Source organism: Molossus molossus, unplaced genomic scaffold (genome assembly GCF_014108415.1).
Source record: "Molossus molossus isolate mMolMol1 unplaced genomic scaffold, mMolMol1.p scaffold_m16_p_14, whole genome shotgun sequence".
Taxonomy (NCBI): Eukaryota; Metazoa; Chordata; class Mammalia; order Chiroptera; family Molossidae; genus Molossus; species Molossus molossus.
Window position 1 is genome coordinate 64,606,788 of NW_023425349.1, and position 288,358 is coordinate 64,895,145.

General features: G+C 38.7%; 1 protein-coding gene across 3 annotated transcripts; it reads right to left on the reverse strand.

The window, feature by feature from the left end:
* Nucleotides 1–62,370: 62,370 nt before the first annotated feature.
* On the reverse strand, nucleotides 62,371–199,679 carry MPDZ (multiple PDZ domain crumbs cell polarity complex component). Of its 3 annotated transcripts, XM_036260787.1 has the most exons (47): nucleotides 199,628–199,679; nucleotides 189,331–189,398; nucleotides 186,786–186,952; nucleotides 168,452–168,661; nucleotides 167,842–167,981; nucleotides 166,968–167,181; nucleotides 166,115–166,243; nucleotides 164,245–164,454; nucleotides 161,502–161,616; nucleotides 161,089–161,177; nucleotides 152,232–152,415; nucleotides 151,368–151,439; nucleotides 148,281–148,390; nucleotides 143,930–144,076; nucleotides 142,687–142,851; nucleotides 140,674–140,859; nucleotides 139,296–139,505; nucleotides 137,003–137,119; nucleotides 134,860–135,027; nucleotides 126,211–126,483; nucleotides 125,837–125,960; nucleotides 119,862–120,060; nucleotides 112,472–112,576; nucleotides 107,939–108,031; nucleotides 102,672–102,849; nucleotides 99,531–99,641; nucleotides 94,979–95,077; nucleotides 91,874–92,033; nucleotides 89,824–90,020; nucleotides 88,534–88,625; nucleotides 88,225–88,315; nucleotides 85,880–85,960; nucleotides 80,276–80,368; nucleotides 80,114–80,188; nucleotides 78,629–78,803; nucleotides 76,491–76,636; nucleotides 75,468–75,551; nucleotides 75,068–75,261; nucleotides 72,524–72,671; nucleotides 70,755–70,841; nucleotides 69,788–69,878; nucleotides 68,883–68,926; nucleotides 67,770–67,892; nucleotides 66,332–66,436; nucleotides 65,665–65,777; nucleotides 64,730–64,853; nucleotides 62,371–62,916 (listed from the first exon to the last, which is right to left on the reverse strand). In XM_036260787.1, exons 2-47 carry the CDS (start codon nucleotides 189,344–189,346, stop codon nucleotides 62,770–62,772), a joined length of 6,201 nt encoding a protein of 2,066 aa, XP_036116680.1. In that variant the 5' UTR covers nucleotides 189,347–189,398; nucleotides 199,628–199,679; the 3' UTR covers nucleotides 62,371–62,769. The 3 variants fall into 3 exon arrangements, with proteins under 3 accessions (XP_036116680.1, XP_036116681.1, XP_036116682.1); XM_036260788.1 differs by lacking the exon at nucleotides 94,979–95,077; XM_036260789.1 differs by lacking the exons at nucleotides 94,979–95,077; nucleotides 99,531–99,641.
* Nucleotides 199,680–288,358: the final 88,679 nt, after the last annotated feature.

The following is a 288,358-nucleotide window of genomic DNA, read 5'->3' on the forward strand; positions in this document are numbered from 1 at the left end:
ACTGTAACACACTGTTTATCTTTTGAAATCCAGAGTGAGGAGAGCTGGAAACGTCAGGAATTATTGTTGACAGCATCGCAGTGACTCAAAGACATTTGCCGCTCTCACCAGAGTATGCAACTGGGTGTACACGTGGGAGGTGCCACCTCCTGGGATTTTCGGGGAGCAAAGAACTACTTGCATCTCCCTCACTAGCTAAACCCTTTGGGATTCTACATTCCTTCCATCAGAAGACGTATTTTCCCCAATGTAATATTTCCTGAAATGAGGATGCGTTGGAAAATTTAACATAGTAACTACTGTTATTCCCCCCAATCAGAAAATATATAACTTACTCTAATTAAATATATAAGCCTACTATAATTAAATCAATAGAACAAAGTTTGTAAGACTGGATCTATTTGGAGAGTGGCATAAAAACTATAAAGGAATTAATTGGGGCGAGATGTAGAGGAGGATGTTGAGGGGGGAGGAGAAACATCTGTAACAAAAATAAATTAATAAAAATTGAAAAAGAAATTAATTGAATGAATTATAAAAAACTCCATATAATGAATGTTTCACGATTATTAAGGATTATATTTTATGAAAATGTTTAATGACAAATAGAATTGTTTATACCATTAGAATATCAATGGGAAAAATAAAGACAAAAAATATGTACCATTTAAGCTCAGACTAAGACACTGTTGCATCCTGGCTGGGAACACAGGACTTAACAGCCCTGGGTTGAAGTCCTTCCTCTGCCCTTTATTTCCTGTGTGATATTGGGGAAGTTAATGAACACACGGAGCCTCAGTTTCCTCGCCAAAAAATGCTGAAAGTTACAAAATCCACAGAGTTCTGAAAATCAAATGCATTGAAGCCCTTGGAACAATTCCTGGCATGGACTACACTCTCACTGGAAGTAATTAAGAGTTTATAGGGAAAAAAAAAAAAAAATCAGGACAAAAATCAAAAGTTAATTTCTAAGAAACATTTTTACTTCTTCATTAAGAAGTTTTGCATTTCATAATTTTCTAGAGTGAATATGTTTTATTTCAATAGTCAGGGAATAAGGCAAAAATCAAAACAAAGTATGTTAATATTGTGCTTACTGGCCAGTTACAAATAACAAGAATGTTATGACTGCTGTCAGGTCCGAAAGCAGGTTTTAAGGGTGGTAGGCCAGTTAAGAAGGCAGCTACTCACAGGCCACCCTTATGTCAGTTCTAATATAGTAGGACTGTCCATAAAAAATGCAGCAGGCACCATTCAAAACATTTGGGCATCTGAGAACATCAAGATGGACAGGCTTTGCTGTTAGAATCTTCTATACAGAGTTATGAGAAAGCACAAAATAATGAATACAAACAGTGATGGGTCCATACCTTCTGCAGGGAGAGATGACACTCAAATTTTACAAGTACTGAGAATTGCACAAGCCCAGCATTACCTAATGCATACATAACAATCAGGGAGGAGAGAATAAATCTACTTTCCGTGCTGGCAGTTAATAGTTTCCTTTAAGACGCCATAAAAACAAATAATTTTTTTTTAATCCTCACCCTAGGATATTTTTCCATTTATCCTCATATAGAGTGGGAGGGAGAAAGAGAGAAAGAGAGAGAGAAACATCGATGTGAGAGAGACACATGGATTCGTTGCCTCCTGAGCAACCCTGACCAGGGCCAGGGACTGAACCACAACCGAGGTATGTGTCCTTGAGCAAAATCGAACCCGCAACTCCTTGTTCCTCAGGTCGATGCTCTAACCTCTGAGCCAAACCAGCCAGGGCAAACAAATCATTCTTAATTACACAAAGATGAAAGGAAAGTTACTATAAAAAAGTTGTTAGAAAGGTATAATGAATCATTATAATGCCAAAGGCCAGGCTATGGCAGTTAGGAGATGCAAACTATTCTGTTTTTGACAATATGTAGCTGTTCACATGTGTTATGGTTATACAACTCCAGTAATATAAAGGTCCGTTAAACATATCTATTGAAGGCATATAAAGCCGCAATTTCACGTACTCAAAACCACTTTCATAAGCACGTTTCTTGAGATTAAGACTGTCTCAAGATTTCTATCAGTGCCAAACAGTGCAGCAGGTATGAATTTGCAACCTCACATTTAGGTAAGAGAACTAGTACACTTTTTTATTTTTGAAATTAAATTTGACTCCAAGCACTCATCCCAAAAGGCTGTCAGGAAATCCAGCCTCTATTGGAAATGGGGCTTTCTCTCTTCTGCTCCAAGGTCAAACACTGCCCCAGAGCTTGGAGTTTTGTTGGGCGCGGGGCAGCGTGGGCGCCAGTCACCTGGATACACCGGCAGCTGCTCAGGGGCTGGAACAGGCCGCCCCGTGGTTCACCGCAGCAGTTCGCCCGCGCGGCCTGGGAACTCACTGCAGGAGGCCAGTCCCCTCCACCCCTCCCGGACCTTCCTGTCACAGTCCTTCAGGCCAGAGGGAAGGGCTTTGGGTCTGCCATACCTACTCCATGGGGGTAACCACTAAAATGTTATGTTTTAATCAGGGCAAGAGGAAAAGAACATAGATCATTTTTTCCACTCTCAATAAATCCTGACTTTCCATTGCCTGGATGGGACCTCGAAACTTTCTGATTGAAGGACCAAGGCTAAATATTCTCTTCCCTTTTATGTTACTAGAACGCAGATCTTAAATGGTCCCTAGGCCTCACCCCGACAGCCCCGGCGCGCTGACCAGGGGACCCCAGAAAACCCCGTGCACAGAAGCCCTTCGCGCTCTCTCCCTGCACCCTCTGCCAGGACCACTTACAGAATTTGAGGGCCATGGCGAAGGGAAAATGCAGGGTCCCTCTTTCCAAACGTAGTCAATGCTTCCAAAGCCGACGACACAGCGCTGAGCCAGGCGCCGGCCTTTCTAAGTCCGAGGCCCGTGTGACTTCCCGAGTCACAGCCCTGTGGCTGCGCGGTCCGGTCTTCATCGCCTGGCTTACGATTCAACGGCCTCCTGAATCATGTTTTTTCTTTAGGTTTGCTGCCTTCGGATGCATCCTATACACACCCTAAAATGTTCCTAAGCCGACGTATGGTTCTGTCACATCCCGGTTTGAACCCTTCTACGAACGCCCTACAGGGTAGTGGGCAGATCAGACATGAACTTCAAGGCCGCCTCCGGCTGGGCCTCCCCACCGCGGCCACGTCCGGCTCCACAGGCCATGCCCCACGTCAAGCACAGCCACGGGTTTAGTCTTGAACCACATCCAGCCTTCGTTTCTCGGTGAGAGCCGGCCGTCCCGTTGGAAGACACACAGCCAGCACACGTGTTAATTTGCCAGCACGGGAAAGTTCAAGTCTTCCATCTGCTGGAGACGCGCGGCTGCGGTCAACGCCACTGTTTCTAACCCGACGACAGAACCAACGCGCAAGCGCCCGAGACTTAGCGAGGGCATCGTCCTCGTTGGTTTTCTGCGTTCTGTTTGTTCAGTATTGCTTTGAGCCCATTTTTATTCTATGCTTCTATGTGTCAGGTCCTTTTCTGGGTGCTTGGGCCAGAAAGATGAACAAGAAGAAAAGAAGAAAAAGAAGAAAAGAAGAAGCTATAACCCCTTCTTACAAGGAGGCAATAATTTACACATGAGGGAGGCAATTCAGTTAATGAAGCAATTACAATATAAAATACTGTGGCTATTAGGTACTGAGCCCCTACAATGAGTCAAGTACAGCATTGGGTATTCATACATGCCATCCCTAATGCTGAGAAAGGGTGGGCATTCCTATTGCTATTCGACAAATGGAAACACGGGGCCATGGGGACATGAATAACATGCCATCTGATGTACTTATGCTAGTACTTAAATCCCAGTTTGTTTGAGTCAAATCTCTCTACTTCCCACGGTGGTACCACACTGTGTCTCCACAGACGGGGAACGGTGCTCGAAGCGGGTATGTAGCCAGGGAGGTGACCAGCTGACCCTGTTCCAGGTCATCTAAGAAGTGACACAGAAGAGACGAGTGAATGCCCTTGCGGACAGGAGTGAAGGGAACACAGGGCCAGACCACAGAGATCACTTTCTGGGGACTGCAAGGGGTGTGGAAGGAATGGACTACGTATGGGACAGTGACAAATGGACCCAAAAGTCAGGAAAAGAGCCATGTAGCATAAGGGCTCTGCAGGCCACATAGAGCTTGGTCTTTTTTCAGTTGGTGGTGAGGGGTCATTGAGAGGATTTAAGTAGAAAATGACACATCGGATGAACTTAAAAAGACATCCGCTACCAATGTGGAGAGAACAGATCGGAAGAAAGGGGCCACAGGCTGACAGATCCTTCAGCAGGCCGCCGTAGTCTAGGCAAAAACACGAAGTCAGCCTCAGCCAATCGGTGGGAAGGAGAGTACAAAGAGGAAGCCCATTTTAAGGGCTATACAGCAAGAAGAGAGCTTTGGTGTCTGATTAAATCAGGATTTTGTGATGTGTGAACAAGGAATCTAAGTAGACCCTAAGGGTTTCTAACTTAAATATCTGAGTGAATGATTTTTTAACCTAATTGTTCCCTCAGATTTACAACCCCATGCGAGTGGTCTTTTTTTTTTCTTTATTAATTTTAGAGAGAGAGGAAAGGAGAGGGAGAGAGATAGAAACATCGACAAGAGAGAACATCGATTGGCTGCCTCCTGCATGCCCCCCACTGGGGATCGGGCCCACAACCTGGGCATGTGTCCTGACTGGGAATCGAACCGGCAACCTCTTGGTGCATGGGTCAACACTCAACCGCTGAGCCACACCGGCCAGGAGTGAGTGGACTTTTGAAGTTTCACCTTCTGCTACTCTCTTCTATGTAAGAGGTCACAACTGCCTTGCCGTTTGCTTCACCACGGAAACACTTCATCCTCTCTTTTCTGACTCATTATTTTGTTGCTGTTTCTTGTTTAATGGAAGGCTTGCTTGAGTGCCATAATAATTTACAGGCGTGTCTTCCTTCTTCTCGATTCTTCTCTAAGAAACCAGGTGCTGTTTCGGGGCCTGATCTCCGGAGCTCATCCATGTGGAAAGTCCTCACTCACACTGTTGTAGGTCTCCACACGCCCACAGCATCTCCATGAACAGTGCGTTTGATTCCCCGAGACAGCTAGAGAAAAACAAAACTCCTTATTCCAAAAGGAAGACAACAGCCCTCTCAGAGAGTTTGTACACCTCCTGTTCAAACAGGGACAGCACCCAGGCACAGGTTCTCTGAAACCGTGTCCGCTGGTCTCTGTGACTCCTCCCTCTCCCAAACAGATCTGAATTTCACTGACACATAGCAAAGTCAGTGGAGCTAAGCATGAGAATGTATGAATGTATGTATGTATGTATGTATGTATGTATGTATTTCACATAAGGGACCAACAACGTTCAGGATCTGGGAAGCGAAGGCTCAAGCCGGTTTCTGTTAAATAAGGATTTGTCTGGTCACTGGAGTGTCCTCCCACCCTCCTGAGACGTGCCGTGTGATTGGACTCGGCAGTTTGCACAGTGCAGTGGATCCGCTAATTGCTCCTCTGCTCACTCTAAGCACAACTGGCTACGTGGGTTGGAAAACCAACCCAGGGAATAGACTCTGAAATTGGTATTGAAGCCGTGGCAGCAACTGACTGATAGGGATACAGACTGAAAAGCTAAAACACAAAGCACAGCTTGTTTTGTGTTGTTTGGTTTTTTTAAACAGTAATTTCTAGTGGCAGAGACAGATGTTTCTTGAAGTGGCAAGAGATTTGCAAAGCAGAATGTTACAGCACTTACTGTAACTGCTTTATTAATATTGCATGTGTCTGTGGCTTCTTCTGTTGGCTCGTGGCACCTCGCACTTTAAATGAATCTGGATTTCCTGACGACTGGCAGTTCATCTGTACTTCAGAGATCCTCTGCGCCACCTACCCAGCTCTGCCCTGCAGTGAAATATCTCACGTGAAGCTGCATTTTTGTTTGCGTTTATCACACTGACAAGCCCTCAGAGGGCCCGGGGACACCATCAGAGACAGCAGTCCTACGCGTGCAGAGGAACTTCTTACATCCGTCGCCAGGTCTCAGGATGAACGTCGTTTACAGTATCATGGGAAGGACCTAGGGGATTGCCCTCCAGGCTCTTGTGAAGACTGGGTCCATTTGGAGGAATCGAGTTTGCAGTGGGCAATCCTAACAACCTCGTTGGCGGCGCTTGGTTTATTTTGCTTTGAAAAGTAGAGACCCTCTATTTAATTCTCTTCCAGTGTGTTACTCAAAAGAGAGAAGAAGAAACAAATAAGAAAATAAACCAACAAATGAATGTTAAGTCTGGAGTTAATTCATTCTGAGATTTGCTTACTGCCCCACCTGAGTGGCTCAGAGCTGTTCTAGCATATTCTCTCCCAGGCTCTTGTTCTTTAGCATGTCTGCTCACGGGGTTCTCCTGGGGGAGGGGCTTCTGTCTGCGAGCTGTGACCTGAGTTTCGTGGTTGACATCATCGTTGTTGAAACGTGCTCCAGAACGGCCCCTGACGACAGCTGTGGGTTAAGTGCAGGCCCCACTCAGCCAAAGGCCGTAAGAAGTGAGTGAAAAAGTCGCAAAGCAACGGGAAGACCCTGGTCACTGAGCCATTTCTGAGACCAGCTGGGACTCCCTTCTGAAACCAGCCAGCGGCGCAGGGCTGAGCTGGGCATCATGTCCTCAGCGCCATGCCCTATGTTGTGACCGTCAAATTCCTTTGTGCAAATACAACTGATGGCCTCCACACTTCACTCTTGAAAAAGAAGCACATCCCTTTCATTCATGTCTCTAGGAGAAAGCCTACTCGATATTTCACTTTAATTGACTATGTCACTTTTTTTTTTCATGCCAAGAAATCGCCGTCCAGTTCTGCATAATTCACTGTAGCGGACAAGACCTACATGGGTTCGGAGGCAACGCTGCTGAGAGGCGGGGCGGCTGCCAGCGGTCGCCGCCCAGAGACATTTGGGTTAAGGCATTTTTAAATCAAGCAACATACATTGTTCATACACAGACAAATCATTTCATGAAAATAGGAAGAACGCTAAATAAATGGCATAAAAACAGGTAGAGTTTTGAATACACCATGTACCAGAAGCGTGAATAAGTGCAGCTTAGGGCTAAGCACAGACACCTTCTGACCTGAGATTCTTTTTTTTTTTTTTTTTTTTGTTCAGGTAGAGTGGGAGGGAGAGAGAGGAACAGAGAGAGAGAGAAACATCGACGCGAAAGGAACACATCGAGTGGCTGCCACCCGCACAACCGACCAGGGCCGGGGACAAACTGCAACCGAGGTACGCGCCCTTAGCGGGAACCGAACCCGGGTCTCTCAGGACCGCAGGCCGACGCTCTAACCGCTGAGCCAAACCAGCCAGGGCTGACCTGAGATTCTTGATCCGTGCCGACGGCCTTCTCGCAGTGTGCATGAAATGCTCTGGAAACATTCTAAGAAAACTAATAGGACTGCATATAGCGAATACATTTCCGAGATGGTCCTATTGTTGCCTTTGTTTTGAAAATATTAAGAAACTGAGTCAACATTTGTTTTTGTTGTTTTTTTTTTTGTTGTTGTTAATCCTCACCCAAGGATATTTTTCTATTGATTTTTTTAGATAGAATGGAAGGGAGGGAGGGGGAGAGAGAGAAACATCAATGTGAGACAGACAGACCGACTGGTTGCCTCCTGTATGGTGCCAGGGATCAAATCTGCAACCAAGCTCTGGCCGGTTTGGCTCAGCGGTTAGAGCATAGGCCTGCAGTCCAGAGAGACCAGGGTTCGGTTCCCACTAAGGGCACATACCTCGATTGCGGTTTGTCCCTGGCCCTGGTTGGGTTGTGCGGGAGGCAGCCACTCGATGTGTCCCTTTCACATCGATGTTTCTCTCTCTCTCTCTTCCTCTCTCTCCCTCCCACTCTATCTGAACAAAACATGGAAAAATGTCCTTGGGTGAGGATAAAAAAATAAACTTGCCACCAAGGTACGTGCCCTTGACCAGAAATGGAAACTGTGACCCTTCAGTCCACAGGCCAAACTGGCCAGGGCTCAATATTTGTTTTTAATCCTCATGGTCACATAGTATCCCATGATAAAAAATTACTGGATCTTACATTCAACCATGACAACTCTACAGTGACTTTGCTTTTAGTCTTCCATAATCAACATCCCCCCGACCCCAAATCGAATGTAATCCCTCTGCTTATAAAAGACACATGCTGCTCTGCTAATGCAAACAATAAACAACGGGGGGTAGATCTCTATAGATGCTGCATTTCAGGTACTTAAGCTAATAACATCTTGCAGGTAAACAGAGTATTTATGAAGGCCAGGTTAACAGATAATATTATTAAAATAGTGCCATTTCCTCAAGCTGTTCCGCGGCTCAGCCAAGCTGACACATTAACATACTGCAGAGTGAAAAGGCAGCACCGGCTGCATTTCCCCAGATTTTGTTTCATTTAAAATATTGTGCGCAAAAAAAGTCATAGTCAAGATCTTGCTTATCCACATCCCTGAAGTGCTTTGACAACTCTGAGACTTTTTTTTAGTAACTGAGCCATGTCTACATGTATTGGCTCCCCCGTAATGCTTTTTTTTTTGTATCACTTACCGGCATTTAATTTCGCTTTGCCTTCTGGTTATGGTTAATTCTTACTTGGAACATTTTTTTTTTTTTCTGTGTAGTAACCAATTTTACAAATGGATACGGCTGACCAGAAACTACCATATCTTACCTGTATCTTACATCTGACACCTTCCCGGCCCACAGTGAAATTTTTTTTTCCAGGAAGGAAAGAAAGAAGGAAGGGGAGAGAAAGAAAGAAACTCATGGATATTTTCCCTTCAATTTCTCGTTTTTTCAATTCCAAGATGTGCATTTCTCAAGAATATTATGTTCCCTGGGCTGATCGGTATTCTCTTTCAATAAAACCACAGGGCGTAGCTGTTGGGTACAGAAACGAAATGTCATGAATTGAGGGCCCCTCTACTTGGCAGGAAACTGGCCGCAAGCTTTCTGCATGATGGTTTTTCACCTTCGCTCCTTATTGTGCTGTTTTCAACAAAAGTTAGACAGTAATAACTAGCACATTTACACACCACAGTTAATGACTGTAATAGTATAAGGTAAGAGGATAAATACTTATTAACACAAAAAAGTACAGTATAACCCTACAATGAATAGAAAAAATTATTTCAGCAGTTAATGAAAACATGGATACATTTGACAGAATTACTTAAGGAAAGATAATCGCTTGCATGCCTCCTGGGGGCAAATTAACTGGGTGTGTATGTGTTTAATCCTTTCAAGACTGTAAAGTATAATTGTTATAAACTGCCACCCTTTGCTCCTACCCCAGTCTGACTGGGCACCCCCCAGTTCTGTCTTACCTTTTGGTCGCTAATTTCAGTTTCTCTTCCCAAGACGCACCACAGTGTCTGCAGGAAAGAAGGCTAATAATGCCTTCCTAGGAAATTCTAGATTCTGTTCCCTGGGGTTAATTGTTGATGGAATAATGGATAATCAGAGCAGTAGCCACATGGAGGAAGAAGGGGTAGGCGTGGCCTGTGGCTAGAACAAATAAACAAAGGGCACTTTCAGGAAACGTGCTATAGCTTATATCAACTCATTTTTCATTAACACTTTTATGTTTTTGATACTGCACTCTATATTAACTTGCTGGCCGAGCCTCGTTAAATAAGGTGTGCATACATGGGCTCTCCGCGACCACCTTGTTCCTTGCTAATCCAGCCATTGACCAAGAGTTTTCCCTGGAATATAGGGAATATACACCCTCAAGGCAAAGGCACTCATCACCTACAGGGAGCTAATCTATCAAACCTCAGTGAGTAAAATAATCTTTGTTAAATATATTAGGAAGCAATTTAATAAGATGAGTAAATGAGCAGCTTAGTGCTAGGAGCTGACACTTCCTTATTAGAAATGTCATGAGAATGAAGAAATTCTCTAGAGACAATTAACTTACAAAGAAAATTCACTTTATAGATCTAGCGATTTGAGAGGACTCACTTGACTGCTCTGGCTCTCAGCGAAATCAGAACGTCATGAATGAATGAGGCTGGGCAAGGTGGCGGCGGCTCCAGGATCATTTGATTTAGGTTACATTTAGAGCTTGTGATGATTACCAAAGAAAGGAAGAAAGACTTTAGAAGATGGGAACGGAGATCATCTTAGAGTTCTTGATAATACAGACTTTTGCAAAGTAGATTTCAGTATGGTATGTGTAAAAATACGTGGGATTCTACTGCCAGAAAATCTAAAAATGTCCCCAAGAAAGGATGGGGAACACTAACATTTGCAAGCAGCCACAAAGAGGAAGAGAAGGGAAATAATTTAAGGAAGTGTGTCACTTGGAAGCAGACATGAAGATGGAATTTGGACAGCAAGGGCCTGTTCTGTGGAAGACAGAACAGGAAGCAGGTTTGGGCAGGAAAACTAAGATGACAGTGCAGATCGGGGCCTCGTGACAGACAAGCAGGGACGGGGGATCGGGCAGGAGAGCTTGGGACGAACTTTCAGGAACTGCAAATAGAAGATTGTCAATTAGACACATCCCGCCGCAATGGCCAGGTCCTAGAATCCCCTCCAGTGCTCAGGCATTGACGGGGGATTCCCAGAGAGCCTGAGGGTTGGCCCGAAGCTGAGGTGGTGATATCTCATTGTAGTTTTGGTTTGCATTTCCCTGACGACTAGCAACGCTGGACACCTTTTCATGTACCTGTTGGACATCTATCTGTATGTCTTTTACAGAGAAGAATGGTTATTATAAAACAACAACAACAAAAACAAGAGACAACAAGTTTTTGTGAGAATGTGAAGAAAAAAGAAATGTTACCCTGGCCGGGTGGCTCTGTTGGTTGGAGTGTCGTTCCATACACTGAAGGGTGGTGGGTTTGATTCCTGATCAGGGCACATACCTAGGTTGTAGATCCAATCCCTGGTTAGGTTTTGTGTGTGAGGCAATGTTTCTCTTTCACATCGATGTTTCTCTCTCACTCTAAAATCAATTAAAATTTTTTGTTTTTTTAAAGAAAAGAGAACTATTGTGCACTGTTGATAGGAATATAAACTGGTGTAATTACTATTTTTTAAAAAAGCGTGGAGACAGGCCTGGGTGGCTCAGTGGTTGAGCATAGGCCCAGGCTCCAAGAGGTTGCTGGTTCAATATTCGGTCAGGGCACACGCCCAGGTTGTGGGCCTGATCCCCAGTGGGGAGCATGCAGGAGGCGGCCAATCGATATTCTCTCTCATTGATCTCACTGATGTTTTTATCTCTTTCTTCTCCTTTTCTCCCTCTCTCTCTCTTTGTAAATATTAATACAAAGAAAAAAATTTTAAAAAGAAAAAGCATGAAGGATCCTCAAAAAATTAAAACCAGAACTACCATGTGATCCAGCAATCCCACTTCTGTGTGTGTGTGTGTGTGTGTGTGTGTGTGTGTTTTCAAAGGAACTGAAATCTGGATCTGGAAGAGAAACCTGCTCTCCCATGGTCATTGCAGTATTGTTCACAATGGCCCTGCAAGCAACCTAAATGTCTATCAGTGAGCGGTAGTCAAGGTTACCCAGACAAACAGGACCAATAGGATGTGTACACGTAGAGCTATTTATTTCAGGAATTGGCTCACATGATTATGAATACTGCAAGTGCAACCTATCTTTAAATCTAATACTGTGTCAGTCTTCCATTTTGCTCTGCTGTGTCTTGGAACATATCTTGCTGTGTGTGAGGTGCTGCCGCATCTTTTCTCGCGCAAGCACGGCTGGTCCACGTAGTGCTGATGGAGCCAGTTCAAATGCTTTTTTATTTTTTCATTTCTAAGCACCAATGCATCACTGTAACGTGTTTCTTTGAATATCTTCAGAAAACACTACAGGTTATCATGGTATCTGGGAAAGTTAATTGGTAATTAAATTAAATGCTTTTACAACAATAATATTATTAACTTATTTTTCTAGTTCAGCAATGTAAGTATGGAAACATTTTATTTATAATTTAAAATAAAGACATGAGCAGAGATAATACAGTTAGTAATATGATTGGAGCAATAAAGAAAAAAAAATTTGTCACACATATTGTATTAAGTGGAAACTGAAATTGTTGGGGCAAAAAAAAAAAAAACAGTTATAGAAAAATTTAAAATTAACATATATGACTGTACAATTGTCAACACCTAAACAGAGAAGCTGTTTTAGTGAAGGCGCTTTTGAATAAGATTAACATTTAAATCAGTACATCTGAGTGAAGAATATGGTGACCTTCATTCAGTCCAGGAAAGGACATGACTAGGACACAAGCCTGACCTCACCCAAGCAAGAAGACATTTTCCAGCAGATGGCCTTTGGCCTTGAACCACATCATCAGCTATTCACGGGTCTCTAGCCTGCTAGCCCACCCTGCAGATTCTGCACTTGCAGTATTCATAATCATGTGAGCCAATTCCTGAAACAAATATCTCTACATGTACACATCCTATTGGTCCTGTTTGTCTGGGTAACCTTGACTACCGCTCACTGAATCTCACCGGAGCACCGAGGAGGCAGCCCCAGTGCCCAGCTCCATCGTCTCTCATTTCCATGGTCAGGGCAGGGAATCTGAGAACATCCAGGTGCTGAGGTCCTTCCTCAGATCTCCCTTCTGAAGGCTGTTTCCGAGAAGGGGTCCCTCTGGAAACTGACATCTCAGAGACTGAGAGCCTGCGTCCTCACGGAAAGGAGGGTTCAAGGTGAACTCTGGAAAGCACAGAGTTGAATGGGCAGAAAATTACCTGTTAATGTTCTACCTTTGATCCTCTTTCTGGCTCTGTGTTGATGCTGAAAGAGAAGCATGAGAGTCTGTGACTTAATTCTCACCCCTCTCTCTCTGGGCAAGCTGCATTCATTCATTACTCATGAATAATATGCTTTTCTGGATTGAATTCATGAAGATCAGTTTTCCATCCCTGTTACTCATTTTTAAAGTAGATAAAAAATAATTTCCCATTGTTTCTTCTCTGAAAACTCAAGTCACAGAGTTTTCCTCAGGTGATATTTCCCCCAGCAGGTCTTTGCTGAGGGGCACAGATCCTCAGATCTTCAGACGTCTGTGCTCCGTGCAATGGGGTGTTGCTCCTCGAGCATACTCGGCACAGCACCTGATCAGAGGGTTTTAGAGACTGAGCACTGTCCCCAGGTGAGGGATATCTTTATCACCTTAATTGTGGTTATGGTTTCACAAGTGTATGCATATTTTCAAACCTATCAATGGTATACATTAAATACATGAAGTTTTTAGATATCAGTTACACCTCCATCAGGCTGTTAAAAAATAGCTGGTGTGGCCCTGGCCAGTTTGGCTCAGCGGTTAGAGCGTCGGCCTGCGGTCCGGAGAGACCCGGGTTCGGTTCTCGCTAAGGGTGCGTACCTCGGTTGCAGTTTGTCCCCGGCCCTGGTCGGTCGTGCGGGTGGCAGCCACTCGATGTGTTCCTTTCACGTCGATGTTTCTCTCTCTCTCTCTCTGTTCCCCTCTCTCCCTCCCACTCTACCTGAACAAAAAAATGGGAAAATGTCCTCGGGTGAGGATAAAAAAAAAAAAAAAAAATAGCTGATGTGTCCTTTATACCGTGGTGTACCTATGCCTGTTTCATCTACCATGTTAGCCAGATGTTTAAGATTCATACTACTTATGGTCTTAAGATTTTAAGTGGAAGACTCAAGCACTTTATCATTCTTTACTTAGATTTTTTTCAATTCCTTTATTAATGCTAACAACGCACCTTGCCCAGGATTCCCAAACCTTCCCATCCGTGAGAGAAGCTTCGGCAGAGCTGAAGCTCCCGGTGACGGTCTCCTTCTATATCAACAGCGTCCCCAGAGTCGCCCACCCACAAAGGACCGCCCCACCTGACGGCCTCTCGCTCAGGCTGGAACATTCTGTTCAGAGTGTTCCCCCCACTCACCCCACTACCACTGGCAGTATCATTCACCATCCCTGTTTGATCTGAACGGCCAAAGGACTCCCCCGCCTAAAAATATCCTTCAAAGTTGAAGCAAAAATGAGCTCCAGGAAAACTATTTCTAGGTGAGAAGAGGCTCTAAAAATGGCCCATTGACGGCATTTTTCAAAAATGTCAACGTCATAAAAGACGGACCAGTCTGAGGGGCTACAGGGCACAGTAAGCAGCAGTGTGTTGTCCTTGACCGGATCCCACACTGAAGGAGACGGGGCAACAGAGCACATTTCTGGGCGGGTTCAAGGGCCAAACTGAAGTGGAGATGGTGGGCAAGTTCGTGCTAAAGGTACACAAGCTGATAACTAACTGCGGAATGAGTATTCTGCGTCTTAGGAAATACACACTGAAGTATTTCGAAGCAAACAGTTACCATGGAAGCACTGAATTTCAAAAGTTTGGAACAAAGAATAATGGTCATACAGATAAAGAGAGAGCAAACAGGACACATGAAAAAGGCTAAATAAATACGGGTGAAGGGTACTGACGCAGCCTTTACTATTCTCGCAGCTTTTCTGTGAGTTTCTAATTGTTTGCTAACAAATGGTTTGAAGAAACGGCCGTCTGTCAGTCCCACAGAGTTTTAAACCCCTTGGAGATGAACAGATTGTGATGCCCACAGCTGTCACCATCACACCCAAGTCCTCAAGGTGAGAAGCTTCAAGTTTTACACAGTTTAATCAGGTTCCACCTCAGACCAAAACCTCTGGGATCTTCGCATTACACCCGTGGTTCCAACACGGTCAGCAAGGCTTCTAAACAATACCGGGGAATGAAAATGTACACTCCATGCAAAACTACAAAACTTAAAAGCGTCAGTCCTGGCCAGGGGGTTCTGTTGGTTGGAGCGTTGTCCTTACACCAAAAGGTTGCGGGTTTGATTCCTGGTCAGGGCACATGTCTAGGTTGTGGGTTTGATCCCCACTGGGGGCATGTATGTGAGGCAACAGATGTTTCTCTCTCACATCAGTGTTTTTCTCTCTCTAAAAAGATGTATAAAAAAAAAAAAAAAAAAAAAAAACCCAAAACAAAACACTATAATCCCAGCTGAGGTTAAAAAAAAAAAAGAATCACATTAACATCATGGTTTGAAGCTCTTCCCCTGTAACATACCAGCTGGGTAACTTGAGAAACATTGTTTTACTTCTTTCTTTTTCAGTTTCTTTATCTGGAGAGCAGAGATAAGTATCCCTGGTCATATGATAGACAGTACTTGTCATCAAGAATACTAATAGCACCAATAGGGGCTTTACTAGACCTGAAATGTCTTTATTCAGAAGATTCCATTTTTTGTCTGAGTGCATCTAGCAATCTCCTAGCTCAATAGTCCATGGGACAGTCTTGCAAGCCTACAGATTGCTTCTCCTTACCAAGATACAGTGTTCTATTTTTCTTATTTCTGCAAATTAATATCACTGCCCCATAACACTGATCTGCCGAGGACCAGCTCCAAGGCGGACCCCAGCCCACTCAGCCTCTCCGTGGTGGTCCTCCAGGGAGCCCTCCACCTCAGGCTTCCTCTTCCGTTGAGCTCCCCTCTCAGCCTTGAGCTAGCAGATTTCATTGAAGTTCTATTTCTTTTCGAAGCTTTTCTACCTTGGGAGAAGCCTGCCCCATTTTGCTTCACCATGCCCCTTGTCATCTCCCTTATTCTTCACTTTTCTCAGAAAAATTCAGTTAGAATTGTCATTTGCTACTAACAGAAACATTCTGTTGCCAGCCTTCTGCAGAACAGAATCAAGTAAGGCAGGCAAGGTATCCACTCCTCTGCACCCTGCGTGTGTAACCGGGTCAACGTGCAGAAGGGAGGCTGTGTTTGCACGGAGTCTGAGGGCGTTTGGAAACTACAGGCTGCAGAGCCTGGGATGGAGGGTGGGTTTCAGCAGATTCCTGATGGAGGAGATGAAGATTCCCAATCTGAGAGCTTAAGACAATGACACAGCCCTGGTCGGTTACTCAATGGTTAGAGCATCAGCCCACAGTCCAGAGAGACCCAGATTCGGTTCCTGCTAAGGGCATGTACCTCAGTTGCAGTTTGTCCCTGGCCCCAGTTGGGGTTGTGTGGGTGGCAGCCAGTCCATGTATCTCTCTCACATCGATGTTTTTCTCTCTCTCTCTTCCTCCCTCTCTCCCTCTCACTAAGGACATGCAGAAATGTCCTTAGGTGAGGGGGGAAAAAAAAAAAGACAATGAAACATAAGGCACTTGACATACGTAGTTGCAAATACATATCAAAATGTAGGTATGTAGTTTCTTTTTAGGCAAACTTTCTCTCAAATCCATTTTCTCCAGGTGTTGCTTTAAAGAAATCCTACAGAGACTTAGCATGTTAGAGCGGCACATAATAAAATTGAGATAAAAGAAAATCTTTTCAAATCACAACATAGCTGGAAAAAAACGGAACAGCCAACACTTCTGCTCCCCACTGCTCTTACCCAGGAGAGAAAACAATCACCCTTGTTTCCAGGGAGTCGAACTAGGATTTCAGGAATGGCAGACAGGGACTAAAAATGTACACCAGCCTTTGGAAAGGACCTAAGGGCTAAGTCACTTGAAGTCTTCGTTTTACAAAATAAGAAGCTGTGGCCACAGGTCTGTCACAGACTACACGACCCTGAACCTTTTGCCCGTCCCTCAGCCTTGTCTCCCACCTTGCCATCCCTTCATCGGGCCTCTTCAGGGCTTTCTGGAATAATGTAGTTATTTTCCTCCTGCTATATTAAGAGTCTTTTCAACTCTAATGGAGGAATCCCATTCTTGTGCACTGATAGGGAATTGGATAGCCTCCCAGAGCCCTTCCCTATTCCTTGTCTCTTACCTCTATTTCCCCAGTATTATTGAACGACTGGTGTTGAGGGAGAGGAACTATGGTAGGTGCTAAGGATACAAACAGGAGTGAGACAATGTTCCTGCCAGAAGGGACTCAGGTGCCGCTTGACTTACTTTTACTGTCAACAGTGAGGGTGTAACCCATCTGCTGTTTTGCAGTTCTCTTGGTTCTGCTTGCACTTTTCTGTTTGACATGGACATGACCTAGCTACTATTGGGTTGTATGTGTTTACTTGAGTACTAATATTTTCTGCCTGTCTCTCTATTCTTAAGTCTGTCCATCCGACTATTTATCCCACCCTCCTGCTGCCTAGGGCAGCCAATCCCCTGATTTACTAGTTGGCCTAGCATAGGCATGTTTAATTTTATCAGCTATTTCTCACGAGCGTGCTTTGAGCATAGGGCACACGGTGCTGAGCTACGTAAAGTGGAAACTGGGCACACCATGGATTTTACTCCGGATCCCCCAGGGATGACCATGTCGTTCAAGTGTTTTCTCTGCCATTTTTTAAAGCTATAAAATGAGATGTGAAAATAGTACCATACAATCAAATCTTCTCAAAACACCAGAAAAGAATCAGTAACCCTCTGGAAACTTGAGACTCCATGTTCTTAATGGTTAGTCTCTTAATTAACAGCTTAGAGATCCCACCTGCTGTCAAAATAATTGTGCCATCTTTTCACTTAATTTCTAGGTGACCTCAAGGGACTCCTAGGTTTGTTTGTTTTTTTTTTTTCCTTCCTGGAGTTTCACTTAACTTCCCACACGACTGTTCTCATAAAGTGTTTCAATACACATGTGAACTCAAGGGAGAGCGGAGAAGGAGGGCTGTTTGCTCTGTGAAAATGCAAGCGCCTTCCCGACAGGGAGGGGCTCCGAGAGAAGGGAGCAGCTCGTTAAAACCCTGAGCTGTGCTTGAACACATCCTAAAATGATTAAATTGTCTGTTCCGGTTATAAATTATAAACTGGGTAGTTTAAAGCCAACTCCCATCGACTAATAAAATGAAAACTATTGGGGTAGGCCAGATACTGGGTTGCTTCTTTATGAATTACAAGACAAAATGTTCTTTACAAGTGACAGTAAACAAAAGTTAGATTTTTAAAAATGCCTGGAGGGTATGTGATTCATAAGAAGTATGGAATCTGCTTCTGCCTCCAGATAAAGACTACTAATAAATTACACGCACATCAAATGCAGCTGCTGATACAGTAATAAATATTGATGTAAAACAAAACTCAGCATATCTCCCTTTGCAGCCTGCAACTGGCAGTCCAGCCTGGCAGGGAAAAGTCTTTATCTTTATAGATGAGACAGTAAGAACAGAAAGCTCTGTGTCCATCTAATAAGAAGACATTACAGTTCACTTGAAAGAAATGGATTTTTGGGGAGACAAGATTTTGTAGAGCACTGTCCCCCAAAAAGGTCAAATAATTGGTACTGGTAAAGAAATTAGCATATCATCGCCCTGGCTGCTTTGGTTCAGCGGTTAGAGCTCCATCCGGCCTGCAGACCGAAGAGTTTCGGGTTTAATTCTTGGTCAAGGGCATGTACCTCACTTACATTTTATCGATGTTTCTCTCTCTCTCTCTCTCTCTCTCTCTCTCTCTCTCTCTAATTCAATGGAAATATATCCTCAGGTGAAGATTTAAAAAAAAAAGGAAAAGAAACTAGCATATCATAGCAGCAATAAAAGATGAGCTCAGATGCGTGCATTCAGGGAGCTTCACGCAGAACACAAAATCGGTCTACTTCCACTTTCCTTCCCAAAATAATATCTGATCTTTCTTTCCACGTGATTATTTGTATACTTGCTCTTTGCTTTCATCCCCAAAGGACTCTCACTTTGAAAACTTTGATGAAAAAGCTAGCCTTTGGTGATTGGCTTTGATTTTCACTATATGCGGAAAACCTGAAAAGTGATATGTACTAAAAGAACCCCAGTTTGGAAACTGGAAACCGGTTCGCTATCTGCCTTGCGTTAGCTGGGAGGCCGTGGGAATTCACGTACCATCTCTGCACTTGTGCTTTCATTTACGACATGCGAATACCGGCCGGGTGACCTGCACAACCCCTCCGAACTGTAAATTATGACTGTAAGCTCTACCCTTGTACTTCCAAGGCTCATTAAAACTACCGCAGGAATGTAAAAACACGAGACATGTCCAAGCCCCATCCCCAGATTTTCTAATCTAATTTGTCGAGGGTGGGACTGGCCACGTTTGTTTCAAGACTCCCGGAGGCCCCTGGCGCGCAGCCGCGCCTCCTCCGCACTCGCTCCGCAGCTCCAAACCCTGCACCACAGTCTGACTCGGCCAACCCAGCCTTTCTTTTTCTGCTCGCATTGGTTTTCCTCACCAGACCGGAAATCCCCTTTTCTGTGCTAATCACTGAGTCTACCACGGCTCGTGGCGGGTTCTGGAAAATTTTCTGAAGACTGAACCTTTTTATTGTACATGTTCTTGAACTGCAAAATATGTATACTGTTGATTTTATAAACATTAAATGAGGTTGGGTTTGCTTAAGTGTCTCGCCTGTCTTAAAACCAGCAGCATTTAAGGTAGTTAGTCTACTAATGAGATTTCTGTGCTAGGCTGTGAGCTAGCTCCAGGAGAGCAGGGGCCACCACTATCCACCTCGGTATCCCTGCCACCTAGTACCTGGACGGACCGGTGGAGGCGCTGAATAAATCATTGTTCGATGAATAATTTAATGCAGAATGAATAATTTAATGCAGGAATAAAGACTTGAATAAATGCATTTAAAGTCAACCAGCGTATTGATTTGTTCATGAAAAGGGAGCATACAGTCATTTGTATCTGAGGTGGGGTGTGTGTGTGTGTGTACATGTGTGTCTATATGCATGTCTTGGTTGTGTGTGTGTGTTTCAGATGCACAATCACTGTGAGCATTCTTAAGGAGATCCAAAACTTGCTGAGTATTCGGAAGGATCCCTCAGCACCTCTTGGTTCTGCACAGCTGGTAACTCTGCTCTCTGTAGCTACAGTCCTGGGAAATATGGTATTAATACTGAGTGAACAGATGGTGTAGGGTGTGTTACTTAAGACAGTTTTGCCAGGAGGTAAATTTATGCTTTATAAATGTACTTCAAAACTATGCTATTTGATTTAATCACTTAATGCAAAGACAGCTGCATACTATATTTGCCTTAACTGCAGTTATATGGGTTATCTGCCAATCTGTTAATTATAGTATTTTGAAAGGCTTTCGGAAAACAACAGTAATTATACAGATTGGGGTTGGGGGGAAGAACATTTTTGAAGCCTAAATTCAGACATTCATTCCCAGCTAACACAAACGTACTGGGGATGGAGGCAACCTGTCAGGAAAGTGGGCGTTCTCAGGGGGCTCCTGTGTGTTCTCACTGCATTCCGGGGTGCGACCGGGGAGCGGGATGGGGGTGCGACCCGGAGCGGGCGGAGGGCCGCTCCACTGGACAGAGCTCCGCCCACCCGAGGTCTCTGAGCACCTGCTCGACTCCTCAAAATTAAGAGGAGGAGGAGGACAATGAGAAGGAGGATGAAAAAGAGGTGAAAGTTCTACTTTAACTACCAACACGATTTTGCCCTTGATGTCTCCTACTTTTCCATGACCGGCTTGCTCCCGGGGCTGAGCTCTCTGCCTGTTTCTCTGTGAAACGGTTGCAGAAATGATTAAGCAGATTTAATTAATACTTTATCGAGGAAGAGAAAAATTTTAAGCTTAGTCTGACAGCTTCCGTTTCTTGCCAAGGACAAGAGGCCACAGATTTGTAGACACTTGGCCCCTTTCCCCTGTCGCCTGGGGATTCCCGCTCACTGACCTTCAGCGCCCTCTGAGGAGGAGATTCCTCTCTGCGGCACCCGGGCTGGGCCGGGAAGAGTATTTATTACACATGATCTGGTCTCACTCTCTCATTTGACCGATGAGGAAACTGGGGGCCCGAACCCTTAGTTGATCCGCCTTCCTAAATTCGTTAAGGACAAAACGGGTAGTTTGCCCAGGGAACCCCTCTCTCTGTCAGCGTAGGCCCTTTTTAAATGCATCGTGCTGCCTATGGAGTCTGTCAAGTGACAACAACTACACAGAAAGAGCAGAGTGTGTTTTCCTATGCGAGTCCAGAGGAGCCGGTAATAATAACAGTGGTCTCGATTGGCTGCCCGGGGCGTCCACTTTCCGCGCTTGCGGTGCCGCCACCCCGGGAACGGTGCCCGGAACGTGCCCTGCAGCCTGGACGCTGCCCGCGCCGGCGCTCTGTCCGTGCTTCCCCAGCACCCCGACAATCGGAGCGCCCCGCTGCAGGTGCGCACGTCCTTGCGCCCCTCACAGAGGGAAGGGGCTCTCAGAGGCTGTGATTTGCCCAGTCGCAGAGCTGACTTCTAGTGGGGTCTCACTGGATCAAAAGGTATTCCCTTCCAAGAAAATGCTGGTTTTCCTGACATCCTCCCTCCAAAACAGACCAGAAAGACTCCAGCTCTCTGAGGCCCCATTACTGTGTCCCTCTCCCGAGGCCAGGACAGTCTTATGACGCGCTACTCCTAGGCACAGCGGTCCCTCTGACCAATATCTCGTCTTCATAGCCAGGCTTTATGCAACATTCAACGAACTTCAACTGGTAAACTCATATGAGCTTAGACCAGGTCACCAAAACAGCCACCTCCATGTGGTCCTGGTCATGCTGATCCACAGGGACCCATCTGACCGAGCACTTCTTGCATTAGGTGGAACGGAAGGATACTGCTGAGGGTGGCAGGTGGAGGAGGATTGAAGAAGGCGGCTTGGATTTTGACACTTCTTTAATCATATATAAGTGGTTACTGTATCTAGTCTATGAAGGAGGTGGGAGGTACTTACATGTGCAGTGGCTCCTAGTATTTCCATCTCCTTGAGGCTATCTAGATCAGGGTTATAAAATGACAATCTACCTGATTCTTCATGTCTCTGCTTTGATCCATTTTGATATAAAAAGGCAAGTGTTTTATTAAATTTTTTAAATGGATGCTTATGTTTGATCGCAATGTTCGCATGTTTGGAGCAATATTTTTATTACTATTCTTTGGCTGCTGCTTTCTCTGTTCCTTTTCTGACTTTTTTGCCATATCTTAAAGTTAAAAAAATTATTAGTCATCTTTGAATGAAGCAAGTGTATCTTCTACCAGTTAATTAAAGAAGTTCATACAGGAGAGTCCAGCATTGCAAAACAGGAGAAACTTTTTCTGGTTTGTACTGGTTATGGTACAGGAGTGAGTGAATGTGTGTGTGTGTGTGTGTGTGTGTGTGTGTGTGTGTGTGGTGTGTGGTGTGTGCGAGCTTCTTTGTGGTATAAAACAGCTTGCAGAAAAGTTTCTGCCACTAGCCCAATTGCCCATTTCTCTTGTTCCAAAGAATGCACTGTTCCTAGGAGGTTGCGTGGACTCTGGGGAATTCCAGCTGTTTAGAGATTCACAGCCCCACGTAAAAAATCTAGGAGTCTCCCAGCATCCTCATTTAACCGGCACTGCATCTGGCAATCCTCTTCTTAGATACGGTGATTTAAAGTAAAAAGAAAAATCTCCTGCTGTCATCAAAGTTATTACCTGCGTTTGCATCTGCCATTATCATTGTTGCTTTGGAATGATTTCTGAAACAAGGGAGCAAAATCAACTTTATTCAACCATCTACCAAATGGAAGAAGCCTTCCCTTTATAAAGCACTCGTGTTTTTCTTTTATTTCGTTTCACTTTTAAAAATCTAGTAAGTGTTATTTTCTAAATACAAAAAAAAAAACACCAGACCCACTCAACTAGAGCCAACTGATCTTTATAAAAAACAACAACAGCCCTGGCTGGTTTGGTTAGAGTGTCGACCCTCAGACCAAGGAGTGGTGGGTTCGATTCCGGTCAAGGGCATGTACTTCAGTAGCAGTTGGTCCCTGGCCCTGGCTGGGGTCTTGCGAGAGGCAACCAGCCGATGTGTCTCTTTCACATCATGTTTCTCTTTCTCTCTCTCTCTCCCTCCCACTCTATCTGAAGACAAATGAAAAAAAAATATTCTCGAGTGAGAATTAAAAACAACAAAAGCAATTTAATAGAAATCAGATCTAGGATCATCATCTTTTCAACAAATGGAGCTGAAACAATTGGGCACACATATGCAAAAATACAAATCTGAACACATACTTTACATCCTTCAAAAAAAAATAATTCAAAATGGATCATAACCCTAAATGTAAAACGCAAAACTATAAAATTTCTAGACGACAACATAGGAGAACTTCTAGATGACCTTGAGTTTGGGAATGAGTTTTTAGATGCAACACTAAAAATGAGAAAATAGAAGAAAACAATCAATAAGTTGGATTTTACTAAAATTAAAAACTTCTGCTCTCTGAAAGATATTGTCAAGTGAATGAAAGCTAAGACACAGACTGGGAGAAAATATTTACAAAACACTTATCTGATAAGTGACTAGTATCCAAAATAGACAAAGAACCCTTAAAATTGTACAATAAGAAAACAACCCAATTTAAAAATAGGCAAAAGATCTCAATAGACATCTCACTAAAGAAGATATACATATTGGAAATAAGCATACAAAAATACTCTCAACATTTTATCTCATAAAATAAATTGCAAATTAAATCAACAACGATGTACTACTTACACACTTACTAGAATGACTAAAATCCAAAATACTGCTAACACCAAATGCTGGGTAGGGCAAAGAACAACAGAACTCTTACCCATTCCTGGTGAGAACACAAAATGGTCCAATCATTGTGGAATAAAGTTTGGCAGTTTTTTTTACAAAACTAAACATACTCTTAAAACATGACCCAGGCCCGGCTGGTGTGGCTCAGTACATTGAGCGTCATCCCATGGACTGAGAGGTCCCGGTTCGATTCCGAGTCAGGGCACATGCCCCGGTTTCAGGCTCCATCCCCAGTAGGGGGCGTTCAGAAGGCAGCCAATCGATGTATCTCTCTCACATCCATGTGTTTATCTCTCACCCTTCCTCTCTCTCTCTAAAAAAAATCAATAAAACATATTAACAAATTTAAAAATAAACAAAAACATGACCCAGCATTCATGCGCTCCTAGGTATCCACTCATTTGAGTTGAAAACTTATGCCTACATAAAAACTTGCACATGTGTGTGAGGCAGTTTTGTTCATAATCATCACAAACTGGAAGAAATCAAGAAGCCCCTCAATACAAACAACTGGAATATTCATTTAAGGGACTGTTATTCTGTGATAAAAGAACTAAGCTAGCAGGACACCAAAACCACGAAGGAATCCATTCTTTACATAGATAGGAAACTACATGACATTCAAGAAAAGGCAGAACCATCAAAACAGTAAAACAATACATGGCTGCCGGGGGAGGGAGAGAGATGAGCAGGTGAAACACGGGATTTTAGGGTGTTGAAACTATTTTTATGGTGCTGTGTGGGTGGATAAATGGCACTATGCCTGTGTCAAAACCCACAAACTGTTCAACATAGTGAATCTTAATGTAAACTAGGACTTCAGTTACTGGTTAGGTATCAATACTGGTTCATTAATTATAGCAAATGCATCACACCACTGCAAGATATTCGTAAGGACAACTGTGTCAGGTTGGGAGGAGGGATATATGAGAACTTTGTACTATGCACTCAAATAAAAAAAAAGTTTTTAAACATCACATTTATTTTAAGAGGGCAGAACTTCTGGGTGTGATGCTATCATTCATGAAATGCTTTGGAAACTCCTTTTGCCGATGACCTTAAGGGGCTGTGGTGGTCTCTGAACATCTTCAGCATTAGCAAACAGCAGCTCTTCTGTGAGTTTCTGAAAAAAGTCATTAGAAGGTAACGTAAGTGAAAAGTTTGTTTACAAATCTTTCCCAATTTCTGTTTATTAATATAATTTCAGTTCTAAAGGCCAACATGACCTATGTTTATGGTGTAACCGATTTGTGAAAGTCAGATTATAAAAAGGTACGAGCAATGGCAATGTCAGCACAAGGCATTGTTTCCCAGGGTGTGTACGTGGAGGACTGCCTTCAGTTAGGTGTTCAAACACGGATTTAGTGAAATCTTTTGGAAATACTAACCCGCGCCCTCGTGGTCACACACAGAGGAAGACAGGAGGGTAAGAGAGAGGAGGGGCCCGGAAACAGGGACCTGAGGGAAGAGATGGGACAGAGGGGAGAAATGCCCGGGGCAATCGTGGGAATAAGGAAAAGGGAAGGAATACCTGTTGATTTGTAAGTCGTCCTATTCCTGGTGAAATACAGTGTTAGAACCGGGTTAAAATTAAATGTGTAATATCCAAGCTAACATTAATTTCTTCCAGAATGCAAATGACACCCCGCCATAAGCTGCATTGTGTACGACAAGTCTGGGCGCCCCTGCACTGTTTCACGGCCTGACGTCCAAGCTCGCGTCTTGGGGCACAGCCCTCCTCCTCCCAGGCTCCACGGGCCGCACTCCAAGTCGCCCTGCAGTGCCTGTGAGGACTCCAGGAAAACCCGGTCAGTGACTTAGAAATGGGTCAGCGGACAGTGCTGGCTCCGGGCCGCCGTGGCTGAGTGAGCACCGCGGGAGGAGCTCGGATCGCAGCTTCTGTCCGGCAGCCGTGTCTCCTCGCCCAGGGCCCGTGGGGAGGATGTCACCGAGGCCACAGCCCTTTGGGGAACGGAAATGGCTGTTGGCCATGCAGGTTCTGGGGCTTTATGCCTCGTGTTGCTTAAGGTCCCGACAAACTGCCTCATCAAAGCCGAGCCCCATGGGTTCTTGTGGATATCATGTCTGTGAAGAAATCTGAATTCTTTGCAAACAGCACAGACCGAAGTGTACTACTAATGCTTACACTCCTTTCTCTACCTGACTATGTTTCCTGCCTCCTTTCCCCAACTAAGGAGTACGTTTCTTAAAGTCAAGAAATCGGAGTCTTCAGTTTTCTGGCTCATGACACCACACTTATTTAAACATAGGGTGTGCTGAAGGAATGTTTACATTTTTTGGCGTCTCACATAGATTTCGTTTGCACCTCGGTAAATACGTTCACCAGCAGGTGGGGCACAGGGTGTGAATTTGCTGTGCTTCCTCTTTTCCTTCTTGAAAGTATTACTCTTGTCCTAAAATCGCTTTCAAAACGGTATCTAAAGAGAAACCTAATGGTCTTTCTCTTCTTACTTTCTCGGTGTCTTTGCAAATCCTCTCATGAGGGTCACGCGCCAGCCGCTGTGCACACGCTCACACGCTCACACGCTCACACGCTCACACGCTCAGGCATGCGCGAAGGTCGCTACCGCAGGACATCAGCACGTGACTTCTGAGAATTTCTCTTGTCTAAGTTAATACCTAAGTGTACTTTTTGATTTCAGTATCCATTCATGTTTTGACATGTATGTGAATGTATCTAGAGATAAAACAAAGTCTGACAAGGATATGAACCAGAGTTTTGGTTATTATTGTTGTTAATCTTCACCAGAGGATATTTTTCCATTGATTTTTAGATAGAGTGGAAGGGAGGGAGGGAGAGAGAGGGAAACATCCATGTGAGAGAGACACATCCATTCCATTGGTTGTATCCCGCACGACCCCAACCAGGGCCAGGGATGAAACCTGTAACCCAGATACGTGCCCTTGACCAGGAATTGAACTCGCGACCCTTTGGTCCCAGGGCCAACACTATAACCACTGAGCAAAACTGGCCAGGGCCATAAACCACACATTTTTATAGAAGTTGCCTTTCCACAATACAACTTACACATACATTTAAAAAAATTAATTCTTAGTTGTCAGCTTTCGACTTCTGGTCATGTTAAAGTAACTGGGATTAGACTTGCCATCCTGCTGAACAAGAAAAGTAACCGATAAGCGGGACAAATACAAGAGGCAGCTATATTCCGATGGTGGACAAGAGGCAGTACAGGTCTGTGATCCAGGAGGAAAAACAATTGTGATGATTCCTATACTCACCCTGACGAAAAAGACTTAAGATTTTTTTCTATGGAGCAGAGCTCAGGAAAACAGAACTCAAGCAGGCCACAGACAGCAGGGTTTGGGGAGACTAGAACAACTTGAATTTTCATGCAGAGAGATGAGAGCTATGCAGAAGATACCTCTAGAAATCGGAACACAGGTCCTCCTGGATCTGTTCCCGAATACAGCATGGCACACGCACAGGATAACACTGCGCGAGGCACCGCTGGAGTCCCGTGAAACAGCTCCGCGCTCCCACAGGGCTGGGCGGCAGCTCACGGACGGCCAGAGTCCTTGCCGAGAATCCAGGGTAATTAGTACTGACACCAAAAATGTATGCCTGTATGCCTTAGTAAGAGAGCTAAACTAAAACAGAGTAAGAGCTATTCTAGATCTGCCCTAAAAGAGCTTTAAAGCAAAACTCTAGCCCTCGCCCTGGCAGGTTTGGCTCAGCGGTTAGAGCTTCAGCCTGTGGACTGAGAGTCCCAGGTTCAGTTCCCCCTAAGGGTGCGTACCTCGATTGCAGTTGGTCGCCGACCCTGGGTGGGGTCATGTAGGTGGCGGTAACTGGATGTGTCTCTCTCACATCGATGTTTCTTTCTCTCTCTTCACCCCTCCTCTCCTCCCGCTCTAACTGAAGATAAGTGTAAAAAAAAAAAAAAAAAAATTCTAGCTCTGGACAGTGTGGCTCAGTTAGTTGAAGCATCATCCCATATACCAGAGGTGGCCAGTTCTATTCCAGTCAGGGCACATACCCAGGTTTTGAGTTCAGTCCCCAAAGAGGCAACAGATAGATGTTTCTCTCTCCCTCTCTATCACCCTCTCTCTCTCTCTCTCTCTCAAATCAATAAAAACATATCTTTGGGTGAGAATTAAAAATAATTTTAAAGCAAGATTCTAAGGTATCAAGCTCTTATGTAAGTTACTTAACTACCTCTCAGGAACCAACTTCACTGGTGTTTAAAAAAAGACAACAAAATTAAACATCCAATTATGTGTAAAAATAATCTAAATAAAACTTCTAGAATAAAAACAACAATGTTGAGAAGGTTAGCATACAATAAAAATATATGAAATATGCAAAGGAGCAAAATAATATAGCCATTATCCAGGAGGAATCAAATGCAGAAGAAAAACATAATGGTAGAATTAACAAAGACATTAAATGAATTTGTATAAATCTACTCAAAATTTTAAAGAAGATTCAATCTCAAAAAGAAAAAAAGGAGACATAAAAATATTGCTTTTAGCCTGGCCAGTGTGGCTCAGTGGTTGAACGTTGACCCATGCACCAAAAGGTCGCCGGTTCGATTCCTGGTCAGGACACATGCCCAGGTTGTGGGCCTGATCCCCAGCAGAGGGCATGCAGGAGGTGGCCAGTCAATGTTCTCTCTCATCAATGTTTCCATCTCTCCCTTTGTCTCTATTATCAAGGAAGAAAATAAAAATTTTTAAATAAAAATATTGTTTTTAGAATTGAAAACTATCTGAAATTTCAGTTTTCACTGGGCATGATTAATAACAAGCACTCCAGAAGAAAAGACCACTAAAATTAAAGGCACAGCAACAGAAACTGACAAACAGAAGCACAAATGGGGCGGGGGAGTGATGAACTGTGGTATAATATTCAGTGATGTAATGTATATATAATTAAAGTCCCAGAAGAAGGGTGGCAATAAAAATACTTCAGTAAAAATGGCCTTTCTTTTTCAAATTAGGTGAAATCTATAAATGTAACGCATAAATCAAAAGAAAACACCAAGGCAAACCATAATCAACTTGCAGACATCAGCCATAAAGAGAAATGCTTAAATGCAACTAGAAAAAAAGTGGGCACACTACATATTCAACAATAAAGATGAAAACAGTTTCAGATTTCTTGACAGAAAATGTGCCAGCCAGATGTATTCGTTTGCTGTGGCTGCCATGGCAACGCACCACAGACTGTGTGGCTTAAACGGGGTGCATTTTCTCACGGTTCTGGAGTCTAGAGGTCCAAGAGCAAGGTGCTGGCAAGTCGGTTTCTTTGGCGGCCTCTCTCCTGGACTCGTGGGCCGCCACCTTCCGGTGTGTTTGCGAGATCTTTCCAGATGGTCCTACTTCCACGTACGGCTGCATTCTCCCGCGCTGGGAAATGGGACTTCAACACATGAATTTTGGAAGGGCACAGTTCAGCCCGCAATACCAACTAATGAAATGGCATCTTTGAAATGGTAAATTAAAATGAAAACTTTTAATCTATAATTGTAAAACCAGTGAAAATGCCATTTAAAAATTAAAGGACAATTGCCCTGGCCAGTTTGGCTCAGCGGTTAGAGCGTTGGCCCACAGATCAAAGGGCTGTGCGTTCAATTCCCAGTCAAGGGTACGTACCTGGGTTGCAGGTTCCATCCCCGGCCCCGGACAGGGTCATGCAGGAGGCAACCAATCAATGTGTCTCTCTCATGTCAATGTTTCTCTCTCTCTCTCTCTCTCTCTCTCTCTCTCTCTCTCTCTCCCCCTTCCCTCTCTCCCTTCCTTCCACTCTATCTAAATACATGTGTATATAAGATATATATATATATATATATATATCTCCTCAGGTGAGGATAAACAACAACAAAAAAGCTTATTTTTGTAATAATCAACACTTCACCTAAGATATACAAATAGTTAATAAGCACATGAAATATTGCTGTTCATTAGAGAAACAAACACAAGCTAAAACAGCAAAGTAAAACCACTACACATGTCACCTCTTAGAGATGAAGAAACAGGACTCACAGATGGTAGTAGTACAGCCTGGCAGTTTCTGATAAAGATCACATGTATTTCTCTTGACCCTACAATTCTACCTTAGATTTTAACCAAGAGAAATAAAATGTTGTATGTATACAAAACTTTTTCATGAATTTTTTTGTTTTCTTATCCTCACCCAAGGACGCTTTTCCATTTTTTGTTCAGATAGAGTAGGGGGGAGAGAGAGGAAGAGAGAGAGAATCATCAACGTAAAAGGGACACATCGAGTGGCTGCCACCCACACAACCCAACCAGAGCCGGGGACAAACTGCAACCGAGGTACGTGGCCTTAGCGGGAACTGAACCCGGGTCTCTCTGGACCACAGGCCGATGCTCTAACCGCTGAGCCAAACTGGCCAGGGCTTTCATGAATTTTCTTAGCCTCTCTATTCGTAATAGCTGCAAACTGGAAACCAATCTCTATCACAGTGGTGTGAATAGACACAATGTGGGTGTCTACAGAATGGAATACTCAGAACTGACCTACTGCTCCATGCAACACCAATGACCTCACAACCAGGCTGAGCAAAAGACACCCATACAAAGGAAATACATGCTTTATGTGATTTTATTCATATGAAATTTTAATAAAGAAAAACTCACCTGTAGTGGCAGACACAGGTCAGTGGTTGCCTGTGAGGGGAGGGGAGCTTGAAAAGGGAGCTTGAACTTTGGGGGATAGTGGAAATAGGTGACATACAGACTTGTCAGAATATATTAAGATCCCCCAGATAAATCTCTTACATTTTATTTATAAATTATGCCTTATTAAAAATGACTTTGGCTATAGTTTGTCTGACTCCTGACTCCAGAACAGCCATTCAATAGTGAGATCTACATCATTTCCTATATTTAAGGTTGCTCAACTTTTCCTTTAGTTAAAAAAAAAAAAATTAATGGCATCAAAGAAATAATAAAAAGTCTTTCTAGAGATGTGGGAGCTTGCTTTTAAAACAATCATTTATATAACTGAGATTAAAACGTAGCCGGCCTTCTCGGCAGCCGCAGATAGAGATCTGGGTTGCTGTAACTTGTTTTGCTGTTCTGTTAAAGAGCTGCAGTGTCATTGGCACGTATAGGCGTAAATCTTGGTGCAATCCTCTGTTAAAGACTGGAGCAGAACAGTTGGGTTCCGAGCTTTAATGATGCGGTTGAGGGCACGGTCGAGTCTGTAGGTACAAGAAGGCTATGCAGTTCTTCCAGTTAGCAACAACGACCCTTTAATTTGGCTTTGTGCTTTTAATCCCTTATTTAGTCTAGGTCATGCACCCCCCCCACCCCCTCCATCCTGCCCTGCCCTGCCCCACCCCTGGGGATGCAACTACAGTTGCAGTTTTGGCAAAAACAAGGGTAAATATGGAGTCCAAGATGTGGTTTCGATTCTCACTCTGTCCCTGTTTAAACCGTGAGACCTTAAAACAATGATTTACCTACCCGATCTTTATTTTCCTTATCTGTTAAATGCACACCATTGTTTCCATCACACGACTGTTTTAAGTATTCAGTTTTGTAATGTGAAAAGTCATCAGAAGCCTTGAGTAGGTAACAGTGGAATAGGAGATCAGGGTCCTGTGCAAAACGCTGGCATGTTCGAGGCCACCCAGAAATAACGCTGCAGAACAGAGTGTGGCTGGAGTACTACACTGGGCCACACTGGAAGAGGGTCACTGACTGCCACTCGCCAGGGCAGGCTGGCTCTCAAGTTCAACACAGGGAATCTTGGCCAAGTAGTACAAATTGGAATGGTAAATGGGATTAGACACTGGATTAACTAAGGCCATCCCCTTTTCAGTTTAATGTTATTGAGCATCTCATTTAAGCATAATCTCATCAGTAGAAAGGAAGAAAAGACCCCCTACTCCCCCGCAAAAAAAAACCTTCCTCTGTAAAACTTACCAAATACAAACATCTTTTGTCAAATTGGGCAATATTCATAAGATAAATAGGTGTTCTGACAGGTTTCCATTTCTGGAAAAATCACTTAACCTGAAATACCAATGCTCTCTCTTTAAGGTCTAAGGATTTCTCTTCTGCTCTAAAGAGATAAAGGTGACATATTTGAGGTTGATTTGAAATTTTTTTTTAAAAAAAGTGTTAGAATCCTCTGTGGCTGTCTCTCAAGGAGTCTCTTTTTGAAATATTATTACTGGATTGCTTTGATGTGCGTACACTGTCTCTTTAAGATCTTGTCCTTGTAGTTCCCTAGGAAGGGCCGATGCAAACTGAACCATCACATGAGTAATAAGAGATTTACACACAAGGGAGAAGGTTAAACTGAGCCAGGGTGATTCTTGTCTAAAAAGCTCTTATTGCAGACTTTCCAGGAAGTTGCTTGTCAAGCCCCAGGCCACATCCAGAATTAAATCCCTTGCAAATCTCCAAAGTGACTTTGTGCAGGAGGAGCAGCCTGCCAAAACTATCTGTAGGAAGTACAAAAGGAAATGTTGGTGACAACATATAGGGAATTCAGAAAGAATTCATCACCCACACCAGTAACTGACAACACTGTCTTGAAGACACTTAGGTTGTGTGCCATGACCTCAAACTCTGTTTAAAAAGTCTCCACCAAAATCATTCAGTTCACTTTAGCGGAAAACAGTATGTGTCATGGAGAGCTTTTTGGAGGAGAGTGAAAACTTTTAACAAAAATTAGCAAGTACAAGTGTTAAAAGTAACGTATCTTAAAATCAGCCATAGCAAACATTTATTAATCTAGACATTTTAGTTCCTAGAAGGAAGGGATAAGAGTTTCCAGTGTAGTGTCTGGAATTTAGGTACACCTAATAGATGCTAATTTTTGTTGAACAGCTTAGGTAGCTGCTCTCTGCCCAGCACTGTTTGGGGAAATAAATATTAAAAAGTATAGGTGAAGGTCCTAACCATGTCTCATCGAGTTTTCTAAAGAAAGCTCATATTTCTTCAAATGTTTCTCTACAGCTCTCTATTCTTTAGCAAGTACAATGACCACTTTTTTAAAGTATGTTTATAAAAGAATTTAATTCTAAGCATTTCAAGGCCGAAGATCCCAGCTAAGTTTACTTTTGTTTCTACAGAGGAAATTTTATGCACAAAATGCCGAAGACTGCAGTGACAATCACCGAGAGAGCTCAAAGCAGAATCCAGGAACATGGTTTTGCTTTCGTCAGTGATGTACTACAACGTGACCGTTCTTTATTGGACAAAACACAAAATGAGCACTCACAAAATCTATTTTCAACTTAAGTCACAGAAAATTTTCAACCCAGTCTTTCATTTTACTAGAAATAAAATGTCACTTTTTTCTTCTAAATTCTAACAATTATATGCAATAATAACATCAATGGAAAGCCAAGCTTCTAAGTATCAAGTATTTCCTGGGACTATTATTTTATGTTCTTCATATAAAATTTATTCTTCAGGATGCAAATAGCTTGGCTTTATCACTTAGTATTTACTTAAAAGTTCAATTTTCAGGAAAGGGAGATTTTCTTAAAAATTGACTTCAGGATTTATTGACTTAGTGCCTGGATTATTATTATTGTTTTTTTCAATAACGACAGAAAAGCTTTGGTATATACCCTTCTTTATGCCCTAAGCATTAAAAAAAAAAAAAAAAAGCTAACTTTAGTCAAAAGAAAAAGAATATAATCATTCCCTCAAATCTGGAAAAGGGATCTCACATTCTCCTGCTTTGCATCTCAGTTTTGTTTCTGAGAAAATGTAATGTATTCTAGAAACAAAAAACAGCCCCTTTTCTGAAGGGTCCATTTAGCCACTCAGAATGAGAAGGATGGGCTGGGGTAGGGGGCATAGGGGTGGGTGATGTAGATTCAAGTCAAAGTGGATGGACTTGACTGCCCTCTAGTGGTTGTACTCCAGAAAAAATGAAACTTTCATAGATTTCCTTTATTTTGTGGTGGGTTTCTTTCCCCTCTGAGAATTTAAACTAAATGGAAAGGTCTTTAGCCAAATGACGACGTTTCCTAAAGTTTCAGGAACATCCATATTTTACTTCATCATTCATAATTATCATTTGGTTCTTTTACTTTTTCAGGTCCTTCAGTAAGTAAACCAAATACAGAATCAGCACTACAAAGGCAATGCTCCTCCCAGCTCCCCAGCTCAATAGCCTAGTTTCGAGACCACATGCATATTCCCCCCAATCACTTCTGTTTCTTGTGAGTGTCTAACCTCTTTCTGAGACCCTGCAGCTGAAGCAGAAGACAAGTCTGCCCGGTGGCGTCCCTGTTGCACTGTGTGTACACAAGAGACCCCGCGCTGGTTGCTGACAACTGAATGGCCGAGGCCCCTGGGGCAGCCACATATTTCAATGTGGCTGTAAGGTTCTTTCATCTGTTACATTTATTTAGTGTGTCTCAAAAACTGTAGGCTAATCCTTAGTTTATTTATTCCTTGCACTTTTTAAAAACTTACACCGCAACATCTTAGTTGTGTTCGTTGCTAATCTAAATTTATCAATTTGTAATATACTTTCATTTACTGAATGTCCTTTATAATCACATTTTTCCACTGACCATACATGCACCAATACTTTTTAAACTGCACAAAATATTAAATTATCACAAATGTTTCTGTTTTATAAGAAACCTGATGTTGCCATCACTATTATACATGGACATTTCCTCAAGCTATGGAGGGCATCTGTATCAAGAATAACCACCATAGAAACTTCTGGTCAAGATGATGGAGAAGGTTCTTCCCACAACCACATCAAAATCATCAAAATTACAACTAAACTACAGGACCCCATCATTGAGAACCACCTGAAGTCTAGTTGAACAGCAGTCCTACAACTAAGGATACACAGAAGCAGCCACGTCCAGATTGGTAGGAGGGGCAGGTCCTACACCCATGTGTGGTGGTTAAAAATAAAAAATCAGGAGAAATAGCTCAGCTACAGAGGTCTGCCCTGAGGAGTAAGGAATCCCAACCTCACACCAGACGCCACAGCCAAGGGTTCCAGTCCTTGGGGGCGGGGGGGGGGAGTCCCCATAACGTCTGGCTGTGAAAACCAGCTGAGATTGTGGCTGAGTGAGTCAGAGGGCTTCTGGAGTTCCAGGCAGTTCCTCTTAAAGGGCCCACGCATGGACTTAATCGGACTGGCTCTCTCTGAGCTCCAGTGCCGGGACAGCAGCTATAAAGGCTCTGGGGACATATGGGAGGGACTGAATTGTCTGGCATCAGGGTGAGGGCTGGAGAGGAAGCATTCTTCCACACAGAAGTGCTAACAGAGGCCATTGTTCCTTTTCTGGGCCCTGTCCCCACACAGAGCCAGCAGGCAAGAGCCATATCTGAGTCTCCATCAACTTGTTTCTCACTGTTCACCCCGCTCTGGAGATTCTCTGAGACTCTGCAACACCTAATTTGTGGGGTCCACCCAATTCACTTCTAGTGGCTTTCCTTTACAAAACGACTGTCTTGGCTCATGCTGCAGACTTTCTTAAAATCTCTCAAAGGTCCACAAATCCCAAACAAGCAGCTTCGGGCTTCAGTGTGTCCTGCACTTCTTGCTAAACAGCTTCAAGCCTGGCACTAGCCACAGCCAGCCTTGGTTCACAGGTTGGCCTCTCTTGTGCATCTTCAAGCCGGTACAGGTGCCAAACCATCTGCAGATCACTTTGTAGCTCATGCCAGGTGGCTCTGGGCAGGGCAAGGGCAGTGGCTAAACTTGGCCAGCAGCACTTGGGGGGCCCCAGAGCCAGTGCAACCAGTGGATAGTTTCAGACCACACCGAAGCACCAACCGACCACCTCCCTGGAGGACACATTCAAGGGAAAACTCATTAGATACCAGAGCTTTACTGAAGTAAGACCTGCTCCATGGGGTGGGCCCCTGCACGCAGCTCTTCCACTGTTATTGTGGCCAGTTTTTATAGCCAATCAACCTGGGGGTCAATCCCTCCCATTTACATGCCAATAGCAATCAAGGCACAACTACAACAGGAGGGTATAAACAGCCCACAAAGGGGGTGCACATAAAGTGTCCAGCTCAGGTGACTGGGAGGCTGTGTCACTGGGCCCTACAGGACACCTAATATGTAAGGCCACTCTACCAAGACCAGGAGACATAGCAGCTTTAGCTCATTTCCTAATACATAGAAACAAATATAGGGAAGCAACCAAAACGAGGAAACAAAGAAACATGTCCCAAATGAAAGAAGATAAAACTGCAGAAAAAGAATTAAATAGAATGGAGACAGGCAACCTACCAGATGCAGAGTTCAAAACACTGGTTAACAAGGATGCTCAATGAACTTAGGGGAAGAATATATCAACTAAGAGAGAACTCCAACAAAAATATATGAAACATAAAAATGGAGATAGGAAACATAAGAAGGACAAGTCAGAAATGAAGAACACAATACCTAAAATGAAGAAAATACTAGAAGGAATCAATACATGAGCTGAAGCAGAGGATCAAATCAGTGATTTGGAAGATAAGGTAACAGAAAACACTCAATCAGAACAGCGAAGAGAAAAAATAATCTATAAAAATGATGATGGTTTAACAAGCCTCTGGGACAATTTCAAGCATGCCAACATTAGCATCCTAGGGGTACCGGAAGAAGAAGAGAGAAAGCAAAGAACTGAAAACCTATTTTTTAAAATTATGACCAAAAACTCTCCTAACTTAACAAAGGAAATAGACATACAAGTCTAAGAAGCTCAGAGTCCTAAACAAGATGACTACAAAGAGTCCCACTCCAAGACACATCATAATTAAACCACCAAAAGTTAAAGACAAAGAGAGAATCTTCAAAGCAGCAAGAGAAAGGCAGTCAGTTACCTACAAGGGAGCTCCCATAAGACTGTCAGCTGATTTCTCAACAGAAACTTTACAGGCCAGAAGAGAGTGACACAAAATACTCAAAGTGATGAAAGGCAAGGACCTACAACCAAGATTACTCTACCCAGAAAAGCTATCATTTAGAACTAAAGGACAATAAAGAACTTCCCAGACAAAACAAACTAAAAAAGCTAAAAAAGTTCACCACTACTAAACCAGTATTATATGAAATGTTAAAGTGTCTTCTTCACGAAGAAGTAAAAAATATAAAAAGTATGAATAATAAAATGGTAATAAATGCATATCTATCACCAATTACTTTAAATGCAAATGAATTAAATGCTCCAACCAAAAGACACAGGGCGGCTGAATGGATAAGAAAATATGATCTATACATCTGCTCTCGGTAAGAGACTCACTTCAGGTGGAAAGACACACACAGGCTAAAAGTAAAGGGATGGACAATATCTATACTTCACAAGAATGGAAACAACAACAACAAAAAATCTGGGGTAGCGATACTTGTATCAGACAAAACAGACGTTAAAACAAATGCTATAACAAGAGACAAAGGACCCAGACACTCCTCTTCTGAGCATTTATCTGAAGAAACCTGAAACACTGATTTGAAAAGACATATGCATCCCTACCTTCATTGCAGCATTATTTACAATAGCCAAGATATGGAAGCAACTTAATTGTCCATCAATAGAAGAACGGATACGAATGTGGTCCATACACACAAGAGAATATTACTCAGCCATAAAAAGAATGAAAATTTACCATCTGCAACCACATGGATGGAACTAGAAGGTACTGTGTTGAGTGAACTAAGTCAGACAGAGAAAGACAAATGCCATATAGTTTTACTTATATGTGGCATCTAAAGAACAAAATAAATGAACAAACAAAATAGAAACAGACATAGATACAGAGAACATTTTGACAGTTTCCAGAAGGGAAGGTTTTGGGGGATGGGCAAAAAAAGGTGAAGGGATCAATATGCCCAAATTGGTAGTTACAACATAGTCACAGGGATGTAAGCTATAGCATAGGAAAAATAGTCAATAATATTGTAATAACTATGTCTGGTGCCAGATGGGTACTAGATTTATCAGGGTGGTCACTTTGTAAGTTATATAAGTGTCTACTCCCTAGGTTGTGCACCTGAAACTAATATAATATTGCACTTCAACTGTAATTGAAAAAATTTAAAAAAATATTTAAAATAAATAAAGAATAACCATAATAGTAGTGAAAATATACTTTTGTTTAGTTTGTTTTTATGTAACTGTCTCAAGACTTGGTACCTGGGATGATAATGAACAGAGATTTGCCTTACAATGGCATGAGGGGGGCAGATTAACCTACGTCAAGTCCAGCTCACAGACACCACGTAGGAGACAGGGGCGTGAACACGGCTGAGCACAGGGCTCACCTGCAGCCTCCTCCTCTGTGGCAGACAGAGCTGAATCCAGCAGAGCCTTCAGGCCGCTTCCTGCTGGGAATTTGTAAATACTGATGACTTTGAACTCTAATGGTTTTATGCCTGAACTTTTGAGAGTACAGTTCAATAAGTTAATAATAATAATCACATATTATTCATGCATCTCCTTTACACCAACTTCAAATGTACAAGATTAATGCTTGGCTAATTTCCTTCAATTAAGGCAACATGATACTATTATTATAAATTATTTAAGTATTCAATTCTTTTGAAAACCTCACCTTTGAACACTTGTGTTAAATTAAAAGACTCACTCGTTGTCACAAAACCTGGATTTGGGTCCTAGTTTTACCATAGATTATTGGTAACTTTGAAGATGGCTCATCTGTATTAGTGGATTGGATCAGATTCTGTCCAAATTTAAATGCTTTAATCTTATTTAAAAATTAAGACTTCTCAGGCTTCTTGTCGGTATTGGCTTTGGAATGACAGCATGCCAGGCCCACAGCAGATGATCAGGGTTTGCGCAGCGTGAACAAGCTAGAAAGACGGTAGGTCATTGGACCACTACACTATATCCGTGTAGAAGAACTTTCCAAGTGAGAACAGCCAACATGAAAACATACTTGACCATTAAAAGACTGGCTTCTCTCCCACACCCTAACCGTCCGATATTAACTAATGTGTTTTGCCACAACTCCGGGGATGTGCAGAAGCGGACCCACACTTCCCCTCTGCAGCGGCTCTTTTCCCGCGCAACGGGCGAGACAAAGGGTTTCCTTCTCCCTGCTCACAACTCAGTTCACTCCTCAAAAATACCAACACCCTCTTCACCTTCTTGCTTTTAACTCCTGTCCAGTTCCTTTAGAGGGAAACACAGAAACAAAATAAAAGCCTTCTCCCTCAAAAAGAAAAATAAAACATCTTATGGCCTTCCACATGGTCCATCTTTTACATTCTGTAGGAGCAAAGAACTGCAGGAGGCCCAGTCCTTCAGCCCAGAAGCTCAAACTTTGTTGGAAAGAAACTAGGAAGCTAACTAACTCTCTAAGATCAAAATCTGGCGTGGTAGAGGTATCTTTCCTAAAAATGTATCCCTTGGAACTTGATGCTCACTAGATATTTTTGGTCAATTGGGTTTGGAAAACAGTATTCTGTCATCAGTGAAGAGTTACAATGTATTTGCTACATTTGACCATTCTGGTAAGTCTGACATATGTAAATTGCTTTAATTGTGGTTAACCAATGTTCCAACAACTTATTTTTGAACCACAGACGATTTTTTGTTTTTTAATCAGTAACATATAACATTTGAAAGTGCTGTGCCAGAGATAAAAAAAAAATTTTATAAGCATTAGAAGAAAGATAGGTTCTGATTAATAACAGTTACTATTTTCTGAGTGTTCTAGGTATTTTCCATGAGAAACACTTTAACACACATTAGTTCATTAAATAGAACATTTTGTGAAGAATGAAGGATTGGAATGGGTCTTGGAGGATGAGAAACCCAGGCACGTGTTGAAGAAAAGGTCATTCCAGGAAAAGGTAGAAGGTGGGGCATGTCTGGCCCACGGGCCATATAAGGCCCTCAAAATCCATACCACCTAACAACACACACTTCACAAAATTAGCATAACCAAATATAGCAGGCTAATTTTTTATAATTAATTAATTTATTTTTTATACAAATGTTTCTCCTTTTTCTCCCACTGATTACCCCTTTCCCTCCCTCCTCACCCTGTCACCAGCTTTGTTGTCCATGTCCACTGTTCATGCACACATGCATATAAGTTCTGTGGTTTATCTCCCCCACACCCCCTCTTGTGGAGATTATTAGTCTGTACCCCACTTCCACGTCTCTGGGATGTCCCTGTTCTTCAGACTGTTATGTTCATTATATTCCACAAATAAGTGAGATCATATGAGACCTGTCTTTCTCTGTTTGGCTTGTTTCACTTAGGATAATACTTTCCAGGTCCCTCCATGTCATGTCAAAAGATAAGAGATCTTGCTTTCTTAGAGCTGCATAGTACTCCATTGTGTATATGTACCACTGCTTTATTTATTTATTTATTTATTTATTTATTTATTTATTTATTTATAAAAATCTTTATTGTGAATGTAGAATGTATTACAGATGTTCCTCATTTTTCCTCCATTGACCCCCTCCTCCCCACTCCCGCCACCCTCCTGCCTTTTCCCACACTATTGTCTGTGTCCTTTGGTTATGCATATAAGTTCTTTGGTTTATTTCTTCCCATCTCCCAACCCCTTTCCCTTTGAGGTTTGCCAGTCTAGCAATGAATTTGTACTTCTTAATCCCTTCACCTTTTTCACCCATTCCCCCAAACCCCCTACCATCTGGAAACCAAGAAAATGTTCTCTATATCTATGGGAATGTTTCTGTTCTGTCTGTTCATTTTGTTTGTAGATTCCATTGTTTACAGATATATATTCATTGCCATTTTCTTTGTTCATATATTTTATCTTTTTCTTCAAAAAGACCCTTCATCATTTCATATAATAATGGTTTGGTGGTGATGAACTCCTTTAACTTTTTCTTGTCTGGGAAACTCTTTATTTGGCCATTGATTCTAAATGACAGCTTTGCAGGATAGAGTAATCTTGGTTGTAGGTTCTTGCTTTTCATCACTCTGACTATTTCTTGCCACTCCCTTCTGGCCTGCAAAATTTCTTTTGAGAAATCAGCTGACAGCCTTATGGGAACTCCCTTATAGGTAACTAGCTGCCTTTCTCTTGCTGCTTTTAAGATTCTCTATTTGTCTTGAACCTTTTGCATTTTGATGATGATGTGTCTTGGTGTGTGCCTCTTGGGGTTCATCTTGTTTGGGACTCTCTGTGCTTCCTGGACTTGTATGTCTGTTTCCTTCACCAAGTTAGGAAAGTTTTCTGCCATTATTGTTTCAAACAGGTTTTCAATTTCTTGTTGTCTCTCTTCTCCTTCTGGCACCCCCAAGATGCGAATATTGGCACACTTGAAGTTGTCCCAGAGGCTCCTTACACTATCCTCATTTTTTTTGGATTCTTTTTCTTTTTGCTGTTCTGATCGGGCATTTTGCTTCCTTATATTCCAAATCGATGGTTTGTTTCTTGGATTTACGTACTCTACTATTGAATCTGTGTAAATTGTTCTTTATTTCAGTTAATGCCTCCTTCATTTCTGACTGTGCATCCATCATTTCGGACTGGTCCTTTTTTATGCTCTTGAGGCCCTCACTACGTTCACTGAGGTTCTCACTGAGTTCACTGAGCATCCTTATAAGCAGTATTTTGAACTCAGAACCTGTTAGGTTTCTTATCTCCATTTCGCTTAGTTCTTTTCTTGGGGTTTTGTTCTGTTCTTTCATTTGGGACCTGTTTCTTTGTCTCCTCATTTTGGCTGCCTCCCTGTGTTTGTTTCTTTGTATTACTTAACGAGCGGTATGGGGCTCGCTGAGACCAGATGCTGCTTCTTTGAAAGAATTTAGGAAAACCTGAAATGGGGCTCGCTGAGACCAGATGCTGCTTGTTTGAAAGGATTTAGGAAAACCTGAAACAGGATCCAAGACAGGCCAATCATACGATTAAGCAAGTGGCAACAGCTTGGGTGGGCCTGAAAGTTGGGTGGGGCGGGGCCTCAGGGAGTCAGCAGGGCGGGGCTACCAGTGTGAGCCAGGTTGCTGGAGTCCCAGATATGGAGACTGTCTGCCACCCCAGGTAAGGGCTCACCAAAGGAACAAAGGCCTCTGACAGCACGTTTATCCCGGAGAAAGCCCCCTCTCCAGCCTTCGCTCCAGTGCCAAACAGCTCAGTTCTTCCCTGTATGTCTCTGGTGCCCCTCGAGCTGCCTCCCCTCCAAGCTTAGAGGGAGAGAGTCCGATCAGTCCGTGCGCAGGCCCTTTAAGGAGCTGCCTGGGGCTCCAGCCACCTCAGCTTCCCTGAGCCTCAGTTCCCGCTGTTTTTTCCAGCCAGAAGTTATGGGGATTCTCTTCCTGGCACTGGAACCCTAAGCGGGGCGTCTGGTGTGGGACGGGGACCCCTCAGTCCTCAGCAAGGACCTTCCCGGCCGAGGTGTCCTCCTGATTTTTATCCGCCACACGTGGCTGTGGGACCAGCCCATCCGCCTCCGCCCCTCCTTCCAGTGTTGATGTGGCTGCTGCTTTAATTCCGTAGTTGTAGGACTTCCATTCAGCTTGATTTCAGGCGGTTTTGAATGATGGTTGTTCTGTAGTTTAGTTGTAACTTTGATGTGGTTGTGGGAGGACGCGATACCGCGTTTACTACGCCGCCATCTTGACCGGAAGTCCTACTACTGCTTTTTTATCCATTCATCCGCTGATGGACACTTGGGCTGTTTCCAGATCTTAGCTGTTGTAAATAGTGCTGCTACAAACATGGGGGTACATATATTCTTTCTGATTGGTGTTTCAGGCTTCTTAGGGTATATTCCTAGAAGTGGGATCACTGGGTCAAATGGAAGTTCAATTTTTAATTTTTTGAGGTAACACCATATTGTTTTCCACAGCAGCTGCACCAGTCTGCATTCCCACCAGCAGTGTACTAGAGTCCCCTTTTCTCTACACCTTCGCCAACACTTGTTGTTTGATGATTTGTTGATGGCGGCCATTCTGACAGGTGTGAGGTGATACCGCATTGTTGTTTTAATTTGCATCTCTCTGATGATTAGTGATGTTGAGCACTTCTTCATATGTCTCTTAGCCATTTGTATGTCCTGTTTGGAGAGGTATCTATTTAGTTCCTTTGCCCGTTTTTTAATTGGGTTCTTTATGTTCCTTTTGTTGAGTTGTATGAGCACTCTATATATATTGGAAATTAACCCCTTATGTGATATATCATTGGTAATTATGCTCTCCCATACAGTGGGTTGCCCTTCCATTTTGATGATTGTATTTTTGCTATGTATAAGCTTTGAATTTGATGTGGTCCCATGTGTTTATTTTCTCCATTGTTTCTGTTGCCTTAGATGATGTATCAGTGAAAATTCTGCTGCGTATGATGTCTGAAATTTTGTTCACTATATTTTCTTCTAGGATTTTTATGGATTCATGAGTCACATATAAGTCTTTTATCCATTTTGAGTTTATTCTTGTGTATGGTATAAGTTGATGGTCTAGTTTTATTTTCTTTCCACGTAGCTGTTTAATTTTCCCAATACCATTTATTAAAGAGGCTATCTTTACTCCACTGTATTCTCTTGCTAACTTTGTCAAATATTAACTGAGCATATTGCCTTGGGTCCATTTCTGGATTCTCTGTTCTGTTCCACTGGTCTATATGCCTGTTCTTGTGCCAGTACCAGGCTGTTTTGATTACAGTGGCTTTGTAGTATAACCTGAAATCTGGTAATGTGATCCCTCCAACTTTGTTCTTCTTCTTCAAGATTGCTGTGGCTATTCGAGGTCTTTTTTGGTTCCATATGAACTTTTGAAGTATTTGTTCCAGTTCTGTGAAGTATGTCATTGGTATTTTTATGGGGATTGCATTGAATCTATAGATTACTTTGGGTAGTATGGACATTTTAATGATGTTAATTCTTCCAATCCATGAACAAGGTATGTATTTCCACTTTTTTATATCTTCCTCTATTTCTTTTTTCCAATGACCTGTAGTTTTCTGTGAATAGGTCTTTTATTTCTTTGGTTAAGTTTATTCCTAGGTATTTAATTTTTTTGCTGTGATGGTAAATGGGATTGTTTTTTTTTAGTTTCTCTTTCTGTGCGTTCATCATTGGTGTATAAGAATGCCCTCGATTTCTTGACATTAATTTTGTATCCTGCTACTTTGCCAAATTCAATTATTAAGTCTAGTAAATTTTTGATAAAGTCTTTGGGGTTTGGGGTTTTTCTACTTATAGTATCATGTCATCTGCGAATAATGACGGTTTCACTTCCTCCTTTCCAATTTGGATCCCTTTTATTTTTTCTTCCTGTCTGATTGCTGTGGCTAAGATTTCCAGTACTATGTTAAATAAGAGTGGTGAAAATGGGCATCCTTGTCTTGTTCCTGTTCTTAAGGGAAATGCTTTTAATTTTTGCCCATTGAGTATGATGTTGGATGTAGGTCTTTCATATGTGGCCTTTATTATGTAGAGATATGATCCCTCTATTCCCAGATTGCTGAGCGTTTTTATTAGAAATGGGTGCTGGATTTTGTTGAATGTTTTTTCAGCATCTATTGATATGATCATATGATTTTTATCTTTCATTTTGTTTATGTGGTGTATCACATTTATTGATTTACAAATATTGTACCAGCCTTGCATCCCTGGGATGAATCTCACTTGGTCATGGTGAATACTTTTTTTGATGTAGTGCTGGATTCTATTTGTTAGGATTTTGGCATCTATGTTCACCAGGGATATCGGCCTGTAGTTTTCTTTCTTTGAGTCTCTTTTTCTGGTTTTGGAATTGGAATTATGCTGGCTTCATAAAATGAGTTTATAAGTCTTCTTTTTTCTTGAATTTTTTGAAATAGTTTGAGGAGAATGGGTATTAGTTCTTCTTTGAATGTTTGGTAAAACTCCCCCGTGAAGCCGTCCGTGCCTGGGCTTTTGATTGCTGGGAGAATCTTGATTACATCTTGATTACAATTTCTTTTGTTTTTATTGGTCTGTTCAAGTTTTCTATCTCTTCCCAGTCTAGTTTTTGGGGACTATGTCTTTCTAGAAATTTGTCCATTTCACTTAGATTGTCGAATTTGTTGCCGTATAATTGCTCATAATATTTGTTAACAATCCTTTGCATTTCTGTTGTGTCAGTTATTAATTCTCCTCTTTCATTTCTGATTTTGTATATTTGGGTTCTCTCTCTTTGTTTCTTGTTGAGTCTAGCTAAAGGTTCATCAATCTTGTTTATCTTTTCAAAGAACCAGCTCTTTGTTTCATTGATTTTTAAATTTTTTTTTTTTTTGGTGTCTATGTCATTTATTTCTGCTCTGATCTTTACTATTTCCTCCCTTCTACTTGCTCTGGGGTTTTCTTTTTGTTTGCTTTCTAGTTCTTTAAGTTGTGAGGTTAGATAGACTATTAGAAATTTTTCTTGCTTCTTAACGTAGGCCTGTAGTGCTATGAACTTTTCTCTGAGAACTGCTTTTGCTGCATCCCATAGATTTTGTGTTGTATGTTCATTTTCATTGGTTTCCAGGAAGTTTTTAATTTCTTTCTTGATCTCCATGGTAACCCATTCATTGTTCAATAACATGCTATTTAGCCTCCATGTTTTCAAATGCCTTTGAATGTTCTTGTTGCAATTGATTTCTAGTTTCATGCCATTATGATCTAAGAAGATGATTGATATGATTTCAATCTTCTTGAACTTGTAGAGACTTAGTTTGTGCCCTAACATGTGGTCTATCTTTGAGAATGTCCCATGTGCATTGAGAAGAATGTGAATTCTGCAGTTTTGGGGTGTAATTCTCTATTGATATCTATTAAATCCATTTGATCTAGTGCTTCATTTAGAGTCTGTGTTTCCTTGTTAATTTTTTGTCTAGAAGATCTATCCAGTGATGTCAGTGGGGTGTTGAGGTCCTGTGCTATGATTGTATTGCTATCGATTTCTCCTTTGAAGTCCTCCAAAATATTTTTAATATATGTTGGTGCTCCTATATTGGGTGCATATATGTTTACCAAGGTTATATCTTCATGTTGGATAGATCCTTTCAATATTATGTAGAGGCCTTCTTTGTCTCTAGTTATGGCCTTCATTTTGAAATCTACTTTATCAGATATTTGTATTGCTACCCCAGCTTTTTTTGCTTTTCGTTTGCTGGAAAGATTTTTTTCCATCCCTTCATTTTCTTTTTCTTTTTTTTTTTATCCTCACCCGAGGATATTTTTCTATTTTTTGTACAGATAGAGTGGGAGGGAGAGAGAGGAAGGGAGAGAGAGAGAGAAACATCGACATGAAGGGACACATCGAGTGGCTGCCACCCACACGACCAACCAGGGCCGGGGACAAACTGCAACCGAATTACGTGCCCTTAGCAGGAACCGAACGTGGGTCTCTCCGGACCGCAGGCTGATGCTCTAACCGCTGAGCCAAACTGGCCAGGGCCATCCCTTCATTTTCAACCTATGTGAGTCTTTTGTTGTGAGGTGGGTCTCTTGTAAACAACATATATATGGATTATGCTTTCTTATCCAGTCAGCTATTCTGTGTCTTTTTATCGGAGCATTCAAACCATTCACATTTAAGGTGATTATTGATATGTACTTATTTATTGCCATTTTTGTTTAGTGTGGTTCTATTTTTCTTCCTATTTCTTTTACTAATCACAGCAGTCCTTTTAGCATATCTTGCAGTGCTGGTTTGGTGTTAATATATTCCCTCAGCCTTTTTTTTTTTTTTTTTTTTTTGTCTGGAAAGCTCTTTATTTGACCATCTATTTTGAATGATAGCCTTGCTGGATAGAGTAGTCTTGGATTCAGATACTTGTTTTTCATGACCTTGATGACTTCATGCTACTCCCTTCTGGCCTGTAGTGTTTCTTGTGAGAAGTCAGCTGAGAGCCTTATGGGGTTTCCTTTGTAGGTAACCTGTTGCTTATCTCTTACTGACTTTATGATTCTCTCTTTGTCTTTAATTTTTGGCATTTTAATAACTATGTGTCTTGGTGTGGGCCTGTTTGGGTTCTTCTTACTTGGGGCTCTCTGTGCTTCTTGAACTTGAATGCCTTCTTCCTTCACCAAGTTAGGAAAGTTTTCTGTCACTATTTCTTCAAATATATCCTCTAACCCTTTTCCATTTTCTTCCTCTTTGGGGACTCCCATGAGGCGAATGTTATTACATTTCCAGTTGTCCCACAGTTCTTTTAAGCTGTCTTCTTGTTTTTTAATTGTTTTTTTCCTTTTGGTTTTCTGATTGGTTGGTTTTTTTCTACCCTGTCTTCTAATTCACTGATCCAGTCCTCAGCTTTCTCTACTCTGCTGGTTAGTCCTTCCAATGTGTTCTTTAGCAAGCTAATTTCTAAGTTGATAATTTTGTTTGGCCCTCCAATGATGTTATAAATATCCAAATGGCCCTTGGCAGAAAAATGTTTTCCCACCCCTGATAAATAGAAACCTGGAGGACAGTATATGCCAATTATGTCTGGGAAAGTATAAAAAGAATAATAGGGCTCCGGCTTCATTGGAACAAAACTGGGGAATTAGACTGGAAAATCTGGGGCAAAGTTGAGGATGCCTAAAAAACTATGTACATCTGTTTCTACGCAGGGGGCAGCCTAAGAGACTTTTGAGCAGAGAAAAGGACACTGTCACTGATACACACAAGACCAAAGAAAAGAGAAGGCACACAGGAAATCAACATCTTTCAGTTCAGAGCTCTTGAAAATATATCAATTTCCTTCACAATCTCCACAAAAGTATAATACTCCTCCTCCTGTTCCAATGAAGCTGAGTTTTTCTCAAATATTGACATACAACACATGTCAACATTAGTGTTTCTGTTACTGGCAAGACAATGAGACCTCAGTTCTTGTCTTCTTGAAAGAAAGATTTCAATCAAGGGACAACTTGTAGAAAAGCAAGCAAGAATTTATTGACCTCAGCGAAAACACACTAAGGACAGTGAACTGAGAAAGGGCATAGAAGCAGCAACAGGAGAGCCCAGGCCGGCTGCTTTGGCTCCCTGGGAAGTCAGAGAAAAGGGGACCTTGCACACAGATTCTGGGGGTTAGCTTGGGATGAGCTGCTGTTGTCCATTGCTCCCCTGGTTGCATGTCTCGTGGGGTCCCATGCAGTTTGGGAGAAACATGCCTGTGGGGGATAAGAGGGGCAGGGTATAGTAGGGGTGTGCTCCCTGGAGGGAGAGCACTCTAGAATCTTAGTTTTCAGGTTTTTTTTTTTTTTCTTTATTGAATTTTTTTTTAGAGAGAGAGAGAGAAACATCAATGAGAGAGAACATTGATTGGCTACCTATTGCATGCCACCCACTGGGGATCAGGCCCACAACATGGGCATGTGCCCTGACCAGGAATCAAACCGATGACCTCTTGGTGCATGGGTTGACACTCAACCACTGAGCCACACCAGCCAGACTTATTTTTCAGGGGTTTTAAAGGCTGAATGTTTAGGGAAGGTGTTAGGGGAGGGTCAGTAAAATATTAATCAGTTGTTTTTTTTTCAATCCTTACCTGAGGACATTTTCCCTTTTTTTTTTTTTTTTCAGATAGAGTGGGAGGGGGGGAGAGAGAGAGAGAGAAACATCAATGTGAAAGGGACACATTGAGTGGCTGCCACCCGTACGACCAACCAGGGCTGGAGACAAACTGCAATTGGGGTACGTGCCCTTAGTGGGAATCGAACTCGGGTCTCTCTGGACTGCAGGCCAATGCTCTAACCGCTCAGCCAAACCAACCAGGGCTAAAATATTAATCAGTTTTATGCTGATGTACCAAAATCAGATTTATTCTCTTTGTCTGTCCTTGGTTATGGTTATGGTTGGTAAATGGCACTAATTGAATTTCTGCTATCTGTCTCCCTGAGTAGGGTGATTTAAACTACTTACCCTCTGGTTGGGGAGAAGTGTAAACCATTCACTCGTCAGTGTCCCTGGTCTAGGGGAGTCAGGATTTACTAGGTGGCTGCAGACTGCTGTTTAACGCTCTTAGTTTCCCTATTCTGCTTGTCCTGGAATTTTCCTGACTTCTTACTATCCTGTGACATTTCTATCCTTCCACTTTGCACAATTCCTCTACTTGCTAGATGGGATGCTGCCTAATTCACGATTTGCTCAATAATGCCAATGATATCGTTAAATTTTCATATTTTAACACCTGTTATCCTTTATGTACTAAAACCAGGTAATGGGATGATTTTGCCAAGAAAATGGTCAGAGCTGAGATTAAACCTATTTCCTAGGGGCTACAGTGCCCCCCTCCACGCCGATCAAGGGGTGCATGAGTGTCTGGGTTGTCCAGCAGTCCCGCCTGAGGTGCCTGTAGGCAACAGTGGTTATTCCAGTTTGAAGAGGGAAGAAATAGGGGAACACATAGTGTGAGGAAAGTATCGGGGAACAAGTAGGGGACCCCATCTTTAAGAGTGGAAGATTAGGAAAAGATCAAGGCCAATCAAAAGATTTTTCAAGAAGATTTAATAAGCAAAACTAAGATTTTTATAAATGAAATAATTATTTACACTGATTTTAGTTATATTTTTTGGTTACCAGACTCTGCTTCTTTGAACATGGCCAATTTACCTGTGGACTACATATAAATTATGGTCTATCCATTGATCATGCCTTCATGAAAATCAGCTTTAGATTGCAATACATATAATACGCATTGGGGATTTGGAGAGAGCCCATAAAAATGCAAGTGATTGAAGAGTAAATAAGCTACGGGTGGAAATGGCTTTGTCACCAGGGACATCCTATTTGGCTACAGAAGACTACGGCATGGACAAGAGATTTCACGACATAGCACGGACTCTCAACCTTCCTAATGCTGCGACCCTTTAATACAGTTTCTCATGCTGTATGTGGGCATATCTGCATGTGGGTGGACCTGCCTGGAGACGGATAAAGGAGCGGTGTCTCGGTTCCTAAGTCCATCAGAAATATGTGTTTTCTGATGATCTTAGGTGACCCCTGTCAAAGGGTTGTTCAACCCCCAAAGGGGTCGCGACCCACAGGTTGAGAACCTCTGCCATAGACTGTTGTCCTCACTTGTCAAGAAGGGGCCGCAAACATACAAATGGCTAAGAAACATATGAAGAAATGCTCAACATCACTAATCATCAGAGAGATGCAAATAAAACAACCATGAGGTATCACCTCACACCTGTCAGAATGGCCGCCATCAACAAATCATCAAACAAGTGTTGGCGAGGGTGTGGAGAAAAGGGGACTCTAGTGCACTGCTGGTGGGAATGCAGACTGGTGCAGCCACTATGGAAAACAATATGGTGTTACCTCAAAAAGTTAAAAATTGAACTTCCATTTGACCCAGTGATTCTATTTCTAGGAATATACCCTAAGAAGCCTGAAACACCAATCAGAAAGAATATATGTACCCCCATGTTTGTAGCAGCACTATTTAGAATAGCTAAGATCTGGAAACAGCCCAAGTGTCCATCAGTAGACGAATGGATAAAAAAGCAGTGGTACATATACACAATGGAACACTATGCAGCTGTAAGAAAGAAAGATCTCTTATCCTTTGAGACAACATGGAAGGACCTGGAAAGTATCATCCTAAGTGAAACAAGTCAAACAGAGAAAGACAAGTTTCATATGATCTCACTTATTTGTGGAATATAATGAACATCACAGTCTGAGGAATGGGGTAGACCCAGAGATGTGGAAGTGGGGTACAGACTGACCATCCCCAGAAGAGGGGGTGGTGGGGGAGAGATAAAGCACAGAACGTATATGCATGTGTGCATGAACAGTGGACATGGACAACAAACTGGAGAAAGGGCAGGGAGGGAGGGGGAGGGGAGAATCAGTGGGGGAAAAAGGAGAAACATCTGTAACAAAAATTAATTAATTAAAAAAAAAAGAAGAAGAAGGGGCCGCAAAAATGAGACTCTCTTCTAGGTAAAATGTTAGGAAATTTTGATAGTGAGCTGTGGTCCTTTGGCCTTTGCAGTAACCCAGTGGGCTGGAACTCAGCCAACAGTCAAAGTGCCCTTCCTTCTTATTTACCTTTCTCAGCCTGAGCCAATTAGCTCTCAGTCCGCTCATCTAAGCAGGTCCTTTATGCTGCGGTCCTTGAGGAGATGCTAGCCATCACTGCCGCTCCCCTCTGGTTCCAACCAGGGGTGGGGAACCATTTTTCTGCCAGGGGCCATTTGGATATTTGTAACATCATTCGTGGACTGTACAAAGTTTTCAACTTAAAGATTAGCCTGTTGTATTTGCTCAGGCTAATTTGGCGAGGCTTGTGGTGTTAGCTGGTATTGGTTTTGTGGGTCTTATATGGGTGGTGCCTACCCGTTTTCATCCAAGGCTCGACCGCACCCTTTCATCTCCAGGAATGTAGCTCCTTTTCTCTGAGAGATGAACATTCCTACAGCACCGAACAGGAGTGAAGACAACCTCACGGACGGAAAGCATGTCGATGCTGTAGGGGAGCTGTTACAACGGGGTGTGGAAGACGCGCTGATAACTGCGCCGAAGGGAGAGAGTTGGGGAAGATCCCACAGAGGGCATCCTCACAGTAACTGAGCCTCCAGTCGATCATCTATTCCTAGGAAAGCTTCACTGTCTAAAGAGTTAATGCAGAATACACGTTAAAAGCGTATTTCCTGGACCACAGAGTACTCTTCATCAGAAATAAAGCCCATAGCCCTGTGCGGTCAGTGCTTTGTTAATTTTGATTATACTTCAGGCCAAATCTATATTGAGGATGTATCTAGGAGACTGAGATAATTTACTTACTGATTTAATCCAGAAAACAAATTTCATCTGAAATATCTGGATTTTGGCTTTATGTCATTCCTCTGCCTCACGTGATCTGAGGAAACTTCAGCTGGTTTACAGAGTCAAGGACAGAGTGGATGGTCCTTCTTTGCCTGATATCAAGTACCACTTGAAAGAACTACTTTCATTATCAGTATTACCTAATGTGAGAAGTTAAGGAGAAAACCCAGTCTAAAGTGTTAATTTTTGTGAAAATCTACTGTTTGAAAACTGATGCTGTGTCCAGTTTGATATGTTGTGGAAAGTGGGTTTGATAAAATAATATTCACATCATATTCTTTCTTTTTTATGATAAAAACTCTCTTGGGGAGCAACTCCAATGGACTGAGGAGAATTCACGTTGCAGAAAGGTTAGACCCACGGAGCCAGCAGCCGCCTGTTCTCATGCGTTCTCACGACACCGTCACTGGACCTAACTGTTGGGGACACCTGGGCAAACATGCAGCAGGTGCGTTCTGCCCCTCATGCCCTTGACACCTGGTCATTTTTCTACTTCCTCAGAAAGTTAAAAATACCCACCATCCTCTTAGTCTCATTTTCTCAAAGTTAAACAAAAAGTTTAAAAATAAAAAAAAACGGAGACAGAAGATGCAAAGTAGGGCTGTGTCCTATTGACATTATTCTCTGGTCTCTTTTTCCTTAATCTGTCTAAGACTTTCCCCAAATGATTCTATCATTCATTTGTAATCACTAAACACTTATAAAGCACTTATAATTATATGCACTATAAGATATGTTTGTAAATTCTGCCTTCTGTTCCCAAATTAGAATTATAATCGACTCTGCCTTTTTGTTTTCCATTGACTTCCATGTACATGTTTTCATATACAAGGGTAGCAATTTTATCAGAACGGGCTTGAGGGTAGTGATCTTCCCTCTTCTCCTAAACTTTCTCCTTCTTCCTTCCTTCCTTCCTTCCTTCCTTCCTTCCTTCCTTCCTTCCTTCCTTCCTTCCTTCCTTCCTTCCTTCCTTCCTTCCTTCTTCTTTCCTTCCATCACAGCTGAGCAAACATTACTTTCAGCATAGTCACAGAAGCCATAATGTAAACAGAATTAAACAGCAGAGGCCCACATCCATTATGAAATGGGTAGGTCCGAGATACAGTGATTACAAACATGCAAAGTGAGTGCAAGTTTATCCTTTAAAGAATCTATCATGTACATTTTAAAATTAATACCTTAAAATAAAATATACGTGTGTGTGTGTGTGTGTGTGTGTACCATCTCATGTTTTTGGGAAAAACTGGATTTATGTTAGTCATTAATAAAACATTGATTAGTAAAATGATTCATGTCTAGGGCTATATAACAAGACAGTGACAGAATAAATGTTTAGACAGCATTGGCCAATTTGATAACTTAACCAAATAACCATAAACACATAATTTAGCTAATATAAAATAATAATGATCTATACTTTAAATTTTTTAAATGTTTTATTATTCATTAAATATTTTTATTTGCCAAAATGTGAGGGGAAGATACTATCCTCGTAAATAAATATATTTAGAGAAACAAAGACTCTGGGGCCCCAGTACAGGAAAGCATCATGGCTCCAATACATTTTATTTTCTCCTTCAATGTAGAACATTTTCCACAATCCCATTCAAAATTTGGTGACAGCCCAGCTGGTGTGGCTCAGTGGTTGAGCATTGACCCATAGACCAAGAGGTTGCCAGTTCGATTCCCAGTCAGGGCACATGCCCATGTTGTGGGCTCGATCCCCAGTGAGGGGCATGCAGGAGGCGGCCGATTGATGTTCTCTCTCATTGATGTTTTTCTCTTTCTCCCTCTCCTTTCCTCTCTCTAAAACCAATAAAAAAAAATATTAAAAAACAAACAACAAAATTTGGTGGTAAAATTTCTATTCTGTTTAGTATTCAGAATCCCCATAGGAAAAGTTAAGGTACTATCAGTAACATTTTTTTCATATGAAAATTGAAAACCAGGTAACCTTTCTAAGTAGCAACATCATGATAAGTATATCATAAAAAAAATAGCTCCATGGTCATAAAGGAAAAGTTACCAAAGATTTTCACACCTGCCCTGGCTAGTTTGGCTCAGCAGTTAGAGCATCGGCCTGTGGTCCAGAGAGACCCAGGTTCGGTTCCCGCTAAGGGCACGTACCTCGGTTGCAGTTTGTCCCCGGCCCTGGTTGGGTCATGCGGGTGGCAGCCACTCGATGTGTCCCTTCACGTCGATGTTTCTCTCTCTCTTCTCTCTCCCTCCTGCTCTATCTGAACAAAAAATGAAAAAATGTCCTCTGGTGAAGATACAAAAAAAATGTTTTTTTCACACCTTAGGGCTTCCCATCACAATGTTCCCATGAGCACATCTATCAGCAAATGATCATTAATGCACACAGTTTAAACACATTCTTTGGGACCTCAATTCTTTAAATGTATAAGGGTGATCGGTTCTTGGCCATTTGCTAGCTTCCAATATTTAGGTCACAGAGAAGATTTCTTTTAAAATATCCTAAAAAGCCCTGGCTGGTGTGGCTCAGTTGGTTGGGTGTTGTCCTGTGCACCTAAAGGTTTCGGGTTTGATTCCCATTCAGGGCACATGCCCAGGCTGTGGCTTGATCCCCAATATGGGGTGTGCAGGAGGAGGCAGTCAATATTTCTCTCTCTCTTTCCCTCTCCTTTCCTCTCCCTAAAATCAATAAAAAAATATATCCACAAAATATTTTATTAGCAAGTGAGGATTGAGAATGTTTTATAAGCTGATCCATCCAATGTACAAACCTCCCAATTGGGCTTACGTGTTCTAGTTAGTTGTCTGCTCTCCGGTTCAAAAAACACTACCCTTTCACACACCAAAGAAAACACTATACACTGTCCCAAGTAGAAGTTTCTATCCTCCCAACTCTAACCCAAATCTCAAACTGTAAGAACTTTCAGAGCCAGGTCATTGAGGACCTTGAAGCTTATTTACAGTCAAATGTGATCACTGCTTGGCAGAATTCCTTTTTAAAAGCAGATTTCCTATCCTTGACTCCTTAGAGATTTAAAAAAAAAAAAAAATTAAGAGTTTAATCACTAGTAGTACATACACTATCTAGCTTATATTTCCCCAACTTATTTCATATAAATTGCTTGAGAAATATGTAATATAGAAGAAAAAAACAACTGGCTGTCTAATCTCATCAACTTCCTTCTAGAAGACTGTTTAATCTACCAAACTTATTCTTTGTTCCCTCTGTTCTGAAAAGGGATTGTACTTAAAAGGAGGGATGCAAATAAAATGTATCCTAACTAATTTAACAGAGGACTGGGGAGGAGAAGTTATATGAGTAATGGAAATTGTATAATTTCCTGTTTACTTTTAAAATTAGATATTTGGGTCCAGCCAGTGTGGCTCAGTGGTTGAGCATCGACCCATGTACCAAAAGGTTGCCAGTTTGATTCCCAGTCAGGGCACATGCCCAGGTTGTGGGCCCGATCCCCAATGAGGGGCGTGCAGGAGGCAGCCAATCCATGTTCTCTCTCATCGATGTTTCTCTCTCTCTCTCTCTCCCTCTCCCTTCTCTAAAATCAATAAAGAAACTAAATAAAATAAAATTAAGTACTTGGTTTGTTATGCAAGTAATGGGCTTTCAGATGGACTAAAACTTGCTAGGTTTAATAACCCCCATTCCAAATATACCTTACTTAAAAAAATCAAGAAGTGGCACATTCACTTCACCAATAAATGTGACTGCAAGTGTCCATTTTCCTGGGAACATGTTTGCTTTCCATTCTAGTAGAAAGTATGAGGAAGTTTCTAGAATGAGAAAGAAAGAGGGCACTTAACAAGTTAATTCTTCAAGTCAGGAGGTAAATTGATTCTAGGGATAGCACATTCCAGATGACCTCCGCAATGCCACTACATGGACCATGCAGCCGTCAGTTACCCGACTTGACTACATTAACAATGTTTCTGCCCTGAACGGTTTGGCTCAGCGGTTGGAGCGTCGGCCTGCGGTCCAGAGAGGCCCGGGTTCGGTTCCCGCTAAGGGCGCGTATCTTGTTGCAGTTTGTCTCCTGCCCTGGTCGGGTCGTGTGGGTGGCAGCCACTCGATGTGTCCCTTTCACATCCACGTTTCTCTCCCTCTCTCTCTTCCTCTCTCCCTCCTACTCTATCTGATCAGAAAATGGAAAAATGGCCTCGAGGGAGGATAAAAAAAAACAATCATGTTTCTGCCACGTGTCCAGCGCCACCGCGTGCAGATACTGCGTCTCATTCGATACCAAGAAGCTGTGAAGCGACGCTCTGTCCTCCTTCCCGTCCCGAGGCAGAGGCCCAGAGAGGGCGGCTGCCACCTTGTCAAGAGCCAAGCCAGGGCATGAACCCAGGGCCCTGGACTCGGAAGCCCATACTGTTTATACTACATTTCAGAAAAATCTGCAGGGTTCCTTCAGCCTGTGACATTCATCAGCTATGACTTAATTCATGGAAGGCAGTCCAAGTGTGAGCTGAGACCTTCATGACATCATTACATAAATACCTCTAATGTACAGAAAGGAAAAGCTTTAGGGAAAAAAATCAACTACTGAACAGAAGGAATAATAGTCAAGTCTTCGTACATAAGTGTAAATGAATGGGATGAAAATACTTCCCATAGTTTTAGGCCTCCTAATGACAATAAAAATTACGAATAAAAATTTAAACATATAATTCCTTTATGAACCCTGAAACTAAAGCATAAAGGATGATGACGTTATATGCTCCTTACCCCTTAAACAAATAACTTTACAAAACCAAGCCAGTATTTTTTTTTATCACAAAATAAATACCGCACCAGATGTTCTTTTTGATGGAAACTCTCTGAAAAAGAATAGTTTATGTCTTTGTTTTTAGAAAATAAGTAACAAATACAAACCTAAGAAAAATAATAGTTGTGTGTACCAAATATTATAAAAGCATTTAAAATCATTCTCAAATCAAAACAAAAGGTTGCTGGTTGTGTTTCTACCAGCAGAGTGTCCAACTGCAACACAATGAAGTCCATGGAAATTAATATTCCTGAAGTGAGGAGAACTCATAGTAAGTTTTTAAAAGATCAGTGACATCTTTAAAATATCTATAGCAAAAACATATCTATATGCTTAATTATAGCAACATATTTTATAGAGTAGCAATTTCTTAAAGAATTGAGGAAGCTTATAAATACCTGAGCAATAATTGGCCAATCCAGGTTGTGCTTAGAGTTAGAAATCAAATTAACTTATCTATGATTCTATTAGTAAACTTATCTTTTTAATGAATGTGTAAACATTAAAAAGTAAAAATGTAAATTAAGTACTTCCTTACTGGTTTGATAATCAACTTTTTCTAATGGGACTGTCATATTTTAATATTCACACAAAGGACAAAGACAATGATCATAATAATTACTTCTTTTAAAAATTAGGTGCTTATTTATTTTTAATTTTTTATTTTTTTAAAATCCTCACTCAAGGATATTTTTACATTTATCTTTGGACAGAGTGGGAGTGGAGAGAGACATCCATGTGAGAGAGACACATTGAGTGGTTGCCACCTACACGACCCCAACCAGGGTCGGGGACAAACCGCAACTGAGGTATGTGCCCTTAACGGGAACCGAACCCAGAACTCTGGTCCACAGGCCAACGCTCTAACCGTTGAGCCAAACTGGCCAAGGCAAAATTAGGTACTTATTTCATTCAACTTACAGAACTGTGGTTTCTTCCTTTAAAAAATAAGTATGGCCCTGGCCGGTTTGGCTCAGCAGTTAGAGCGTTGGCCTGCGGTCCTGAGAGACCCGGGTTCGGTTCCCGCTAAGGGCACGTACCTCGGTTGCAGTTTGTCCCCGGCCCTGGTTGGGTCATGTGGGTGCCAATCACTTGATGTGTCCCTTTCATGTCGATGTTTCTCTCTCTTTCTTCCTCCCACTCTATCTGAACAAAAAATGGAAAAATGTCCTCGGGTGAGAATAAAAAAAAATAAGTATGCCAGGCTGTGTTTTTTTGTGCTGTGTTGCCTAATGCCAGCTATTTTCAACTTGTGTGCAGCAAGAATTTTTAAAACATGCAATACCTGACCATTTAGTCGGTGGTACTGACATCTTTTCCCCTTAGATTTTCAAATTAAAAATGACAATAGCCAACACAACAATCAATAACTGTCCTGTGGGAATGAATCAAAATTATACCTATTCTTTTTTGTTTGATTGGCAAAAATCTATTTTTCTTGGTGTACCGCAGAATTTTAGTAATTAGTTTATGTGTCATGAGATGAAGAAAGGTTGGAAATCACTGGCTTACACAAACTTGTCTGGAGCCAGTGAATGAACATATTTTATACTCAGTTGAGAGATTTTTATCAGTACACTTATAGGCAGCAGGGTGCATAATTAGGTATGCCTGCCATCTGCACAGCCCTCCAGGTGCAAGAGGCATTAGCTTTATTTAATATTACCACAACATTAATTTTACTCCATTAATTTATGTCATTTGTCCTTTATTTCAAACTCAGATTGCCAAAACTAAAGCAATGAAGGTGATGACCCAATTCTGGTTGTAGTGAAAGCCGTATAAACAAATCTTTAAACAACCTCATTAACTAAGAACACTTTTAAGAGCAGAAATTGACTGGCTTAGATTCACGTTTTTAAAGAGTCTATAAACAAAACCTTTCTAATTTGGGTATAATAGAGGTTTTCCAAAGAGAGAGGATATCATGAGGTGATCATTTTAAGTGGTATTGACGAGGCACTAGAAAATCCAGAATTGCATATTGAAGAAGGTATTTTATTCCAGTTCCTTTAAGTGCAGGGAAGTCTTCACTGAGTCATGAACCACATTCTCACATCTGCCCTTCTCCCTTCCTAAGTTCTGACCCCTCTTATGCAACAGTATCTTCACAGAATTGAAGAACATGGCTTTTGCTCATAGTTACTTTATACTTATGCGCATGTATTAATTTTTTTCAAATGTATTGCTTTTTCATTTAAAGTAGTGAGATACAATTCTTTTAAGCACATTTAAGTTAAAAATTCGTGTAAAGAAAATATTTAATAGTTAACAGCAGAGTTATATGAGGATATGGGAAACACCATGAAGGTACACAAAACAACTAAAATTTTGATAAAAGTTGATTTGCATCCAACTTCAGAAGAAAAAGACATCATACAAAAGTGAAAACTGAAGCCTATTAATAGCTTATTAGCTTATCCTGTACATGGTGTTAATGCTTTATAGACAGTCATCTAATTTTACAAAGCAAGGTAACTCTGCAAGTTTTAATGAATGCAATAATGTACCTGTAGGTTAATAAAATTTAGGGGAGTGAAACTTTGAATGCCAAATATTTCAAGGTAGGCTCAAGTAAAAAATCTTAATTTCTAGGACATTGATAACAGAAAAGAGAAAAGGTATGTTTGCCAAAGGTAACTGTTTATTTCTGAAAATAGGCACGTAAGGTAAAGGAGAACGGGGCGTTAAGAAAAAAAGGCTAACAAAGTCTTCACAAATGACACAACCTCCTGAAAAAATGTCCAGTGTTAAATGAACATGTAGCAGCTCCCTAAGAGAGCACGCTGGGTGGAAACTTCAACAAACATTTTCAGTGAGAGAATTCGGAGATTGTAATCATAGAGTTTCCTCCTTGACAGAAGTTTTTCTAAGGGCCTACGACTGAACTCTTTGCTGGGCTAAGTGTAATTCTTAGACAAATAATATAGTACAATTATTTCCTAATTTACATGGAAATGGACAATATGGAATACCTGTATTTTGAAGGGAAAAACAAGCTGCAACGTCAAGTATACGAAAATCACTCTAAGAACATTTGCTGAGCTTAGATTCCATGCTCTTTCGTTTAGAAATGTCCTTGCCACCAACATTTTTTTCCTCTGGAGGTTACAGAGGCCAATCCCGCCTTACAAAAAAACTCCCCTAAACATGAATTCCTAGCACACAAAGTTGAGGAACATCTTTGCACAAATCAAGTGCATTCCAGAATACTTGCTGCTGACATGAAACAACCCACCAGGGCTGCTGAAAGCAGGTGATGATAGTTTTGACATTCCCACACCTAGATAAAAAAAAAAGAAAGAAAGAAAGAAAGAAAAAAGCTTGTTTACTCCTGTCTCCCTGCAGGCCTCCTTTCAACTCCTTTCTCTCTGACGAGATCTGAAGAAAGGCTCTCAATCACTGCAAAGCCTTCACCGCAGACAGTGAGCTCGCCGGCCAGATCGGAGCAGCTCCGTACAGTACACAAAAGAGCAGGGAGGAGCTCCTTTGCTTCTTCCATGCTCTCAAATCTGCTTCATCAAGATTCTTAAAAACAAAACAAGCAAGCAAGCCAACACAACAAAGAAAACCTTTCCATTAGCTCGTCTTATCTTTCATGAATTTGAATCTTTTTATGCTTCCAACTCAATCGTTGTTCTGCTGTATGAGCCCTACCGACTCTGGCTACCCTTCATTGCTACTCCTGCTGCTACCTATCAATCAGTGCTGAAGTGAAACACTTCTTCTTCTTCATCATCATCACCATCATCCTTCTGGAGGGCCCACAAAGAACACTGGAATGGTGGTATGCTCCATTGTGATTTAATCACACAATTACAATGAACGGATGATGGTAAATCGTTTTGAGTTGGGCATGGCATTGCCACTATGATGTTCTCGTCTTCGACCTCTTCGAACACTTCCTTCCTTCACTACACAGATCGCTTACATTTCCAGAAAGGAATGATACAGAAAGCATAAGCTTCTGTCGCTTCTTCCCAACACTGATGAATCTATCCTCTTTCGCTTGCAATCTTTCCCTTTCTCCCTCTCTCCCTTTCCTCCTTCTTCCCTCCCTCTCTTCCTTTCATGTGCTCGATTTTGGAGATTAACGGACGTTCAGGAGGAGAGTTTTTCCCAAGTGTTTTCATATCCCTGCAGTAGCATCCCCATTGATTCTTTTTTGCATGTGGTGTTCAGGGTGCAGCTAGCTAACTAAGCAAGGTAAAATTAATCAGGACCTATAATTTAATCATTCGTATGCTCAACAAAAACGTATAGAGCCTTTCCTAATAGCCAGACAAAAGGATAGCAACTAAGGATTTAAAAATACTTAAGATACTGTATTAAATTTCTCAGGGTTTCCATAACAAAACGGCACAAACTAGACGACTCAGAGCAGAAATGTGTTTTTCACAGCTCTGGAGGCCAGAATTCTGACATCTCCGTGTGAACAGAGCCAAGCTCCTTCCGAAGACGTTGGAGAAGAATCCTTGCTTGCGTCTTCCAGCCACAGGTGGCCCCTTTTCTTTCCCCCTCACCTTTACATGGTCTTCTATAAAGGATTTAAGCCCACTGTAATCCACTACGACCACACCTCAATTTAACTAGTATTTCTGCAAAGACTCCACGATCTGAACTCCTTGTGGATGTGACTTGGGGGGTGCTATTCAGGCTAGTACAGATACCCACTGAGTGCTCTCCCTAGGACACTCCCACGTATTTACATCCACTTTAATTTGGTTGGTTAACTTGTCTTCCTAGACTCTGCCCTAGTGCCCTTCATAAAAATCTTCGCTAGTGAAAACTTACAAAGGAGGGTAGCTCGGTCCCAGTGGCCTACCTGACACACCTCCCTGCCAGGGCCATTAGGTAACGACTAAGAAGCCAGGTGTGTCCCTGGGATACTAAAATGGATGTTGCTGCCTCAAGTTCCTCGGGGGATGATGGCAGGTTACCAAGAATAGTCCCCGAACTGCCGTATGTGTCGTTTTGTCCATTCATTTTATGTAACTAAGAATCACAGAATTCTTATATTTTAGAACTAGATACAAGTTTTGAGGCAAAATGATCTATCGCTTGACAGATAAGATGATTCAGAGAAAGTGCACGTTCATCAGCTAATTAAGGGCACTTAGAATCAATAGAACAAAGGTCCCTCATCCTAGCTCAGTGTTCAAATTAGACTTTTCATGCTTATGAATATAATTTTCATTATGACTTTTCCATCTGAACACACTTCAGCTCTACCCTAAAGAACAACTTATAATATCGCCGCATTAATTGCATCTCTGAAAAGCACAGACAGGCAGGACACCCCTCTTTCTACAATGCTGCCTACCTTTTCTGCTCCATGAGGAGTCTGCCTTTAGCATCAGTTAATTTCTGGATGCAAAGAATATTGAACTTTTCATAATAACGTTGTCCAAAGTTCCTCTAATTGTGATTATAAACAAACACCACATGTTCAGTTAGACATGATAAAAAACAATTTTAAATTATAAACCTTGAACAATATAACAAAGCTTTTCCCCAGTAAAAAAGAACAAACCAAAAAATATGCCTGCTTCTTTATTAGTGCACCATGAAACTTCTTTATTCACTTCAATTTTGCATTTACACAAAAGTGCTGCAATAAAATATCCATACACTACTTCTGTTACAAATATAGATAATATTTAAAGTGTCTTTATATATTCTAATGTAGGAGTTTCACGCTCTAAAATGGGAATGAACACATGATAATTCCTCACCAGTTGTCTCAATAAACAGCTCCATCTGTTTCCCTCAGTCTTAAACTATTGTATTATAAGATGTTAATATAAAGCAATGGGTTGAAGTTATGTTAATCCCCTTAATTTTTCTATCAATTTTCTAATGGCACGCAACCAAAATAATGACTAACACATTGCCTTGTTCTCAGTCATTAAGACGAACACTGACTGAGCGCCAACAGGACAGTGTGCGAACATGCTTTTAGTGTCGCGTTGGTTAAAGCCAGCGCTCAAGATGCCGAGAGCCTTCCACGTCCCTCCAGTCCGCACAGCTGCTTTCCGGAGAAACGACGGTCAGACAAGGTGGCTGCATCATTTTACTTGTAGAATCATGGAAATATAACAGATCGAAAATGAAAATGAGCATGGAGATTTGCATTAAACATTTTCTTTACAGACTTAGGGACATTGCTTGAGATACGTGCTCTTTACTGCTCCTTAGAAACCCATCCTAGGAGGAAAATACACATGTGTATATTAAAGGTGGGAGATGTAATTTTTTAATAAAATTCAAATATTTTAAATACTGAGCATTTTAAAAGATTTTTCAATAGAAAAAAAATTTAAGTTAGTAATAGGAAGAGGGGCAAATTGACAAAACAAGGCATTTTTACAGAACTTGACATTTTCTTCATTTCATATTTTTATTTTCACCCTAACTTACTGAAGCCATTTCTCTTAGGTTAGCTTTAGAATTATGTATTTTCTTCTACTAACCAGTTTAGCAGATACATTTTCCCATGTCACTATAAAATGTCAGATACCTTCATGAAGAAAGAATGATTTAACTACACAAACAGTCCTACCCTGGAGTTTATGTTCACAATATGCAAGGAGAAAGGAAAACATGAGGCTGGTTGTCAGTAAGAAAATCATTTCCACGTGAGAGTGACACACTGAAATGGTGTCTTTCCCTGCAGTTTTGAAGAGCATGATGAAGACAATGCGGGAAAAGTCAGCCACATGACCAACCAGTTCCATTCTCAATCAGTGGGGGGTGTGAGCGAGGGGCTAGTTGGCTCGGTTTGGCAGCCACTTCAGGAGAGAACCGTCAGAGTGACAGAGCCTTTTGTCCGCTTAAGGATGGCCACGGCTTCTTCGTGGGTCACCCCTTCTAGACTCTGCCCATTGACAGCAATGATCTGATCACCCCTTTTCAGACGCCCATCTTCGGAGGCCGCTCCCTGCAATGGTAAAGTAGGCTTGTTTACTTTAAAGAAACGCTGCTGCACCGCTAACAACAGAAACGGATCTGAAGGAGAATTCGGTGGCCCTGCATGTGTGCCCACACCGCTCGGGCTCCAGGGTGCTCCACGGCCATTAAGCAATGATGAACACATGCAAATGGGTCCTGCTCCTAAACGGTTTAGCAATGAAATTCCTATTTGAGAGGGAATTTAGCAGTCAATAGATAGCTGAATGGTTTTTTGGCTCTTCAGCATAGCAGGTGGGAACCCAAATTAATAAAGAATATTTGGGAATTTGCCTAGTACAAACTATTTCCTAGAATCCAAGGTTTTTTATTTTGCAGAAAGAAAACAAGGGATTAGGTAGGGACAAAAGCAGTTTTATAGGACAAGGGCATAAGGGCCGTGAAATCCAGAGGTCTGTGGAAGCAAAAAGCAAGCCCACATGGATGTTGACAAGGGCGGGACAAAGCACAAATCCTGCTAATTCTAACACTAATTCTTTCTGTGGTGATAAAAAGGCATACTCGTTGGTGCTTTACTTCCCAAGGGGAGATGGAGTGTCCATATTCTTTGTAGGCCCTAATGATTAAGATTAAACACAGACATTGCTGTTTAAAAAAGAACCCCATCTTAAGGCATGCTTATATGGTAGGCAATTATGCAATTAAATATAAGATTAAAATACAGAAAAGTTAATGAGGAATCCATAATGATGAAATTCTTAAAATATGTTTTAACTAGCATGCCTTAAATAAATTGTTCCCAGGCTGAGGAAAACGACTGCATGACTCTTCTATTCATTGGCAAAAGCTGTTTGTATTTTTGGACCTACCAGGGGCTTTTAAAAATCTCATAAATTAAGCCTGTAGTTTGACTGCTGTAGACACACCACTTTAAATTGGTTAAAAATGATATTTTTTTCAAAATAACAGAATGAAACCTCCATTGGCAGGCACTTTATAGAACCACAGCACTAATCTCAAGGCCCTGTATCAAACCATTTCATAGGTTTGATAAAAGTTCTGTTCCTTTGCACTATATAATTTGGAGATTCAGGATTTTCTCCTGCAGGAAATTTTGTCCAATTTTGTAGCTCCTCAAAAAATGCTTTAACAACATTTCAATAATAATATGTATTTAAATAATTTATTAGCTTCACCAATGTTGTAATGACTTTATTCTTATTCTAAACATTCTTAACATAGAACAGGTTTCCATATAATTACAATTATATACTAATGGTTTTCTTTTTCTTATTAAATCCTTTGAATGCAAACACTAGTTTATTGTAGGTGACAGAGTTTCTGGCTACTCTTCAAAATATTGTAGCTATTATTTTTCTATTTCATTCAGTGACATGAAACTGAAAACTAAATGCCCAATTAGCTAATCTGCATATCAATTTTATGTCCTTTTCTGTTCCTGTTTTATATTTCACAAGAAAAAAATGCCAGCACTTTACAGCACCTACAGTTAAACATTCTATTTTCAAAAGACCTTCAATCACATGCCACTTGTTTTCAAAAGAAAAAAATCAGGTGTTATTGTCCTAAGTTCATTAATATTTTTATGCATATTGTCAAGAATTCCCATAGAATTTCAATTTGAGCCTGTTTTCCTTAATACATAACTAAGCCTCAAATTGGACAAAAATATTTAATGACTTGTTTCTGTAGGGAGTTACAAAAGAAAATGATCAACTGTTAACCATTTGGCATTACCTCAAGCCATAAACTAATAAGCCAGCTGCTGACCACTATTAATGAACGTTTGGGGTGGGGGGTGTGGTGAAAATTTGCAATCTCACCTTTGCAAACACTGTTTTAATGTAAATGGGTAAGTCTCCATGAGGGCTGCCATATCCTCCCACTATGCTGAAGCCCAGGCCATCTGGTCCTCGGTCCAGTGTAATTGACTTACACTGAGGAGGTCTAAAGTAAAAGGAAGGAAAAAGATTTTGGACTTGAAAAAATATATATTACTGTGCATCTGTGAGTTAAGGATGATCTGACACCCACCTAGAGCTGGTACCCTTCTCTGTGTTACTGACAGCAAGTATATTATGGGTGTTTTGGGCATGCTTAAACATGCTTAAATTGTCAGTCAGTGTGTGCTGTGCTCAGTCTTTTCAATTTACATAATCTAGTAGAATTACATTTAACACCCTAATTCTATTACTCATTCACAGTTCTCCTAAACTAACATATTCCTAGCACATGCTCCCTGCACGGAGAGGCTCTTCTCTTCCAGCTTGTTGGGTGAGAGGGCGAAAGCGTGGGGGACCATCATGGCGCGTCATAGACCTCAGTGTTCCCAAGCAAGAGAGAAAAATCAGTTACCAGTAATGAAAAAAACTGCACCAAATTATTTAAAAATTCTAATATGCTCCTCTCTTCTCCTCTATGTTCTAATTCCTTTGTACTCAAGTCTTAAATAACTAATTTTTTTAATCAAAAAGATGATTAAATGAGTAGGCCAGGTTGGAATTTCAGAAGGATAGATCTGACTTCTTCCATGTCACACAGGGCAGCGATATCAAGAGTAAAATGTACTCCCAAAAAACTCAGAGCTGAAAATGTGGGGTGGGTAGTGACATGTATGTGTATCTTTCTGTGATAAAATAAATCCGTGCCATAATTATGAATAGTGTTGAAACACCTGATTCTCAAATTCCTCCCTCGTCTCCTGGTAGCTCACTTTTGTGAGCAGTAGGGATACACACACCATTGTGCCCGAGCTCACCCTAAATCATCCTGAAATATACTGCTTGACGTCAACCCAGTGAAGGAAAGACTGGGATTGGCAGGCTCCTGCTGATGGCCTGTGACCACACTCACATCTCCTCCGGCAACCACCTATGCAGAGGAGAAATATGAAGAGAAAAACACAAGTTCACGTGTCCAGGGATCAGTAATTTTCCTTAAAAAAAAAGCATTTGCACTAAACCATGTATTTCACTGTCCAGTTAATCATTTACATTAACATAATATACAGCCAAACAGAAAGTAATTTCACAAGGTCCAGAGACCTCTTCAGCTGACAGTAAAAATACCCTGCTACTTCAATTCTATCAAGTTCTCTGATGGTTTCAAACATGGTCTCACATGTAATTAGTTTTTAAAGATCTTTAGAATACGAGCCACTCACTCACAACACCTAAAATTCTAGCAATTGATCATTTACTGCTAAGACCTTGTATTTTTTCCCCTTAGACATAAAGTGTACAACAATAAATGCACCAGGATAAATGTGACAGAATGTGTTTCTTACACATGATCTCAGAACTCTCAATGTAATCATTTGTGTTCAAGGAAAATATTAAATGAAATACTAGCAGGAGATTTAAGCATTTTTACTGGTTTAACATGAAAGACCATATTCTAAATAGTGTTAGGGGAAAAAATCTTACCTGCATTTCAATGGAGCCAGAGGCATTTTTCAGTAAGTTAACTGCTTGGGTGTGAGTCATCCCCTCAGTGGACGCACCACCAATAGTGACAATCCTATCCCCAACCTGCAAGGGAGAGGCAGAAACAGCCGCTGTGAAAGCAGCCATGGAAGAGGGACACTGAGACCTGAACAGTCATTTCCTTCCCTCCTGCGCACATCACGCGTACACTCTATCAGCCGGAGAAATCTCCCCAAGGAGAAACCACAGAGCTTATGCATAATGACAGTTCTATAGTCTCTGGGGAAGGGGGAAAATCACTCTTCATTTCTCCTGAGTTAGACACTACTTCCTATTAAAAGAATAAGATATCCTATGCCATTTGGAAACCAGAAATTCTATGAAAATTATTATACACATTATATGTGACTCTAAGTCAGGAGTGGGCAAATGATGGCCCAAAGGCCACGTCACTGCTTATTTTGGTGAAGAGTTTGCTAAGCTTACTTGGTTGCTTCATGGGAGAGCTGAGCTGTTGTAACAGAGACCTGTATGTCCCACAAGGCCTAACCAGTCACTATCTGGTCCACCCCAGACAAGTTTGCTGACCCCTGTGTTGTGCATAACAATCAATTTTTAAGTGTCAGTCATATATTTAGATATCAAAAGAGACTAGACCATTCCCAATTTAGAGACAATTTAAACTAAGAGGTGGCTATGTTCGAGACCATTTTGACACGAGGCCACAGAGATTTTACTTTATAGGATTTAAGGGAATATTCAGGTGATTTCACAACTGAACAGTTAGCATAAATTCCATCACAGTGCTCTACATTTGGATAATCCCTCAACTTTGAAGCCAGTTTTGTATAGTTTTACAATTTATATCACATTTACAGGAGGTTACAGTTGTGAGTTTGCGAAACAGAGCTTAGTCCTATATTATTATTTATGAATTACTGTATTATTTATTTATTTATATTACAATTGTAAGCCTACTTTTGCCCATGCTTATATACTGAGTTAGACACTACTTCTTAACTCAACTTCTACAAAATTGATAATCCAATGCAACATAAATGATCATTTTCAACTTCATAAAGTTAAATTAGCATTTAAACCAATGAAATGTGTAACAAAAATATTTTCACCTCATACTGTGTTCTGAAACACTGTTTTCCTTTAATAACTTCTACAGAGTTTCAAACAAGTAAAATATTAAGAAACAATAGTAAATCTTCCCATTTCATTGGTTTGCAATTTTGCATACAACAGCAAATTCTCCTCTCTTTAAATTTTCTTCATCTTTGACTAAAGTAAGCCCTGCTGTGGTGGGATTAGCCAACTTAAAAGCAGAGACAGACATTTAAGACTGCTGGAAACAGGTGGCCAGATTCAAAGGGTTCATCAAAACTTTTGCCAAACTTGCTAGGGCGACCAGGGCAGTTAGTAAACTTACTCTGAGTTTCTGGGTCTGAGCTGCCACTCCATTCGGGTGCATCATGGCAATAAAGATAGGAACGTCGCCAAGTGGGCTGCCCACTCCTCCAGCAATGCTGATTCCCAGTGAATCAGCAGGCCCCTGCCATGGAACAGAGAGAATGGCTCTCAGTGTGACACATACAGAATACAGACACAGCTATAGAATATAGATATGGATAGATATATTGTTTAATCCCAAGGACATGGTTAGAGAGAGGAAGGGACAGAGAGAGAAACATCGATTGGTTGACTTCCCTATGTGCCCCAAATGGGGATCGAACCTGAATCCAGGTATGCACTCTGACCAGGAATCGAACCGGCAACTCAGGCCGGGCCAATGTGATATCTTTAACTGACTTTTGGTTTCTTTGGCACAATATTCTATTGTTAACTCTCATTTTCTAGGTGTGAGGTTGGAAATAAAGCTAAAAAAAAAATTGCCTTACTTTATTTGACACAGATCGTTAGTGATTTAGGAAAATAGGCATGTGCAAAAGGAATCATACAGTTAAGTGAAATTGTGTTGCAGGACTGATGAACAGCAGGTACAATGATAAAGTGAAAAGGGCACACTTTTTGCAATCAGACACCTGTGTTCAAAGACCGGAACCCCCACCACAAACACTCTGCTCAGCGAGTCACTGGCCCCTCCCAAAGGGCTGCAGTGTACACTCAGTGAGAGGGTGACAGTACGGAATGGCTACAAGAGTGTTCAGCACATAGAAAAGCTAATAAATCGTAGCTGCTTTTATTTTCTCTCTTATGCACAGCTGTCAGGGGAATGTTTCAGAAAAACAGATGTCTGTTGAAGGCAAAGGCTTACTCATCACTGTGAGGTCAGCCTCTTAAGTGTGGAGCTGATCTGATGGCATTTTTGCCAATGCAGAATATGCCAACAAAGATTTTTCAAACAAGGTTCTATCATCAGAAAATTCAGCAAAGACTGCAGTGAGCTATTTCTACTGTGTATCAGACATAACTTTTCAGAGGGTACTGAAGAAAGTAAGGTAGCTTCTAGGAAAACAGCTATAGAGATGCCTCTGAAGTCAACAGGGTTTCCACTGTTTCCTTTCCCCAAGTTTCCAATTACCTTTTTTATTTCAACTGTTCTTAATCCCTGTATTTCAGATGCCGCTATAAAGGTGAAAAAGATAAAACGTGGTTATTAAAGCATTCTTATGTTCATTTAATTTTCAGTCAATGTCTGGAGCTGGATGGGACTACATATGTTTGGAAAAGGTTCTCAAGGTTGTTAGTACACATCATTAAACCTGCCCCTCACAAGAACTCTTTTATTTCTCCAATTAGAAAAATGCGCACACCTCCCATTTCTTATTTTAAGCACTGGTTATATAACTCTAACTGTATAATCCACGTTGACTGAGACAAGGACAGAATGTATTTTGGACAGAAAGACACATGTGCGAGCTGAGAGGAAGGACGTCGTGGGTGCCCTGAAAAGAATCCATGGACATGAAGTGCCTGAGTTTCTGGAGTATTAGTCACACTGCAAACAGAGAATGCCATATGGTTAGTTTCTTCAATTTGAACAACTTTCAACCAACACTCCAAGCCAAAAACCCTCTGCATCATGATTTCATGTAATTAAAACACAGGAGGATCATGTTAATTTTCTCAATCAAAATTTCTGCAATCCTCATGGAAAAAGAAGGCTTCGCTTAATGGCACCTTCTGATTTATTGGTGCTACATTAAATAGGGAATGGAAATAGAAATCAAATATGCCAATAGGCTTAGTAAGAAAAAAACCTACAGAATCCAATTCTAATGTTTGATATGTCTTGTAGGGCAAACATCTAATGGGAAAAGATGCCGTTGGCACAGCTTCCCGTTGTTCAGAAGTTTTGCCAACACGTAGCTTTCCACCTGTACTAGTGTATGGAATGATTTGGGTGAGAGAGAGCTCAGGAGTAAATTAAAACAGGGAAGAAAATTCAAACCAGCAAATCATGCTTAATTATGAAACCGATCTTACAGGCATTCTTCTTCGAGTTACTTTCCAGTGACTCTGATGTACTGGACCCGGAAAGCGGGAAAGTGAACGATGACAGGCTGCACTCACTCAGCTGCGGATGCAAAAGAATTATTTTAGAACATTTTGGAAGTAACAATAGCCCCTTTATACCACTTGTTTCAGAATTCAATTCTTTTAATGCTTCTACAGAGAAATACCTATTAAGTAACACTGTCATTTGATAATCTGATGGACCTTTAACCAGTTTCTACGTATTCTATTTTTAACAAATATGTTGTGGAGTGACCTAAATGAATTGAAGCTAAAAGGATGAATGAAGTTCATTCCAACCTACCTAAAGTTTTAGTGGATTTTCATAACCTCATTCAAGCTAATCATCTCTAAATTTAAACTGTTCCTGTACATAGATGAGGACTTAAAATCAGAACACTTGAGAGAAGTCAACGGGAAACTGACAGTAGTTCTTAAGGGGTGCCAAGGGATCTCAGGACAGGCTGACGAAAACGGGCTTCTATCATCAGAAGACAAGACGGAGGAGAGGGCTTCAGGACAGTTTTATGTGTAACTTCGTATGTATACGTGTGCGGAGCATCTGCAGTTTACCCACATGGGATTCTTTGCTGTTGAATACTGATGGGTAAGTTTGCCATAAAATACTTAAAAAATATATTATCTTGGTAGGCTTTAATACATTAATTGGTTAACTTTTGAGAGTATGAAAAAATAATCATGTCAGAAAAGAAATTGAGTTCCTTAGAATACTTACAAACTACTTGAGAGCTACACCTTGCTTACCTGTCCACTTTCGGCTCTTGCTCTTTCCTGTCTCAGACTCTGCACCCGGCTCTGCCAAGCTGCCAGAGCCAGGCCTGTGTCCATGACCCTGGACAGATCCACAGTCAAGACTACCTCTGAGTTCTTTTGGCCTGTGGCCTGTGTCACCCTGATGAACCCTGAAGAGACCTACCTGGCTGCTCTGAGAAGGCCTCCTCTCTGCAGGGAAGGAGCCAGCTTTGATTCTTCCGACTTCCAAGGTCACTGTGCCTAGGGAACACTGGGGGAGCAGTTGTTTTATGGAAATGTTTAAATAAAATGCTATAGTCATCTTTAGGAGCACATTTTATTCTTCAAGACTTTAAAAGGCATATTATTTTTAGAATTTCCACAGGTAAAGATATCGTCAATACTTGGTAGAAAGAGGCTTTTTAAAACCAAAATTAGTCAAAATAATAACAGCAAGCAGCAACAGCAACACCAAGTATCTGACTTATAAACTCATAATTTATGTATGGACTCTTTTCAACAGGTAACAAGTAATTGAGAATAAGGCAATTATCTCAGGAAACACGTTGATTTAGATAGGCTAAATTAACTAAATAACTTAAGTTTTAAAAAACAAAACGGAAACAATAAAAACTTATTTTGCTATTTTTTTTTTTTTTTTGGTACGTGCCACTAGCAGGAACCAAACCCAGGACTCTCTGGTCTGCAGGCCGATGCTCCAACCACTGAGCCAAACCGGCCAGGGATTCTTCTGCTCTTAATAGCAGAGGTATTCAGATAAATGGCTCAATTCTCAATTATTAAAACTGTACCTGAATAAATGATAATGAAAAGAGCCATATTACTATAAACATAAAACAAGGATTGAAGACGATTTCCCCGTGGTCCTTTTAAGGGAAAGGCTGCAAGAAATGCTCCAGTCTCCCGTGGAAGTAGCCCAAGGACATGTTGGAGATGTTGGGCTTCTGCAGTCAGACTATGGGATTTACTAGCTGTGTGTCTAGCTTGATAAGTCTTTACTCTGAATTTTAAAAGTGGAGACCACAAAAATTGTGATAAGATAATCCACAGATAGTGCTTGTGACAGTGTCTAGCACAAAGTTGTACTTCCATAAGTACTGGACACTGGCTCTATAATGCTGCTTCTGACAGGGGTTACCAGAGATGTTTCACTCTTCAGCATACTGATCATGAATCAAATTATTAAAGGTCAAAATTTGACCTGAAAATACATAAGTTTTCTTTGTTTTTGGGGGGAGCCAGGAACTTGTCCATCCCTTTTTGAATCTACTTATATTTCTAGCTTATATAACTGCAGAAGTTAACAAATTCCATACATTAGTTATTCAACGTGTAAAGTTTTAACTCTTTCATCTACTTGCAATATATCTTTTTTGAACATCAAGGGTATCTATTATAAAAAATTTTTAAGTCAATTTTTCTATTAAAAAGCAATTCATCCTCTGTAGAAAATTTGAAAATAAAATGAGGAAGGAAAACCAAGGATTTCATACTTCCAATAATCACCTCATAATTATTAAAAGACTTATTATAAGATTTTATTTTACATAGATGTTTCTAGACTGTAAATATAATTTTGTTTCACATTCTTTGCTGTGTTTATTCACATAAATTAATATAGTTATTCTGCACATGACTTTAAACAGCGACGTTCACCATGCACCTCTGCTGTATGTGCCAGTCTGGACAGTTACGTCAGCGGTATTCCTTCCAGTTTTTCTATTACAAATAACACAGCACTAAACCTCATGCGCATGAAGTGTTTTGTGTATTGAGGATTATTTATCATGGAAATATGGTTTTTTACTTTATCTCATTTGCAAGAACACTGAAATGAAGAGGAGTCAGTATTTGTTTCGCTGTGAGAGCTCAATGTTAAGTTCTCCTCCTTCCATGCTATGGGACATGACTTCTTTCGGCATTTGATTTCACCTTTAGCAAAGCAGCCACAGCTTCCTGGGTGGCGGTACGAACGTCTTCTCCATTCACCATTAATATCTGGTCGCCCTGCATCAGTCTCCCATCAGCATCTGCAATTCCTCCTCTGACAATGTCTGACACGAATACTCCAGTGTCATTTCTGCAAACATAATTTTAATTTTCAACAATATTACTTTTTCTCATTGTAATGCAATGCTTATTTAATTAAAAAGCTAACATTTTTTTTTTTTTTTATCCTCACCCGAGGATATTTTTCCATTTTTTGTACAGATAGAGAGGGAGGGAGAGAGAGAAAGGAAGAGAGAGAGAGAAACATCGACGTGAAGGGACACATCGAGTGGCTGCCACCCGCACGACCAACCAGGGCCGGGGACAAACTGCAACCGAAGTACGTGCCCTTAGCGGGAACCGAACCCGGGTCTCTCAGGACCGCAGGCTGACGCTCTAACCGCTAAGCCAAACCGGCCAGGGCAAAAGCTAACATTTTTAAACTAAAAATTTTACTCTAGTTTTATGACTTGACAAGTTTTACTGTTTTCAAAGCAACACTGGGGCAATATTAGAATTAATTTTAGTGCTAAATAAAAGCTTATGTCTTATTAATATTTCACAGATTAAACATGTCTTTCATAAGCACATTTAGACTCATTTTATGGGTTACACAGCTACCAAACGGCAACAATGATATGTAAGAGTCAGCCTCAGGGTGCTAAATCTATTGTTTTTTCTATATTACAATGAAGCCTTAAATGGATGACCTGTGCCTATAAAAATATGTTGATATTATCCTCAACATCATTAACATTATAAAAAATGAATACCAGCCCTGGCCGGTTTGGCTCAGCAGTTAGAGTGTCGGCCTGCAGTCCAGAGAGACCTGGGTTCGGTTACCGCTAAGGGCGTATACCTCGGTTATGGTTTGTCCCCGGCCCTGGTTGGGTCGTGTGGGTGGCAACCACTGGATGTGTCCCTTTCACATGGATGTTTCTCTCTCTCTCTCCCTCCCACTCTATCTGAACAAAAAAAGGAGAAATGTCCTCAGGTGAGGGGGGAAAAAAAAAAGAATACTAAATGTGTATCTCAAACTAAAACCATTTGTTACCTTAAACTTAAGTACCCCTGCTGTGCTTTTATTTTAAATCATTACAGATCTAACTTCCAATCAAGAGAGGTTTATGCAAAGCAAACAAATACTAAGTACTAAACTTATTCCAATCTTTCATTCAAAAAACTCTAAGTGAACCAACAACTTCTTATGGAGACACAAAGGTAACTGTAATTAGAAATGTTACTGAAAGGTGAACTGCATCACTTGTTCTGGCCAAGGTCATGACCTCAAGCCACTTCACCATCTGATCCTCTGCGTTCCCATCTTTACAGTAAAGGTATTGGAACTTACTGTACTATATATTCATTAATATTTCTTATATATAAATGTTTAAATAAAGGTGGTACTGAATTTATGCATACTCCCCAATCTCCCACCACAGCCTCTAACATCACACTGTCTCCCTTTTGATGACATGCTCCCTGGAACATCCTCCACCCCTTTCATAAACAAACTATCATTGATCACTTTTAGCTCAGTCACCTCTTTTTACAGACGTTTTCCTTATCTACTTTCCTTAAATAGTGTCATTTGGCCCATTTATCCTTTGTATCCATGTATCCCCTCAATGCATTTCTTTCACTCATCAACAGATTCCTTGTTGCAAGAATATATTTAATTCTCACCTATCAGACCGTGAGTTTTCTGAGGTCAAGAATCATGTTTTACTTAGCTCTGTTCCCCAGAATCTAATATATTTCCTAGCACATAGCAGGTACTCAAAAGCAACAAAATACTGGCTGAAAAAGTTCAAAACCAGTATCTTTAGATGTTCTACACTGAGAGGGCTAACAATAGCTACTCACAGAACATTAGTTTTTTTTTTTTTTTTTTTTTTATCCTCACTTGAGGATATTTTTCCATTTTTTGTACAGATAGAGTGGGAGGGAGAGAGAGGAAGGGAGAGAGAGACAGAAACATCGACGTGAAGGGACACATCGAGTGGCTGCCACCCGCACGACCAACCAGGGCCGGGGACAAACTGCAACCAAGGTACGTGCCCTTAGCGGGAACCGAACCCGGGTCTCTCCGGACCGCAGGCCGACGCTCTAACCGCTGAGCCAAACCGGCCAGGGCAGAACATTAGTTTTTGATAAAGATTATACTACTGTTAATATGCTCTGAAAGACCGTAAATTGCCCTGGTTGGTTTGGCTTTGGAGTTGGAGGGGGTCAAGGGTTGGATTTCCGGTCAAGGGCATGGACCTGGGTTGCCAGTTTGATCTCCGGCCCCAGTGGGGGTTGTGTGGAGGCAGCCAATTGATGTGTCTCTCTCCCATCAACGTTTCTTTCTTTCTCTCCCTCTCTCCCTTCCACTCCGTCTAAAAATCAATGAAAAATATCCTCGGTGAGGATTAATAAAAAAATGAAAGACTGTAAATTTAATTATTTCCAAAAGGTCTTTGGGTTCGCCCTTTTCAGTCTTACCTTTTACCAACAATACTTAACCCCAGGCCTTTCCCTGGCTTCTTGTGCAGCTCAATGGTGAGTGTGTCACACACATCCTCCTCCTTGTATGGGGCCTCATCCCTGTAGAGGGTCAGGCGCACTCTCTGTGGTGTCTGTCTCAGGACATTGATTGCTTCATCATGTGTGGCCTTTCTCAAGTCAATGCCATTCACCTGTACAGAAATGGGACAGCTAGTGAGGAAACAGGTGAGTTAAGGAAAGTGAAGAAAGAGGGGGGAGGGGAGGAAAAGGAGTTGGGGGGAAGTGAGGGGGAAAGGGGAAGGGAGAAAGGAAAACAGAAACAGTCACACAAAGACTACCCTCCCCAGAGTAGCTTTTTCTTTGTTAACAGTAAAAGTCAAATACACAGTACTTGTACCTCTAAAATCTGATCTCCAGCCCAGAGTCTTCCATCTTTACATGCTGCTCCTTCCTCATAAACCTCATGGATAATAATGGCGCCCTAAAGACCCAGACAAGACACACCCATGTTTTATCCCATTTGCCCTATGGATGGTGAGCAGAAAGGGAATCAAAACACACTGCATCTCTGTAGACAGTGATAAGGGTTACACACTACTGGATCCATATTGAGTCACATGCTAAAATTCAAAGAAAAGTATAACAAAATAATTTTTGCTAAAAAGGCTCAAAGAAGCTTATACTTCTTTCCAATGATAAAGAGGCTTAAACAAAAAGTTTTTTAAATGTATAAATCATACACACATATAATAGATATACATCATCTTTTCTAGCCACATATGAAATTAGATTTTAAAAGCATTTTTGACATTTAAAAAAATTTGCCTAGCCTTGGCAGGGTGGCTCAGTTGGCTGGAGCATCATCCATACACCAAAATGGTGTGGGCTCAATTCCCAGTCAAGGCACATACCTAGGTTGCAGGTTCGACCCGGGTCAGGGTGAGCACAGGCAGCAACTGATTGCTGTTTCTCTCACATGGATTCTCTCTCTCTCTTGCTCAAATTGATGAAAAAAGGCACATCCTCAATTGAGGATTAAATATTAAAAAGAGAAAAATTTGGCTATACATTGTCCATAGACTCTTGTCAATATGGGTCTAACCCAGCATATCCAGTCATAAAAAATTTAGAAAATTAAATTACAGCAAGGACTGGTGAACTGATAGAAATATCCCGAACCTAAAAGTCATAAACACAAGTATAACAGAATCTTATTACATCAGAATTGGCTTACTCAAAATAAAAATCCCAGTACCCACCCAATTAAATATTTTCCCTACAAATTAAAATAACAAGGAATGATACACTTTTCTAAGCCTTTATATGCCATTTAATAAAATGGACAGAAAACTCCCCGATAATGGTCTCCCAGGGCTGGCTGAGGGCGCCTGTGTCGCAGGGCCTCTGGGCATGTCCTCACCAGCAGAGTGTCGGAGCCCCCGACTATGCTCAGGCCCAGGCCTGTTCTTCCTTTGGAAATCTCGATCGTCGTTTCGCAGCCTGGGATGATGGGGCAGGTTGCTGGATCAGAAGCAAAGATTGCTGGTGTTGACGACCTGCTTGTACCTAGAAGAAGTTAAGAAGGTTTAGAAGGCATGAGCAGTGAGCTCACACGCTGCTTATCTTTGGGAGATGGAGCAGAAAATGGGCCCAAGACTGGGGACAAAGAAGACTTCAAATTCACCTTAGTCTTCCAGCGATATTTTAAACTACCAAACCTAATTAAATCCTCTCTGTTAGAGTGGGCACAAAATTATCTATTATTTTCTGCAGTATTCTGTTTTTTTTTTAGGTTGCTAAATATGTATAAAGGAACAAGGACAGAGAGTTGGACTGAACCTCTAGTTTTGCTCCGATACTCTACATTCACTGGAGCCAAACAAACTTCCTATGATATGAAATCAAGTGTGGCAGGACCTAAAACAGTCAGGGATGACCACAAAACGCAAAGAACATGAACAATGTGGTCATGGTGCCTGCCTTTCAGAGCTTCTGTGTCTTTGATTCCTTTTCCTCTTATCCTAGAGCCTCTCTTCTTAGGGAATCAAATCGGAGCATTATGTAGTTGGACTTAATGTCTTAGTGTATAAAATGTCAACTGAGACTCACTCACAGTATCTTTCTTGTGTTTTACATGATGTTTTATAAACTCCTAGGTTACATACTGGTACATATATCCTCATAATTGGATAGACAAGAATAGACAATGAAAAACCAAGGTGAATGTAAGTTCACACCTCATTTTATTCTGGTCTTCCTAGACTGTTTTATGATGCACTAAGGAGAATACAATAAACAGCATATTTTGGGAAAGCTGGGGCATTGGCAAAGCAGCTTTAGATAAGATGCTCTTTTTAGGAAATCAGAAACAGAGTATTTTCTTGCTCCTGAACTGGTAAGAACAGGTGTAAAATTTAAAAGATGTTTTAAATTATGTTTTCATTTAACATTTCATATTTTTATAGACAATGTTATTTAGGGATCAACATAAAATTTAAAAATGAGAAAATTTCCATTAAGTTTTTAACAGTTCAGTGAATTACCTAGTCTTTCTAAATAAAGAATCACTTTAATTGGATATGTATTACTTTAAGAATTTTTTTGTCCAACTACATGACAAATGTTTTAAACTGCTGTTTCCTTAAAAACCTGTCAAAAGGTTTTAAGTTTACAAGCCAAAAGAGATTTTTTTCTGTCAACTGGAGAAAAAGTAAATGTGTTTAAGTACTTTTATTTTAATGCTGCGAAGTTTGAAATTTATTGTTTTATTAAACACTAGCATAATTTTTCTTAAAAAGATAACTGGTAAGAATAATTTGTCACAATATACTAGACTGGTATTTTAATGAAAGAAAAAATCAATGAAAAATATCCTCGGTGAGGATTAATAAAAAAATGAAAGACTGTAAATTTAATTATTTCCAAAAGGTCTTTGGGTTCGCTCTTTTCAGTCTTACCTTTTACCAACAATACAAAAGAAAAAAGTGTTGTCCCATGGTCCAATACAACCATTTCATTTGACAGGATCTACTATTTTATCCAAAGGACTCAGGTCAACTACAAACACCTACGGCAATGACTAGCATTTTCAAGTTTCCTGCAGTGCCAGTGGGTACCGTTGATTCCACTGGTGAAGTGTATCACTGTATCCATTTCACAGTGTATCCATTTAGAACACTGAGGCTTACTGAAGTTAAATTACTTGCTCAGTATTAAAAAAAAAATGTACAAAATGATGTTTTTTAATTCATTAGTCAGATACCTGGAATCAAGGTACCCTTAGCAAAAGATCCTTGGAGAGCAGAGTACCCTCCTTTGTTTTAGAGATGAAGAAGCTGAGACTCAGAGGGGGTGGCCCTAAGGCTGATTACTGTACAGCACACACATCACCCACCCAGTGGTCAGTACTCCCTCTCTTTATACCATCCTTTCACCAAAGGGCACCCTGACTTGTGGCCTTTCAAACCCTGAGCTCCAGGCAGGCAGCTGGCTCCAAGTGGAAACCCGCTGCTGAGCCCGAGGGTGCCAGACATGCAGGCTCTCGAGACCAGCCCTTACTTCGGATGGGCTCAGGTTCTGGGGAGCCAGGAGGTGGTGCCATCGGAGACTGGGAACTGTTCTTTTTTTCTCCACTGGTTGTACCAGCTGCTGAAGCGAGAGCCTGGGAATCTGGATTCTCAGCACGAATGGTAAGTTTCACTGTGGTCTTTGCTGTTTTCAAAAGGCTAATAAACTGGCAGGGAGTTGGTGTGGAGGGGAAACAAAATTCAAAAGTAAATTAGCAGATTTACACAAATAAGTCACTATCATAGTTGGAATCTAAAACTATGATTGAGAGAAAAGTCAGAGGCAAATTCTTTCCTTGTCAAGACTGGAGGGGGTCAAGAAAAGAATAGCTATGGTTTTTTAACTGCCTAATATTGACTAAAGCCTCTAAGGCTAGTTCTGACTACTCTTCCATATGTAAGTATAGGGCTTTCAACTTTTTATATTTACAATCAGTTTTGTCCATTTCTTTGGATCACTACAACCTTAGAATATATATGGGGCATTCTGCCCACATCCTGATCCTACAGAGTATCTGAAGCAGCTTTCACAAACACTTTTAATAAAATAGAAACACTTATGTTAAAAGTAGGATAAGGAAAACTATGCAACAAAAAAATCAAGCCAAATGGAAAGTTAAAATACAGCAACATGAGTTAAAGGATCAACCTATACACTTACTAAAACTGAATAAAAAAATCTTGCTGGCCAACCTAGAAATGGAAACTTTCCACACCAACTCTCAAGAGAAGCAGTTTTCCCAGCACTTCTATATGAAAGGCCTCACGTGAGATTCCTAAGGATTATGAACACTTTTGAGGAGGAGGAAACTCAGGTACAGATAACTGTTTATCCCCATAAAAGTTATACATGTTTTTTAAAACTAACTTCAGCTGGCTATATCTCATCTAATGACTGAGTTTATCTTAAAACCTGTTTATAAAGCAATGTACATAGTGGTTGGTTATGGGAGCAAACATTCATAAAAAATGTCCCTTTCCCGGCCAGTGTGGCACCGAGAGGTCAGGACACAGGCCCCGGCTGGGGGCCAAATCCCCAGTGGGGGGCATGCAGGAGGTGGCCAATCGATGTTCGCTCTCAACGATGTTCTATCTCTCTCTCCCTCTCCTTCCTCTCTAAAATCAATAAAGAAAAAAATTTTTTTTTTTTAATATCCCATTGGTCTTAACACCAAGTTGACCTTTGTTTAGAGGCTTCAACTTTTCCTATGGAAAATGGAAATAATATTTATCAAAAATGTCCACTAGACACTGAATTTACCAGGCAACAGAAAATAGCTCAACACTGCCTTGACTAGAAAATAGAAAATAAAATTGAAGACATTCCAAATAATCTCTTTTCTTCCTTAAGGGTATTTATTTAATATAGCAACATAGCTCTAATTCCTAAGACCAGCCACAAAGACACACACACACTTTAGCTACGCCCAATGATGGGTTCACAGCATCATTTTCATTTTTTTTAAAGAAAAAGTACCTTTTCAACAGGAACACCAACAACCACCTCATCATCGATAGCCAAGATCTGATCTCCAACTTTGAGCCGTCCGTCCTACATGGAAATATGGAGATGTGAGTGATGGGGCGGAAGGAACTTTGCCCTCCACAGCCTTCTGCCGTGAGAGAGGTGAGGCCTCACCTTGGCTGCTACGCCGTGCTCTGTTAGACTCTTGATGATGACTCCACTGAGTGTATCTTCTTCGCTAATAGCAATGCCCAAACCCCCTTGATCCTAGAGAAATAAAAACAAGACTTCTCAGAAAATCTGAAACATTAAATTTACACAAATGGAACAGCATGTCACCAGAACTTCTGAAAGTCATTTTCTACCCAGGGGTTAAAAAAAGAAATGTAAACTGTCCTAATGCCCACTACTAACAATGTCTTCTTTTCTTACGCAAACTTTCAAAATTTTTTAATGGGAATAAATTCTCCTCCATCAACTATTCAAATACAGGGGGTGGCAAAAGTAGGTTTATAGTTGTGCCTATGGAAAATAATACAATCATTTGTAAATAATAATACAAGAATAAACTGTTTTGCACACTCACAACCGTAAGCCTACTTTTGCCCCACCCTGTATTTTCTCTCTTCCATATGTCTACTCACTCTAGTATCTTTAGCCTATAAATCCAGGAACATAGCTCTAGTAAGTTTAGCAAAATATCCTGGAAACAAAAGTGCATTCAATAATTCAATAAACATACAGTGTTTGAGAATTCACTTGTCTGTAATTGACTGACTGAATAAGTCATTAAAAACCAATCAGAGTACCCCTGCTTGCTCCTTCTGACCCAAGCTTACAGAAAACCACCGTGATTGGCCCCCTGGCCACCTCTGCGCCTCTTTCTTTAGCAGATAGTCTGCAGTGACTCCTGCGCGCCCTGTCCTTACTCAGGCTCGGCACCCAGTGTGATTTCTCCGGAACTCGGTTTTGATCTGGTAAAGAATTGAAAATACTCTCAACTCTAAGCCCAAAGACCTGCCCTGGAAAACCTGGCAAGGTGTTTTCCATATATGCTCTTATCTGAACCAAATTTTCAATAAAATTGGCATTTACCTTTCTTTTTTTTTTTATCCTCACCCGAGGAAATTTTTCCATTTTTTGTTCAGATAAGAGTGGGTGGGAGGGAGGGAGGGAGGGAGGGAGGAAGAGAGAGACACACATCGACGTGAAAGGGACACATCGAGTGGCTGCCACCCGCACAACCAACCAGGGCCGGGGACAAACTGCAACCGAAGTACATGCCCTTAGCGGGAACCGAACCCGGGTCTCTCTGGACCGCAGGCTGACTCTCTAACTGCTGAGCCAAACCGGCCAGGGTGGCATTTACCTTTCTTTTAATACTTGCATTCATAAAATTAAAACAGGGTTTTGAACATTTTCATTCTGGTTTGAGCTGGGATCCCTTTCCACTACAGTCCCCCATTCAGGGAAACAAAGCAAAAAAGAGAAAAGGGAATCTCATCATGTATCCTCTGAAAAGCATACAAGAGCCAGAGCTTGCCGTCGGGCATTCAGGACCAAGAATGACCATGACATCCGGGCAGGCTTCTCCCTCATTTTACAGACCACCAGCTCCGTGGCTTTTCTGACGGATTACTGACGCTGACGGCAGACACTGCGTGTCTGTCTGCCACCGCGCTCTCGCGGGCAGTCAGTAAGTGTACGGGACAAAACGGCACTTTTAGGGTGAACAGAGCTCAGTTCTAATGGACTTCCTGCCTAGCTGTAGAAATGTGGGTATGCCACTTACCATCTCTAAACCTCTGCTTTCTTATCTAAAAACCACAAAGCAAGAGTAATACTTGCCCAATAAGGTTGCTGTGAGGATCTAGTGTAATAAGAAAGGGTCTGAAAGCTTGATGCACTATACAAGTGTTGTTATTATACATACATCCCTTCTGCTAATAACTCTACAGGATATAACCAAATTTACTTCAGATGAACTCTTTAAACATGCCAGTATTTTGAAACCCCGAACCCTGATCTAGTAGTCGAAGAATGAGGTTTAATGAATAGGAAGGGCTGCGTGCTACCACACTGACAAAATCCCAGGGCCATGCTAAGCAATTTAGTTACCCTCCATTTGGGATTTTCCACACTAATGGTCTTTCCTATTATTACAAAGAAACATCTGTTTCAATAAGTAATAGGCTATATTCTACAATGATTGTAAGTACTCAATTCTGAGATTTGATTTTATTATTGTCTATTTACTTAACTGGTCAGGAAAGTACTTTACAAGTACAGTGGGCATTTGCTGGTTATTTAGCTAATATTCATTCTCATCTTACTCCTCTGTACAAACCTAGAGTTTTCGTGAGACTATCCGGTCCCCCTCTCCCTGCTTCCCCAAACAACACACACACTCTCGCCCTCTTGCGCTCTCTTTGCCTATGTTTTTAGTGGTGGTGTTCAACTATGTTCACAAACCCTTTGATATTCTTCCCCTCAAGAAGGGATTCTTGAGTGTGGGCTGGACTTAGTGACTTGACTGTAATAAACAGAATAAAGCAGAAGTGATGATGTGCATTTCACAAGTAGGTCAAAGGGCCTTCGAGCTTCTTCCTTGCTCTTTCTCTTGGACCACTTGCTCTGAGGGAAGCCAGCTGCTGTGCCAGGAAAACACTCAAGCAGCCCCATGCAGAGGAAACAGGCCTCTTGCCAACAGCCATGTGAGTGAACTGTGTTGGTTGGACATGGATCCTCCAGCCCCACTCAAGCCTGCAGATGAGTTGCAGCCCTACCTGGCAGTTTGTTGGCAACTGTAACAATTGAGTCTGAATCAGACCACCCAGCTGAACTACTCCCAAATTCCTGACCCACAGAAACTGTGAGACTAATTAATGTCTATTGTTTTCACTGCTAATTTTTGAGAAAATGTGCTATGCAGCAATAGAAAAGTAGCTCCAAGGATGGAGTTGAAATGATTTAAATTGGCTGCACAACTCTGTTCCGTGGCCATAGTCCTCAGCTCAGGAGTAGGTATATGATCTGAACTGGTCCAATTAGGATGGATCTCAGGACTTTTGCTCAGAATTTTAGGACAGTCACTCTCTCTCCCATCCTCCAACTATATGTGAAAGAAGTAGCCCAGGACCCCAACTACGGTTCACGCCATCCTAAAACTATGAGGAAGACAGCCTTGGGGTCAAGGTAACACTGTGGGTAGCTGGGCAGGGGCAGGAAAGAACGGGCTCTGCTGGCACTGCTGAGCCACGAGATCGACTGTCCTGAGCCTGTCAATCCCTAAGTCTGATGGAGTCAGTTTCATTGTGATTTGCAACAGGAAGAGTTCTAAAAGGAACAATAAGCTACACATTTGCATGTATAAATATGCCCCAATCTCACTAAGAATACTACAGAAACAAATGTATACACTTCTACAATTTATTGATACCCAAAATATAGGATGACAGATAAGTCAGGATAATAGAGTGTGAGGTATGCAATTTCTTTTCTAACTGCTCAACTTTCCACCTCACTTCTGCCACAAAACAGTCCTCAAAAAAAAAAAAAGATAGGAGAAAACACTCTTTTGAGCTAGTTATTAAAATACCACCATAAAGGGAATGTGAAACAAATTAAGAAAATATATTTATGGAGGAACAGTTGTATAATTAAGGAGCTAAAAAAGAGTTAACAGGAACTAAAAGTAGAATTAAACAAACTACTCTTATTATAAGAACTATTTTGAAGTTGGAAGATACCCTAAAATTCAGAAGAAGAAAAACTCTTGATTGTATTTGAAGACTTTCACCGTATAAAACAGAGTGGATATGAAATATCTCTCTTTGCAATCATGTAAGCTTGTTACCCGCTTTCATGGACAGGTGCTTTCCTACACCAAAATGTGCTAAAAATAAATCTTTACTCAAAAATGTTTGTCTGTTAAATTGAATTAGCATTTCAGCCAGAATACTGAAGAAATATTTCAAAATAAACAGAGGTGAAACTATACCAGGTTTTGAGTTATGTAGGATTTAGATAAGTTAAAATAAAAAAAGCAGAAGGACATCCTGATATAAGTAAAAGCAAGGAAGGATGAATTCTTAAAATAATCTCCATGGGCTCTTGATTCAAGACAGTTTGAATGAAGTAGGGGGTTCTTATAAAGAATAAATTAGGAATTTGGGAAAGATCATGCAACCCTGAAATCAGTAGGGGAAAAAGGAAGGTATCAGCTCTCTCTTTTTTTAAATCTTCACCTGGGGATATGTTTTATTAATTTTGAGAGAGAGAGAGAAATATCAGTCGGTTGCCTCCCATATGCACCCTGACCAGGGATCGAACCCACAATCTAGGCATGTGCACTGACCAGAAGTTGAACACACAACTTTTTGGTATACAGGACAACACTCTGATGACCAAGCCACCAGCCAGGGTGTTATTAGTTCTCTTAAATGGTAATAGAATGAGTGTATGGACTTGGTAGAAAAGGAAAAGCCTCAATGACTGCTGTTCTTTTCCTTCTACCTACAACACAAATTGCCCATGAGACAGAACTTCTCTTAAATGTATATGCAGGGTTATCTATTGTAAAAAAGAAACCAATAAAGTCACAGTATTTTTTTCTCCTAAAAGCTTATCAAGGTCTGACCGTGTGCCAGGCATATTATGCCAACTACTTCATAAACAACTCATTTAATCTGTACTGTTACCTACATCAAAGATCATCTTATCATCTCCAATTTATAGTTGAGAAAACCGAGGCAAAGGAAGAACGCAGTGTGTCACGGACACACTGGATGAAGAGGGGTCCAACCCTGGGGGACTGCCTCTGAGGCTCAGCCCTTCAGCACCATGCTGCATTGCTCACAGCTGGAGTGTGCAGCTGTTCAAGTGAACATCCTCCTACCCCCCACCTCCTTCCTTCCTCTTCTCCCTCAGCACCCACTGCTCTCGCTGCTCCTGCATGAACAAGGGTTCATGCACTGTCCACTGCAGTCCAGCATGAGCCTGCAGCACCTGAGGGCATTGCTAGGTTTCTAGCCAGCAAACCACTTCTTTAAAGTGGTCATTTATATGTAAGATTCAGATATTTTCAAAAGCAAACACCTCACTGATGTCTATCAGTGAGATTTCTAGAATTTGAGCTTTCAGTTTTATAAAGGAAAAAAACTATTTCTTTACTCTTTAATTTCCTCCATGATGGATCCCTGGTAAACCAAAAAGAGGAACCATGAAATCTCATACCTCAGGATACCATAAAGGAGGAAAAGCGGGGTCCCTGCTAAAAATATAATTAGCACAGCATTCTCACACCTCGGCATTCATTGGAATCACCAAAACAGACTGTGGTCCATCCCCAGAGTGACTCATTCAGCAGGTCTGAGCAGCCCCAAGCATCTGCATTTCATATACATACATACATATATATACACATGCATACATATATATATATATATATATATATATATATATATATATAGAGAGAGAGAGAGAGAGAGAGAGAGAGAGAGAGAGAGAGAGAGATACGACCGCCTCCTGCATGCCCAACACTGCGGACTGGGCCTACAACCTGGGCATGTGCCCTGACCGGGAATAAAACCATTGACCTCTTGGTGCATGGGTCGATGCCAACCACTGAGAAACACCAGCCGGGCTAGCATCTGCATTTCTAACAAGATGTCAGGTAACACTGATGCTGCTTGGTCTGGAGACCACACTTTGAGAACCAGTGCATTAGACAGTGGTGTGAGGTATTCCTCATTTCACTCCACTTCAAAGCACACTTACTTTGGGAAGCTCTAAATGTTGTACATTTTTAAATGCACTGAGGTCCACAGCTGCATCCGAGGTGGTAACACTTGGTTCAGCCTGACAGAAGGAAAGAAATGGCAAAAGCAGCAATTGAATATTATGTATTTTTGTTTGTTTAAGTATAAGGGCCACTTAATCAAATATATTTCATATATTGCAATTCATTATTACTATTTTATAACATTTTATAACATTTATGAACAGTACATTCTCTTCAAAATAATGAGGTGTGATTAGACAGCAGTTATTTCTGAGCAGAGACACAATGTGGTTTTCAAATTGCCTGGATTTATGCTATAATGAAATCTAGTAGCAACGCAGCTACCAAACTGTGAAACTCACTGAAACACAGAACACCAGCAGAGGTACCATTCACTATTCTTTATTGTGTAAGTCATCAAGTGAGTTTAGGAGCTATTAAATACTTTACCTGAAAATTATTAAAATACTCCATTTTATTAAGGGACATATTTGGCACAACCCATATGAAAATAAAATTTTCTCCTTTATAATCATGAAAAGCCACTTGACTCAGTTCACCATTAGGAGCACTGACTCAGTGCACAAGAAGGAGACAGTCATTCCTACGTCTGTCTGATGTGTAGATAAAGCCCAAAGTTTATGCCTATTTAGGGAACAGTGTTTCTTTTCCTACACCTTCTCTCAGTGATAACCATCATGGTTCCTCTAATTTTAAACTTTTCTCTATTACCTCTTTCTATTCATCTGAAATATGCATCCGAAGCTTTTCCAAATCCTAACACAACTTCCACCAAAAAAAACTCTCAATTTTTTGGTCACCCTCTAGCCACAACCTTCTTTTTCCTAACTTATTACCTATCATTTGCTTTATCAAAAATCACTGACAATCTCCTAAATGCCAGTTCCAGTGGACTTTCTTTACTCATCTTGACCTCTTTGCAGTGTTCAAAGTTGGAGAATAGCCCCTTCTTGAAATGTGCTCTCCTCAGCTGCTCTGCAGTGTCTGCCCGGCTCTTCGCCATCGCTAACCACTCGGTCAGCCCTCTTCCTGACGCTGACCCTGCACAATGCCGACCCCGGCCTCTTCTCTCTCAATGTTCTCTGCAGACAAGTACCTCAGCTTTCATGCCAAATCTGCACCTAAGTATGCTGTACTTCATTCTTAGGCTGCCTCAAATACATGTCTTCTGTTTTTACAAATAGGTGTTCCTCTTTTTATTTTTTTTATTTCAGTAAAAGTCAACCATCCATCAAGTCACCAAGTAAGACATCTGGAAGCCCTGTACATCTTGTCTGCTGCATTCGCCAGTCCATTCCCTGCCCAAAGAACAGTACTTGATGCAATCAGGCAGATACCCAATAAATATTTGTTGGATAAACAAATTCTCAACAACTCATTTTTCCCTCAATGAGTACATTTAGTTGGAAATGAAATAATGTTAATTTGAGTGTTAAACATATGATGTAACCATTTCCTTTTTTTTTCTTTGCATTAGTTCAGGACCTTGTTATCTTTCTCCTAAACTACTCTAATAATATCTTTACTCTCTTTAACTTAACTTCTCTCAACCTCTGATTTTTCTCTGCAAAATTTCCAGAGAAGTCTTAAAAATTACAATTCTCACTCTGAGTTCTTTTTTTTTTTTTTTTTTTTTATCCTCACCCGAGGATATTTTTTGTACAGATAGCATGGGAGGGAGAGAGAGGAAGAGAGAGAGGGAGAAACATCGACGTGAAGGGACACATCGAGTGGCTGCCACCCGCACGACCAACCAGGGCCGGGGACAAACTGCAACCGAAGTACGTGCCCTTAGCGGGAACCGAACCCGGGTCTCTCCGGACCGCAGGCCGACGCTCTAACTGCTGAGCCAAACTGGCCAGGGCTCACTCCGAGTTCTTAACAACATGGCCTCAAAGACAAAGCCTTCATCATATTCCCATGATCTGACCCTTCCTCCCTCCCTACTCAGTGACCTTCCTCACCAGCTCCCCTTTCCCACCTCCCACAGTTCAGAATGCCCTTCAGTTTTCAATCATCTGCATTTGCTTCCACTCCACTCCCAACCCACGCCCTCTGCTTGCAATGCTTGTGCCCAAGTCTTCTCCTTCTCTCCGGAGGCGGAGTGACACCTCTTCAGCCTTTGCTATTCCCTGTGTAAACTCCACTGGGAGCTTCATGTAAGCGGTGAGCTTCCTTCATGAGGCTATGAGTTCCATGGGGGCCAAGGCTATGACTTATTTATCTTTGACAGCCTTGGAACGGTTCTATAACTGTTAGCTGAATTAATAACTGGCAGATTGATCCAGTCTTCCCAGAGAAACAAACACGAGCTACGTACCTCCTTATTTTGAAGATTCTCTGAGGTAGAAGGAGAAGGTTCTACTGTATTTCCAGGACACACAGCCATCTGACTCACTGCGTCTTTATTCCTAAAAGGAAATGCATGGACCTAATCATATCATAATGATTCATATTATTTTCAATCTTTTACTTTAAGACTCAGCAGGACTACTAGAGAAAATTCTGTAACCCCAAAGGCCTGGAACTGCAACACTACACACTTACAAGTTTTACTTTCATTCAAAAGAACTCAGAATTGAAAGCCTAACAAAAACTATTTAGTAAGCCAGAAAGAGAAAATGCTCACCTGATAAAAATTATTTTTACTTTAGAAGGGGCACATTTAATGATTGATGATGCATTCTGATGACTTCTTCCATATAAAATTTGACCATTGATCTATGGGAAATAAATATCATTAATTGAGAATGGAATTTTAATTCTATAAATTTTTATCATACTATTATCTAGCTAATGAAATATAGGTTTTTCTTCTTTTAAAATAGTATGTTTTATATACTATTTAGTATATATATTTAGTATATATATACTATTTAGTATATATATTTAGTATATATATATAATCTCCTTTCTAGAACATGAACCTGAAATTCATGGTGATCAAAGAAAAATCTCAGATTAGAAGCCAACATTAAAATGGTGTCATTCAGTCTGACCCCATGGACTAAAGAGGCAGTGCTTGGACTGACGGCAGGAGAGCAGAGAGTATTTCCTGGCAGGCACTAGGCACCAGTGTGCTTTGTACAAAGCAAGGACTCTGTGGAAGCACATGTGACCTTCCCAGAACATCCCAAGAAGTCCCTTACTGTCACAGTTTCTAGTTAGTCTCAAAACTCAACCTCTGGGTACAGGCACCGGGAGAAGCAACGCTGGTAGAGTCAGGATTTGGCAGCACACTGTGTCTATGCAGCACAGAACTTAATGGAAACTGCCTGTCCTCCAGTCATTCAGCTAACGCTGACTGAGCCTTACTAACCAATAGAGAAATACACAAGGTACAAGAAAAACTATTAAGGCAGTATAAAAACATGTGGATCCCGGTCCTGGAGGCAAGGCAAAACAAAACAAAACAAGCAAATATAATTCTAAACACTATGAAGTATGATCCACAGATTTATTTTGTTTGGCAGGCTGAGTTACTATTTTCGTTACTTAGCTTTAACTCTGACCCCCATGCACCCAACATCTGTCACTTGTACCATTAGGGATTCAATTTCCAGAATGTCCAGTGGGTCGGTCTCATTACTGGGGAGTAATTGGTCATATAGCTTTTCAAAAGTTCCTAATAAAAATGCAGCACACACACAAAAATGTTTTTGAAGTGTAATCTTTATTACTGTCTTGGGGCAAAAATTGTTTCTGGTGCTACACAGTCATGACCTTTAAATGGAAGTTAATGGGGACATGGACTCTACTTAGTAGAGATTTCCTTAGTGCCAAATTTTCTGTAATGCATCTATTTTATTAGATAGTTTTCTCCATCACCGTATGAGGCCCAGGTGAATTTTCTAGAAACTGATGATTCCACTGCACCGATTCTGCAAAAGTAAGTTCAGCATTTTCCAAAAGAAATTACCTCTAGAAGCTCATCTGCAATCTGCAATCGACCATCTTTCCCAGCTGCTCCATTGGGATCAATTCCCACTATAAAGACACTCATCCTGGATCGGTCTTTGTTCCCAGCAAGACTTAGACCCAGACCACTACGACCTTTCTCCAGCTCAATCATATGCAGCTCGCCCGTCAGAGCTCCATAACGTTCTCTGATATTTTCTACACACAACAACAAGATCATAGGAATTGAGAGTTAATTCCCAGTCAAATACGTCATTATAGAAGGTTACTTAAAATAGCCTCAAAAGGGCATTATTTGTACGAAAACAATGCTCGGCAGTTAAGAAAAACTAAATGGACTGGCCACCTGGGTTTCCTGGAATACCTAAACTTTGAGGAATTTCTTTGCATCGGGGTGCAGAGATTACAGGGTCTGATTAATCAGTTTACCTGGGTGATCAGCTCCAAGAGCAATTCACATTAACAAACTCTCAGACTGTGATTAAAACAGAAACGTGATTTATCATTTGCAGAAGAAAACAGAGTATCCATAGTATTCATCTTGACTGGTCAGCGGAAGCTTTTCTCCCACAGGAAAATTTCCACTGCGTGTCACATCACATTGGGCGGTTGCGTGGTCCGTACATCCAGAATCAAGGGAATGGGCTTTGTTAACGCACAGAGCTTGCAGGTCAGGGCAAACCAACGTACCTGTCCCAACTATGGGACATATGTCCTAAGTAGATGAGACCATTCGTATTTCCCAATCCTACATGTTCAAGAGTTAGAATGCATTCTTTAATCTGAGAAGGCATGGCTGAATGTCAGTGACCGGTGCCACAGGCCTTGATGAGGAATCAGCCAGAAGCAGCACTACCTAAGTGCCAGGCACATGAATGAGCCACGGTAGAGGCCTGTCAACCACAGCACCTTGACAGATTAATACGAAACTGCTTTCTCAAGCCATGAAGTTTTGGGTAGCTTGTGGCATGACAATAGGTAACTGAAACATTCCATTTAATGTTTTCCTCAGAGTACGTTCTGGCCACCTTGGTAAATCAGCAATATGCTCTAATTTCATTGAAAACAGACTGAGAACTGTAAATTTTACAATTCACCTTTTAGAAAATGTTATTATATGGCTGATGCCATAGATTCTTAACTGGATCAATTTCATATACTGCCATTTCCTGCATCCTTCTAGAATCTAGTAACACAACTTTTATATTCTTTCCTTTTGAAAAGCTTGCCACAGCTTTCTTAAAAGAAATAATTATATTTTAAAAATAAAACTTTTAAAGCACTGACATAACTTTTGGCTGAATTTTCGATATTTCCCTGTAAAACGGTCTATTTCCTCAGAGAACAGAGGCACCCGATGACCCTAAGAGCAGCTGCTCTGAATGCTCCCTGTGCTCCGGGAGCTGTGCTTAGCAGTGCTGAGACATCATCTAATTTAGTGTCGGAAACTGGAAGGAAAAACTGCATTTTAAAAAGAGGGATAAATCACTAAGCTAAAACTTAGAGGTGGTTAAACAAGTTGCCAAATGCCCAAAGTTTTCTTAGTAGAGAAAACACCAACCTTCAAGGCATAGTATCAACAACAATCGGAGGAATCTGAGGCCTAGAAAGGGGAGATGACCTGCTCGAGACTCCAAGGAGGATCGGAAGGCAGTTCCATTTTTAATTCCCACCACTATACCCGAAACCAGTATAATTTTATTAACCAATGTCACCCCAATAAATTAAAATCTGGGGGGAAAAAAACTCAGAAGGCGGCTGAGCCAGTACTAGCTTCTGCGAGCGAGCCCTGCCCCCTTTAGTTCTCATATAAATGGCAAAGTGGGCTTTACCAGGAATGCAGGCTTGAAGGAAAGGAGGAAAATGACTTCATGCCTTGGGAATGTGTGCTGTATTCAAGCAAAAACAAACAATAATTTTTTCCACACAAAATTGCAGTATTTATAACTAAAGCTAAAACATTCCTTATTCATCCAGGGCGTAAGCCTTGGGAAACACGGAGCTATTTTAATACCTCTTATAATTAAATGCATTACAGAAAGACAACTTACTCCAGCTGTAACCAAACTCATCCTCTTTGTCCACTTCTGAGATTTTGCCTGCGGATGACTGGGCGTGATCACTGCTCATTTCTGCAAACGCGGAAGGAGGGGGCAGAGGCTCACTACACAATGGAGCCTTTTCTGGCTCTGCTTCTGACTGACTGGGTGCCTGTGGGGACAAGAGGAATGCAGTGGGCATGTGCAGATTAAGGGGGAAAAGTTAAGGAAAAGAAATTAAAAAATAATGTCAAAAACAAAAAATTGGCTTTAAAATATCTGACATAAATAATGGGGAAACTGTATGTGTATTTATAAAATGGCAGACAGGATTCAGGTAAAACTTACAAAAACAAAGTGGTATGTTCAGAAAACAATGCACTAAATTGTTATTTGGTATTTTAAGGTAATGAACTATTCAATTTTCAGGCTTAAATACTTAAGATGAAAAATTATACAAACTTCCCCTTTTGGAAAACAAATTTCATTCAAAAGTTATCATTAATGTCCAGGGGTCCAGGCAAGATTTTTGAGGGGGGAGAGGGGGAGTCTAAGAAGTCTTCTAAGAAACTAGAAGAAAAAAGTTAATCAAAGAACCAAAAAAGTGTAAAGGTTACTGGTGAGACTACATGTAAATAATTTTTTATTGCTACCCGAATCCTCTCTCCAAATCCATGAAAATGAGCATGACACATGCAGGTTCGTCTCCCAGGGACCCAGCATGTTAGCACAGGACACACAGACTCGGGTCTGAGGCTGGTTCTGAGGGATGCCATCGTTCCCTTGCAAGGCAGCTTGCAAGGAGGATGAGAAACGTGGGTGAATACCTTACATAAGCCCAAAGTATGGTACACTTGCTGTCGTCACATAGGCCCTAATCCAAAAAAGGGACTTGGTATCTTCGAGTTACAGATAATCAAACAGAGTATTAGAGTTTAAAAGGACCTTAAGTCACTTTCATTTTGCAGATTAATAACCTGAGACCATCAAAAATGAAAGATTTTGTTTAACACCACACAGTGGTACTAGAGTTCTTTTTGCTTCATTCTTAACCTAATCCAATGCACTTTCCATTATACCAGGTTGTTTCCTCCAATAATCCATAGTAAAGCTACAGTAAGTACCTAATTCGAGGGTCAAAGATACCCACCCAGCTAAAGTTCTAACCCTGGTATGACACTATCCCTCATCCCCTGAACCTACATTTGCCTATCCTTCTTTATGTTATCTATCAATCCACACAAAAATCCCTCTAATACACGTTTCATTTTACGTGTGTATATTTGGAAAAAAAGACTGATTCAAAATGAAAAATCTTCTTACAGAACATACTAAATGACAGGCACAAGTACCTAGGGATCATTAATTCCTGTCAAGAATCAGAATACCACAAACTATACCTAATACTAAAACTATATGGCACTGAATGTAATCTTTCTTTGATGATTCACAAAGCACTTCAGGATTCTAAGCTACCCCACAATGATAATAATAAACATGAATTACTATTTTTCTGGCAAAGCACAGGAAAGCTGATTGATAGAGACTTAAAGGGCAACAGATTTTCAAGTTACAGAACGTACTGTATTAAAATATTCAGTTTACATGCCACTGGCCAAACAGATAAGAATTACTAGTGAACATACTTGTTATCTTCCCAAATGCTGGCCCATAAAACTCTCAAATTAATAATGTACAAATAAAAAGTGAACAAAAAATTTCATTTGACCCAATCAAGGTTCATTAAACATACTAAGTTAGAGGAAAACACGTAATTTAAATTTACTTCTCTGTAACAACAGAAAATGTTAGCAAGCATGAATTAAGCTCATTTCATTTCTAAAAAGTAGAACAAAATCTAATCTAAACTTCCCAAATTGTAATAAATTGATGGGTACAAATTTTATAGATATTACTTACTGTATAACTTTTCTGAGCTGTTATTTTCCTTAAAAACAAACAAACAAAACCTGCTTTTCTACAAACTTTTCAGGATCTTAAGCACATTTTTATACTGAGAGTAAACTAGAATGGGGCCCTACCATAGCTGATGAGTCATAAAACTAATACAAGCCTAAAGGCAGTTAGGTGTTCTATTTTACTACTCCTAAAATCCTCATTCTCACTAAGATCATATAATTAGCTTGTTGCTGACACTTCTTAAAATTTGTTCATAAAAATATAACTCTTTAAGATTTAGTTTTCACTGGCAAAAACGCAAAGTGCACTTGAAATCACTCCATGCCATGTATGCACACAAGCGTAATGTACACACACAGCACACTGCAGCACACCACTTACAACTTCACACTAGACAAACCTTAAATGGTGTGGGAGCAAAAGGGTTAGTTGGGGAACAATGGAAGGTAACGCTACTTGAATTCTGTAATTCCTACAGTAACAGAAAACATATTCCTTCAGATACATCATCTTGGGTTTTCCTCATTACAATAACATGAAATTCCAATGAATATTCATAAAATGCTTCCTGAAGGAAACTGTTCACAGCTTTCTTCCTTTTAATGATCAAATTATAGTATATTAGTTCTTGTACGTTTTTGTTTCAATTTTGGAGTTATAAATCCATCAGACATGAGAATATCCAAGTACAGATTTACAAGCATTTAAGCAGTTACAAGTTTCCCAATTCTGGCATTTATGTGGACGCACTGTATGAATATTCAACAGACTTCTGTACATACACAATTTTCTGTGGAGTGATGAACTCACAGGAGAGCTTTTAGGACCACCTTGTATAGGTCTAGAGAGAGTTAAACCAATACAAGGTTTTAAATAAATTATGTGTGACAGTAGTCCATATAATTGGCAACTAACAAAAACTTAAATATCGGAACATTTAACTCACACCAAAATACAGAAAAGACACTGGACTCACAATTCTCCCTTACTCTTCAGAAGGGCCATCTAATTTCATATAAAAATGCTCTGGCAAGAAAATGTGCTTAAGAAAGGAATTACATGCCCACTCCAAACACACAGTTGTACTTTTTTCCCCTGCCCAAACGTAGTAAACAGTGAACTGGGACAAAGGCACAGCAGTAACACAGAACAAAATGTTTGCAAAAGGCAATGGCAAGACAATGGGCATTATCCAACCTTGTCAGCGATGAACTGCAGAGAATCAGCAAATGGGTTAGTGCTGCTGAAGTTGTACTTAGGGTAAAGGTTGTGCGGCAGGGAAGGCAAGGGGGATTTCTAAAAGGAAACATAAGAGGCGCTGAGCGCAAAGAAATGTATCCCAAACAACTCAGTTTTAAGAACACAGTACTTACTGATTCGAATAACTGTAAAACTAGACTGTCAGATCTAGTATTAATAACATCTTATTAAACGTCTGGAATGAAAGGTTTATGTCTAGTGACCTGAATCTACACTTTTATCTCAACCTGGCCACAAACCACAAAGGAAAGGGAGTCTGTCAAAGGGATCTCCCGTTTCTTTTATTTTCACTGAATGTCTTTCACTATCAATAAGAAGCACATATATTTGTACTTTATACAGTAATACATGTTCCATGCATATCAGTCACTGTTTTAAAATTAAAATAATAAGTTTTTAAATTTACATTTAAAAGCAAGTTATACTTTTTTGTAAAACAAAAGAATAGTCTATCTGTTCCCCAATGCAAATTAAACATTTGTCTCCTAGTTCTTTGGTAACCTTCATTATCAGTCTTTTATCTTATTTCCCAGTAAGGAAACTTTTCGTACTTCAACTAGATATTAAGATTGCTTACGATCAATAGTATTTTTCAATTAAAAAAATAAAATCAACAATGAACCACTGTACAGTAGTGTTCTCTATTTCTGCCCACTTTTTTGTGGAATAGAGACATTGATATATATTTTTTTAATTTTCTATAAAAGTTCCCACATTATTGGGGGAATTTATGAGGCTCTGAATAATATCTGAAGTCCTGCCTTAGTGTCTCTCCTGGTTTTGTGGCTTGCCTGTGACACACCCAGCTAGGGCTACTGCCTTTGAATATATATATTAAAGGCAGGATGACTGCCAGATAGAATTTAGCATTTTCATAGTTTAAAAAAAAAAGAAAAGAAAAAGAAAAGCAATTTCCTTAGCACAATAAATTTTCTTCATACCCGCTATCTTTATTGACTACATCTTTCAGGGGGAACTGCAGACATTTAAAATTCATTTGGCTCCAGTGAAATGTTTGTGTTACTCCTCTCTATAAAAAACTCTACTGGTCGCTTTGGCCGCGGGAGGCTGTCACGTGACACTGCGCTGCCTGCCTGGGAGACCCTCTGGAAAGACCATCCTCCCGCAGTGGGCCCGTAGGGAAGCTTGTGCCACATCACCCGGCAATCTGCTCTTCCACAATGTTTTCCACAGAGAGAAGACAGGAGAAAGAAACGGCTCAATGACATTTCTGCTCATCTCAACTTGTGCTCTGCTTTTTGGTCGAAAATGTCAACTCCTGCTTTACAAAAGAGGAGATCACAAATGCCAAGGAACGTGACCATACACTGCCATGGAAGAAATGACTAGGCAGAGAAGAAAAACATTTCCGAGGCAAAAAAATCAGTGCTACGGAAGGCAGAGATTATTTCTAATCCTCATACGTGGAATTTTTTTGGTTTTGGATTTCCTTTATAATTCTGTAGAATAATATAAAACAAAACCATAATGGCAAGAAACAGAATATGTAGAAAGCTCTAGTTTTTTATTTTTATTTTTATTTGTAGCTCTTACAGGATTAGAATTTGGCCCTGAGGACAGAATATAAAAGTACAACATGAGCACAGCAAGGGAAACGGTAGATCACCCTGTTATTAGGGAGAGATTGATAGAAACAGACTATATTTATTTTAAAAAAAAATCAATGATGAAACTCCTGTTTATAGTTCCAAGGGCTGAAAAAAAAAAGAACTGTTATTAAGTAAGCAGCAGCACAGGGAAGAGAAGAACATTCTAGAACATTCTAAGGCCCACCCCCACAGGCCCACCCTCCCCTGTGACGGTGAGTTGGGCTGAATTCTGAGTGTCACACTGGCAGGATAATCAGGCCAGTTCTGGGAAGTTCTGGTTCTTGAACAGTCTAAAGAGCCAAAGACTGGCTTTTCGTTCTATGTAGAAGATTTATTTAAAGCTTTATTCCATCCACAAATAAAACTTTTACCATTAAGAGACTCTTAGATATTTGTAATTTTTTTTCCTTTAGATTATGGGAGACTCGATTTATTTCCACATGGAAGTAAATCACTGAATACCAAGTATATCTCATTTCAAATGCAAAGTTAATTCTAATTTTCCAAAACAAAATGCATATGTAGAGAAAGAAAAAAATTTCCTGTGTGCAGCTTAGATTCGCAGCTGGATCTCTGTAATAAGAAACAGATTAACAGAGAAAAGTATACATACTAATTTAATATAACTTCTATGTGTCAGGGAACCTTCATGAGGAAATAAAGAACCACAGAAGCAGTTGAACCTGAGTATTTTTAGAGGAGGATGGATGAAGAGTGGGTAGTCATGGAAGGTATTATGGGACAACAGGATATGAGCCAGTGGAGTGAACTGGGAGGAACGTAGCCCAGTCTATCCATTCAGGTTCCTCTCAGCATCCCTCCATCTGTGGAGATAAGGGTGCTCCTTCCCACCAGGTACCACCTCTCACATGAGGATCTCACAAGCTGCTTCAGGGGAGAAGAGGGAAGTCAAAGTCACTCCAGCAACTGCCTTTTCTCAAATTCCTTTAGCTTAAAATATTCAGTATACAACATGCCATATTTTAGGGTATCAAGTCCTGAACCCTTACTTGAATAAACATGTCATTCTAAGCAACATTTATCCTGGAATAATTGCTATAAAATCAGGCATCATTATACCGCAAATAATAAAATAGGGAGATTTTCCAGGTGCATGAAAAAAAAATATCTTTCCAGCTCATTAGAAAATGTGACGGGCATTCAAAGAAATGTTTGTAGTTTCAGTTTTTAAAAAGTAATATTGAGAATCCTATTCAGCAGTTTATAATATTGTTCTAAATGATGTAAAAGTTTGAAATTAAAAATAAAACAGAAAAAGGAGTAAAACCCATCCCCACAAAAAATAGCTTTAACTTAAACAGCCATTTACCAACATTATCATGCTGTGTCTGTGTTTAACACAACAAATGGAAACAAGTGTAGAAAGATTTATAGTTATTTAAACAAACTGAATAGCATTTGAAAAGAATGCAGTATGATGCAGCCCTACATTTGGCAGATTTTCTCATTTGAATGAATAATTATTACCTAACAATAAACAACTGAATGATTAAAAACTGCAGATGTAGAGATAAATGCTTACATTAAGAACTAGTAAATTCATTTCTTATAGTCAACCCAAAGCAGAGCTACACCTGTCTCCACAACAAAAGGAAGGACGAGGAGGATAAATCTAGTCACTTTTATTCCATGGCACAGAATACTGACAAATTACTTGGATCTCATTTACAGAACTGTTTGTACTTTTCTACCATCACTTGGGCATTGATATCTTAAATTCTTAATTTTAAAAGTTAAATGTATTTTATATAAAAATTACACATTTTAAGTTATATATAATTCTTTTAACTCCCCTCACATATGTTGACATTTTCCTTTTAAAGACAACCAACCCGATAAGCTAGTAAGCAGGTATCTCCAAGGGAATCAGCAGGTGATGGATTCTTACTTACACCAGAGGCGAACCTCTCTACCAGCTGCAGGACAGCCAGGAAACTCCTGCAATGGTGTGTAGATTCCTCAGGGAACATGTATGTTTCTGAAGAACTTTCTAAGGGGTTTGCAGCCCAAATACATTTAAGAACTGCTGCACATTAAAATAATTTTAAGTGAGACATAAAGGAGTAGAAAAATAGTTTTAAACTCTTGGTATAATTTTTATCTTCAGCAACATTAGGGCATATCAAATACACAAAGCCTCACTTAGCACCTTCTCCATCAACAATATTCACTAAATGCACTTATACTTTTAAAATTATTTTCTGAAGCCATTTTACCTGTGATGACTGATGGTAAAATAGGTTAGCAGGCTTCTGCTCACCAGGGACTACACAGCAATGAAGACAGTGATTGGGGCCGGGAAACAGCAGTTATGAAATCACTGGTGTAGAAACATACAGCTTAAACAAAGTCCACCATGTAGAAATTTAATGTTCAGTGGGATAGACAAATACATTAAAGATCATTCACGGGACGATCACAAGGTGATCACGGGATTGCATAAACTGAAAATTCTGTCTAAGGGAGTAAATTTATAAAGAAAATATAATATCCCTGGCTTATAAGGGACTCCCCTAAAGGTCCCAGACTATTAACCTGAAAGCCTCCACCACATCCCTCTTAACAACTTAACATACTCTGTGACTATAATAAATACTTTGTCTATCTAGACATCATTAGCCATCAATGAATCCTACTTCCTGTGTGTTTAAAACAGACTTCAGGTGTCTATGAAATACAGTAAAAGGGATTTCCAGGCCAACTCAATTAAAAAGACAAGCAAAACAAACTTTGAACAAGTCTCCGGAGAATCCAAGACTTGATATCTTTGCTTCTAGAGACAACTTGGCTCTGGCTTCATTAGATTCCAAGTTGAACACTGTTGGGATATGCCTACCTTGCCCTCTGTGTTTGCTTACCCTTGTTCTGTTTATAATGCTCTGTACCATAAAGACTACAGGGTTGCCTGCTTTCCGAATGGCTTCCACAGCTTGTTCATGGCTTGCATCTCTGAGGTCCATCCCATCCACCTGCAATGGAAGGCCTCAGCTTAACATTTCAAGAAGCTAGAGAACAACAGAACAATTTGTGGATCTGGAGTTCTGAGAATCCTGGGGAGGCTTCTGGAAAATCAGTTTCAGAATAAAAAATAACTGAGACTGTTTGTGAGGCTTCAGAACTTTTAATCTGTTCAGCAGACTTGCAGTCCCTTATTTTGGACACAGATTTCTGTCTCTAGTGATCAACTGAAATAATAATCAAGTAGAATGAAGGCTCTACTTCTGCTTTCCTTACACTGCTAAGTTGCTCCTTTAATAAACCAGCATTACTAAAGAAGTAAGATAAGAGCACTGCCAAGGAGCACTGTCTTCCTCATGAAAGTCACTGTGCCATTGTTTTCTTAATTCATTATAAACTGGTTTAGGAAGTGGGTAGGTGATGCATTGTGTACTTTTCTCTGTACAGGGAAGCTTGAAGTCAAAAACAAAATCCTGACATTTAGAAATAACAGGTTATGGCAAGGTTAGTTTTGCAAAAGAATCTTTGCAGTAGACAGGAGCTGGAAGCCAAGAAATTGTGCTTACTTGTTAGTAATTCTTATATAAATAGCTTGGAAATGAAAGTTATTTTGTAACCTTTTATTGACCATGGCTTGCTTGGGTGAGGACCAGTTTAGCTGATGCACTACATGAATAGGAAGAAAAATAGTTTGAAAGGCCAAATGCTAATCCTGTCAGAAAACTATAGGATACTATATCATTTTATCATTTCCAATTACCACAATATGGTATATATGACAAAAGAGCAAAATCAGAGTGAACACAATTCTGGAAAATTATTAGATCTCTGCACGGAACATTATTACCTTAAAAAAATACATACGTTTAATTGAAAAATTCCCTCAGATTGATACTTGGATGATAGTTAACATCTCTTTCAGTGCATATTGGAAATGACTTCTTTTTGCAGAATAAAAGTTAGTATTCAAGTGTATTATATAATCCACTAGTGGGAAAATTTAATAAGACATTAATTAAATATCTTTGTTCATGTTCAAAGAACTCTACACTTAGAATGAAATAATTTGCAGTTCTCTACTCATCTAGTCTATGCACATTTTCAGAAACTCTGAGCAGAAACCTGTTACAGAATCCCCAGGACTACAGAGGCCTAGGGGTTTCTTATTTATGAGGAAAGTGCCCCCACATAACAGCACTCAACAAACCACTGCGAAACAGCACATGGTATTTTACCACACAAAAATCCTTTTCAATTTGAAAGGGATGCTTTAACATTCTTAATACATTTAAAGAATATTTTGGTGCAAAATATGATCAATTCTTTCCAGATAATAATTTTAAGTATATCTTACTTTTTCTACTTAGATCAAAGGTATTTAATAGTGAACTATCCACAAAATAAACTGTCTTGTGATAACCTAAAAGTGGAAATTTCACATAGTACTCCAATTAAAAAAGCGTTATTTAAAAGGGGGCTAAGATTTCATCTAACGAATGGTAAGTATGTGGGCAGAGAGAAAAAGCCTGCCATTCTCCCTCGAAAGTGGTCAGAGGGAAAAACACACATGGCCTTGCTGTCTCTCAAGTCTCAATCTTCTTCTGTCTTCAGCTCTCAGTAACAATTAATCAATACAGGAATAAATAAATAAATACCCAAAATGCTAATTTATTTTATTCCTTGTCTGAGGATATTTTTTCCATTTATCATCAGACAGAGGGAGGGAGAGAGAGAGAGGCAGAGAAACATCGATGTGATAGAGACACATCGACTGGTTGCCTCCCGCAGGACCCCAACCACGGCTGGGAGGAACCACAACCCAGGTACGTGCCCTTGACCGGAATTGAACCCGAGACTCATTGGTTTGCGGCCAACATAACTGTTGAGCCAAACTGCCCAGGGCATAAAAATGCTAATTTAAAAATAATGGTTAAATTATAACCTTCTTAAACGATGAAGGCATTTTAATGTGTAAATTATATGGATTTAGAAAATGAGAGACAATCATTTGCACAAAGTGAATATAATGGTCATTGTAGTAACAAAGCGATTGGTTTCTATCTGGAAGTTGTCTCTTTTAGTCTACTCTATAAATCCTGATGACTCAGCAAATCTGGGTCAGGTATCTCTTCTTCTACCTTCTTAACTAGAACTATGCTTCCTGGTGATCAAATAATTTATCACACTGTGCTAAAGTGACTTGAATGCTTGTTGAGTCTGTCCCACCTGACAGGTGGGCACAGTGCCTTGCTTGCTGTGGGACGTCCAGAGCCTGTTGCAGCACCTGGGATGCAACCCCTGTTCCAGGAATACTTGTTAAGTAAATGAGCGCATGCCTCCTGAGGGAAGAGTCTATTTAAAATAATAAACTTTGATTTGAATTAAGAAATTAGGAACAATTTGACCAAATGCTTCTATATAACAAAATACACATATATGTACACACACACACACACACACACACACACACACACACACAGCCCTGAGTGATGAATGGGCACAGCACTGAGAAGGAGGAAAATCTGAGCTTGGACTGGGGGTGGGGGCATTTATGTGAAAGGTTATCATGGTCTTGGCATTAAAGGTTTTACAAATAAGACTCACTTGGGAAAACATCTCATCCAACAAAGTTTACAATGAAATGATAACTATAAAGTATTTTTTTGAAATAAAATCTCATTGGAGAACTTAACTATGATGAACATATTTTGTGTGTGCATATGTACTATTAAAGAATTATTTCCCTAAGAAATTTGCTTTGCTCTTTTTAACCAGAAGTTAATTATTTCATCTCAGGGCAAATGTTTTTAAAAATGGCTAGTTATACCTTCAAACATCAGTCTCTACATCAAAATATATATACTCTGTTACCATATATTAAAGAAAGCAGTTATGGATGAACAGAAACAAACAAATGCTTAACCACGAACACATTTTACTCAAATGTCTGGTTGAGTGACCAGTGTAAAGATAACGATTCCCTTGGCACAGAGCATGGAAGAGGGGAGAGACTTTAGCACAGAAGGCTCACTGGAGAGTACCTCTACTATTCTATCTCCGGGCTTCAAGGTTCCATTTCTGCCAGCTGGACTATCTTCCAGAACATGTTTGATGAAAATGCCCCTCATCACTTCACCATTGCTTAGACGACTGCCCATCCCGCGACCTCCAACAATGCTGATGCCCAAGGACTTGCTTGGTTCTCTCCAAAGTTCCACCCTGTAAAAATAAATAAAATGTCAAACTAATAAGAAAACAGAGGGGAAAAGTTCAGGATACTGTCTTTGGCAATTTTTTTTAAAGGACACCAAAAGCAAAGACAACAAAAATAGCCAAATTGAACTTAAACAAGATTAAAAACTTTTGTTCATCAGAAGATACTATCATTATAGTAAAAAGACAATCTGTAGGAAAAAATATTTGCAAATTTCATGTGATAAGGGGTTAATATCCAGAATATACAGAGAACTCCTAAAATTTAACAACAAAAATATAAACAACCTGATTAAAAAATGGCCAAAGGACTTCAATAGATCTTTCTCTAAAGAAGATATACAAATGGCCCATAAATACATGAAAAGATGCTTACCACCAATCATTAGGGAAATGCAAATCAAAACTACAATCCTAGAGACTCTATCTGTTTAGTTTGAAAAGATCTCACCGTGATCCTTGATCTTGTAAAATTTGTGTGAATAGTTTAAACTACTTAAAATTTATTCATCATTTCCTTTCACTCTAGGAATTCTGTGAAAGAAAGACAAAAACCAACAAGTTCCTTGTTTCTTAAAGCAGTTCCTAGGTAAGATGGCACAGCAAAGAAGTCAGTCAAGTTAGTTACTGCATTTAATATTTAAGAATCCAGAATTCATGCATGGGACTCCTTAACTCTTCTCTTAAAAAATAAAACAGATAAAAGAAAAGAAAAAATAAAGAAAATATGTCCTAGGGTTCTTTATGATGGGTGTAAATAAAAAAGTGGTTCTTAGAAATTTTTCATAATAAAGATAGCAGCAGCGGCAAACACTTACTACACGTTTATCACGTGCTCAGTATTAGTATCTGAGTTCCATACACTTTCACTGAATTCTCACATCACCCCTGTGAGGGGGATGTTCTTAGTCCCATCTTACAAGGAAGGGAAGAGGTACGGACAACAGTACCATACACTTACACAGGGTTTGGCACAGACAGCAAAGTGTTTTCAAATACACTCCCAAGAAAAAAGGCTGTAACAACATAAAACACTGGAGAAGATAACGAAAGATGGACTGCCAAAATGACCACAGTGCTGAGGAACCAGACTCAGATGCATGGAGCGTGGTCAACATTCCATGGAAAGAAAAAGAAGATCCATAAAAGAAATATTTTGTAGAACATATACAGAGTTAGTTTTATAGAAAAATGGCAGCCTTTCTTAGACCTAGGCAGAGATTGAAATAGAATGAAGTTCAGAAAAGCAAAAGTAACACAGAGCTCTGAGGCCAGGCTACCTAAGCTCTGAACAGAGTCCCTGGGTTCAAGTCCTGCTCTTCTGCTATTTATCAACTGTGGCCCTCTGTGCTTACTTAGATTCTCTTGCTTTCCTCATCTGTGAAATAGAGCCGATAAGAGCCTCTACATCAGATTGCTGCTGTGATTACAAAATTAACAAAAACATGTGGAGTGTAAAAGGAAGCTTGGCACATAGTGAACAACTGGTAAGTCTATTACTCCTACTGTGATTATTATTACTGAAGTAATGTGTTTAAGCAACATATAAAATTCACTCATATGACAAATGGGCAAATGTGAACTTCACCACCTCAATCCTGCTATATCTACATGTTGTTTATTAAGATAAGGCACCATTTTCTAGCCACCAGATCGACAAAAAACTTTTTAAAAAATGATCATAAGATAAAGTAACAAGGATGTGGGGAAAGGGGAACTCATATATCGGAAAGAGAAGGAAAAATTAATACAGACATCTTATAAAACAAGTTGACAACTTCTAAGTAAATAATACATTTAAATCTATGAGCCAGCAATTCCACTCCAGGGTATATAGCTAGATAAATTCTCATACATAACTATAAGGAAATTGATGTATTTACTGCACTAAATTATTCTAATAGTGAATAATAACTACTCAAATATCAATCTGGGAATAAACTGTGGTAAATTCATATACTGAAATGCACTGCAACAACTAAACTGAATGAATTAGAGCTTTAAGAATCAACATGATAGATCTCCCAACCTTTGGACAGAGAGAAAAGCAAGCAAGCTGGAAAATGATACAGACACAATATGATACCAATTCTTTAGATGAAAATCACATGCAAAATAAAAGTAACATGGCTTATTGGCAACTTTAAAATTTATACTTTGCTAAAAAGTATTCTCTATTTTCACACAAAGTAAATTTTTTGACTGCATGAATAAATGTCCCACCAGGTTACCAAGGTTATAAAGTAGTCCTACCACTTGCTTCTCATTTACTACAAGTTCTGGCTATTTTGGTAAGCTTCCTCATAATACTCTATGAACTTGCCCCTAAAGTACCTTAGTGCTTCTATAAAGAATATATCAGAGTACAGAGTACCTTTTTTTAAGATTTATAGAAGCTCCTGACATAGTCTCTCTATGGGTAGTTACCACCTTTAGAGATTATCTCCTAGGCTAATATGAAGGTTAAAATTAAGGATGAAAAAAAAATCTTCCTGTCCAGAAGTTACATTAATTCTTTCCCATAAGAAAATTCCATAATGAAAAAAAAAACAAGAATATTTCATAATGATGCCTTTGTTCAACACTCTGTATTTGCTTAGTTAGTGATAGTGATAGTGATGATGATGATGTGGTAGTGATGAGGAGGAGGAGGATGGTGATGTTTGACAAGGCCAAGCACTGAGTGCTTATTCTGTACTAGGCACTATGCTAAGAACTTTAAATGAATTATCAGACTGAATTCTCCCACAAATATAAAGGGTTCTATTATTAATCCCATTTTACAGATGAAGTAATAGACCTAGAAGAGATTCAGAAACTTGTTTTAGAAGGTGACAACATCAAAATTCACACACAGTTCTTACTGACACCACGAGTGCCTTCTAAACACCACGTTTCCTCCCACAATGTTATTAAAACTAGTCAGCCTGTCTTTTTGCCTTCTCTGTGATTACTTTCCTCTAACAAAATTCAAGTTTATCACTGTGGTCACCAACTACAAAATAACTTCATCTTACTTTTACTTCCATCTTCAAATAAGAAAGTGAACATTATTTTTATATATATATATATTTATTTATTTAAATCCTCACCCGAAGATATTTTTCCATTTCTCTTCAGATAGAGTGGGGGAGGGGGGAGAGAGAGAGAGATGGAGAGAGAGAGAGAGAGAGAGAGAGAGAACCATCAATGTGAGAGAGTCATATCAATTGGTTACCTCCCACACAACCCTGACCAGGGCTAGGGACCAAACCACAAGCAAGGTATGTGCCCTTGACCACAATCAAACCCATGACTCTTCAGTCCATGGGCCAACGCCCTAACCGCTGAGCCAAACTGGCCAGGGCAACATCTTACATATTTCTACCACAGATATAGCACTCGTAATCTGTTCTCAGTATGGGTGGAGTGACTGTGATTTCTTTTTTTAATTTTTTTTCCCTTTATTGATTTGAGAGAGAGAGAATGGGAGAGGGAGAGATAGAAACATTGATGAGAAATAACATCAATTGGCTCCCTCATGCCCCCCACTAAGGATTGGGCCCACAATCTGGACATGTGCCATGACCTCTTGGTGCATGGGTCAATGCTCAACCACTGAGACACACTGGCTGGGCAAGACTGTGATTTCTTTAAGCAGGCTGAACAGTTTTTATTTTTTTAGATTTAAATTTGTCTTTATTGTTGAAAGTATTACAGACTTCCCCCACCCCCCACTCACCGTGGCCAGATATATATATTTAAAAGTGGAATCTGCCGGCAAATGAATCCTTTGTTTCCAAATGCTAAGGCTAAACAGCTTTTAAAGTATTCAGATTAAGAAGTCACTTTGGCCCTGGCCGGTTTGGCTCAGCGGTTAGAGCGTTGGCCTGCGGTCAGGAGAGACCCGGGTTCGGTTCCTGCTAAGGGCATGTACCTCGGTTGCAGTTTGTTCCCGGCCCTGGTTGGTCGTGCGGGTGGCAGCCACTCGATGTGTCCCTTTCACATCGATGTTTCTCTCTCTCTCTCCCTCCTGCTCTATCTGAACAAAGAATGAAAAAGTGTCCTCGGGTGAGGATAAAAAAAAAAAAAAAAGAAGTCACTTTGAATGGCTGGAAACACTTAGTTTTTTTGTGAAGGCAATGTATATTTTTATACTTTGAACGTGACTCACCCTAGAATATGTTTAAATGTAATGGCTGCTGCTTAAAATTTATTTGTGAGCAAGGAAAATCATGAAACCGCACTCCATCTCTGAAAAGCAGAAATTATTCTCTCTTGAACATTTAGTTTATTCATTGTAGGCTAAATACGAAGTACTTGCTAATGTAGAATAGATATTAAGTATTTACTAGGTGCAAGGCACTAAAATGTGGTCACCTTTACATCTTAGAGGAAGTATCCAATGATTCCTTATATTTTATACTTACTGCAAAATACCTTAAATTTTGCCTTAATTACTTTGTGCGTCTCTATATGTTGCCTACCCAAATATATTACAGCTCTTTGAGGGCAGGATTTATATCTTATACTTCTCTGTTATTCACAAAATCATCTGTTTCAAGTCTGGGTCCATAATAAAATTCAATAAATTTCTATTAAACTGAATTTGATTTTATTTGGTATGAATACAAAAATGTGGCTTAGTGGTACACAGTGATCTATCTGAACATATTTAGGAAAGTTGTTTTTTCTGTAATATATGAAACTGGTTATAGACAAAACATGGGTTTGAATAACAGCAGCCTGTATTAAAAAGATGCTCACGAACACAGAATCATATGTACACACACATTTTGAATATATAGTTTGTACAAATGCTAGAGAAATTTAAATTAACATTTGATGGTATATTTAAGGTTAAACTCTACAAAAAATATCTATTCCAACCACCTATGCATAATTTTCTCTAGTCCCTACTCTATGCCAAATGCTTACATACATGTTAATTTTAACCCTGTGTGATAGATATTACCTTCTCCTCTGCACACATGAAGAAATAGAGGGATATTAAACAACTTGCCCAATGTCACAGTATCAAGTTGTAATCCAGCACTTGAAACACACCTCCCTATTTTTAAACACTGAGTAGGCTGAAGACAGAAACAGTCCTTACCGCCTGGGCTGATTCCAATTGCTGTACGCTGCATTTTGAAGTTCACTTTCTTCTCCCTCTCCTTCTTCTCGCTCTGGTAATTCTGGAATGTCTCTGTTAAAGAGTTATACAGTGAGCACCTCAAAATCCTAGTAACCCCATGCAAGACTGTCTTATATGTCCTTTATTGATTTAGCTAAAAAAGGCAGAACTGCTTTATATTTTCACCAAACTTGTCCAATAAATATACAACATCTTATATTAAGGGGAAAATAAAACCTGTTTGAACAAAATAAAAACCTTACATTAGAATCAATCTGTAAATGATGATGGAAGGAGACTTGACCTGGGGTGGTGAACACACAATACAACATACAGATGTTGTATTGTAGAATTGTACACCTGAAACCTATATAATTTTATTAACCAAGGCACCTCAATAAATTCAATAAAAAGTAACTTTATTGCTTCTGTTAAAAAAAAATCTACCACAACTTAGTCTGAAGATACAATTGAACTTTAAGAGTCTGTCTAGCCTCTTTACTTATGAAACATGGGAGAATAAAGAAATAAAATAACAAGGAAATAAAGAATTTTAAAGAAAAACTATTCAACAAGTATTTCTTTTGTTGTTGTTGTTAATCCTCACCGAGGATATTTGTTCCATTGATTTTTAGAGAGAGTGGGAGGGAGGGAGGGGAAAAAAGTAAGAGAGAGAGAGAAAGAGAAATTTTGATGTGAGAGAGACATTAATTCAGTGGTTCTCAACCTGTGGGGTTGCGACCCCTTTGGGAGTCAAACAACCCTTTTACAGGGGTCGCCTAAGACCATCGGAAAACACATACTTCTATCCATCTCCAGGCAGGTCCGCCCACATGCAGATATGCCCACATACAACATGAGGAACTGTATGTAGTAAAGGGTTGCAGCATTAAGAGAACCACTGTATTAATTGGTTGCCTCCCACACATGCTGGGGATCAACCTGCAACCAGGTATGTGCCCTTGACTAGGAACTGAACCCACGACCCTTCGGTGTATGGGCTGACGCTCAAACCAGTGAACCACAACAGCCAGGATTCAACAAGTATTTCCATGTGCAAGAAGACAGAAGCACCATATGGGCTATGAGCTTGCACACCCCTGGTTGGCGATCTCTGCCCTAAAAGATCTTATCATTAAGTACACCAGGAGCTCAACATCTCTGCTTCCTAAGAATGGATCGACTCATTCCCAGCCCCAGCCCATCCAGAGGCCAGACACAGAATGCTCCACACAGGAAGCCGTTTACAATGCACCTGTGTTCAGGTTACTTTTCAATTTCTGTAGGAGTTCAGATTTTTGCCAAATGTCAGGCATGTAACAAAATATGTCAAGTAGTATGTAAGGGCAACAGAGGATGGTTCAGTCAATTATGGTGTGTCCTGTGCTGTTAGTAAACATTGGGATTTCTAGAGAAACCTGTTCACATGTTCATTGGAAAGCAGAGGCGGCTATAAAAGTTCTGATTCAAAAATGATTTTCAGTTGTTTTACAGAAATTGAAAAATCTAAAGAATGTATATGTTCAAATGTTACCATTCCTCATTGACAGGACTCCTGAACTCTGTCAAATGATAGAATCTTCAGACTTGGAGATCTTAGTCATTCATCCAATAATCCCTGTGATTGCATGCGTTTCACATGTTTGGCAAGCAAATGCCCAGGCTCTACTTGAGTTTCTCATTTTTTAATTTGACTTGAATGTTAGTTTTTTGTTTTCGACTGTTAAGTGGAAGTCTACCTGTCAACAGGTCCTGCCCATTGGTTGTGTGTTTGAATTCTCCTCCTGTGCAAATTGAAGAACAAGGCTGTGGAGGCTGGGGTTCTGAGAACCTAAGCCTGCCAGTGGGGTAGGACTGTCAGGAGGATTTTAAAAACAATGCTAAGATGCCAACTGACAAGACAGTCTGAGTGAAGCTGCTATCCAGATGAAAGAAGGCAGAGAGATGAAAACTAGGGCTAACCCTCTGGAAATGTAACTGAGAGAATATGGCAGAAGCAGCAGGTGGGGAAGAAAGACAAGAACAAGAACTTAGAAAGAGTCCCTGCAGTATTCAGTAACAGCCATGGGAGCAGAGAGGGTTCTCATCCTAGCTATGGGAGCTACCCAGAACCACCTCAGACACAGTACCTCACTGGCTATGAGAAGACTATACCCTGAATCCTCTTATACAAAGACCTCATTCTCTTCCAACGATCGACTCTAGAATCCTGAATCCTTTCACTGGCCCAGATACGCTCCTGTAAGTGTGCCGATTCTTCTTCACCCATCCCAGAGCTCTGTTTACGGGTCTCCAGTGTCCTGTGTTCCAAAGAGCAGAAGGACCCAGTTGCTGCCTCCTGCACTTGCCCAGCCACGACTACTTTGAATACCAATGAAATTTCTGTCAACTATAATCATTCCCTTTGCATGTGCATTTAGGTGCCAGAAACTGGCATAAGGTCACACAGTGAAGTAGAAGTGAGCTTTTAATTTAGGCCATTTTACTTCAAAACCTGAGCTCTTAACCTCTGTGCTATGCTGCCCACATTTTGATCCCGGACCTGAGCAATTCTTTCTTTTAATCCAATGGTTCCAAACATGGAGCCTGCCTGCTTACTTTCTAATCTTGGCTCTGCCATTTATTAATGATGAAAACTTGGGCAGGTCGCCTAAACACTCTCTCCTGTAGATTCCTCCTCTATAGCATGCAGGTTGTTTGGTTGTGAGCACCTTTACACTAACAGAAAATACCCTTTCTCTGCAGTGCAGCAGCCGCCACAGCGCTGCACAATCCAGGCCTCTCCTCTGTGCTGGGGGAGCACAGTGCTGAATGCGGCTCCGTCTCCAACACATTTTGAGTGCATTTAAGACCGCAGAGCTTAAAAAGAATATAATGCTACGGTGGCATATTCTTTAATTAAGCCATTTGAAATGGTATTTCAGAAGAATACTGGAATGACTGCTTTTAGCATTCTGGCAGAAAGCATCAGGGAGATAGACAGCTTTAAACCCTGAGATGGACATTCGTGAGGGGAGTGTGAGTGAGCTTTGTATAGAGAGGGTGGAGTGAATACTCCTTTTCCCATAAAACTCATGAGGCCCCCAAGCACCAAAACATTCCTTCCTTTTATTAAACACATATCTTCCCTTCCCTAACACTTTCTGTATTACTGCAGTCATGTGCAATCTGCAGAGGACAATGATGTCACATTATGATGTCTGCAGTCAATGGCCATCCCAGAGAAACAGTAGTGCTTTTCTGAGAAGACCTCAGAGTAGTTCTAAAGCCATTTCTGCTCCGCAGCATGCTGAAACAGAAATGTGGCACTCAGCTGTCAATGCAGCTGAAAAACCGGCCCACAGCTGAACGCATAACATGGTATATTCTTCCTGGAAAAGCAATTTAACATCACTTCTCTGCCTATGCTGCACTCAGCAGCATCAAATCCTAGTTCCTGCCTTTCTTAAAGACACAAAAAAAACTTTTTCCTGTATTATTTAGAGGTTCTTAATACATTGGGTATCGAGAGCATTTAAAAGGAATTCACTCGCCCTGGCTGGTGTGGCTCAGTTGGCTGGAGCATCATCCTGTACACTGAAAGGTCACAGTCCAATCCTGGTAGAGCACATACCCAGGTTGCAGGTTCAATCCTAGGTCAAAGTTCATGCTGGAAACAACCAACTGATGTTTCTCAATCACATTAATGTTTCTCTCTCTCTCTCCCTTCCTTTCTCTCTGAAATTAATAAAAGCATATCTTTAGGTGAGGATTAAAAATAAATAAATAGCCCTGGCCAGTTTGGCTCAGCGGTTAGAGCGTCGGCCTGCGGTCCAGAGAGACCCGGGTTTGGTTCCCGCTAAGGGCACGTACCTCGGTTGCAGTTTGTCCCCGGCCCTGGTCGGTCGTGCGGGTGGCAGCCACTCGATGTGTTCCTTTCACGTCGAAGTTTCTCTCTCTCTCTCTGTTCCTCTCTCTCCCTCCCACTCTACCTGAACAAAAAATGGAAAAATGTCCTTGGGTGAGGATAAAAAAAATAAATAAATAAATAAAAAGTATACTCTCTGCTTCCTAACATGCATATATGCCAAGATGTTCACCTCAACATTCTCCAAAGGAGCAAAAAGTAACCATTAAAAATGTTTCTCAGTCTGTATGTATGTTTAAAAAGGAATAAAAAAAAATTCTGAAGATGTTTTAAAACAAAAGAGGAAAAAACATGATAAAATAATACACAAATTGTAGCTTCCAAGTAATTGATGAAATAATATTCATACCTAGGATGAAGTCTCCAAATTCAATATGTAAAGTGCTATCTTCAATAATATAATTATAGATGATTTTAGTTTCTTGATTTGAATTTTTCAAATTTTCCACACTATGTCACATTACGGGGGCGGGAGGGCATTTTTTAAAATGTTGACAAAAGGAAAGAAATTCTCTTTACATTGCTAGTCCTCCCTGACTCTGTATTCAAAGCTCTATAACCAACTACATAGTTCAACTTTGCAGTAGATGTTCTGTTTCACTTACCTGCTGATGTATGAAGAAAAAATATCCAGGGCCATGGCTCCTCCAGACCGCTGTCCCAGGCTTATTCTAAACTCTTCCAAATGTCCTGCAGGCACGTAAGTGATTCTGGAACAGAACATAATCCATGAAAGAAAAGGGAAGCAAAGTTTTGGCTAACTGTTAGGAAAAGCTTCCAAAATACAGAAGTTATATTGTCCCTTCAGTCCTACTTTTTCACACAACTCATTTACTACTGATACTCAGCAGAGAATCCAAACATCAAAAAGATGAAGTATTCTATAGGTAAAAATAACAGAAATTAAAATTGTAAATGCTGATAAATTATGTGCTCACCAATAATCATATGGGGGAGGAAAACAACATTATTAATATTTCCAAATGAGAAGGCTAAAACAACTTTGGAAATTAGAAAGATTTATAAATTCTTCGGAAAACAACTGTCTGTAATAACAATGATTTCATCCAAAGAGTCTTGGTTTCCATAGCAGAAACAAATTAGGGCACACACTCTTAAAACACCGAGTTTTTATACTATTTTATTTAGATAACTTTGGAGTCTTCCACAATAGAGAATTAATGATGGGTGTTTACAAGCATTATCAATAAATAAATGTTAGCTCTATTAGGTTATGAACTCTAAGTCTGAAGTTAAGCCGTTTTAAGTTTATGGGAAGATGCTTTAAATAATTTGTAGCAACTTATTGTAAGTTTATTTTAGTTTCAGAGAAAAGCCTATTGTTTACACTTGAAAGGTCACTTCCTAATTCCACAAGTACTGGCTGAATGCCTATAAATGGGAAGGCACTGAGTTAGATGCTGACGGCAACTATAATGCTTAGAAAATGACATTTGAAAATTCAAGTTTACTGCTGTCCTATAAGGCTTTATAGTTGATACACTTGTTTAAGTGGGCTGTTCCAAGATCCTCAAATTAATGAAAAGGCAAGAGAAATACTGCATGAGAAACTAGTTCAGCATGTCTGCACAACTAAAAGTTTACATAAAAATCAGAAAGATTATTACACCAGCTCTCCATAACTTACCCGCAAAGGCAATACATATTAAAACCTTAGCATTGCATTGCAAGGATGAAAGGATTGTCTTTCATGTTATAATAAAATAAGCATTAAACCAATGTCATAATTATTGAATGAGGAAGGCATGTAATTTCAGACACAGTGGCTATTCTATAAAAAGCACCCACTCTGTGAGGTCACTTAGATGTGAGTCAGAAGACAAAGTTCTGTGGCTCATCAGGAGTATGATTGGAGGGTAAGTCACAACCCCTCAATCTCCGTATTCTCAACTGCAAACAGGACAAGCCTTTTTATGAGGCTACTGTAAACTAAGAAGCATAATACAAATGTAAGCCAGTGTTCTGACAGGGCAACAGCTAGCCTTGTCGCAGATGATCACCTGGAAAAATTCATGGACCCCTGGGAATCGCTTCATCACACTTTTACCTAGAGGATGAAAAAATGCAGCATAAAGCACAGTGCAGTGGATTTAGGATTAGGCTGGGTGACAGAGATGAACTCTAGTTCTGACCCTAATTAATCTATTCATCTATAAAAACACATTCTCAATAGCATTAAAATATATTGAATAGTGAATTTATATTTAACCCTTCGAAAATAGTAAGTTAGAAATATATAACACTTTATGCTAAAATAGAAGACATTGTATTTTATACATGAATAAGTAAAGATTGACATAAAACCCCAAACCTAAAAAGCCTATTCAAGAATACTGGTATTATTCCTGAAGATTCAATATAGTCAAAAATATATAAGTAAAATCTTAAGAACAAAAGCGAGGAAGAGGTGAAGGGGAAAAGCTAGAAAACAATGGTGAAATAATGATAATCAGTTCAAAGTATTTAATTTTTTAAAACTGGTTTGAGAAGGAAAGGATATTTCTATACCAAATAATGCTGAAATAAATTTTCCTCTATATGTGTTCAAAGATGGTTTTCCTTTTACTGAAGAGGGATGGGAGCTTTATAAATATTTTTCTGATATTCTAGATAACAATGAGAAAGGTTAAAGAAGTCAGTTTTCATAAATATTTAGCCCAATACACACAGCAGGACCACCAGAACAAGCATCCCATAATGCACCAGCACATCCAGTACAAGTCTCCCACACGTTGGTCCCACAGCCCCACGACACCTCCAAATCATTAACAAAGAACACCGAAACTAAATGATGACCTGTACAAACACAATAAAGCTGCTTACTTGAGAACTGTGTTAAAAATTCTTGAATGCAAACTAATCTTTGGTTAGACAGTGCAGTGGAAGAAGAAAAAGAAACAGCATCAGTGATGCTGAAATGTGATGTGGCTCTTAATCCAGAGCCTGCATCTGCACATGCACACTGCATCACTCCCTGACAAAGGAGCTTAAATGCTTAGACGCTAGAAAATACGATTTTCAAACAGGTTCACAATCATCAGTGCAATGTGAAAATGTAACAATCCCATAGCTCTGTTGCAATTTAAGTTCTCATATAAATGAAGAAAGGGGGGGAAAAAAAGCCAAAATGTACACCCTGAATCTATGTCTGGATCTATCCCTGCATCAGGACGTTACAAAAGCATGAAATGGTTTTCACAGACAAGTTGTAACATACAGCCATAATGAGCTTTTTGAATCACCGATACTCACACTTCAAAGGGAGCTCGATCGTCAGCAGGTGCTGTAGAAAATCTAGAATGTGAAGCATACGCCGCGGCATCTTTTTACAATGGTGTTAACAAATGTCAATGTCTTGTGCTGAATATGAGATGCATACATATGTAGTTAAAAGTGGGTGCTCCTGGTTGTTTTTTTTTTCTTTTCCTCCTTTCCACCTCCCTCCCATTTACACCTCCCCCAGAAAAGCATCTGCTCTTTACTGGTGTCTATAGCAATGATTATTAACAAGCATAGAAAAATGTAACTGCAATCAATCTTTTATTCCTTGATCAGGAATTCATCCCACACTTTAGGTTAAGGCAGGTGAATTCTGATTCAGCTCAGTAATTATCTGGCAGATGTTACAAGCAGCTGCTGCTAAGCGCAAAACCCCGGCTATTATTACAGAAATATAAGAGCTCCTGGCAAGGTGGAGTGAGAAGTGAAACAGAATGCATTCTGGTGAGGCTTCACATCTGGTTTTCCATAGAAAATAATGAAACCTGGAACTTAAACTGGCTGTTCTTGAACTCTTGAAACTCAAATTATCTACCCAGGCATGCATGAACGCACACTCACCAAGTTCCTAGGAGCTATCGTAAAAGGCAAAAAAGAAATCCTGTTCATTGTCTCAACAAGCAATGCTTTTCCTAAAACCAATCAGCTATGTAACTGAACCATTAAGTCTTTTTCTTTAAGTCCCTCCAATATACTTCTCTACTACCACCCCAGATTAAGCTAGGTTCCTAACAAGAAATAAAAGGAAAGGAATGGGGATGAAGCCCAAATCCCAACGATGACTAAGAAGTTTAATTAGCCAGAGGCAATTCATGGTTCCATTCAGAGTAATGGAGGCCTAGACGTCCCTTTTGGGAGAATTGCTCACAAGGCTTTCAAGGTAATTCTAAACCTAGCCCCATGAAAGCAAGCGATCTGGAAGGCACAGTGCCAAAAACACTTCATGCAAAATGTATGGAACATGCTGCTCAGCCCTGGCCGGTCTAAATGGCGATTTGGTTTATCATTTAACACATTTATGTATTTATTTATTTTCAGAAAAAGGATTATAGATTCTAATTTCTTTCTACCATTTACCCAATGTTCAAACCATAACCATCTGAATCACAGCTGTAGGATGCTTGAGAAGAAATCGAAGAGTTATGTTGGTATGTTTGTGAGTGTGTGTGTGTGTGTGTGCACGCGCGCATGCATGTCCACACATGCCAGCTTGTGAGAAAGAGATCAATTAACTGATTGATTTACTGACTGATTTCCAGAGGAAGGTTGTGGGATTTTTCTATTCTCTCTTTTTATTGTAAGATACCACAGTATATTTTGCCTCCTGGGATCCTAAAGCAATTATTTATGAAGCTAGCTCTCCAGACATCCTTCAAGATCATCATAAAGCTCTGTCCACATGAAAGGGTAAATTCTGGTGTTGAGTCAGAGGGTGGGAAAACAAGCAAACAAACAAACAAACAAAAACAAAAAACCAAAACAGCAACAGCAAAAGTGAGAAAGGAAGACTTTTGGAGCTTGAAAACGTAACTGACAAATTTTCTGGAGCAGGTTAGATGTATAACTTAAGTCAAATCAATGTCACAATGGTCTTACTTTTTTTGGCAACCTTTTAAGATCTTCAGTAAATCAGAACTGAGGAATGGGCTAGAACCAAGCACCAGTTCTGGTGCTCAGAGACTGGCGTTGGCGCTCCTAGCTTGGCAGGGCATTATCTCGCAATAAATCAAGCCACCAGTTACCAGGCCATCTGCATCTTACACTGTGTATCAACTATAGAAGCTAAACGCTTGCCATAAAGCGTTTCCATGTGGATGTATACCATTCATCTTTTAAGCAAAAGAAATGGGCATTGGACCACAAGTGATGAGAAAAGAACTTTGTAAAGTTTCTCCTTTTTCTTGGTATGGAGGCATTAATATTTTTAATAATGTTCACTTGTACTCACATTATTAGTAAGATAATTAAAGAACTGTCTCAGGATCTGATAATGTGTTCCATCGTAAAATAAAAGGCATACAAAAATATAAAAGCCCATTAGTGAAATTCTGCCTCAAAATAATGCTTTGTAAGATAGAACAATGCACTCCAAACAGTATATATTCTTCTACTTGTTATTGAAGGCAGAATGAAAACCAGATTGTAAATATTGTTTTTCTTACCTAAGCTCTAGCAATGTGTACTTTGCAAAAGAATAATACAGAATGCAGGCAATAAAATAACATTAATACAAAAAGGTTTCCTATACTAGTAACCATTGCATCAATTTAAGGTCAACAATCTTTCCCTGAGTGCTTATTTTACTATTTTATCCCTTATACAATAAATACAAATATTCAATGGCTAATGCTGTAGGGAGAAGCCAAACTATTACACTGAAGAGGTATGACAACATAGTCACAAACTAATTTTCATGTTGGTTCAAGAAACTTTCAGTGACTTACAAACCAGACCTCATACATAACATGTTTTAGGCACATTATGGCATTACTGGACAGCTGAAGCACTTCCTCACAAAATACCCTACATGACTTACATTCAGACTATGACAACATATTGATGAATTCTCTTGGATCACGAGGTTCAACAAAGGTAAATTACTGCTCAGACTGGCACTGCTCTGTATGGTCTTTCCCATTCCTGATCCTCAAACAACTGGCTGAGTGCTGGAATCCATACATGTCAAATAGACAGTACACAATTCCTTATATGGAGGGCCAGTCAAAACCTCTTTATAAGATACTAAGGGTGGATCCTCCTGTTCTGTGAGAGATATCGTATATATCTACATCTAAGGTTTTTGCAAAAATCATTGGAAAAGTAAAATTAAAGACAGAAAAGCAACATTGTTTTAAAATCTTTTTTGTTATAGCAGGCATTTATTTGTTTCAAGAAATGAAAGAGCTGACCCACTTCAGAAAGGTTGTTTCCCCACCTCTAACTGGGTGGTGGATCTAACACTGGAGGATCCATTCTAGTCGATATGCTCACATTCCAGGGATGGCAGCGGTCCCTCCTAGACTCTCCAGATGCAGAATGGGGGAGGGACCAGGGAATGGATCTTTGATTATGCCCCACCCCCCAAACTAGTTCTAGATCAACTCCTCCTGGATTTCTGAGATAATCTAGATTCCTCTGTGGGTGATGCTGAGGCCTTTGTATTCCTAGGGGAAGGAGCCATGTCCTTGGCCCCCTGGGCTGCTCTGGTCCTTCTTTTGATCTCCCTGAGTGGTTACATGGGATGTTAGGATTGACTTGTCTCCCCACTTCCTACCAGAATAGGAAGATCTTTTGGTGGAAGTTTTCTCCTTTTCCGTTCTCTTCCTAAGGGCTCCAGCCTGGTGCTGGGAGACTGTCTGGCCTCCATTGTGTTCACTCACATTGTCTTTTCTCCACCAGACTGAGATGAAGGGTCCAGCTCCTGGACCTTCCGAGGTCTCTACAACAGGTCTGCTGGTCATGTCCCCTCCAGCAACCACATTCACACTGCCCTTCGGTATTACTGCTGCTGCCCCTGGTACTGAACCCTGGTCAGGCCCTGTCAGTGTCAGGGTTAAGAAGGACACTGTAAGCATCGAGTATTTATGTGAAGCATGTTGTTGGACTCCTTCTCCAGCAGCCCAAGTAAGAGAGGTGGCCCCAGACACCTCAGCAACCAGCAGAAGGATCCTGATGCTCTCCTGGCCCCTTCCTGTCTTCTGCCAACACAGGTCTGTCCAACATATCATAAGTTGGTACAGTGGGTACCACTGTGAGCCTCCATGGGGATCTCAGGAAGAGCACCAGGTCTTCCCAATGGGCAAACACATCTTCTTTTGCATCTGAAGGGGGCATAATTGTAGGTAAAAAGAGCAGCCATTGCAAATTTCAAGTGGAACTGTTTTCTCTCATGACTATGGATGGACAACTTTACAAGCTTCAAAGGAAGCAGTCTGGTCAGCTCTAAACTCTTCGCTGACTTGAGCCCTCTTCCCCGGATGTGTGGGTCATGTCTGGCATGAACTGCACAGCTGACAGCAGTTGTGCCAGAGCCGGGCATGAGATACTGTGAGGTGGGGCTGGTGTATGCTATGCCCACACTGGCCATTTGCACACTGCTGTGCACACCGATCACTCCTCCTCTATTACCGATCTGGATGAAGTCGCTCTCAAACACAAGAATGTGCTCGAGCATGGCGCACACGCCTTCACACAGATGCCGCTGCTGCTTCCCTGTGGAGCTACGTGGCTGCTCTGGGTGCTGCCCTGACAGCGTCCTGTTGCTACCATGTCCTGTCTTTCATTAAGACCACCGCACGTCCTCGCTGGAATCTCTGCTTCAGTCTGAGCCAAAGCCCCTCGCATTGTGACCTGCAGCCATCACACACAGCACCATGTCCTCACCCCACAGCTGCCCCGTTAGGAAGTGACAGTGCCCTCCTGCCAACAGGTACCCAACCTGGGCGCAAACAGTACGAGGCACACATGCACAGTTCTAAACTATTTCAACACTGCTATCTTAAAAACACTAGCTAAAATTAAGAACTATTCAGGAATAGTCAAATTCACAAGTGATTTATATTAAATAAATATGTAATTTTTGTATATCAAACAGAAATATACTCTGGGAGAAAACAAAAAACAAAAAGCACCTGTCATTAATGAATTAAAATTCCTGAATTTCCCAAGCCAAACCAGGGTCCAAATGACACTTACTTTATGTCAGGCCCAATGAGAGAATGTCTCCTCAACATGGCTCGTGCCTGGGCATTGGTTAAACTGATAGTAGATTCTTCATTAATAGACAAGATGCAGTCCCCAACGGCAATCCGGCCATCTCGACTAATGGCACCTCCGTGAATGATGCTCCGAACAATCACCCCCAAGCCATCTTTATTAGCACTGACTGTCATCCCTGTGGTCATGGAGGAATACAGATAGGAATTAAATTTTTTTAATTCATTAATTAAAATAAATATGAAAATCACCTAATCCCTATGAATTAGGACTAATTTTTCAAGCTAATAAAAAAAAAAACAATCAAAATGAAAGGAAAGTTTCTAACAAAAAACATTTTAAAGTAAATTTTGAAATGTTCGTGAAATTGTATCTAGACAAAGACAGTCCATACTGAATACATTAGAGATTAAATAGGTCTACACTGGAGTGAATGTAACTTAGGCTAATTGATGTGTTACACCATACACAGAAAGTTCTCTCAGAGAGAGTTATTTTGACAATATCAAATCAATTTTATAACAGGAGTTCATCTCATATGTATAAGAGAATAAAGAACAGGACCATGAATGGAAAATTAGTTCAATAAAGTAAGAAATTCTGAGCTACTTACTTTATTCTCAAATCATTTGTTCATTCAGTATCTGTTTATTACATGCTTACTATGTGGCAAGTACTTCACTGGTGGCTTGAGATAAAGAAAAAGCATAGCACAGAACTCCTAACATCAAGAAGAGTACGTATATTCAAGTCTTATCCTCAGTGCCTACCACAGTGCCTGGATGTAAGTAGTTTGGTGAACTAAACTGATGCTAACTTAACACTAATCTACTCCCATTTTACCTCTAAATCTGAACTTCTACAAGCTCCAGATCTATGTAATTTCCCTCCTGACATGTTCCCAGGTTGACTAATGGAAAATGCAACCCTGGCATGTATAAAATCAAAGTTTCACGTTTCCACCTCCCCTTTCTCCATCTGTCTTTCCCTTTCTAGTGTTGACACCACACCATCAACTCTATTGCACAAGGCAGATATGTGGAGGTCATTCTTGATTCCTGCCTCTTTCTTACCTCTTTTTTTAATCCATCACCAAGTCCTGTTATTTCTATCTCCAAAACTTATCTTGAATCCATTCATCTTTCTCCATGTCCTTACGAACCCTAGACTAAACTACAACCTTCTCTTGCCTTACTTTTCAAAATAGCCTCCAACTTGGTGTCCTGGTTTCCAGAGCATTATTCTCACAGCAGACAGAAGTATCACTCAAAACACACAAATCATCACTCAAAATGCACAAATCACATCATTCCTTTGCTAACAACCCTTTAGTAACTTCCTATTATGCTAACACAAAACACACCTGTGTGGCACAGTCTATAAGGGCACTGGTGCCCTGGCCCTCTGAACATGCACCCTTCTTGTTCAATGCCCTTGGCTCCCTGTGTTCCAGCAGCTGTGCTTCAGGAACTCACCTAGTCTCTCCCCATTTCAGACTGACAGCCCCTTTCAGTGGCTCCTGCACAGCCAACTCCCTGCTCTTCAATATCACTTCCTCAGAAAAAGGCATTCACAACCAACCTCGCCCGCACTGATGTTCCCCTCTCATCCTACCCTCACTCCACTTCAAAAATAGAAAACCTATTAAAATTTTCATTTAAGACGCATCTCTATCCTAATCCAAAGCTGCACTGCTCTAAAGGCTCAAGGCAATCATAACTCAGCTCCAAAGTGAAGCTTGTGATCACAGCAATCTTTATGTAGCCTTGGGCAACTCAAGTACCGATGTGTACTGTGTAATGTGTGAAAACTGGGGACAGATGAGGTTTGACTTCTGCTTCCGTCTCCTAAAGACTGAGTAATTTCAGAAAAATGCCTGATTCTGTCTGTTTCTGTACCTAATCAGGGAAGACAGATTACTGTCATCCTTTCCTTCCTACCTTTTTACCTTCAAGTCCTAATACAAAGTAGCTACTAAAGGACCACAGACCTACTAAGAATCATCAAGATTAAAAGTTTAAAAGGTCACTATATGCACATCTATATATGTGACTATATCTGCATATACCATTTTCTCCCTAAATTTAACAAAGTAAAGAAAAAAAAAAGGTGATTTATGAAATCAAAGCAAACGGATTATGACAACTTTTACAGAAACCTATCATTTAATAATTTCTTCCGGTTATCACTAGAAGAAACAAATTATCCAGATAACAAAAACTGAACATAGGCTGGTGTAAGCTGATTAAGGGGAGACTTTGAATCTAAGAAAATGTATTCAGTTGTTCCATGATAGTGTTCACTCACCTAGCTCAAAGCCAGCCTCTACCTGCATTTTCTAAAATAGTATCACATTTCTGCTAACTTCAACTTGTAAAGGCAACACCTTCCTACATTAAAACCCTAAATGGAAACTTTAATTAAATTACTTTAACATTTTATGCAGATTTTAAAAATAGGCCTTTTTCATGATTCCTTTACATTTAGTTACTCTAAGTGCTGTAGAAATCTGAATATTGAACATCTATGGTCAAATGAGACAACAGACAAATGTTTTGACTTTATCAAACTGGATTTGAACTCCAAAATGCTCCTGGAACCTCCTCAGGTCTCAGGAAATCACACACCCAGAAAAAGCCCTATCAATTTTTTGAGGGTGTACAAAAATGAATCATAAAGGTAAAACTAAAAATAACTGACACTTCATATTACAATTTGGTTACTAAACAAATGGTTTCTGTGATTACACACTTACAGGTTTAGACTCACAAAGCAAATGAAAAGTGCTCTCTTATACTTGAACTTTAAAATCAAGCTGTTGAGGTTTAAATGGACTTTCTGATATGACAGAAAGCAAGGATATTTCACTTTTCACTGTTTTCCCCCCAAAAGCTTAATCATGTTTAGTATATGTTTTGTTTGTTTGTTTTTTGTTAATCCTTATCCAAGAATATTTTTCCACTGATTTTCAGATAGAGAGGGAGGCAGAGAGGGAGGGGTGGGGGAGAGAGAGAGAGAAACACCAATCTGAGAGACACACATGGATTGGTTGCCTCCTGCACAACCCCGACCAGGGCCAGGGATCAAATCTGTAACCCAGGTATGTGTCCTGACCGGGAATCGAACCAGCAACCTCTTGGCGCATGGGTCGACACACAACCACTGAGCCATACGGGCTAGGCAAGTATCACATTTCTTATACAATTTTGGAATGTACTGTATATTAATGTAAAACGTTTTACTTCTATTCCTAGTTTAAGTTAATTTATCCTGAATAATTTTTTTAAAAAGCTATGCTGGAATCGACCCAAGTGCCCAACAACAGATAAATGGATAAACAAAGTGTATGTTTTGTGCGTGTGTGGATTTATATATAATGAAATATTATTCAACCTTCAAAAGGAAGGAAATTCTGACACATGCTACAGTATGCTCAGTGAAATAGCTAATCACAAAGCGACAAATACTCCATGATTCTACTTACATGATGTATCAAGAGTAGTCAAAATTTAGAGACAGAGAGCAGAATGGTGGTTGCTAGGAGGCAGGGAACAGGGAAAATGGGGAGTTATTGTTTAATGGGTACAGAGTTTCAGTCTGAAATGATGACAATGTTCTAGAGATGGATGGTAGTGGTGGTGAAGGTTGTACTACAATGTAAATGTACCTAACATCGCAGAAATGTACTTAAAAATGGTTAAAATGACAAATTGTATGTTATGTATCTTGTACCACACTTAAAAAATGATGTGTCCTGACAATTTAACAGAGTACATAAAATATCCATCTGACTTTTCTCAATAGATGAAGAAAAATATTAGAAAAATTCAACATTCTTTTGGCAAACTAAAAATAAGAAAGCCATGCAAAGGGGTCAGACTGTAAAATCAGCTGTACTCAAAAATCAAGGCTCTTATAAGAGCCTTTCACCTGCTTCCAGTCTAATTCTCCAACCTGTATTAGAATGCTCTTCCTAAAGCACAAACCCCAACACGTCCCTCTTCCGCCCTTCCCCCCACCTTATACAGGAGTTCAAGCCAGGAGGGTGTGACAGCAGAAGTCCTGTGTCTTGCACACAAACCCACCCAGAAGCTGCCTCCCACCTATCCTTCCTTTAACTTCAATTCTTACTTTCTCACCATCACACCACTTCATCTATACCAAACAAAACTCAGTAACGCTTCACATTTCTCTGCCTTAGCTCTAGTGGCTTCCAATTTTTCCCAATTCCTCAGTGATGTGGTAAAACTCTACTCCTCTTTCAAGAACAAAATCAGATATCTTCTCTTCGAAACCTTTCTAAACTCCTCCACACACTCAGAAAGTAGGGATCAGCTATTCCAGCTTTTAAGCCTTCAATGTTCTATGTAAGAGTGTCTATCACAGCAACAAATGCATTTAGGACTTTATGTATCAATTAGGTAATTTTCTTAAACTCATGGTCCTTGAGCAAAGTGACTGCATCATGGTGTCTATACAGCGTGGCTACAATACAGAAAAAAATGAACATTTGATAGTTGAGTGAACACACTAGAACGTGTTTTCTCATATAGGCTTTACAAAATCTCTGTTTTATGAGTTGGTCAGAAAAATGGGTTCTATAGCCAATTAAATGTGAGAAATGCTGCATTCTGTAACCTCCTCTTAAAGATCCACATGCACATTTGAGTGTTAAAGATACTGAGATAGTGCAAACAGAAACCTGTCTCCTTAAACTCATCCCATTTCAAACTTTTAAACTTGGAACCATTTATAGCTTCTATTTATATCCAACAGAACTAGTGTTGTAAGTAATGTGCTTTCAGAAATACTGCATTAGCAGATGAAATATTTTTGACATGCTTTGATATCTATAATATCTGCCTTATAATTAGGGAATCTTAGAAAGTTCTGTAGCCTACATTTTATATCATTCTATTAAATGTAATATATAAGAAATATTATAACTAAGTAAAGATTCTCTGCTACAATTCTCCCCTTGGCTGCTGTTGGTAGTACCCAGCCACCACCAAATGAAAAAAAAATCTAGTATGAGACAGAGATTGGAATCCCACTCACCACATAAGCCCTGCTGGACTTCTCTGCCAAGTCTCAAATTTAACAAGGAAACAAGACCCTGCCATAAGACATCAATGTAAATGGTACTGGTTGGTTACATCATAGAAGGAGCAAGATCTCTGATGCACAGCTAACCAGTCTTGGACGACGCTGCATTCAGAGTGACTGTTCTAACATCCTACTTCTCATCAGAGAGCACCAGGGATGGAGCTCAGTCACATGATTGCTTAACTAAAAAAACAACAGAAACAAATGTGCTCTGCACCTCAATATAGCTTTAGCTATTGAAATTGGGATTTTATTTTTACAAAAAGTCTTCTTTGCCCAACTCTGAAGGCTTTATTATTAACTAGCCGCAACCCTTTATGGGTAAGAAAGGACACAAAAATCCTGCCACCTGGGAAGGACCATTATAACTTACATTTATATTCTGGTGGTGGCACACCTGGCTGTCTTTTTAGTCTTTCTTTCAGTGAATCAAAGAAATTAAATACAAACTGACTTATGCATAATGGGTAACATTCAAAAAAGCTATTAATTTTCTTTTCCAAAGAATTTAGAATTCCAAATTGCTGACTTTTCATTTTCTAAGAATTCCTTTTCTGATTTGCTGTTTCATGGACAAACAATTCCTATATCTTTTACTTGAATGTAAATGAGGCTACTGAATACTTTTAAGTAATTAAGAGAGTGAGGGATTTAGGCTGGTCTGAACTAACAAACATGTTAACCATTTCAAGAAACATAATGAGTACATAAAAAGAGAAATCGCAAAAACTGCAGATAAATTTATAACATCTACTATGTTATCTACAGCCAAAATATCAAAACCAGGTTCAATTTTTCTTTATGAGGAGGTAGGTTGGGAAGGTATATGTGGAAAATAAAGAACTTACCTAGGCTAGAATTGCCTTTTGCTATAGTAATAGTCTTCTCTAAAGATTCTCTGGATATGTTTTGAAGCATAGCACGCTCAGCAGTAGAGGCCAGAGAGCTGTGTTGATTTAAAAACTCAGAGCCCTGACGCAAAGAAAAAAGAAGTCACATGAAAAAGAAAACTAGACTTTGGAGTATGATTTCAACATCACACATATTCTCTAACTCACTGTGCCTTATTCCACAAAAATCTATAACCTAAACAAGTTCACAGATTGGCTTATGAAAAACTTCCGCCTCAAGACAGCTCTAGTTCCAAATGGAGAGATTACCCACAGTACTTCACTGTCCCCCACCTCATCGTAATACGCACACTGTATCTTTAAAATATTACCTTTCCAGTTGAGTCAGACAGCAGAGGAGAAGTAAGCTTTGCACCTGATATAACTTCATTTGGTAGGTGAGATTCAGTCCATGCTCTTGTGTTTTCATATTCATATTGGTGTTCAATAGCATTTGCAGGTGTGTAATCATTTATGATAAAGCCAGAAGCAGGCCCCATGCTCAAGTCTATTGAAGGTGGACTCTCATCCTGTCTTTGCAGCAGATTCTGGGTATACAGTTCCTCCAAGGACATGTGCAGATCTGAAGAATTTTCAGTAACATCCTGATGATTAAAGAATAAAAAATAAAAAATTACGGCCAGAATTATATCAATATATTTTGTAAGATCCTTTTAAAATAAATTACTACTTAGTGAAAAAAACATAATTATTCATTACTTAAAAAGCATTAGCAAATGCACAAATTCTTCAGGTAGCTGATATTCCGTATACCTTTATTTTTATAAATGCTCTTCTATACATGTCCTGCAATCACACATCTCATGGGCTCAAACAATATAGTGTACATGAGATCATTCAGATACAATAGTATGTCCTATTCGCAAATAAAATCATTCAGAGTTCAATCTACATGGGAAAGAAAGTAATTTGTATTTCCAAATCATTTTTAAAGAGCAAAAAAAAAGAGATTAAAAAGCCCTGGCCGGTTTGGCTCAGCGGTTAGAGTGTCGGCCTGCGGTCCTGAGAGACCCGGGTTTGGTTCCCGCTAAGGGCGTGTGCCTCGGTTGCAGTTTGTCCCCGGCCCTGGTCGGTTGTGCGGGTGGCAGCCACTCGATGTGTTTCTTTCACATCGATGTTTCTCTCTCTCTCTCTGTTCCTCTCTCTCCCTCCCACTCTACCTGAACAAAAAATGGAAAAAATGTCCTCGGGTGAGGATAAAAAAATAAATAAATAAAATAAAGAGCAACCTAAGTTCCAATGTATTATAAGATCAAAAGCATAAAGAGAATGACATTACTTGATTCAGATTCACAAGAAACTTCAAGGGAATATTATTTTGACAGACATTTACAGGTAGTTATGGAGAAGAACAAGAAAGCCACACAATTCATATTACTGTAGGGAAATTTTTCATATTCTGCAAGATATAACAGAAGAAAAACTAAGAAGTATTATAGGATGTAGATTCTAATTCAGACACTCTCATTAACAATCTGTACATCACAGAACCTCTCTTGGCTTTATACTGATTTTCTGAAGTTCCCTAAACTTTAAAATTCTATAGTTCTACATAAATACATGTATCTACTTACAATAGATGTATTGTAATACTTAATGTGCTTTGGGTCAGCAACTGCTCAATGAACTGCTGCTGTTGAAGAAACTTACCAATTTTCTCTTTAATTCTTTGATTGATGTTTTTAAAGTATAAAAGTAGTGCATGGGCCCGGCCAGTATGGCTCAGTGGCTGAGCGTTGACCCATGCACCAAAAGGTTGCTGGTTCGGTTCCCAGTCAGGGCACATGCCCAGGTTGTGGGCCAAATCCCCAGTGGGGAGCATGCAGGAGGTGGAAAATCAATGTTCTCTCTCATCAATGTTTCTATCTCTCTTTCCCTCTCCCTTCCCCTCTCTCTCTTCCTCTCTCTCTCTCTAAAATCAATAAAGAAAAAAAAATTTTTTTTTAAGTAGTGTATGGCCCAGCCGGTGTGGCTCAGTGGACTAAGTGTCTTCCCAAGCACCAAAATGTCACTGGTTCAACTCCTGGTCAGGGCACATGCCCAAGTTGTGGCTCGATCCCCAGTAGGGGGCGTGCAGGAAGCAGCCAACTGATTCAATCTCTCTCTCCATCTCCCTTCCTCTCTATCTAAAAATCAAGAAAAACATATTTAAAAAAGTAGTGTATGATTATATTATCACTGGAAAAAATTCAAGCCATATAGATGTATAATATGTATGCACACTGTATTAAAAACTTCCCTTATGACTCCTATTCTGGTAATTTCCCCGGTAAAACTGGCTGGCTTTAGTTGTGTGTTTATTATAAATTCATTTGCATTATATATATGCATGTAAGTGTGTGTGTGTGTATGTGTGTGTGTGTGCATATGCAAGTCCAAACACACATACTTAAACATCCAAGCACACATACATACATTTTTTTAAAACCTAACTGAACCTTACACTACATAGTAGGTTTCTCCTTGCTTTTTTGAAGTATTTTTATACCTTGACATGAGAGATTCCCATGTCAAAGAATAAAAGTCAACTTTAATCTTCTTACGGCTACAAACTATTCCTAAGTATGAAAAGGCTGGAGTGTAGGCTCTGGAGCCAGGCTACCTCAGTTCAGTGCTGCCTCCACTACCAGTTAGCTCTTTGAGCTCTGACAGGTTATTAAAATATATCCTGTGCCTTGGTCCTCTCGTCTATTAATTAGGGAAAATAACAGGACCTAGTGCAGGACTCTTGGGAAAATACAGAGAGTTAAAACCACACAGTTCTAGAAACATTCCTGACTTAACAGAAAATGCCCAGTACTTGTTAGCCATTGCTGTTATTTTTACTGTACGTCTTTGTGGACTTGTAGAAATTTATTTAGTATGAACTCCTACAATTAGAGCTGTTGTTCCAATGATATGCACACTTAAAATGCTGATATATACTGCCAAATGGTCTTCCAATTAGTGTTTTACTACATGCATCCCTGACAATGAGCGAGGACATGCCAAATGCATGTCTCCTGTGAACACTCATATACTTTATGAAAGATTCTATCAGATTGTATTCACTTACTGCCATCATTGACGTATTCTGAATATAAAGTCTTTGTGATATATATTAGAATTGTTTTCCCAGCTTGTTACTTTGAAGTTTATATATGATCTAACCGCTGAGCCAACTGGCCAGGGCAGCGCAGAGACCCGGGTTCGGTTCCCGCTAAGGGCACGTACTTCGGTTGCAGTTTGTCCCCGGCCCTGGTTGGTCGTGCGGGTGGCAGCCACTCGATGTGTCCCTTCACATCGATGTTTCTCTCTCTCTCTCCCTTCCTCTCTCTCCCTCCCACTCTATCTGTACAAAAAATGGAAAAATGTCCTCGGGTGAGGGAAAAAAAAAAAAAAAAGAATAACAATATATGATCTATATATGCATAAGTTAAATTCTATATGTAATCAATAATTATTTATGTAATTTTTCGATGACATTCTTTAAGTAATCAAATTTGTCAACTTTTTTTATGCTGCAGGGTTTTATACGTTGCTTAATAAGTCCTTCCTCAGCCTAAAGTAAATGAAATCCTTTCTAATATTTTCTTGAATTATAATTGCTTTGTTTTCAGATTCAGTTTTAAGCCATCTAGAATTTACTTCAAGATGTGCTGTGAGAAATGGGGTTCTATTTTCTTTTCTTTTTTTTTATTCTCACCAGAGAACATTTTTCCATTTTTTGTTCAGACAGAGCGGGAGGGAGAGAGAGGAGAGAGAGAGAAACATCGACATGAAAGGGTCACAACGAGTGGCTGCCACCCACACGACCCAACCAGGGCCGGGGACAAACTGCAACCAAAATGCATGCCCTCAGCGGGAACCAAACCCGGGTATCTCTGGACTGCAGGCCGACGCTCTATCCGCTGATACAAACCAGCCAGGGCCTTTTCATATTTTCTAAGTGGGTAATCAATTGCTCCAACACAATTACATTCCTCTTCCTCAATAAAGATTTCATCTGTCTGGAATTAACATATTCATGATATGTACAAAGAATTGAGAAAAGTGAAAATATCGAACAAGCAAATAACATCATTAGCATCCTTAGAAAAAATGATGATAGGAACATGTCCTCTTCTGCACTCCTAGAACCTAAACAATAGCTTGTTAGCTCATCCACCCAACTTTGATTATTTTAGTATTATTAAAAATTACAGTGTACTTACTAAAGAAATTGGTTAGCTTGTGTATTCTAAATTAATTATGATAATTAGTAGTAAATCATCTCTCCCACTCCCTAAATAAAGATAACAATAAAATCAACTTTTCCTCAGTAACAGGTCAAGCTGCCCTTGTTATCTGGGGTTTACTGTAAATCATGTAACACATTTCCATGCATTATTCATGAAGGAGTTAACACAGACACACAGAAAAGAAAGAGCTAATCAACACAGCAGACAACATAAGCCTACTTAAGAAACGTTTCCGGTTGCTGAACAACCAATTGAGTTTTATTTTTAAAAGTCTTATGGATCTAAAAGAAAAGCAGTTCGTTCCCCATATATGTCCAAAAATAATTCTACAATTTCCCAGTGCAACCTGGTATCTAAATGAAGCTGAGATACCAAAAATCCACCCTAACATATGCCTCCACTTCATATAGTATTGTTGTCCAAAAAAAACGGGAGAGGTTGAATAAAAATGTCAAATTTACTTAAAAATAGGTCAATTTCTTAAGTGTAATGAATAAGTTAAGGTTACATTTGGGCACATTATTTACCCAGATAATATATTTACTTAAACATTCACTGGACACAACCTGTTTTTCTTCAATAAGCAGTCTACAATGGAAGTTTTAACACTTTTAAACAATATACTATAAGCATAGTTGCTCCAACTTACATTGTTTCCCACTCTTTCTGAGACAGGGTAAATGTCCTCTATTGTTACACACTTACTACTGAGTGAAAAGGCAAAATCTTTTATATCTTTGAAAACTTGTGGTTATGTCACCAAGATTTCCACAATCACTCTCACCATCTTGAATAGAGTGATTTAATAGTTTTTGATACTAACCCTCTCCTCCAAAAAATAGACCTATTTAAAACATGAATGGAAAAGCAGCAATATTTTATGTTGTAGAAAGACTAAGTGAAGATTTGGGATTTTTTTTTTTTTTAAGTATCATAAACTCCATTAGCTGTGTTTAGTGTACGAGGTGTAAAAAGGAGTTTCTATCTTGACAAACACCAAGTTCAACTTGCAGTAGAATGAACAGCATTTCCAAAGTATACTGATGTTCAGAAATGAAGGACATGCACCAACTGGTAGTTATTTCATCCCTGGAGCAAGAGTAAGAAGTCAGTGCACAGAGGAGGGTGGGGCCTGCAGGTGAGGATTAGGAGAAGGGAGACTCATCACATAGCTATTAAATCTGTATTGGGTGTATTTTTAAGCCAAATAGGAAAAAAATAAATGAAAGTCTCCTCTCCCCCAAAATACGTTGAAGTTTTAAACAAAAGTCTACACGGATTTAAGTTTGAAAATAATTATTGTGGAGTTGACAAGAAAAAGAGAATAAAAACATTAATCCAAAAATCAAAACCTAGAACAGTAAGAAAGGAGAACTCTCACTGGCTGTTTGTCTTTAAAATCCACATTTCAGCGGGCTGCCTCTATTAATCCAAATGCCCTGGAAGCAGCTGTATTTTTCAGATTTTTGAGTAATGGTTATTTCCCTTAAGTCCTTATGTGATAATTAATCAAATTAAGCAAACACTACTCAATTTTGTGCAGAGGAGCTCGGCCTGGGGTTGCGATCCTCTGGGGTCTGAGCTACTGCGGGGCCCAGGCTCTGTAATGAGGAAGTCCTCCCTTCATGATGAGTTCCTACTCTGGCTGACCAGTTCTTAACACCTTCTAGCACACCTGACCACAGTGACGAGACCTTTCATCAATGTAAGGAGATAGGCAAAACTACTGTGGGCTTCCAGACAGGATTTTAAGGTTACAAGATTAATACATATTTATCAGAGTCGAAAACTTTCAGGATCACAGATCCCTGCACTCTATTTCATCCTTCTTCACATCAGTATCATATGCTATACAATCTTATTTAATCAATTAAAAAGTCCTAACATGAGCTCATTTTTCTTTAAGAAAAATGGTCAATTCTAAATTCCTAACAAAATGCCATTTTGTCTTTCTAAAGTAAATTTAGTGCAAAGAAACAAAAATAGGAATGCATCACATAATTTTTATTTATTTACACAAATTTTCTAGTAAATATCCAGATGCTAAAAAGATGCCACAGAAAACAAAAACAAAACCATTGTTGCAGAGATTCACCATGTCTTAGGAACAGTCCTACTTTGAAAGAAAACTAAAAGCACACAGGAGTTTCACAATTTGTTTGAAAACACCCTCATTAATGTGTTCTTTGTTGTTTTGTAGTTTAAATATTTCAGTTGATAAGCCAGCTTGCCAAAATGTGCTTCAACAAAAGAGTAAACTGCTTGGGGAAAAAAAAAAGGAGGCAAACAGACTTCAGTAAGCCAATATGTTGTGCTGCATACAGCCAGCATTTGCCCTGTAAAATATATGCTTCTCAGTATGCAGATTGTGTAATCCCTTTAAGTAACAATTACAAAGTTAAACAATGCAATCTGTCCCACTGGCAAGAATTGTGCTATGCTGTGGATTAGGAGATTCCATTAGGAGATGAATTCAGCCTCCAGCCCTGAGGCCAGGAAAGACTGAACAGGGTCCAGGCAGGATGCCGTCAGATAGACAGTCTCAGGTGTGGTGAGAGAGGAGCAGCTGCTCCATTCAAGATTATACCTTGCGAACCAATTCAAAGAGATTGCCCAGCATCATTTGCAAGGATAACAGGTGTACCTTGAACATAAAAGAAAATGCTTTGATTGTTCTGGCCAAAAAAAATACTTGTTAATTCAGGAAAAGAGGAAAACTGTGCTAGACTTATGAAAATTCTACTTTCCAACTATTTCATAGGTTCAAATTCCCTTCCCACTGAACTTATGTGGAAAATATATATTTCATATATTTAAGAAAGAAATATTGTCAAATCTTTTTATCTTAATTGTTATTGATGGTATATTTCCAACATAGAAAACTAAATAAAATATATCCACACATAAATGCTTTGCCCAGACTTAACTGATCTTAACATTTTGCCATATTTTCTTCAACTTCTTTTTCTACTTAAAAGGATTTAATGTACTAAGCTAAATTCCCATGCTTCCTTTTTTCTCCAAGAATAACTTCTTTCTGCCCTGGCCAGTTTGGCTCATCGGTTAGAGTGTCGGCCTGCGGTCCAGAGAGACCTGGGTTCGGTTCCCACTAAAGGCACGTGCCTTGGTTGTGGTTTGTCCCCAGCCCTGGTTGGGTCGGGTGGGTGGCAACCACCTGATGTGTCCCTTTCACGCTGATGTCTCTCTCTCTCTTTCTTTCTCTCTCTCCCTCCCACTCTATCTGAAAAAAAAAAAAAAGAAAGAAAAAATGTCCTCGAGTGAGGATAAAAAAAAAAAAGAGCGGGTTCGATTCTGGTCAAGGGCATGTACCTTGGTTGCAGTTCGTCCCCAGCCCTGGTCGGGGTCATGCTGGAGGCAACCAGTCCATGTGTTTCTCTCATTCTCTCTCCCTCTCTCTCCCTCCCTCCCACTCTATCTTAAGATAAACAGAAAAATATCCTTGGGTGAGGATTAAAAAAAAAAAAAGAATAACTTCATAACTTCTTTACTAAAGTTGAAAGTAACATTCCCATACATTTTTAAGTTTTTAAATATATACAGTCGTCCCTCATTTATCGCAGTTAATCCGTTCCAGACTCTAGTGGTTGCACCTGGCATTGAAGGATCCCTGGGGTGCTCGAATACATAGGCCTACAGTCCATACGTACAGTAATTTAAATTTTAATTATAATACAAGGATGTATACTTGAGTCAGACAACTGAGTGCACGCTGTATCATTTTCACTGTCTCGATCAACTTTTTAATGAATATATTTGGAAAAAACCGCGATAGAGTGAAGCCTCGAAAGTTGAAGCGCAATGGCGAGAGAGGACTATAAACATATACACACACTCATAAAAATACACTGAATTGTTTTGTATATCAATGTCTAGAAATTATAAACAATGCCAACAAATCAACAAAAAGATAAGAAACCCATTACAAAAGTAGTTAAAAGATATGAAGAGTCCACTGATGGAAGTAAAACCCAAATGGCCAATATATGAAAAAGTGTTCAACCTCACTAGTAATCAAGAACCCAAAATTAAAATAACATACCATTTAACATCCAAAAGATTGGATAGGTTTTCAAATATTACTTATTAAACATTATAGAGCATGTCACCAAGAAAATAGAGTTGGAGCATTTATGCCAATAATTTATTCTAAAATATAAATGGTACAAATATGTCAAATAGCAACCAAATTCTTCATTCATATTCAGCCATTTAAATATATTTTGCCATTTACAATGATTTTTATGTATCCTTTAGCATCATTTTATATAAAAACATATGGTAGCATTAAGTTTAACTTAGCCGGTAAATATTAATGCAAGAAATGGTTTACTATCCAACTTTGCATGAAAGTCGGTTATAAAATCATTAAGAAAATAATTGTAATTTTTCCAAAGTAGACACAGCTAAAAACACAGTTTGAGAAATATGTTTCATTAGTTTTTTTTTTCTTTTTAACACGAAAATCCTAATCAAAGCTCAAACCTTTGTGTCTATCACTCTGCATCAAAGATCCTAGAATTAAATAGTCCCTGGGAGTCTAAAAGTTACCCAATTAACATGACCTAAATAAAACTGCACTTTAATCTGATAATAAATCCATGACTTGAGAAACATAATGTCTCTGACTTGCTACTCCTACAACTCAACTCCCCATAAAATATGACCTCTGGAAATTACATACAAGGTTCCCCCATAAACAAGATAACATTTCTTTTGTACCTTGGGAGGAGAAGTTGGAAGGGAGGGACCATAGTTCAGGCCATCACTACAAGAACTGCCACGAAGAGATAAAACAGAGGCTGGAGTCGAGTAGATACTGTCATTATCGGGAGAGTACTGAGAGTCGCATGCAGATTCATCTGCTAAGTCAGCTTCATTTGTGTCCACCTGGGAATATAGATAGTATCAGCGGGAAATTCTGTTTCATTACATATATGACAAAGTCTCCACTTGAGACTCAAAGGTACACTGGTGTCCTTCTGTTGTCTATGCTATTTTCTACATGACCTCTTCACCCTCTTCAACACATCAGAGACTGACTAATGCAACAGAATGAGGATGCATGCCCACCTGCAGCCGGGGTGCTGGCATCAAAGGTTATTGTATTCCATCAATAAAGGGCCAAAGGCAACAAATAGTAAAGGACCTAGATCAATTCCAAGTTTAAAGTTTCATAAATAAAAAAACTTTTTTTTTCTAGTTTACTATATTTTTAAATAATACTTGCCCAACTCCTAGAATTTTATAATGAAATGAAGTCATCTCTTTTCCTATTCAACTAAAAAAAACCTCTTCAATAGGACAGCTAGGTAATCATCTATTTGTAAATCTCACTAAGACAATACATTGTTTAAATTGTCTTTAACTAGATTTAAAAACCATTCAAATTACAGACCCAGAATTTAATGGTGATCATCAGAAACCAAAGAGAAAAATGTGGTATTTTATGCTGAAATTACATTAACAAACAAGGAGCCTAATTATGATCTATTGTTTGAGTACTCACATAGAGTGAGATAGAGAGTTACATGACGTACTATCTAAAACTCCTATTACTACCTTGTGTGGCAGAACCAAGTGAAAGAATCAAGACATGATAAGCTCGAGCTCTTCCTACAATTTACTCATGGTTACACCTTAGAAGGGACAGAACTGACCTAAATACTATCCTTATCCAATATTACCAGTATTTTCTGTTTTAATGGCAAAATCCCATATGTTCTATTTCTTTGTGATTTCAAGTTATACACTTAGTCAAGGAAGTTACAAACATTATAACATTATATCAGGTCACATTCTTGCCAAAAAAAAAAAAGACAGGAATACAGATGGGTCATTTCTAAACTTCTCTAATAAATATATTTTCTCTTTTTTAAATCCTCACCTGAGGATACTTTTTTTCCATTTCTCTTCAGATAGAGTGGGAGAGAGAAAGAGAGAGAAACATCAATGTGAGAGAGAGACATCGATTGGCTGCTTCCCGCAAGACTCCTACCAGGGCTGGGACCGAACTGCAACCGAGGTACGTGCTCTTGACCAGAATCGAACCCACAATTCTTTGGTCCACATGCTGATGCTCTAATCACTAAGCCAAACCAGCCAGGGCTCTAATAATATATTTTCAATACATTTTCAAATTCATTAGTGGGTAACTATGTGGAGGTTTACCCTTTACAAATGGACATTGTGTACAACAATCTAAATAGTAAATATTTAACAGATGCTATCTACACAGATAGTATTAACTAAGCCTTGGGTCATAAATTACAATAGAAACATATTTGTTTTAAATAACATTAAAGAAAAATATCTCAAAACAATCTGTATACCTTTCATTGATGCCTCAGAATCTTAAAAAGAGATCCTAACTTTCAATTCATCTAATTATTGTATCAATAAAATCACTAGGGTCAAGAAAAGTCGAGTGACCACATAAGATTATATAACTAGTTAGGGAGAAGACCCAGGACTCATACTACTTGGTTCGATTCCCAGTCAGGGCACATGCCTGGGCTGTGAGCTCAATCCCCAGTGGGGGGAGTGCAGGAGGCAGCCAACGGATATCTCTCTCTCTCACATCGATGTTTCTATCTCTCTCTTCCTTCCTCTCTCTCTAAAAAATTAATAAAAACATTAAAAAAAATTAATTCTAAATAAATTTCCCACAAATCCAACAAAGAGTTTTCACGTGTTTGTTTTTCTTCCCATTTTGAATTATTTGAACTATTCGAGTTGATGAGAAAATGTTTAGTTTTCCAAAATATAACGAACAAAGAATACAGTAAGACCTCAGAATATTTTGAAAGGCAAAAATAAGACATAAGATTTTTGAAAGAAAGCTTGATAAGTAGTGGCCACTAACCAGAGCCAAGTCAGCCCTAAAGAGGGCTCTGTCAGCCAGCCCTTCCTCCTCACAGGAGAGCGGGGGGTAGAGAAAGGAATCCTCCTTAGCAGAAACATAACCTTCTTCTGGCGAAAGCTGCAGGGAGAATGAAGCCCAGAGTTTGGGGATCAGATCATGAAAAAGACAGAGAACAGAAAGAAAGGGGAGATGGGGAGGGGAGAAAAGTTAAAGGAGAAGAAAAAAAATGGGAAAGTTTTTAAATGATCCACATGACACTAACATAGAATGATGAGCGTAAAATATAATGAATATTCATATTTAACATTTTTATTTAAGACACAATGAGGATATTTATTTTTATAATACCAACATCATTTGTTAGATGAGAATCCCTTTCAACTAAGTTTTTCATCCTTCTCATAAAAGATTATCAAAGTCTACAATATTTTATAACAAAATAATATTTTATATTATAGTAATCTTCTGGTCATTTTTATCTGCCAAATATTCTGGCTAACCAAGTTCTCAACATAGAAATAAGGCAATTTTTACGTATTAAAACAAAAGAATTGCTGAAAAAACAAAATATGAAAGAAGAAGAATCAACTTCTATCATCTCTAACTAGAATATTATTTTAAAGAATGTTAATTTACTTGACAGGGAATATTAGTGAACCCTACAAAGAAGTCTCTTAATTTAGCATGGCTTTAGGAAAACTGCATGTACTCAATCCACTCAAGTTGCATCCTGAGCCACTGACAGGAAACCTAATGTTTTTATTCCAACCTCAGATAAAACTTACGTAATTCTTATGCCTATATCACCCTGCATCATCAGTACATGCCGAAGTAGTTTAGGAAAGAAAAATCATTTCCCTTCTTTTTCTTCATATGATTTAATAGATAGTAAACTTCACTTTATATAAAAGATATTTATCATATTATTATTGCAGTGTATATAGAATTTGAAATAGCAAATATTCTCATGAAAGAAATTTATTTTGGAACTAGTTTGGGGAAAAGTCTGCTGAATAACTGGATTTTCCTAAGGACAATAAAGAATACATACTGAGCCGTGTTTGCCATTTTTCATTGTCTAACAAAAAGACCAGAACTAAATGTACAGTCAATCGTAATACACAGGGTGGGGCCAAAGTACGTTTACAGTTGTAAGTACGTGAAACACAGAGTTTATTCTTGTATTATTACTTTTAATTACTGTATTATTTTCCATACTAAGACCTGTAAACCTGCTTTTGCCCACCCCCTGTACGCAGTCCCACAATGCCCTATCTTCATTCTTACATTCCTCCTGGTACTGATCTTTTCTTCTGATTTCTACAATTCTGATTTGATTTCAGGTTAGATTAACATATTCTTTCTTCTTCCCTTCTTCTCTCCCTCTTTCTGATTTTATAAATATATGTTCATGGGTTACCAATTTTTTGTGGAGTAAAAATGAAGCACAAAAAATTTAATTATTTAAAATATACTAACAAAGCTTACTATTTGAACAAATCCTTTCAAAGTCAACAGATTTTTATTTGATGTTTATGCAACTATATCCATGTGTTTGTGTTTCTTTTAAGAGAAGGAATATTTGCCCTTTCACTTAAAAATATATTTATACATTGAAAAAATAATCTCACAAAGAGTGAAAATGTCTCTAATATTTCACTGCAACTCAGTCATAAGTGCTATGTTGCAATCATTACACCTAATAAACATATTGACATTACATTGCATGTCATTAGCAAATCTGAATATGGTAGTAATTAATGACGTGAGGGCTACTCCCTCCCAGGAGAGACACATGCTGATGAACCCACTTTGGAAAGTTCACGTTCTCGCTTTGCAGTAATTAGACAACAATTGTGTTGAAACTGACAGGATGCAGGACCTTAGGCCACTCTACAGATTCTATTTTATCCCACCCTCATTAAAGATTCCAGTTAGTTATTAATGCTATTAATTTCTCTAATACTCCACTATATTGGTATAGATAGTTTAAGGCTTATTTCTTTGCAAATATTTCATTCTGTATCATCATGACATTATTACTGAATAAAAAAGGTTAATAGTGAAGCACAAAACAATGTTATAAATTTATTTCTGAAAATCCTGTTTTATTTCCTTTACTCTCTTAAAAATATCAGTCAAAATTAAATCTTTACTCTCATGGAGCTAATTACTGTGTAGATAATAAAGTATCAAAAGTCATCATTCAATCCTAAGAACACATGAAGCTAAAAATATGCCCACAAGCCATTTTGCTTGCAAATAAAGGACTCAGTAAAATCCAAATTCTTACAGGTAAAGGCTTGGCAACTCCTATTTCCACAGTTCCCAATGGTGCCCCTTTCAGGGCCTGCACAGCTTCTTCCAGACTGCTGTTTTCCAAGCTGACATCATTGACAAACATGAGTCGATCTCCAGGAAGAAGTCGTCCATCCTTTTCAGCAACACCACCAGGCACCAGAGAACGAATCACGATCACGGTGCTTGCTGGATCGACTGGATCCTGACAGTCAGAAGAGGAAAAAGAAGGCAGCTCTACTTTACACTGGAAATATTTTCACAGGTTGTCCCTCCTGAACTGTAATGAATGAGTAACTCTTTCAAGTGTCATTAAAAAATTTATTAAGACTGCTAATGCATTATCTGGGCAAAGGTTATCTCCGTTCTAGGGTTTAGGAAGAGTTCACCTTAAACAAGGCTCCCTCATTTGCCACCATTCCTGAGCCAACCTTTCAAATTGTACAGATAACTTTAAAATAATTTTAACTTTTGATAAATTGTCAAATTTTATAACTATCATCTGAAGCTAGATAGATGTCAGATATATGAAATATTAACAGCAGCATTTGTGAAATAGGATATAACTGTTCTGCGTCAGTAGATGTGAATATACTGGAGGTCAGGCCTGTCTTTTGTAATAAGGAAATATAAAAAGAGGCTGTACAGAATTTGGTGATGCAGTGTAAGGTATACAGCAACCTTACTATTTGCACAAAGCTCCAGAATCGGCCCTGTGAACAACGCAGCCCCCAGAGTCATCGGAGACGGCGTCTGGCTCAGTACTAATTAATGAGGAGCAACAGCTGTGTCTATCAGGCCACAGCATTTCCTCAGCTACTCGAGGCACAGAACACCACGCAAGGTGAGGGCACAGTCCCATTTGACCAATTTAAGCTTATTCATAAGTTTAGTCAAATGAAAGGAATACTTGAGTTTATAAAATATCCAATTATAAGTCTATTATTCACTTCAGACAAAATAAATGTCTACTACTTTCTGTCTAACCATTAAAATATGAACCATCAATTAAGTGCATGGAAATAAAAATAGTTTGGATATACTACCCAAATGTAAATTTTATATATTTATATATATACATATATATATATATATATATAATTTCTACAATATTCCTAAAATGTATTCTGTATGTTCTTTGTTCTTTAAATCCCTAAGAGCTGAAATATAAAAAAGCTCAATGAATTCAATGTTAAAAAAATCCTTTATGATAATCAATAAATCATATAAATTACTATTTTGAAAGATTTACTAGGAACGAGAAAATGTCTTTGATGACTAAAATATGACCTGCTTTTTCTCTGCTATCAACAATATACCTTTAGCATATATCATCTTTTATTAAAAAACTGTTAAAAGTAGGATATATTTACCTGATAATCTAAAATGCTAAAACCAAGTCCTTTGCTCCCTTTCTCCAGCTCGATGTGCTGAACGTCAGCCTCCCACATGGCCAAAGGTCCTTGAACCTTCTCTGCATCCTGACCCACATCAGTCATCTCCAGCACAGGATCCTCTGTCTCTGAAGACCCGATGAACTCGCCTAGATCTACATGAGGCTGGGTAACAGACCAGAGCTCTTATTTCAGAGGCACTAGATTAGCAGATACACATAACAACACTATAAGAAAAAGGGAGATTCTCAGTCTCTTTCCTGAACAAAATACTCTCAAATAAGAGCAGCTTATTAGGAAACGTTTAGGAATTAAGGTCATTATTACTGAACATTATCAGACAAGAAGAAATACCTAACTTGTAACAGGCATTAAAAATGTAAGGTTCAATGATCTCATATAAAAATATACAAAGGTTATATCTCAGCAGCATGATTGTGGGTGATTTTCCTTTTTTTTTTCCATCAGTATCTGAATCACTTCTGTAGTCAGAAGAAAAAGATAAAGCTATTTTGATATTAAAAAAATAATTCTTAGGATAAATAACAATTCAACAAGAAATGGCTATGTGTAAAAGTTCCATACTTTATGCAAACAAGGGTTCTAAGCTTCTGTATCTTGTGCACAGCTTGTTCCATGAATCAATTGTGACAGTGGCCAGATAAGATGTGAAGTCAGACAAGCCTGGGCTTGAAGTCTATCTCTAAGGTTTCTTGTATGCTGCCTTGAGCAATATTCTTAACCTGGGCTTCGTAACTACCCGTGTCATAGATTTTTGAAGATTAAATGAGGTAACATTTGTAAAGCGCCTAGCACAGAAACAGAGGTTCAAAATGTTAGCTTCTTTAGTAAACATAAATTAAAGGGAATCTAGGTGAATTCAGATCTGTTACTCTGGATAAACACATCAAATTCAGGAAAGATATAGTTTTGCTGATGATTATCTAGTTTGTATACCAGCTTTGCTTTTAATCAATCATTGCACAGCATAGGGCCACGGATGCAAATCTGTCTACCTGCTTTACTATAATAATCCCCAAAAACGTGTATGGGTATGTATGGTGCTACACAGTTTGGAGTTGTGTTGCTTATTCTACCCTATTCTAATCATCCATGTGAATATTAAACTATACACTTTATTCTTCAAAGTTTTAAAAATTATTCCATTTTACTAATTTCTTCAGTATAATGTAAATCAAATCCTAACATCATCTTGTTATACCTTAAATGAGATTTAACTTAGACTGCAAATTATGCAAAGTCCAAGTCCTGACTTTAGATATCTACTTTGAGTCTTCAGAAAAGCCATTAAGTTCCATTTCTCAACATTTTGATCTGAATGGAAGAGAATGAGCAAACAGAAAAATGGGAGCTTCTGGATGTTACAGAGTATTATCTGACATGTAGTATTACCAGGTCAAATTTCTCATAATTTAGAACTTATCAATACTGTAAAATAAGACATAAACAGAAATCACGTGTCCATCCATATTTTAGTCATTCATTGAGTAGTAAGTGTGTGCCAGGACCTGAGCTCAGTAGGTTATATAAAGTATCTTTTACCACATAGATACTATATACTATTTTCATACTTCAATTTTGTGCTCTGTAAATGGGGACAGTCTCTCTGGTATTGACTTCACAGGAATAGTGTGAATAAATTATATAAGCATGTACTGGGCAATAATATCTAATATCACAACATTACCTTACATTACCCGCAGAGTAATGCTGCACAACAAGCAAGCTGACTTACACTACACAGAGAAGAAAACTGAGATTCAGAAAAGTGAAGTGACTTGCCCAAGGTCGCAGAGCTAGGAAGTGCAAGGCCTGATTCAAACCCAGATCTGTCTGACTTGGAGGTCTCTCTTAGAAGCCATGGGCAATATGAGAAAATCAAACACCAGATAAAAGAAAAGAGGCTTAACATTTTTTCAAACGCCATTTAGCCTTTCCATTATGTTTTCAGATTAGTCTCATATGGGATACCTTTTCTGTTAGTTCAATGTCACATAAGTCCAGACCATCCAATTCTGACTGGGTGGTGGGTGGCACAGTGCGACGACAGCACACCATGGTAACTTCTATAGGCAATTCTTTTAAAATATTCACCACATCTTGGTGATTTTCCCCAAGCAAAGTTATGCCATTCACCTGTGGAAAAAGATAAGTTGTCCATGAAAGAACAATTCATAATATGAATATTATTATCAAAACAATTTTTCATTAAATAAATATAAGTTTTACTACTACCGTAGTTCTGCTGTGCTCAGAATTATAGTTAGACTTGAAATAATAGTACAAAAATAATTTACATGAGCCCGGCCGGTGTGGCTCAGTGGCTGAGCATCGACCCATGCACCAAGAGGTCGCCGGTTCAATTCCCAGTCAGGGCACATTCCCAGGTTGTGGGCCAAACCCCCACTGGGGGACATGCAGGAGGTGGCCAATTAATGTTCTCTCTCATCGATGTTTCTATCTCTCTTGCCGCTCTCCCTTCCTCTCTCTCTAAAATCAATGAAGAAAAAATAATAATAATAATTTACATGCAAGCGTAGAGTCTTGTTGGAATTGTACCTTCAAAAGCACTCTCAGAAAAATCACTAGCTTGATTTGCCGGTGCAGTAGTTTGGAAAAGAAGAGTTAATAAAATCTTTCCCAAAAGATGAATAGGAAAAGAGATTATTTTAAAAATTGATGTTTTATATTATTATTAAGTGAAACAAATCAAAATGGAAAATGGCACATATTGTGTGTTAGCATGTTCTTTATGAAAGTGGGGCAAAAGAATGCATTCAAATATTCTTACTTCAGCATTAAAAATACCCAGAGGGTTGCACAGAAACAAATGTAACATCAGTTACCTAATGAATGATGATGGGAACTGGTTGAATAGGAAAGAGGCTTCTGTAAAGCTTTGCATTTTTTGTGATTTTGAAATATGTAAATGTATTACCTATTCTAAAGGTTGAATAAATGTTTTAAAAAATTTGAAAAAGTTTTTATAGTTCTTTGAAATTAAAACAAACAAACAGCATGAAATTACGTCTGAAAATCAATGCAAATACAGATTTAAAATTTCTGCTTTGGATGGAATTTTATTTCTAGATCTCTCTTAAGTATCCTTTAGAGGGGAAAATTATAATGAGAATGTATTCACCACATGAAGCCTCCTGCAGCACCTTAAGAATGTTATTTGAGGGAGGGAGGGTAAAATGGCATGGCTCCTTACTTCCAATAGCTCATCTCCACTGAAAAGCTTCCCACTGTGTCCAACAGGACCTTCTGGTAGTACTGATCGAATAAAATGATGTCCTACTGTGGCTTCCAGACTTATCCCCAACCCACTGTTCTCACTGAACTTGCTCACATGGGCCACCTGAAAAAGAAAAAAAACAACAAGAACACAATTCTAATATTGTTTTAATTCTCATGTATATATTTTATGTTTACTCAAAACAGGTCAACTTTCTCACAAAAGCTTCAAAAACCTTGTTGTAAATTTGCAAAGCTTTGGACTTTTGCCTTTGAAAGAGGACTGATAGTAAAAGGGATCCGAATTGGAAAGGAGGAAGTGAAACTGTCATTATTCACAGATCACATGATACTATACATAGAAAACCCCAGACTCCATCAGAAATCTACTAGACTTAATAAATGAATTTGGAAAAGTAGCAGGATACAAAATTAACGTCAAGAAATCGATGGCATTCTTACAAACCAATGATGAACTCACAGAAAGAGAAACTAAGAAAACAATCCCATTTGCCATCACAGCAAAAAAATTAAAATACCCAGGAATAAACTTAACCAAAGAAATAAAGGACCTATTCTCAGAAAACTACAGGTCATTGAAAAAAGAAATAGAGGAAGATATAAAAAAGTAGAAGCACATACCTTGTTCATGGATTGGAAGAATTAACATCATTAAAATATCCATCGTACCCAAAGCAATCTATAGATTCAATGCAATCCCCATCAAAATACCAATGACATACTTCACAGAACTAGAACAAATACTTCAAAAGTTCATATGGAACCAAAAAAGACCCCAAATAGCCACAGAAATCTTGAAGAAGAACAAAGTTGGAGGGATCACATTACCAGATTTCAGGTTATACTACAAAGCCACTCTAATCAAAACAGCCTGGTACTGGTACAAGAATAGGCAGATAGATCAATGGAACAAAACAGAGAACCCAGAAATGAACCCAAGACAATATACTCAATTAATATTTGACAAAGGTGGCAAGAGCATACAGTGGAGTAAAGACAGCCTCTTTAATAAATGGTGTTGCGAAAATTGGACAGCTACATGCAAAAAAATGAAACTAGACCATCAACTTATACCATACACAAGAATAAACTCAGAATGGGTAAGACTTAACTGTGACTTATGAATCAATAAAATCCTAGAAGAAAATGTAGGCAACAAAATTTCAGACATACTCAGCAGAATTTTCACTGATACATCACCTAAGGTAACAGAAACAAAGGAAAAAATGAACACATGGGACTCAAACTCAAAAGTTTCTGCACAGCAAAAGATACAGTCATCAAAATGGAAAGTCAATCCCCTCTATAGGAGAGCATAAATGCCAATGATACATCAGATAAGGGGTTAATTTCCACTATATAGTGTTCATACAGCTCAACAAAAGGAAGACAAAGAACCCAATTAAAAAATGGGCAGAGGACCTAAACAGACACCTTTCCAAACAAGACATACAAATGGTTAAGATACATATAAAGAAATGCTCAACATCACTAATCATCAGAGAGATGCAAATGAAAACAACAATGAGGTATCACCTCACACCTGTCAGAATGGCCGCCATCAACAAATCATCAAACAAGTGTTGGCGAGGGTGTGGAGAAAAGGGGACTCTAGTGCACTGCTGGTGGGAACGCAGACTGGTGCAGCCACTATGGAAAACAATATGGTGTTACCTCAAAAAATTAAAAATTGAACTTCCAGTTGACCCAGTGATCCCACTTCTAGGAATATATCCTAAGAACCCTGAAACACCAATCAGAAAGAATATATGTACCCACATGATCGTAGCAGCACTATTTACAATAGCTAAGATCTGGAAACACAAATGGATAAAAAAGCAGTGGTACATATACACAATGGAGTACTATGCAGCTGTAAGAAAGAAAGATCTCTTATCCTTTGAGATGACATGGAGGGACCTGGAGAGTATTATCCTAAGCGAAATAAGCCAAGCAGAGAAAGACAAATATCACATGATCTAACTTCTTTGTGGAATATAATGAACATAACAGTCTGAGGAACGGGGTAGTCCCAGCAACGTGGAAGAGGGGTACAGACTGACAATCCCAAGAAGAGGGGGTAGGGAAGAGAGATAAACCACAGAACTTATATGCATGTATGCATGAACAATGGACATGGACAAGAAAGCTGGGGACAGGGCGGGAAGGGAGGGAGAGGGCCTATCAGTGGGGGAAAAAGGAGTAACATCTGTAACAAAAATAAATTAATTAATTAATTTAAAAATAAATAAATAAATAAATAAAAAAGGACTGATATCTGTTTCACGAACCAACAGAAACCAAAAGGAAGCAGTGAGATGCAAGAACCTAAGATACTCTGCTGTGCCTAAAGACACTGATAACAGATGGAAGGTAGTCTAAACCACTGCGGATAAAATCAAACACCTGAGCTCAAACAACAGCATAGAAAGGTCATACACTTAGCACTTACTATGTGCCAGGGGCTGTGCTAACCCTATTACACAGAGTAGCTCATTTGTTTCTTATAAATAGATACAGTTTCTATCCTTGTTTCCAAATTCAGAAAGTGAGGCTCAGTGAGGTTACCTTAACTGCAGGCACACAGTTAGAAAGAGCTTTGAACCAGAGCAGTCTGAACCTAGAGCTCATGCCTCTCTCTCACTTATGCTATTTTGAGGGGTAACGCTGGTCTTTAAAAGTGAATCAAACCTTAAAACAAGTAAAAAACTTCTTATTTCCTACTGTTACCCAAACTAATGAAGAATGTTAGAAAATCGCCCATTTTCATATAGAATCCATTCATTATAATGTTAAAATTGGATGATCTTCATCCTGTATATTTTATCGTTAAGAAAACTGAGGGGCAGAGGGACTGAGAAATATATTGCTTAATTTAAAAAGCTCTCTCTCACATCATAATGAAAATATGTGCAGGGTTAGGATCAAAAGCTACATCACCTGACTCTGAAATCTAGTGCTGGGTAAAATCCTTTCCACTCCTTAAAACCCATTTTAAGTATCACTTCCTCTCAGCAGTCCTCCAGGTCCCCACTGATAATGCCCATCAATCTCTTCTCTACTACACCACTCTTCCTATGATTAAATTTATGCTTTATAACTACATGGCAAACAATTTCAAGTCAGATCTATGTCTAATTTACTTTGGTTGAGGGCCAGTAAACAGCTAGTTCTTTCTTACTTACAGCACTCTTCTGCTCTTGACAGACTGAGAGTGCCATATACACAAAGGACATGAAAAGTTCCCAGTCTCAGGCCTGACATCTGTGACAAAGTGGCTAAAGGGTTCACTTCACTATTCAATTGCCACCAGAAGAAGTGAGGTCTCAGTTATGCATGCAGCCTACCCCACAGAAGGACTACCTCAACTTTCTTTTCATGTTAAATTAACCATAGTTAAACTGGACTGTATTGTATTTTTCCTTGATTTAAAATGGTAATAACAGCTGTACGTACTCATTTCTTAATTGACAGTTAACCATCTTGAGTGTGTAAAAAAAAAGATCATTGTCATGTGTATTCAATGAACACGAAGAATCTTGCTTGGGACAAAGTGCTCAATAAATGCTAGTTATTAATAGTACATGAACTCTGTTGTCTTTTATCTCTTCTATTCTAGTCTTACGTGGATGTTATATGCAATAAGAGAAATTCAACCTAACCTAGTATTACATTTTTCCTTTTGAAATCCCTGAAATTTGCTGGTGTACATCTAAAGATTGATCATTTGTGTCACCTTGGTTAAATCTCTTTTTAGGAAGCAGATGACAATTGCTATACTAGTTATGAAAACTATTAATAAACATAAAACATTCAATATGGCATAAGTTATATGAAAAGGCATGTAGAAGTAAACCTCTTAAAGAAATACATGAGAGTGATAAAGAGAGAGTAGAAAAAGTCTGTCTACAATTTTGTAAATAAGTCATAATTTATTTTCATTTTATCTTGAAGTAAATGCTGTCATTCTTTTCTGATTCTTTCTATAAATCCCATGTTTAAAAATCAGGAAAAAGAAACCTTCCTTACATCTATGTAAGATATACTACCACAAGAAATATTAAAACATTGATCAATTACAAGTTTTAAAAAGTCTATCCCATTTATTTCAGTTCTTTGGTTAATATTCAACTTTCTCCAACCTGAACTTTTTAAATACCTGAATCAGCACATTTAGGTCTTCAAAAAAAAGCCCTGGGCATTTGCTACTTCTCAAAGACTCTTGATCATCATTTTTATTGTTCTCATGAACTTCTTACTCAAATAGGGTTACAAGTGAGAAAGTTAAGAAGGGTAAGGTAACCTACCACTATTTCATAATTAATTCCCATAATCCTTTGCCACTTTTTCAGCAGGGCAGCTTCCTGTTGCTGGGCATCTTCTATTTCTTCTACCTCAGCTAAGAGTAACGGATACCCTGAAACAGTCAACACAATTAAGTTAGTGACAAATTACAAAAATTATCCTTATTTTAACGTTCTGTACCAAGGGAACTGTGATTAGAACTGTCTACCATACAAAGTCTGATTCATCACTCAATATATGAGTTACTCTATTTCTCTACATATTTTAATAGTTTAATTTAGAACCCTTTATCATCTGCATATTCCAACACTATTCTCTTTTATGAGACATCTTTTAAGTACTGACAATATTTTCATTAAAGTATCTACGTATTATCTAACATTTATTTAAAAGACCGAGGACCGCCCTGGCCGGTTTGACTCAGTGGTAAGAGCACCAGGCCATAAACTGAAGAACTGATTCCCAGTTAAGGGCATGTACCTGGGCTGCAGGTTCGCTCCCAGCCCTGATCAGGCACGTATGGGAGGCAACCAGTCACAGGTGTCTCTCTCACATTGCTGTTTCTCTCTCTTTCTACTCCCCTCCTTCCTCCCTTCAACTCTGATAAAAATCAATAGAAAAAAATATCCTCAGGTGAGGATTAACAACAATATTATCAAAAAATGAGGACCCAGAATCACTCCAGTTTTCACTTGGGGGTCCTTTGGAGACTCCAGTAAAAAACCAGGTTGCCACCCTGGCCAGTTTGGCTCAGCGGTTGCAGCGTCGGCCTGCGGACTAGAGAGTCCCGGGTTCGGTTCCCACTAGGGGCATGTACCAAAAAAAAAAAAAAAAAAAATGCTGCCTTTTATGTTAGTTTATTTATTTCATTTTCATTTGATTCTACAGAGTAAAGTAGGACCATGCTATACCTTAGCAAAAACAGATGAAAGAAATGAACAAATAGTTCATGCAATTCCATATACAATGAATAAATATGTAAAAAAGAAAACTGAGAATGTAAAAACCTCATAATTAGAATTGCACTAATTGGCAAAATGAAAAAAAATGAAAATCACTAAAAGAATTATCTAAACAATATTGAATTTTAAAAATTAGCTAAAATAAGAAACTGGTTGAGAAGAATTTGAAGTCACATTCAGAGGCTCCCATATGCCATCGCACTTCTTACTCACAAAGGTTGTCTTTTTAAAAATCTCCACAAGGCAAACTCTAAATTAAAAATGTAATATCCCTTTTAGCACTCAAATCTCAAATTTAAAGAGTATTCTAAAATTCAGACTTCTTAACTGCCTTCTATTTAATGGAATGAATGAGCTTTTACTCTGGGTCTATTTTGCACATTTGTTATGCCTTAAATTAATAAAATGATCCGGTTTATTCTTGAGAAACTGAAAATGATAAACTATATATATTTTTATAATGTGGGGACAAGCCCAACCAAATGATTTTCTTTTCAAAATTAAATTCAGTCCAGAGAGGAATAACTATGCAGAGGTGAACACAGATTACATGGACCCTCCCTTTCAACCTGGTAAGGTTAGAGAGAGGAGGGTCAGCTCAGAGTCCTCCCTCCTCCCACACCCCCTTTCTTGGATTCTGCTGAACTTACAAAAGTGGGCAGTGATTTAAGCAGGGTGAGGTTCTGAATGTAGAAAGGGGGGAAGCTGTGAGCTGCTGATAACAAATCTGAGGCTTGTCTTCATACAACCAAACTATAGTTGTGCATTCTCACCCTCTCCCAACTGCCCCAAGACAAAATTTTAGGCACATTTGAAAAATCATAAAGTCCAATCTTCTGATCTTACTTAGAAGTTAAATGATTTGTCTAGACTCACAAAATGAGTCAAATTTCTGTGGAAGTGGCAATGATATCTTACCCCCTTGTCTGAGGACCAAGCTCTAGGGCAAATGCATTAGAATCACTTCTAAGTGTTTCCCTTATTTTGTTTAAAAAGGAATTTATGACCCTTGATTCTAAGTCTAGAGCCTCCTCCCATCTATCCTCTCATACACATATGCACATTCACTAAAGCAAACTAGATGCTCTGAGCCTTCAAGACAATCTCCCACACCCATCCCCACTTACGATCTCAAGTGTCATGTTTTGAAATATTTTTGTGCTTCCCCTACTCCTGATATTCATTTTAGCCTAAATAATTTCTTAACCTATTACTGTAAAAATGGCAGAATGCAATTCACACCTATGAAATCTTACACATCTCATTCCAGGAACACCTTTGCAAACACAAATATTGCTTTAAAATAATAAAAGTAAATACTAATAAGTAACTTAATAATGAAGTAGTAGATATTTTAAAGAACTACAATGCTTCAATAAAATTATTTCATGGAGGGTGGGATTCAAATGAAGGGAGCTCAGTCTTGGACACTGTTCAGTGGATTTAAGTTACCAAAGTACATAAGGCAATGTGACAGGTAAGGGAAGTACACAGCACCCAGCCTGAAAAGATCTCAGTAACATTCTAGCATAATTACATATTAAAACAATGTTGCTCTCAAAATTGTTTAAACAGCCTCATGGATTCTAGGTTTATAATGAAAGAAATCTCAGAAAGGTTGAATTTCTCTCTAAAATTCCTTTCTGAATCAACTTTCCAATATTAAAGTTTAGAACTTTTTTAAAAACTGAGAAGAAAAATCTTCCAAAAATTGGACAGTCTCATTCCAGAGTGTTTATGCTTTAAAGATCCCCTTGTATTTATTTTAAAAATACTTTCTAATTTCATGTCTGCTTGTTCAATCCGATAGACATATAATGGTTATTCAGAAATAAGGGAATTGAAATAACTGTATGTGACTGATTGATTCCTAAAGTTTTCTGGTGAAAGAAAAATGTAGAAGAAAGAAAAGACTGACTCAGCAAGAAAATAAGTCAGCTATAAATGAAGACTTTTAATCCACAAGAGTAATTAATCACATCTATAAATAAGGATTTACAAATATCTTTTTTGAAAGCTCTTTTTTCTGTGATTTAATTATGTCTATAGAGGCTTAATCACATTTATAAAAATCACTTCTATTAAAAAATACATAAAGGACAAAATAACCTGGTTCCAGGTGTTTACCTTCTTCTTCAATTGGTAATATGCTGGTGTTTCTCCTCAAGCATAAAGAATCTTCAACTTTTTCATAATTGTCTTAAAGAAAATAATATTTTAGTAGTTATATCTATAATATAATGAAGCACTTGAATCTTTCAAACCCTACTTTATATATGTGAACCCTTGATGAAAATTATTTTTTGTAGGGAAACTCTTTAATAACCAGATGTTCTCAAAGGAAAGTTCTCCTGTTAATGGGACAAAGAAGTAATAAATTTCTCCTGTGATTTGCTTCCCTGTCTCCTAATACTGTAATAAGGAGTTTATGGCATAAATACCAGACTGGTTAGCAGTTTGAGAAATGAAGCAGCACTTTCAAACCAACAGCCTGATTTCTATCAATAAGCCCTAATACCAGTGAGCTACATGGGATGTCAATACTTTCCAGAAATACTCATGTATAAGCAGGTTATGACTAAGATTTTAAATGGGAAATTAAAGCTTATTCCTTGAAGAAAAGTCTGAGGAGTCAGAAGTATCATGGGGCTCAAATGCATAATCTAGGCAGATAGGTTCCCCCTAAAAAAATATGATGATGACATTCAAAAGTAAGGCAGAGACAGAAAGGTAAACAGCTGCTTATGTTTCCACTCAGAAATGGTGATTGAATAACTAGGATGGGAAGTAATCTGCTTTATTCTGAATCCTGTTCTATAGTTAATGAACATATCACTGTTCCAGTTAATTCCAATTTTATTAAATTTCCTTTTTACTTGGTTCACACTAAATAGTGAAAACTAAAAACTATTCTTTAAAGAATTTCAGAATCAGAAAAAAAACTGAAATGATGTAAGGATATAACTGAAAACCAGATTAACTTGGTATTACCTCTGCTTATGCCGGCATTACTAGGAGACGAAACCGCATCTTTCATGACATCTTCCCTTGATGTGAGCTCAGCTTCCTGCTTCGTTCCCCTCCTCATTAGTGTCAGGTGCACAGTCTGTCCAGTGTGTCGCAACACCTCTACTGCTTGTTGATTGGTAAAACCCTGAAGGTTTGTACCATCTACCTGGTAAGAACAAGGCATGTCAAAAATAAATGGATATTTGTATTACCGATTCACCAAATGCATATTCTTTGCTTGTTAGTGTGAGAAGAATGGGACGTGAGGATTCCTCTAGTTGGGGAATAGGCAAACACCCATTTGGGGCCAGTGCTAGCTATAGCATTAGATGCCACAGTCCAAAAGGTGTGTGCACTGAAGCATCGGTACAAATGTCTCCCAATGAAATTGTTACTCCAGTGACCAGGAAAACAGATATTTCCTGAAACTTCCCTTCAAAGGGATTCATATTTCCTTGTATTTATATTTACAAAGAAAAAAATATCTACCAAAAATGAAAAATAGATCTCTTATAGTAAAGGCAGTGAACAGAATTTTAAATAGTACAAAAACCAAATTCAGGAAATGGAAGACAGAAATATACAATTTTCCTGTACTTCAGAGGAAAAAATTAAATAGATAAAAATCTTCAGAGAAATAAGACTGATACCATAGGCTGATCTAGTAAATCAATATAACTATGGAAAGAATTCACAAGGACAAGAGAATAAAAAATAATAATAATCAGATTAGGAGGTACAGCTATTTATCAAAGTCTACAAATCAAAGTACATGAAACACCAGAAAACAAACAGGAAAAAAACAAACGAACAAAAAACTAACATTTGTACATATCCTGGTAAAATTTTTAGATTTCAAAGATCAAGAAAAGAAAAAATCAGCATCTAGGGAATAGAGTAAGCAGGCTATTCAGAGGATTTGTGGTCAAGAAATTATGAACAGAGAGTTTTATACTCAGTGTAATGTATGTAAAAATGAAATTATGATCGAGATGCTATGATTATTTACCCTGTACTGAAGTACATTGTGAGGGGCCACCATGAAGACATTTAAATTAAGTGGCTAAGACTGACAATTTTATACATTTAGGGCATAAAAGAGCTGGGTTGTTAAAGGTTAGGAAAAACTTAAGAGGTCTATTTTGTTTTAAAGAGAGAAGAATGCTCTAAGTCCCCACCACACCCACTTAGATGCTTCCTCCTTGACCTCAAGTCAAAAGAGTTGCATTGCCTAAAGCAGAGAAGGATGCAGGGAAGGATGTGTAATTTAATGAGGAGGCTAAGAAAAAGGTTGTTTAGTTGCTTTGACTATGAAGCAAGAGAAAACTGCTGTTATTTTGGGGACTGTTCAATAACCTGACTTTGTTGGAAAATAGACCAGAGTAATGCCACACCCATGGAAAGCCAGGCTCGGGCCATGCTGAAACTCATCAAGAGCACCCAGTAGCCAGGGAATATGGTACCCAAATGAGAGAACCTATGGAGTAGACTGCTGAGAAACAAGGGGCCAAGGGAAGAAGACTAAGTCAGATGCAAAACCCACCATCTGCTATAAAAAGTTAAGTTAAGTATCTCTACTAGATATCTTCCCAAGAAGGAAGCCTGAGAGACAGCTTTAAACATCTGCCAGACTCACTCAGCACAATGCCATCTTACAGCAGTACCAGCTAAGGACAAAAATGTCTTTTCGTCCTCCCTTCTCTTATTTACTGTACTGGTAGGAAGAGAAACCACAGTTAAGACAAGGGAAGGAAAAAAAGCTAGGTAGGGAAAGACTGGAGAATACATTCTCAACCCCTCGTAAGCCACCAGTTCACAGCAGGCTTCTGCTAGGCCAGGGGCCTAATTTAAAACTAGAGTATTATTTAGGATGGAAATTTTTTAATTACTAAATTGGGTCTGTGTTTGGTGGTTTGGTGGACATAGGATAATGCAAGTCATGGACCTTGCCTAAGATTTGTTCCAGGGGAAAGGGAAGACATTTTCCCTATTGAAAATGAAAAAGGATAGTGATGACAAAATTTTAGAAGTTATGTAGGATTATTTCCTCTAACCTTTCTTGTGAAATGGCTGCTATCACCAGCCAAACTGTCAAAGGTGCAAAGGCAGCAGAAGAGGTTCTCAGAAGAGATGGGAAAAATCAGCCAACATGATCCTTCCTGTAAAACGTATTCAGAACATTCTAGCTGACTGAACAATTAATCATACTTAAAATTCAAAGTAAGAAAATAGTGGTATACTGTTTTGATTATTATCACTTTGTAGTATAATTTGAAGTCAGGGAGTGTAATATCTCTAGCTTCATTCTTTTTTCTCAGGATTGCTTTGGCTATTCGAGGTCTTTTGTGCTTCCAAACAAATCTGATAATTTTTCTTCTATTTCTTTAAACAATGTCATTGGTATTATGATGGAGATTGCATTAAATCTGTATATTGCTTAGGACAATAGAGACATTTTAATTATGTTGATTCTTTTAATCCACATTTCCTTTTCAATCTCTTAATAATGCTTTTTCAGAACATAGGCCATTCACATCCCTTCTTAAGTTTATTCTTTGGTATTTTATTTTTCTTTTTATAATTGCAAAAAGAAACTGTTTTTCATTTTTTCCTGAAATTTCATTGTTAGTGTATAGGACTGCAATAAATTTTTGTACATTTATTTTGTATCCTGCAACTTCACTGTATCTGTTTATTGTTTGTAATAGTTTTTTGGTGAAGTCTTTAGGGTTTTCTATATAAACACTGGTCAGAATGGCTATTATCAATAAGACAACTAGTAACAAGTGTGTTGGAGAGGTTGTGCAAATAAGGGAACTCTTATTCACCGCAGGTGAGAATGTTAACTAGTAAAACCATTGTGGAAAGCAGTATGGAGGCTCCTCAAAAAATTAAGAATAGAGTTACACATGACTCAGCAACCCCTCTTCTGTGTATCTACCTGAAAAATTTAAAAACATTTATTCACAAAGATATATGTACCCCTCTGTTCACTGCAGCATTATTTTTGGTGGACAAGACATGGAGACAACCTTAGTTGTCTTTAACAGAATGACTGCATAAAGATAATGTGGTACACATATGCAATGGAATACTACTCAGCCATAAGAAAAGATGAAATACTTCCATTTGTGACAACATGGATGGATTTTGAGAATAAGTAAATTTTCATTTACTTAATAGTAATAAAATTCAAATACATTTAAACAATTTTTTTCCTTTATTTTCAAACATGCTAAGCAAAATAAGTTGGCCAGAAAAAGTTAAGACCCATATGATTCCACTCATATATGGGATGTAAAACTGACAGCAACAAATGAGCAAACAAACAAAAAATGACAACTCATAGACACAGACAATAGTACTGTGGTTACTAGAGGGAAGGGGAGGGGTGAGGTAGTAACGGGTAAAGGGGATCAAATATATTGTGATGGAAGATTTGATTTGAGGTGGTAGGCACAAAATGCAATATACAGATGATGTAGCATAGACATGTACACTTGAAGCCTATATAATTTATTAACCAAGGTCACCCAATAAATTTAATTAAAAATAAAGTAAAGAAAATAGTGACACATGCCCTGGCTGGTTTGGCTCAGTGGTTAGAGCGTGAGCCTTTGGACCAAAAAGTCTCAGGTTCGATTCTGGTCAGAGGCATGTGCCTGGTTGTGGTACAGTCCCCAGCCCTGGTTGGGATCGTGCAGGGAGGCAACCAATCAATGTTTCTCTCTGTCTCTCTCCCTTCTACTCTATCTGATGATAAATAGAAAAAAAAGTATCCTTAGTGAGGATTTAAGAAAGAGAAAATAGTGACATACAAAATTCAGTCCTAAGAAATAAAATAAGTTAAACTGTAATCTGAATACTATTACAGAAAAAATGTTTCACATCTTAGTCTGTAAAAGACATATAAAGAGGTATGATACAATTGCTGGTAATAGCAAAGAACTGTAAATAACTATCCATTAATAAGTTGTTTAAATATATTGTTGGTATGACTACACCTCCCAGGTATGCTTTTAAGTACAACAAAATATAAAAAATGTATGAACAAATACAATATGGAACTATTTAAACAGATACATAGATACTTTTTGGAATTTTAAATCCAAACCACTAATAATGGTTTCTAGGAGAAGGTTTATTTTTAAAACCATGTTCAAATTTTATTTCTTTAAGCCTCAAGGAAAAAATTAATCTAAATAAAATAAGCATGTTATTTACTCTCAGGGTAGTGAAGGAGAACAAAAATCTCAACTTTGAGGTTCCATAAAAATTCTTAAAATGCACAGAACTTAGGCTGAAAGTTTTTATTTACAAAATATTTGTATTGCTCAACTCTTAAAAATAGTTTCATTAAGAAAAATCAAATGTATATTTCATTTACTTAATAGTAATAAAATTCAAATACATTAAAACAATTTTTTTCCTTTATTTTCAAAACTTAATGACCTAAATTTAAAAATATATTTCTTACCCAAATGTCAGAGATGGTGGTAGCAGCACAGAAGAAATTGCGATAATGGAATAATCATGGACTTTTAAACCCAGATTTCAGTTCAAATTTGTAATATGGGAATAATGGTACCTTCCCAAAATTACAGTGCATGGTACTTTGTACTGGGAAGATACTCATCAGTTGGTATTATTATTAGTAGAGTGAAGAAGTGATTAATATACATGAAAATCCTGGAAGCAGTTTCTGTTCCATATAATTAGATCCATCATCTATGAGACAAGGTCACCAAAGCCTAAACCAGGCCTGGCCAGCTCTGGTCCCTCATTATTGGAAGAAGAGAGTTAAGATGTGGCTTCAGACCCAATGGTACCACAGACAAGACCACAGTGGACCTAGGTGCAGTGGCAGAAAACTGCTTACATGCTATCTCAAGAAGAGATCTAACATTCACACAATGCATAGAGAGACACATTAATTAGCAGGAACAATTATCGGGATAAATACTAGTTGGAACAATTCAAAATCCTAGTTTCTTATCACACTCGAATAGCTTGCCAAGCCCTCCTCCAACGCACTACACCTATATATACATGTCACAGAATATCAAAGGCAACATTTGATACCTTTCCATATTACATACTTGTTTAATAATATTTTAGTCAATCTTAACCCCATACTGCTTTTAGACAGGATCTGTATATATCATTCTAAAAAGAATGAGTATATATGTTTTTATCCAATGACAAGCTTGGTCAACTTTAAAAACTGGGATGGGTCCTTTTGTCAAATAATTCTTTTTTTTTAATCCTCACCTGAGAATATTACCGAGACTATTACTCCATTTATCTTCAGATAGGGTGGAAGGGAAGGAGGGAGAGGGGGAGAGAGAGAGAGACATCAACATGAGAGACACATCGATTGGTTGCCTCCTGCATAACCCTGAGCCAAACCGGCCAGGGCTATCAAATAATTCTTATGTATCAATATATAAAGTGAGGGGGAAAAGGTGTTCATTCACTCTATTCCTTTCCCCTAGGGGTCCACACAGAATTTATTTAACAGAAATCCTATAACAAAAATATTTTAATGTTATTAAATAATACTTCCTCAAAACTGTAAGAAATAATTTCTTCATTTTCTTGCCACCTCAACAATTACAAAATGAAAACAATGGACAGCTCCAAACAGCTGTTACCAAAACAAAGACTGAGAAGACACAAATGCTGTGCTGTGAAAACACAACTGGTGTGAAGAACTTTACTACCAGTATCTCGAAAGTCCACAAGATGGTGATATTTTGCACTAAATTAATGCATGAGCAAAAGCATTTCATGATGTTCCCTAAGAGTTTAAGGTGCTTCTAAAAATGTTGCTAAAAATTGAAAATCATAACATTGATGATGATGAAAACAAGTGATTTTATTAAGCAAAAATCATTTCACAAGAAGGGTGCTTCCACTTTTGGGCCAACAATTTACTTTATCACTGAGCTTGCCTAAGTAAAATTATATTTAAGGTTCCACTTATATAAGAATGAACATAATGACAAGGTTGAGGGCAGCTATTGTGAGACTCTTTCAAGTGTGTAATCATTTCAGGCCCTTAATAAATATCTGCTTAATTAATTAAATTGCACTTACGTGCAAAGTATTATATCAGGTATTTAAAATAAATGACTCATTTGGTTTTACTAAAAGCTATACAAGGGGTATTTCCTTATCACAATTTTGTAGGTGAAAGGAGCTTGCTAACCACTTAAACATAAAGTTATCATAAGATTTAGCAATTCCACTCCTAAGTATAAACCTCAGAAATGAAAACATACATCTACACAAAAACTTTTACATGAAAATTCAGAGACATTATCTGCCAAAAAGTGGAAACAACCCAGATGTTCATGAACTGATAAGTGGATAAGTAAAATGTGGTATACCCACACAAGGGAATATCATTCAGCTGTAAAAAGAAATGAAGAATTTCTTTTGATATGCTACAACATGGATGAACCTTGAAAATATCATGCTAAACAAAAGAAGCCAGTCACAAATGACCATTTATTGTATGATTCCATTTTCATGAAATGTCAGAACAGGCAAATCTATACAGAAACTAGATCAGTGGTTGTCTAGGTTTGAGAGGATGGGGGAATTAGGGAGTAACTGCTAATGTGTATGGGGTTTGTTTCTCAGGTAATGAAATGTTCTAAAAATTGATTGTGATAAGTGATGTACAACTGTGAATATATAAAAACTACTGAATAATACACTTTAAATGGATAAACTAGATGTCATGTGCATTATATCTCAAAAAGAGAATTTTAGAAAGCTTTCTAATGAACTAAATTATACAGCATAGGGGGGCAAGTACATAGCGATGCTTTCGATTTTTAATTTAGTATCACATACGGATTTAGAGTCTGTATCCACTCTCCCTTCCTTTCCTCCACAATAAAAAACTTAAAGTAGCTCAGCCCTGGCCGGTTTGGCTCAGCGGTTAGAGCGTTGGCCTGCGGTCCTGAGAGACCCGGGTTTGGTTCCCGCTAAGGGCATGTACCTCAGTTGCAGTTTGTCCCCGGCCCTGGTTGGTCGTGCGGATGGCAGCCACTCGATGTGTTTCTTTCACATCGATGTTTCTCTCTCTCTCTCTCTGTTCCTCTGTTCCTCTCTCTCCCTCCCACTCTACCTGAACAAAAAATGGAAAAATGTCCTCAGGTGAGGATAAAAAAAAAACAAAGACTTAAAGTAGTTCATTTTCATTGTATGTTAAAATGGAGATAATGTAGGGAAAGCTCATTTCTAGGAGATAGCCAGTTTAGTTGGCAAGCACAATTTGATCTTTATAGTAGAGTAAGAGGTGAAGAGGTGTCATTAGGAGCTTTATAGAACTAAGCTCAATCACTCAGGGAGTTGCAATGCAGAAGAAAATAGCAGAGATAAAGGACTCCTTCACCTTGTCTGTTAAATTGTGGTAGAAAACATATTATGTAAAATTTACCATCCTAACCATTTATAATTGTATGGTTCAGGAGAGTATATTCATTTTTTCATACAACAGATCTTCCGATGTTTTCATCTTGCACAGTGACTCGGCATACCCATTAAAACAACAGCTCCCCACTCCCCCTCCACAACAGCCCTTCTACCTTCTGCTTCACTGAGTCTGACTACTCTAGGTACTTTATGTAAGTGGAATCATACAGTATTTGTCCTTTGTGACTAGCTTATTTTACTTGGCATGTCCTCAAGGTTCATCCATGTTGTAGGATGTGACAGAATTTTCTTTATAGCACTAAATAATTTTCCACTGTATATACCACATATGTTTATCCATTCCTCCATCTATGGACACCCAAGTCACTTCTTCATCTTAGCTATTGTGAATAATGCTGCCGAACAAGAACTCGTGTATCTTAACATTCTACTTTCTTACTATAGTATTATTACAGTTCCATAGAAATTTAATTAAGCATAAACAAACACATATTAAGATAAACTGGCATTCCCCAAAATGTCTTCCAAAGAATATTAATATGTGTTTGAGGATAGAAAGAATCCATGATTACAAAAATTTAGAAAATATTAAAGTAGGAGTTAAACAAGTTTCTCTATTGTAGAACTTCTCCATGTTTGATTTTTCAGGTGCAGTGTGAATCCCTAAGAGGCTATATTGCCTGCAATTCTTCCTGAAGTTATTTAATGAGGAAGCCCCTGGTGCAGGGTCTTCTTGATTTGTGTTCTGAGGAGGAGTTAGGCAGTCCCGTTTCCAGTGAACACCGAACTGAAAGTTAGATTCTTCTGTATACTTCCTTAAACAGCCACATGCTCAAATCATACTGAAGTTACTACAGTAACAATGATGGGCTTGATCTAATTAGAGAGCCTGGATCTTTCCTTTTTGTGTAGTCTTAGAGCTAAAAGTAGTCCTGGTCATAGAGTCAATAATAACAGAGTCTTTCTGCTAACATAAGAAAGAAAGTACACACATTCCCAAATTCAGTTTCAAGCAGACTAAAGGTTACGACATCTGGTCTTTACCTTTGGTGTCTATAACTAAAGTGTAAGTATGATATTAATGTAACTAAAGTGTAAGTATGATATTAATGTAACTAATGTGTAAGTATGATATTAATGTTACAACCAAAAATCAGATATATCAGAAATTATTCAAGAATGAAGTCCCCCACCTTCGGAACTGAAATTGGTAAAGCTTCTAGCAAATGTTCTTAATTCCACAAAATAATAAAATTGGTTATTGTAATGAGAGCCTCAAATTAACAGTTTAAATTACTGAGCTAAATGTAGTTCTCAAAACTAAGTAAACTAGGAGAATGCATTTCTCAACCATGAAAATTAACAAAGTAAAATTAAATGTGTTACTTACTGCTATAATTTGGTCTCCAATTTGAATTCTTCCATCATGTTCAACAGCGCTGCTCTTTGTAATGCTCTTTACAAAGATTCCTGAAGGTTCTAAGATGGGAAATAGTTTTGTTTTTACTATTTAAAAAATCACTCAAATAAATAATATACATGCTCCATTATCCAAATAAAAGTCTTAATTTTGAACAAATACAAATCAATAAGCCACACAAATAAAACCAGTAATAGGAACGTAGGCTAAGGAATAAGGACAATGGTTTTTTCTGTCTTCAAAATCAGATTCACATACATTAAATTGTTCAATCTCTTTATCTAACAATATAAAAATACATAAATCTGATTCAATGTCTCATAAGATAATTATATTAGAGGCAATTGTCAAGTTAAAAAATATATATTAACATTTAAAACTACCTAATTTTTTATCTCCAATGTAACCAGCAATGGTAATTCCTAATCCTTGGACATTTTTAGTGAGTTCTACATCAAATGTCTCACTTTCTTCACTTTTCTGAGTGGAAGCATCAACCTAAAATAAAATTGATAAATAAATATACAGAAAAATAAACATGTAAACAAACAAAATAAGTTCAAAAAGCCACAAACTTTATTAAGGAATAAGATGTAATCAGGCATCAGAGAACTCTACTAGAGGATTATAGCAGAGATTGATGACTCCTTCAATCTTGATAACGCACTGAGCATCATATTTGTACTAAAAGGGAATGTCAGAAGTAAAGCTGAACATGCTTCTTTATCAAAGAATACATTATTGTTTGTGTATACAAAACTTTAAAAATCAAATAATTTCTTATTAATAAATTCGATTTCCCTGGATGCTCTTCATTTTTTAAGGAGTTAGGAGGTCAAAAGAACTCATGTTGTGAATTCAGATCAAGTTCAAATCTAGCTTTGCCACTGGATTTTTCTAACAGCGTTTTGTTCAGCTGTCTATCAGTAATAAAAATAACAAGTCCAGCTAACATTTACTGAGCAGTTTCCTTTTAACAGGCAGTTGGCACGTCTTAATTCACTTACTCCTTAGAACAAGCCTATGAGGTAGGCACAATTACTATCAATTTTTCTCTGGGGAAACTGAGGAACATAAACTTTTTCAAGGACAAACAGGAAGCATTCTAGTAGAGGCAGAATTCAAATGCAGATAGGCTGGTTGCAGAACCCCTGTTCTTAAATGTCATACAGTATATAAAATCCCTAGTGGAATGCAGGGGCCAGGATGTCCACTCAGGACACTCTTCTACTATTACTATGCTAAGTTGATAGCTGATTCTAACACCATGAGTATGACTTAATCTATCCTTCAGACATATTATTAATAGACTAATGATTACTTTTTAAAAACTAGTGAAATGCACCAATGAGTTATTTAAAATGGTCCATGTATTTGTCTTAAAAATTCATAATTTAATTTAAAAAGCTATAAGGAAAGTGTGCCTTTCTGCTATGATTTCCTTCATTCCTGCAAGGATAGCGGAAAGCAGGTTTCTCTAACATGCAGCATTGTTATTAATTATGTATCAGCCTGAAGGACAAGGGTCCCTGAATTAAGCATGAATGGATTAAGTGCAGTAAGTTCTCAGTAAGTTATTGGCATTATATTCTAGTGTGGTGTCAGTAGATTCCACAGGGAACCCTAAGAAGATCACAATGAAATAAAGGCTATGGGCTCGAATGGACATGCTGGTTGGGGCTAGCTGGAATGTTTTCTGGTTTTCTTTAAGTAAACTCTGTGTATCTCACTGAGAGTCCACCTAAATGAGATATAATTTTATTGTAAAGTTTCATTTAGTTTTTCTCACTGCACATAATTATCTGTGCAAACTTAGCAAAAAGTTTAAAGTTTAGATAATTACAAGAAAATGACAGGATGAAATCTGCTTCAATTGAAACAAATGTGTTTTCTATTTTTAATAAGACTTATGCGAGTGCTATTTTAGAGGGTGGCAATTTGACTATCGAATGGTTTTAAAAGGGGCACAAGCTTCAGAAATGATGATATGCACAGAATAGATATTTTTCTAAGCTTTCAATTACATCAAGTGGTTTTTGGTATTGCATTCATTTATATATGCTGAATAAAATGTTTTTGTTTACCACAAAAGAATGCCACTTAAATACTTTCATAAACAAGCTTTCTTTCTTTATTTCTTTCTCTCTGCAAAAAATAGCAACCGAACTCAATCCTGAAAACAACAGAATCATGGAAATTTCAAGTGTTCTAATAAAGTTTCAAAGGGCTTGTAGTGGATGTTAGGATACTAAAAAAAGAATTTGAAGCAACTGGTTAGAAAAAACTTCAATAGAAAAAAAATCATATAGATGTTTTCAGATCTATGAGAAAGAAATATCTAATTTACACATGCTATAAAGCTAACCTAAAAATTGAATGAGATCCTATTCTTAAATATTTAAGAAATTTCTAGATAAATTTGTTTTATTGACATTTTATCCACTATAGTCAACTTATGGCCTGAAATATTTGAGAAAACCACGACATTCTAATAATTCTGAAATTTTCTAGTTTTTTTCATCTCAAGTTACAAACAGATGGGAGGCTATGCATATGAATAAAGCTTTTGTTACAAGCTCAAAGCATAACTTCTGTTTAAAAATTTAAATAACTGGGTCAAGAATAGTGACTTCTCATTACAAATCCCGTAACAGTTGTATGTCATACTATAAAAAAAGTAATATTAAAAGGTTTTAGTAAGCTTTATTCACCACCATCTCCCACCCTGCAAAAGATACTAAAACAAAAAGTTTTAAGGGAATCAATAGAACGTATAGCCCACCTTAGAGAGGGCCCTCTATGTAAGAGAAAGAATTAAACATTTTAGGTATTGGCAGAAAGTAATTCTTCAAAACTTTTCTATACTGCAAAATATTATCCTCATAAATAGGCTGCTTAGAGGCAAATGTAAAATATTCATCTAGAATTTTTCAAGCAATCTATTTTTCATCTTTTACCCATAATGTAACAGATGCAACACATTATTTATGCCAAAACATCTCTACATTTGAACTTTGTTTCATTCTTTACCACTAATATATAAACATTAATAAAACTAGTTTCAAAATAAACGTCCTGTCATTTAGTTTCTAACGTCTTCCCCCATTAACTGTTTTACCTACTTACTCGCATATCTGGCGTAGAGGATGGGGATGATGATACAGCGATGCCCAAAGAGGTGGGTGCTACTGGTTCTTCTAGGGCACCTCTTGCAATCATCAATTTAACTCTATTTCCACATTGCCTGAGGACTTGTGCTACCTGCTCACTGCTCATTCCTGCTAGATCTGTGTCACCAATCTTTAGAATGTGGTCTCCACTGCATAATCGTCCATGCTGAATAAAAAGAGATTTATCAGGCTTTATTATTATTACCTTCATCAGAGAAATATTAAACGAGGGAAGGGGAATTGTAAAAAAGCAATGATATAAATATCAATCATGGACTCTACACATAGCTGTGATTTGAACTGTCTTTTGTAGCAGCTTTGTCAGTCAATGTGATATAAAATTCACAAATAGTCCTTAGATTGAGTTGATACAGGCTTTTCACTTTGATTTCTACCTACTAGATGCAAGAAAATATTAAGCCTTTTTGTAAATTTTTGAGGGATATAAGAAAGAGAAAATGCCATTATGCAAAGATATAGTATAAGTCACTATATGAATACATGTTACTCAAAATATGGTATGAACCACAGAAAGCAATGAATTAATACCACAATTTTTTGCCTTGCCATTTAAATTATGAATATCTCTAAAGAACTTATTTGCAGATGATATCATGGTGACATGATAGATGTCAGATAACTCAGAGAGATGAGGGGAGTGAAAAGCAGTCTTATAAGAGTCCATACAAACAGCAGTCATCAAAATTTTGTGCAAGACGAAAATGTCCAGTACAGCAGCTACATGCAACACATAGCTATTGAGCACTTGAAACACAGCTAGTCCAACTGAGGAACTGAATTTGTAATTTCATTTAATTTCAATTTTAATTTCAATTTAAAGAGTAAGTATCCACGGTATTTGGATAGGCAGCTCTATAATGAAGATAAAACGTATTTATCACCAGAATGTCAAGCAGGAGAATTTCAATGGATACTGCTAGATAACGGCTAATATTAAAATAAAAGAAAATCTGCAAACTACTGTGTTACTGTCAATACCTCCATTGATAAGGCTGCCAATAAATCTGACTTTCACTTATGAATATGACAAATTTTTTTTTTTTTGGTACATGCCCCTAGCAGGAATCGAACCCCTAGCAGGACCCGAACCCAGGACTCTCTGGTCCTCAGGCCGACGCTCCAACCGCTGAGCTAAACCGGCCAGGGCGAATAAAATATTTGATAAACCTGACACATAAGTACAAATATACATGCAAAAGCAAACATCTTTATAAATAAATGTTATAATCAAGGCAAAAAGATACTTACATTATAAGAATTTATCTAATTAAAATATAAATCATAACAAGTAACTACAATTTTCTTACATATAATCCAACATGTCACATAGCATACATGGCAATTCTTTAATGAACTACTCTCAGTGATAAAAGCAGGCTTGTTTCATACACAAAGAGGACACCAGCAACCCATCACTAAACGGATAAATGAATCTTGTTTTTTTCCTACTATAATAAAGAACTCTTTTTTCAATAATATCTTGTGGCTATAAAACAGCTGACTAGGTTTATATATATGATTTATGATAATAAAATAAAGGACTGCTTTCTCTAGAAAGATCAAAACTATAACAAGACTTTAGTATGTGGGTATATTACTTTAACTTAAGACCAATGTTTGCCTTTCAAAGGTATTTCTCCCCAGGTCTAAGAAAACATTTTAAGGACAACCCAGCAAAACAGAAGATAACTCAGCTTCTTTGATATTATCTAATGCCAAAGTTTCTTCTTTCTGACAGATAATGTAAAAAATGAAGCCATGTTATTTGATAAAACAGCATTAAAGACCTGTTGGGAGTAGCTTACCTGATCAGCCACTCCTCCAGGCAGAATGGTTTTTACTATCACGCCAGTTGCTTTTCCTCCTACAATGCCAAATCCCAGACCAGATCCATCATTCACCAATTCAATAGTTTCCACATGCTGCCAGTGAATCTGAAAACAAAGCTCCTATAAGCATCTGAAATTATTTAGGAAAAACTAAAATTTTTATGACAGTTGAGATTTTTGTGAAAATTATTTTGGGAGTAGTATTAAATAATTGCATTCAAACATAAAAATGAGCCTTAAGAAATCTACCTTTTATTTAGTACACTTCCTTTTCAACAGACTGTTACTGCATAATCATCCTTGAAATTATCAATACATCACTATAGTGACCACATTTAACCAGATAAAGATAGGCACTGATTTGAAGATCCTTTGTAGAACTTTTTTTGTTGTTTTAAGAAAAATATCAAGAAAAAAGGCTTTAACTATTAAAAATGTTTTCTGCATAATCCTATCTTGCAGTACTCCAAATTAAACGACTTCTTAAAGTCATCGACAACTGACCATAACAATACAGATTATAATCTATAATTAACAAAGCAAAATCGAGATTATATATGTGTACGGATAGTCAATTTTGTTTTTAAAAACTTTTTTTTTTCATTTGAGGGATGCTGTAAACAAAAATGGTAAAAATTGCTTTATTAGAAGACAGAAATTTAATCATAATTAAATAACAAATAGGGCTACGAAAAGATAAAAGGAAAAAGACAAAAACTCAAGAAATACAAAGAACTTACGGCAATGTAAAATAGTCACCTAGAAACCTGTAAAAAATCAAAAAGTACTAGAGAAAGTGTTCTGTTCCTGTGAAAGCTCATGTACTCACCGGGTTAGAGTGAGCTGAAACCGTGCTGGCTGCAGACGGGGACCGGGAAACCATGGGACTAATGAGCTGAGGCAACGAGCCCCTGGCAATCACTAGCTGGACAGTGTCTTTGGCTTTCTGCAGGATGCTGATAGCCTGCTGATGTGTAATTGTCTGATCAAGTGCCTGGCCATTGATAGCAAGGATCTGATCAGTTTCCTTCAATCTTCCATCTCTATCAAGAATAAAAAAGGGGGTAAAAGATATCTGACAGCTCCCAAGACAATGACAGCTTTCCTGAAATACATTTTCAGGTTATTTTAATTCTGTTTTCTAATGTCCACAATTAAGTAGCTTTTTCTGGCACATCTACTTTTAAAAACATGTACACTGGCTTCAGTTGATCTACCCCTAATCAACTGCTCCCACTTAAGAGCCCTTTCTCTCAGCAACCCACTCAACCTACACATTCTATCTTGATGTTCCTACCTTCTACAAATAAAAGTAAAGATGCATATATTTACCTGTTGCTTTGAGTATATTAATAAAATACAGTTGAAATTATCATGGGCCACATGTATAGTTTTTTAAATAGTAATTTTAAAATCTAATCAAAAGAGCCCATCTACTAACATTGAGAATAATGTCCTAATCAAATTTTTCTTTCCTTACCAAAAAGTGATTAAGTTATGACTATATTTAAAAGCTACTCTCCTTTCAGAAGGACTTATTTTTCATCAGCAATGTTAATGATGTCTAAAAAAAAAAACTGTTTAACATCATTACATTTGGCTTTTTGTTTGTTTTTATTCATTTGTTTCTCTACATTCTCCCAAGGCAATCAACCCCTCTCCTGGATGTGGTACCAAACCAGATCGCAGCCCGGCCATCTCACCTGTGAGCCACGCTGCCCTCCTGGATCTCCTGCACAAATATTCCCAGCTCTCCCCGATTGTCACTCCTCAGTCCCACAACACTGAACCCGAGGCCTCCACAAGGCGGTTTGAGGAGCTCAAAAACTTCTACATGGCGACCCTGTTCAGGAAACAAAGCAAGAAAGAAAATTAAAAGCCAATGACCACACTTACAGTCATCTTACTAGTGGCATTACTTTGTTTTTAAAAAATTTTTTTAAACAGGTTTTCTAAGATAATCATGATCCCTCATCACCTAGAATGAGACATTCTATTTATCCTGAGGAATATTTCCGGAACATAAAATATAATATTCGTTTTAAAATGTGATTAAAGAAACAGAATAGAAAAATCTCTGAACCCTCCAAACTCATACAAAATCTATTTTATTTTCATTCCAATTTTTTTCATGTTGTGTCTTCATTAGTAAGAATATATTTAATACTACATTTAATAAACACATATTTAATGTATATTTAAACATGTTACATAATATAAAGATATAAATATTCTTCAGATTATCCAGGACTTGATTACAATCTTAAGATATTATGAGTTCTATCATAGCTAACAGGAAAAAAATATCCTTACCTGGGCCATATTTTTGATCAGTTGATCAAATCCATCACAAGCAGGTTCTCCACTGATGTGTGGAGTACCTGTAGCTGTAAGTCCTTCCAGATGCCCATTGTTTGGGGATGATAAAAATGATTCACTTTGAAGAGTAGTAATTACAGCTGGGCTGAGATGTGGAATATGGGTACAGTCCACATTTGAAATTGCCGAAGTTGAAATGTTTACCTAAGAGTATTATGGAAATTAATAATTTTGACATTCCATAAATTTATTTCATAGAAAACATCCCAAGAGGGGTAATTATGAAGGACATACCAAATTTCAAATTTTCCATGTCATTTAATTAAGCAACTCTATTTCAAAAAATTTATTTCAAGGAGAAAATTAGAATAACACACAAAGATGTGTATAAGGATGTGCAATGAAGCACTATTTATTAGATAAGAAATATTTTTAATCAAGTTACTTCCACTGTTCAATACAAACATCCAAATACATACTTTTAAGTAAAAAAAAGGCTAGTTATAGAACGATGTATAATATAATTCAATGTACTTTCAAAAAATGTTTATAGATATATTAAACATCAGAACAATATACACCAAACAACGAATATAACATTGGCTGTTCCAGAGAGATGGGATTCCAGGGGACCACTTACCTTCTGTATTGTCTGAATTTTTATGTAACCATATGTAGTAAAGAATTTGGTCTTCCCCAAAGAGAGGTCTGGCCTTTGTCCCCAGCTCCTAGCAAGTGTCTAAACTCCTGGAATTTCCCAGATAATAAGAATGCCTTTGTTATTCATGGTGAGCCACAAGGTCAAATGATATCAGCTCAAATTCTGAGACTGTTAAACCACATAGGTAATCAATTGATTAATTAATCATACCTAGGAAATGGTGTGCAAATAAAAACTCTGAACACGGAAATCAAGTGAGCTTGCTGGTTTAGCAATACTCCATGCATACTGTCATGCATAGATTTGGGGGAAGGAGACACTTCCTAAGGAAAATAAAAGCTTTGATTTGAAATCCCACCAGACTCCACACTATGTGTCTCTTCCTTTGGCTAATTTTTGACCTGTATCCTTTCCATAAAATAGACCACAATGGTGAGTCTAATAGCTTTCAGTAAGTTCTGTAGGTCCTTTTAGTGACATGTTGAACCTGAGGGTAGTTTAGGAACTTCCTGAACTTGCAATTGGTTCTATCTTGTGTAGATTCTTCCCTCTAACTTTATATTTGGAGCTTAACTCCTTTGTTGTTGGTCTCCAAAGTCTTGGTCAGAGGTGCCAATCTGGAGGACTGTGCCTTAAACTTCACAGTTTGGCAATTTCCAGGTACAATATATAAGTAAACAACAACAAAACAGATAATTCCATTTTGGAAACATATTCTATAATTACTTTTGTGTGCCTATTGTAAGGAGCTCCAAGCTAAAGCTAAATAATTGACAAAATAGTGCAAATAATTAATCCTGATTTCATATTTCTATAGGGTGGAAACTAACTTTTTATCTATAATTATTTATCAGAAAGATTACACCAATTAATTATGTCTTAGAATCACTCTCTGAACTCATCTCCTAGCACTCTGTCCTTCACCCACATAGCTCCAGCAATACTGACCATTTCACCTTTCCTCAAACTGCCAAGCTGCCCCCTCTACCAGTCAGATACATCCATCCTCCAAGTATCTATTTCTTTTTCAGCTGTGCTCAATGTCACCACAGAGTAGACCTCCCTGACAACTCGATCTAAGAAAGTATCCCATCATTATGTTCCATGACCTTACTCAGCTCTATTTTCCTTCATGGTGCTTATTACCACCTGGCATGTACCCTGCTGTCATGGAACTTTCATCCCAATCTGTCAAGACAGACTAGAATGTATAATTCTCCAATGGAGGAATCTGACTATTTTATCTCGATTTTATCCTCATTCTCTAGAAGAGTGCCTAGCACCGAGTTGGCATTCAACATACATTTGCAGAATAAATGCTTATTCGTTTTATAAGGACCTACTTTGATATAATCTCCCCAACAACCCTCCAAATATCTTCATTTTTATTTTACGGTGACAAATTTAACAAAGTCACACAGAGTGTAGAGCAGACAGAGTATAAATGAGCTAGATGTATTTCATCATGGTGCTCTTATTATCTTTGTATTATACACATCAGTCATTTAAGATATCATTTCTGCAAATAAGATATTAGGCAAAGAGCTGCCACTGCCAGAAGAACCAAATAGTTCACGATGCATCACCCATCTGTGCCTAAGAGTTTGTCATCTATCCTTAAAAATAAAACAGAAAACAAGTTACCAAAGTTACCAATCATCAACCATTATAATGGTTATCTACCCCACAGATGAAAAGGAGATCTATGTGCTTAGAAGAGGCGTTTGGAGTCCTTTCAAATGCTTATTTTAAAATCTAGAGCAGGCATGATCAATTATTGTTTTCTAAAAAGCAAGCTTCTTATGCCAAATCAGATTATTTTATCCCAAGCCATGGCACTTCATTAAAGTCTGCCAGCAGAGGAGACACTGCTCAGGTTGGAGCAGATGGCATACTGAAATCTGTGACAGGCTGAGAATCCCACACACAGGACCTAATGCCTATGGCATATTTCATAGGAAAACATATTTGGACTTCTACTATGGTAAACCAGAATGAACAAATCACATTCCAAGAACAGAGAGTCTAGCCATATGAAGTTAACTGATGAAGTATAAGCTCTGATATCATGTAAGACAAGGTGGGAGGGCATTCCAAGGGTAAAGTTATAGGATCAGAGCTAGTACAATATTATAATTTGAGAATGTATAAAAGTGCTAAATACCAGTGTTTTCCCCAAATATGTTAAAGGTTTAACCAATGTCAATGACTCCTCATGTCTCCTCCTGGCCCTTGAGGTTCACGTAAGTGGAAAACCAAAAATTAAAGAGATTACACATGTAAAAACTGTAATTTTATTATATTATCATACAAAAGGCTTGTTTTAAAATTTTCAAATTTATGCACATTGAAAAAGCACAAAGCTCCCTTTTTATTCTGCTATCACTTTATTTAAATGGCTTTCTGAATTAATCTCATTGAGAAATGAGAACAAATCATATTTTCCTTGATAAGCTTGTTCACAGCGGACAGCATAAGTGCTTAATAAAAAGAACTTGAATCCTGTCTTGGTTTTTAGAATATTAAATAAACAAAAGAAAACACAACTATCTGGTAATTTTTTTTACATATAGATAAATAATCTGTATAATTTATGGAAGTTGCTAGTAAATGAGCAAGAGTCACTGAATAATTATGTGTTCTCTATTTAATTTCTGGCTGAGTATTTCAGTCTAAAAAGGCCTTTTATGTTCGTAGAAATAAACATATAAATAAATTAAATAAATTAATGGTTTTTAATTAGTTCTAATACCTAAAACATAACTCAAATAAAGATTACGTAAAGTATTCAATAAAAAATTTGTCAAATTCTCTGTGAAATGACCGAACAAAACACCTCTCAGTATTTAGAAGTCTAGGAGATCCTCTTACATAGTCAAAACCAGTAATTGGTTTAGTTATTCTAAAAGGTCAGATAAAGTAGAAATAATAATAGAGGACAAATATATAACTTAAGCACTTTATTTTAACTTAAAACATATGTATATTCATTCACAAATATCTTAGTTATGGGAGGGTTCTATCTTCTTTCTTGCATAAACTGAATTCATATAATATAGCATTATTTTCAAATTCAGCTTCTAAACATGGAGCAAATATATGAACACTTGAGAAACAATTTCATTCAAGAAACCTCTATCCCTGGATGGTGTGGCTCAATTGACTGGGCATCTTCTCATGCACCAAAGAGTTGGTGGTTCAGTTCCCAGTCAGGGTACCTGCCCAGATTTCGGGCTTGATCCCCAGTTGGGAGCGTGCAAGAGGCAGCCAATTGATGTTCTGCTCTCACATCAATGTTTCTCTCTTTCTCTCTGCCTCTCCTTTCCTCTCTCTCTAAATATCAATAAAACAAACTCTTAAAAAAAAAAAACTTCTAGATTTTTATGAGGTCTTTCCTCAATGTTTTACACTTTGGTCAAACACAACCAACTCACCAAAAATACTTTTATCAATTAAACTATGTAGTCTTTCAAGAGAATTTAAATAAGTTTTCATAAATTTTTTGTCCTAAGATTTTATATAATAAATTACACAATTATAAAAATACTTATAACTAATATAAGTAGTTTTAAATACACTTTTTTTAAAATAACTGTACACTTATTTGCTAAGTGCTGCAGAAGCACAAACAAGAAAATATCTGAATCAACAAGTGTTTAATGCTCTGGGCAAAAGTCAATATGCAATGCAGAAGAAATGGACAGTCTCCTTTCATCTAGGAAGTCACTTATTTGGAATTGTGCTCCCCGTTCCTTCTGCTATAGTAGCATCCTAAGAAAACAAACATTACCTTTAGTTCTATGTGTAATTAGGCTCACCCTGTGGGGATAGTTGTATCAGAGTAACCCTTGCACTGCAAACAATTAAAATATTTGTATAAAGAACTATTTTTTAAAAATAAGCTTCAGCCCAGCTGTTGTGGTTCAGTGGATTGAGCGTCGCCCACAGACTGAGAGGTCCTAGTTCAGGTTACGGTTCAATTCCTAGTCAGGGCACATGCCCAGGGTTGCAGGCTCAATCCCCAGTGCGGGGCGTACAGGAGGCAGCCAATCAATATTTCTCTCTCTCTTTCTTCCTTTCTTTCTAAAATCAATATTTCTATTTCTCTTTCTTCCTTTCTTTCTAAAAAAATCAATAAAAAAAATATTTTAAAAAATAAAAATATTCAACAAAGCCAGGAGTTGGTGTTTAGAAGAAAGATTAATAAAACTGAAAAATCCGAAACCATATTGATGCAAAAAATGCAAAAGGCATACATTTCCAATATCACGAATAAAAAAGAGGGACCTAATTAGACTCTACAGTCATACAGTGATTAACCTATACCAAAAATTTGGGGGGCAAATTATATGATATAAACTAATACCTTAAAAAACAAATTTAGCAAAATGTCAGTAGTTTTGCATCTATTCAAAAGATTGAGTCCATAATTAAAAGCTCCCACACATTACAAAAAATACAGGTCTCGATGATTTCACTGGTAAAGTCCTCCAAATATTTTTTTAAAAATTAACATCAATTTTATAAGCTCTTTCACTGGCAAGAAGTAACTGCTCTCAACTTTTGAGACCAACATAACCTTGACACAAAAACCTAAGGACATTACTAGAAAGGAAAATTATATATACAAAAATACTGAACAAGAATGTTAACACACTAAATCTAAAGATAGATAGATAGATAAATAGATATACATATATAAATAAATATATAAATATAAATATAAATATAAATATATATATATATATATATATATATATATATATATAAAATGACTGAAACTAAGTTGGGCACTCCAAAAAAGCAAGGTTAAATTAATATCTAAAAATTAGGTTTAATTTACCATATTAACAGAATAAAGGAGAAAAACATTGGATTAGCTCAGTAAATGACAGAAAATAGTATTGGATAAAATGCATACTTAATAGGGAAATACTGAAAGCTCTTAACCTTAAAATTGAGAATGAGAATATGATGTTCACCACTTCTAGTAGACTCAAGGTTTCAGGTAGTATAATAAGACAATACAAAAAATAAAAGGTATAAAGGCTATAATTGGAGAAATAAAAATTTTAATTATTTGCAGACACACAATTGTTACATTGAAAACAAATCTACAAACTATTAGCTTTATAAGTGAATTTTTAAAAGTTGGTGGATATAATCAATATGAAATAATTATATTTCCTAGCAAAACCAACTAGAAGATAAAACTTTTTTAGAAACATTCCACTTAAAATATAAAAAAAAATTTTTTTACAAAATTGAAATACAACATAGTGTTTAGAAACACACCCACACACATGACCACTTGATTTACAACAATGGTGCCAATACTAAGGAAGAAAAGGATGATGGTCTGTTCCGTAAATGGTTCTGAGTCAAATGTATATTCATATGAAAAATTATAAATATCCACATGAACATACATACTTTATCTCTACCTCACACCACAGCCAAAATTTAGAAGGTAATACAAGCTTCTGAGAAAAAATCTCTACATCCTTGGTACAGTCAATGATTTCTTAAGTAAGACTAAAAAGGTAATACCCATAGAGAAAAGCTTTGAGAAATGGGAATTTATTAAAATTTAAGAAAACAAAAACTTCTGGTCATCAAAGGACACAATTAAGGAAGTGAAAACAAAAAATACAAAGCAGAAAAAGACAGTTATGATACAAATGTACAAAAAAAAATTGCATTTTGAATACTCTGTCTCTCTCATAAATCAGTAAGAAGACTGACAAATCAGTAGAAAAGTGGGCAAAAGACTTAAACAGGAAATCCACAAAGGATATCTAAATGACCAATAAGCATATGAAAAGGTACTCAACATAATTAGTTTTCAGGAAAGTGCAAATTAAAACAATATGATATTACAACAAATGCCCAGAATGGCTAAACTTGGAATAAGAGAAATTAAAACCAGTGTGCCAAATGTAAGCAATGATTTGTAGAAATGAGAATTTTTATAATTATAATGAAAGTCTAGATCTACAACTACTTGGAAAGATAGTTTGACAGAATCTACAAATGCTGAGTGTATACCTTAAGACATACAAATTTCACTCTTAAGTAAATATCCGAGAGATATACATACTTATGAACGAACATCAAACAACATGTTGCACGGCAGTTTTTTTACAATAGCGCAAAACTGGGGAAAACAAAATTACAATCAACAAAAAAAAGGACAAATATATTCTACTGTAGTCATACAATAAAAAATAGAAAAGAACTTCAGCTACATATAACATAAATGTCAAAGACACAAAATGAGAAAAATAAGCCAAGCACAAAGCACACACACACACACTCAGATCACATTTATATAAAATTCAAATACTTAGCTAGGGGATAAAAGTCAAAACAGTGTATGATCTGAGTTATACATGGAATCTAAAAAAGCCAAACTCAGAAACAGAGCAACTGGTGGTTGCCAGAGGTTCAGGGAAGGGGGAAATGGAGAGATGGTGGTCAAAGGGTAAAAACTTCCAGGTATAGAATGAATAACTTACAGGGATTCTAATGAACATCAAGGTGATTATAGTTAATGATACTGTATTGTACACTTGAAAACAGCTAAGAGAGTAGATCTTAAATGTTTTCAACACACACACACACACACACAAAGGTAATTATGTAAGTTCATGGATGTGTGGTATTCATTTCATAATACATACATGTGTCAAATATCATGTTATATATCTTAATATTACACAATGTTGTATATTATTTATATTTCAAATAGGCCACATGAAGAAGCAGTGATTCCTTTGGGGTAGAAGGTTAGGACTGACTGAGGGGACACTAAGTATTATGGAGTGGTCATAACTATCTATACTTTGATTCAGGTGAAAGATTATATGGGTATATTCTATTTGTAAAAAAATCCTTGAGCTATATAATTTTGCAAGAAGTTTGCAAAATAAGCAATACAATCAAAACACAGAACCTGGGCACTCCAATGGATAATTCAAAAATATTTCTCAAAAAAAGTAGGAATAACCTCTATACATCAAGCTAACCCTTTTATGAAAGACACTCTGAATTTACAGATCAATTACCAGGCATTCACCTTAAATAAAGGAGAATATAGAAACTAGATGTCTATCTGAAGATTAAGCTTACGCTATTACTGTGATGGATGACCCTCCACAGGCTTCATATGGATTCAACTGCTAATTTCCATTCCCAGAATAAATCCTTTAACAAGTATTCAAGTCAAGATGAATTCTCAGCAAATGCATTTTACCTCCAAAGATTATACATTTTTAAAACATGTAATCATTTCATTGAAAACCAAATTACAAGAAGAAAAAATAATTATTACATTATATTTTTACACACTGGTACCAGGCTGACATAATTGAGAGATTTCAAAATTATAAATTGCTTTTTATGTTTTTTTAAATAGTAATACCTATTCTGTAAAATAACTGATGCCATTCCAAAAATAAAAAAATCAATGTCTGAAATATTTTGATCATATAAATATTATTAAAGCACTTAAACTTAACCATATTGAAATATTGTCTTCTTAAGTTTCATATATCCTTTCTGAGTTGTTAATTAAAAAGGAAGTTAATATTATTAGCGCTATTTTAATAGCTAACATCCATCTTCCCAAAGTACTTATATAACTGTCTACAAAGATGACTGCTTAGGAACAAACTGAATTTCCTTGTGGTTCCGTTACTGTGACTTACTCTGTTTAGCATAGCAATGAGATAAAATGATCCAAATACTATGTACATTTGATGGATATTTCATTTCTATCATTTAAAAGCCAAAATATATATTATCTTGAATTAAGCAAGAAATATGACCACTGTTTTTGCAACCCTAGCTTCATAGACTTTAAACAAATTTATAAACATATTGCTAGTTCAATTTCCCATTTTTTGTTTGTTTGTTACTCTTTAATATAATGAGAAATAAGAAATAAGGCATTCTCTGGGGAATCTGACAAAACAGGTGCACCTCATAGAAATGCAGACTGTTTTTTTAAATCTGCACCTTGTCTTTTTTTTTTTTCTTGCAGAACAAAAAAAAAGTAAATTTACAAAAATGCTGTAAAATACTCCCTGGAACTGATCCCAAATATGAAATACAAAGATGGATAGGATGCTGAGAGTATTTGATGAAATACAGCACCTAAAATCATAGTAATCACAGGAAACAATTTTTTATACATAATAGAACTGCATTTCAAGTTTGGAACCAAGGGAGGCCTCCTTTTCCATAAATCTTTCAGTGAAATACTGATTAGAGCACAACTCTGATGCATTATTGAACAGGCAAACCCTTACACAATAATTGATGGTGGCACTTTGATTTAATGATCCTTATTTTTAAAGCTAATTAAAGAAATTGAGTTGCATGTTCAAAGGGGATTAGCTAAATGTGACGAGACTATTTTGGACATAAAGTAGCTCACAGCTCCTGAACTAAACAAGATACAAAATGTAGCAGCAAGTTATAAAGGGGTGGAGGGCATTTTCCAATGAAATAAGTATAATTTTACATTTTCTGTGAGACCTTCCTTTCATTCATCCAAATACTTATTGAGCACCTCAACTGTCCAAGACATTGGGCTCTAGATGATGGGACAGTAATTAAAGAGGCAAATGCTTTCAATAATCACTAATATGCTAGATAGCCTATAAAATTACTCTATCAAGATTAGTTCCCAACCTTTCTTTTAGTAGGTATGATTATTGAATAGCAAAGCAGATAGTGGCCTACAATCCACATTATAATTTGCAGATATTCTACAGTAGCTATTGACTGTCATTGGCTGATAAACTTAAATGGTAGGAAGACTGAATTTAGAAAATAATTCCTTAACCCAAGATGTTTAGCTAAACAAAAACTGTTTTAGAAATCATAAAAAAGAATGTTTAAAGAGTCATTCTGAGTAATCAAAAATGCAAATTTTCTGCTCCTGTCTTATGTATACCAGTACACAGCTTCAGTGCCATATTTGTCTTAAAATTCCCCTATGCTAAAAAGGATAATCAACCATGAAACTCAAGATGGAAAGCTAAGAACACTTAAAACTAAAGATGAATTAAAGAGTACATAAGATTCTTGTCTTCTCCCTTTCAGTATTTAGACAAGTATATATGAATGATCCACAATCTACTAAAGCAACACTGATTTCTATAGCTTGTTAAGTGATCAAATCAAGTACAAAACTGTAGACGTGCTTTTATACAACGTCATCAACTTAAGTGAAAGGCCAAGTAGTACATTATACTATTTTATAATGTTCTAGTTTTCACACATAGCTGCATCTACAAATGTTTTATCCATTCTTGAAATAACATCATGGTTAGAGCGTCTGCTCCAGGACCAAAGAGTTGTGGGTTCAATTCCGGTCAAGGGCATATACCTCAGTTGCAGTTCGATTCCCGGTCCTAGTTGGGGTCGTGTGGGAGGTAACCAATCCATGTGTCTCTATCACATCCATGTTTCTCTCTTATTCCCTCCCTCCTTCCCTCCTTCCCTCCCACTCTATCTGAAAAACAATGGAAAAATATCCTCCGGTGAGGATTTAAAAAAAGAAAGAAAAATGTATACTCACTAAAATGTTGGGTTCGAGCAGCATAATGCAGAGTACTGCACGTATATTTTATAAACTAATGTTTTACACCCTACCCGGTTTGGTTCAGTGGTTAGAGCGTCAGCCTGCGGACCAAAGAGTTGCAGGTTCCATTCCAGTCAAGGGCATGTATTTCAGTTGCAGTTCATCCCTGGCCCTGGTCAGGGTCATGCAGGAGGCCACCAATTGATGTGTCTCTCTTGTATCAATGTTTCCCCCACACCCCCCGCCACTCTCTCTGAAGATAAATGGAAAAAAATTTCCTCGGGTAAGGTTTTAAAAAAAAAGTGAGCATAATTATAAATAAAACCAGAATGAAAGTTTATATTTTAAAGGTCCTCTGGTTAAAATGTGGGGGCATAATTTAAAGAGAAATGACAATGTTAATAAATTTGAATTTACAAAATGTTTCATTTAAGTGCATTTCTCTTTAGGAATGCTATTAAAAGGCTACCCCCTCCCCACCCCCCATCAACTTATTTGTTCCTTTATATTAGAGAGCTAAGGGTTTAGCAATAGTGTAAATTAAAGGTAAAAAGCATTGGCTTCAGGATCAGACAGACTCAGATTCTTCTCCCAAATTGACCAATGAATAATTGTGTGATCCAGATTAAGTTACTTAAGGCCTCTAAACTCCATTTTCCTCACTGGACAAAATAAGGATAACCCCCACCCTCCTATGAACTGATGGACTGGTTAAACGAGACAAAATCCACAGTACATCAGGGCTCCTTAAAGGTAATTATTGTTGTTGTTACTATAGCATCAAATGTAAATCAACTGTTCTTAAATTCTTGGGTTAAAAAACTCATTTAGGTTATACCCAGTAAATTTCACATTTTTTCCCTCCAAAGATCATTTAACTTTGTCACAAAAACACCACACAATTAGCACCATTTGCTGTTTTAGACACACATGCATACCCAATGGCAAGATGGTGTTGCATTTTAATCCAGCACTGTATAAAAAGCTTGAACAGTGCCTTCTTGCCCAGGATAAAACAAGAATTTCAGTCCTTTCAAAGGCTCTATATTTACAAACTTTTAGTTAAAGGAACAAACATTTAAAAGCTGTTATTGTACCAAAAATAAAGTATTTGAAATTCCTACAGTAAATAAACTTTATGGTAAATGTAGAAACATAAGAATCACTCTTTTTCTTTAAACTTCTAGACAATGTACATTAGAGTCTCAAGACAGACATTTTTCTGGTATATGGCTGTAATACTCTACCATAAAATAAAAGTAAAACCATTTCAGGAATAAAAAAAATCATTCTTAATTTTTCACAAGCAATGTAAACTGGGAAGAATTCTATTCCATTTTTAGATAATTCCTGTTAATGGGGTCAAGCCATATTTTCTTTCTGTCCTCCCTCCCCTTACCAACACCAAGTATAATTTAACTTACATATTCTTGAGAGATAGTATTCCTCTCTACTGATGGCAAGCCTACAGATAAATAATCATTTCAGTCTCAAATCAGAAACCACAGAGAGAGAGGTCATGTTTTTGTCATTAATATAAGTAGTGAAATAAAAGCTGAGGAAACAGGCATTTCTGCTCTTGGAGACATGAATTGCACAAAACAGTCTCTTTCTGATTACCAAAGTCAAAACAGAGCAACAAAATGCCGTTATCAAAAGTCTCATCTTTCCATCAATCTTAAAAATATAAATGTAAGAAATTATCAGTCACTGATGCACTACTGAAAAGTGTCATGCTTCAACAGTTTGGCCATGAACTTGATTTAGCAGTTTTATAAATATTTACCTACAGAATGGTGGCCCTGCAGGCATGCCCCAGAATACTGGTGTTCCATTAACACCCTCAGCTGATAGCAGATATTTGAAAATGACCCTCTGAAATACACTAGCTACCTATTTCTCTGGGTTCTCTGAAATTCACTTCTGTTTTAAGACAAAGCATCAGAAAAATAAAAAAAGGGTGTACATTCCTTCACGTACCCTCTGGCAGAAAAGCCATTACATTTATAAATTAGAATGCAATGTATTCTTAGTATATTTCATTCTTAGAAAGATAGAAAAATGAAAGAAGCATTTCTTAGGAGAACAATTTATGTATTTTACGATTACAATTGAAGCCCTTACATATCAGACTGTTACTAAAACTCTTACGTTAGGCCTGGCCAATTTGGCTCAGTGGTAGAGTGTCAGCCACGGACCAAAGAATCATGGGTTTGATTCTGGCCAAAGGCATGTATCTCAGTTGTGGTTCGATCCCGGCCCTCCCTGGTTCAGGGTCATGTGGGAGGCAACCAGTCCATGTGTCCCTCTCATATTGATGTTTCTCTCTCTCTCTCTCTCTCTCCCCCTCTCTCCCCTCCTCCCCCACACCCCCAACTCTATCTGAAGATATTTGAGAAAAAAATATCCTCAGGTGAGGATTAAAAAATAAATAAATAAATAAAACTTTACCTTAATTTTATGTTATGTGTCTTTTACTCTAATTTTTTAAATTTGGGGAAATAAAAAAATATCAATTGTTAAAATTCTTTATTTAATGGAATGGTCAGATGATAGGATTAATACAATTTTAACTTGATACAATAAAGTTTGATACAGAAAGCTGAATATAAAAGAGCAAAGACAATTTTCAACAAAACCCTTACATTACTAAAGCCTTTACAATCTGGCTTACAAATTTCCTCTCTTGCCAACAGCCTGCATAGATTCCATCTCTCTGATAATAAAGTCAGTATGTGACTGTTTCACTGTTCCTTAACTTCAGCACTGCACACTTTATAAACCCAGTAATTCTGTTTTGGAGGGTTGCTCTGTGCATTAAAGATGGGTAACAGCATCCCTGGACTTTACCCATTACATGCCAGTGCATGCCCTCTCCATCCCCTAATTGGGACAGTCAAAAATGTCAAATGTCCCCTAAGAAGGGAGAATGTAAAAATCACACTCACTTGAGAACTGCTCTATACCCATGTCAACATTGTTCCCACCACCTGAAATAATTTCCCTCATCTCTGTAGAAAACACCTCATTTCTCAAGACCCATCAGACTTGTTATCTCCCATGTAAACTTTTCTTTTAAAGTTAGTAATTCCTTCCTCTCATATCACCCACCTTCTTGTTCTATTTAATTATATAAGAATATATATGTTCTGTTTACCCTCCTAAATGGTGAGAACTTCCATCTTATTTATTCACTGTATTTTTATTGATTTTAGGTTTTCAGTAAAGGTTTATTAATAAATAATTATGAGCCTTCTTTTATAAAAGCATCCATGAGATAACCCTCCCAATGTCAAGAGAAAATCTGGTTCACTGAACGATGTCTCACACTGAGCAACACATAATCCTCCAGTTTTTACTGTTGTTTGTTTGTTTGTTTGTTTGTTTTATTTATTTATTTATTTATTTATTTATTTATTTATTTATTTATTTATTTATTTTTTGCCTTGCTTCTGGAAAATGGAAATTAAATGATACACTCAATTTTAGTAACCCACGGTCCTGGAAATATCTAGTTCCCTGATACTTTTATTTGATCTTTGTTTACATTTATCTGCAAATCACCTATTAGTCAACATGTTTGCTTGCCTTCAGAAGTTATGTCAAACTGTTTTTGGAATGTGAACAGTAAAACTTAGAAACATAGAAGTATAAACCAAAATTTTATACCATGAAGACCATATTTCAAGAATAAAAGTGAAAAAGAATATAATAACGTTCATCGACACTGAACAGTAATTTCCAATTTGATTTTACGTTAAGTCAGTATCGCTCCAATTATTTCAAGAGACATCAAAATTTCTAAGGAAAAACTTAGAAAAATCTGGCTTAATTTCATGTCTATATACATTATGCATCTAGATGATATGTATATGAGCCAAGACTTTTCTGGGAGAAAGCTGAATGAACTAGGAGCCTGGAAATATCAAATAACAAGAAGAACAAAATATGAGAGTGTCACACTCCCAAAAAAATCTGGAAATCACTACAAGGAGAATCCTCTAGAACATTCAGAGGCTTGGGGCTGGTTTCCTCTATCAGCCGCTCTTGTAATCTGAATTACCCACATCACTTCTTCAATCTTACAATTGGTCTCTGTTACCAAAGCCAAAAAAGAAATACTCAGCAATGTAAATTTTTAAGTATTAGTCCCAAATTTCTATTGAAATCAATAATTTTAATCCACAGTTTTCCTAAAAGTAACTCACAATAAAAAGATGTCTGATTTAATGCCTGTGGTCAATTCATAAGGCGAGGCAATTAATTCATCAGGAAAGTAGCATACACCTATACTGGACTGGAGAAACGTCACAGAATAAATATGCAAATCCAATTTCCTCATGGCTGACAAGTTCCTATTATCAAACTGCTAACGTGTTTATTTGCCCCTCAATGGCTGGATTTTTGTCATGAATACGCATTGAGCCCTGCAGTTATTAGCTGTGATGGTTAGGTGACAGGGAGGACACTTCTGGAGAATTTGCACTTGACAGATCCTTGACACACAGTCACATTTCTCTTTTTTCCTTCTCTTCACTTAACAAGAATCATGCAGTAGGAAATAAACTGGAGCCATTAGAGATTATTCAGGTTTAATAGCACACATCCTTTTAGCTGGCGGTTAGAACAATACACAATGTGGTGGAGTTAAACAGAGGCATCAATTATATTCTCAGACCTGTTAATATTTTTGACAATATTTAAATAGCACATCCCTTCAGGGCATGGCTTTTTTTGCCCTCTCAGTTACACACCTGTCAAGTGTTTAATTTGCCAAAGGGAAACACAGTTTGATATCTAAGGGCAGTCTTAATACTGAAGAAGCAAATTAGAAAAATTAAACATTATTGAATAGAAGTAATGAGGAGGATCTGAGGGGAAAAATAATAGGCTTAATTCAACATGGCATCTCAGCATCTGTCATTAGAGCAATAATATGATCATGTTCTCCAATACACTACATATACCTTCAGCTTTTCAATTATTCACTCTCTCTGCTTCTTAAAAGACAGGAAAATTATGGTGGAGAAAAATCAAAGGAGTCAAATATACCAATAATTCTAAAAAAGGAAGCAACAGTAACTTGCACCTATTGTGCATATAGAATTGTACATCTGAAAAAATAATTTAAGTATAAGGTAATAAACAAAAGCTAGCCATTGATCAGATTTGTGTAGCTACTAGTTTAAAAGCATGAAAAAATTCATTCCTTAGGTACACTAATTAAATATTAAACTATAAATATTAATAAATTAAGTTGGTAAACTATAAAGAAAATTTAAATCTAACACAAAGTTTAGAATATTTTTGTTTAAACTTCAAAACAATAAATTTTACTCTAGTCATACAAGAAAAATACTCTGGTTCATAAACAAATGAAATTGATTTAGTAAAGAATGGAGACTAGCCCTGGCCGGTTTGGCTCAGCAGTTAGAGCGTCGTCGGCCTGTGGTCCAGAGAGACCTGCTAAGGGCACGTACCTCAGTTGCAGTTTGTCCCCAGCCCTGGTTGGGTGGTGCGGGAGGCAGCCACTCAATGTGTCCCTTTCATGTCGATGTTTCTCTCTCTCCTTCCCATTCTATCTGAACAAAAAATGGAAAAATGTCCTCAGGTGAGGATTAAAAAAAAAAAGAATAGAAACTAATGTGAAGATTCAAGAAAACCAAGAAGCTATCAGTGGTTTTAACAAAAACTAAACTTTTATCAGCTAGGGATCAATTTTCTGCCTTTAGGGGGGAAATGACGTGAAATAGGCTGCAGAGTTAAAAAAGGGCATGGCCTGTGCCTTGTGAGGCCAAGAAAACTGAGTTCTAGTTCTGGTCACCCAACCTCTCTCAGCCATTAGGATGTGGGCCACATGGTTTCCTTGGTCCCTTTCAGTACCTGAGGAGGTGACCAAAGAGCCGAAAGTTCAAAGGCTCATAAGACATGCCTATAGAATTCACCAACCTCATAGCTTACTTAGTTCTAAACTATATCAGCATCTGTCATTAACACATCATCATCCTGTACTTAGTCTCAGACAATGAGACTTGATATTATGCTCCATACATTTCCAAGGAGGCTGTAGCTGGTCACATGGAACTCAAAGTCTTGGAGCCCATATCCTGCTTCTACTTGGAAATGTAAGAGAAGCTCAACAACAAGTAGACCTATTTCTCCCCTCCAGGCAGCAGACCTTGTAAGTACAAATGCTATTCCACTTACATAAGACTGACTAGAATGGGTATTTTTGACAGTTATCTCACTGGTCTAGTGGTATTTCCTGCCATACTTACTAATACTTTTTGTTTCAACGTTTCCTCTCATTCTAATCATATCTTCATAATATAATTAGAGGAGAAGACAACTGCTCTTCTTCACACACTGAAAAACCAGATAGTTTTCCACATCATAATCACACTTACATTCAGAATACTGATTTCTCCAAAGGGGACAAACACAACCATATATAACAAAAACACCTCTTCTTCTCAATTCATTAATAATGACTTTAAAATATCATTTAGTAGAAATTCACTAGAGAAAACTATTTTGAAAGATCTTCTTGATTTACTATTTCGGCTACAAAAATATCTACGTTAAGAAGTTTAATGAGCCCGGCCGGTGTGGCTCAGTTGATTGAGCATCGTCCTATGGGCTGAGAGGACCTGGTTTGATTCCTGGTCAGGGCACATGCCTGGGTTGTGGGCTGGATCCCCAGTGGGGGGCATGCAGGAGGCAGCTGATGGATGTTTCTCACATTGATGTTTCTATCTCTCTCCCTTCCTCTCTCTCTCTTAAAAAAAATACGTGTGTGTATGTGTGTATGTATGTATGTATAGTATATAAGTTTCATGACATTAAATAAATTCATTCTCTATCACTACTATTTGTTCTTTTTGATTTGGCACATTTTGGAGGTTTTTTTGTGTTTTTTTTTAATTGGAGCTGTTTTTTCACTGAATTATAAAACTAGTCTTCAAGTTTCATTTTTAATTTTTTTTATCCTCACCCAAGGATATTTTTACATTTATCTTCAGACAGAGTGGGGGCGGGGAGTATCAATGTGAGAGAGACAGACACATCGATTGGTTGCCACCCACACGACCCTAACCAGGGCTGGGGACAAACCGCAACTGCGGTATGTGCCCTTGGCTGGAATTGAACCTGGGACTCTTTGGTCCGCAGACCAATGCTCTAACTGCTGAGCCAAACTGCCCAGAGCTCATTTTTAATCTTTTAAGGCAGAATATTTATTAGCAAGTCATCCATTACCATTAAATTAATGCTAAAAATATTAGAATGGGAATTAACTTGGACCGAAAGCATAGATTGACTTCAAACCTTATGAGGATAATAACCATTTTAAAAATACAGATTTTTAAACCTAAGAAATGGTGATTAAATTAAGTAAGTTCAAAGAACATCTGACTTCAATTTTCATTCTGTCATTGTGATATGTTTCAGTTTTAATATAAATGCTGGGACTTTTTAACGCTCATAATTTTTACAGAAAAAACACTGTGTTACATTTAGAAGTTCTAGTGTTTATCACCATCTGATGCTGTCACGGAAGGAATTGCTACTTACACTCCTTTAAGAAGTGAGAATTGCAATTCCTCTAACTGATGACAATGTAATTATTCCTTTTACTGTCAAAATAGAGGTGATTTCCCTTCCTCACACACGATTACACATGCAAATCCAGGCTTATCTGAAATCTTTAAGTGCGCTGAATGTCTGAATCTGAAAGAGCAAGACCATGGGAACAATGAGCTGTGGTGATGATGGAAACCAAGTCTACAGCCATCCACCCTAAACATATTTTATTATCCCCTTCTCCAGTAGGGGCTCATTCTTTAGCATTCACAGAGCTTTCAACACAATGTCATATCATCTATAATATACAGCAACAGCCACTACAAAAATAACTAGGGGGGAAAAGCCACAGAGAATCTGAATGTCTCATTTGGAGGTTTAAATGACTTCATTAACTATTCATTAACACATACAAAAATCAGCCTTTCAGAAAAACACAAGCCTTTCCCAAGATCTAGGCCATGCAGTGAATGCCTGGGTAAATGGTGTCCTACCTGGTCTTTCAGCTGTTGCACAGAAGTCTGGAGGTTCAGAATCTGACTGAAGAGTGGGCTCTGCAAGACTGACTTTAGAAGGTTCAGCTTCTCTTCATTGGTCACGTCCCCACGCTCTCGCAGCTTGGCTTGCAGGCGCTCTGCTGCCTGCAGGGCCCGGGTTGTGTCTACACCAAAGAGCAGCATCAATCAGTACAGGTTTCAACACACACATCAACCCATGCTCATATAAATCCTGACACTATTCCTTTTGAGAGCATAAAATTGACCCAGGAAAGAAAAAAAGAAGGACTAAAATGTGTCACTATAAATATGTCCCTCAAACCTTGAAGTCCTGGGTAAGAGTCAGTTTGAAAGCAGGGAGCTCATTATAATGTATGCTACACGTAACTAACTGTAAAGTACAGAAACTAATTCACATAAAGTATATTTGAGTTCTAATGCCAGCTATTTAGACTTTTTAATCAAAACTACTGAAGACTAAATGTTCTGTGATCTTGCAAATGCTGATATTTTCACCTTTTAAAACTTTACTTATGCTCTGGCCGGTTTGGCTTAGCAGTAAGAGTGTTGGCCCAGGGACCAAAGAGTGGAGGGTTTGATTCTGGTCAAGGGTACACACACAGGTTGCCATTTGGTCCCCGGCCCTGATTGGGGTCCTGTGGGAGGCAACCAAGTGATGTGTCTCTCTCGCATCAATGTTTCTTTCTCTTTCTCTCTCTCTGTCTCTGTTTCTGTCTCTCTCTCCCTCCCTCTTTCCTCCCCACTCTGTCTGAAGATAAATGGAAAAATATCCTCAGGTGAGGATTAAAAAAATTTTTTTTATTTACGTATATGAAAAATTAGAAATATAACTAACTCACAAACAAGTGAGTGTGGATAATGTTATAACATCCAAAACATGTCAATTTCATACACTAAGGAGCAAAGCATTCTATATTCTATACTTGAAAATTTACTTGAAAATATGTCACGATAACGCATGTCCCTTCAAAAAACATGACTTTTTAATACTTTAAGTGTTTTTCCTTAAATTTAAATAACAAATTTATATATACATTTATAATTAATATAATTCAAATGTTAATTGATCATTTAATGTATCAGAGTTAAAAAATAAATATTTTGAACAATCCTAATAATATATAATAATATAATAGTAATAATAACAATAATAATAATTAAAATATAACTGCAATATCATAGTAACAAAAAAGAGTGGGAATTATCACTAGAGAAACTTTCTTGACCATTAAATGTGGGATTACACAGAAACTGGGAAATTAATGCATGAATTAATGTTGACCAAACATATATAAATTTTAACAAACAATATTTCCTCATGTACAGAATTTTAAAAGCAAAAAATGATAAAGGTACACATAAAAACTTTATTCTGGGTCATGTTTCCCATCGCATCTCAGAATAAAAATCTAGTATTATTCCCGTCACTTCTTGGGAGGTGTGTGGCTCAGTGATACCTTACAGAATAAAGATTAGAAAGACGTGATTTAAATGATTTTACATTTTCCCTTTGCCTTCCACTTGCTTATGAGGAAGTTTCCTACGTGGTCTAGTCTTTATGGTATGGGACTTGAGCATAAAACAGGTGATGAAGGAATTGTACACTCATAAATTCTCTTTCTTTTTTATTATAAGAGGTGTGTATATTGCACCATGTCCCATACATTTTCATTACAGCCATAGTACCAGGAACAAAAGTCACAGTAATGATCCCCATGGTCACAAAAAATGCGCCTTCTCTTTTTCCTAACACATACTCTCACCCTACCCTTCAAAACACACAGCTGTCAAGACATCGGCTACATGCATCAAGGTGCCAGACAGAAATCCAGATCCCTTCCAATAATCATACCTAAAGAGTTCCCTACAAGAAGTGAGAACTGTGGTGTCAGATGAGGGACATTAGGAACTGGGTGTATCATACCTGACCCTTTACAACTAGTTCCACAAACTAGTTTCTCTAAAGGTAAAGAGCAGTGTGGGGGAAAAAAATTAACATATGATCTGGAGAAGACTGAATAGTTCAACTACCTCATGTAGAAATTAAACTGCCTTAAATCATCACTTAAGTTTGTCAGTCTAATAATTTGTTACTGTTAACTTAAAAGTAAGAGCTCAGTAGTATTTCACCTGCTGTAAAGTAAGAATATGACACAGGCAATAATCTTTTTTTTCAGTATTAAAAATAGTGTGAAATTTTCTGGTGCTATTCAGAAACAAACATTGGCCAGCATTAGGTTCATACATGAAAACTGGGTTTACACTAAACATAAAACCCATAATTGGTCAAACATCTCATATGCTTTTTTTAACTTTTGCTTACAAATGATGTTTTCCTAACACTTCAGATGAAATCATCCAAATACAGAAACACAATACCCTAGTATAATGCTAGCGAATAAAAACTTTTAAAAACTAAGTTATGATGACAGAATCCTGCTACTTAGAACACACCATATTTCAAAGATCGCATTGGAATGAATTTCAATTATAAAAATAGTCAGAGAGAAATAGGTCTTACCTATAGTTTCTAACATTTTTTTTTTTCAAAGTTCAGTGTTCTCTATAAACAGCAACCAAAACAGAACTCTGGGGAGAAAAGAAATAAAATATAATGGTTATGTTTTGTCAAAACTTTAAGATTATACTCTGAAACTATATACTATAAAAATCACTTGATCCTACTATAATTCCTTCGACCATTAAAATCTTGTTGACTTAAAAGAGAGTTTTCCTTATAGGCAAAAAAAGTAATCATTTTAGGACTAATTCATAATTATCTTATATCAGCAGATAATACTTGCATAATGAGACAAAAGGCATGAAATAAATCTATTTCAAGTAAGATGACACACATATCCAAAAATCTTTCATTAAGAGCTCCTCAACACAGCACACTATCATATTGGATTCATGTAAAGATCCTTACCCGCAGAGTAAGCAGCTTACCTGACTCTGCATGAAAAATTCTGCGGGCAAAAAAATGACAATGTAAAAAGCAGATGTGGCCCTGGCCTAGAGTGCTCACAGTCCCAGCTGGGGAGACAATGCACACACACCAATTAGAAACAAGTTGTGGCACTCAAGCAGCATGTGAGCCACTGGAAGATAACACATTAAATGATGGATGAAAAACTGAGGAGAAGGTGTTAAATAAAAGCAGATTCTTCAAAGGTTTTCAAAATACCCTCCTAACTATATAATATTCTCTCCCTTCCCATTTTAAAAACACATCTCAACTTCAACTCACACAGAACTTATCTTTCTCTGGCAATACTTATCTAGATATTTTGAAGTATTAAATTCAGATCTCCACTGATGATGTCCACATCACTAACACATCTTTAATCTTTGCTGTCCAATAATTTTGCACAATGTCTCCACAGTTACATCTACCCTTTGTCTTGCAGAAAACCAAGTCACCAGGAAGTCAGTCAGTAAGTCTTTCAATGAAGAAAAGGAATCTACAACCACATCCTCATTTTCATCTGGAAGATGAGAAAGAAGATTTCTTGAGAAAGAAAAAGTGCTGTTTGAATATGGAGAACATATACTCATTCTGACTGGTGTTCCAGGCTTCTTAGGGTATATTCCTAGAAGTGGGATCACTGGGTCAAATGGCAATTCAATTTTTAACTTTTTGAGGTAACACCATAGTGGCTGCACCAGTCTGCATTCCCACCAGCAGTGTACTAGAGTCCCCTTTTCTCCACACCCTCTCCAACACTTGTTGTTTGATGATTTGTTGATGGCGGCCATTCTGACAGGTATGAAGTGATACCTCATAGTTGTTTTAATTTGCATCTCTCTGATGATTAGTGATGTTGAGCATTTTTTCATATGTCTCTTGGCCATTTGTATGTTCTGTTTGGAGAGGTGTCTAGTTAGGTCCTCTGCCCATTTTTTAATTGGGTTCTTTTTCTTCCTTCGGTTGAGTTGTCAAATAGCTCAACCACTGGCACTTGTTTCCTCAAATAGCAGCACTATTTACAATAGCTAAGATCTGGAAACAGCCCCGGTGTCTATCAAGAGATGAGTGGATAAAAAAGTTGTGGTACATATACACAATGGAGTACTATGCAGCTGTAAGAAAGAAAAATTTCATATCCTTTGAGACAACATATAGGGACCTGGAGAGTATTATGCTAAGTGAAATAAGCCAATCAGATAAAGGCAAATATCACATAATCTCACTTATTTGTGGAATATAATGAACAAAATAAGCAGGTGAACAAAACAAACTCAGAGACATAGAAATAGGGTTCAGACTGAGAAACCTCAGAGGAGGTAGGGGGCGGGGGGGAGGGAAGAGACCAACCAAAGAACTTATATGCATGTATGCATAACCAATGGACATGAATAACAATGCTGGGGGTGGGAAGGATCAGGAGGAGGGTGTCAATGGGGGTAAAAAGGAGAAACATCTGTAACAAAATTAAATTAATTAATAAAACAAAGTGCCCTGGAGTCACAACAAGAAGGCACTGGCCCTAAACTGAAACTGAAACCTAGATAATGGTGTGTCCTTGAGCAAGGGGCCTACCATCCAAACCTTAGTTTCCTAGAAAACACATTTACTCATTGGCTGTATTATGATGAGATAAATAAAATATATAAATTTCTAGATCACTATATAAACCATAACTATAAAATATATATTCAGGGTAAATGCTGAACCTATATGGATGAGCATTTCAATGACAGGTATTGCATGGTTTCATGGGGAAAATACAGGAAGATCTTAAATTTAAACTAATCATACTTTTTCATTCTTACTGACAAGTAGACTATAATAGCATATACTTAGGTTCCCCTCTCCCCCCCAAAAATTAACTTTGACAATTAAAAAGTAAAAGTAAAGATTCCAAGATATAAGGAAGGCTATGTCTACATAAGTATATTTATTTAAATCGCACAAGAAGAAGCATGGATTAGGGAATCTGATGATTTCAGCTTGACCACGTGCTTGCTATATGCATTTAAGTCACTTATCTATCTTTTCTGGAGTTGAAAATCTCTAATTACACATGAATATTCATAAAGTTTGGAAAGGGTAAAATTGTATACATGAGTACTCAGTATACACAATAAAATTTGGTTCTATTCTCTTTCCCTGCTAAAATATTAACTCAGAAAGATAGGCAATATTGGCGTGAGCTAGAAGAGGAGGCACCCTATGAATTTAGAGGCCCACTGATGTAGAAAGCATCTGCACATAAAGTATAGAGTAAACAGTTCCCAGCTGAGAAAAACACTGCCATCCAAGAGTTCACCTACAAGTCAGTTATGTGAAAAAATAGCTCCCCCCTGAAATAAACTCTTATTATCATGAAGGTTTTTTAAAGAAAGGCTCAAGCTGCAAGTCACTGACATTAGCGCCCAGTTGAGATCTCATCTCCTCTGGATTTCAGTGATAAAAAATTAGTTTCAGTTTGTCTTCTCTATTCTGATGTCCCTAAAATAAATACGCAGATATTTTTGTGGTTTTCCATATTTCACCATTAGTAACCATAACAGAGACAAGAGATTTAAAAAATGTGCCCTAAATCCCTATCCCAAGGATTCAGTTCTAATTATAAAGAAACTCATTTATAAGCACAGAATTTTTGAGATGCAGAGATGGAGTCCACTTCCATCAAACCACAGATACGAATTCTCCTTCTCATCCCTTCTCAACACTATATAGAAATAGAAGGATATCTGAGAGATAACAGTAGATCATAGCCAATAAGTAAGACTTAAAAAAGATGCAACACATGTCAGAAGAATGCCAAGTTCTGAAGAATGGCAAGTTTTTCTGAGCATTTCAACTGAGCAGTGAGGGTGATGAATCAGGGGCAGTAAAGAGAAGAAATGAGATATGGATACCATAACAAAGTAATGAACACTAATTCTAGAGCAGAAGTAATCATAAGAGCAAACGTAGCACCTGGATTTGAATCCAGGCAGTCTGGCTCCAGAGCCAATTAACAAATTATAACTTCTCCAATATCCTGTCCCTTGGGAGGAAGAAGATTTACCTTACCATTCTCACTCCTCTTTCCAAGTTCAAAATTGTGTACACCTTGCCCTACACAAGGAGAAACTAAAGGAAGAAATAGGGAGACGATATGTACAAAGTCTAGGGAACCAAAAGAGAATGAAATCTGAATGGACTAGTGTCAACGATGCAATATAACCAACAATCTATACAAGATATGAACGAGTCAAAATTAAGTCTTTTAGAAACCATGGGTAGATATATCAAAGAAAGAACAGTAATATTCAACATTTATATAATGCTCACATATGTTCAAACAAATCCCTTTTAAAATCCAAAACCCTAAGAAAAAATATGCCTCCTTATGTTAATATTCAAAATATATTAAATAACATGGCTATTACATTTCAAGGTAAAAATACCTCAGCAAAATGAGAATACGCATATTTGAATAGCACAGAAAACACTAGTTCTCTTCTAGCTACTGTTGGTATACTGTGCTTGTACTATTATCACCTCTTGGTTATAACTGAACCTGTCTGATTTCAGTAGCCATGGCGCTCAGAACTACCAGACATAGCAATAATGACTCAATTAATCCATTACCTATGAGGAACTATAGAGCCAGCACATTACATATACACATTACACCACAGGAGCAGGATCCTTGACCATCTTGCTCTCCACAATATCATCCACTGCCTGGCTCATTATTCTCTCCATTTCCCAGATAAGACAGCAGAGGAAAGGAGAGGCTGAGGTCTTACTCAAGGCCACCCATCTAGCAAGCAAGCTGGAGAACTCAGATATGAATCCAACTCTGCCTGATTTCTTCTCATTCTTCTATCATACTACCCCATATTTTTCATATTTTCTTGAAAAAATATCTATCATATGGTGGAAATATATTGTTAAATGAAAAAAAGTGCAGGGCAATATATTAAATTTCTAGCATTTGTTTAAAAGGAAGGGAGAAAAATGTCTGTATAAATAAAATTAATATATGCATGTTTAATAAAATGCATGGACTATTTCTGCAAACTTACCAATGACTAATAGTGGGATGTGAGGGGCTGGAATATATTAAGAGAAACTTATTTTGCACTTCAATTGTTTTGTATTTCTTAAATTTTGTATCAATATAAGATTGCCAGAATTAGCAAATAAAAATACAGGATACCTAGTTTAATTTGAAGTTCAGATAAATGAAAAATTTTGTAGTATAAGTATATCCCATGCATACTTGGGACACATTCATACTAAAACTAATGTGTTGACTGTCTAAAATACAAATTTAACCAGGCATCCATTATTTTATCTAGCAACCCTTCTTACCTATATATTAGCTTAGGAAAAAAACTCAAATTTTCAAAATCAGTTCAAAGCCCTTGTGATTCCTGCAAAACTTTAACATAATGACAGAGTTGCCAAATCCTTTAGAAATGTCTAAAGATTTTAGCTGTGACCATATGATTCTCCAATAATGGGCTGGTAACACTAGTTTCAGCAGAGGATAAAAATCAAATAGGGCCCAGCCAGTGTGGCTCTCAGTGGATCAGGCATCGTCCCATGGACTGAGGGATCCCATTTTAATTCCTAGTCAGGGCACATGCCCAGGTTGCAGGCTCGATCCCCAGTAGGGGGTGTGTGGGAGGCAGCCAATCAATGTATCTTGCTCACAACGATGTTTCTATTTTTCTCTCCCATCCTCTCTCTAAAAAAAGAAAGAAAGAAAGAAAAATCAAATAGGATATTTGGTTTTATTTAGAAACAGGAACTTAATAACTGACTAATCATTTTCCTTTTCAACAAGTTGTAGGGGTAATGTGTAGGCACAGCTTTTCTGTAGTAGACAATCAATGCTTGAAACATAAAACAAACCATTCTGCTCAATGCAGATTATATGGCAACTAACAAGTGAAAATATGTTTTATGCTAAAAATAACTCTACTAAGAGAAACTGTCACAAATGCATACAATTTTCCGGTTATCTTAAACAATTCTAACTGGGAAAAGGAGTATAACATTTAAAGAGCCTGCTGCAATGGTTTGCGGCTTGTCCAAGTTGCTCAGCATCTGTTACTGCATTTAAATTTAGCATGGGTCTCATGCAGAGCTGCATCAGCACTATCTGACATTAGCAGGTAAAGGCAAGGCTGCAGACATTTGCAGGTAGTTTGTCATAAAGTCAATTGGCCATGACAGTAAAACTTACACTTTCAGTCAGAATTCATATTCTAGGATACCATTACTGAACCACTGCTCCGACAGCACAGAAATGACACACTACCCACCAGCAGTCATCCAACAGAAAACATTCAGCTTCTTTTCACATCTGTTCTTCTGAACTTCTTCCTCATTTTTATAGGCTGAATCAAAAACGCATTCGTAAACAATAACTTTACTTTCAAGTTGACATTCATGAAATCTTGTTGAATTCCTTCAATAATAGAATTTATTAACTTGATTTTATACCCCCAAATCAAACACAATCAGGTATGAAGGAACCTTACCTTACAACATACTCCAAATACTGATTATTAGCCTTGCCTTCCTTTATAAAATGAAAAGAGCAATTACCTGTCCAAAGTGAAAATGCTGAGGGTGTCATGGGGTTAAAAAAGAAACTCAATTCTGTTATTTACTGATTCAACCAACACATGGGGTGCCTACATGAATGACATGTTGTTGGGTGGTAGAATTAGAGAAATGAGGACACAGCATGGGAACTCACAGGCCAAGTGACTAAAAGAAAGAAAAATCCTAGTCAACAGACATTTAAAATACAAGAAAACAAAAGAAGAACACCAAACCCAAATTGAAGGAAAAAGCTTCTGAAATCCCTGTATGGAGTCCTAAAGAACAGCTGGGACTTGGGACAGAGGAGTAATAAAAGAGCCCTTCCAAAGAGGTAAGGGTGCACAGTACCTTCTGAGAACTGCAAGGAGTATCTTATACCTGGACTGGGGCTGAAGAAAAAGGAAGGACGGAGGCAGAGGTGATGAGGCTAGAGAGGTGGGTACAGGCTAAATGACTGAGGGACCTGCATACCATTCATTTTTTTGGTTAATCCTCACCCTAGGACACTTTCCCATTGTTTTTAAATAGAGTAGAAGGGAGGGAGGAAAGGAGGAAGAGGGAGAGAAGGGAGTGGGGGGAGAGAAAGAGAAAGAGAGAGAGAGAAACTTCCATGTGATCGATTGTTTGCCTCCAGCACATGCCTTGACTGGGGCCTGGGATTGAATCTGCAACCCAGGTACGTGCCCTTGACTGGGAATTGAACCTGGGACTCTTCGGTCCACAAGCTGACACTCTCACCACTGAGCCAAACCGCCAGGGCCCTGCATACCATTCTTAAAGAGTTTAAATATTAAATTCTGAAGTTTATTTTGGTACAGTGAGTAACATGGTTACTTTGTTTTAGAAAGGCCACTCTGATAATGGTGTGGAAGACTGTAAGAAGCAAGATAAACTGATTAAAAAAAAAAAAAAAAAGAAAGCCAATTTTAAAAGAGGCCATTTTAAAAAATATTGAAGAAAATGAAAAGCAAATAAAAATGGTAGATGGATTCAAGAATTAAAAGCTATAAGCAAAAGAACCTGTAATGTGGGCATAATCAAAATGAATCTAGCATGAATTCCAGCTTTCCTGCTTGAGTTACTGATTGGATTGTAATACCAATCTCCCAGATAAATAATATAAAAAGAACAGCAGGTCAATGGTATGACTGTTCCGGAAATAAAATCTGTCCTGATCAAGAGGTTAAAAGGCTGAATTACTGTACATTATAATGCTACTATGAACTGAATTGTATGCCCCAAAACTCATATGTTGAAGCTATAACCTTCAATGTGATTGTATTTGGTGATAAGGCTTTTAAGACCTTCTAAGAAAGAGATAGCGCCCGCTCCCTCCCTCCCTCTCTGTCTCCTTCCCTTCCCAGTCTCTCCACAGGCAAACCCAAAGACAGGCCATGTGAGGACACAGGGACCATCCACAAGCCAGGATGACAGTTCTCACCAGAAGCCAAACCCTGCTAGATAGACCTTGATGGCAGACTTTCTAGCGTCCAGAATAATGAGGAAATAAATTTGTTATTTAAGCCATCCAGTCTATGGTATCTGTAACGGAAGCCCAAAATGAACAGGTTGGGGCAAAAGTATGTTAGTGAGTATGCAAAATACAGCTTATTCCATATGAACAACTGTACATAAATCTACTTTTGCCCCACACTGTAGATTTCAACTTTCCCAAAGCTCCTACTCCAAGAAATACATTATCACACACTATGCTATGCTCCTGTCCTCCAGCCAGAACCAGTGGAACAAGGGTTGGGCTCCAAGGGAAGACAATCCAAGTGCTGACCTGAAAGGTAGAACTTGCCTAGTCTCTCTTGGGAACTTAAGAAGAGAAACATTCAGAGAATAAACTAACTAGTGGTGGAACTAGAGTTGAAAAAAAACAGAAAAAGAATGAGGAACATTCAATGTTAGATCTAACTGACAAGGTTTCACTCCATAAATGAAACCACAGTAACTGTGAACAACATTTAAAATAATGGTATTCTTAGCAAAATCATTCTTGTTATAGGGGGCTAGAAGTAAAAGTTTCACATCAAACTCCACTAGAAGAATAAGCCAAACATGTATGTCAAAAATTTAAAGTACAGTACCATTAAAAAACAGAAATGGAAATCTATAAGCTATAAGCAAGGAGGAAAAAAGATTAAATAAAGACTACTCAAACAATCTATAAGAGGAGAGGAACAGATAAAAAAAAGTAAACAGGAAAAGAAATAGTAAACATAAAAACAAGGGGACTGAAATAAATCCAGATGTCTGTATTCCTAATAAATACAAATGAAGTCAGATTTTTTTTTTAAATCCTCACTCTAGAATATTTTTCTGTTTATCTTCAGATAGAGTGGGAGGGAGAAAAAGGGAGAGAAGGGGGGGGGGAGAAACATCGATGTGAGAGGGGCACATCGACTGGTGGCCTCCAGCACAATCCTGACCAGGGCCAGGGACAAACCGCACAGAGGTACCTGCACTTGGCCAGAATCGAACCTGTGACTCATTGGACTGCAGGCGCTCTACTGCTCTACTGCTGAGCTAAACTGGCCAGGGCCAGACTCACTTATTAAAGAACAAATTCACAATCCAGATGTGAAAATGAAACTGAGACTTGCAGAGTAAGTATAGTTTGATATCACTTATCTATATTTGTAACATATATAAAATAATATATGCTACAGATAAATATGTACATATGTACTCTCATCATATTCAACAATTAATTAAAAGGACACATTCTAGCCCAGCCAGTGCCGCTCAGTGGATTGAGCATCATCCCATGCACCAAGAGGTCCCAGGTTCAATTTCTGGTCAGGGTACCAGTCCAGGTTGTAGTCTCGATTCCCAGTGGGGGGCATGAAGGAGGCACCCTATCAATGTTTCTGTCTCTCCTTCTCCCTTTCTCTCTCTCTTTAAAAAAATGAATTAAAAAGTCTTTTTTTAAAAAAGGACATATTTCTTGCCCTGGCCAGTTTGGCTCAGTGGTTGAGCGTCGGCCTGCAGACCAGATTGTCCCAGGTTCGGTTCCCGCTAGGGGCATGTACCACCAAAAAAAAAAAAAAAAAAAAAAGGACACATTTTTAAAATCAATCATAGTACTAGTTATTTTTAGGGGTGGACAGCTGGAAGAGGTAGCTTCGGAACAGAGAGAGGTTAAAAGGGTATTTTAACTTTCTGTTTTTTATGGAAACTATATTTTTGTAATGTTTTCAAAATATGTATGTAAAAAAAGACTGGCCGTGACCCAATGACTGTTAAAACGGAATGATGTGATCTGGCCAGTGTAACTCACTGGTTAGAGCATCATCGGCCCATACACCAAAGGGTTGTGGGTTCGATTCCCAGTCAAGGACACATATCTGGGTTGCAGGTCTGATCCCCAGCCCAGGTCGGAGCATGTGCTGGAGGCAATCAATCAATGTTTCTCTCTCACAAAGATATTTCTCTCTCCTTCTCTCTCTCTCCCTCCCTCCCTCCCTTCTTCCACTCCCTCTAAAAATCAATGGAGCCCTGGCCAGTTTGGCTCAGCAGTTGGAGCATTGGCCCACGGACCAGAGTTTGATTCCAGTCAGGAGCACACACCTTGGTTGAGGTTCGGTCCCTGGCCCTGGTTGGGGTCGCGCAGGAGGCAGTCAGTCAATGTGTCACTCTCACATTGATGTTTCTCTCTCTCTCCCTCTCTCCTTCCCTCTCTCCCTCTCTCTCTTTTCCTCCCTCCCACTCTATCTGAAGATAAATGGAAAAAAAATATCCTCAGGTGAGGATTGAAAAAAAATAAAGAAATAAAAATAAAAATCAATGGAAAAAATATACTCAGGTGAAGATTTACAACATAAAAACACAAACAAGAAAAAAAAACCCTGAAATATGTAATGACAGGATTTGCTGCAATAATAATTCACTATAATATGTACACTGTAAAAATCTACACTTGAAATGTTTCACAATAAAAATTAGAAAAACAAGAGATTGGCAAGAAACATGAAAATGTTAGTATCTAATTTTGGAGCAAAGGACTAGGATTGATTATTTCCTTCTTTATACTTCACAATATCTTTCAAATCCTCTCCATCATCCTCCCTCAACAACAAAAGATTTCGCCTAAAACTACTAAATTCCTTGGGGGGAAAAAAGTATCATTGGTAAATGCTTCCAGAAAAATAATTTCTTCAGTACAGATTACTGAACTCCAGCAAAATGAAAAGAAATATTATGAAAAGATTTCTTCAAAAAGTATTATCTCGTAAGGACTTTTCACTTTTACCGTTGAAATAAAGCTTTTTTTCTGATGTTCTGGTGGCAGCTCTGCTTCTAGTTTCAGCAAGCCATTTTAGGAAAGAGCCTTAGAAGCAGAGGTTTAGGGTCCGGGATCAGCCAAGCCTGCAGGAGAGAGAGCAGGGCAGGAAGTGAGGAACTCCCGGGTTCTGCTTTTGAACTTACACACAGCGTGAACCCAAATCCCCATCTTTGGAAATGATGTCTGAACCCAAGAAAGCACATCAATATAAATCTGTACTAATTGAAAGAAAACTTACCTATAATGTAGATTCAAATGACAATTCAATGTAATAAATAATTCATCACATAATATATTTATGCTAATACTCTAATATAGCAATTTTCAATCTCATGGCACACATAAATGAATTACTAAAATTCTGAGGCACACCAAAAAGAGTATTATATATTTTTTTCCAATCAGACAAAAAAAAAATTTTTGATTCACTTACACTGGATGACTATTGTTGAGTTGGCTACTGTCATTTTTTTCTTGGACAACCTAAGGGAAAAGAGGTCAGTGCCCTGACTAATATAGTCTGGTATTGCATCAGGTATTTAAAAATTGTTGTGGCACATGGGTAGAAAATTACTGCTCTAACATGAAGCAGCATATTAATCCATAATATGGAGACATTTATAAATCAAAATCATTACTTTGACCGAGAAGCCACAAACTCCAACCAAACTGTGCTAAAAAATAACATCTTATCCCTTTCTAGGAATTTCCTAATAGGGAGGAAAAAAAACAAAAACTGTTGCAAAGAAAAATATATATAACAAAACTTAAAATATTTTATTATAGATACACAACAAATATATGTATACTAACAAACATGTTCATTAAATTAACTTTGGTTTTTAATATTACTTTCTTTTTCTTTTTTTTGGTTAATCCTCACCAGAAGGTATTTTTCCAATTGATTTTTTAGAAAGAGTGTAGAAGTGGGGGGTGGGGGTAGGGGTGGGGAACACTGATGTTAGAGAGACACACTGACTGGCCGGGATCGATCGAACCTGCAACCCAAGTAAGTGCCCTTGACCAGAAACTGAACCTGAGATGCTTTAGTACACAGGATGACACTCTAAACTGAGCCAAACTGGCCAGGGGAACTTCCTTTCATTGTTAAGATTGTTGGCCTGAGGTGAAAGGTTGTCTTTTTAAAAAGTATGTGTTCTTACCCTAATTGCAGATTCCTTTAAGCATATACAGCTTTATAAAAACATTTAAAATAATTTTTTTTCTTTATTGATTTTTTAGAGAGGAAGGGAGAGGGAGAGAGAGATGGAAACATCAATGAGAGAGAACATCGACCGGCCACCTCCTGAATGCCCCACACTGGGGATCAGGCCCACAACCTGGGCATATGTCCTGACCGGGAATCAAACTGGCGACCTCTTGATGCATGGGTTGATGCTCAACCACTGAGTCACACCTGCTGGGCTATAAAAACATTTTACCAGATTCACAGTCACTTCCAGGATAACAAATTATATCTTGTGATTCTTTTGAGTTAAGCTCCCTTATTTACTGCTCACACCCAACTAGTAAGTCAATCTTAGAATTTGCTCCCAAAAAATATGTAGCCCACTGACAAGCTAAAGCTCATTGAAGGTTTGGTTATATAACAAATCAGTTGTAAGCATATGATTAAAATCTTGGCTGTTTTTATTAATCAACCAACTATAATCAATTGTTTATAGTCCACTGTATTACATTTATTCCCTTCCTCCTCGACGCTCATCTAGATTTTTTTTTTAAATGAGCAAAATAAATACACACACATACATGTTAGAGAACTATGGATTCCATAGAGAACTGTTTTCTCTCTGGACATCCATTTTTACATATTTTCCATCTATACTGGTCTCTCTTAGCACATCCCTATTGGACACAGGCCCTTGATTGCTAATTTGCACCAAACATGGTGAGGCAGAGAAAAGATTTAGATGCTTCTGAGAATGAAGATTTAGTCTCTTGTGCTCTCTCTCACTCCCTGGTTAAACTCAGAGGAATTTAGGTTTGTTGGGCAGTTTGCCCATTTGCTACCATATTTACAGTGCTACCAAGCTACAACAGGTTGACATATTTCTTAGGCAGAACCATGCAGGGGGATTCCTTCAAGGGCTATCCCTGCAGGCAAACAATGGGTAGACCTCAGACTCCCGAGGCCATTAGGGTCTCATAAAGCACTCACTCCAGCCACATTATTTTCTTGGGGAAACCGAAAATGTGTAGAGGGTTTAACTTTGTGCCACAGAATTTCCAGGTGCAAGTCCTATACTGCCAACAAATTCCCCACACAAATTCTTTTGGGCTCCTGCCTCCTACCCTTTTGCTGCCTGGAATGACACAATTCTCTAGTGGGTCCAGGGAAGACTAGGTCGTCCGTGCTTAGAAAAAGCAGGGACACTTGAAGTGTCCCCATGAAACCCAAAAGTCTGGCAGCTGCCCTGTGTTAGGACTTATCCACTGCTGAAGGAGGTCAAGTACAGAAGATGTCTGTCACTGCCCAGCCCCCCTCTCAGGGACAGGATTTTCACTAGGTTTGTGAGGTCTCAAGGTCAATAGTGGGGAATGGTTCTGTCAGCGGTGACAGGATGATTCCTCAAGGTAAAGTCCTAAAGCAGTGACGTACAAGCATTTTCATTTCCTGGCACACATAAACTAAATTTCTGCAGCACACCAAAAAATACATTTTTTGCTGATCTGACAAAAAAATAGGTATTTTTTTAAGCCATTCACATAGGACATCTATTGTTGTATTTATTGTTGTCATTTTTTTATTTGACAATCTAAAAGAAAAGAGGTCAGTGTCCCTGACTAAATAGTCATGTAGTGCATGTTTTAAAAATTCTCGTGGCATACTGGTTGAAAATCACTCTCCTAAAGTATAGTAAATAGAAACAACTTTTCTAATACAGACAAAACTGTGGAACTGGGGGGTGGGGCGGGGTAGAAGGGTAGACTAGAATATTATAACCTTGCTGCTTCAACACCCAACTACCTCAAGTTCATGACCTTCAACGAAGATCATTTTCTGGGACTTTTCCTCATAACTTTATTGATTTTTATTTTATTGATTTTTAGAGAGGAAGGGAGAGGGAGAGAGAGAGATAGAAACATCGTTGAGAGAGAACATTGATTGGCCACCTCCTGCATGCCGCTCACTGGGGATCAGGCCCACAACCTGGGCATGTGTCCTGACTGGGAATTGAACTGGCGACCTCTTGGTGCGTGGGTCAATGCTCAACCACTGAGCCACACCGGTGGGCTTCCCCATAACTTTAAAAATAACTCTACTTCCACCATTTCCCTATTATTGTTCCAAACTGTTTCTCCCATTCTGGAATCTTTTCTACAAAAATTATGAAGAGTGTTGTCTGTCATATCGCCGACTTAGCTATCACTGAGCTATAAGTTCTAGACATAATTAGATATTTTTATCCTTCCCCATCAATCAGTGCCTCCTAAATTCAGTTTGTGCCTTTCATAATTTCCCTTTGCTGAATTTGGATAGGAATAAAGATCAAGTTTCAAACCTTCCTCAGAAAAGGACAGGCTCCAGTTTCCGATGGGAAACCCTCTGGGAAGAAAACAGCACACTGGAGTGACATTTAACGTGGCTGTTCTTCTTTCCTGCACAGTGTCTGTGGGGACTACTGGTCTGCATCCCTGGGAGGTGCACTGGCCGCTCTTTTCTCGGAAAAGCACCACACGTGTATGAGAGGGGTTCGTGAGTGAACACTCTCTGCTCTCTTCGGAACCCACTCGTTGCAATCAGTACTTTCCATGGAGCAATTTAGAACTCTATAATTCGGCTTGAAGAAATCATTACAAATTTGAAATTATTAATACTTAATAAATTATTAATGCTTAATAATTTCAAACATCTTATCTGAAAACATAAGAAAATTCTGTCAGTTTTACTCTTTCTAAAAACATAACTTGCTAACATGACATTTCAGATGCGGAACTAGAAGGTCACGGGGATTACTAACTTTCTCAATGACACATAACTCGGACATTTTATTAAGTAATCATATTTCTTCAGCCATTATTATGAAAAGTCTATGTAATAAAACATCAATAATTATCTGAAAGTTTCAGCCAAAAGTAATCTAATTCAACTACATGAAGATTTGGGGCAGAAAAGAAAGAAGAAATAATAGGCTTAAAAGCCTTACTCAGTCAGATTGGGTGTGTATCCTGAATAGATTTCCTGAGTAAAAAACTGTTTTAATTGCCATGCCATTTTTCTGATTTAAAAAAACAAACAAACAAACAAAAAACCCAGCTTTATTCTTCAGGTACAAATTTATCACCAAATACTCCCTTCAAGAGATAAAAGTTTCCAAATACATATTCACCATTGGATGTCTAAAACTGTACGCTTGACTGTAACCCACAAATTAAGGCAATAATTTATTTGACACTTTTAAAAACTGCTATTCAATAATAACTAATAATAAAACTGCATTTAAGAACCAATTGCTATTGCATCTACTACAATAATGACTTCTCCAGAGTATAAAATAGTCTCCATAAGTGAGATTTTTAGGCAATCAACCATCATTAATATTACTGTTTAAAATAACTTTCATATATCACTATCTCCTAAAATAGATCATGTAGTTTACACACAGGCATTTCCCTTAAACCTACCAACAGCTTCATATTAGATACACCCAATTTCACATAAGAAAATTGAGAATCAGATAGTGTTTTCCCTTATAATTATGAAGTTTGTAAGTAACAGAGCAAACATTTAAAGCCAACCCAAGTCTAACTGACATCAAAGCCAAGTGCTTTCCATCAAATCATAGCTCTAGGCTATAATAATAATATTTAAAAAAAGCAAAGAGTGATTTCCCTCCAGTTAAGCAGTTCCAGGCTGCTATGCTTTCAGAGTTCCCAGACTGCTTAATAAAGTTCTCTTAAAAGAATATGTCACCAGATCTCAGGCCACCAAACCCTGCTGGGGCAAATACTACTTAACGTGGACAGCCCGGCAGGGCAGCTCCTACACTGTGTTAGGGTCAACCCTTATAGTTCCTCTTTCCCCATGCTCCATCCTGTTTCCCGTATGCCCTCACAGGTGCTGTTCAAAGAGCACCCACAACAAAATTCCTGCAAGCAAATCTTCTTCAAAGTACCTGATCCCTAAAGGATTCAATTTACTATCGCATGGTAGATTATTTATTATTTGCAAATATATGGCTTTCCCACTCTGTGGAGTATTACATCTCCATACCTGCTGATATCTGACAGGGCCATGTCACTTTAGCACAGAAAAGTGAGAAGTGGCAAATGCCACTTATGAGCAGAAGCTTTAAGAGTCCTTAACTAGTGGTTCTACCACCTTTGTTTTCCTTCTGCATGTCATAAGAGCAGTTAGGACTGGTTCCTCAGACTGGGCTCAGCAAAGAAGAGTATATAGAGCTGAGTCAGAGGTGGCCCCCACACAACAAGTGATGTGAATGAAAATAATGTTGCTATAAGCCACTATGATTTGGAGATTATCTGACAGTGTAGTATAGTAGTCTAAGTGGGGTGATATAAAGAGATCCAAGTTATAACCTCAAATACTACTTTCAAATATTCCCTTTCCCCATTTTCTTTACTCTCCAAGTTATAACCTCAAATACTACTTTCAAAAATTCCCTTTCCCCATTTTCTTTATTCTCAACATCTCTAACATTGAGCGTCTGCCCTTGAAACTCCTCCTTCCACAGGTGATATTTCAACTGCCTACCAAAACGTAACTTCATTTCCATAGACTCGCCTGAGCAAAACATTAAGAAATGAGGTCATTGCCTGAAAGAAGCAGGACACAAAATTAATGTCCAGAAATTGGTGGCATTTTTATAAACAAATAATGAACTATGCGAAAGTGAAATAAAGAAAACAATCTCATTTACTATTGCAACAACAACAAAAATAAGGCACCTAGGAATAAATTTAATCAAGGAGGTAAAAGACCTATACTCAGAAAATTATAGGACACTGAAGAAAGAAACTGAGAAAGATACAAATAAGTGAGAGCATATACTGTATTCATGGATTCGAAGAACTAATATCATTAAAATGTCTTTACTACCCAAAGAAATCTATAGATTCAGTGCAATTCCTATTAAAATACCAATCACATATTTTATAGATCTAGAACAAATACTCCAAAAATTTATATAAAACCAAAATCCTCCAAATAGCCTCAGCAATCTTAAGAAAGAAGAACAAAGTTTGAGGAATCACAATACCTGATATCAAACTATACAAGGCTGCTGTAATCAAAACAGCCTGGTACTGGCATAAGAACAGGCATATAGATCAATGTAACAGAACAGAGAGCCTAGAAATAAACCCATGCCTTTACGGTTAATTAATATTTGACAAAGTAGGCAAGAGCATATAATGGAGCAAAGACAGTCTCTTCAATAAATGCTTTGGAAAATTGGACAGGTACATGCAAAAAAAAAAAAAGGAAAGAAAGAAAAGAAATTAGACCACCAACTGACACCATATACAAGAAGAAACACAAAATAGATAAAAGGCTTAAATGTACGCATGAAACCATAAAAATCCTAGAAGAAAACAGAGACAGTAAAATCTCAGACATTTATCATAGCAGTATTTTTGCCTATATATCTCCTCAGGCAAAAGAAGCAAAAGAAAAAAATTAACAAACGGGACTATATCAAACTAAACAGCTTTTCCAGAAGAAACCATCAACTAAAAAAAGGGAATCTACTGAATGGGAGAACATATTTGCCAATGAAACATCTAATAAGGGGTTAATTTCCAAAATATATAAAGAACATATACAACTCCACACCAGGAAAACAAACAAACCGATTAAAAAATGGGCAAAGGACTTAAATAGACACTTTTCTAAAGAGGACATATTTAAAAAATGCTCACCGTCACTAGTCATCAAAGAGGTGCAAATTAAGACCACAGTGAGATATCACCTCACACCTGCCAGAATTACTATCATCAATAAATCAACAAATAAGTATTGGTAGGGATGTGGAGAAAAGAAAACCCTCATGCACTGTTGGTGAGAATGCAGACTGGTACAGTCACTGTGGAAAACAGTGTGGAGTTTCTTAACAAATTAAAAATGGAACTGTCTTTTGACCCAGTGACTACACTTCTGGGAATATATCCTAAGAATCCCAAAAACACTAATTTGAAAGAATATATGCACCTCTATGTTCACTGCAGCATTACTTACAATAGCCAAAATCTGGAAACAGCCCAAGTGCCCATCATGAATGAGTAGATGAATAAGCTGTGATAGATTTAATCAATGGAGCATTACTCAGCCATTTAAAAGAAAAAAAAAGGGAACTCTTACATTTTGCAATATCATGGATGGACCTGGAGAGCATTATGCTAAGTGAAATAAGCCAGTCAGAGAAAGACAAATACCACATGATCTCACTTAAATGTGGACCCTAATAAACAAAATAGAACCAGAGGCATGGATACCTAGAACAGACTGACAGCTGTTAGAGGCGAGGACAGTGGGGGAAAGGGTGAAGGGATTAGTCAAAAAACATATATATAACACATAGAGATAACACTCTGGTGATAGCCAGAGGGAAAGGGGGTCTGGGGGCTAGGTGGAAGTGGACAAAGGGGGAGGAAAAGGGGACTTAAACTTTGCTTCGGGCGATGGGCACACAATGCAGTGTGCAGGTGATGTTTTATTGAGTTGCACTCTTAAAACCTGTATGATTTTGTGAATCAATGTCACCCAATAAATTCAATTAAAAAAAGAAATGAGGTCACACTGCCTGGGTCTCCTACCCCAAGCATCTCCTCAGATAATGTCAGTGACCTCACTTCCTGACAATGGAGCCCAACAGAACTTGGAACCCTGGTAACCAGGCAGTGACATTCTATAACCACCTCGATCCAGTTCATTTGGCCAAAGACATTCACACCGAAGGGATGTTTCGTTGTGTGCCTGTGTTCCGAGACCGTGGCTTCAAAAGAGGCAGCAGGGAGAGTACATTTGGCCATGGCCGCTGCTGGTTCCAGACTCGGCCCAGAACCCTGTGGCCATTTACACGGCTGGACCCTGAGGTAACACAGGGAGGCCCAGGAGATTTTGTTTGGGCCCAGCCACCACTCTCACCCCACCTGAGCAGCCCTATGTCCTTTCCGTGTGTGTGTGTGTGTGTGTGTGTGTGTGTGTGTGTGTGTGTGTGTGTGTGTGTGTGTAGAAGGGGGTTCACATAGAAAGGGCTTATTCTGAGCAGAAACAGAGATCTAGAGGGCTAGTCATGTTCACACCCCAGGTCAAGGGTGGCTGGTTGGATATGGAGTGTGGGCAACACCTTCTGCCCAAGGTCTATCCCAAGCCCTGGAGGTGAATCTCATTCCCCCTGGGTAGAGGTCTGTGCAGACACAGGGCTGGGCCTGATCCAGGAGCAGAAGGTCCAGTGGGCAGAAGCTGAAGCAACTAGAGCTGGGCAAGGCTTCAGGCCTCCCGACCAGCTGCCAGTCACTGTCATTGCAGAGCTCAACCCAGGACATGGAGAAGCAGGTGGTCAGTGAAGACCCCCACTCTGTCATCTCCAGTGAAAGGCAGGTGAGCCACATCATGGAGGGCCAGAGCAGGCCTGAAGTGAGTGTGGCCACCTGGGGGCCTGGGGATCCAGTGCCCATGGATGGTCAGAGTGGGATCCCTTCCCCGAAGCCTCCCTGGCTCCACAGGCCCCAACCAATCCGGAAGCTGCCCATGCTCCACAGGCCCCCAACCCCAAAGCAGCCCAGGCTGGATAGGCAGCTCAAAATTTTCAACTACAACTTGGAGCACGGTGTTGATGTTAAATGTACCCGGGCGGATGACCTGGAGCCCAAGGAGGCAGAGCCCAAAGGTGAAAAGGTGGGGGAGTGGGGTGTGGGATGGGGGGAGAGTTGCCTGTGACCTTATGGGGAGGAGTCGATGCCAGACACACAAGGTAGCACCCCCAGAGGCTGGCCAGAAGCAAAGATTGGCCTCAGACCAGGCATCTGCTGGACTCCCAGGGGAGAGGAAGTCCTGTGGTGGGCCCTGGGCTGTGTTCCGTCTTTGGGGAGCACATGGAAATGCAGGCACGTGGGTGATCTTTTCTCTTCTCAAATCTCCAGGACCCACCCAGGAGACAGAGCAGACTCCTGCTTTAAGACCTGCAGTCCACCCAGAGGGGCCCGATGCAGGGGCAGACCTGGAGGGCTGTCCACTTCCACAGGTCGTGCCACCTCCAGCTGCAGCTCTGGAGCCGGGCCGGCCTGGGCAACCTCTCCTGACCTGGCTGAGGCGCCCCCACCCCTGGCTGAAGAGCCCTCCCCCGAAACTGCCCTGGTTCCTGCCTCAGAGGAGGAGCTGCCTGAGGACCATCCACCAGGGCCAGCTCCAGAGCTGCTTGTTGAAGGGGCTCAACCTGACGCATCAGAAGAATTTGCTTCACCCTCGTTCACTGACCTTTTTCTTTATTTTCCATCTTTCTTATGTTTTTATTTTCCCCTTGGTGGAATTCAATTTTTTATTTTTTTATTTTTATTATGTGGGGGTTTGGGGGGGGAGTTGCTTTTATCATTTTCTTTTTTATGTTCTTAGCCTTAGTTTTTCCTTGGTGTAATTCATTTTAACTAATAAATAAAAGTGACTGTTCATATTTTGAATTGTGTCATTCCTGAGCATGAAGGACACCCCCGATGCTGTGCAGGCACCACCGCTGTCTAGTTGCAGGATGGTCCATCACCCCAAAAGGAACCCTGCCCCAAAGTACTCACTCCCCACTCCTCCTGCCCTGGCAACCCCTGATCTGCTTCCTGTCTCTACTCCTTCACCTGTTCTGGACGTTTCCTATGAAGGAAATCTTACATAGGTGCCGTTTTGTGTCTGCTCACGTTTTTTTTTTTTATCTGAAATAGCATTTTTGTTATTTGAAAAGGAAATCCTAGGTGGATCAGAGATCAGATGAAAAAAGAGAAGCCCTTTTAGTAAGTGTGAGCATCATCTCGGGGTACAGACCACTATGCTAAGTGTGATCCTAGGGCAAGTTGTCAGTCAGGCATGGCTGGCTCTTCCTGTGCCCAAAACAAAACAGAAGACAATGCAGAAATCTGGAAAGACAAACCACAAGCTGGAAAGCTTTCCTCACAACCCAAGGCCACAGAGAGATTTAACACCTCTATGATGCAGAAAACTCTCGAAAGTCATCATTGTCTAAAGAGACAAAGGGCACACACACGACTTCTGAGGAGGGGCTGTGCACACACCAGGACATGTCAGAGATGCTGACCTCTGGTTGGGGGGACACACCGTAAACACTGGGGAGAGAGCTCTGTCTCCACCACACTGGCAGCTTCTGATCTGGTGGCGACCAACCCTGGGGACAAAGTGAGGCAGCAAAGGCCCAGCAGGTCCCCTGGAGAGACAGGAAAAGGCCCCCCCTCTGGGAGAACAGTGTCAGGACCCGTCCAAGTTCCACAGATGCCCACCTGCCCTGGCAGAGCTCACCCATGGAGGCTGCCCCACAGGAATTCACAATTGTTCAAAGATGTACTTTCAAGACCACCCATCAGAGCACAGATGAAATAACCCGGAATTGGAAAAACCACTAATGTGCATGGAGAAGGGATGGGATCCACTAATCCTGGTCCACATGGAAAAGGGAAGCTGACCAGCTGCTAAAGTGGGTGCAGGGGTCTCTCTGTGATAAAGACTTCAGGGGTCCTCTCATGTGAGCCATATGGGCCAACCTTCCGCATCCAGGATCCCAACTGTTAGGCCATGAACATGTGATTTCAACAGGCAGACACACATATGTGAAAATGAGCCTGCCTGTGACAGAGACAAACACAATGAGAGAGGCGGAGCCTGAGAGAGGCCCACCAGGCCACTCATGATGGTCACCTTTTGGGAGGAACTTGCAAAGCTCTTATTTTCTTGAAGTGATCTAAATTTTTTAAAAAATTTTTTCTTTATTGATTTTAGAGAAAGAGGGAGGGAGAGATAGAAACACTGATGAGAGAGAACATCAACTGGCCGCCTCCTGCATGCCCCTCACAGGTGATCTGTCCCACAACCTGGGCATGTGCCCTGACTGGGAATCGAACCGGCAACCTCTTGGTGCATGGGTCGATGCTCAACCACTGAGCTACAGTGGTTGGGCAAGGTGGTCTAAATTTTTATAATGAATGTATGACCTTGATAGTTCTAAAAATATGAAAGTCATATGGTATCCATTTATTATTCATCTCTGGAGTAAAGTACATTATTTAGTTTTTAATTTTTAATGAATTTATGACAAGAGAAAGGTTTATTATAGTATAGTAATGAATTCTAAAGCAATTCAGAATCAATAAATACAGTGCTTCCAGGGATGCTCATTGTTCCAGTCCTTTCCCTGTGTGTGAACATTGTGTTGGCATATGCACGTGCGGGTGCCTGTGTTCCCATGCTGATGTGTGCACGCACATGCGGGTGCCTGCGTTTCCATGCTGATGTGTGCACATGCGGGTGCCTGTGTTCCCATGCTGATGTGTGCACGTGTGGGTGCCTGTGTTCCCATGCTGATGTGTACACGTGTGGGTGCCTGTGTTCCCATGCTGATGTGTGCACATGCGGGTGCCTGTGTTCCCATGCTGATGTGTGCACGTGTGGGTGCCTGTGTTTCCATGCTGATGTGTGCACATGTGGGTGCCTGTGTTCCCATGCTGATGTGTGCACATGCGGGTGCCTGCGTTTCCATGCTGATGTGTGCACATGCGGGTGCCTGTGTTCCCATGCTGATGTGTGCACGTGTGGGTGCCTGTGTTCCCATGCTGATGTGTACACGTGTGGGTGCCTGTGCATGTTTATGTGTGTACATGTGCACTTCCGGGTGTTGGGTGGGGAGGATCCTGGTTATGTGCCCTCCCGGATCCTCAATTCCCTAGAGGTGGACCCTCTTCTTCCCTGGCATTTTCTGGCATTTTCTGTGACCCCACATCACAACTTCTGAGGTCCCTGCTGTGGAACATTAGCCATTTCCAATTTCTCACTCCCATCATGTGCTGAAGGGAAATTTGCATCCCTAAATCTTTATTTATTTAGGAGTGGTCTCTAGAAATGGAGATTCTCAGTCTGATGTAAACACGATTTTAAGGTATTGGGGGCAGTTCCCTAGATCCGAGGTCACCTAGTCCACTTTGAGTCTTGTTTGGAAAAGCAGGGGTGCCGAGACCAGGGGTTGAGACCTCAGGGAGCAAGGGAGGAGGAGGGATTGGTAGTGGAGGAGATGAAGGTACTTGGGAGTGACATGCTCAGCTGGAAGGTCCCATCCATCCTATCTGTGCCCTGCCCCATGTCCTGCATTCTCCCTACCCTGGTTGCCACCCCTAGCCCACACCAGCCCCACCCTGTTTCATCACTCAGCTGAGCTGAGCAGCCTGGCCCTGCCATCAGGGACACAGGAGTATGTGGCCCTGCACATTCTAGCCTGCTCCCTCTTCTTCTAAGCGCAGAACCCCTTCCTCTCCGTCATGGAAACAGATCTAGGGACACTCAGCCAGTCACAGGGACCACTGTGAACAACCAAATGAAGTTCTCATTTGCAACAGCAGGACCCACTTGCACTTAAGGGACCTTACAAGGGGCCTCACAGAAAGTGCCAGAGGGCAGAGCATCAGTCTCATGGCTGTGGGGCAGGGCACAGCACCCAAAGCACAGAGACCCTCCAGCAGTGACCTCTGTTCCATCCCTGCACCAGCCCCAACCCACACACCCAGCACATCCAGCTTCTGTGAGTGGGGCTCCACTCAGTGGGGATGAGGGAGAAAGCCCTCATCTCATTCAAAGTCAGGTCAGGTGGAGTCCATTCTTGGTCTGAGGCTGTAAGGTGAGGCTATAGTCAGCAACGTTATCTCTTTTCTGCCCAGAAATGGGATCCCTTCACCACTGAGCATAGATCATAGAGATGGGGACTCCCCAGGCTCTCCCTGGAGGAAGAGAGAGAAACCCCAGATGATAGAGGGAGCAGGAGAGAGGAAGAGGAGGACTTTTATGTGGAGGTCAGTTTTCTCACAGATTTTAACATAAGCCACAGACTCAGAAAAGGTGTTTTCAAGACACAGACCTGATAAAGAACTGATATCCGTGTGTGTGTGTGTGTGTGTGTGTGTGTGTATACACACTTAACCCTCAACAAGAAGAAAACAAACAACACAATTTAAAAATAGGCATAAGCTCTGGACAAACACCTTACCACAGAAGATACACAAATGGCAGGGGAGTACGTGGAAGTTACACTCACCTCCTCCCAGGACCAGATGCAAATGACAACCAAATTATAAAACAATGTGAATAACCAAATGAAGACTAGTGAACAGAAGCCTTATAATCAAGGATTACAGACAAAGTCACATCCAAAGTGGTAGGAAGGATGAAGAAACAAAAAGGGCAGGCCCCACCAATGTGCAGCAATAGAGAATCCACAGGAATATCTCAGCTGCAAAGGTACCCCTGAGCAGTGAGGGGTCTCAACCCAATGCTGGGCCCATTGCCAGGGAGAGATTGGGGGTGGGGGGAGTCTGGTAGAAAGATTAGGTGTCCTCTTGAGCTCAGGAGGACTGGAGAGACAGCTTCCCAGGTCCCTGTGCTGAGTCCCTCTCCCACACCACACACAGACACCACCTTTTCCGGGTCGAGCATTCCCCACCATGTGGCATCAGTCTAGGGGAATGCACTCTACCCAACTTCCTAATTCCTTGTGGACCCACCCTGCTACATAATGACCTATGGAGAAGTCAGCTGGCTGTGGCCAGCCTGGGCCTGCCCTGCAAACCTTACTGGAAGGCTCTCAAAGAGGTCTGGGAGACTCGGGGTGGCAGAGATGTACAGGGAAAGACTGAGTTTTGTTGCTCTGGGGTGAGAGCTGTTTTTCCTTCACATGCCCACCAACGCCACCATTCCCATGCAGAGCCCTCCCTCCACATGGACAAATCTTAATCTGTTTTAGTCTGATGAACTCTGCTGACCTCACCCTGAAAACTCCCTGAGACCCCACCCAACCCCAAAGGTCCACAGGCCCCAGGCAGGTGGCAGCTGGCTTTGGTGTACCCTGAGACATTTGCTGAGTGGCCTAAGGCCCTGCACTGGCATCAAGTTTGAATCTGTGAACACCACTGCTGAATACCACTCGCCCCTACCTTGTGATTTACTGAGAATCTACTCAAGTAACTCGCATACTGCCAGAGGCTCTTTCACTGACTGATCCTGACAGGCAGCCTGCAAGCAGAGGAGGATCTCAGGGTGTCTTGAGCCTTTTGCTGACCTGCCCAGGCTCGGTACTGGTGGAAGTGGGGCTTGGTACACAGTCTGGCCCCTCCCACATGCACCCAGGCCCACCACAGGCAGCCAAAAAACTCTGTATTGCTTTGTTGCTCCAACCAGGTAGTCTTGGGCCAGTCACAGGCAGTGTCTAACACTGACCTTCACCAGTCCCTCCCACAAGGCCCCAGTACCAACACACCCAGTGGTAGGCTTCGGAGCACATTAGAGCATGACCCAATTAGCTCCACAAGCAGCACACCAAAGGGACATCTTGGCAGACACCAGACCCTGCTGGGCTGAATTCCACTTTGTGAGGTCAGCCCCCACACAGCAGCTTGTATACTGTGGTTGGGGTCGATCTTCATAGTCAGACAGCCTGAGGGCTGACTCCACCTATGGCTGAATCAACAGCAATCAAGACTGAACTATAAAAAAAGGGGTTCATATAACCCACACAAAGGTCACTGTGGGAGCACCTAGCTCAGGTTATCAGGGAGACTGCACCAATGAGCCCCTCAGGACACCTATAATACCTGAAATGAAGAATACGCTAGAAAGAAACAACAGAAGACTTGATTAAGCAGAAGATTGAATCAATGATTTGGTAGGCAAGGTAGCAGAAAAACGAAGTAAAGATAATGAGCATAGTTTAAGGAATCTCTGGGACAACAGCAAACATAACAACATCCATATCATAGGGGTACCAGGAGAGGAAGAGAGAGCAAGGGATTGAGAACCTGTTTGAAGAAATAATGAATGAAAACCTCCCAAACCTGGTGAAGAGAGACACGTAAGACCAGGAAGTGCAGAGAGTCCCAAACAAAATAAACCTCCCACACCAAGGCACACCATAATTAAAATGCCAAAGGTTAAAGACAAAGAAATAACATTTTAAAAAATATTTTTATTGAATTTTGGAGAGAGGGGAAGGGAGAGGAAGAGAGAAAAAGAAACATCAATATGAGAGCAGAACATCAACTGGCTGACTCCTGCATGCCACCTACCAGGGATCAAGCCTGCAACCCAGGCGTGTGCCCTGACCAGGAATCGAAGTGCCAACATTTGGGTGCATGGGACGATGCCCAAACAACTGAGCCACTCTGGCCAGGGCCCAAAGAGATAACCAACAGATGAGTACATTAAAAAAGGTTTACAAAATAGAATACTACCCACTCATAAAAAAAAAAGAATATAATCTTACCATTTGTGACAGCATGGATAGACGTGGAGAATATTATGCTAAGTGAAATAAGTCTGTCAGAGAAAGACAAATACCATGTGATTCCACTTATATGTGGAATCTAAGGAGCAAAATAAACAAATAAAATAGAAACAAGGGGATTGGGGGGCTGGGTGAAACAGTGAACGGATTAAGAAGTACAACTTGGCAGTCACAAAATAGTCATGGGGATATAAAGTACAGCATAGGAAATATAGTCAATTATATTGTAATAACTATGTATGGTGCCAGATGGCTACTTGAAATATCAGGGAGACCAGTTTTAAAGTATATGGTTGTCTAATCATTATGCTGTATACTTGAACCTAGTACAAAGTGATAGTAAATATAATTTGTAATTGGAAAATAAAAGCAAAGAACACGCTGCCATTTTGCTAGTTGTGAGATCCTGGGCAAGTCACTTGACTTCTCTGAGAGGCTACTGTAAAGTAGGCATTAGCAATAACATATGCAAAAGATCTGGAAGTAAAAGGCATACAAAGCTATTGCTATCATTATTTTGTCTTCTATTAATGTCTGGACACTAATCTCTGTTCTGCTGTTTCCAATTTGCTATCAGGTTAACCATGTTTATTAAGTAAGTAACTGCTTAAAACAAATAAAATCCTATCATTTCTGGAATTAGGACTTGCAAATTACACCGTGTTTTACAAATGCAATAAATAAAGCACATAGCTTTTGAACATCTCCTTTCCCATTGCTGAAAACTATACATAACTTCTTCTACTACTGAGCAGCCTCAAAATCACCCCCTACAATACTTCAAAGAGGTAGAAATGAAGTCAATAACGGCAAATTCCAAAATCCAGTTTGCCAAAGAACTGACACTTAGAAGTGTTATGTAATAGAAAAGACAGATGGGAGGGGGGATAAGTTTGTTTTATGGCAAGACCCAGATAAGCAAAAGGGGAAGAAAGTAAGAAGAAATAATGAGGTGAAGAAGCTAAAAGAGAGATGAGAGAGAAAGATGGAGTGGCAGCAGGATAATTTAGAAAGCACTCAGAAAACTCTTTAGCAATCACCAGGCTAACAGAAGGTGCAGCTGGGTGTTCACCGAGGTTCAGATGCACAGGAAGAACTGAATCATTTCCCGCCAAAGTGAAATCTGATCTTGCTTAGCAAATGAGAAATGCTGTTGAAGCATTAGGTAGTATTAGTAACAACAGTACTAACAACAAAATGGCTAACTACTGTTTCCTAACTTTAAGACAATCAACAGCAAAAAAATCATATAAATACTATATGCTACTTATATAAAATTCAAGAAACCCACTGCATTATTTCAGCAAGTTTTAACTAAGCACTTACATTTCCCTAGGCATGGGGCATAGGCAGACTTAGCATGAAGATACTGCACAGGATTCTTCCACTCCCAGTTAAATAAATATGCACTTTTAACCTAATTTTGAGTTCATAATTTTGTTTTTTTATGTAAGAGGACCATCCTAATTTTATAAACTACCCCCCCCCCATCTGTATCTGTCTATATCTGAAGCATATGACAAAGTAGAATAAGGACAAATATCTAACTTCTAAGCTCTCAATTTAGTGGAAACAGTAATTGCACTGCAACATGACGCAGTAAATTCTGTACAAGTACGAAGAATCCAACACTGTCACCATGACTCAGAAAGATTTTGGAAGAAATGTGGCATTTAAATCATCCTGAAGGATGCACAAGTCAGGAGAGTGTAGGGAAGAGCCACAAGCGGTAAAGGCATCTTTTGCTAAGGGAAGGGAAGGATGTCTGCTAAGGCAATGAAACTGTAAAGACCACAGAGAATTTAATGACAGAGGTTCTGTAGAACTAGGCTACCAAACCAGACAGGAGCTAGAAAAGCAGTGTTTCCACAGTATCCTTGGGACTTTGTTCTGCAGGCAGTCAGACTGTGTAGATAAAGTGGGGTGTGGAGGAAGGATTACTAAATTTGTTTTCTGGAGAAACAATTCTGGCAAAAGGGCAAATAACTCACCAAAGAGAGAAATGAACTAATGATAGTACAACTAGATGTTAGGCTGTTAAAACAGCCTAATCAAAATAAATAAATAATAATAATAATGTAAGCCTTGCTTCAAGCAGTGGTAAGATAGAAAAAGGAAAGATATACTCATTAGAGGGAATCAAAAAGATTCAGTGACCACTAGAAGTGTGTTGGGGGCAGGCAGAATGAGTGAAGGACAGCAACAGAGGTCAACTCCTAATCTGGGAAACTAGAAACGTTGGGACATCATTAGCTTAAAGTACCACCACAGAAATAGAAAAGTCATCTGTTTTGAGAGGAAGGAGTGGAAATATATTCCTTTCCAACATATGGAGTTTGAAATGCCTTTGGAAAATAGGAATTATTAGAATTTTAGTTCCACGAGGATAGTGATTTTTTTTGTTTTTGTTGTTGTTGGATTTGTTGAAAGAGTGAATTAATTACATCTGTGGATCTAAGGAGAAAAGAATTTGGAACTACAGAAGAAGGGAATCACTGGCCTCCAGGTGTTGCTGAAGTTAAAGCAGATTTGACTCATCAGGAAGAAGGTAGAGATGAACAAAAGGGGAGAACTGAGGTTGGAACACTAGCGAACATGAATATTCAAAAATATATGCTATACTTTAGCATTATTTCAGTGGTAGAAGCAATAAGAAATAAAGACCCTTCATGCTTGATCACACTAAGTATCACATTCATAAAGCACTCAATACACTAAGCCAGGAACAGTATTACTATTCATTTAGTTGATACTAAATAAAGCTTACTTGATATCACTTCGGTTCCTATACCAACATGAAAACAAATTACTTACGGAAGATAACCTTAATAAGGTCAAATTAAATATAGGAGAAGATATAATACCTTAAATAGACTTCACACAAATATCTGTAAATTAAAAATCCTAGTAGAATCAAAAACATACTAGCAAGTTCCAAGATGAAATAAAGTGTGTGTGAATATAAAGGGGAATACTATATCTAAAAAATATAAAATCGGCCATAATCCTCTCTTATTCACCTCCATACTCAATTAAATCATTGGATCTTTTGTTGAATAAATATGCATATACTCAAGAATAAAATAAAAGTGTCCAAAGTGATGAAAGCAGTTTTTTTTAAAATCTGTACTCAAGAATTACGAGACAAGCCTTGACCAGTTTGGCTCAGTGGTTGGAGCATCAGCCCGTGAACCAAAGAGTCGCAGGTTCAATTCCCAGTCAAGGGCACGTACCTGGGTTGCAGGTTCAATCCCTGGCCCTGGTTTTAAGAAAAGAATTACGAGAGAAAACCCTGTATTCCTCTCTAAATTAGCTGATAATCTTATTAGTCAGTGGTAGTCTACATTGCTGAGAATATACTGCTTAGGCAAAGGAGTGAGAAATAGGGACATCTGTAATAGTGCCAACAATTAAATAAATAAATAAATAAAAATGTAACATTTTCATGAGACATTACAGACCACGCACAACAATGTGCAATTTAATGAATCTAGAGTCTAGGCCAACTTCTAAGTTGTTATTTTGAGGAAGAATTTGATGGCTTATTATATCTGAGGTTATAATATCTGCCTGTTAATTTTTATGCCATCTTTCAGCATTACAAACTTGATTGTTGATTTTGTGTTTCTGTGGTTGATTTATCTTGTCACTGAGGAGATGACAGAAGGAGAGGAGAGGAGGAGAGCAAATGATCTATAGCTGTTTGCCACAACAGCATGAGGAATTCATTAAAATCCAAATCTTCCTTGGTCTGTTTTTGCCTGATATTCCACACAACTTTGTTTTTGTGACAAGAATGAATTCAGCTGAAAGATTGGAACAACATGTACACATTCAGAGAAGAAACAATATAATAAAACCTGGACCATTTTTGATGCAAAAGCAAAAAAAAAAAAAAAAAAGTCATCAAAAGGGATAACAGTTTACAGCAGTGGTTCTCAACCTTCCTAATGCCGTGATCCTTTAATACAGTTTCTCATGCTGTATGTGGGCGTATCTGCATGTGAACAAACCCATCTGGAGATGGATAGAGGAGCGGTTTCTCGGTTCCTAAAACCATCGGAAATATGTGTTTATCGATGGTCTTAGGCGACCCCTGTGAAAGGGTCACAACCCACAGGTTGAGAACCACTGGTTTACAGCATGCTGGCAAGATTCCAAGTAGTTCAGATACAAAAAAAATTAATATGAACCTACTTGAACATTAAAATAAACCTACCTAACCACAGAAGATAAATAAACATAGACTAATTCAATCCCCTATTTACTAGTTCACAGATATACCTAATAGGCTACACTATTTAGTTATCATATGTAAAAATAGGACTCACTATTGCCATCTTGACAACTCTCTAAAAAGATTTTAAAAGGTCTTATTCTCTTTCGATATACATAACTATTTGCTTCTTAATAAACTCATCTACTATTTAACTACATTCATGAACTGTATTTTACTATGCTACTCAAAGGACTAAATGTTAATGAGATTATAAACCAACTTTTACTTTTTTAATAATCCAGAGAGCACACCTACACCTACCTGAAATGAATTTGTTTTTTTGTTTTTTGCCACTTAATTTCAATTAAGTGATCAGAAAGTACAGACATATAAATGTTACAAATTACCCCCAAAATCTGAATGTTTCCAGAAAGAATATTATGTTTTCACAATATAATGATTATCCCCACTTTAATTTTGGTATATTTGATCTTAGTTATAACATATACTGCATGACCAGTATTTGGATAATTCAGACATCAAATTACTCCTTTGTTAACCAATTCACTACATGGCTGTCACATCAATTTGTCACAAGCAGTGACAGATAAATCAATCAAAAATAAAGAAGTGCAAAAAATAAGCAAGTCAGGAGCTTTAGGCAAGCAGTCAGGTAAACAGGGCTTTGGGCTAACTGATTAAATTGACCATGCTGTAGTTATACTCTTTGCAAGATAGGCTACAAAAGTTTGTGGAAAGCCTCAATACTTATATGACTTTTTAAATTTAATCACTTGATATCTTTAAAGAGTGGAAAATTTTAAATCTCATTGTACAGTTACCAACTTTTTATTTATTTATTTATTTTTTATTCTCACCTAAGGACTTTTTTTTTTTTTGCATTCATCTTCAGATAGAGCGGGAGGGAAAGGGGGGGGAAGAGAGAGAGAGAAACATCGATGTGAGAGAGTCATATTGACTGGTTGCCACCCACGTTGGGGTCGGGGACAAACTGCAACCGACATTCTAACCACTGAGCCAAACTGGCCAGGGCGGTTACCAAGTTTTTAAAAACATATGACTTACATACTTTGAAACTTCAAGTAACATTAAATAAGGGCATTTAAATTTTATGTTTATCCAAAAGGGGCATGAATTTAAGAAGACTGGAAAATACTATCAAACATAAAAGTCTGACACACAAAGTTGAGGAATTCAAGAACAAATACTCTATAAGACAATGGACAAAGCACAAGAGAATCCTAAATTATTTTTTAAAAATTCTTAAATGATATTTCCATACAATGACCTAGTACTAAGCAATAAATAGTAATAACTTATAAATATAGGCAACATGGATAAATCCCAAAATACAGAGGGAAAGAAGTCGAACAGAAAGAGAGGACATACTGTTTGATTCCATTTATTGAAAGCTCTAGAAAATGTGAATGAATCTATAGGGACAGAAAGCAAATCAGTGTTTCCTAGGAGGTGGGAGAGGGCTAGGAGGGGAGGCTGGAAAGGGTTACACGGGGGCATGAGGAAACTATGTTCACTGTCTTGACTGTGGGGATGGTTTTTGCATAGGCCAAAATTCAACACATTGTACCCTTTCAATATGTGCAGTTTATCATGTCAATTATAAAGGATACCTCAATAAAATAATTAAACAATCCCTTCCCCTGGTTTAAGAAAAGGGTGGTGCCTGGATGGCCTGAGTTTAGCCCCCAGCAGATACCCACTAAACTTAATGGAGCTGGGGGAGCAATAATCCAGGCCCAGGGGCTGTTTCTTCTGTTTTCCTAGCTCAAAACAAATCTAGAAATACTTTGTGACTTAGCCTGATCCAACATATGTATTCAGTAGACTATATCAGAATAAAGAGGCATTCAGTGCTGTACTTTTCTAAATGAAAACAGAATGACTACTTTACTACTCCCAGCAAAACCGTGAATATGGTAGAAAAGGGGTGGGGTGGGAGGACAGGCAGAATTCCACTCCACTGAATCCTAGAGTTGAGGCCCCTCCAGCTCCTACAGTAGAAAATAAATGGCTCCCAGAGGCCGACTTCACACTTGATAAATTAGAATGAAATACCCATGGAAGGTGGGGGTGGGGGGTAGCAGTGGTGGAGTACACCTAACCTAAAACTGTAGGAACTTTATCTAGTAATACCTTAGACAAACAGGACCTGTTAAGGGGGCCTAGCAATGTCTAAGAAAAGGCTGGGCATACCTTGTATATATCAGATAGTGTCTTTTACATTGTAGAATAATTTTTTAACTTTATGATTCTATCATCCCGGTTCTGTTAGTTTAGTGACATCATGATAGCTCAAAATGAGATACCCATGACCATTTTCTATATCTAGTTCCCTGATGCAAGGCATGGCAGGGGCCACCCCATTACATAAGGTCAAGTTATTCCAAAATTAACTATAGTTCTAGGTAACAAATACCTTAAAGCTGAGATCCAGATTTAAACACGCACTCTCCTGTCCTGTGTGCCATGTGGTAGTTGACCTCCTCGGGGTCAAGAGACCTTGGTTCAAAAGATGCTATTAAAGATATGGATGTTGCCCTGGCCGGTTTGGCTCAGCTGTTGGAGCGTCGGCCTGCGGTACAGAGAGACCCGGGTTCGGTTCCCGCTAAGGGCACATACCTCGGTTGCAGTTTGTCCCCGGCCCTGGTTGGTCGTGCGGGTGGCAGCCACTCGATGTGTCCCTTCACATCGATGTTTCTCTCTCTCTTCCTCTCTGTCCCTCCCGCTCTATCTGAACAAAAAATGGAAAAATGTCCTCGGGTGAGGATTAAAAAAAAAAAAAAAAAGATATGGATGTTTAATAATCTCACATCCCATTTCCTCACTGAGAAAAACGGCAGTCAGTGAAATCTGATCAACACCTCTACTTATGTGTTTGTTATATCAAAATAATTTAAGCATTGTCAGTTCACAAATGTGTTTTCTTTTGGGTGGGGAGGAGGCTGTACCTAGGTGAAAGAATTACAGGTAAATTTCTTGCTTCTTTGAGCTAGTCTATGTCTTCCATACACATATTTTTTAAATATGCTTTTTGAACATAAAAAATTTACTAAAATAATTATCATGTATATTTTACTATAACTAGTTTTAAAATGTAAGCACTAGAGTAAAGGGTCAAGTATCTCAAAACGTACTCAAATTATCAACATCAAATCATCAGCACTACCTAAATAGGTTCTTCCTTAAGATTATTTTTTTCGCTTCGCTGCTATGGCTCAGCGGTTGAGCATTGACCCATGTCCTAAGAGGTCGCTGGTTTGATTCCCCAGCGGGGCACATGCCCAGGTTGTGGGCCTGATCCCCAGTGGAGGGTATGCAGGAGGCAGCCAATTTATGTTCTCTCATCGATATTTCTATCTCTCTCTCCCTCTCCCTTCTTCTCTCTAAAATCAATAAAGTAAAAAAAATTTTTTTAAAAGGCTATTTTTTCTTCTGCGTGCGTGTGTGTGTGTGTGTGTGGTTTATGTTTGTTTTTTCCATTCTTATAAGTGTATCCTTTTTCACTTTCCCCTCATCAATTTATTTATATCACCTTAGATCTGGAGGTAGAGTGGTTTACAAGAAAAATAACAATGAATGGTGGTTTCATAGATATAAATAAAACTAAAAGGAAGCTAAAAAAGATATGAATTCCCTAAACTAAACAAATTTCACCACCACAGGCAAGAATAAAAAGAGCAAGAACTTAAGTCTCCTTTTACTTTTTTTTTTAACTCGACTGGCCAAATTTGGAAGAATTGCTTTAACAATTCTCCAAAGAACTGCTTTAACATTATAAACAACTATAATTTCAACATTTAAAAATGTTTTCATTTTATTATAATATAGCATATACATTATTTTTTAAAATCTTTTATTTTTCCAAAAAAGGGAAGATTTCTGGGGGGAAAAAGATAATGCCAAATATTTGCCCACAAAATATGCATAGGATATACATATAGTTTTTAGATTAATGTAACCTAAAGAATAAAAAATGCTTTAATCACATATCACAACTATCATGAGATGTTTACAACGCTAACATTTCACCTTTGCCGAACTTAACATTTTACTCATTTTGGGGAGATAGAAGAAATGTTTTAAGAAAATTAATGCTTTTATGATATACTTAAAAAGAAAACTAAAGTTCTATCTAAAAAAATGAAGGCCCAATTTCCCAGTAAACACCAAGATAAAGAAAACAAGTGGCCTCAGGCCAAAACTAAAACACCTTGTCCTCAAATGGCAGTTTCCCTTTTTTCACAAGCATCAAATTACATAATAATGCTAAGTTATACCACCACAAGAGCCTCCTACATGACCTCCCTCCCTTTCTCTGAACCAGTCCATTCTTCAAGGTCTCACCAGTTTACAGCCTAAGTTGTGAGAGTCTTACAGTCTCTCTCTTTTTTTAATCCTCACCCCAGGATATTTTTCCACTGATTTTCACATAGACTAGGAGGGAGGGAAGAAGACAGAGAGAGAAAGAGAGAGGGAGAAAGAAAGAGAGAGCGAAAGAGAAACATCCATGTGAAAGAGACACATCAATTGGTTGCCTCTTGTAACCAGGGCAGGGGATCAGACCGCAACGTAGGTATGTGCCCTTGACCAGAATCGTCCTTGACCACAATCGAACCCGCAACTCTTTGGTCGGAGGGCCAATGCTATAACTGCTGAGCCAAACCGGTCAAGGCTACAGTCTCTTTAAGAACTCTGTAATGGCTGCCCTGGCTGGTTTGGCTTAGCGGTTGGAGCATCAGCCTGCGGACCAGAGAGTCCCAGGTTCGGTTCCCACTAAGGGCACATAACAAAAAATAAATAAATAAATAAGAAAGAACTCTGTAATGGGCTGACTTACGTTACCTGTCCCCCATATTTATATGTGGAAGCCCTAACCCCCAGTACCTCAGAATATGACTGCTTTTGGAGACAGGGTTTTTACAGAGGCAATTAAGGTTAAATAAGGTCACTGGGGTGGTCCCTAACCCAATATGACTGGTGTAGATGAGGACACAGACCTACACAGATGGAAGCCCATGTGAAGACACAGGGAGAAGGCCATCTACAAGTTGTCAGTAAACAATCCTATGTTTATGTCTAATTTCTTTGAATTTCTTTAACTTTTACTACATGTAAAACCTTATTCTTTTTTCTGTTTGTCTATTTTTCCAACTAAGACAGTAAGCTTCTAGAGCAGTATATTTGTGTTCTCTCCAGTGTCTAGCTCAATACAACATGCCTCCTAATCCACTTATTACTATCTACTAAATGAGTAACTACCTCAGATCTTCATGGAAAATACTTCAAAGGAAAGTAATGGGTTACTTAACATCAGTTCCCTTTATCTAGCAGTAGTCCCTCATCTCATTCTCATTTGCCCATATAGAACCCCACCATAATTATTTAATCGCAGTATATCAACTTTACCATACTAAATACAATTTCCCAACTGTATCTATATGGATGCTCTCCTATGAATGACACTACTTTACAAGAGAAAAATACCTTTCTTGTTGTGAGTTTGGGGTTAGTAATGTATGTAACAATGTAACTATGTCAAACAAATTCCTATTTTTGGCAAATGTGTTTTTAAAGCAAATATAGCTATTTGGAAAATACAATGATAATATAAGATACTGTCATTCACATGCACCATCAAGCAGTCTTGAATTCTATGGTAAACTCTCTGCTTCTTTAAAGTATAGGATCTTTCACAGGCAGATGTGTTGTTTGCGCCAGCATATATGAGGACATTCCCAGTCCAACACATCAACTTTGCCTCAAGACATTTTATGAAAGTCAAAGAGTTTTTTGTGCATATTATAAATATACAAAATGGAGCCAACCTGCAAGTCAACCTAAAAAAAGAGTCAAGTCTATGATGTCAGACTTGGGATGTAATCCGGAGAGAATAATCTGCCTTTAGCTCAGACAGTTATCTTCCAGGAAAATTCATTGTTACATGCCAGTTTCTAAATCCCTTAATCATAACTCTAGACAATGAGTTCACTTCTTCATTTGTAAAGTGCAGCTTTCCCACCCAACAGCTAAAGGCTGAAGGTCTGCATAAATACAAAATTATATTTCAAGGATTTCCATGAACCTGTCCTGAGCATCCCTTCCTTGGTGAGATATAATAAACTCTGAAAACAGCCTCTACTCCCTGACAGTATATATGCATTTAAAAAGTATCTAAAATGCAAAGACATCTTCAAGGGCCAAAGTAATGCCTACATGATAGGAATTTGGAGCACAATAAAAATTGACTGACATCTCTCTCTTCTCAAGCCAGTACAGTCAGGCTTAGGTGATAAAAAGAAGTGTGTTAAAGAGAAGAAAAACCAGAAACCAAAGAGGGGAGAAGAAATCCTGAAGGAGCCAAGGAAAGAAAAGGAACACATGTAAGAGGTATAGTACACATGATTGATTTATTAGTTATATGTTGAGATAAACTTCATCAGTTTTGTGTTTGTTTTAGCAAATGAGGCAGCAAAGAGTGGGAAGAGTCAAGGGGACCCCCCCCCAAAACTAGCTTTGTCTAAATGACAACTTGCCTGTGGAAAGAAACCCATGACATACTCTAACCCCTCCCTCTCTTTACCTAAATACACAAAACTATAGTCCTCAAACCTGCTCAGGTAACAGAACAGCTATAAGTCACTAGAACTCACTGTAGAACAAACACCTCGAAATATTGCTATCTATATTAAACTTAAAATAAATGCGTAATTTCTGCTAGTCAGAATCTCCAGTTTATCCTAGATTCTAACAGAGAAAGATACCAAAAAGTTAAAAAATTTTGAGAGTGAAACTTGGAAATGAGAAAATCCAACATACTGATTTAATTACATAGTCTGTCTTTTGGGGGAAGTCTGCCAGTTCAGGGGGCACCAGAAACAGGGACTGAAAGTAATGAAATTAAACAGTGCACCCATCACAAAAGGGAGTAATTAAGCAATACTTTTAAAGCCTGGCCTTGGTTGGCAACTTTTTCGGTATACAGTGACATAGTAAATATTTAGACTGAAAGCTATACACCTTTGTCTCAACTATGCAACTACTCAACTCTGCCACTAGCTGTGAAAGGAGCCATGCACAGTTATGAGACAGACAACAGGAATAAGTGTGGCTGTGCTCCAATAAAACTTTAATATGGACACTGAAAACTGATTTTCATATAACTTTCACATGTGAACTACTCTTGATTTTGTTTTTCAAAAAGTTACAGACCTCTGCTTTAAAGGACCCTAATGTGAACTCTGAGCAGGGATAGCCCAATCTATAGACCCACCCATTTGTGAACCACTTATTAACAAGCAGCATATCTGGGCATCCCAGACAAGATTATCCCCATCACCCTCAAAGTCCTCTCCACCCCTCCCTCAGGCAAAGCACAGGTGCATCCATCCAGACCTCTGCATTGTATTAGAAGTTCAAGCCAAGGAACGTTGTTTTGTTGGGTTTTTAAATACAATTGTTTACTTAAATTCTACCAGGCGTTAACATATATATTACAAATGTAGATAGAGGTTTCAACCCTAACAAACATTTCACTATACACACCTACACCAAAGTTCTACTTGTAAAAACTCCCCAGCCCCAAACCATCACTTCGTTCGTTTTTCAGATCTGGTGTTATTTATTCTGTTAAATGTAACCTCAGTGAAACAGAAAAAGGATGGGCTGTCCACCAAAGCTGAATGATAAACCACTTGTCAGATTCTTCCCATCTCAACATCAAAAGAACATGGAGGGGTTTCCTTCCAGGCTGACAAAGTCAAGCACATCTTATCTGACGATACCCACGAAACCCCAGTCTCCACCCGCACCCTCCCCACCCAAGGCACACAGCGCCCCTGCCCGGGTTCTGCCCCAGCAGGGCAAGTTCAGCAGCCCCACCCGCGGAGATGGCTGGAGACCGCCGGCGCTCCCGGCCTCGCCCCCGGCCACTGCACAGCGGCCGCCACCTTCCGCCCGGTGCAGGCCTCTCATCTTCGCCGCAGTCCCGGCTTCGGTTTCTAAGTGATCTGCAGGAAAGAATGGCCCGGCCTTTGTGCCCCTGCAAAGAACGCAGGCAAAAATGCACACCATCCCCGCCGCCGACACACACGCAGTCCCCCAGGACACAAAGCGTCTCCGGAACGGCGCTTCCCCAGGAACATCCGGCATCCCGGGTCTGCGAAGTCGCAGACAAAAGCGGCCCGTCGGCGCCGGGGGTGGGGGTGGGGTGAAGGGGGAGGCAAGAACAAAAATGCTGGTACCAACGTGGGTAACAGATAAAAGGGCACCGGCGCCAAGGCGGGGGGGTGGGCGGATACCAGCCAGCGGCGCGATCTGGGTCCCCCGCCACCCGGACGTGAGACCCCAGTGTGGGGACATTTCTCCCGTCTGCCCACCCCGCACAGGCGGCACCGCGGAGCGGGGGACCGAGCGTCCAGCCGGGCGCATCCACAGCAGCGGAGCAACAGGCTCCTGCGCCGGGAGCGGCGGCCCGCGCCAGGCCCGGGGTCCCTCCTTTTGGCACTAAGCCCCTCCAGGCGAAGGAAAAGGGAAAACTTTCAAACCACTTAAAGTAAGCGAAGACGAGGGGCTGCGGGAGGGGCGATGAAAGATCTGGGACTACCGCTCAGGGGCCAAGCGAGTAGCGGAGGAAAGAAACTTCCAGACTTCATCCTTTTAAAGAGCCACGGAACAGCGGCTTCCCGGGCCTCCTGGGTGGGGCTAGCGCAGCCGCCCGCCGCCCGCCCCACGCATCCAGCCCTGGGCACCCGCGCACCCCCGGCCGGCGCGCGCACAGGGCGCGGGAGCGCGCTCCGGCCTCACGGCCCGAGCGCTGGCGCCGCTTACCCGGCTCGCGGCGGCTGCCCCCGGCGGGGACGAAAAGGGGCGGAGGGCTGAGGAACCGGGGTCCCCGTGGACTCGGAGTGCCTCGCCTCGCCCACGTTCTCTCTCTTCTCTTCTCTTCTGAAGTAACGGCCGGGGAGGAGCTTCGGGATGAACGCGCAGACACAGTCACGCACGACCGAGAAACTTAATCCCGCCGGCCGCCGGCCCGACGCCAACCTCGCGCTCGGCCGCGCCCCCTCCCCCAGCGCGCGCCGCACTTGCGCCGACAGAGGCTGCGGAGGAGGCGGCGGCCGGCGGGAGCTGCTCGGGCTGCGTGACGCCTGCGGCCGCGGGGCGGGCGCGCCTCGGCCAATCAGGGGGCGGCCGGCCTGCGGTCCTGAGTTTTAAACCAGCTCCTGGGCTGCCGGGGCTGGGGCGTGGGGAGTGGGCTCCCTGAGGCTGCCCGGTGAACGGAGTGACAGGTACAGGGGTGCATTACTTCGGACACGTTGTTCCATGCCATGTTTGGGACACACTTGTACTAAAAAATATTTTTCGTCGGTTGTCTTAAATTCGAATTTCACTGCGCGTCCTGTATTTTAATTTTTTAAACCTGGCCATCTGTGGAAACTGGCAGCCTCTATTTCTAGTTCTGGGGATGTAAAAAAAAAAAAAAAATTTTTTTTTAAATCCTCCCTGGATGATATTTTCCCATTGATTTTCAGATAGAGTGGGAGGGAGGGAATCATCCATGCAAGAGAAACGATGTGAGAGGCGCATGGAGTGGCTGCCAACCGCACCACCGGGCATCCAGTCTAAACAAAGGTACGTGCCCTTGACCGGAATCGAACCGAGGCTCTGCGGACCAGGGCGAGGCTCTAACCGCTGAGCCAAACTGGCCAGGCGGGATTTAAATTTTTTAATATGTGGTCTGCCCTGGATGCTTTCAGCATGGGAAGCGTATTAAAGTGGTGTGGAATGGTGATGAGAAGCACTTTAATGAGGAGGCAGGGGGCAAAGGGGAACTAATAATCTCACTTTCTAAGTTACTTTTAACAAAAATCAATGTGCATTAATAGAATATGATGAATAGAATTAAAAGACAAAAACAACATGGAAGAGAATTGCATGGTGCTAGGAAAAACATGTTTCTACTTTGTGCCATTTAAGTTTGTCTTTCCTTAAAGGGGAGATAAATGATGATGGAGACTTGATTTGGGGTGTTGAACACACAATACAATGTACAGGTGATGTATGGTACACTTATATAATTTTATTAACCAATGTCACCCCAACACATTCAAATAAATAAATAAATGTTTTAGTCATAAAAAAAAAAATACTGTCTTTCTTACACCCTCAATTCCTGAATCCCAGTAATCTTCTGTGGGAGAAAATTTCTCCCTTTCTCAATACGTAAACCTGATGTTAGAGTATACATTGAAAAATACTTGGAAATCCAATTTAAAATATTTAAAAGAATTTATTTTACTATCCTGAATAAAAGTTCTACTTTCTTTTGACAGACGTAATTTTTTGGTTGTGACTATTAAAAAACAAACTGCATTTCTCTGATATTCACCAAATATTTCAAAGGAAACAGTTTTAAAAATATACAAGGCTTTAAAGGGAAACAAATTTGAACTTTTAACTGGATATTTTCTAAAAGCTACAAAATAGATCATTTGCCTGCAAATGATCCAGAGTTTAGTAAAGTGAACTCAGTGCCCTGGATGGAGACTGTGCCAATCAACCCAAGGCCCTTGTGCTTTCACAAACATGATCAGTGTAGATTTGCCTCCTGGGGAAATAAAAACACTGACTAGATTTCTTCAGAGTCTGGATATTCATCTCCTCTGGGGCCTTCACAAATGAAAATGAAGTTGAAAAAGAGAGAGAGAGAACCATCCTCCCCAGTCCCTTTCTCTCTTGCTACCACCCTTTCTCCCTTCTCCTTCACAGTTTAGTTTCTTAAAATCAACCAACTCTATCTGGCTTCCCACCCAAATCTTATTGACACTGATGAACACCCACTATCTAAATCCAATAGATAGTTTCTCTGCTCACATTTCTGGTCCTCTCAGATGCACCCATATGGTTAGTTGAACATTCTTTTCAGAAGTGACCTTCCCCAACCCCCACAGTTCCATGCATTCACATTTGTGTTTTTGCTCCTTCCTGTTACTTAGAAGCAGATGTGTGGGACCTGAAGCTTATACAATTTGGGGCTCTGCTTTGGGGCGGGGGGGAGATATCTTTCTTCTGAAATTTTTACAAAAATATATGACCATATAAACATGTGTCCAGGGCTCCTCCCAGGCAAGAGAAGGACCCAGAATTTTAATATTAGTTTCAAGAAAGATCTGCCTCTGTCATCAAGTCATTCACTCTTCAATCTTTGCCAACTAAACTCCTCTCCCTAAATTTTTAATTAATTAATTTTTTTAAAATCCTCACCCAAGGATATTTTTTAAAATAGATTTTAGAGAGCGAGAGAGAGAGAAGAACACCAATGTGTGAGAGAAACAATTGGTTGTCTCCCATATGTGCTCCACCAGGGATCGAACCTGCAACCTAGGTATGTGCCCTGACTGGGAATCAAACTTGCAACATTTTGGTGTACCATAAGATGTTCCAACCAACTGAGCCACCCGACCAGGGCTCTCTAGCCTGTAAATGCTGGAATCCCTTAAGTGATAGACTGTCTTTTCTAAGTTCATTTTTACATCTAGCTAATCATTTATTGGCCAAGGATTCCAAAATTTTAGACTTCAGCATATATCTGAGTGTTTATTTGACATCCCTGTTGGCCTAGCTCAAACCTAGATTATCCAAAATGGAATCCTGATGTTTCTACTTGGGTCTGGTCATCTTTCACAGTTCAGTGTCTCAGTGAATGGCACTACCATGGACATTGCTCCATGACTCGCACAAATTAGGTTAAACCCATTGTAATATATTCTTATTGTATCCTCTACTTTTGCTCCACAGTATTTATCCTACTTTGTAATGGTATGTTTAGTTTTGTAATTATTTATGCAATGTCTCTTTTCCCCCTTCGACTATAAATACCATAAAATGTTTCATACCCAGTTAGTGTTTAAATGGCATGGGATGAATATATGACTGTAAGAACAGACAATTTGCCTATACTATATAACTTTTGTGTTCTTGCCATACAGTCATCTCAAGGCATCCCATTGGAGAAGTTTCTTTTATTGGTTAGAACTTCTAAGGGATTCTTATTCTTTGAATAGCAAAACCCTTCTATTTGTCATTTTCCAAATCTAGTTATTCTGAAATGCAAAGGAACTAGTTGCATGAAATGCTAGCTGCTAGGAGAAATATAGAACAATTGCATAACTAGCTACTAAAGGTATTCTCAGGGTCTTACAAAATAAAATGACATTTGTCCTATTGAACATAGGGAAAGAGCTCATAACATGAAATTAGAGGTAAGTGTAAGGAATTTAATTCCTTTGTTTACTGCAAGTATATAAATGAGATTATTGTTCTGGGCTCAGTCAGCAAAGGAAATCTTATTTTAATTTTTTTCTCCTTTGTTGATTTTAGAGAGAAAAGAAGGGAGTGGGAGAGAGAAATAGAAACATCGATCAGAAAGAACGTGAATTGGCCACCTTCAGCACGCCCCTTATACCCTGACCAGGATTAAGACTAGTGACCTCTTGGTGCATGGGTCAACCCTCAACCACTGAGCCACACCGGCTGGGTAAAGAGAATTCTGCTTTAAAGAGTAGTATATTGGAGGACAAAAGGCATCTTGCTTACATTAGTTCCTCCATAACACTACCCAGCGCTTGAGGAAGAATCCACCCTGCGGCTCCCCCTTTTGAAGTTAACCCACATAGTCAGTGCTCTATTCTCCTCAGTTTGTGCTAATCCAGAGGGCCCGAGGTTTTCTAGAAATACAATTTTACAGAGAAAGCCAAAGTGTAAAGCACATAAAGTAGCTGCTATTCTCTGTTGAAACTCACCCCATTTATATCGAATAATAATTCTATGAAGTGTTGATCACAGCCTCCAGAATCTGAAGATGAAGGTGTTAGGAATGTTGTCTGCATTCCATCTCTATCCCCAGTGAGGCATTCTCCATATAAATTATTTTTTCTCAAATTTGATCGTTTTTGTAAGAAAAGAAAAAAAAAAAAAACTAGGGGAATTCCAGGATTGGTTTAAATGTTTTATTATAATTTAACACGTACAAACATAAATTAAGTAGATAATATTTTACATTTGCAGCTCCTCTACAACTCTGAAACTGGGGAAGACCCAAGTTGTCTGGTCCAACCTTTAATGTCTGCTTGAAAGACAGATCCTGGGAATTCCATTTTGATCCATCAAGATACAGAGAACCCTTCTAGTTGCCCCCCAAGCACACAGTCTTTATTCTGCTCTAACTGCAGCTCACCTAGGGGTGGGCAACAGCCAGTCCGTCCGTCACTAGTACTTGGTACTGCAGGGCTCCAGGGTCAGCACTGTATGAACAAAATTTTTTCCCAAGGACTAAGTGACTTTGGGGAAATTCTAATTATGGGACAATGGACTATCTTCACACATTTAACCAGTCATGACTCTTATTACTAATGCTTCATTTAAGTGCTAACTAGATGGCATGCTTTCATCTCCCTCTGCCTAATTTATAACAAATATGCAGTTGTAATTTATTATACTTTGTAAAAAGATTTTTTATTCTGCCTGCTGGTTCCAATTGGCTTCTAGTTTCTCAAATTAAAGAAAGGAGTTTGGATGCTTTTTATCTCAGTTTGTTCAGTGTTAGAAAAAAAATGGACCATTTCAAACAATTTTTAACTTTGTATCTCCACTGAAAACAGACAAGGTTAAGAAAAAGAAGAAAGAGAAGAATGTTAGGATAATGAATATATATGTGTCTAGAAGAAAGCTATTAGTAGGAGCGAATGGCTAGGAAAGAATCTCAGGCATGAGAAAAATGTAAAATTATATCTCATTTGAGAACATGTAGAGATATCTGTCTCTATTCATATAACAAACTGTTTATAGAAGAATAGAGACACTGAAACCTACATTGTGTCTGATTGGGTCTCATCTCTCTGAGGGAGAAAGAAAGGGCACTGGGAGGTCATGACCATCTAACCTTAAATTCCTTTGCTTTTGTGTCCACCGAATTCTAGGGCAGTGAGGAAATCGTGGGAGAAGGCTTTGGGACCAGGTTATTTTTTGGGTGGAACACATCCAAACACTATTCCAGAATCTCTGACTCAAGTTAATGCAAGCTAGCTAGAATGACATTTTGGAATCTCTCTCCTACAAAATTTTTCTTTTGGGTCCATGCTATGAGGGTATAAGTCAGTTGTCCAAATAAAAGTCAAGTAAAATCAGTAGTAATGATAATGGAAAAAACTTGCTCTAGTTGTAGAGTATCTTTTTTTTGTAATACCCTACTTTGTGATGGCAAAAATAATAGAAGAAACTGAGTTTTTGAGACCATCAATGTATCACTGGATCACATATTACCTAAAGTCCACACCATCTCTTATATTTCCATTTACATGAGCCAATAAATCTCCTGTAGTTCTTAAACTAGTTTGAATTGGGTTTTCCGTTATTTGCAACTAAAATAATTCAAACTCACACAATATATTATTAAGCCATCCACAATGAACTGGACAGGTACTTTTGAGTTTCAGGGAACACACTGAGATGATCTCAGTGGGAATTTGTTAAAGAATAGTTAGGAATATAAAGAAAACAAGAGTCCCCATAGGTAAAACACACTGAGAAATGTGACATCTTTCTGGTTCTATTACAAGCACATGGAGAAATGGAAGGTCATTCCAAAGGATGCACCTCAAGAGACCAGGTTTTCTTAGAGTCTTTGCAATTCTACCATAATTATGACTCATTGTAGCCCCATTCCTATTTATCTTGCTTTCCTCTGCCTCTAACAATGTTTGTTTAAATTGGTTCCTTGAAAGTCTGCTGATCCTTAACGTTTTGTTCTATTTAATAACAGGGCAACAAACAGCTCTAGACTCTGTTCATGCCAGAAGGCTTGTTGACTCGAGTGCTTTACTTTTGAGGGAGCAGTATTACACTCAGGAGCCTCTAAAGTTCAGAGCAAGGAAGACTTTGCTCAGTGTGTATGTATTTACATGTCTGTCTGTATGTGTGTATGTGATAGTGATCAAGATGGTAATGTTGATTGTTCCAGTCCATCTTTTGCACTGTCCACTGTACCTGGTATTTTAATGTTCCCAGCTTCTTTGCAGTTTTAGTAGGTAGATTAGCTCCCTCAAGCTGTAGTACTCTAGGACCTAGGACAGTGCTTCTCAAAATGTAAAGGGTCAGATTTCTTGTTCTTAATTTCCAATGTATCACTGACAGATGAACTTAAAATGAGTTATAGACAGATGATTACATGTTTGGATGTTGTATCAATGTTAAGTGGCTATAAAGATATTTAAGGAAACTTTTCATTTCTTTGTGGGCCAGGTTGTAGACAATACTTTTGGGAGCAATTTTCCAGGGCCTTATTCCCAAGTATGGTCCATGAACCAGAAACATGCATGGTCTGGGAGCTCATTAGAAATGCAAAATTTCAGACCTCACCCCAGACTCCTGAATCAGAATCTTCATTTTAACCAGCTCTCCAGATTATTTATATGCACATTAAAGTTCTTAGGGAGTTTCCACTCTTTCCTCTGTTTTTGTCTTTCTGGAATGTGCTGCTGTATCTCTACCCAGAAAGCTTTTCCTTCAGAGCTCAGATGCTGGCATCTCCTCATTTGGATCACTGATCAAATGTCACCTCTGTACAAAAGGCTTCTCTGGCTCTCGAGCAAAAGTAGCAGCCCCTTATTTATAGTACTTATTTGTAATAAAAAGCCAACCCAAACTGACTTATAAAATAAAAAAGGATGCTGGCTCATGTAACTAAAAGGTCCAGAATAAACACAGTGATCATGCATAGTTAGATAGGGCTCTGGCCCCATACCTGTCTGCTATTTTTCAGCTCTTCCCATCTCTGTGCATCAGCTTCCTGTTCAGGGCAACAAACAGATACCCACAGGAGTTCCAGCTCTCAAATTCCACAGAATGCTGTCCAGAGACCATCCACTGCAATTGCTCCCTTTTAAAGAGTAAGTCAATTTCTGTCCCCCAAACCTCTTGCAACATTCCTCCAATATTCCTTAGACTGAATTGGATCACATGCCTGTTCTAAAAAACATTTACACATGTAGTTGTATAATTACAAACAAAGCATACAGATCTTAAGTATACAGTTCAGTAACTTTTGACAATTATATATGACCAGGTAGACATCAAACAAACCAAGATGTAAAATACTTCGATCACCCCAGAAAGTTACCCTGCGTCCCTTCCAGTCAATTGGATGCGTAACAGTACTTCGCCGAGCCATATTGGAGTTAAAAGCTTAAAGAAACAACCAGGAATACTGACCCTGTCTTTATTTACAATGTTAATGCATTATTCATCATTTACATTTGTTTTGATATTTTTAAAAATATTATTTATCTTGATTATTGGGTGTTTTTTTGTGCCCCCTGCCTTAAATTTTGCACCCATGATGAATGCCACATTCACCTCACGCGCCTCTTCTTGGTTGCAGCCATGCAGTTGATGAGCCCTGCTCTCTGTCTTTGTCTCTCTCTCAATATGACTCCTGCCTGTTGTCTCTGCACATGATAGCTTCAGAAGAGTTGAACTTCTTACATGGGGGCTGAAGGCTCCCAGACCAAGTGCCCAAGAGAGGCCAGCAGGCCAGCTGCATCCCTTACTGCATTTGGTCTTAGAAGTCACCTAGAGCAACTTCTGCCAGACCTCATTTATCATGGCAGGTACAGATGCTCACCAGGTACAAGGAGAGCCAACATACACTTTGTCTCATGACTGAAGGAGTGTCAAAGAATTTGCACACGTATTTTAAAACCACCATGGCCCTCACAGCTTTTATGGTCAATTTGGAGTACAAATAGCCCTTATTATTATAAAAAAATTCCTATCCAAACAAATTTTTGAAAATGTAATTTTACATTTTATTTAAATGATCTCTTTGCTCCCAGATGTACTTGGATATCATAGGGTTTATTCACTACCTCCTCTCCATTCGCTCACTGCTCTTTCTAAATCATCCAAGTTAAGGGTAAGAAACTGGGAATGAGATAAAAAGGAAGAAAATTATCTTTTCACTTGGTTGAATATTGAAAACTGTCTTCCATGGCAGATAGGCAAAGGCTAACTTCTTCTTTTATGAGGAATTTAAGTGAGTAATTTGAAAACATCCTCCACTCTGGCTCCTTGGATATCTGCCCACTGTAAGGATGAGATACATTCCTGTTGACCTGGTTAGATTCCTCTCCAACTCCTGCTTTCCTGGTACATCCTACACTACCTCTTCCCTCTAGGGTCCATTCATCCAGACAGGCAGCTCTTTGGGGAATTCCTTCCAAAATGGTGCTAGTTTAGACTCACTACATTCCAAGTTGCAGCTCAGCTCCACCCAAATCTGCAGATTGGTCTGTGACCTGTGGTCACAGGCAATTCTAACAGCCTTTCACATTCAAATTTCTCAAGGGGAAAGCCAGACAGTAATTTTGTGTTCTCAAAACTCCAGAAGACCCAGATCAAGTGTCTATAAAGATTTTCTCACCACATTCACTTTCAATACCTGCACCAGGCAAGGGCTAAGTTTTACATACAGCTCAGCAAGCATGCAGCCTGGGAAATGAAATGCTGCTCCTGTACCAGACAAATTGGACTTGGTAAGTAAGTTTCTTAAAGCATCCCTCACTTGTCTGGGGAGATGGTAAAGAAGCAGGACTCAGCCCACTCTGAGGAGTGAAGGAGAAACATATAGTATTCTCTACCAAGTGTGCTGTTTTCTTCAAAGAAAACCTCATTCTGAAAACCCTCCTTTGAATTCCTACTTTTTTTTTTTTTTTTTTTTTACTGTAGCCTGAAGTCAGTGATAAGTGAAAGGTGTCAGGATCAATGTTGCATATCTTAGTACATGCCATGAGGATGTGGCTAGTACTCCTGTTTTGAACATGTGGATCAAATATCCGTGGGTCTTTTTAAAGCCATCAAAGCATCAAGACAACAAATGTCACAACTGACATTGATAATACTTCTGTTATATTAAAGTCACATATTATAGTGCCTGTCACTTGATCATGTTCCATCTGTCTCAGCTCTTACATCCATATCACGTTTTAATTATTATAGCTTTATAACTGAAAGCAGTTTTTCTTAAGATCAGGAACAAGATAGGGATGTGCACTTTCACTACTCTTTATTCAACATAGTACTAGAAGTCCTAGCCACAGCAATCAGATAAGATAATTAAAAGGCATTGAAATCATATAGGAAGAACTAAAACTGCTCTTATTTGCAGATGTCATACTATATAGAGAGAACCCTAAAGATTCCACCAACACCGCTTATTGGACAGATACATGAAAAAAAGAATAAAACTAGACTACTTTCTTACACCACATACAAAAATAAACTCAAGATGGATTACAGACTTAAATGTAAGACTAGAAACCATAAAAATCCTAGAAGAAAATATAGACAGTAAAATCTCAGACCTTTCTCATACCAGTGTTTTTTCTGATATATCTCCTCAGGCAAGGGAAACAAAAAGAAAAGTAAACAAATAGGACTACATCAAACTAAAACATTTTGCACAGCAAACGAAACCATCAACAAAATGAAAAGACAATCTACTGAATGGAAAAAGATATTTACCAATGATGCATCTGATAAGTGTTAATATCCACATTTATAAAGAACTTATACAACTCAATACCAAAACACAAACAATCCAATTAAAAAGTGGGCAGAGGACTTGAATAGACAAAGAGGATGTACAGATGGCCAATAGATGTATGAAAAGATGCTCAACATCACTAATCATCAGTAAAATGCAAATTAGAACTACAAAGAGATAGCACCTCACATCTGTCAGAACGGCTATCATCAATAGGCCAGCCAACAAGTGTTGGTAACAATGTGGAGAAAAGGGAACCCTCATGCACTGTTGGTGGGAATATGGATTGGTGCAGCCACTATGGAAAATAGTATGGAGTTTCCTAAAAAATTAAAAATGGAACTGCCTTCTGACCCAGCTATTCCACTTCTGAGTATATATCCAAAGAAACCCAAACACTAGTAACTTAAAAGAATATATGCACCCCTATGTTCATTGCAGTGTATTTTACAATAACCAAGATATGGAAGCAACCCAAGTGCCCATCAATAGATGAGTGGATAAAAAAGCTGTGGTACAGTCCTAACAAGTGTGGCTCAGTGGATAGAGCACCAGCCCATGGTTTTGATTCCTGGTCAAAGGCATGTACCTGGGTTGCAGGTTCAATCCCCAGTCCGGGGTCATTCAGGAGGCACCCAATGATGTCACTTTCTCACATCATTGTTTCTCTCTCTCTCTCTCTCTCTCTCTCACTCTCTCCCCTCCCTTTTTCCTCCCTCCCTCCCTTTCTACCTTCCACTCTCTCTAAAAATCAATGGAAAAAATATGCTCAGGTGAGGATTATGGGAATTAACAACAACAAAGCAGTGGTACATATATAGTGGAATATTACTCTGTCATAAAAAAGAATGAGTCCTGGCCAGTTTGGTTCAGTGGTTGAGCATTGGCCTGCAGACCAGAGAGTCCCGGGTTCGGTTCCCACTAGGGGCACGTACCACAAGAAAATAAAAAAAAGAATGAAATGTTACCATTTATGACAGCATGGATGGACCTACAGGGTATTGTGCTCTGTGAAATAAGTCAGACTGAGAAAGATCAATTCCATAAGATTTCACTTTATGTGGAATTTAAAGAAAAATAAATAAATGAATAAATAAAATAGAAATAGACTCATAGTTACAGACACCATACTGATAGTTACCAGAAGGAACTGGATTTGGAGGGCTGGATGAAAAGGTGATGGGATTACCAGATTGACAGTTACCAAATACTCATGGGGATATACAGTATAGTATAAGGAACATAGTCAATTATATTGCAATAATAATGTATGGTGCCACTTGGGTACCTGAAATATTCAGGGGAACACTTTATAAAGTATATGATTGCCTAACAAGTATGCTGTACATTTGAGGTTAATATAAAATAATACTGAATATAAATTGTAATTAAAGATAATGGATACCCCTGGCTGGTTGGGCTTAGCAGTAGAACGTCGGCCCGTGCAGAACGGGGGCATATAGGAAGCGGACAATTGATGTTCTCTCTCTCGTCAATGTTTCTATCTCTTTCTCCCTTCCTTTCTCTCTAAAATCAATTAAAAATTTTTTTTTAAAAAAGAAAGATTCAATGGGAACCTCATCCTTTAGGAATTCTCCTCCATTCAGTAGGTATGAATTCTACTTCAGTTTAATTGGTATTAAAAATATATTTTCTATTAAACAATGAATAGGTTACTAATGAGATCAAGGGAAAAATTAAAAACTTCCTGGAAACCAATGAAAACGAACACACAACAACACAAAATTTATGGGACACAGTGGAAGCAGTCCTGAGAGGGAAGTTCATAGCACTACAGGCCTACCTGAAGAAACAAGAAAAATTCCTAAAGAAAAATTCCTAATTGACTTTCTAATCCTACAACTTAAAGAACTAGAAAGTAAACAAAAAGAAAAACCCAGACCTAGTAGGAGAAAGGAAATAGTAAAGATCGGAGCAGAAATAAATGACATAGAGACTAAAAAAAAATTCAAAAGATCAATGAAACAAAAAGCTGGTTTTTTGAAAAAATAAACAAGATCGATGGACCTTCAACCAGATTCACCAAGAAACAAAAAGAGAGAAATCAAATAAAACCAGAACTGAAAGAGAAGTAACAACTGACACCACAGAAATACAAAGGATCATCAAAACATACTATGAACAATTATACGCCAACAAATTGGACAATCTAGGAGAAATGAACAAATTTCTAGAAATACACAGCCTCCCAACACTGAAGGAAGAAAAGATAGAAAACATGAACAGAACAATAACAACAAAGGAAATTGAAGATGTAATTAAGAAACTCCCAGCAAACAAAAGCCCAGGCCAAGATGGCTTCACAGGGGAGTTTTAACGAACATTCAAAGAAGATCTAATACCGATTCTCTTCAAACTATTCCAAAAAATCCAAGAAGACAGAACACTTCCAAACTCATTTTATGAGGACAGCATAATCTTAATTCCAAAACTGGATAAAGAAACTACAAAGAAAAAAAAATACAGGCCAATATCCCTGGTGAACACAGATGCCTAAATTCATAACAAAATATTAGCAAATTGAATCTAGTAATGCATCAAAAAAAAATTATTCATCATGACCAAGTGGGTTTCATCCTAGGCATGCAAAGTTGGTACAATATTTGCAAATCAATAAATGTGATACACCACATAAACAAAAGGAAAGATAAAAACCACATGATTATATCAATAGATGCTGAAAAAGCATTCGACAAAATCCAGCACCCATTTCTGATAAAAATGCTCAGCTAGGTGAAAATAGAGGGATCATATCTAGACTTAATAAAGGCCATATATGAAAAACCTACAGCCAACATCATACTTAATGGGCAAAAACTAAAAGCATTCCCCTTAAGAATGGGAACAAGACAGAGATGCCCACTTTTGCCACTCTTATTTAACATAGTACTGGAAGTCATAGCCACAGCAATTAGACATGAAGAAAAATCTAAAGGGGATCCAAATTGGAAAGGAGGAAGTGAAACTGTCATTATTTGCAGATGACATGATATTGTACATAGAAAACCCTAAAGACTCCATCAAAAATCTATTAGACTTAATAAATGAATTTGGCAAAGTAGCTAAATACAAAATTAACGTCAAGAAATTGATGGCATTCTTATACACCAATGATGAAATCAGAGAAAAAGAAAATAAAAAAACAATCCCATTTACCATTGCAGCAAAAAAATTAAGATACCTAGGAATAAACTTAACCAAAGAAATAAAGGACCTCTTCAGAGAAAACTACAGGTTATTGAAAAAAAATAGAGTAAGATATTAAAAAGTGGAAGCATATACTTTGTTTATGGATTGAAAGAATTAACATGTCCATACTACCCAAAGCAATCTATAGATTCAATGCAATCCCCATCAAAATACCAAAAACATATTTCACAGAACTGGGACAAACGTGCCAAAAGTTTATATGGAACCAAAAAAGACCCCGAATAGCCACAGCAATCTTGAAAAAGAAGAACAAAGTCGGAGGGATCACATTACCAGATTTCAGTTTATACTACAAAATCACTGTAATCAAAACAGCCTGGTACTGGCACAAGAACAGGCAGATAGATCAATGGAACAGAATACAAAACCCAGAAATTGATCCAAGACAATGTGCTCAATTAATATTTGACAAAGGTGGCAAGAGCATACAGTAGAGTCAAGATAGTCTCTTCAGTAAATGGTGTTGGGAAAATTTGACAGCTATTTGTAAGCTAGACCACCAACTTACACCATACATGAGAATAAACTCAAAATAGATAAAAGACTTAAATGTAACTTGTGAATCTATAAAAATTCTAGAAGAAAATGCAGGCAACAAAATTTCAGACATCATACGCAACAGAATTTTCACTGATACAATACCTAAGGCAAGAGAAACAAAGGGAAAAATGAACACATGGGACTACATCAAACTAAAAAGCTTCTGCACAGCAAAAGAAACAACCATCAAAACGGAAAGGAATCCTACTATATGGGACACCATAATTGCCAATGATGCATCAGATAAGGGGTTACTTTCCAAAATATATAGAGTGCCCATACAACTCAACAAAATAAAGACAAAGAACCCAACTAGAAAATGGGTAGAGGACCTAAATAGACACCTCTCCAGAAACAACATACAAATGGCCAAGAGACATATGAAGAAATGCTCAAGGTCCTAATCATCAGAGAGATGCAAATTAAAACAACTATGAGGTATCACCTATCAAAATGGCTGACATCAACAAATCATCAAACAAGTGTTGGCAAGGATGTGAAGAAAAGGGGACTTTAAAACACTGCTGGTGGGAATGTAGACTGGTGCAGTCACTGTGGAAAACACTATGGTGTTACCTCAAAAAGTTCAAAGTTGAACTGCCATTTGACCCAGTGATGCCACTTCTAGGAATATACCCTAAGAAGACTGAAACACCAGTCAGAAAGAATGTATGTACTTCTACGTTCGTAGCAGCACTATTTACAATCGCTAAGATCTGGAAACAACCCAAGTGTTCATCAGTAGATGAGTGGATAAAGAAGCTGTGGTACATGTACACAGTGGAATACTATGCAGCGGTAAGAAAGAAAGATCTCTTATCCTTTGAGATGGCATGGAAGGACCTGGAGAGTATTATGCTAAGCAAAACAAGCCAAGCAGAGAAAGACAAATATCACATGATCTCACTTATTTGTGGAATATAATGAACTAAACAAACTGATTAACAAAATTGACCCAGAGACAGACTGACAAGCTTCAGAGGAGGGGGTCTTGAGGGGGGTAGAGATAAACCACAGAACTTATATGCATGTATGTATAACCAATGGACATAGACAACAAAGCTGGGGATGGGGCGGGGGGATAGGGAAGAGGGTGTCAATTGGGGGGGGGGAGGAGAAACAGCTGTAACAAAAACAAATTAATAAAAAAATATTCTTTTCAAATCTTCTCCATTTTATTAAATTAATCTCCACCATTTATTTTCACAAGTTAGAGTCCAAGAGTCATTCTTGTTACTTTTATTTCCTTTGTCCCCACATTCAATTCATCACCATGTCTCACCAATTCTGTTTTCAAAATAAAAATTAAATCAATTTGAAGTTTTAAAAACTGTGGCATATACATACAAAGGAATATTATAAGCCATAAAAGAGAATAACATTTTAATAATATATACTATGACACAGATGGACCTTGAAAACATTATGTTTAGCTTATTGAAGTAAGCCAAACACAGAAGAATAAATACTATATGATTTCACTTACATAAAATCCTATACTGGACAAATTCATAGCGATAAAAAGTAGAATAAAGATTGCCAAGGGCTGGAAGGAAGGAGGAGTTGTTTAATGTGTATAGAATTTTTGTTGGAGATGAAAACGTTTGGATATCAATAGTGGTGATAGTTACACAATACTGTGGATGTATTAAATGCCATTAAATTGTTCACCTACAAATGGTTAAAATGATAAACACTTTATTTATTTTTTTGTTACAGATATTTCTCCTTTTTTACCCATTGGCACCTCCCTCCCCACCCCATCCCCGCCCTGTCCCTGGCTTAGTTGTCCATGACCTTGGTCATGCATACATGCATGTAAGTTCTGTGGTTTATCTCTTCCCTCCACCCCCCACCCCCTCTTCTGAGCGATGTTAGTCTGTGCCCTACTTCCATGTTTCTGGGTCTACCATATTCCTCAGACTGTTATGTTCATTATATTCCATATATAAGTGAGATCATGTGGTATTTGTCTTTTTCTGCTTGGCTTATTTCACTTGGGATAATACTTTCCAGGTCCCTCCATGTCGTCTCAAAGGATAAGAGATCTTTCTTTCTTACAGCTGCATAGTACTCCATTGTGTATATGTACCACTGCTTTTTTATCCACTCACCTACTGATGGACATTTGGGCTGTTTCCAGATCTTAGTGATTGTAAATAGTGCAGCTATGAACATGGGGGTACATATATTCTTCCTGATTGGTGTTTCAGGCTTCTTAGGGTATATTCCTAGAAGCAGGATCACTGGGTCAAATGGAAGTTCAATTTTTAATTTTTTGAGGTAACACCATATTGTTTTCCATAGTGGCTGCACCAGTCTGCATTCCCACCAGCAGTGTATTAGAGTCCCCTTTTCGCCACACCCTCGCCAACACTTGTTGTTTGATGATTTGTTGATGGCGGCCATTCTGATAGGTGTGAGGTGATACCTCATGGTTGTTTTAATTTGCATCTCTCTGATGATTAGTGATGTTGAGCATTTCTTCATATGTCTCTTCGCCATTTGTATGTCTTGTTTGGAGAAGTGTCTATTCAGCTCCTCTGCCCATTTTTTAATTGGGTTCTTTTTCTTCCTTTTGTTGAGTTGTAGGAGCACTGTATATATATTGGAAATTAACCCCTTATCTGATACATCATTGGCAATGATGTTCTCCCATACAGTGGGTTGCCTTTCCATTTTGATGATTGTTTCTTTTGCTGTGCAGAAGCTTTTTAGTTTGATGTAGTTCCATGTGTTCATTTTTTCCTTTGTTTCTGTTGCCTTAGGTGATGTATCAGTGAAAATTCTGCTCCGTATGATGTCTGAAATTTTGTTGCCTACATTTTCTTCTAGAATTTTTATGGATTCACGGGTCACATTTAAGTCTTTTATCCATTTTGAGTTTATTTTTGTGTATGGTGTAAGTTGATGGTCTAGTTTTATTTTCTTTGCATGTAGATGTCCAATTTTCCCAACACCATTTATTAAAGAGGCTGTCTTTACTCCACTGTATGCTCTTGACACCTTTGTCAATTATTAATTGAGCATATTGCCTTGGGTCCATTTCTGGGTTTTCAGTTCTGTCCCACTGGTCTATATACCTGTTCTTTTGCCAGTACCAGGCTGTTTTGATTACAGTGGCTTTGTAGTATAATCTGATATCTGGTATTGTGATCCCACCTACTTTGTCCTTCTTTTTCAAGATTGCTGTGGCTATTCAGGGTCTTTTTTGGTTCCATATGAACTTTTGAAGTATTTGTTCTAGTTCTGTGAAATATGTCGTTCGTATTTGATGGGGATTGCATTGAATCTATAGATTGCTTTGGGTAGTATGGACATTTTAATGATGTTAATTCTTCCAATCTATGAACAGGGTATGTGCTTCCACTTTTTTATATATTCCTCTATTTCTTTTTTCAATGTCCTGTAGTTTTCTGCAAATAGGTCCTTTACTTCTTTGGTTAAGTTTATTCTTAGGTATCTTAATTTTTTTGGCACGATGGTAAATGGGATTGTTTTTTTAGTTTCTCTCTCTGTGAGTTCATCATTGGTGTGCAAGAATGCCGTCAATTTCCTGACGTTAATTTTGTATCCTGCTACTTTGCCAAATTCATTTATTAAGTCTAGTAGATTTTTTATGGAGTCTTTAGGGTTTTCCATGTATAATATCATGTCATCTGCAAATAATGACAATTTCACTTCCTCCTTTCAATTTGGATCCCTTTTATTTTTTCCTCCTGTCTGATTGCTGTGGCTAAGACTTCCAGTACTATGTTAAATAAGAGTGGTGAAAGTGGGCATCCCTGTCTTGTTCCTGCTCTTAATGGAAATGTTTTTAGTTTCTGTCCATTGAGTATGATGTTGGCTGTAGGTCTTTCATATATGGCCTTTATTATGTCGAGATGTGATCCCTCTATTCCCACATTGCTGAGCGTTTTTATCAGAAATGGGTGCTGGATTTTGTCGAATGCTTTTTCAGCGTCTATTGATATGATCATGTGGTTTTTATTCTTCATTTTGTTTATGTGGTGTATCACATTTATTGATTGTACCAGCCTTTCATCCCTGGAATGAATCCCACTTGGTCATGGAGAATAATTTTTTTGATGTATTGCTGGATCTGATTTGCTAATATTTTTTTCAGGATTTTGGCGTCTATGTTCATCAGGGATATTGGCCTGTAGTTTTCTTTCTTTGTAGTGTCTTTTTCTGGTTTTGGAATTAGAATTATGCTGGCCTCATAGAACGAGTTTAGAAGTCTTCCTTCTTCTTGAATGTTTTGAAATAGTTTGAGGAGAATGGGTGTTAGTTCTTTTTTGAATGTTCGGTAAAACTACCCTGTGAAGCCATCTGGGCCTGGGCTTTTGTTTGCTGGGAGAGTCTTGATTACCTCTTCAATTTCCTTATTTGTTATTGGTCTGTTCAAGTTTTCTATCTCCTCCCGGTCCAGTTTTGGGAGACTGTGTGTTCCTAGAAATTTGTCCATTTCGCTTATATTGTCGAATTTGTTGCCATACAGTTGTTCATAGTAGCTGTTAACGATCTTTTGTATTTCTGTGGTGTTGGTTGTTACTTCTCCTCTTTCATTTCTGATTTTGTGTATTTGGGTTATCTCTCTTTGTTTCTTGGTGAGTCTAGCTAAGGGTCCATCAATCTTGTTTATCTTTTTGAAAAACCAGCTCTTTGTTTCATTGATCCTTTGAATTGTTTTTTTGGTCTCTATGTCATTTATTTCTGCTCTGATCTTTACTATTTCCTTCCTTCTACTTGCTCTGGGGTTTTCTTTTTGTTTGCTTTCTAATTCTTTGATTTGTGAGGTTAGGCAGTCAATTAGAAATTTTTCTTGTTTCTTGAGGTAGGCCTGTAGTGCTATGAACTTCCCTCTCAGAACTGCTTTTGCTGCATCCCATAGATTTTGTGTTGTTGTGTGTTCGTTTTCACTGGTTTCCCAGAAGTTTTTAATTTCTTCCTTTATCTCCTCGGTGACCCATTCATTGTTTAATAACATGCTATTTAGCCTCCATGTGTTGAAATGTCTTTGCATGTTCTTATTGCAATTGATTTCTAGTTTCATGACATTGTGATCTGAGCAGATGCTTGATATGATTTCAATCTTCTCGAACTTGTAGAGATTTAGTTTGTGTCCTATCATGTGGTCTATCTTAGAGAATGTCCCATGTGCACTTGAGAAGAATGTGTATTCTGTAGTTTTGGGGTGTAATTCTCTGTAGATATCTATTAAATCCATTTGGTCTAGTGCTTCATTTAGAGTCTCTGTTTCCTTGCTAATTTTTTGTCTAGAGGATCTATCCAGTGCTGTCAACGGGGTGTTGAAGTCCCCTGCTATGATTGTATTGCTGTCGATTTCTCCTTGGAAGTCCTCTAGAAGATTTTTAATATATTTTGGTGCTCCTATATTGGGTGCATATATGTTTATCAAGGTTATATCTTCCTGTTGGATAGATCCTTTCAATATTATGTAGTGGCCGTCATTGTCTCTAGTTATGGCCTTCATTTTGAAATCTATTTGATCAAATATGAGTATTGCTACCCCAGCTTTTTTTTGCTTTCCATTTGCTTGGAAAATTTTTTTCCATCCCTTCCCTTTCAACCTATGTGAGTCTTTTGTTGTGAAGTGGGTCTCTTGTAATCAACATATAGATGAGTCATGCTTTCTTATCCAATTAGCTACTCTGTGTCTTTTTATGGGAGCATTCAATCCATTTTCATTTAAGGTGATCATTGATATGTACTTATTTATTGCCATTTTTGTTTAGTGTGGTTCTATTTTTCTTCCCATTTCTCTTGCCAATTACAGCAGTCCTTTTAACATTTCTTGCAGTGCTGGTTTGGTGCTAATGTATTCCCTTAGCCTTTTTTTTTTGTCTGGGAAGCTCTTTATTTGACCATCTATTTTGAATGATAGCCTTGCTGGGTAGAGTAGTCTTGGATTCAGATTCTTGTTTTCCATGACCTTGATTACTTCATGCCATTCCCTTCTGGCCTGTAGTGTTTCTTGTGAGAAGTCAGCTGAGAGCCTTATGGGGTTTCCCTTGTAGGTAACCTGTTGCTTATCTCTTGCTGCGTTTAGGATTCTCTCTTTGTCTTTAATTTGTGGCATTTTAATTACTATGTGTCTTGGTGTGGGCCTGTTTGGGTTCTTCTTACTTGGGACTCTCTGTGCTTCCTGAACTTGAATGCCTTCTTCCTTCACCAAATCAGGGAAGTTTTCTGTCACTATTTTTTTGAATATATTCTCTATCCCTTGCTCATTTTCTTCTTCTTCGGGGACTCCAATGATGCGTATATTATTACGTTTCCAGTTGTCCCACAGTTCTCTTAAGCTGTCTTCCTGTTTTTAAATCATTTTTCCCTTTTGTTTTTCTGGTTGGTTCATTTTTTTCTACCCTGTCTTCTAATTCAGTGATCCAGTCCTCAGCTTCCTCTACTCTGCTTTTTAAGCCTTCCAATGTGTTTTTCATTTCTGATATGTCATTTTTTCTCTCTTCTTGATGTTTTTTAATTTCCAATTGGCTTATTTTCAGTGTCTCTATGTCCTTACTCATGGTGTTCAGCTTCCTCAAGATCATGGCTCTGACTTCTAGCTCTGTTAACATGCCTAATTGCTTCACATTGATCTCATCTTTGGTGGAGGTCTCTTGCTCTTTCATTTGGCTTCTGTTTCTGTGTTTCACCATTTTGGCTATCACTGTAGGCTTTGGAACCTGTCAAGTTTTCCCTGTGGGTGTTGGTGTTCTGCTGTTTGTGGCTCCCTCTCCTGGGTTTAGATGAGCGAGGGAGGACCCACGTTAAACACCACTGTCAAGTCTTACTTTCCTGGTTAAAGTTGCCAGCCCAGGAAGGTACTGTTATCCTCTAGCTTTTTGCCTTGAGGCTAGCAGTCTAGGTTACTTGATGAGTTTTGGGTTGTTAGTTGATTGAAAAACTCCCTCAGGTGCTCAGCATAAGGGGATTTCATGAGGGTGGGGCAGATGCTGGTTGTTAATGAGTTTCAATTAGCATTTCAATGGCCCACAGGGTGGGGTTGGATCTCCGAGGGAGGGGCCTCTGCCTCTCCCCAGAGCCCTGGGAAGGAGCAATATGGCCATCGTCTTGCGTGGCTGCCACTCAGCAAAAGCTCTGAGTGCCCTCCAAATCCTGAGTGTCCCGACACAGTTCCAGTCCTGTCTGCCCTCCCTCTGCCTGAGCCCAAGGTGAGTGGCTGTGGCTGTTTCAGCCTCTGTCCCGGCTCTGCGCTGTGGAGCCGCCTGGGAGTGTAACCCGAGGGCGCTGCTTACAGCTGAGGCCGCTGCCGGGCTGCCGACCGTGGGCTCCCAGCCCCGTCTCGCGCCTTCGCAAGCCTGATCGAGTCAGTGTCCCTCGTTGTATGGTCCTCGCAAGCTGCTTTTCTGTTGCTTTTACCCGTCAATTTGTCTGTGTTATAGTTGTAATTCCAGTTTGGTTCTGGGAGACGGTCTGTGTAGCTTCCATTTACTTTGCCGCCATTTTTCTGTATCGATAAACACTTTGTTATGTGTTTTATACCATCATATAAAAATTTTAAATAAAATCTAAAATTAAAAAAATAACTCGTGCCCTCTCGTTACTTTATTTTTCTCACCTAATAGAAGAATTCTTTATTATATACTTTAACTAATGAAAATCAAGAATATTGGGTAATCCAAATATAATCCAAATGAAATTTGTAGTTTGTTTTTCTTTTAATATAATCTGAACTTATTTGCATCTTTTCCTACACTTACCAACAATTGTAGATTTTATGGAATCTATCCTTTTGGGGTAAATATGTAAAGGCAATAAGACGTGTGTGTGTGTGTTTTAATGAATACAATTGTATTAAGTTGGATTAAAATACAAAAAACAGTAGTGGTTTCTTTTCCAAAGTTCTCTAATAATGCAGTCAGCCAGCCAGAGGCCACCTATCAAATCATAAGGTGTTAAGTGAATTATCAGACCTGCTTTATCATATCATTCACAGTTGTTTGTTTTGTTAATGCTCACCAGGATATTTTTTCCATTGATTTTTTTTTTTTTTTTTTTTTTTTTGAGAGTGGAAGGAAGGGTGGGAGGGGGAGAGAGAGAAACAGAGAAACATTGATGTGACAGAGGCATTGATTGGTAGCCTCTCAAACCTGCAACCTAGGTATGTGCCCTTGACTGGGAGTCAAACTCACCACCCTTTGGTCGGCAACCCTTTGATCCTTGGCCAAGTCTCTAACCACTTAGGCAACAGGCCAGGGCTAGAGTTTTAAAATGCTGATTACTTTGCCCTGGCCAGGTGGTTCAGTTGGTTGGAATGTCAGACCAAAAGGTTGTGGGTTCAATTCCTGGTCAGTGCACGTACCTAGGTTGAAGGTTCGATCTCTGGGGCTTGTGGGAGAGGCAATTGATCAATGTATCACTCTCAAATAGATGTTTCTCTCTCTCCCTTCCTCTTCCTTTAAAATTAGTAAAGACATAACCTCAGGTGAAGATTAAAAAACAATGCTGGTTACTCAGAGGAAGTTGGAAATGATAAAAAATAGTAGTGAAGAGGAGAATAGAGAAGTAAAACACTTTAAAACTATATGCTGCATCATATTATTATCTATATCTTTTAAAGTCTTTGCCTTCCTACTATTAGTTATTAACTTCCCACTGTGATAATGATTACTGAAATTGATATGTATACACACACACACACATAAAAAGAAAGATTTAAATTATCCATTGACTGAATAATTACCTTTAGAGGGGTCTTATCTTTGCTGCAAGAGGATGAAGGGTTTTATGAATGTAGACATTATGAATGTAGACATTATAATTTTTTAAAAAATAAATAAATAAAATGAGTGAACATGGTATATTATTAGTAATCTTAGTTCAGCAATGAGATTGCAAAATTGAAAAGGACAGCAACATTATATCAAGGGAATATTTGCATCTCTACTTTAGAGGGCTTTGCCTCAATACTATTCTGTGAATTTTGGCTTTTTATCTCTGTGATACATGTTGTGGTCCTTATGAAATAGTTCAATTATTGAAAAAAATGCCATGCTTTACTCAATAATATGAACTTGTTTGTATTTTATGTCAATTTAATTTTGAGCCTTTTTTCTTTTATCTTATGTTGCAATGAGATTACATATACATGACAACATGTGAAGACTGAGCTTACATAAATAATACTCAGTATAATATTTAGCATATTTAGTATTGGATAAAATTTAAAAAGAGATTAATTTGATATATATTTAGTAACACATATGTTACACTATATGATAATGATATGAATGTAGCATGCAGATTCACTTTCTTACATAGACACATCTTACATAGACACTTTCTTACATAGGTAAACTTTGGAGGAGAGAAAGAGGAACAAGACTAAGAAAGAACTTTTCTGTATTCACTCAAAAGAACAGTGGAATTTAGAGCCAAGAAAAGTCCGCTGCTGGATGACTCAAGTGAGAAAGGAGTGTCCTGGGCCTTGTTTTATTTAAGGTACATTTGCACCCTCTACTCTGTTGTTTCACTTTTATTAATTTATAACCTTGAACACAGCAAGGATGGATGATAAGAGAATGACTTTCACTCATTCTTTAATAAATGATAATGAAGTACTGGCATGAGCCAGGCACTGCTACCCTCACAGAAAAGAGACTGCGCAGCATCTGCTCCCAGGGCACACGCACTCCAGAGGCAGATGGGAATGGTGGCAGCAATGCAGTTCTGGTGCTATGAGCCATGAATGCGGGATCCTCAGTAGTACAGTCCTAAGGGCTTTGGGGAGCTACTGAGAAATTTTAAGGGGGGGAAGAACGTGACCAACTTTATAAATCTTAAAGATCAAAAAGGCAGATGGAAATGATCTTTTCTGGACCAGGCCTTCGTTCTCCCTTTTTTTTCAGGTCGAGTGTTTTAAGCCTCTCTGCAGGCCCAAACTTAGAGTTTTGGGGCAAAGAGGGGAAAGAGTGAGCCTGTTACAGAGAGTTTATTACAAATAAGGGGGTAATATATGCATCAAAAATGTTCAGGAATGTTATTCCCTTTCTTTGGCCATATTCATAACAGTTTTTTTTTTCTTTATTGATTTGAGAGAGAGAGAGAGAGAGGAAGGGAGAGGGAGAGACAGATAGAAGCACTGATGAGAGAGAAGATCGATTGGCTGCCTCCTGCATGCCCCCTACATGTGGGATTTGGCCCACACCTGGGCATGTGCCCTGACAGGGAATCGAACGCTCAACCACTGAGCCACACCAGCCAGGCTCATAATAGTTTTGTTTTTGTTTTTTTTTTATCCTCACCCGAGGACATTTTTCCATTTTTTGTTCAGATAGAGCGGGAGAGAGAGAGAGGAACAGAGAGAGAGAAACATCGATGTGAAGGGACACATCGAGTGGCTGCCACCCGCACGACCAACCAGGGCCGGGGACAAACTGCAACTGAGGTACATGCCCTTAGCGGGAACCGAACCTGGGTCTCTCTGTACCGCAGGCCAACACTCCAACCGCTGAGCCAAACCGGCTAGGGCTCATAATAGTTTTAACAGAAAATTTGGTTATCTCATATCATGTGTCCAGAATCTATCTGTAGCTTGTAAAATTGTACAATTTCAATTCCCTATTTTCTCCGATTTCAGGGCTTCTTAGGGTCCCCACTGACATAGCTTTCAATACCTATAGAAGCTAGTTACCATGAGGACTATACCGTTAAGACTTCCCATTACACCCCCTCTACTACCAACACCACAACTACCATTTCCACAGTCACCTCCACTACTCCACAACCAATATCAACACCACCCCAACAACCACCAGTATCCTACATGACTTCCTGGTTCAGTGATTGTGTGTCCAGACACTATTTAAATACCCCATTCTGAGCCCTAATTGGACCATTCTGTGCATACACATATTTATTCTGGGGCAATGTTTTCCCCCTCAGTGAAAACAGAAAATAAGTAAAATTGGTTGCAGTTTATTTTTTGGCCCAAATCCTTCAACTTGATGTCTTTTTAATCTGTTTCTCTAGATATCTTTTTGCTTCTTTTCACATCTTGAATGCAGAGTTTTTCTCCCATGTCCAGCATCTCGGCAGAGTAATATGTGATTATAGAAAACCCTAACCCTGACCCACCCATCAAAATTACATGTTTTAATTGCTCTGTGGCCATTTTACCCAACCAATTTTTGCACTAGATTATCTGAATAGTTCAGATTCAATGAACAGGTTCAGATAATGTCTTCTTCCTGATATTTTATTTTTTCTTGAAGTAATTCTTTTTCCCTGATTATTTTTTCCCAAACTTCTTTCTATAAAAACATTTTTTGGTAATTCTTTTTTTGTATTCTCTGCTTTGGTATTGTTGCAAGTGTGTGTGTGTGTGTGTGTGTGTGTGTGTGTGTATTTTTAAGAGGCAGTTTCTTTAAAGCCTTCATACAAAACCAAGCTATTTCTTTATCAAAATAATAGTATCTTCATATCTTGGCTGTACCTACTTTATCAGGTAAAATTTAAATTTAAATTTACACATTTGTAATCATTCAGATTCCCTGGCATTCAAGGTTTATTGGGCAATGCCCTTGGCATCAACACCCTAGTGAGGGGTTTGTAAAAGAACCGGGCAAAGGAAGGCGTTGAATGTTGCAGTATTGTGAAAAAGCCCTCAGCAGATCCTACAGGGTGCTCTGGAACTAAGGTGCCCCTTTAGAGTCATCCCAGAAGAAAGGGGTTCTGGCCTTTTATAGGGCTATGGAAATTGCCTAACGTCCTAGACACTATTTCCAAAGTCTGTTCCAACAGTTGCCTTTATCTTCGTGAACTTAGCTTAAGCAAATGGATTTTCCAGATATTTTCTTAATTCTGTAGTCCTTTTGCAAATAAAATCTAACTATTTAGAGTGGGTTTTGCACACTTTTCCTTCTCCCCATACAAATTATGCAGTACAAAAGCTTCAGTGCTGAGTAGGGTACAGCAACATCAAAGTATTTTCAAGTATAAGGAAACAAAGGCGTGACCGAGTCAAGCCTGGAAAAGCAAGTCCAAAGGCAGAAGTGGAGTGACAAACAGGAAGGGTAGTTGGGTATCAGGATCAGCACAGAAATTGGAGTGGGGAAGGAACTGGAGCAGGGCAAGAGTAGGTCAGAGTCTAAGCAATTGCTGCAAATAGCACCCAGTGACCACGATTTGCATCTATTTGTCTGATAGTTCTGAATGTGTGGTAAATGAAATTGTTACTGTAGCTTAAAATGACACAAAGAGCGGAGACATTTTTATATTTGGGTTTATTTCAGGAGAAATGGACTAAGACTGAGTCATAAAAAAATAGAAATTATGAACAGATTGACTACTAGTAAGATTAAATTAGTAAACAAAATCCTCCCTATACCTTGGCCTGTTTGGCTCAGTGGTTGGAGTGTTGGCCCACGGACCAGAGAGTCCCGGGTTTGGTTCCCGTAGGGGCATGTACCTTGGTTGCAGTTCGTCCCTGGGCCCCATTAGGGTTGGGCGGGTGGCAACCATTCGATGTGTCTCTCTCATGTCAGTGTTTCTCTCTCTCTCCCCCTCCCTCTTTCCCTCCTGCTCTGTCTGAAGATAAAGGCAAAAATGTCTTCGGGTGAGGATAGGAAAAAAAAAACCTCCCTGAAGTTCCTGAGTTGTGACTTTTTATAAACCACTAATCTAGTAAGAAAAAACAAAAACAAAAAACCTCGCAACAAGCAAAAGTCCAGGACCAGATAGCTTCTCTAGTGAATTCTACAGAACATTTAAAGAATTAGTACCAATCCTCCTGAAATTCTTCCAAAAAATAGAAAAGGAGGGAACACTTCCAAACTCATTTTACGAGGCCAGTGTTGCCCTAATACAAAAACCAGAAAATGGACACAACAAGAAAAGAAAATTGCAGACCAACATCTTTGATGAACACAGATGCAAAAAAAAAAAAAAAAAATCCTCAACATAATATTAGCAAACCAAATTCAACAATACATTAAAAGGATCATACATCTTTATCAAGTGGAATTTATTCCATGGATTCAAACATGGTTTTACATATGTAAATCAATCAATATGATACACCACATTAACAAAATGAAGCATGAAAATCATATGATCATGTCAATACATGCAGAAAAAGCATTTGACAACATCTATTTATGATAAAAAACAACAACAACCTCTCAACGATGTAGGTATAGAAGGAGCATACCTCGACCTAATAAAGGCCATATATGATAAGCCCACAGTTCACATAATACTCAAAGGTGAAAAGCAGAAAGCTTTTCCTGTAAGATCAGAAATAAGACAAAGGATACCTGTTCTCACCACTTTTTTCAACATAGTATGAGAAGTCTTATCCAGAGCAATTAGGTAAGAATAAAAAAAAACAAAAGACATCCAAATCAGAAAGGAAGAAGTAAAACTATCATTATTTGCAGGTGAGAAGATATTATATTCGGAAACCCTAAACACTTCACACAGAAAATCTGTTAGAACTAATAAACAAATTCAGTCAAGTTGCAGGACATAAAATCTATATACAAAAACCAGTTTTCTTTCTATACACATATAGTGAGCTATAGGAAGCACAATTAAGAAAATAATCCCATTGTTACTTGTATCAAAAAGAATAAATACCTAGGAATAAAGTTAACCAACGAGGCGAGAGACCTATACATAGAAAACTATAAGAAATTGATGTCATACATTGAAGAAGACAAAACTAGATGAGAAGATAGTTCTTGGTACTGGATTAGAAGAATTTATTTTGTTAAAATATCTGACTAGCCAGAGCAACCTACATATTCAATGCAATGGATCCCTATCAAAATTACAATGAAATTTTTCATGAAAATAGAACACACAATCCTAACATTTGTATGGAACACAGAAGACGTATTTCTTGCCTGTCTTTGCAAGCAACATTTTTCAGGACCCTTGGTCAACTGGCTTCCAGCTCAATTCCACAATGGAAGGACAGAAAGAAAGGCAAAAACGTTGTTGCCCTCTTTCTCTTTGCTTTGGGCAGCCTCCCATCTCCTTGGAGATTCTTGCTCCCTCTGGATGAACACAGAGGCCTCCATTCAAACTGCTCTCGAGCTCCGGTTAACCTGCCTTATCCCTTTGTCCCTTTATCCTAAGAGCACTAGAGGCTTCCTAATGTAGTTAATAATAAGAGAAGTCTCACCTTTTCCTCTTTGGTTTTTCTGCTTTGCTAATATCTGTGCAGCTCATTTCTCGTACTAATTTTTTTTTTTTTTTTTACTAAATTTTCTGGCATAGGTTGTGATTTTCTGCCTGGACCCCAATACACCCACTAACTTGTGTCTCCTTGACTTGTGTACAAAATGAGGACTGCACTGGTTTTTAGGGGCTTTTCAGCTCTTTTATTGGTGATTACTTCCCACCATACTTTTCCTGTGATCTTGCACACCTATTCATTCATTCATGCACTCATTCAACAAACATTTATTTTGCTATGACCAAGTGCTAGGCACTGTTCTAATTGCCGAAGAAACATACAACAATGAAAAAAATTAGCTTGCTCTCTCAGATCCTGCACCTACTATGAGGTAGGATAAACAACCGTCCTTTTATCACGGGGATGGAAGGGTTTCTCTGGACACAAGACTTTTAGTTTTAACACTGGGGAAATCCCAGGAAAATTGAGAAGGTTGGGGTGGTTGTGTGGGGAAATAAAGAAAAATAACTTAAAAAAAAAAATCAGGTGGTAAGCCCTGGCCGGTTTGGCTCAGCAGTTAGAGCGTCGGCCTGCGGTCCAGAGAGACCCGGGTTCGGTTCCCGCTAAGGGCACGTACCTCGGTTGCAGTTTGTCCACGGCCCTGGTTGGTTGTGTAGGTGACAGCCACTTGATGTGTCCTTTTCACATCGATTTCTCTCTCTCTCTCTCCCCCTCCTGCTCTATCTGAGCAACAACAAAAAAAATAGGTGGTAATAGTTCAATGAAGAAAAACAAAAAGAAAGGCAGCGTCGGGGTGCGTGAGGTTTCTACTTCGGTAGTGTGGTCTGGCACACATTTCGGATGAAGTCATATCGAGCAGAGGCCTGAAGAACACAAGGGAACAGATACTGCAGATATCCAGGTGGAGAGACCAGCCAAAGGAAAGGCCTGAACCTGAAATGTGTTTGACATATGTATCAGTCGCGGTTCCGGCAGAAACAGATGGCATTGAGAAATAAACAGTAGGCAAAGAGTAGGGACGCCTGAGGGGTAGTGGGGCACTCCAGGGTTTGTAACTGAGGCACTTTCGTAACTCCTAGATGTGAAGAGGAAAGAGAAGGGAGGGGTTTCCAGAACTTGGACACAGAGTGGCCTGTGTGGAATGGGGATGCCTGATAGCAGTCGAGGCTTTTAAGAGGACATAAAGACCTCCTTTCCTCAGACCTTCCCATTACTTCAGGGAGGGCGGTGAAGGGAAGGAACCAGAATAGAGAAGAAAAATGAAAAGAATCAATCAGGTGGCATTAATTGGGAGGAAAGTAGGGTAGCAAAGAGTAGAAATGTCCCTGTTGTAGGTATTCCAAGGATGGCTAGCGTTCCTTTTGAATTTCTTGCCTCACAGGGATAAAGTCTTCTCCCCGCCTCACCTAACTATAGATTTGGAGCCTCTCAGCAGCTGTGTGCTGTGTGTGAGTGCAGACTGTGAGAAGGGACAGTCTTCACAGATGGACTGTCACGATATGGAAGAGTCACAAGCAAATGCAGAATAAGCAGGAACGGAAAGACAAGGGTGACCAAAGATCAAATGCAACCCAGGAATTTGCAGAGATCCTCAAGAGAGCTTTGGACATTCATATATTGTGAAATTGGGGATTTGAGCCAATCTTGTAGAGATAGATAACAAGGAGCCAGAAGATCGTAGGTGACATCTACAATCCTTCCACAACTCTAACATGTAGTCATTATTACCTACATTCATGGTTTAAAAAAAAAAAACTATTTGAAGAAATGGAATTGCTTGTCTCTCTTAGTTCACATACAATAAAACTGAGTAATGGATTTCTTACTATGCTGAGAAATGGATTTAAAATAATGGAATAATCTAGATAAGTTTCTTTATGAAAATCTATAATTGCAATATGCAAAAGTGAAACTTTAAGTGAAAGTCTCAGAAGACTTTGTATGATTTCTGATCTCTAACATTGATGATTTCTTGGGCTTACTATGTTGTCCTCTATGGGCAACTTAATAATTTGCATGTTAGAGATTTTTCTTTGCAGCAGTGTTACTTTGTTGAATAGAATAATTATATTTCATTCTTAATAATCAACTTAATGTTATAAGCCCTAAAGTGACATTTATAAAGCTCATACTCTTTATTTTGCAACACCTTAATTCTGTTTTATAGTGAATGTTCTATAAAAATTTCAGGTGAAAGAATTTGAATTGAATCCCTGGTTCTTCCAAGTTAAGTTTTTGAAAGTTATGGCAGGTTACCAAGGTTCTTTACTTCTCATTAGAAAGTCTGACTAAGATGTCTAAATAAGGGTTAGTTTTGAAGCCTAAAATACATTCCCTAGAACTTATATATGTATATATATGTCTGTTAGTGCCAGTAAATAGAACTGACACAGACATACAAAAACCTAAGCACATGTAAATTCCAACATATAATGTAAAATAGTATTGATCCAGTCCTTGCAGTGACATTGTTGATATAAAATAGTGGATCTGTGATAGGTTTCTGATACTTCACCAGACTTCAAGTACGTTAGCACACAATCAGCAATATCCAATTTATAATGCCTCTTAGAACCCATCTACCTGAGCAAGACTGCAGCCTCTCATTACTTTGGGTTGTCCTCAGTCTGTTGGTGAGTCATCTATATGCAGGAACATAACCATTACAATCTTTTTTTAGTCCTTCTTATCAATGCTCCTGGGCATTCCTTAGGCTGATGGTGCTGTCGGTGGGAATGCTGCTCTGCTGGGCGTAGATAGTTTCTGGTGTGGCCACCTGAACCTTCAGGGTGCCTTGCATGGCTGCCCTGTGTGAGAGGGAAGGGTGGCTTTCATTCTAGGTCCTCCTCCCAGCACTATTAATGCACTTGGTCTAAGAGGGAGCTTCCCACCTGAAGATATACCATCCATGATGAGAGATTGATCACCTCAACACTCTGGGTGGCTAGGCAGGGTCAGGGGACATAAAGAGCTCCTGGGTTGATTTCCTTAGTCCTGAGCAGTTTCATCCATTTTTTTCTACAAGTGTTAGAATATTATTTCTTTCTGTGTAGCAATGATGTAAAATATGGTGGTTATTCACAAATCCTTGAGGTTATTCTGATCTCTCTTATAGTGACATTAAACCAAGTAGTGAGGCTTCATTAAACCAGGTAGAGCCCTGGACGGTGGTTAGAGTGTCAACCTGCAGTCCAGAGAGACCGGGGTTCGGTTCCCGCTAAGGGCACATACCTCGGTTGTGGTTTGTCCCTGGCCCTGGTTGGTCGTGCAGGTGGCAGCCACTCGATGTGTCCCTTTCACATTGATGTTTTTTTCTCTTTCTCTCTCCCTCCCACTCTATCTGAACAAAAAATGGAAAAAATGTCCTTGGGTGAGAATAAAAAATAATAATAATAAATCAAGTAGAATAGGCACCATCCCAATTCTCAAGATGCTCATCTATTCTCTGCTCACCTCAAACACATAATAAAAATAATCCCTTCTCACAAAATGAAAAATAAATAAATAAAACAAAATTTTCTTCTTTTTGCTCTAAATCAAAGACTTCATGAACCAAATTTTCCTTAGGGAAGAATATCTCCCACAAACTTAGTCTAAGTATCCAACTTCCAGTTGCAACCTAGCAAGATTGCTAGATTATAATGATATACCTATTTTAATACTTTAGACTATATTGGATTATTTAAAGCTTTGTTAAAATTATTATATAACATAGAAATCTCAGAATATACAGTAAACTTATGTGACAGATACTATATGCAATTTCATTCCTTCCTCCTTCCTTAGTTTCAGAACCCTAAAATTTTCAGGGTGGCTATGCATGATGGGAAAGGCAATCCACCACGAGCCCTCAGCATGCCTGCGTGTTCTTGCTGGATATGCCAATAACACTCCTGGCCCAGGTTAGTTTTCAGAGTTGTTCTTGCAGCAAGCAGAGCAAGAGCAGGCTTGCTAAATGCTTGCTCTAAAATGTTGGGTTTTCTCAAACTCAGTGCTCTTCTCTTGTATTGTAACCCATCACATGTGTAGGCTTCCATCCAAGTTCATGGCATGCTCCCATGGGAATTAAGGGGCAAGGCAATCTCCATAAATATGCTGTGTCATGATTAATAAAGACCCAGAAGTCTCTTGTCTTCTGTCAGCATCCATGAAACAGCAGCAGGATGACTTGTTAGCTTGAAAGTTAGGTAAAATCAAACTCTAGACTTGACATATGAAAAGGTATATTTCAGCTGACTGTGACCAGGTGTCTAAATTCTGCCCAGGATCTATAATTATTTGGAGGAATTTATGGGAATTCTTCTTAGAGGGCAATAGGTGGTTAGGGTGAAGCCCCCCCCCTTCCTCCTTTCTATTGTTAGAATAAAGGTAAGACAGATAGATATCTAGCAGCCATCTTGGACCCTGAGGATGGACTGTGGTGACCTTGAGGATGGTAGCCTATAGCAAGGATGGCAGAGAAGAAAGATAGAAGAGGCTTGGGTCCCTGTTGAACTTCGTGGAGTTTTCATACTTATTTTGGTCTGCGTGCCTGTCTCTAAGTGGTTATATTAAGGGAGAGAATAAACTGTTATGTCTGTGTTATAATTTTTAGGGTTCTCCTACTTTCAGAATTATTAAATAGTTTTTATACAAGGAAGGGCAAAGTAGGTTAATAATAACAATAAATAATAATATAATAATTAATAAATAACAACACAATAATTAACTCTGTGTTTGTGTGCTCACAACTGCACATCTAATTTTGTCCACCCCTGTATATTATAGATACCTAATAAATGAGATATCTATGGTATTAAGCATCATAGAAATCTTAGTAATTTCTGAGAAGTACTTCATGGACCTTTCTGAGAAAACTGATCAGAAGAATTGAGAGACAGAAAATCTGTTGGGCAGGACTCTGGGCCCTTCCCTCATCACTTTAACTAGAGAAAGTTTTTTTGGTTTTTGTTTTTTATTATTGGTTTTGTATCAGTTAGTCTTCTGCCTAAGGTTTTATTTGAAGACAGGCTCCACCTCTTTCACAAAGTTGGAAAACTACTGTGTTAAAGAAAGAGGCTACGAAGCACCATCCATGGTATTATGTGAATGTAAAATTAGGAAACTTTATCTTAAGTTTACTACTTGGAATTCATTTGACATGTTTGTAATTATATTTGCAAAAATAGAAAATTAGTTTTGTTGTGATGAAACGTGTTTTGGCAATCCTAGTGCATGGATTTCCATTTGTAAGTAATTTTAAAAGGTTATATTCTTCCCTGAGCACACATTTTCAAGTACCTATTATTACTATTCTACTTTATGCATTAGTATCTTGGGGAGAATATGGCCTTTAATGTAGATCTAGGGATTACAATGTTATCATTTTTGAGATTTTTTTTAAACAATTACTAAGAGGACTCTGCAATTACAACACATTAAAATACTTTTACTATTGCACTAAAATAATCTTATAAAAACTGCTTCAGCTTTTACCATAGTAAACACAGCAAAAGGTCTGATAAAATAGATTGGGGGCTAAACAAACACAAAAGGCTTTAGATGCAAGCTATCTGATGTGGAATATTATTTTTATTTTTATTTTTAGTTATGTATTTATATCCTTTGAATTCAGATCTAATTTGCAATAATCAGAGGTGAGAATCAATTACACAATAGGCTAGCTAGTCTTTAGTTGAAAGCGCCATGGTGTCTTTTGGTTAATAGATGTTTTTCAAAATTACAGTGGTGTTTCTAAAAGTTGATCTAGTAAAATCCTTCAGTAGCAATAATTCTGTTTCTTACCTTGACAGCCACCAGAAAGGATGCTTTTATGAACCATTCTAAATGGCTCCATTTCCTTCCAGTAAAGGAAGATTATGTAACATAATGATCTAGAATCAGCAACTGACTGAGGTGGAATAGATTGAGCAGATATCTATTAAAATGTTGAACAATTGGTATGGCCTAGGTACCGGTGAAGAGCAGAAGTCACATGGTATAAAGTCAGATGATATGAGAGGGGGTGTTTGCGACCCTCTCTGGATGTCATTAATACACAGGGAGAGGAGATACTGGGAGAGGAGACCACAATAACCAAATTCTGGAAGGTGAAAAGATGGCAAGCTGCAAAACCACTTGACTTGCATTGTAGACTTAGAAACTGGTGGCACCAGGTCCTTCTGGAAATGAAAGTAAAAATAGTGCAAAAATTGTAGTGACTTAAAATGCCTTTAAGTAGAAAGAGGTTCCCAGATCCTTTAACTCATTCCACACAACTGAATTGTTGCCTCTTCCCCATCATAGCAGAAGACAGGAAATTTATTCTCTGTGGAGAGGAAAACCAAAGGTCTTTGGCCTGGAAAATATTGGGCACAGTTTTACTAAACTGAAAATAGGGATATTAAAGGGCAGGCTGGAAGGTAATTGTCAACATCCTACAGTCTTCTCTTCAATTCTGCTCCCAGAGTACTAACAGCTTAACCTACACTCCTGAGCATCTTTTATTGAGGAATTCAACTAATTCAAGATAAATTTCTAAATATATTGATATTAGGTCCTTTTAAAATATTTTTCATAATAAAATTTTTTTAACTATTATAGGTTAGTTTCCCCAGGAAATAGACTCTGAAATGGAGATTACCTTGCAGGAAGTTAATTAGAGGGTGCTCATAGTAAACACACCGATGGAAAGAAGAAAAGGGGGAAAACAGGATTAGGAAGCGTGGCTGAGCTGTGATCACACCTCAAGCTGACAACATGGAAGATTTGAAACAGGCATGGTCTATCAAAGTTGTCCTGCATCATGACCAGGGGTTGGGTTTTTTTTTTTTTTTTTAGACAGGAAAGGAGAAGGAAAGAGAGGAACACTGATGTGTGAGCAAAACATCAATCAGCCGCGTGCCATCCAGGATTAAGCCAGTAACCCAGGCGTGTGCTCTGACCAGGATTTGAACCAGCGGTCTTTCAGCGCACAGGGTGATGCCCAACCAACTGAGCCACGGGTTGGGTTTTTTATGCTTTTATGCTGACTACTCATTGGATACCGGTTGCCCCCGAACAGGGGGCATAACTTTGGCAAAGGTTTTCTCCAGTTGAGGACAAGTTCCAGAGAGAGATGACAGCTGAGCATCATCAGCTGGCAGCACTCCTAGCAGCGGGTGAAATAAGAGCTTCACTTCCTTTTTATTGTTGTTATCCTCATCCAAAGATATTTTTTTCATTGATTTTTTTTTTTTTTTTTTAGATGGAGTGGAAGGGAGGGAGGGAGTGAGAGAGAGAGAAAGAGAGAGAGAGACACATCGATGTGAGAGAGACACATCAATTGATTGCCTCCCACATGACACCGACCAGGGTCGGGGATTGAACCTGCAAAGAAGGTGCATGCCCTTGACTGAGAATTGAACCTGGACCCTTTGGTCCATGGACTGATGCTCTAATCACTGAGCCAAACTGGTCAGGGTGAGGCTTCACTTCTGAAGGTGCTAGAGAACACTGGGTGGTAACCTGCAGTGCGTCCCACACTTTCCTGTCTGTCTACATCAGGCAGGAAAGGCAAGGTTTTGCTGAAATAACAAACAATGTGCCAACCTCCGTGGCTTCCAGAAGTCCGCCCCACAGGTGTGGCTCGGTGGATTGGGCATCGTCCCATGGACTGAGAGGTTCCAGGTTCAATTCCTGATCAGGGCACATGCCTGGGTTCTGGGCTGAATCCCCAGTAGGGGGTGTGCAAGAGGCAGCTGATCAATGTTTCTCTCTCTCTCTCTCCCTTCCCCTCTAAAACAATCAATAAAAACATTAAAAAGAAAGAAATGCAGTACTCTGCTCCAAGTCAGTTTCAATTTGAGATCTAGGCTTCTGGGGAACAGTCTCTATCTGGAATCTTGCCGACTTTTTGCAGAGAGGAAAGGAAAGAGCATGGCAAACCATGAACTGACTTTTAATGCTCAGACCTGACAGACCTCACTCCTGCCAACTTTTCATTGGTTAAAGCATTTAATTTAGCTAAGCCTCATGTCGTGATGTGGGAATATATGATATCTCCATACATCAGTTATCTATTACCACCAAGCTTAGTGGCCTAATACCATACATATTGACTTATTCTTTTTCATGGATCTAAAGGTGGACTAACCTCAATACAGTGATTCTTCTGCTCTCTGCAGTGTCAGCCAGTGTCACTGAGGTGGCTGTATTCAACCAAGAACTCAGCAGAGGCTGAAACAGCCAAGATACTGCTTCTTTCCCATACATGACAGTTGATATCAGCTGTTGATTGGAGCACCTGTTTGTCCTTCATTGGCTAATCCATTATGCCGTAGTCCTGGTGGGCTTCCTTATATGGTAGTAAGACTATTGCAAGAAAATGAAAATTAAAGTTGTCAGGCCTCTCCAGGCCTCTGAGACTGGTATCACTTCTGCTGCACTCTGTCCATCATTCCATATTCGAGGGAGAAGAAGGAGGCAGAGATGGCGGTGTGTTGGAGGATAGCGCTGGAGGTCATCTACTACACTCTAATGGGGAGGGAAAGCAGGATTTTGGTGATTGGTGTTAATACCTCCCACTGGAGACTCAAGGAACATCCGGGGTTTGAGGAAAGCTTCCAACATGAAAGAGAAACCTAAACATACAGGATAACTTGTAGAAACCATGTAGAGAGAGGGAGTGTAAAATAAAAACAAAACAAAGAAGCTCCAGTTAAAGCTTAGATGGAAAGAGAAAAGATTACATTAATAAAAAAATCATATTTTTTTAAAATTGAGAAAACAAGAGGAGTTTTGGAATTAAAAAGCAATGGTAGAAATAAAATACTGCATTAGAAATTTTGGATTATTTAATCTGCCAGGAGATAAGGCAAAGACAGAGTGGAAAATAATAGAGAAAAGATAAGAAAATCAGGAGATCAGTCTGAGAAGTCCAAAAAATTTTAAATTAGAGATGCAAAGATAGAGAACAAAAGAAACAGAGGGAAGAGAATTATCAACAAATAATTCAAGAATATTTCCCAGAAGTAAAGGTCATGAGTGTTCAGACTCTAAAGTCCCCTGACAGCAAAATAGATCTAAATCATGGCACACAATTTTGAAATTTCATATATTTGTGAGAAAAGATAAGAGCCTACAGGGTTCTAAAGAGAAAAACATGTTTCATATAAAAGAACAAGGATTACAGTGGCATTGAACTTGAGCAATAGTGATGCTGGGAACTAGAAGACAATGGTAATTTGCCTTCCAATTCCAAGAGAAAATTTTCAATTTATAATTCCAAATTCAGTTAGCTATCTATCACAACCAAGGCTATCTAACAATACTTTTCAACTGTACTGTGTCTCAAAATTTTATCTTCCATTTACCAAAATAAAGGAATAAATCAAGAAAAAGCAAGATTTGGGAGCCAGAAAGCAAGAACTTGATTAGAAAAAAGAGGCAAAAGGAGATTCCAGAATGTTAGCTGCCTTAGAGGACAAACAGCCCAGATGAAAAAAGATGAAATTCATTGAAGGCAATGTATTTGAACAGACTAAGAGAAGATGAACACTTCTAAGAGAAAGTTTACATATGAATTAAAAAATGTACTTACATGGCTCATATATAAACAGCAGCTGCAAAGCTGTAAAAACACAACCCTGAATATGAACAATATTTGAAAGTACCGGAGGGGTGTTGGGAAGCATGCAAGGAACAGAGACTGGTGATAAACTCATCTTCCACTTTGCAAAGTCAATAGATAAGTCTTATATCCGAGAGCGAAGAACTGAAATTACTCATGTTATTTAGAAGTAAACAAGTATACCTCAAAAGAAACATCTAAAAGGGTAGACTATTCAGTTATGTAAATTAAGGACACTCGTGTGTGTTTTTTTGCTTCAGTCAGTTTAGGCTTTTTTTTTTTTTTTTTAATTTTGCTTTTATTTTATTTGTTTTTACACTGAAAGAGTCTTGTCCAATACATAGTCACAGTTTCCCACATCAGATTTTTTGGGGAAAAGCATATTGAAAAACTTGGTGATTCTGATGCATAGCCTGGTTTGGGAATCGCTACTCTGAGGAACAATGATCTTGTAAGCTGTGTTCTTTGATAAGGATTCTCGTCTTTCAAATTTAGATAGAAACGAGAGCTCACATTCTAGTACACCTCTTCACATTTCTTCTTATCTTCAGTCCAGGAGGCAAGATTTTTATCTTCCATATGCAAGTATGAAATAGTGATGATGGCAGGGGCAAGAAACACATTTCTTAAGAAAAGGCACACAAAACACAAAGGACTTGAAGAAATCAGGAATTTTTTTTATCTGATAAACTCATAAATTGCCTAATGTATTTTGAACTTTTCTGACTCCCTAATGTTCTTTCACCCCCCCTTGCCCCAAATCTGAAGAAAAGTTTTAGTGTTTTATTCTTTAGAAATAAAGCTGTGCAACAGTAGCACCGTCATCCTTCATTCTCTGAAGAATCCATTTCTTTTGCCAGAAAATATTTTTTCTAGTTGAACTGAATCTGTGGATTTACTTAATAAAATAGCCCACTGGACCTTTTAAAATCCTATTGCAGCCGATGAACAAATGTTTCTGCATCCTAATTCATTTGGTAATCATTCAGAATTTTTAAGTAATCTCTGCCATATTAGTACTGCTGACATGGAAATGGGTATGAAATGCTTAAAGAATAAAGCCACCCAACTGCTACAGTCAGGGAAGAAAGTTCTAGTTACAAATCGATGCTGAACAAACTACCCAGAAACATATGTGCTTAAAGAACAACCGTTTTCTAACATCTTTGATTTTGCAGGTAAGGAATTCAGGCTGGTCCGGGTGATCATCCTGTTCCACATGGTAAGACTAGAAGTCACTTGGTAGAGTTCAGCCATTGGGTAAGCTGTCTGGAGGGTCCAAGGTGTCTACAAATGAAGCCCTGTCACCTTGGCAGGGAAGACTACAAAGCTGAGTTTGACTGAGACTAAGTTTGACCAGAGCATCTATCTGTGGACTACCTAACCAGGACGGTGATCTCAGGGTAGTTGGGCTTTTGGCCTGACTGTCCAGGGCTCCCCGAGGGAATGTTCCAAGACACCTGGCTGAAGATGCAAATTGTGGCCATCTTCAGTCTACCCAGAAAACATCATGATACGCATGTTTCTGAGCATTGAGAAATCCCTTCCTACTGAGGATCAGTCTAGAAGTTATTCTAACAAAAAAAAATAAAAAGAGGAATAGGGCACTCAGATCCTTAGAAGAAGGAACAACCAAGAAGACAAAGCAAGATACACAGATACCTATAATAGAGACAACTTCAACAATTAAAATCAAAGCCTTATTGGTAACAAGAATCTAGTATAGTCATTTAGCAAACCATATCACAGGAAGCAAAACCTCCACGTCAATATGATTGAAAAATACGATGGTCTAACTGCTGTACACCGGAAACTAATACAAAATAATTTGAATATAAACTGTAATTAAAAAATTAAAATTAAAAAATAATTATAAAATAAAATAAGTAATTGCATTGCTATAAAAAAATCTGGCTGTGAAGTCAGTGACCTTAAGGGGGGGTGTAGCTGGCTAAAAGGACTATTAAAGGTGGGTCAGGATATAAAAGTCAGTCCTTGTATTGTTTTCAAAGATAGTGAAGGAAAGCTCCTGTGTAAATCAATCTTTCCCCAAAGTGCATCACTGTTGACCAAGCATAGTGATCTTCAGTGTGCTACTCCAAGAGGTCTGGTGGGATTTGAAACAAACACTGACCCCACTTTGTGTCTGACTGACAGATGATGGGGCAGGTACTTGGTGCAGTTGGAGATTTACTTGAGATCTTCACAGAACTGAAAATTTCCTATCTCCTGCTTGGAAGGCTTCTAGGTGCACACACGGGAGACAAGAAAGCAGGAAAGGTGCACTAGTTGTCTAAAAATAAAGTGATCATGGTGAACATAGGATCCCTGTCAACTGGGGGAAGAATTAGTGCAGTCAAGGCCATTTTGGACAAAATCATTTTGACTAACTCTGTGTGCACAGAAGTAAGAGATGAAATTGCCCGTAGCAGAAGAGTTGAGAAAAATACTGTTTTTTAATTGGTTGGGGGAAAATAAGAAGAGGAGAGACAATCAAGGCAATAATAGATGATGACTGAAGAATTCCAGTTAAATAGTACATTAGGATAAAGTCAGATTTTCTTTTAACAGTCTACAGGTACATTTTCAAAGCAATACTGGGGAATGGATGTCACAGCTCATTGTCTTAGTAGTAGCTGTGATTCCCATTTTTTGGTGATGAAAATTTAACCTCTAGTAGTAAAATAGGGCCTACAATAAATGCAAAAATTGGCATAGTGTTGGATTGAATCATTCCCTAATAATGCCTGATCTATATATTAATACGAGTTAGAAATGAAAGTATTTGTCAACCAGCATTTGCTGTGGCACGCATACCACTGAACCTGTTGGAAATCATTTTTTTCTTCTAAAAAGTAAGTAATTGCAAATGTAGTGAGTAAGAACTTCCTGCAAATAGTAGTAAGGTCTGTACATATGAAATACTTTCTAGTTTAGGTTGTGAAAGACAAAACCAATGAGAAATACATCAGAAGCAGAACCTGGACAATGAAAAAAGAAAAGAAATACAGATAGAGCAAGAACTAAGTCCGCCCTTTCAGCCACAGATGACTAAGTGATTTCAGCAGGTTTGTAGTGTGGAGGATAAAGATATTACCATAAAAACTCTATTTTCTTCATATTTGTTATATACAAATTATGCTTGCATTAGCTCTCTGCAAATGAATATATATTTCTCTTCTTCAGGCATTATTTCTGACTCAATAAATATTTATTGATTGAATAATTGAATGTATGGTGAAAGTACAAACAAAAGATTAATAAAGAATTAATAATCAAGATCCCCTATGACCATATAATATTCTCATAAATTCATAATATGTAGGACAGTTGAACATAATATTCTAAATATAAGTAGAAAAAGGTGAAATCTGTTTTTACATACCTCATTAAAAGTTGAATAATCCCCACTGTTTTAAGATAATGAGCTTTGACTGATTGCAAATTTCTTTAAAATGTCTGCCTATATTTGGTTTTTAACTTAGAGATAATGATTCCCACTATGTTGCAGAATATATGTAGAAGCATACAGGAAAAGTATAGATTCTTTTCTTTCTTATAAATAAAAAATAATCACTTTGCTGTTGACATTGAACCATCTGTGGGGTAAGACTATCGGGCACATGAGAAGATTGATTCTCCCAGACTGGCAGGCGCCCCCATAAGGGAATTGTATTTCAGGAATAAGAAGAGGAAAATGCCATGGATGTAATATAGTCAATAGAAAAGTAGAGAGTAAGTCATCACGTGTGATACAGAAAACTCAGAACAAATAGATTTTTTATTTAAAAAAAAGAAGCTTCTTTGAGAAATGATAGATAACTGTACATAACTTGAAATTGAAAAATAATGTTCATAGTTTAGTTTCTTGAAACCTTATTATAAATTTGCTCTGCACTGTTAATAGAATTAGCTGTACAATCTAGGGAAATATACATACTGGAGCCAGGCCAGGCATAACCATAATGAATGTTTTTATTTGTGTGGGACTGTAGTTATGCAAATTAAAATTTAGCTATAGTTACTCTTGCCTTGGTGCTAAATGGACTGTAAGCACGGATCTTATGGAAGTTTGAAACTGTGTTTTTAGTGATACTGATTGCACCTGTACTTCAGGAAAGTATCGAAGTAAAGGCTGTGGAAATAAGAGTGGCTTTGTTATCAAAAGAGTTTCAGAGTTTGTACTTTTTTTGTATTAGTCGTATGGCTTTATGTAAAGACAGAAATACCTTTGGTCCAGAGAGAATGTGCCTCCGAATTTCATTCTCAACCTAAATATGTGTTTCTGATTATAAAATTAATATTTGTGTATTGAAGGAAATTTGGAAATTGCACAGAGCAAAATAAGACACTTGTAAGAGTCACCACTTTGGGATAGTTACATATACATGTACCTGCTTTTCTGTCCCTTGCCTTTTCTGTGTCTGCATGAATATACTCAGTATTTCAGACATCAGCACAGCATAGTGGTTGCAAGTATTCCGCTTTCATCAATTTGTATCTGTATGATCTTATATGATGCCTCACTGTTCTCATTTATAACATAGAGATAATAATCTACTACCTCGAGTTCTTATGGGTATAGCTCTCCTTAGAGCTCCCTTGGAAGAGTTTCTTCCTTTCTCTCCATTCGAACTTGATTAAAAAGAGCCAGGTTGTGGCTCCCTGAATGAAAAAAGAATTTACTGTGGTGACACATTGGCAGAACTTGCCAGAAAACTGTCCTCTAGGCTATCAGCGAAATATCAATAAGAAAGAATAAAAAACCAAGATCCCCTATGATCATATATGATATTCATAGGGAAGTGTCTCACAGGAGCCTCTGCTACCAAACTGACTGTCAGGGAAAGACAGATGCCAAGGGAAGCCACTGGTCACCATGTTTTGCAGGAACCAGTGCTGGAGAAACACAGCAAACAGGAAGTAAAACCCTTTCTTCCTGCAGCCTTTCTAGGGCCCTCTAATGACAAACTTTAACATTGCTCCAGATTTAAAGGGCCTAGTTCCATTTTCTTAGAGCAGACAAAAAGGGTAAATATCGAGCTGAGAGGCAATAAATTAGTAATTAGCAGATCTTGCAAAATACGTAGAACAGTGCCTGGAATATAGTAAGAGCTCAAGGACCATTAGCTCGAATTTTTTCAGTCACATGAGCATACGTATGTGCAAAAATGTGATCACCTCTGCTGTACACTGAATTTTAACTTAGTATCATATTAAGGCTGTTCTCATTAAAATTTCTTGGAATCCCAATTTTATGTCTGTGCAAGTATCCTTCATGTAAAAATATCAAAGTTTACTTAGCCATTACATTATGGTGCATATTTTGCATTTTTTCTAATTTTCAATCTGATAAGTAAAGCTGAGTAAATATTATTCTTTTTAATACATTTTATATTATTTCCTATGGTTAATCCCCAAAGGAGAATTCAAATGAACATCCTTAAAGTTTTTATATGTGTTGCCAAATTTCTTTGCAGAAATACAGTTCCAATTTATACTTTCTCCTGAAATTAGTGTCTGCTACACTAGATTTAATATGTACTTTTAACTTTGACTATTTGATAAGAAAAAATAGTGTTCTATGTTTGTCTTAGTTTGCATTTTGACTATTAATGAGGCTTGTCATTTTATACTATTTGCCCATATGTCTATTGGATTATTAGAGTCCTCATAATTTTGAAGATTTCTTCATGTATAAAAGATAGTAGATCATTATCTATTAGATTTATTATAAATGGATTTCTTTTTCAAATTTAAATTTGAGATTTGATTTATTGTTTAAAAAAGGACAAGTTTTAAATATTATAAGTTAATTATAGTTTCTTTCATGACTTTCCATTTCTTTTATAAGACAGAAAATATTTTGATTTTCTTAAGATTATTTATGTTTACATTGTTTCTTATGGTTTATGATTTTATTTGTTAGCTGTATAATTCTAATGCATCTGAAATCAAGTTTGATGATTATCTAACACTGTATTTTAAAAATAGATTATTCATCATTATGTTTAATAATCTATCATTTTCTAATTGGTTTGCAATATTTCTTTAGACTTAAGTATTTTACTTCATTGTTCCATTTGATAAATTAAATGTATGTGTTTTTAAATACATGCTTTTTGGAAATATATTTCTAAATTTATACCAATTACCATATATGAGAAGAGTGGTACTTGCTCATTACAAAATCCCCTCATTAGTTAGTTAATATTAATGATCCTTTATTAATAATTGAGAAAAGAATGAGAGAAAAATGTAATCCTACGTTTCCAAAAGTTTGTTTGGTAAAATAACTTCATTCTGCCATTATCTAGGTGATATTCAACAGAACTGACCTAATTTAGAAAAATGCTGAAATTCAGTCATCTGCATAATTTTCTTCCCACTAACATAAATTCTTTCTTTGCTTTAGGATCTACTTTTATTTCCCTGCTTCTATAAAAACATATGCATTTGGCATCAGCAGTGTACAATTACACTGTGCTTTAACCTGCATGACCTTTAATTATAGCAATTTAACTTAATCTTTAAAAATTAAATATTTAAAAATTACACACACATATCCTTTGCATTATATAAGTAATTCTTGACCACAGAAAATCTGAGAAATACATAGACATATAAAGAAAAAAATGTAACATTATTCAAACCACCAGAAAAAACCATATGTTAACATTTTGGTGCATCTCCCCCTTCATTTCCCTGTGCATGCTCAAAAAGGAGACAATTTTAGAAAAAAGTCATATAGTGTGTGTGTGTGTGTGTATGTGTATATATATTCCTTATGTGCAATTAAATATTATTACTATATAGCACAATTCTATTGTTATATAACAATCTGTTAATATTAATAAATTACTAAAATACTCCACATAAATATTTTAAACTTCCATATACTTTTAAATTCTATTTTAGTATTTTTATCCTATTCAATATCTTTTTTATTTTTAAATTCTCACCCTAGGATATTTTTCCATTAATCATCAGATTGAGTGGGAGGGTGAGAGAGAGGGAGGGGGAGAGAGAGAAACATCAATCTCACATCAATTAGTTGTCTCCCACAAGACCACAACCAAGGTACATGCCCCTGATCAGAATCAAACCTGTGACTCATTGGTCTGCAGGTGGATGTTCTAACCACTGAGCTAAAGCAGCCAGGGTTGAGAATGATCTTTTCAGCACATACTACTCTGAACTGGGTGTTTAAAAAAATGGGGGGGGGGGCAGGGAGGGTCACTGCCAACTTGATTTGATAACAAATATATTTTATAGTTGAAATATTATTTATAATTTATTGTTTCCCAATTGAATGGGGAAGTAACTTCTTCAATAACCTTTAGAAAAAAAAAAATCTTACCTTTTATTTTTGCCAGTTTTCTTTTAAAGCAGTTTTATATGAAGTTTAAATTTTAAAAATTCTATGAAGAATTTAATTGAGATTATGTTAATTTTAGAATTGATTTGGGAAGAAATGACATATTTAAAATATTCTAATTCAGGAGTGTGTTTTTCTTGATCATTTATTCAAGCAATATTTTATATTCTTTCAGAAAATGTTTCCTTTACATAGTGCCTACACATTTTTAAGATTTATTCCCATGTATTTTAGGATTTTGATGTTGTATGTAGTTAGGCATTTTATAATGTTTGCTGCCACTGAAATCGGAATCCTTTCCCCCTTTGGATCATCTAAAAGGTAATTTCAAGATTAGGAAGAAATAGTAAATGTAGTCATTAAAACCTCAGGTTCTGTATCCGGATTTTGTTTTATCCGCATCTGGATGCACCCCTTGCTGTGATGGGCAAGTAGGGTGTGCTGAATCTCTCCCTCTCTGTGACCCCTCCAGAGCACCCCACCCCCACTCTGCACCTGCTCTGCGCCCAGGGAGACAGGCCTGTACGGTCTCCTTGCCTTCTGGCTCCCTGTTAGATTCAGCCAATGAGGGCCTTGGCAAGAAATCAGAGTAGGGGGAATGTGACAGGAATATATGTATTTCCACAACTCCTTCCCAGCTTGGTTGTTGCCTGCATTGTATCCTGTCAAAAGTCCTCTCCACATAGCTACCCACTCCCAGTTCTGGTAATGGGTCCCTCCATTGTGCCCCTCAACCTGTGAATCCTCATGTTTCCCTGCTGTTGCTAATTGGGGATGCTGCAGAATCCTTCGGTGTTTCTCTAACCCTGTTACCCAGCTTGAGTGTGTCATCTGTTTCCCCCCCAGGATCTTAACTGAGAGCAAACATCACGCCGGGATAACACATATCCTTGTCATTTTTCTTGTATTATTGAGAATGCCTCTTGGCTTTCATCATAATTATGATTTTGGCAATGGATGTAGGATAGGCATTCCACGTTATGTTCACAAAGTATACTTCTCTTTGTGATTTTCTGAGTTTGATCAGGAAGGGTTGTTGAATTCTATTCTCTGTGTATGTGTGTGTGTGTGTGTGTGTGTGTGTGTGTATAATGAGAGTGTTTTTAAATTAAACATATTAATGTAGTCTTTTATATTGTAATGTTTTCTATCAATAAAACATCCTTCATTCCAGGAATAATTCAAATTAAATTTACTTTGCTTTGCTAATATTTTATTTTATATTTTTAAAAATCTCTCTCACCTGGCTACCTTGAGGCCATCTAAAACAACAGACTTAGATGGGGAAAGTAACACCATTAAATTGATATTTTGCTTCAGCATGAATTGCTTTGAATAACTGAAATTCTTAGTAGGGCTTAATCACCCAAAGCCCTTTTTTGTGTTTTGTTTCCTCCAGTCTGGAGTTCAGAAGCAAGTGGCTTATCCAACATTTCAAGGTGCCTTTTTTTGGGGGGGAGGGGGCAGAATTAGGATTGGAGTTGGGGGAGTGAAAAAGCAAAAAGCAAAGAATAAAGCAGATCCCAAATTAATGTCTTACAATTACGTGTGAGCCAGAGTGAAGAGAGTATATATACAATGATTGGAATGTCTTCCTACCTTTTTCTTTTATCTTGAAAAAAAAAAAAATTCTGTTCCTTCGATTGTGTTTCTTATTCTAACTCTATTAATCTTGGATTTTACACCTGGCAATAGCTTGAAAGCCTATATGATTAAAATCTTACCTGCATGATTATAATGTATATTAGATCATAAAACCTAAAACATCAATTTATAGCCATCGGTAATACCAATATTTTACATCTGTTATATATGCTATATCATATTATATCAAGCATGGATTTTCATTTTGGTTCCCATAAACCAATTCCATCAGAGCAGAATCCTCAGCACAATATCCCCTAGGATAAGAAGAATTTTATTGAATATTTTATGATTGATTATGTATTTGGTGCCAACCACTTGAAACATTAGAATAACAACTGATATAATTTCTGAGTGATTGACATATGGAAGCAAACACTATTAATTCTATCCCTGAGGAAACTCTCATTGAAAACAGAAGACAATAAAGATTGTATCTGAAATTTTAAATTAGATTCTATTTGACTTTATCTGACTTACTCTAAGAATAGAATCTGTAAATAGTAAACCTTGTATTTTCATTTAAAATTTTGTCAGACAAACACCTAGTAAAGACAAAATGCCATTATTTATTATCTAAGAGAGTTACAAATCTCAAAGTGGATTTTGTATTTGATAAGAGGCAAGTTGCTAAATTTCATAGCAGAGAGTTTACTTTTTGAGGCGTTTTCTTATTTATCATTCCACCTCACTTCCCACTCCTCAGCTAAGGATGTTCCTACATCTGAACCCACAGGCATGTGAAATTCCATTCCCCCAACACACTTGCCTCACTGCCTCTCCTTTCTAGCACTCTTTTGTGGTTTAGAGCTGAAAAAACCAAGCGTGAGAACATATAGTATCTAGTAAAAGCCAGTATTGCTGAATGAACTCATTAAAGCCAAGTGGGAATTGCAAACTCTGGAAATTAAAACATCTGAACATCTGTTAAAATTCAATCTGTGTTTCTTTGAGAAAAAGAATAAATCTGATCAGCTTTCAGTATAGCATCTTAAAAGAATAAACAAAGGAGCTTGATAAGTAAAATTAATTTGGCAGGTGGTCCAATAAGTTAGGATGTGGGACAATTCTTGGAAAGTGTTCATCATTTGAGACATAATAGAAATCCACAAAATTCCCAAGCAACAATAATGTGAATCTGAGGAATTGCATTTACCAAAAAGTGTAAGAAGACTCTCTCTCTCTCTCTCTCTCTCTCTCTCTCTCTCTCTCTCTCTGTAAGCTTTTGCAATTTTTTTTTTCTCACAGTGGCAAAATGAAATGTTTGTAGGATTTATTAAAAATTAAGGTTCCTGGCCCTGGCCAGTTTGGTTCAACCATTGGAGTGTCAGCCTGTGGACTGAAGGGCCATAAGTTTGATTCCTGGTCAAGGGCACTTACCTGGGTTGCAGGTTAGATCCCCTGCCCCAGCTGGGGTCACGCGGGAGACAACTAATCAGTGTGTCTCTCTCACATCGATATTTCTCTCTCTTCCTCTTTCTATCTCTCCCTCCTTCCCTTCCACTCTATCTAAAAATTAAACAAATAAAGAGTCAGGTTTCTGTAGAATATACATCACTCACATGCAGAAGCACTGCGCATTCCAGCACATTTAAACCCTACTATCTAGTAACAGCTAAATTCCAAACTTTCCTATCCTAATTATTTAGCACTATTCTCTCTATAGCTTCCAGATTAAGGTGTGATTTCTTTGACCTCTACTCAAGAAATTCTTAAAATTTTCATGTCACGACAAATTTAAAAATAGTAAGAAAAAAATTCATGATTGGTTTTGCATATTAGGGACTATGATTTCATTACTGAAACCACTGTTTCCCTAAGACATGGCAGCAGGGTGTCAGTGGTATCAAGCACACCTGCATGGCTGGCCACTCCATCTGGGTTCCTGAGACATCAGCTCCACGCCCACTGCACCCCACATCGCTGTACTTTCACTTCCAGAGGAACACTCAAGGATGGAGGGGGGCTCTCAAAATTTCCCTTGACCTTTTATTCTCTCCTCCATGATATCTGGTGCTGCAAATGAGGCTGTTTGGTGTCCACTTTCAAGCCATCTGGTTTGTGAGCTCCCAGCTATACATTTATCAAGTATGTCTGGTATTTTTGTCAAAACCATCTGTAAACCTAAATGCAAAGATTTGCTTCAAGCTATGAGAGGCAGCTGTCCACGAGGACACTTCCACTCCATTCACTTTACCCAGATGCTATTTGCATGCTTGCTGCCTCTCCAGGTGCAAGTCCCAGTGCTGTCACATGTGTTGCCATTTTTTAGGCATCTAGACTCTGGGCTGGGATGGAGCTGGAACTCCTGGGAGAGTTCACTGTTTCCCCCATTCACATCCTCTCTCCCTCGGATAAAGCTCCTCCTCCTTCTGTCACCCCAGCTCCAGCTTCCCCCAACCTCCTTCTAGACAAACTGGTTTCTCTGCCAAGGTTTTCCCAGTCTGTATCTTACTTTGGGAAAGGAAATAATAGAGTAATGCTGACTTGGAATACAGAGAATTTTTATGTAGCATTGAAACAGATGATATGTATAATCACTTTTCGTTGTTTTTTTTTTTTTTTTTTTTTAATATTTTATGAAACTGACACATGCACATGGAAAAAAACTGAAAGTGGTAAAAACAGTAGAATTAAATGTGCGTTTCCCTCCAATCCTTGATTCCTATTCATGGGGTTCTTCACCTAATAGGAAAACACTGTTTTTAATTCTTGTGTATATTTCTAGAGACAGATAAATGCATATCTAAGCATACATATTTATGATTGTTTTTATACAAATGCTGGCATGCTATCTATTCTCTTTTTCATCCTGCTTTTTAAAGTTAGTGAAATATAACAGAGATAATTTAATATCAGTATCAGAGGTCTGCCTTATTCTTTTTAATGGTTACAGAGACTTTTGTTGTATGAACGCACCATATTTCCAAGACAGCTCTCCACTGATGCTCATTGATGTTTCCAGTCTTCTTGACACTACAGTGATGCAGTGACTATCCTTGTGCATTTGTCTACACAGTAACAGCAGAGAATCAAAAGGGCAGCCACTGGATCAGCAGATGCGTGACTTACCAATTTTGATACAGATTGTTCAGCTTCCCACCCAAGAAATCATACAAATGTATGTGTACCTCTTACAAAAATGAGTGTAGCTTCTATCAATCTCACCAACACCGTGTGCTTTTCAATAAAACATTTGGATCTTTGTGAAACAAATACACGAAAACTGCTATTTCATTGTTATGCACTAAGAGGACAAACAGGTAAACCGTGATCTTCCTAACGGTGGCGAAGCCGGTACTGCGTCCCCTGTTCCTGTGACAGCAGTCCTCATCAGCTCTTGGCCACCAGGCCAGTGATTTCACCTCTCTAAGCTTTGCTTTCCATGTTTTCAAATCAATAATTTTAGCTTAGTACGTGTAAGCACATTATATACATCAATTCAATCTTTACAACCAATCTATAAAGTAGCTATTAGCACCTTCATTTCACACGTGACAAATAGTTTCCTCATCTCTTAGATTGAGGTGAAACTGCCTTTTTATAAAATGTTATGAGAACTAAATGATAAACTGCATGTAAAAAAATTAGTACAATGTTAAGTCATAACTCTCTATATTATTATTGTTTAATTAACAAGGACACAGGAAAAATTTTATCACCGTATATATATATCATCAGATCCTAGAAAATGTTTATAGAGTATTTCATTTTCCTATTGTGTTAAACTTCCAAAAGCTAGAGTAAGAAGCTTATTAATTTCTAAGCTGATGAATTTTTGCCTTTATTTCTCTGGTAATGTCTAGGTTTAGCTATGAAGTCTCAACACAATTGATTTAAATGTATTTATTAAAAAACAAAATGCTGCCCAGTCAGTGTGTCTCAGTAGATTGAGCATTGTCCCATGGACTGAGAAGTCCCAGTTCGATATTTCTCTCTCTCCCTTTCTTTCTCTCTAAAAAAATCAATAAAAAACGTATTTATAAAAAATGCTAAAATCACTCATCAGTGGCTATTGCAAAATAAAATAAAATTTTAAATGTGAAATTCACAAGAAGATAATTTTCTTCTTTTTAAAGGCATAGTCTAGTATTTCTGTATTCAGAATGAACAAATAATGATATTTTTGTCATTTTTGCTTTGGCTACTTTTTATAGGCCTAAGTAAGTCAACATAATAAGGATGAAATTATTTTTCATCCATCTGTGGAAAATACACTTGTCCTGCCCCAAAGGTAGCCCCTGTCAGGAATTTAGAGCATCAGACTCTGTTTTCATATATTCCCATATATTTTATTCTGCAACATTAAAAAAAATAAACATATTTTGAGATCTATGTTTAACTGTTTATTCATTTTAATTAAGCTTAAATTTCTACATCCTGGCTTATAATATTAGAGATTTGAATTGTTTCCAAATATGACTATTGTAAGAAGTGTTGTGAGTTTTCTAGACACAGACAAATGGTGGTTACCAGAAGGAAAAGGGGGTGAAGGGGGATCAAGTGTATAGTGATGAAAGATTTGTCTTTGGGTGGTGGGCACACAATGCAACCTAGATGTATCATAGAATTGCACACTTGAAACCTATCTAATTTTTTTTTTTTTTTTTAATCCTCTCCTGAGGACATTTTTCCATTTTTTGTTCAGATAGAGTGGGAGGGACAGAGAGGGAGAGAGAGAGAGAAACATCGATGTGAAAGGGACACATCGAGTGGCTGCCACCCGCACGACCAACCAGGGCCGGGGACAAACTGCAACTGAGGTACGTGCCCTTAACGGGAATCGAACCCGGGTCTCTCGGGACCGCAGGCCGACGCTCTAACCGCTGAGCCAAACCGGCCAGGGCGAAACCTATCTAATTTTATTAACCAATGTCAACTCATTACATTTAATAAAAAAGAAATGCTGCAATAAACATTCTTGAACATATTTTATTGTTTCTGGAATATATTTACCTAGAAGCCTAATTGCTGGGTCAAGGGGAATTTGCTTTTCACCTTTACTAGCCATTGATAAATATAAAATGGTTCAATTATTTATGACCCTACTAGACAACATGACAATTTAACGAGATTCCCTATTTTGCCACTTTCTAATTGTGTAATCTTGAACAAGTAACTTCAATCTCTCGAATTCTCAGATTTACCATCTGTGAAATGGGCATCATCATAACTTCCCTAGTAGAATTTTGACAATTAATAAAATCATGGAAGTACAGAGTGTGTAGATGGTATTGCTTGAAAGAAAAGAAGCACTTATTATATTATCACCTCGTGGTAGTAATGAATGATAATTAAAAGTTTCAAACACCAGTGTTTACTTGGAGGACCAGTGATTGATCCAGGCTAGACTGCTGACGTAAATTGGATTAGATGAGGAAATGTGAAGATTGACAGGACTGTGGCTCTCTAAGCTTTAGGGCAAAGGAATAATTGTACTCAATTACTTTCTTGGGTGTTGTTTTAAGATACAAAATATAAGTTTTAAGGTTTAAAATGTAAATATAAAATACATTTGTGTCCATTTTATAGAAAATGAAAATAGAGCTACCCAAATGACAGCTGGTCAATCTGTCCATTCCTGTGGGATCTGGGAAATCATGGGAATCACAGCCATGTTCATACATAACTGCCTTATTCAACTTTTCATTTCTCCTCAACACCAGCTTCAGGCAAGACTATAGCTATGCTATAAGTTATGCATATTTGGGGTGGGAGAAAGCAGGAGTAGGTAGGGAAGACTGATCTGGGTAGGAGGTAGGCTGGTTGCCAGATTCCCCAGGGTGATAGAGAAAGCTTCTTATTATAATTTAATAGAAAGTCTTATGCCAAAAATGTTTCCATAAATAAATACAAATGTCGGTTCTTGTTGAAAAATGCAAATCAGATGTTTTAAAGCTTACTTGAAATACCTTAAATAACAAGCACAAACATTTATGTGTATACATATATACATTTAAATGTATACCAAATTAGGCACACATAAAAAATGGCATAATAGGACCCTGCCAACATCCTGACATCAGGCTGAAATTCAAATCAAATAATGCAACCTTGGAAGCGCTACGGGAACTTTCATCACCACAGCAAGTATTCATTAGAACTTTTCTTATTGTATTTAAACAATTGCAGCCCCAAACAGACAGAAACAAACATCTGGTCTGTCTGGCTGCATCATTCCTCTTCCAAAATATTAATCTTTTACTTACAGGGCACCAAAACAATCTTGGGAAGATTACATACAGCCAGTATCTGATTCAATGTCTAACTCTTGTATATCAAGTAGAGCCGACTTGATCTTTCTTTTCTACTGCTGAGGCAAATTTCTCTGAGAATTAAGGTATCAGAGTAAATTATAGAGACCTTGTGGTTAAACGAACCTAAGATCATTCATGCCTCATAAAACAACTTTAGAATATAATGGTGTTCTTTGGATATTAGTTGATTGACACCGATGACAAATATACACAATTTGCTTTATGAAAGTTTTCCTTACAACACCAAAATATTTTCTGAGCTATGGTGGCTAGTTTACTTTTAAACAATGTATTATTGGGAAGGAAAAACTAAAATTTAAGACTAATGGTTAATCCAGCAAATTGCAAACCTTTCCAAATACAATGTAGATTGATGATGGATTTTATAAGGAAAATCATGATTTGAAAACAATTTTTATGAAGAAATAAAGAAAATTCCAATGATAATGACTATAATAATTGTCATTACTGTTATGTGACCTGTAAGTGACACATACATCTTATTACAAGCAATACATAATAATAAACCCCACAAAGTAGTTGACAACATTAAATAACTTGGAAGTGGTCAGATAGCTAAGTAATGGTAGAGCTGGGACTTAATAGCAGATGCATGTTCTGCCTTAAGAAAAGAATCTATTTTCCTACTGGGGAGTAGTTTATCTTTTATTCCAAAATTAAATGAAGTGCTTAATAAAATGACATATTATAGTCCTTAGGTGCAACTTTTGATTGCTTAGGCAACACCAAATAATTTAAGCAACTACATAGTTTGTGGAACTGTCCCACAATTTGACGTTGGTCAAGAGTACTTGAGTGAAGTAATGGAATAACTTAGTAGACACTCTTACTGTCACAATTGAGAGAATTAGCCACAGCCCATTATAGATGGCAGTAGGTAGTGTTAATTTTCTAAACATATTTCAGAATGTCAGAAGGGAAATACTAATTTAGTCATTTACATTATTTACATATCTAGTTAGTATATCAGGCACGAAACCAGGTAGTAGAGATGAATAGGCGCATCCTCTGCCCTCAGATGGCTTGCGGTCTAGAAAAATGAAGGGGGACTTAAGTATGTTCTCTCATGCCTAGGAGCAGATGGATGGAGCATGTGCTTAGAGGTCATGGGATGCCTTTAGTACTGAGTTCGGTGGATGTTTTCATGAAAGCTAAAGCTGGAATGGACATTTACCAGGTTAACAGTAGAGGAAGCAGCATACCCAGGACTCCCATGGTCAGGGAAGAAACGCTGAGGGAAGTTCTTGAGCTTTATAAACACAAGTGGGTATAGACATGAAGAAAGATGACGGCAAGAGTGGAGACAAGACCTATAGGCATTCAGGGCCAAACCTGGGGCCAGAAATCAAACCCGCAGTGGAGTGGCTGGCCACTCTAATCTAAGTCTTAGAAGGCACACAAAAAGTCGTATGTTATTAACTATATTCCATATGCTATACTTTAAATCCTTGTGACTATTTTCTTAAGTATCAATCTGCATAGTCAATAATATTGTGGTAAATATGTGTGGTGCCTGGTGGGTACTAGACTTATCCAGGAGAATCACTTCGTAAATTATATAAATGTCTAAGCACTATGTTGTACACCTGAAACTAATCCAAAATAATATTGAATGTCAACTGTAATTGAAAAAAAATCAAAGAAATTAAAAGAAAAGAAAGAAGGAAGGAAGGAAGGAAGGAAGGAAGGAAGGAAGGAAGGAAGGAAGGAAGGAAGGAAGGGAGGGAGGGAGGGAGGGAGGGAGGGAGGAAGAGAGGGAGGGAGGGAGGGGAGGGAGGGAGGGAGGGAGGAAGGGAGGGAGGGAGGGAGGGAGGGAGGGAGAGATGGAGGGAGGAAGGGAGGGAGAGAGGGGGAAAGGAAAGTCCTATGTTAGGGGAAAGACTCAGCAGTGAGATGGGTGGTAATATGCTATGTTATCTGCACATCTGACCACTTACCAGGGACATGGATTTATTATTATATATGTTATATATAAAAACATAACATAAGTATCATCATGACTTAAGGGAGACTGAAGCTGAAGAATCACCATGGCAATGAGTCCAGAGAGTTGGTGAGTAGAAGCAACTGGGCCACCTGAGGCCAGGGGCACTCCAGACACAGGAGATACAGCACCGCAGCTCCCAGACCTGGCTGCACTTTACTGTCACCTGGGGGACTCTAAGGTCTGACTCCCAGAGATTCTGAATTAATTGCCTGGTGTGAGGCCAGACATTGGTAGCTTTTTTTTTTTCTAATTAATAAACTTTCTTTTTTCGAGCAGTTTTGGGTTCACAGCAACACCGAGCAGAAAGTACAGAGATTTCTCATATACCTCCTGACTCCACATAGGCACAATCTTCCCCCTTTAGCAAGACTTCACACCACACATGTACATTTGTTACAATCAATGATGACTCCACTGACACATTATTATTGTTCAAAGTCCACTGGGTTCATTAGGAGTCACTTGGTGGTGTACACTGTGGGTTTTGACAGACATATGACAACACGTGTCTATCATTGAAGGATCATATAAACTGGCAGTTTTTTGAAGGCTCTCTTGGTACACCACTGCTCTACAGGAAGGGGCTGCAGAGGCGGGCTTGATGCCCAGAAAATTCAATATGATACTGTCAACAAAATTGTAATGGTCCATCACCCACCCTCCAGGAGCTTTAACCTTTAGGCAAAAAGTAAAACAATATTTCTGAAACCCTGCTCACTAGTAGAAGGAGCATCACTTGCTAGAAAGTTGTCATTGTTTGTGGGAAGGAATGGGGGCAGCCTACAGGGCGTGGAATGTTCCCAACAGCCACTAAGGCTAGAGTTTGGATAGAAAGGACTTTCTGATAACCAACTGATATGTCATAATGGAACAAGATGTTTGGATTTAAGACAGGTTGAAACTAGAATCCTAACTTTGTCAAGATGTACTACCTTGTACAATGTATCTGACTTTTCTGAGCATCAGTTTCTTTATCTGAGGAATGGAGATCATAGAACCTAACTTGAAGGGTCATTATGAGGATTAAAGCCATTGCATCTAGTTTACCATGTTGCCAGCTTTTTGAGGATGACCCCAAACTTGACTCTATTATACTTAATACGTATTAGCAATGACTAAAGAAGAGCACACAAACACTTCTTAATGGTATAACATAGACCAGAGACTGATCACCCCAAAGCAGGGAAAGTGCTGGCCAGACCATCCTGTAAATCTGTAATGCATGCAGAAGCCCTTTTTTGCCCTTCACTTTCTCCTCAGTTTGTCAGAAGCACCATCTCTTTTGAACATCTTGGCTAAGAACAGACATCTGGCTTTGCATAAGCATAAATGAAATGATTTGTGACAATCTGGTATCCACAAAAAGGGCATGTCTTTGTCATACTCAACAAAGATAACAGAAACTACTGTGTGCCAAATCCTTATTCTCAAAAAGAAAAGGGTGTGTGTGTGTGTGTCTGTGTGTGTGTGTGTGTGTGTATTTCTAGAGTTAGTTGATCCAGAAATTGTAGTAGGCATAGCATATATGGACTTTATGAAGGCATTTAACAAATTTTGTCAAAATATTACTGAAGACAATATGAACAAATATAGGCTGGTTACAAAGATAATTCGGTAGTTAGTCCTAAAGGTTTCCTAAATGCCTGGATCTTCAATACATTCAGGCCTAGTTGAATCATTACCAGTTTAGGGATTGGTTCTTCTGGGTGTGATGTCTAATCCTCTTCCACCTGGGTAGGGTAAATGGGCGGAGGGGGTTTTAGTTATATTACCTATTTGTATATATTTTATGTTACCCAAAAGCTACCAAAATGAGTTAGCTGATGAAGAGAAAGAATTTGTGATAGATGGTAAATTCCTAAAGGTGAAAATATAGACCTATAATATTATTATTTTCAAATACCTTGAAGAATTTGGTGTACTTCATAACCAGTAGGTGTCACTGCAGGCATTAAACACAGTCTTTCTTTCTAATAACTTTGTTCCATAAATGTTGGTGTAATTTAATTGGTAGAATGTAGTTATGATAGAAATAAAGGATATTTATTCTAAAAAGCAATATATTTTATCATGGTCATGAACTTGTAAAATCATTGGCTTAAGGAAGCTAATGTGTATACTTTAAATGGGCTTACATAGTACAATATACAGCGTAAGTAATAGAATCTCATGAGGTTTTAAATATATACGGTGGGTTTTCCTGGATAAGATAAGGTTGGATTTTTACAGTTATTCTATAGAGTCTGATTTATAGAACTAATTTAATGAGAATTCATAGACCCGTTGCTGCCTTCTAAATCTTTGTGCAATTGACATTTCCCCCCTTATAATGTTCTTGTAAGTTTTGTTAGAGGAGGAAAGGAAATTAAGAATTTTAACTTGAATTATATTAGTTACCCTCTTTTGAGTTTCTTTGACCTTTTAAACATATAGTATCTAATATTAGGAAGTTAAATTCATCAATCTTTTTTAGGCAAGCATACTTTAGTGGATTTCAGGCTTCTGACACAGAGAAATATTGGCCATAACAAAACACTGATCTCTCTTCCATTTCTATCATGGTTTTAGAGTTGATTCATTAGTACAGCCCTGCTGGTATTGCTGAGTTGAACTTTTGAACACAGTATTCTCAATAGAAATCCTCACACTTTGAAATTAATTTGCCTGCTGGAGGTGTTGGTGGTTCTTATTTATGCATAATTTAAAGGCTAGGTGTGTGAATGTGCCCCTAGCGACTATTTCATTGGCTCCATTTTACAAATTGAAACTGATGGTAGTGGTTGTGGTGCTTTTCAAGTGTGACTTGGGGGCCATCTCATTTACCTAAACTGTTCAAAGGTGAACTCAATCTTTTCAATCATAAATTATAAATCTATTCCAGCTTTCAAATTAAGAACAGCACAAATTACATATCTGCAGGTCGTAAGGATTCTCCTATCCTGGTCTACCTCTGATTTCATCAGCATAAACGAACATTCTCAGACACCCTGTGTTTTAACATGTCCTTATAGTATCTAAAGTATTTTAGGAACATCACCTTGCCTTTTTTTCTGTGTATACTAAAGAGAACTTTGTGAGTCTCTTGCCTTTGCCTGTCCAATGATAGTATTTTTGACCTGTTGGATTACTAGACTATCGTAATGTGAACAGGTTTCTCTGAAAGACGTAGTATTAAAGACTAAAAATCTAGACCTCTAGATAATACCTAACAATGTCAACTAGGTGTCTTCCATTTTTTTTTTTTTTTTTTTAATCCTCACCTATCTTCAGGTAGAGTGGGAGGGAGAGAAGGTGGAAGAGAGAGAGAGAGACACATTGACAGGCTGCCACCCACACGACCCCAACTGGGGCTGGGGACAAACCACAACTGAGGTATGTGCCCTTAGTGGGAACTGAACCCAGGACTCTCTGGTCCATGGGCTGACGTTCTAACCGCTGAGCCAAACTGGCCAGGGCCTATGTGTCTTCTTAACACATAACACTATGTCTGTGTTAATTACAAGATGTAGACACTGTTCTCTATGAAGTCTACATTCTAAACCTACATTTTAGATCTTATAATGGGGACAAAACAAAGCCAAAAATATATGCTAATCAACTGCAGGACGCACAAATCACTGAACTCATGTTTGTAGGAGCTCTCCTATGTGAAGGCTTTTACATTCAAAGGCCAATCTTCCTTATAGAGTCTAAAAATTACACTTGTATTAAATTGCACTTTAGAGATCAATATACTTCAATCATACCAGTGTGGCACCTAGTGCCATTCTTTCTACTTTAATTCATTCTATTGGGCTGCCTTTGGTTTTATAGAGGGCTAGCACAGATTTAGCAAATAGATTGTTTTGAAACTTGATGTGTTAGGAGTAACGATGTTGAGGATGCTGATTATTATGTTTCATGGGGTCCCCACTTTCAATCTTTGTGTCAGTAATGACTAGCTTTATCTGAGCTCTTTTTATTTAATTTTTTTCTTTAATTTTACAACACAATAGATTAAAAAAAAAAAAAAAACAGATTCCTCTCTCTCCCAAGTTTGGCTTATAAGAAAGCATAGGTTCAAAATGATGGTCATGCAGCAAGTGTAATGGTCATTACAGTTTACATTTGTATCATAACTTCACTCCTAAGCACTTTTGGTTTGTTTTCATCTTTCTCACTTACTTTTACTCTCATATTGCTATATGATATATATCCTTGTAGGTTCTGGAATTCTGAGGGAAAAGTGAGGTAAAGTATAAATAAAATGCATCAAAAATAAATAGAACATGTCTTCAGAATGGACCTATATTACACTTAAAATCCACACCCTACCCACTAGGGTTCACAATAAAAATATGAAGGAATACCACCCAGTTAGAAGGAAATGGAAACAACACTAAGATCCTACCACAACACTTAAATTTTTATGCTGTATAACATTGCAAGAATTGAGTTTGTAGGTCTATTTTCGGATAGAACTCATGTAATTATTTTTCCAGGTAGTTTGACAAATACAGTGTCAGGATTTTCTCAATTCAAAGCAAGGGTATGTGTTACACCACAAAGGGAGATCTTGTGATTGGAAATAGTAATCCATGGTTGGAGTTTAGATTTAGACATAGATATCTTAAATTATTATAAGACCAATGAGGAGAAAGAATGAGCATTAAGACTGAAATTTGAGGCATCGTTGAATTAGAAAAACAAACAACTGTACTGAGCCACAAATGAGTTACTGTTCTAGGCTCAGAATATGGCTTGCTGGAGGAATGGGATAACCAGCTGCAAGGAGATGAAGGCTGGTCTGGGTGGAGGGAAATGACTAGGTGTAGAGCTCAGGCAAGGGAAAGTGACTCATTAAGGTCCCTTTTGGCATTATGGTTTTTGTTACTTGATTTTAGACTCAGAGTATTTTGGCAAAATTTGCTAAAAGCTGAGACAGGAAATTAGTCTTCATTTATAAAGCATTTGAATGGTTTTGGAAATGGAAAAGATACTGTCAAAATAGAAGTAAAATATTTTTTTCATTTTAATAACAAAACAAGTACTAAGAATGATGGGTAGAAAAGTGCTCTTGATAATGAAATTTCTAGTAAATATTTATTGTTATATTGACACATTGAACAATTGATTGATAGGAGCCTTGATCCCAGGGAAGGATTTCTACATTTAAAGATCATGTTCCCCAAATCTTAATCTTATATGATCAGTTTATAGTCTTGTCTTTATTTTACAAATTCCTTGAATTTTTTTCAACCCAACTTACAAAGATTTTTTTAAAAATTTACCTTTCTTGTTGAAAGTATTACAGATATTGCCCCTTATCCCCCATTGATCCCCTCCTCCCTGCTCCCGCCCCCCTGCCTTCACCACCCTGCTGTCTGTGTCCACTGGTTGTGCATATACGCATACAAGTTCTTTGCTTTATCTCTTCCCACCCCTGCCTCCCTATGAGGTAAAATTGAACTAAAACTGTGTTTTAAAAATGGCACCTTAAAAATTTA

Excerpts from the sequence above, each read along its gene's own strand:
- MPDZ (XM_036260787.1), bottom strand. Across the intron at positions 140,860-142,686 it reads ACATTGAACTAACAGAAAAG|CCTCATGTAGATCTAGGCGA; the intron begins GTATCCCATATG and ends TCTGTTACCCAG. Across the intron at positions 70,842-72,523 it reads CTGTGGCTGCTTTGCTAAAG|TGTTCCCTAGGCACAGTGAC; the intron begins GTGAAATCAAAT and ends CTGCTCCCCCAG.